This window comes from Camelus ferus, chromosome 6 (assembly GCF_009834535.1).
Source record: "Camelus ferus isolate YT-003-E chromosome 6, BCGSAC_Cfer_1.0, whole genome shotgun sequence".
Classification (NCBI taxonomy): domain Eukaryota; kingdom Metazoa; phylum Chordata; class Mammalia; order Artiodactyla; family Camelidae; genus Camelus; species Camelus ferus.
The window spans coordinates 15658651-15947008 of record NC_045701.1 but is presented as its reverse complement, the minus strand read 5'-3'; the positions used below and the strand labels follow the sequence as shown (position 1 = coordinate 15947008).

Sequence of the window (288358 nt, the reverse complement as noted above, 5' to 3'; positions counted from 1 at the left end):
GTTCTGCACTGCAGACAGGGAAAGCTCTTCTAACTTTGACAGCAAGTTTTCTCATTTCTATGAATTTTTACCTTGAGGAGGTTTTGTATTTGTACATTTTTAGTGTACATTTGCACCTTAGTGCAAAGAAAAAAATCAATTGGGCATTAGTAACAAGATTAATTCAGGCTATGTTCAGTACCAATGATGAACAAGTCCAACCCCTCACCTTCTGGAGTATCAGGCTGAACAAACAACAAATTAAAAGGACTAGGGTGACGAATAAGGTATTCTGTGAACAAATGAAAAAGTTAATGAACAAATTCAAGGTAAATCTGACCAGGAAGCCTCTTTTTTTGGCTTGTGCCCTGTCTGACTTAGTGAATGACTATACATAAGTAGAATGCAGTGCTCTTGAATGGGAAGTCAATGAGTCAGAAATCAAATTTGATCGGATTTTGACTGATTTAAGTTGGGTTAAGTCCATTGCCTCAGTTCTTCCACAGTGTGCTCCACTCTTCATTCCCTTCCGGGTCAGTTCATCTTCTGCAGTAAATTGGTTGTTAGGCTAAAGAAAAAGTTACACTCTGACCTTTAAGAGTTAATGGGAATTAATTCTTCACAAAGTTGAGAAAGTCTATCATCCCATTTTGTGGATTGGCTCTCAACTCCATATGGTTGCATCCTTTACTGCTTCTTGGCTCTCTGCCTCTTTTCTTGCTGTTTCCTCTGCCCAGAACCCCCTTCTTCACTTATCAGCCAAGTGAGATCAAATAGTACTTCCTCCCTGAGCCTCATGACCCTTTCTGATAAAATGAATCTCATCTACTTTACTGTACTTTTTTGTTTTAGCATGTTGATTACAGCACTTTTGCCCAGATGTAATCTTTAGGTTTTTGTTGAAGTATGGTCTGTTTACAATGTTGTGTTAATTTCTTGTGTACAGAATAGTGATTATATATATATAATTCCTATTATATATATTCCTTTTCATATTCTTTATTATAGACTATTACAAGGTATTGAATATACTTCCCTGAGCTATACGGTAGGACCTTGCTGTTTATCTATCTTAGATATAGTACTTAGTATTTCTAAATCCCAAACTCCCAGTTTATCCTCTACCCCACCCCCATTTTCCCTGGTAACTACAAGTTTGTTCTCTATGTCTGTGAGTCTGTTTCTTTTTTGTAAATAAGTTCATTTTTGTCATTTTTTAAGATTCCAAATATAAGTGATATCTAATAGGGTATTTTTCTTTTTCTTTCTGACTTACTCATTTAGTATGATGATCTCCAGTTCCATCCATGTTGCTACAAATGGCATTATTTTATTCTTTTCATGGCTAAGTAGTATTCCATTGTATATATACCACAACTTCTTTATCCAGTCATCTGTCGATGGACATTTAGGTTGCTTCCATGTCTTGGTTATTGTAAATAGTGCTGCTATGAACATTGGGGTGCATGTATCTTTTCCAACTAGACTTTCCTTTTGATATATGCTGAGGAATGGGATTGCTAGATCATAGGATAAGTCTATGTTTTTCCTTATATACTATGACCTCCACAAAGTTAGGGCCCATGTTTGATTTTTAGTAATAATTCTGAGTTCTTATTATGTGCTAGGCATGTAATACAAGCCTTGTGACAAATCTTGTTATAGATATTGATGTCATGCTCACTTTATAGATGTGGAAAAAGTCAGAGAGATGAGATAACTTGCCCCAAATGCACAGCAGTTTAAGTGACCAACAGTGAACCTCAGTTTGTCTGAATCCAGAGCCTAGTTCTTACCCATGTTCTCCATTTTACCAATTTCCCCTCTGAGAAAGTCTTTTGGTGCTTATTGAAGATTTGACATTGAAGACAAGGTTCTCCTTAACTATACAAGTGCCCAGTAGAACATGTTTATAATAGTATGCAGGTGGAACTGATGAACACAGAAATTATATGTCTAATATAAAGGTATCTCTCTATATATGTTTCAAACCAATAAGTAAGCAAGCAGATCCACTGAGTTCCAAGGATGCATTTTATTAATGAAGGCAGAGGGACAAGTTTACTGAAACCTCGAAGGAGTGTTTGCTTACAGGGATGGTCAGGAAGAATGGCAATGGCAAGCACACAACAGAAGAAGGAAGGGCCACAGAACTTCAGAACCAAACAGCAGACCATGAGTGGGAAGTCCAGTTGATTTAAAATTACAGACTGCTCTCCTCATCCAGAAAACACTTTGGGTAGGGACTCACCTTATACTGCCACAGGAAGTCACCAATCTTCTTGTCCCCAAAGCCATTAATTCTGACATGTAAAGTGGGTCCTTGAATTCTTTAGAAATATGAAGAGCCAAAGGTGCCTCAGCAGCCCAGAAACAGTCTCCCTTTAGTCTAATCACTGCCTAATTGTTGGGAGGTTCATGTTGTCACTGACAGAGCTGCTGGTACTCTGAGTCAATTTCTGGATTTGGCCAGTAGTCCCATTTTATAAGGTTTTATACCCCTTTCGTGTCATTAGTTGTTTTGTTTTCTATTCTTAGGGGCCTTGCCAATGACAGTATTGGGCTGGGATTCAGGTACAGTGCACTTTTCTCTCTGTGAAAGGGGGAACCAGAGCACGTGTCAACAGCTCCTGTCAAGAAAGAGGTCAGAGTAACTGGCAGGGCTGTTTCAAATCAATTAGTTAAACCTACTCCTAGGAAGGGTGGAAATAATGAGAAGAGCTTTTTTGATGTTAGATGACTATGGAACTCACTTTAAGCCCGCCCATGGAAGTGCAAGGACAGGCTGCCTTCCCCAGACAAAGTTTGCTCTTAGAGCCTGGGAAAATGTGTGCATAGGAATTTCAAATACTACTATCCAATTCTTTTTTTTCTCTCTCTCTCTCTCGTCATTTTTTAATTCTTTCAGTCAAAAATTAGTGCGTTGGCTTCATTTCCCAGAAAATACACAATTCTTCTTCCTGCAATACACACCCCTTGGCAGGACAAAGAATTGATGCAGACACATGCAACTGAAGCAAATTTTTTTTTGACCTTGCTTAATTCTCATTCCTTGATCTAGGTTAAGGACTAAAGAGTGGGAAAAGTAGGAGCTCTTTCCCTTCACTTTTTATTTTACTTTTTTTTTTCTGTGTACATTTTATCTCTGCATCAATAACCAAGGTCTCAGATAAGGACTTGGAGGTTCCCCCCATTAATTCATTAGTTCCTTGACCTCAGGAACTGTGTTCTACATCTTATCAAGGACAGTGGTTTTCTCTTCCTAATTAATACTCATCATGTGTAGACAGTATTATGAAGACCCAAGCCTTTCGTAGAGCCTGGGATGATGATGAAATTCAAAGACATTGCCTGTTGGGACTCATACCAACAACACTGTGGGTTGGTACTGGGGTGGACTGCTACTTTAAGGCCAAGGGATTGGCTAGGTCCCTACAACAGATGCATTAGTTTTCACCTCTCCTTTATGTCCATCCCAATCAGTATGTCATCTCAACTCTCAAGGCCCCCAGTGGTGACTGTTCCTCAGCCTCCAATGGACAGGAATTGAAGAGAAATTAACTTTAGGATACCTTCCTCTCTATCTGTTATGAAGTTACTAGAGTCTATTATGTGTCCAGAGGCTGTTGCTCAGTTCGTTGGGTAAAGCTGCCTTTGCACTCTGATTCATCCTTCTGCCTACCCACTCCCTCCCCCACCTCCATCTCCCATCATATTTTGAAAGGTTAATTCCTGGCTCTGGTCACTGGCAGGCCTCATTTCTATAAAGTATGGTTTTCATTTCCTTATTTTTATAAGCTGGTAACTATCCAAGTTTCCTCCTAGGCTGCAATGTGCAATGCAAAAACAAGTCACTAAAAATCTGCTTCTCTGGGTTTTGGACCATTCCTGAACACCAGCTCAACTAGGGGGGACCAGGAGTTGGTAACAAGTATCAAAACTTGGCAGGCCTAGTTGGAAAGACTAAAGAAAAAATGTCTTTATAAAAGATAAGAATCAGCTGATTGTCTTGACCAATGTCTGGGGGATTCTATATCAAATGTTTTCTTCTACTGATCTCAGACATTGTCATGTTATACTGATTAGCAAAGAGAAACAAGAAATCTTTATATGCTGGGCAGTGGTAAAGGACAGAGGAAGAGTGTGGACTCTGGGGTTTGTAGTCCTCAGGTTGGAAGTTTGGACAACTCTGTCATTATTATCTCTATCTGTGACCTGAGCAAGTTCTTCATCCTCTCTAAGCCTTAGTTTCTCTATCAATGAAGTGGGAATCATAATAGAACTTTCCCTATAGGGTTGTTATGAAGCTTAAATAATGCATTGCAAAACATGTAAAGAACTTAGTCCAGGGCAAAGTATAATGAGGATTCAACAAGTGTCCAATGTGAGTTAAAATTATCTTTTCATTAACAAAGTTCACCTGACTCACTTATACCTGTTTAGGTGTCCAGACACAAAAAGCAGTACGTAGACTCAGACACTGATAGCTCTGGGGTTCTTTGTTCCATTTGCAGCCTGTTGAGGATTATTAATGAGCAGGCCAATGGCTACAGAGAGGGTCTCTGAATCTAAAACAATGCAAAGTGTATCTGAGCAGATGAACTCTCTGCCTAACCTCAAGAAGACATTTTTACAGCCTATCTGAGATTTGAATTTCCCTTGAATGGGCCAGGTATAGCTTTTAGTCTGAGGTTAGCATAATGAAGGTGTAGGGGTCTCCGGAGAGCGGCTTAGGGGGCAGTGTTGGCAGGGGGCAGTGTTGGCAGCAAAATGTGTTCTGTGCCACTGCTCCCCCATACCACACACACAGACACATGCAAATTCAGCACAAACCTGAAGACTCACTCTTAGTGGGGCCAGCCATGAAGATGGAGATGTATTTATCAAAACTCTCTAGGTTTGAATCCCAAGCTTCATTTCATCCTAGCTCCTCCTTGGCAACTTAGGAAGCCTCTCAATGCCTTATTTTTCTCTGTATAAAATGGGAATCGCAATAGTTCCTACACTGAAAAGTAGTTTAAATTATATAATGCTTGTAACATGCTTAGCATGCAAGATACAGCCTTTAATAAATATTAGCTATTGGTTTTATTTTTGTTTTTTAAAAAAGAAAATATCAAGCACAATCTGGAGCCCCAAGGCAGAGATTATTTCGATTGAAGACAAAACAGTCATATTTCATTTAGAGGTTTGTTCCAAAATATCAGCCAGATATTAGTAAAAGTAAAAATCCAAATATTCAAAGACTGGAAAAAAAAACCAAAATATCCAGTGACTTTCTATTAGTGATATGCTTATGGTATATTGTTGTTTTCTTTATTCTTTTCATAAATTTCAAATTTTCTACAATGAGCACATTTTACTTTTATAGTCAGGAAAATTCATTAGCTTTTATAAATATTCATATACACAATTATCAGATGATAGTGCATGGACCATCTCTCCTTAATGTCCTCATCTTTGCCAGAACCTCTGGTTAAATATGGTGCCTAATGATGAAGGTATTAAGCCTCAATGTTTGCTGTTTCATTTTTGAAATGTAAAAACAGCAAAATGTAAAAATATTACCCTACTCTCAAGAACAATCAAATATTACTGTTTAGTCCTTTTGGCTTCAGATATTTTATTTATCTAAATAAAATAGACTATTACAGATAAAATTCAAGTTCCCTTTTTTTCCTTTCCAAGTTCCATTTCCTTATCTAGTCTCCATGGGCAGCCATTACTATGAATTTGGAGTCCATATTTTTTGTATTTTAATTGCTTGTATATGCTCCATGAAGAGTAGATAGTATTGTTTTACATGGTTCATAGTGTTTATAGATTCTTTTATAGCTTGCTTATTTTAAGTTATATTTTCTAGAACAGTACTGTCCAATAAAAACATGGGCCACATATGTAATTTAAAATTTTCTAATGGCCATGTCAAAAAAAGCAAAAGGAAACAGGCAAAATTTAATTTAGTGTACATTTTATTTAATCCAATATATCCAAAATATTATTCTTCTAACAGATATCTTTATTCACATTTCAGGTGCTCGTTAGCTTTATGTGGCTGGTGGCAACCATATTGGAGAGCAAAATTACAGATCTGTTTGTATTGATACACATTCACTTAATTGTTGTAGAGCATCCGAATTGATTTACTCATTTACTTATTGATGGAAAGTTAGGGTTTTTTTCCCCTATTACAAATAATGTTTCACTGAACATTTTTGTCTGTGTCTCCTGCTGCACATGTACAGGAATTTCTCTTTGTGAATACCATGAGTGGAATTACCAGTTCATAAGAGGGAGCATCTAGTTTGTAAGACTGTTGCCAAATTGCTCTCCATAGTAGTTGTACCAATTTACATTCCTAACAACAGAGGCTGAGAGTGCTGAGAGGACTTGATTCCTACATCTTCACTACAGAACTCCTAGGGTAGAATCCCATCTCTAATTCATATTAACTTGGCAAACCATTTAATCTTTGTTTCCTTATCTGTGAAATGAGACTAATAAAGATAGTATGTACCTCATTGTTGTTAGTAGTAGATGAGTTAACACATAGAAAGAAAACACTTGGAACATTGCTTGGAAAGTGGTAATTCCTTTAATAAATGTAAACTACTGTTGTAGTCATTATCTCATTTGTTCTTCATAACCATTCTGTGAAGGTATCAGGATTTACCAAGATAGGAGGTTGAATAAGACCTCATCTGGGTCTGGGATTCATTAAATAATATTTAATGGTATTAAATAACTACAAAGAGATTATTTCACACAATCTCCCTCTTTAGAAAAGAAAAAAACTTGGGTTTCCTGGGATTTTAACTAACTTCTTCATATTGGTTAAAGTATTAGAGCCTAAAATTAAGTCTTCTTACTCTTAGATATTACTAGTTGTATAAATCCTTCCTTTTCTTAAGAAGCATTGGAAGAAACATAATTCAGGCCGTGATCAAATACCAAAGTTAATTGGAAATACCATAGAAGTATAATCTCATTTAATTAGAGCAAAGATTTAGAATACTTTCTTCTTGAATCCTAATATTCAGTTAGAATTTCAGTAGAATTTCATTTCTGTCTGCCACCAATGTCACCGACATTAACACTACCACACAACCAATAGCACTCTCCACCTTCTTTCTCATTGAGACTAGACTTCAACTGGAGTAGGTGATGCTTTATTGTGTAGAATTGACTGTGCTTCCATAATGCCTAGTGAGAGTACATTAGAACCTAGTGCTTAGAAAAGATGCCCAAAGCCTAGACGGGTAGGATACATACTAAGACTGGGAAAGATTTCTTTTCAACCTTAAATTCCTCTCTATACTTGATCTTAGCCAAAAGGCCAAGAAGTGACCTACCTTAAATTCTAAAATGCCCTCCTTCTTGCATTCATTGTGTGTATATTTTCCCTTAAGTTTTTGGATATATTTTCTATGGCTGCTTTAAAGTTCTTGTATGCAATTTCTATCACCTGGGTTCATTCCTATTGAATTTTTTTTTTAACTTGAGTATTTTTTATGTTTTCTTTGTGCATCCGGTGATTTTTATTGGCAACTGGATATTATGAATTATACAATGTAGGGTATCTGGATTCTGTTATGTTCTTCTGAACAGTAATTCTTATTTTAGAAGGCAATTAATTTGGCTAGACTCAAGCTCACAACTCTTATCTTCCTTGTTTTGGACATCAAGTGAACTCTCCACTGAATTTATTCAGCTCTCCACTACCATATATTTCAAGTTCTCTTGGGGTCTTCCCTAGCCAAGTGTAGTTTAGTGGCCAACCACAGTTTTAGGTAGATTTTATATGTGTATATTTGGGGATTTCCCCTTGTGCATCTCCTTCCCTTCCAGAGTTATTCCTCTAACTTCCTACTTTGCCTACCCCAAACTGTGTCTCATACCTCAAACCAGTAAGATGATGGCTTTCTGCTGCTCTAACTGTAGAGAGGATCCTGCCAACCTTCATATCTCACTCATGGAAATTCTTCTTTTAAGAGTAGACATTTCTCTAGTTTTGATTTTGATCACTCTCCAGTTCTTAATATAATTAAAGAAAATACTTAGTCCTGGATTTTGCAATTGCCATCTGAGGGAGAACCAAGAGTCACACCAAGAGTTTCCACTACTTCTGAAGCTGCAACACCCTTGAGTGTCTTTTAATTTAAAATGATTTCATCTTCCCTCAGGCTATTTATCCATTGTAGAAATTGAATATGAGTTGAAGGTGCATGAAAGGATTTATAGTATTCTCTCTTCCCCTGAAAATGTTTGAATTTTTCCTTAATGAAAATTTTAAAACAAAAAGATTACTTCATGACTGGTGCTGCTTACTTCATATTACTTGGAAAAAGGTACAAAATGTTTTGTTGTTCTGCTTTAAATGATAAGACTGATCACTGTACCTGGTTGGGAATTTTCAAGCAGCCCAGGCAGAAATCAGTACCTCAAGGGACAGTTGAAAGTAGAATATCTGTCAGTAGGATGAATCATTGCATATGCACAGTTGTGGAGCAAAAGGGAAGAAAGTAAACTTTTGATTTGGCATATTGTTCTCTGCTTTTCTTCTGAGGAACCTGTGAACTGAAATCAGCTTAGAAAAGGAACACAGAGAGAGCGCCCTTATAGAAAAATTGTCAGTAACATTATGGAATACTTAGAATCACTGGAGTTTCATAATGGAAAGGGCTTCATAGTGCCACGTGGTTTAATGCCAAGAATTTCCTGCGGGATATGGTTTTACTTTCTAGTGCTGCCTATTCTTTCCTCAGTAGTAGGATGATGTCAGTAATTCTAAATGTCTCATACAGCTGTAATAGTCCATGATTTTATAATCACCATCCCCTCCCAACATTATGCTAATAAGAAACTGAGACCATATCTTGAGTTCACAGCTGGCCTAGACTAAAGCATGGATCTACTGTCTTCCACGTAGTACTCTTTCCACAAGAAGAAGAACTAACATTTATTGAGTATGCTGAACATTTTATTTATCACATATAATTTAATCCTTACTGTAATCTACTGTAAAATATTTCTATCCCCATTTTAAAAATTATGAAATTAAGATACAGAAAGCTAACAAGTTTATCAGATATGCCTCCAAAATATATCTTGACTCCTTTTAACTTATGCACCAGCACTGTCACTACCACAGTCCAAGCTAATTCCAGCTCTCACCTAGATTCTTATTATCTAACTACTCTGTTTGTTTTCACCCTTGCCCCCTTTCAATTCATCCCCTCTCAGCAGCCAAAGTGATCTCTCAAAAAAGTAAATCAAATTATGTCACCTTTCCACTCAAACTCTTCAATGGTTTCTCATGGCACTTAGAGTAAAATGCAGACTCTGTAGTATGGCCTTTGAATCCCTATGGAACCAGGCCTTTGTCTTTCTGATTTCACCGCTTGCTGTGCTGTCCTAGAGGATGCTCCTAAAATCCCTGTCTTCACATTCCCCAAAGGTGCTGCTCCTGCTGGTCTCCAGCCCTTCACACTGCCTAGCCTACTCCTCTCCAGCATGTTCACATTCCATTATTCAGCTTTCAGCTGGAGTATCACCTCCTCAGAGACATCCTCCCTGACCAGCTAAGCTACAGAACAAAGTGCCCCCTCCTCACACCCAGTCTATGGCAGTCATCTACGCCACTATGCTATTTTGTTACATAAACAATTATCATTGTCTGAAATTACCATATTATTTACTTGTTTATTTTTTGTCTCTTCCACTAGAACATATACTCCATATGTCAGTCTAGGTTCTCTAAACACCAAACACCAAGGTGGCGTTAGATTGCAAGGATTTTTGTAGAAGAAATGCCTGAGAGAGAAAATGAGAAGGGAAATTGGAGTCATCAGAACATGATGCAAGTATGAACCTGAGTAAAGGAGAGAGGGCAAGAAGGTTAGGTTGAAGTGAACTGGACTTCCGTACAGTCTAAGGAATGTTCAGTAAGGCCATCGCTGAGTTTTCAAGTCATAGTCGACCATCTTTATGAGTACCATGGCTTTCAGCAATGGACTTGCCTTAGTAACTACACCAGCCAGTCACTGGCAGGGAGCAGCCCATGCACAGTGTGGTCTGGTACAAGTGATACAGTGGATTTCAGAGTGCAGAACCTGAGGCCCTTGATCAGCTACGCTAGTGTAGTTGGAGAACTGTGAGGCACATTCTCAGGCCTGCTTATAAGGCAAGAACTGGGTTTCCTCTGCCTATTCTTGGAGGTTTCTGTGATATCTGACCCATAGAAGATGCTTAAGATATACTTGTGGGATGAATGAGTGAATAAACAAAAGAATGAAGGATCTTGCCCAAGCTGAAATGGTTGGAAGAGCGGAATTTGGAAACCGGTTTCTTCAATTACAAGTAGTTAGGTGCTACTGCTGCTTTTTGACTATGCCTACTATATAATACTGTCTCTAAGACTGTAACCCAGGAAAAACACAATCAATTATATACTCTTGACTGGACCTCCAAGATATATTTACCTCTCTTCTGAAACACACTGTCCAAATATTCTACCTTTAACACAAATTTTTTTCTTGGACCTACCAAAAAAAAAAAACCAAAAATCCCGAAAAGTTTGCCATCACCATGAAGAAGAAATAGTGTTAACTACCCTCCCTCCCACCAAATGTATTAGCTGTACAAAGTGGGATCATTTTTTCCTTCAAAAGCAATTACAAAGAGGGAGAAAAAACAGAAGGCAGTGCTCTTCCAGAAAGATTAATTAAGAGTGGGCATCTCAGTAAATGTCATGTAGAGAAGAGCAATAATGCACTCATGTTACCACTGTCTGATATGATAATCAATAAAGTCTGGGATATTTCCCATAAAGGAGTTGTTGAGTTTTACCACAACGGACAAACATCTAACTTGATCATCTTACAAAAATGCTCAAAAACAGAAGAGACATCTTAAAACAAGCCTCAATGCATGCAAGGCAGGCAAAATAATCGAAACCACATAAAATTATTTTTAAATGTTGTACTTTGAAGCTGATAGCTTGAGATCAAAGACAGTGGTAAACTGCTTATCTAAAATATCTTATTCTCAGAAATTTGGATGGCAAAAGTAAACAACTTTGCTCTAGGCCTTAATCATTTTCCCTAAAACCAAAACAGAATAGTGCTAGTTGTCCATAAGTAGTAAACAAGTAAAGAAACACTGGTGGTGCATAAAAGAACTTAGTACAGTGACTTGTGTGATGAAAAAGAGCTGATTTTCTGTAAGTAAATCTTTGTTTTGAAAGCCTGGAGCCTTCATTTTGTGTATTGACTTGGATTCCAGAGAAAGGAATACCTCTTTAATTACCTTGGGATCTTTAAGTTGTTTTGACTCAAAGATCAGTAGGGCTATAGTGGTTGGAGACAGAAGAAATGAAGTGGAGAAAGATGATTAGTCATAAAAGAAGAGGTGGAATTTGAAATAGGTAGATCACTATGATTTGCATAGGTAGAAATTTGGCAAGTAGGGGATGATTTAATGTATGAGAGGGAGAGAAGACAACAGCCTAATGATGATGGAGGGTTCCAGTGGATACAAGGGAGAAAACACTAATTTCACCTAATGCCGTTATCTCTAATCTTGGTTTATACACAAATTCATTGAGTTCCACTTCAGACTTACTAAACCAGAATCTCTGGGAATGGGGGCTGGAAACCTTTTGTATTTTTAAGATCAGTAAGTGATTTGCATGGCCATCCAAGTCTGGCTTGCTGGCTCAATTTGAATTTCAGATCTCGAGTTACTTGGAAATTAATGTCAGCGAATTCCACTGCCACTATAGAAAGAGGCAATATACGCTTCTATATATCCAGCTGAAACCAGTAAGAATACCCTTGTGCTTACTGCTTTCATCCCTTTAAGATGTCTTTCTAAAATCTGATTTCACAGTGTTGCATTCCTATCTTTTGTGGTGAAAAGGAGGAAGAGGCTGGAGTCAGACTGGAGATACCACACAAGTGTTTCAAAGACATGATAAAAAAAAGGAGTAGAGATGATTGCTAAGCCAAATAAAGTGAAACTGACCCACATTTTTAAAAGTTTCATTGAAATATAATTGACATACATTACAAGTGCGTATGTGAGTTTTGACATATGTATACACCTGTAAAACTGTCACCATAATCAAAATAATGAACATACCTCCAAAATTTCCTTAAGTCTCTTTGAAATCCCTTCCTTCCAGTTTTCCTTTTCTTGTCCCCAGGCAACAACTGATCTGATTTCTATCAATTTAGTTTGCATTTTCTAGAATTTTATGTAACTGGAATCGCTGAATGATCTCTTGTCTGGCATCTTTCATTAAGCATATTTTTAGATTCATCTATATTTTTATTGTATCAATAGTATTCTTTTTTATTTACTAAGTAGTATTTCATTGTATGAACATACCAGTTTGTTTATCTATTTGCCAGGTGATGAGCATTGTGTTGTTTCCAGTTTGGGGCTATAGCAAGTAAAGCTTCTGTACACATTCATGACAGGTCTCTACGTGAACATATGCTGTCATTTTTCTAGAGTAAATATCTGGGACTAGAATAGCTGGATTATTTGAAAGGGATACGCATTTACTTTTTAAGAAACTGTCAAACTGTGTTCCAAACTGACTATACCATTTTACATTCCTGCTAGCAATGTCTGGGGGTTCCAGTTCCTCCACAAGACAAATAACGACTTGGTCATAATGTGTTATCATTTTTAGAAATAGCTGAATTTCATTTGCTAGAATTTTATTGAGGATTATTGCATCTATGTTCAGGAGGGATACTGGGCTCTACTTTTCTTTTCCCATTGAATTTGTCTCGTTTTGGTGTCAGGAAAATGTTGGCCTCATAGACTGAATTGGAAATATTTTCTCCTATTCAATTCAATTTTCTGTGAGAGTTTGTGTATACTTGGTATTATTTCTCCATTAAATGTTTAGAAGATTCCTCAGTGAATTCATCTGTGCCTGGTATTTTCTTTGTCAGAAGATTTTTAAACTATAAATGAAATTTCCTATGTAAATATAGAGCTATTCAGGTTATTTATTTCTTCTTGAGTAAATTTTAATATTTTGTGTCTTTCAAAGGATTTGTCAAGAGTAGCTTTAAAATCAGAAAACAGTGAAGCAATGCCTTAGAAATTTTGAGAGAAAGTTATCTTTTATTCTTGGTCAAACGATTAAGCTTGAGGTAGTATAAAGATGTTTCAGGCATGCAAGCTCTCACTATTCAGAAGCTACTGAAGGATATGCTGTACTATAATCAGATGTTAAATCAAGAAAGAAAGACATGAGAACCAGGAAACAGAGTGTGGAGCACAGGTAATGCTAGAGTGATGTCTATACCTACAGAAAACCAGTCCAAGTTACAGCAAAAGAACTCCAGGATGGAGACCTGAAAAATAAATAAATGAATAAATAAAATAAACTTACACTGTTGACTATGTGGAAAATAGAACTGAGAGAGTTTAGGTATCTATTATTATATTGGAGAAAAATTAGTATGTACATAGATAACTAAGCAAGTAAAAGAATGAGGCAGTGATGAAGAAAAACAAAATTTATATAAAAGGAAATTATCATACTACTCTATCTGCCCAATGATGAACAATATTTACATAGATAAAATAATGAAAATATTAAATGTGTGTTTAACAAAAAATAGGGATATTAAATTGATAATGTCAATTATTAAATTGCTAGGTTGGGAAAAAGGAATATAGGGTAGGAAAGAGAAGTTAGGAGGCAGAAAAATTCTCATCTGCTATAACATGAAGTCAACAGATAGTTTCTAAAAGATGTAAATGTAAACAGTGTAAAAATAGTATTTATAAATGTGAAGATAAATTACAGAAGAGAAAGCTAAGAAGCAGTACTGGGGCATGAGTATGTGTATAGCTTGGGACTGCATTTTTCCTTTATAAGCCTTGTAGTACTATATAACTTTTAAAACTGTATGCATTCATTATTTTGATGAAAATAAAAATTAATTTTAGATAAACTAAAATTGTCACTAAATTCCACTACTTCTATGCTGACAGGAAACTTCATAATGAACTTTCCTTATTATGTCACAATACTTAACAATTAATAATCCTTACATTTATTATAGAACAAAGATTACAAGCTTCTTAGCTTGATACTTGTATCAGTTAGATATTGCTGGGTAACAAACCACCCCCAAACTTAGAGGCTTAAAACAATAAGCATTTCTCACAAGCCTACAAGTCAGCTGGGTCCTTCTTACCTTATTAGAGCCCATCCTTGTGTGTAAGATTAGTTATGGCTCAAGTAGGCAGCTCTGCTAATATAGACAGTATTTTCTCACATGTTTGGAGTTTGCTGGTTCTTGGCAGGTCTAGGATGTCTTTGGCTGGGACAACTGGGCTTTCTTCCACGTGATCTCTTATCCTCTGGTCTGTTAACTGGACTTGTTCACATAACAGCTGACCAGGATTCCAAGAGAGTGACAAAGGGAAGAAGGTCTCTTAAGTCCTAGGCTCAAGATTAGCATACAGTTACTTCTGCCTCATTCCATATGTCAGTCCAGATTCAAGGGGTAAGGAAATAGATTTCATCTTTTGATAAGAAGGACTACAAAGTCACACTGCAAAGAGTGTGAATATGAGAAGGAACAGAGAATTGTGACCATTTTTGCACTCACGCTTCCATTTTCCTTTTTACATGGGTTTCCCAAATTCATATACATTTTCTTAGTTTAGGCTGTATAGAACTACCATAGATTTATTTCTCAACAAACATTCATTTCTCTCAGTTCTGGAGGCTGGTAAGTCCAACACCAAGCCAGCAGATCTGATGTGAGGTGAGGACCTGCTTCCTGGCTTGTAGATGGCCACCTTCTCATTGTATCCACATATGGAAGAGAGAGATCATCTCTCTTGTCTCTGCTTATAAGGGTACTGATCCTATTCATGAGGGCTCCACCCTCAGGAACTGATTACCTTTCAAAGGCCCCAACTCCCAATACCATCATATTGGAGATTAGGGCTTCAGCATATGAATTTTAAAGGGACACAAACATTCAATCCATAGCTTACATAAATAACTCTAAGTTGTTGCCTCACCCAAAGGGCTTTTCCTTACCTTCTACAAGATATTCAGTTTTCCCACCTGTTCAGATTCCTTTGAAGCCCCCTTTGAAGCCCTCCCTGGCCTTTCCAAGTCTTTTGCGATCTCCTATATTGTCAGTATCACTCATTGGTCACTTAATAATTTAAGTTTATCATAGTTATCTTAGCCCTGAACTGGATTATACTTTCCTTGATGACAGAAATTGTATCTTGGGATATTTTAAACTACTACCTCCAACCTGGAAGAATATCCATAACGGTTTTGTGAATGAATGAATAGATGGATGGGTGGAGGGATGGTCAGGCTGCCTCCTCTAACTTGGAACAGACTACTGCCTATATACATTGAGTAGGAAGAGAGTTGGATAAGCCTCATACTCTATAAAGCCATGACCCCAGAGTGTGTAAGTTGAATGATTTCCAAGAAAAATAAAAGAGAATGATAAAGGAAGGTAGGAAGGAAGGAAGGGAGGGAGGAAAAAAACATAAGCTACTTCTTTCACCCTCACAAAAGTACAAAGCACTCCACGTAGGGTCACTCAGCTTCTTTCTGGACTAAAATTACAAGTTCTGATCCAGCCTCTCCCACTGAGATTGTCCTACCTACATCTGTTATGTTGGAAAATGCCCTTCCCCTGCCTGGGCTCCTCTCTCCTTGGGCCATGTGGAAAAGGGGCTGAGCGGAGATGCAGTGAGAGACTCTGCCTCTCCCTGGCATTAGGGCAGGGATGCCAAGAGGCTTTCCTGCCTTCCTCATACTCCCTTTCTGCTACGTGAGTAACTTGGCTGAAGGCACCTTGGACAATCTCTCAAGAACTAAAGACTAGGCGTCCAACGTTCCTTCTGTTAATTATTATGAGGAGCTGAATGCCAGTCTTCAGAGAAATTGGCCCTCCTGCCCTCCACTGGCTTCCCTTCAGGACAGAGAGAACCTATTACTGTGTCTCCCAGGCTCCCCTGCCCATCTGCTTTTGTTGAAACTTACTCTCTCGCCCATCTGTATCTGATCTGCAATATATTTTCTTGCTCATTTTCTGGTAAAATATTTTAAAGCTTAGATACTTGTTTTTTTAGTGGCTCTTCTGTGAGTTCATTAATTCTTCCTCTAAGGTACCATCTTTTCTATTTTAACTCATGGTGAATTTGTTGCTGAATTGTGCTGTCACCACTAAAGGTTCTAACAATCTTTCCCAATTTAAATGCAGGCTGTCAGCTGATGAATGGGTTTAGGATTCTTATGACTAGTAACAAGACCATCCGAATCAATCCCACTCCATAAAATTAGGATTCTCCACAGCTCTGGGCAGCCTTCAGAGTTGACACTATCTTGAGCCTTTTTTTCCCCTGTTGCTCCAGAGTTTAAAAGGGGCACCACCATTTTAGTTTAATCCTACATTTTGAGATATCTGAAATAGTTGTAAAAAATTTGTTTTTTTTTTAACATTTTTTATTGATTTATAATCATTTTACAATGTTGTGTCAAATTCCAGTGTTCAGCACAATTTTTCAGTTATTCATGGGCATATACAAACTCATTGTCACATTTTTTTCTCTGTGAGTTATCATAACATTTTGTGTATATTTCCCTGTGCTATACAGTGTAGTCTGTTCTACAATTTTGAAATCCCAGTCTATCCCTTCGCACCCTCCACCCCCCTGGTAACCACAAGTCTGTATTCTCTGTCTGTGAGTCTATTTCTGTCCTTTATTTATGCTTTGTTTTTGTTTGTTTGTTTGTTCTTGTTTTTGTTTTTTAGATTCCACATATGAGCGATCTCATATGGTATTTTTCTTTCTCCTTCTGGCTTACTTCACTTAGAATGACATTCTCCAGGAGCATCCATGTTGCTGCAAATGGCATTATGTTGTCGGTTTTTATGGCTGAGTAGTATTCCATTGTATAAATATACCACCTCTTCTTTATCCAGTCACCTGTTGATGGACATTTAGGCTGTTTCCATGTTTTGGCTATTGTAAATAGTGCTGCTATGAACATTGGGGTGCAGGTGTCATCCTGAAGTAGATTTCCTTCTGGATACAAGCCCAGGAGTGGGATTCCTGGGTCATATGGTAAGTCTATTCCTAGTCTTTTGAGGAGTCTCCACACTGTTTTCCATAGTGGCTGCACCAAACTGCATTCCCACCAGCAGTGTAGGAGGGTTCCCCTTTCTCCACAGCCTCTCCAGCATTTGTCATTTGTGGATTTTTGAATGACAGCCATTCTGACTGGTGTGAGGTGATACCTCATTGTAGTTTTGATTTGCATTTCTCTGATAATTAGTGATATTGAGCATTTTTTCATGTGCTTTTTGATCATTTGTATGTCTTCCTTGGAGAATTGCTTGTTTAGGTCTTCTGCCCATTTTTGGATTGGGTTGTTTATTTTTTTCTTATTGAGTCGTATGAGCTGCTTATATATTCCGGAGATCAAGACTTTGTCGGTTTCACTTGCAAAAATTTTCTCCCATTCTGTAGGTTTTCTTCTTGTTTTATTTCTGGTTTCCTTTGCTGTGCAGAAGCTTGTAAGTTTCATTAGGTCCCATTTGTTTATTCTTGCTTTTATTTCTTCTAGGAGAAAATTTTTGAGATGTATGTCACATAATGTTTTGCCTATGTTTTCCTCTAGGAGGTTTATTGTATCTTGTCTTATGTTTAAGTCTTTAATCCATTTTGAGTTGATTTTTGTATATGGTGTAAGGGAGTGTTCTAGCTTCATTGTTTTACATGCTGCTGTCCAGTTTTCCCAACACCATTTGCTGAAGAGACTGTCTTTATTCCAATGTATATTCTTGCCTCCTTTGTCAAAGATGAGTTGACCAAAAGTTTGTGGGTTCATTTCTGGGCTCTCTATTCTGTTCCATTGGTCTATATGTCTGTTTTGGTACCAATACCATGCTGTCTTGATGACTGTAGCTCTATAGTATTGTCTGAAGTCTGGGAGAGTTATTCCTCCAGTCTCTTTCTTTTTCTTCAGTAATGCTTTAGCAATTCTAGGTCTTTGATGGTTCCATATGAATTTTATTATGATTTTATCTAGTTCTGTGAAATATGTCCTGGGTAATTGGATAGGGATGGCATTAAATCTGTAGATTGCCTTGGGCAGTGTGACCATTTTAACAATATTGATTCTTCCAATCCAAGAGCATGGAATATCTTTCCATTTTTTAAAGTCTTCTTTAATTTCCTTCATCAATGGTTTATAGTTTTCTGTGTATAATTCTTTCACCTCCTTGGTTAGATTTATTCCTGGGTATTTTATTACTTTGGGTGCTATTTTAAAGGGGATTGTTTCTTTACTTTCTTCTTCTATTGATTCATCGTTAGTGTAAAGAAATGCAACTGATTTTTGAACGTTAATCTTGTAACCTGCTACCTTGCTGAATTCTTCAATCAGCTCTAGTAGCTTTTGTGTGGACCCTTTAGGGTTTTCTATATATAGTAACATGTCATCAGCATATAGTGACACTTTTACCTCTTCTTTTCCAATTTGGATCCCTTTTATTTCTTTCTCTTGCCTGTCTGCTGTGGCTAGGACTTCCAGGACTATGTTGAATAGGAGTGGTGATAGTGGGCATCCTTGTCTTGTCCCAGATTTTAGTGGGAAGCTTTTGAGTTTTTCACCGTTGAGTACTATGCTGGCTGTAGGTTTGTCATATATAGCTTTTATTATGTTGAGATATGTTCCCTCTATACCCACTTTGGTGAGAGTTTTTATCATAAATGGGTGTTGAATTTTATCAAATGCTTTTTCTGCATCGATTGAGATGATCATGTGGTTTTTGTCCTTTCTCTTGTTGATGTGATGTATTACACTGATTGATTTGCGTATGTTGAACCAGCCTTGTGTCCCTGGGATGAACCCCACTTGGTCATGATGTATAATCTTTTTTATGTGTTGTTGGATTCTATTTGCTAAAATTTTGGTGAGGATTTTGGTGTCTATGTTCATCAGTGATATTGGCCTATAATTCTCTTTTTTGGTAGTGTCTTTGCCTGGTTTTGGTATCAGGGTGATGGTGGCTTCATAGAATGAGTTTGGGAGTATTCCCTCCTTTTCAATCGTCGGAAGAGTTTGAGAAGGACTGGTATGAGTTCTTCTTTGTATGTTTGGTAGAATTCCCCGGTGAAGCCGTCCGGTCCTGGACTTTTATTTGTAGGGAGGTTTTTAATTGCTATTTCTATTTCCTTTCTAGTGATCGGATTGTTCAAGTGTTCAGATTCTTCTTGATTCAGTTTTGGTGGACAGTATGTTTCCAGAAACTTGTCCATCTCCTCTAGGTTATCCAGTTTGGTTCCATATAGTTTTTCATAATATTCTCATATGATATTCTGTATTTCTATTTTGTTTGTTGTAATTTCTCCATTTTCCTTTCTTATTTTGCTAATTTGTGCTCTCTCTTTTTTCTTCTTTGTGAGTTTGGCCAGAGGTTTGTCGATTTTATTTACTTTTTCAAAAAACCAGCTTTTGGTTTGGTTGATTTTTTCTATGGTCTTGTTAATCTCTATTGTATTTAGTTCCTCTCTGATCTTTATTATTTCCTTCCTTCTGCTGCTTTTTGGGGCTTTTTGTTCTTCTTTTTCTAATTCATTCAGGTGGTGGGTTAAATTGTTTATTTGAGATTGTTCTTCTTTTTTGAGGAAGGCCTGTATCGCTATAAACTTCCCTCTTAGCACTGCCTTTGCTGTGTCCCATAGGTTTTGAGTGGTTGTGCTTTCATTATCATTTGTCTCAAGGTATTTTTTAATTTCAGCTTTGATTTCCTCATTGATCCATTGTTTTTTCAATAACATATTGTTTAATCTCCATGCTTTCCTTTTTTTCTCCTTTGTTTCTCTGTTGTTGATTTCCAGTTTCATGGCATTGTGGTCAGTAAAGATGCTTGAGATAATTTCTATCTTCTTAAAAGTGTTGAGGTTTCTTTTGTGCCCAAGTACATGATCGATCCTAGAAAATGTTCCATGTGCACTTGAAAAGAACGTATATCCTATTTTTGGGGGGTGTAATGCTCTGAAAATATCCACCAAATCTAGTTTTTCTATTGTAGTATTTAATTTCTCTGTTGCCTTGTTTATTTTCTGTCTGGAAGACCTGTCTAGTGATGTTAATGCAGTGTTAAAATCTCCAACTATGATTGTATTCCCATCAATATCCCCCTTTATCTCTGTTAGTAATTCTTGTATGTATTTAGGTGCTCCTATATTGGGTGCATATATATTAACGAGTGTAATATCCTCATCTTGTATCACTCCTTTAATCATTATAAAATGTCCTTCTTTATCTTTCTTTATGGCCTTTGTTTTAAAGTCTATTTTGTCTGAAATCAGTACTGCAACACCTGCTTTTTTGGCTTTTCCATTTGCATGGAATATCCTTTTCCATCCTTTCACTCTCAATCTATATGTGTCCTTCTCCCTAAAGTGGGTCTCTTGTATGCAGCATATTGAAGGTTCTTGCTTTATTATCCAGTCTGCCACTCTGTGTCTTTTGACTGGAGCATTTAGTCCATTAACATTTACAGTAATTAATGATAGATGTGTGTTTATTGCCATTTTGAACTTATCTTTGCAGTTGAATTGGTATATCCTCTTTGTTCCTTTCTTCTTCCTTTTGTGGTTTGGTAATTTTCCTTTGTATTATCATGGATTTTATTTAATTTTTGTGACTCCTTTGTAAATTTTTGGCTTGTGGTTACCCTTTTTTGTAAATCTGTCAACCCATTACTGTAACTGTTTTTATTAAACTGATAGTAACATGATCTCAAACCCATCCTACTGTTAAAAAATTTAAAAAAGAAAGAAAAAAATATTCTATATTTCCCTGCCTCCCTCTCCCACTCTCAGTGATTTGTATGTCTTCTTTTATAATTTCATGTTTACTTTATTTGTAATTCATGAGTTATCACCTTTCCAGTTGTGTGTTTCTCATTTCTGTAGCATCCTGCTGCTTTTCTATTTAGAATAGCCGTTTCAATATTTCTTTTAGCATGGGTTTAGTGTTGCTAAACTCCTGCAGCTTTTTTTGGTCTGTGAAACTCTTTATTTCTCCTTCTATCCTCAAGGATAGCCTTGCTGGATAAAGGATCCTAGGCTGCATCTTTTTTTCATTCAGGGCTTTGAATATATCTTGCCACTCCCTTCTGGCCTGTAGTGTTTGTGTAGAGAAATCAGCTGAGAGCCTTATGGGGTTTCCCTTGTAACTTACTCTTTGCTTTTCTCTTGCTGCGTTTAGAATCATTTCTTTATCCTTGACTCTGGCCATCTTGATTATGATATGTCTTGGTGTGGGTCTATTTGGGTTCTTCCTGTTTGAGACCCTCTGAGCTTCCTGTACTTGGATATCTGATTCCTTCTTTAAGTTTGGGAAGTTTTCAGTCATGCTTTCTTCAAAAACCTTTTCAATCCCCTTTGATCTTTCTTCTCCTTCTGGGACCCCTGTTATGCGAAGATTGGGACGCTTTATATTATCCCATAGGTCCCTTATGCTATTTTCATTATTTTTTATTTGCTTCTCTTGTAGTTCTTCTGAATGGGTGCTTTCTATTGCCCTGTCTTCTAGATCACTAATTCGTTCCTCTGCATTATCTAGTCGGCTTTGCACAGCTATTAGATCATTCCTCATCTCTGTCAATGAGTTTCCCCATTCTACTTGGCTCTTCTTTATAGCTTCAATTTCATGTTTGACATATTTTATATCTCTAAACACTATCTCTTTTAATTCCTTCAGCAATTCGATCACTCCTTTTTTGAAATCTTGATCTAGTAGGCTATCGATGTCTATTTCGTTGATCTTTCTTTCAGGGGATTTCTCTTGTTCTTTTAATTGGGAAAGGTTTTTCTGCTTCTTCATCTTGCTCATACCTCTCTGGCACTGTGGTTTATGGAGTATCAGCTGTGTATTTTGGTCCTTAAGGATTTTATCTATCTGATGCCTATTTAGGAATAGAACTTAGGAAAAAAAGAAAAAAAAAATGAGAGGGAGAGAAAGAATTTTAAAAGAAGGGAGAAAGAGGGTTTGAAAACAGTGTATAATTAATAATAGAAGAGTGAGTTGAAGCAGAGTATTAATCGGGTTGAGACGTCCTTTTAAAACCTTTACAAAAAAAGGGGGTGGGGGGATGAATAGATGTATTTGAAACCTGTGTCTAATCAATAGCAGGACATCAAAACCCAAGAGAAATAGAAATGAATTAAGAAGTAAAGATTAAGAGAGTAATAGAAAATAGAACAGTTAAAAACAGATTTAAAAAAAGGGGGGGGGGGTTGTTGGTGTTCTCCTGGAGTCTGTGTGCTTTTAATGTGAAGTCTTTGTCTTCGTCCTGTTTTGGAAGCTCAGCTTGCTGTTTTCAGAGGCCGTCCGTTGGCTCCCTCTTCTGTGCTGCTCCCAGCACCTGTCGGCAAGCCGATCGCGCCTCCTCCTAACACTGGGTCAGGTGCAGCTCTCTGCTGTGTGCGGGGGGGTCGCTGCCCCTCCGGATGCCGCAGTCAGATGTTGCAGACTGGCCGGGTAGGAGGGCGGGTCGTGCCCCCTCCCAGCACCTAGGTCAGGGGCTGTGTTCCTGCCCGAAAGGTGGGGGGCCACTCTCGCTCTACCTGCGCCGCCGGTAGTTCTGCTCTCTGTGCGGCTGCGCGCTCTGCCCTGGTCGGTGCTCCGCAGGTGGGCTCGGGGAAGACCTAGGGACAGCCCTGTCCCTGCTCCGAGCCAAAACCCAGCTCCTTGTTTGTCTTTGTGGAGCAAGTTCTCTGAGGGACCAGGATGGAAGGATCCTATCTGCCCCGGGCTGCAGGCCAGTCTCAGTCTGGCCTTTGAGGCTGCTAAGCCCTTCGTGTGGATGCAGGTTTCGCCCCCGCCCCCGCCTGGGTGCTCAGCGCGGAGGATATGGAGGCTCTGCCTGAGCACCGCCTCTCTTCCCCAGAAAACTTTCCGCGGGTTTTCAGAGATGGGGGTGTGCACCCTTCCCCCGAGAGCACGTCAACCTTGCTGTTTTATGGAGGGCCCAGGTTGTTCTGCCCTGTGCACCCACAGCCACGGCGCGCAGCCCCTTGCGTTCCCCCGGGGCTGCCTCCGTGCAGCCACTTCCGTCCTCCGCCCGGCTTGTGCAGCCTGGCCCTGCCCGCCGCTGCCGGCCCGCGTCTCAGGCTGGGTGTGGGGGGGACGCTCTGTGCCCGTTTAACTTGGTTCTGTCAGTCAAGGGCTGCTCTGTACAGATCCGAGCCTCGGAGGCTCCCCCTCCGTCCCGCTGGCCTCTCAGTTGGAGAGGGGAGACCCAGCGAGCGAGCGCCAGTCCTCCTTTGCCGCTCCCTCCCCTGCGCTACCCGACCCGCGCTGCTTTGCTTTTTGTTCTTTCTTTTTTCCTTTTCTCCTACCAGATTTTTGGCGTCTTTGTCTTTTGAAGAGGGCGATGTTCTGTCGGAGTTCCACAGGTGCTCTGGTTGGCTGAGTGGGTCTGTAGATGTGGGTCTTGGTGTATTTGTGGGAGAGGGTGACCTGCGAGCGTCCTTCTACTCCGCCATCTTCTCCGTCTTCCAGTTGTAAAAAATTTGATGAAGATTAAAATGTTTTCGAAGTTTAAAGTGTTCTACATGTTTCATAAATGCCTCTTATTCTCAAGTTGAAACATTTTATTTTGACATTTAAGAATCAATTGATATAAGTAGAAAAAGAAGAGGGGAGGTGGGCAGCAGATGAATTGTGCTGGCTGTTTGTATTGCCCATGCTGAATACACATATAAAACAAAACATAATTAGGAAACCAGAAGAGAGAGCGAAAGGTATCTTGAGCGGTGAAGCTATTGATCCTTACCTTCCTTTTCTGATTCTGGGTAGGAAAACTGCATAGGTGGTCCACGGGGGCCTGGGCATCTCCTGGCATTCTTTTCTTTGTTTTTTTTTTTTTTTTTACATTTTTAATTGATTTATAATCATTTTACAATGTTGTATCAAATTCCAGTGTAGAGCACAATTTTTCAGTTATACATGAACATATATATATTCATTGTCACATTTTTTTCTCTGTGCGCTACCATAAGATCTTGTATATATTTCCCTGTGCTATACAGTATAATCTTGTTAATCTATTCTACATTTTGAAATCCCAGTCTATCCCTTCCCACCCCCCGCCCCCTTGGCAACCACAAGTTTTTATTCTATGTCTATGAGTCTGTTTCTGTTTTGGATTTATGTTTTGTTTGTTTGTTTGTTTTTTTAGATTCCACATATAAGCGATCTCATATGGTATTTTTCTTTCTCTTTCTGGCTTACTTCACTTAGAATGACATTCTCCAGGAACATCCACGGTGCTGCAAATGGCGTTTTGTTGTCAGTTTTTATGGCTGAATAGTATTCCATTGTATAAATATACCACCTCTTCTTTATCCAGTCATCTGTTGAGGGACATTTAGGCTGTTTCCATGTCTTGGCTATTGTAAATAGTGCTGCTATGAACATTGGGGTGCAGGTGTCATCCTGAACTAGGGCTCCTTCTGGATACATGCCCAGGAGCAGGATTCCTGGGTCATATGGTAAGTCTGTTCCTAGTCTTTTGAGGAATCTCCATACTGTTTCCCACAGTGGCTGCACCAAACTGCATTCCCACCAGCAGTGTAGGAGGGTTCCCCTTTCACAACAGCCTCTTCAGCATTTGTCATTTGTGGATTTTTGAATGATGGCCATTCTGACTGGTATGAGGTGATACCTCATTGTAGTTTTGATTTGCATTTCTCTGATAATTAAAGATATTGAGCATTTTTTCATGTGCCTATTGATCATTTGTATTTCTTCCTTGGAGAATTGCTTGTTTAGGTCTTCTGCCCATTTTTGGATTGGGTTGTTTGTTTTTTTCTTATTAAGTCGTATGTGCTGCTTATATATTCTGGACTTCAAGCCTTTGTCAGTTTCATTTGCCTGGCATTCTTTTCTTAAAGAAGATCCTGGAGTTTAAAATCATGTACACCTATAACCTTCTTTCTGAATACTGCACAAGACCACCTAGTAAACTCTCTGAAATTTCTCTGCATTTTATTGTCTCCTTCGTATCATTCCCTTTATTACATCTCTCTCACTAACCTGTCAGTCTCTCAGTGCAGAATCTCTGAGTGGTGTGTCCATATTCACAGCTAGATGGGAAAAAATCTTAAAGTATTCAATTATAGAAAGATTTTCTATGAAATGAATGAAGCTTCATCTCAAGATTTCTCACTTGCATTAACTTTGTCCAGGGTTCTATACCTAATTTTGTGTTTGTGTCATTTTTATTAAAAGTGCTCCCCTAAATCATATGAGTCAGGTCCCACAAAACCCAGATCTGCCTCTGTTCTCTACTTAACCCTGGACCCTCTCTTACCCATTAATTGATTTAAAATCAAAATACAATCAAAGAAGCACCAAGCTTGTTCTTTCAGTCTCTCCATCAAACAGACAATCCATCAAAACTTATTTTTAAAGGGAATCTTCTCTTTCTTGAATTCTTCCCATACCTATACGTGCCATCATGTTTCCTTATCAATTGAAAAATTCTACCCCCAAACTAAAAACTTTGGCTTCTCTTTGTCACTTTGCCATCTTCAAAGCAGAGGGTTAAGTAAAGCTGGGGAACAGCTCTTAGCCTTCTGACATGACTCAGGGCACTGCCAGTCTGCAAATGGGAGAATCCAGGAAGGAGCTATTTAAGATGTGTGCCTTTGTAGTCCCCAAATGGCTGCGCACTTTCTGCAATTTATTGTTTCCTTAGGAGGAGCGTTTCAAAGTCTTTAGGAATGAAAATGAGGTCATGATCCTAGTGTCAGTCTTTCTGCCCAGTAGAGAAAGAAAAGTTTTATGATGGCTTTTGCCAATGTTACTCACAAGGTGAGTCTTCACCTTCTGTGTAGGTGATACCAGGGCAAGGAAACAAGAATAATAGGGCAGGAAGTCTTGACCCCTCACTATTAACTGCTGATACTGAGTTTGATAATCAGAGGGGCCTGAGCCCAGGGTTGAGCCTGAAGCCCCCTGAATACGGTATGCAGTTGAGAAGCAGATCCTCAGAGCTGTGTGTGTGGTCCCCTTCATCTGAGCAGCCTGTGCCTTCTCTATAGCTAGAAAACTTGTGAAATGTGATTCCCATCCTCCCCAACTTAGAGCTTTTATTTGGCCTTATGTTTTTCACCTCCCTAGGTTGGTTTAAGGAACTTTGGATATAACCATGCAAGAATCAGGTTCAGGCCATGTAGTCCTGGGATTGTATGTCATATCTGGCTTCTGGCACTCCTTCTGGCCTTGGGTTAACTGCCTTAAGCGTCAATATTTTTATGGATAGAACAGGGCTAGAATTAATGTGGTTGTTAGAAGCTAAATGAGATGTCTGTAAAGTCCCTAGCAAATAATAGGCATTCAGTAAATATTAGCTATTGTGGTTGCTATGATTATCTGGGGGAAGTCTCCTAAACAAAGTGAATCATCAGATATTCGACAGGTAAGAGCCAAGTGATGTAATACCAAAGAGGACAGAAAGACATGCCTATTGCACATTCACACTATCCTTTTCCAGACAACTAGGACCCCTGAGATGGAGGCAGGGGTTGGGAGTGGTGCAGAAACAGAAAGAGGAGGAAACACATGGCAGACAAGTGTGTTGAAAGAATATGAATCCTGAAGGGCCAGAGTGGTCTAGGGATAGAGTTTGACTTGCTGATGACCATTAGTGGAGGATCCTTAATCTGTACCTATCACCTTCGTCCAATTTTATAGGGATTTCTTCCTCCAGGTGAGTTTGATGAATCTCAAAGTCTGGGAAGGTCAGCAGAGAAACTGGAGTCTAAAGAATAAGTTCTTCCTATTGGTAGAAGAGTCCTGGTTAACTGGTCAAGTCAGATAACATATATCCACTTACTCAAACTAACAGGTTTATAGCATTTAAAAAGTAGAGTTGTTTAATCTATTTCATAAGAGAAAATTGCTTATTAAGTTCAATGTAAGTATCACAAACTCTTAGGGCCAGAAGGCAATTTAAAGACCATTTGTTTCAATCCTGTTGTTTGTCAGATGATGTCACTCAAATTTAGAAAGGCCAGATGACTTGCTCATGGTCACACTGCAGGTTTGACCAGATAGCCAACATAAAATCAGCTGGAGTAGACAATGGTCTTGTTTTTTAACTTTTTATTAACTCAAACTTGATCAGTCAAATTGGTTTAGACATGTAGAGACAGATTAAGAAATGACCGTTAAGTAAATGGAAAGAAAATAAAAAGTCTTTGATTGTATTTGTACCATTTTTTCTTCTCTAAAGGATAATAGTTATAGATTAAAGACTATAACTATTAAAGACTTATTGATTCATAAAACATAAACTGTAAGAGAAGGTAGTTTTACTATTTCCTCTTCAATTTTTTTCCTTTTTCTTAAAACATGGGAAAGTAACTTAATAAAATATGATTAGTAAAAGGTGATTAGTATCCTATGATTCCCAGACCTCCCCTCCTCCCCTGTCCATCAAAGAGCAGCCCATCCCTCCTCACCCCACCTCCCATTAGATTTTAAAGAGGAAGAACTCTTTCCTCAAAAAGATAATCAATCTAATAAAAAAAAAGGAGCAGAAAACACTGAGGCTAGGTAGAAGAGGAAGAGTAGAAAAAGTCTTAGTGGTTTGAGATGGAGGAGGACAAATTTTGCCAGGGAATTTGAGAAATATGTTTTGAACTATGTTTTGGTCTTCTTCACTAGAATTCCTTTCTAACTACTTTTTTCTCTTAATCTGGACTGTACTTCTTCCAAAGGGCACTTCTGGAAAACTGATTACGCTCTAGAAAATTTCCCCCCAGCCCCCCCCCCTTTTGTAAGTGTTACTAGTAGTGGTTTACTGAAGCCAATTTGTACTTGCTTACAAGACTAATTCTGTGCACCTCTTCTCAATTCCATTCAGTGGCCTCACATTGGTAGCTTGAAACTGGCCATGATGGGAGTATTTACACCACAGAAATTGGCAAACACTACAGATTAGGGCTTGTTTTTCTCCCCTCGGAGAGTCATTTACCAGCACACCACTGGACCAAAAAAAAAAAAAAAAAAAAAAAGACAAGGATAAAAGAATCTTTCTCCCAATTCCCATGTTCAGATTTTGTTTTTTTAATCATGATAGCTGTTTTCTCCCTTTGGACTCTCTCCATTGAAAATAATTGCTTCTAAAAATATAACATTGGGAATGGGAAGAAAAGCCGTGGAAAGCTAACTTCTCATTTCTTTCAAGTAATAAGTACAGGATCATTTGCTTGAATTAACTTAATGTGTTAGAATGTGTCACTAGCATAACCAAAAAGTTACTTTATCAATCCAGACAGTACAATTTTCTTCATTCAGAGAGAGAAAAACCAGCCTTTGTTCCAAGGTCGCACTCCATGCAGTAGAATGCTAGCAGCTGTTTCATGAACACATGTACATGTCAAGGAGGAGAGATCGAGGGAACGTTTGTAGTTTCATTCAAACCCCTCCCCTACTATTACAATAACAATGTGTGCTGTAACAATAGGTGAATATCATCATTTTTGTGGATGAAAGATGGCATATTTTAATTTCTTAAATATTTAAATGTATCATTAATATTATAGCACTCTCCTAGGAGCCTTGGCACCTATACAATATTTTAAAAGGATTATTATTCCATTTTCATTATAAATACTTTTTAAAATAATAAAATAACAGTGTCTCTAACCAGAAAAATGTATAGAAGTCTGCACCCAACTTCAGTTAACTCCAAGTTAAGAACTTTGCTTGTACATAAGGTCCCTGTTCTCAAGGTATTTGCAATCACCTTGGGGGCACTTTCCGAGAACTTTTCTTCTGAAATTCCTTGAGAATCATAACACTTTTTATGTGTAATCTTAGTAATAGTGTGTTTGTCCTCTTGGGTTAGATTTAACTTATGAGAAAACAAAGCCAAAGCTCATTTGTTACTGAAGCTGATAAATAAAGTGGGGAGTGAAACTGGATAGTACCTTTTTTGGGAAAATGAATCAGAGAAGAGTAACAGGATCATTTTTCTTTCTGACACATAAACTGGCTCTGTAGGTAACTTCAAAAGAGGATTTCTGGAAGAGAACCGGGCAATGTAGCATCATCAGAATAAGTGGGTATATTCCACTCATTCATATAACAAATATCTATGGAGAAATTGATAAGGGAGATTGTTCATTGGGATACATAAATTCTTAATTTCTACTACTTTAGTTGAAAGAAAGTAGTCTCTTTACCATAGACCCTATTTCTAAAAGTTATCATACTTTATCAGGTCGCAGGCACTATGTTAAATGCCTGCCATGCATTCATCCAAGCTCTGTGAGATATGTATCACTGTTATCGTTAATATATAAATGAGAAAACCGAGGCTTGGAGTGGTTAAATGAGCAGCAGGCTGGAATTTGTAAGATGAGTCTTTCTGACTCTCAGTCCTATATTCTTAACCACTGTTAAGAGTGCTTCTTCCTGTCCACCCAAGACTACCACATACTACCTTCCATCACTAAATGAAAAGCCACTCTAGAATGAAGCAGGTGAGAAATGAAATAGGAGTTCAGAAGAAGCAGCCACCTGTTGGTTTTGCATAGAGGCAAAGCTTCAGCTCAACAGGATTAGGATAGAGGGAAGAGGATTGCTTGTAGGCAGCAGCAATACCAAGGACAAGGGTTTGAAGGCAGGAATAGCACATTGCTTTTGCTAGGGGAGGACACAAAGGGACAGAGCAGAAGAGGCAGAATGACAGCAAGGCAGACAGGTGAGTGATAGCCAGCGGCAGTGGTAGCCAAGGAAGACAGGGTAGCTGTTACAAAACAAAATAACAGAAACCAGCCATGTTGCTCCTTAAACCCAGAGCAGGAAACCAAGAATAGCATCCAGGGCAGGGGTACTTAGCCCAGAGTTTCCAGGGATCTTGGAAAAAAACCCCAGGCTCAGGCCTAGACTATACCCCATGTCACTGAACCTGGTTTTTGGGAAATGGAATCCAGGCCTCAGTTGGTTTGGTTCATTTTGGTTTAAGTTTCCCCAAAATGAGAGCCACTGGTCTAGCACCTTCATTTAAAGTCGAGGGAACAGGTGGGAATGGAGTTCGAGTTTGAGAAACACAAATTGACAGTCTGAGAACCAAGCTACGAAGTGGGACATAGGCAGAAAGGCAGTGAGGACACAAACACAGACTGGTACCAAGAGACCAGATGGGCTAGGAGAGCCATGACAGAAGTGGACACTTATGTGTAAGCAAAAGGTGTTTGGGTTCAACCCGACTCTGTTCACAGAAGTCTGATGGAGAACCACATCTGGATGCAGAGAGTATAGAGACATGATGAAAAGTCTGGAGTCCACCACTTGTTAACTGTGGGACCATAGGCAAGTTACTTGACCTCTGTGAGCCTCAGTTCTCTCACCTCTAAAATGGGAATGCTAATTCTATCTATCTTTCAGGAATACACATTCACTAGACATAGGAGAAAGATTTTGAGCTGACGGTCCTCTGACAGATACCAGCTCTAAAACAGGTTGAAAACTGAAGTGAAAAGTGCTCATTCCTGAGAAAGAGGAGATGGCAATAGAAAAGTAGGTTGCTGCCAGGTGGTAGGAGAGCTCACTCCTTTTTTTTTTTTTTGTAGTCATGATGGGGAAAGAGACGCACGACATTTTTGGAAAGCAAAGTGGAAAAATATATCACGAGCCAGAAAGATGTTTATACCATTTTATCCAGTAATCCCACTCTTGGAATTTATCCTAGAGAAATAAATCAACAGAAGAAAAAGAAGCTGCACTGTATAAAGATCTATAATATGAAAGAATGGAAACAACCTAAATTGCCAAATATAGGTCAGTGGCTAAGTAAACTGTTATACATCTACTCAATGGAATATTAACTTTGGGACTCAGGAACTTCGTCTTATTTCATCTTTTAACTTTTAAAAGTTCATCCTTAATTATACAAAGAATATTTTAAAACATTAAAAAATACAGAAAGTGCTGGAGTCCCCTTGACCAATCTTAGTTTCCTGTCTAAAGATGGCAACTGTTAACAGTTTGGTGTAGACTCTCCCAGATACTTTCATTATATTTATACACACACACACATACACATTTACATATGCATATACACATATGCATAGAGCTATTTTGTTTAGAGTGTGTGTTAAGAAAATGCCATCTTGCTGTTCTTGCTTTCTGCAACTTAAAAAAAAAGTTTGTTTTCTTAGCAACAAGCCTTGAAAAGGTTCCATGTCAGTACTGATAGAACACATTCTTTTTAAGAATGAATATGTGTCAGTTTATCTAACCATTCTGAGTTCTGATGAGCAGTTACATGGTCTTCAAGATGACAAACGTAACAGTGAACATTCTTGTTTCTGTCTCCTGAAGCACGTGTTTCTTGAGGGCAGATATGGAAGAGTGAAGTGGTTGGGTGGAGAGGGTCTGTACACTTCAAATGTTAATAGTTCAATGGCTGCGCTAGCTTACACGTGGCCAGCAGGAGAGAGTAATACCCATTGTCCTGTGCTCGACTCTAAAGTGGGTGTTAGCAAGCTTTTTAATATTGCTAAGCTGCTGGGTGCAAATTGTAATTATTGCCTTAATTTGCGTTCCCTGGCTTCTTGTTAGGGTAAGCCTCTCTTCTTGCCATTTATATTTCTTTTTTGGTGCGTTACCTGTTCGTCGCCTTTGCCAATTTTTTAAATTTATCATCATTTCCATATCCTGTCACATAGCATAGTCAGTTTTAAGATAAATGCTCAAATACTTAGTGAATTGAATTATGCTACTAAAAATAATAATTAAATTCTCCATAGAAACATAAAGTATTTATGATACTGTATTAAATTGAAGGGAAGAATATAAATTATGTGCAATATGAAACAATATCTATGCATTTGAATATGGGCTGGAAGGGAACACTTTAAACATAACAAAACTTTTGAAATAGGTGGTAACATTTATATAGTACTTAATAGATGCTAAGCACTGATGAAAATGTTTTACATGTATTAATACCTTTATTCCTCAGAACGATCCCTATTAGATTTCTTTGAACTTGTTAAAAATCACAATTTGTATAAGTGGCAAAGAAAGGATTTTTTGATAAAACTGGGCAGTCTGATTCCAGAGCCTACATTCTTAACTACTACCTTATACTAATATAACTTAAAAAAATTCTTTACCATTTTCATGTTATTATTTTTACAATAAAAAATACTAGTATAGAGAGGCTGAGGGCCCTTTTCAGTCATGGATCTTTACGGGGTGTCTGCACCTTAATAGTCATCATGGCCTTCTACTTTGCAAGTTCATAGACTCTAGTCTGACAGTACATCAGTGTGATCAGGTCCTGGGGAACTGAGCCATGTTAACCAAACTCATAAGAGACTGACTAATTTATAAATCAGAACTCTGCCATTTTTGTTCATTTATACTGAGAACTTTCTTTGCCAAGAGAAATGCAATATTCATGGCAGTCCAAGCATACTCTTCCTGCTAGGAAAATCTAAACTGGAAACCACATTAAAGATTAAAAAGTTACTCGCAAGAGCAGAGTCAGAGCAATGGGACTAGGAAGAACTTGGGCAAGAGTGTCATCACAGAGTGGGTAGAATGTATCCCAGTCCACAAACACAGGTGTATAAGAAAAATGACTCTTTTAATAGCATAATTTCTGTTCTTAATCTTTCCTCTACCAAGCTACTGGGATACCTAAGTTCGTTTTCTTGTTTCCCTCTCCTCCCAGTGATTTCTGGGATCCTATGCAAAGCCCTCCTTGTGCAAGTGGGGGCAGTGGTCACGTTGTACATCATGTGGTCCTTGATCTTCTACCATCAGGCTACATAAGTTGCCAGTGAGATATCCTCTGTCCTTTCCAACATGCTGTCTGCTACCGCTGTCCCATTCATTCCTGGTGCAGGAAGCTTTCAACTGCCCCCAGGCCCCACTCAGGGCCAAGGCTGCCTGTCACCCCATCAGCCTAGTTGCCTGTGCAGCCATTCCTGAGATGTAGGTTATCTGTCCTCTTGATCAGGGACACACTGGCCTTCTCCCTCTCTCCCTCTCTCATGCATTCTCCCAGGCAAAAATAGGAGAAATGCCTTTTTTAGGCTGGGGTAAATGCTGCCTTCACGATTCTGGCCAAACTATTTTTATGCTCTGAATCCACTCCTCTCTCTGGGACTTAGGCTTGTGCACCTAAATCCAGGACAACGATTAGGATACTTTCTTCTTTCTGTACGGGTAGGTCTCTCCCCTGACATAGTGAGCCCGGGGATAACTTAGCTGGGGGCTGGACTAGAAAGCTAGAAATACTAAAATGTGAGTATGGGTCTGTGCAGATCTAGACAGAAGGGAGGCAAGGAATGAAGGAAGAAAGAAAGACTCTCAGAAGACATGCTGCCGCATAATCTCATTTAGAGATGAGAGCTTCTTACCCTCCCTACTCCGGACAATGTTGGTGCTCAGCTGGGTCTTCAGTAACCAGCTGCCCGTTTTCTGAGCTCCATAACAGCAGCACAAAACCTCTGTCCTTCCACTTACTTCTGACGGACAGACTGTGTTTACTTTCCATCTGTTGCTGTCCCTGCAGGTGCCCTAAGAATAGCTGGGGCCATCTGCCCACAGACCAGTTGGCAGTACACAGTGAAGCATCATGTGCTCCCAGTGACTCAACAGAAGGGCAGCTGGAATAGCATTATGGAGTCCTCTCTGCCCTGAGGACGGGGCCTGCTTCGTGAGAGTGCAACCTGGGCCGTCACACAGGATCCCGCACTGGGTTTAATGCTCTGCTATCATCGTCTTTACATTCTTAATAATTTTTAAACAAAGGGCCCTGAACTTTGATTTTACCCCAGGCCCCACAGATGATAAAGCTGATCAGCCAAGGGGTCACCATCTCAAAAGGATTTGTGAGGTCTGCATTTAGACACCCATCTCCAGGTTTCTGAGACTGAGAAACTGTAGGGAGAAACCAGGTTCCAACTGCATTAAAGATTCCATTAAGGGATAATTTTGGTAAGTTTGGTTAAGAGGTACCATTTAGGGTTTTTTTTTTTTTTCAGTTTCAAAACTCTTGAGCTTTTAGAGTGATTTTAGTCATTGTAACATATCCCGTTTGTGAGCATAATGTGCGTATTCTCCTCTTCACTTACAGCTGTCTCCATGCTTTCATTTATGGCTACAGCCCCTATACACAGAATGATTAGGGTAATAGAATGATTGCCAACTGTATGTTGGAATTAATTCAAACAATTGTTTTCATAATGACCCATGGTTTTATTGGATGGTGTATTTCTGTAGCCCAAAGGTCTGTAGGAGCTTAACTGGACCAACACCATGAGCCTCAGCTCATTAAGTGTGACTCAGGGGTCAGTAGCACCCTTTACCATAAGCTTCCCATGAGCTGTGGCATTGGCCTGAGACAGGAGTGTAACTCCTAATCTTTAGGCTCCCTGATATGGTTTAGGGAGATGGCTGAGGGTCATTTTTATCAGCCAGTCCTGCTCCATTCCATCCTGTCAGGGTTAATAAAGTACTCAGGGAGTCGTGGATAAAATGATAACTTCATGTCTCCAAAGAGTTACAGTTTTCAAAAATACTTGTATTATTTCCTGTCAAGTGAGTAAGAACTCCGGCACGGAGGCTCCAAATCAATGCGTTATCTCGTCTGGGATAGAAGCCACCCTTCAAACTAATCCCTGTATTTATGGGAATCGACGAGACGATTCCTTCTTCAAAGATCTGTGCAGCCTTCCAGAGAACCTGGAATGCCTTTAATCACAGGAGAAAGGATGCTGTGATCTATTTCCTGAGATGATTTACACCTCTTGGAGATGAGCTGTGGGTACCCAGCCTTGGGCTTATATGCAGTGACTTCCCCAATAAGTAGCATCATGTCCTGACTGTCTCTCGACACTTAACACATTATGTATGTCAAGTGCATTTATTGGCCACCAAACCAGAAAGGTCCCATCTTCTCATCTGCACGGTCCTTCTGTCCTTACTACTATTACTTGAATCTGTCAATAAAGAAATCAGAGAGTTTTTGTTTTCAACATTTATACAATCTAGGGTAGAAACATATTATGTATTACGGTCCAGTGAATGGTAACCAATGACAAACTCTGATTTAAGGGAGTTACAGAGTGATGGAAAGAATTGTGGGAGCCTGGAACCGTGAATTCAAGGATTATCAGCTGTGTACCATGATGAGCTGTCTGTCCTAGGACAAGTTACTTAACCTCTCTGAGCTTTGTGTTTTAAAATATTCAAATTGAGGCCAATATATAAGCATATAAATATACTAACATACCAATTCAGATTAACTGCTTCCTGGGGTTGTTTTGAGGCTTACAAGAGATTATTTCTGTGAAAAGGTTTTGTGAAAGATGTTCTTAAAAACAAATGGTGTTTAAAAATTGAGGCAACATGGGAAAATTCTATGCAGACTTTATTAATTCCTAAGACAGCAATACACAATCTTGGCTGCTTTTAAGATTCCCAATGCCCAAGCTGCATTCAGATCAGTTAAATCAGAATCTCTCGGACTCAGGTACCGCTATTTTTTTTTTAAAGCTCTTCAGGTGATTCCTAGACAGTCAAACATGAGGATGACTCAAGAAAAAAGGGAAAAAGAAAACCACTCTAATGGTTTGCTTCCTATAGCTTGACCCAGCAACTTAACACGTGACTTGGTTATAGGTTCTCTCAGGCACCTGAGATGCTGCTAGGTGCACAATAGATGCTCCTATTGCAATTGCTAAGGAAATATTTGTTGATAACTCCTCCAAATGACTATGAGCAGAGTTAAGTATGGCAACTCATTTCTTTGGTAGTGAGTTATCTGGGGAGAGAGAATGATAGTGCCTGTCAAAAACTTAAAAAGACTTAGCATGAAAAGTTGAGTGGCATGTTGACCACAACTACATAGAAATGAGTAAATGAAAGGAGGCAGGAGAGAAAGCTGGGCTGGGGGCCCCAGCCGGCACGTGGGTATGCAGCTTTTTTTGCCAGCATGTGGTGTGCAGCGGGCTGCCTTTGGTGTCTGGCTGATGGTGGAAGATGTCAGAAGAGTGTGAAAAGCCTTATAAATGTGTCTGCTGAACATCACTGACAAGAGATGGACTCCAGATCTCCCATCTGTCTCCGGCAGGGTTGCCGTCAGCCTTCCAAGTCTGGGAGAGCAGCTGTTTGATAAATCACTCAGCAGTCTGGGAAAGTCAAGAGTTTTCTTATGGTAGAGAGGTGGCTGCCCTGCAGGTGGTGGTGTCTGTGGCAGAGAGACGGGTCCCAATGAGCAGGCAGTCCCACACAGGGAACTAAGTAAAGGCTGAGGAAGAGTCCCCAGAAAACCTAGAGGGACTGGTATTGTGCACTGGGCTGGGAATTTTATATCTGTGGTCACATTTAACGCTCACAGCCACTCTATGAGGTGGGTATTTTATTGTCTCTGTTTTGCAGATTCAGAGCTTAAGGCTCTGAAAGCTTAAATTGCTCTCTACAGATCACATGTCTAGGAAGCGACAGAGTGGGGGACGTAACAAAATCGGCCATCTGCCAACCTGTCTTGCCTATCGTAAGAACCTAAGTCACCAAAGGTGGTCAGTCAACTAAGTCTTTACTCAAGCCAAGCAAACCTTTGGGGTTTCTATCCATTCATATGCCCTTCTCCCCTCCTTGAGCCATTACCTGTGTTATTGTCATCCCCCAAAGTAAATCTACATTTCTAGGTCTTTTGCCCAAGGATTCTCATTTGGGAGCTAGTGGGTGGGACATGGGGAGTGTGTGTGTTTTAGCAAGCAGTCCAGCTGATTCAGCTAGCGGTGATGTGGAAAGAAGATTGTGATCAACATTGGCTGAGGAAGTTCAGCACCTGCCTTCATTTACAGATGGTGAGACTGAGGTCAAGGTGGGAGAGGTGACGACAGGGTCACACGGTCGTTGGTGACAGAGCCAAGATGAGACTTTTGTCCTTGAAGCAGACTAACCACACCAGATTCAGGACTGTGGGCCTTGGAGAAAATCGCTGCCAAGCCTCTGCCCCTTTATTCTTTCCAGTGCTTTAGGATTCTTGACCTAATTGCAGTTGAGTGACTCCTTGATGAGAAAGGAATATTCTGGACACTGATGTTTGAGGAAACAGTGGAAGTCACTGCATCTCACTGAGGTCTTTGCTTTTACAGACTTGGTTTTTAAAGTTTTTTGTGTGTGTATGTGAGTTAAGGGATTGCTTTGGCGAGAACAAGTTGGGAAGCAGAGAGACCTGAGTGAAACAGTAATACTTAAAACTCCATCTTATATGGGCTTATGTGTAGTGTTTACATTATCTCACTGAACTCCTGCAATAATCCTGTGAGGTACGATTTTATAGCCAGGAAACTGTAGTCAGGGATGGAACCCAGCCCTCTGGCTTCAGAGATCTCTCTATTGTACAGTTACCACCTTCTGAGGAAAGTTAGGAAAGACGATTAGCAGTTGGTGGGTCATAGTTTGTAAACCCAGGAAACACAAGTGAAATCATGCTTAGGTCATACTTTCAATTTTACCACTTTGACCGTGGGACTCTAATGGCATCCCTTGTACCTTACTGCCTCCCTTGGGAAGGAAGGCAAGGAGAAACCTCATCTCTGGGGTACTTTTATTTAGAAACCATACTTTTCTTTTGGGATGTGACTTGACATAGTGGAAAAAGTGTAACTTTTGGTTAAATCATGCTTCCTGCATTTATAAGTTGTATGATGCTTGTCAAATTTTTCTAATCTCTCTAAGCTTAGTTTTTTCTTATCCATAAAATATGTTATCGTGAGATCATGCAAATAATGTTAATATATAGTCTGACACAATGCTTGAGGTCTAGTGAGCATTCAGTGCCTCTAAATCATTGCTGAAATAGAGCGAAGAGCTCGTTTTTTCTGATCAGTATTTTCCCCAGGTAATATGTGTGAAAGCTTTCTTTCACTCTACACCATCTCCAAGATTCCCTCTCTCAATAGGTGGCTTCACCATCTATCTAAGTTAAACCTGACTAATAATAACCTATGTTTATTTTACTTTTCTCCTATCTTACACTTAATTGAATCAGTATTCAAGTGGAATTGGTCTTCCCTTTGAAACTGCTTTCCAGTCTGAAGACAAATCCCTGTACCTACATCCATCTAATTCTGTCCCTCAGTAGCTCTCTCACAGGCTGTCAAAGTAGCTGCACAGCCGGTCTTCTCTCGGTCAAGTATCTCCCATTCCTCCATACGACTGTTGAGGTTCTCCTTTATGAAGTGTAAATCTTATAATGCTAAACAAAAAATAACCCTCTTTAAAAAATAGAACATTCCTCACATGGCATGTGATGGTTCCTCATGACTAGACTTGGCTTGTGTACTCTGGACCAGAGCACTGCAAAGGTGATGCATCCTCAGGGTATCACCTCTGGATGTTCGTCTGTCCCTCATTAGTGACACTTATTTTAGTTCCTAGTTAAAGTGGTGTCCGAGTGAAAAAAATTTCAAACTTATAGAAGAGTTGCAATAACAAAACACGGTACAAGGAACATCAGAGTCACCAATTAACATTTTATCCCATTTGCTTTATCATTTGTTCTCTCTCTCTCTCAATACGTATCATTTTTTCCCTTAACTATTTGAGGTTAAGTTGCGTACACTGTGGCCTTCTTCCACGTATAGAGATATTCTCTTAACATAACTATGAGATGGTCGTCGCTACTCATAAATTTCAAACTGATAAAATGTTTTTATCCAGCCTGCCATTTGTATTCTCATCTTGTCGGTCAGCCCATTAATGTCCTTTATGGCGTTTTCCCTTCTAGTACAGGATACAGTCTAGGGCCAAGTATTGCATTAGTTGCCATGTCTCTGTAACCTCCTGTCACCGACTGAATGTTTGTGTCTCCTCAAAATTCATATGTTGAAACCCTGCCCCCCACCAAAGCAGTGTATTAGGAAGTGGAACCTTTGCGGGTAATTAGGATTAGATAAGATCATGAAGATGGAGCTCTCTGAATGGTGTTAGTGCCTTTTTAGGTGTCCCAAGAGAGCTTACTTCCGCCTGCTCTCTGCCCTGTGAGGATGCAGCGAGAGGACGGCCATCTCTGGGACCAGCAAGTGGGCTCTTCCCAGACATGGCGTCTGCGGGCGCCTTGATCTCAGACTCCTCAGTCTCCAGAGCTATGAGAAAATACCTATTTGTTGCTTAAGATACCCAGTTTACGATATTTTTGTTGTAGTAGCCCCCAAAGACTGAGATTCCTCCTTTAATCGGAATCACTTCCACAGACTTTCTTTGTCATTTTTAGGAACACAGCCCGCCTCCTTTTTTTGTTAGTAGAATGTTCCTCATTTTGAGTTTTTTGATGTTTCCTTATGGTTAGATTCAGGTTGTATATTCTCTGCCAGAATACTGCATAGTTGATGGTGTATCTTCTTCAGGGGTATCCCATGGAGCCAGAAGATGTCCATCTACCTCAGTAGTCATGTTGACTTTAATTACTCCGTTAAGTTATTGTTCAGTTTCTCCACTGTGTAATTACTGCTTTTTATCCCTCACAACTAATAGGTAATCTGTGGGGTGACAGGTTAGGACTGTGCAAATACTCTCCTCTTCAAAATTTTCCCCTGCATTTAAGTTATTGATGATTCTTGCCTGATGCAATCTTTACTATGATGATTGCAAAATTATAATTTTACAGCTTCCATACCCATTCCACATTTACAGGTTGGCTCTCAGTATTCTAATATAAGCAAGGGCACTCCATTCTCCTTCATTCACTTATTCATTAACTACCAGTATGGACGCATGGATTTTAATTTTTCAATGGCTTAAAATTCATCATTGTACTTAAGTATTTTGATGCTCAAACTATCCCAGGTTTGGCCAGTTAGAACCCTTTTCAGCTAGCACGTTGTGGCATGACCCCATGATTTTTTTTTCTAATGCATTGTTACTTCCTAGAATAACAAGATGTTTCAGGCTCGCATTTTACCTGCCCTGCCCCATCCACCATTTCTTCAGAGAGCCTTGGTTTCTTTTAGTAGATAATGGTATTAGAGACCAAGATTTGGGTTTTAAGTATGACCAAACTGTGTGCACTGCAGCATACAGGAGAGAACTGTAACTGGACATCAAAGGAGAAATTCAGAATGGTTAGAGAAAAATTGTGCTTCCTCTGGTTGCTACAGGGGTGTCTTTAATTCTGGACCCTTTCAACAGACTGAGCTAGGAAATAGTTATGTATAATTTTACCTGTACATATACATACACAAACATACACTTATCACACATACAAACACAAACATACATATAGCTGTATGTTTTCATGTGTGCATTACATGCATGGACATAATTTAGAAATCATCAATTCACACTGATACCTCCAGTTCCAATCCATACCCATGGGGTTTTTTCTTGCCTTCTTACCTTCTTTCATGCTGTATTTGTGAGAACCTTCTTCCAAAGTGAGAACCCTAACTCCCATCAACATTAACCCACTTACTCATTTGCTCAGTCCTATAATACATCTAAAATAATTTCAGAATTGCTTTGCCCCTATTTCTGTAACTTAAAAAAAATGTACTAAAAAGAGTTCAGAATTTGTTTGCAGTTCTTCTCCCCTCACTCCTGGTGTTCAACCTTGGCCAAGATTGTGGGTATACAGTCCAAAACTGTGTTCCTAGCCACTGTCCACATATGATACCCTAGTCCTGTAGAGCCCCAAGGATTGCAGTAAGGAAATCAAGGGGCAGAAGATCTAAATGAATCCAGGGTGCCTAAGGCACCCAGGTGTTTGGTGTATTCTGAGACAGACGTAGAAGCTTGCTCTATGGTGGGGACCAGTATTTATGTTCTGAATTGTTTCAATCCTTGTGAAAAATACAAATGGGATTTTTTCAGGCTCAAAAACTAGGAGGTATGCTAGATTATTTCTCTTTGATCTAGTTGATCCTCTGCTATTTGTGAAGTGAACCATAAATTTAGTCTTCATTTCTTCTCAAAACCTGCAGGCTACCCACTCGTCATAGAAGCCAGAGTGCAATCTCCCATCTCCAAGCTCATCTTCCAGAGTTTAATCCATGTCCTTTGGATGGGGCCAATGTACTAACTGGCAGACAACCAGAGGAAGCACAGTTTTCCTATTACCATTCTGAATTCCTCCTTTGATGTCTGGTTGTTCTTCTCTCCTGTATGCTGCAGTGCACATAGTTTCATCTGAATCAGATCCAGCTCTGATAACCCTGGGAAGCCACAAAACTGCTAGGGGAGAAAGATTTACACGTACAATTCTTTTCCACAGCAAGAAGAAATTGAGGTAGAAAAGATCATCATCAAAACGACAGTGCTCCTTGCCAGGAGTTCTCTGCTGTCTGTTTGAGGTGATCATACTCAGTCTTGACCCCTTTGGTAACAGGCTTCTGTTCCTAATCAGCACATATTCAGTACAGAGTTAATAAAACAAATACCAGTCCCTAATGATAATAGGAATATTTTCTTTGGATAGCTACTAAATACCCCTTGATCACTGATGTGACATGCATTTCTCTTGACTTTCAAAAGTGTCTGGGAAAAGGCCACAGAGATGATGAGTGCTGGAGCATGGCAGAATCTAGTGAGGGCTGGGAACAAGGGGCTTTGTTCTAAATGCTTATTTATCCCTAGTCTCAGAACATGAGTTGGATGAGTGTGCCCATCTCCAAATTCTGCCTCTCTTCTCTGTATCTTTTTCTATCTTTATCATAATTTGCCTCCTCTGTCTGGGAGGGACATCCTAAGGCAGATTCAAGCAGAAAGTCATGTTCTATCACAGCAGTTCCCCTTCCACTTGAATTCCTACAACATCCAAGAGTGTGAGCCATGCTCTCCTAGCTTACCTCATCTTTAATGCCTGCTAATTAAGCTATAACACAACTCGTAACTCTTGAAATACAAACAGAATAATCTTGCTCTTCTTCCCAGTTTTAACTGGCAATGGCGCTCATAGACTGTAGTAAGCAATATTTGAAATGCCACCCCCCCTTCCAATGATCTTCACCTTCTATGTAATCCTCTCACCTTGAGTGCCGTGTCAATCTTGGGACTTGCTTCTAATGTGTAGAATATAACAAAAGTGATAAGATGCCACTTCCCAGATTAGGTTACAAAAGGCTATGATTTCTGTCTTGCTCTCACTCCCAAACCTGTATTCTCATTTGCCCTCCTACCTGTTTACTTTGATGAAGGCAGCTGCCATGCAGTAAACTATCCTATGAGGAGACCCACAGGCAAAGAAAAAACCAAAGGACGCCTTTGACCATTAGCTGGTGGAGGACTGAGGGCCTCAGTCCAATAGTTTATGAGGAACTGAATCCCACCAACAACCATGGGAGTGAGCTTGGAAATGGATATTCTCCAGTCAAGCCTTCAGATGGAAATACAATCCCACCCTTGTGAGAGACTCAGAGTGGAGGACCCAGAGAAGCTATGCCCATGGAAACTATGAGATAATAAGTGTTGCTTAAGTGACTAAGTTTTGGGGTAATTTTTTTTTAACATTTTTTTTATTTATAATAATTTTACAATGTTGTGTCAAATTCCAGTGTTCAGCACAATTTTTCAGTTATACATGAACATATATATATTCATTGTCACATTTTTTTCTCGGTGAGCTACCATAATGTCTTGTATATATTTCCCTGTGCTACACAGTATAATCTTGTTTATCTATCTACATTTTGAAATCCCAATCTATCCCTTCCTACTCCCCGCCCCCTTGGCAACCGCAAGTTTGTATTCTATGTCTATGAGTCTGTTTCTGTTTTGGATTTATGCCTTGTTTCTTTGTTTGTCTGTTTTTAATTTTAGATTACACATATGAGCGAACTCATATGGTATTTTTCTTTCTCTTTCTGGCTTACTTCACTTAGAATGACATTCTCCAGGAGCATCCATGGTGCTGCAAATGGCGTTATGTTGTCGGTTTTTATGGCTGAATAGTATTCCATTGTATAAATATATCACATCTTCTTTATCCAGTCATCTGTTGATGGACATTTAGGCTGTTTCCATGTCTTGGCTATTGTAAATAGTGCTGCTATGAACATTGGGGTGCAGGTATCATCCTGAAGTAGGGTTCCTTATGGATATGTGCCCAGGAGCGGGATTCCTGGGTCATATAGTAAGTCTATTCCTAGTCTTTTGAGGAATCTCCATACTGTTTTCCACAGTGGCTGCACCAAACTGCATTCCCACCAGAAGTGTAGGAGGGTTCCCTTTTCTCCACAGCCTCTCCAGCATTTGTCATTTGTGGATTTTTGAATGATGGCCATTCTGACTGGTGTGAGGTGATACCTCATTGTAGTTTTGATTTGCATTTTTCTGATAATTAGTGATATTGAGCATTTTTTCATGTGTCTATTGATCATTTGTATTTCTTCCTTGGAGAATTGCTTGTTTAGGTCTTCTGCCCATTTTTGGATTGGGTTGTTTATTTTTTTCTTATTGAGTCGTGAGCTGCTTGTATATTCTGGAGATCAAGCCTATGTCAGTTTCATTTGCAAAAATTTTCTCCCGTTCCGTAGGTTGTCTTTTTCTTTTGCTTATGGTTTCCTTTGCTGTGCAGAGCTTGTAAGTTTCATTAGGTCCCACTTGTTTATTCTTGCTTTTATTTCTATTGCTTGAGTAGACTGTTCTAGGAGAACAATTTTGAGGTGTATGTCAGATCTTTTGCCTATATTTTCTTCTAGGAGATTTGTTGTATCTTGTCTTATGTTTAAGTCTTTGATCCATTTTGAGTTGATTTTTGTGTATGGTGTAAGGCAGTGTTCTAGCTTCATTGCTTTACATGCTGCTGTCCAGTTTTCCCAACACCATTTGCTGAAGAGACTGTCTTTATTCCAATGTATATTCTTGCCTCCTTTGTCAAAGATGAGTTGACCAAAAGTTTGTGGGTTCATTTCTGGGCTCTCTATTCTATTCCATTGGTCTATATGTCTGTTTTGGTACCAATACCATGCTGTCTTGATGACTGTAGCTCTATAGTATTGTCTGAAGTCTGGGAGAGTTATTCCTCCAGCCTCTTTCTTTCTCTTCAGTAATGCTTTGGCAATTCTAGGTCTTTGATGGTTCCATGTAAATTTTATTATGATTTGTTTTAGTTCTGTGAAATATGTCCTGGGTAATTGGATAGGGATTGCATTAAATCTGTAGATTGCCTTGGGCATTGTGACCATTTTAACAATATTGATTCTTCCAATCCAAGAGCATGGGATATCTTTCCATTTTTTAAAGTCTTCTTTAATTTCCTTCATCAATGGTTTATAGTTTTCTGTGTATAATTCTTTCACCTCCTTGGTTAGATTTATTCCCAGATATTTTATTACTTTGGGTGCTATTTTAAAGGGGATTGTTTCTTTATTTTCTTTTTCTGTTGATTCAAGTTAGTGTAAAGAAATGCAACTGATTTTTGAATGTTAATCTTGTAACCTGCTACCTTGCTGAATTCTTTGATCAGCTCTAGTAGTTTTTGTGTGGACCGTTTAGGGTTTTCTATATACAGTAACATGTCATCAGCATATAATGACACTTTTACCTCTTCTTTTCCAATTTGGATCACTTTGATTTCTCTCTCTTGCCCGATTGCTGTGGCTAGGACTTCCAAGACTATGTTGAATAGGAGTGGTGAGAGTGGGCATCCTTGTCTTGTCCCAGATTTTAGTGGGAAGCTTTTGAGTTTTTCACCATTGAGTACTATGCTGGCTGTAGGTTTGTCATATATAGCTTTTATTATGTTGAGATACATTTCCTCTATACCCACTTTGGTGAGAGTTTTTATCATAAATGGGTGTTGAATTTTATCAAATGCTTTTTCTGCATCTATTGAGATGATCCTGTGGTTTTTGTCCTTTCTCTTGTTGATGTGATGTATTACATTGATTGATTTGCGTATGTTGAACCACCCTTGTGTCCTTGGGATGAACCCTACTTGGTCATGATCCATAATCTTTTTTATGTGCTATTGAATTCTATTTACTAATATTTTGGTGAAGATTTTTGCATCTATGTTCATCAGTGATATTGGCCTATAATTCTCTTTCTTGGTAGTGTCTTTGCCTGGTTTTGGTATTGGGGTAATTTGGTATGCAGCAATAGGTAACTAATGCACAAACTCTTACTCTCACTCTTCGTTGTGCCACTAAGTTGAGCTTCCAACACATCAGTTCATCTCACCAGCTCCACCTGCATCCCCTCACCCTCAGGAATGAAGCCCATTCCATTCTCTGAACTTTACTGTGTAACATCATTCAGTTTCCATATCTTCTTGGCCTGTTCCTTGGTCCACTCTGACATCATTTAGTATCATTTCTGCTGTTGCAACTTAATAGCTCATAGCACTTTCCTTTCTTCTTATCATCGATAAGCCTCAGCATATTATTTCATAATAGATGCTCAGGTAAATAATTGTGGATTATGTGTGATTTGAATGTAAACGTTCATTTCATATCACTCAGTTAGAAGATGTATTGAATACCTATCGTATGCTAGGTACTAAGAATGAATTGATGAATAAAAATATACACAAGCTTTACCCTCATGGAGCTTACCATCTGGAGAGGGAGGCTGATATTTAATACTGGTCAGTTATCCAACAAATGTGCCAGATACTAAGTTCCCCAAAGGAGAAGTAAAGGTGCTACAAAAAGGTCAGAAATAAAGATTTTACCTAGTGAGGGAAATCAGGGTAGACCCTCAGAAAAAAAGATAACTGAGTTAAGTTCTCAAAGGTGAGTGGCCATTAACTTGGCAAAATGAGCAGGGAGTAGGGGGTGAATGGAGGAGGGAAACATTTTAGGCAAAGAGAATAGAATATGCAAAGTAATCTTTGAAATGGTTGAAGAGATCAAATGAGTCTTAAGATTAAAGAACAAGGAGGAGTGTGATATGAGATGAGTGGAGAGGTAGATGAGGATCAGACCTGTCTTATTTTAGTCCAACTTTGAATAATGGACATTTCAGGAATATCCAGAAGCGCCTGTACCACAGGTATATTCTATTGGTAGCATTACAGCCCAACAGATCTCAAATATGTTTTTGGTTCTATTTTAGGGAGATTTTTTTTCATTGAAAAGATGTATTTATTGAACATCTATGGATTCCAGACCGTGAGTCTCCTAGGCTTTGGCTAACCTTGTGGGGTTTTTCTGATTTTGTTTTGTTTTGCTTTATTGAAGTGTAGTCTATTTACAATGTTGTATTAATTTCTGGTGTACAACATAGTAATTTAGTTTCATATATATATATATATATACATACATACACACACACATTGCTTTTCAGATTCTTTTTCATTATAGGCTACTACAAGGTGTTGAATATAGTTCTCTGTGCTATATAGTAGGACCTTATTGTTTATTTTATATACAGTAATTAGTATCTAAAAATCCCAAACTCCCAATTTATCCCTCCACCCCTCATTCTTACCCCCTTGTAACCTTAAGTTTGCTTTCTATGTCTGTGAATCTGTTTCCATTTTGTAAATAAGTTCATTTGTGTCATTTTTTTTAGTTTCCACGTATAAGTGATATCATATGATATTTTTCTTTCTCTTTCTGACTAACTTCACTTAGTATAACAGTCTCCAGGTCCATCCATGTTGCTGCAAATGGCATTATTTTATTCTTTTTCATGGATGAGTAGTATTCTGTTGCATATGTACCACAACTTCTTTATCCAACCATCTGTTGATGGACATTTAGGTAGCTAATATATCTTGGCTATTGTAAACAGTGCTGCTATGAACATTGGGGTGCATGTATCTTTTCAAATTAGAGTTCCCTGTGGATATATAGCTAGGAGTGGGATTGCTGGATCATATGGTCAGTGTATTTTTAGTTTTTTGAGGAATCTCCATACTGTTTTCCATAATGCTGCATCAAACTACATTCTAGGGAGTTGTTGTTTGAAGCTTTCTTTGATGAGACCCTTAAAAGAAATGAAGACCATGAAAGAATAAAAAAGATGGCCCCTGACCACAAAGAGTGTATGTTCTAGTTGGGGACTCATCATGGAAAATACTTAATAGTCTCTGAATCACAACAATACAGTGCTCATAAAATAATAAACCAAATCCCTAAATGCCATTAGAGAACTCAAAATTAAATAACCCTAGAGGGTAAAGGGAAGATGAATGATTAAATAAACCCCCACTTAGTCTTGGCTCCCCTACAAGCGCACTTTCAAGCCTCTGTTGGCTAGTCAGTGAGTACCAGTCTTCTCAAATATTTCTGTGGTACAGCCTGGCTCATGAGAGAGGAAGAAGAGAGCTCAAAAAATAGAAATGGAGACAAGGCCCTGTGAAGCTGATAGAAGATGGCTAGAGAAGAAAGAACCAAAGCTACTTCTAGGAAACTCTAATGAATGGCTTAAAGTCACTGTTTTCTTGGGAATCTGCAGCTGTTCTGCTCATTTTATACGGAAGTGATAGAGGATGGCAACCATATGTGACTCACGTGCCTGGCATAAGTTGATGGTCAATAGACACTTGTTGAACAAGTTGGAGAAAAGTCATTCATCATACAGGAGATCCTTCACCCACTGTGGGGAGAGAGGTTTCCATAGGAAGAAGTACATAGTTTATGAACTCAAGGTGTCCTGAATCCATGTTGAGAGATTCTGTCTCCCTCTCCTCTTCTAACTCAAGATGCAGCCAGCTTGTGTGGATGGCCCCAGAAGACCTCCTGTAAGGGTCAGTGGTATGGGCAGGGGAGGCAATGTGTGAGCCCATCAGTGTGTGCAGGGATCTACCTTTTGAACTTGCTCCTGAATACTTGGAATTTCAATAGATCTTGGGCAACCCTGACAGTTTTCAGTGGTACTAACTGCAGGATTATAGGCTCACATATAACCATCCATGAAACAAAAATGTGAACAGCAAATTCCAAATATGCCATAATTTTGTGGGAAAAAAAATACCCACATGGAATTTTTAGGCATATGGATTAAAAATGGCCACCACTTCAAAATTACTTACTATGTTCTTGGCATACTACTCTGTATGTTTCATGTCACTCAATCCAGACACAAAATCCTTGAAGATGGTGCCATTATCTTGGGAGGCCAAGGTTCAGAAAGTTTAAGAAACCTCCAAGATCGCAGACTAGGCAGGAAAGGTGCAATTTTTAACTCAGATGGGTTTGTTGCTGGTACTTAACAGCTCAACCCCAATGTCATGTCTCCTGTGAAGCCTTATGTGAGTTCTCTCTCCACCATGCCCCCATCAGAATCTGAACCCACTTGTATTACAAACTGAAAATATTACATAGCAGTAACTTAGAATTTCATAAAATTGTCTTTGAGGGCACTCCCCAGCACTGTGCCTCGCACATGGTGGGTCCTCCAATATTTATAGAATAAATGAATGAACATTAAGGTCATTTCTCTGAAGGAACAAGACATGGACTAATTTGAGAGAAAAGAATGCAACTATACTAAAGAGCCGACCAGAAGCTGCTTACTCTCCTCCCCTTCTGACTGGAGGACTGAGGCAGATACCAGCCTCCTCTATAGCTGCCATGGGGCTCGGAGGACTCCTAGAAGCCAGAACCCTTCCTCTAACCCCCACTGTCAGCCCCATCAGAACATCCTGGTCTGAGTACAGATCCTGGGGTTTTGCCTTGGTTGCTGCAGAAACATCTTTCTTCACGGGGCGAGACCCAAGGGTGATTCAGCATGATTCAGCAAGAGCCCAGGGAAAGTGAGAGCTGCTGTGGTTTCTCCTCTTCCTGTGGAAAGATCAGTTGATTCTGGGCCTGGGCTGCTAGCCTGACTTCTGTGTTCCATTCCCTTGGCTCCACAACCCCTTCTCCTCTTCCCGCAGGGCAGGATAGCACCTCAGGGGACTCACATCTGAATCCTACCACGGGGTCAAAGGGAAGGAAATGAGAGGTGAGGACAGATGTCCCTTCCCTCAGCTGAGTGAATGACAGTCCTTGTAGTCATAATAACCAGCAGCCTTTGGGCATGTCCAGTGTGCTGGCCACTGTGTGGAGGGCTACAGTGCATAGAGAATGTTCCCACTTCCTGTTCCTGTGTGCTGAGTCTGTACCAGCCGCTATTCCAGGAGCTTTAGTAATATTAACTCATTTAATCCTCACCACAACATCACAAATAGTAGGTCCTATTTTTACCATCACCATCTTACAGGTAAGAAAATTGAGGCAGAGAGAGTAATAATTAACTTGCTCAAGTCCACAGAGCCGGAATGTGGTAGAGGGGTTCGAACTCAGGCACCTGGCTTCAGAGCCCATTCCACTACTTAAATATGTATGCTAATCCTTGCAGAAACCCCTGCAGTGGTTACCATTCTTCCCATTTTGCAGATTAGGAAGCTGAGGTTATAAGGATATTAAATGGCCAGGGTAAGATAGAGAAGCAACTAACTGATTTAGGAAGAATGTGACTGTTCAGGTTCCAGAGCCTGAGCTCATTCCCCAGCATCTTGATGAGCTGAAGCTCAAATTGGGTCTCTAGCAGGAAATACTATTTCCAAGTCACTAGAAGGGCAGCATGTTAGGGACTGTTCTCTAGAGGATGCTGGGTCTACTGATTTGTGGGGACACACTATTCTCAGAATAACCCCTGCCATCATGCACCAACTGGCCAAATGCCCCTCTCAAAACTCTCGGAAACATGAGGCAAGCCAGCCGGGCTCTCTGCTTCACCCCGTGTGGCTCTTTGAAAGTCACTTCAGGCCCTGTCTGTGCTCCAACCCTGGTCCTAAGTTCAGACTGAGGAGCTAGGATGCCAGATGACGTCCCCGATGTGTGTACTACCGTTCCTCTAATCTCCAGCCCCCTCTGTGGTTTAGTAAGAGTGAAAATGGATGTCTGCCCTTTAAGAAGCATCAGGTGCCGGTTCAAGTGCACAGTGATTTTCAAGACTGAAGTTTTCGACCACTTGATGGGCTCGAGCCGTGCCTGGTCCATGGGAGAGGGTCCACGATGAAGACAAGAAGGGGGCACTTACTTACTTTTTGCCTGTAGGGAACCATACTTGCCTTGATTCCCCTAGGCCAGAAAGAGCAACTGGGGCCCAATCTGCCATGTGTCTACAGGAGACTTCACAAAGGTTTGCATATGGAAAGTATTTGGGGCTGTGTTGGTCTTGGCCATGGGGACAGGTGGGGTGCAGCTGGCAGCTCTGCCCTCAGCTGCCAGCCTGCAGGCAGAAGCCCTGCCTCCTTCCACAAGGTGTTTCCAATAAAAGGAGCACATCTCCTTCATTAAAAAGAAAACAAACCCAGATTGACGATGTTATGGAGTTTCTCAGGAAAAGAGGAGAACCCAGCTGCGAATGTCCTCCGTGAGGGCCTCTGATGCACCTTTGGATGGGGCTGGCAGGGGGAGGAGAGAAGTGTACTTGTGAGGAAAGCAAACGGAGACCCCCATAATCCCACCACCAAACCTGGCTCCCCAAACTAGACAGTGCGTGCTTGGCTACCTTATAGACCATCAAGACCTGAGGAGACGCCGAGTCCAGCCTCATTGTCTGGCAGATGAGAATACGGGGCCCGCAGAGGCCAAAGAACTCGACCAGCAGTTCGGGTAGAGCTGCAGCTGGAGTCTGCAACCCCTAATCCCAGCCCAGGGTGCTTTCTGCCGTATTCCATCCCGCATGACCATCTCACCAATTGAACATGCATTTATACATGTGTGATTGATGCTTTAAAGCAATGGTTCTTAACCATGTTATAAAGGCCTGGGAGGCTTTGAAAAAAACACCAAAAATATCCTCTGAGATTTGAGATGTTCTCTGAGATTCTTATTTAATGGGTCTGGCATGAGGCCCCAGCATGGGTATTTGCAGAATCTCCTCAGGTGATACGCATGGGATTGAGAATGCAGGATTGACAATCACTACTTTTAAGGACTATAAAGATGAAAATGATGTGTTCCCTTTCTTCCAGGAATTCACAGGGGGGCTGGTAAATGTATAAATAAACCCCCAGCTCCCATGTGGGGTGCTACAGATGGTCCAAGAAGAAGGCAAGTGTGATCCTGACTGGGCTACCCTGTCTTCGCCCAGGGGACTAACCTGGGTAAACACTGCTTCATTCTACCTAAGCAGAGCTTGCGCCCCTTTTTAGGCTGATCTCAAATCTTCCTTCTTCCATAAAGCCTTTTTAATAAGACCCCAAATGCCATTGGCATGCCTCTTCTGTGAACTCCTACACTACTCACAGACTGTAGGCAAATGATTCAGCACCAAATTATACATAATTTCTGTTTTTTTTAAAATTGAAGTATAGTGATTTACAATGTTGTGTTAGTTTCTGTTGTACAGCATAGTGATTCAGTTATACATATGTATATTCTTTTTCATATTCTTACTTATTATAGATTATTATAAGATACTGAATATGGTTCCCTATGCTGTACAGTAGGACCTTTTTATTTATTTTATATATAGCAGTTAGCGTCTGCAAATCCCGAACTCCCAATTTATCCCTCCCCCTCTTTCCCCTTTGGTAGCCATAAGTTTGCATTCTGTGTCTGTGAATCTGTTTCCATTTCGTAAATAAGTTCATTTGTGTTATTTTTTTAGATTCCACATATAAGTGATATCATATGACATTTGTCTTTCTCTTTCTGGCTTAACTTCACTCAGTATGATAATCTCTAGGTCCATCCATGTTGCTGCAAATGGCGTTACTTCATTCTTTTTTATGCCTGAGTCTACATATACCACAATTTCTTTATCCAGTCATCTGTCAGTGGACATTTAGGGTGCTTCCGTGTCTTGGCTATTATAAACAGTGTCGCTGTGAACATTGGGGTGCATGTATCCTTTCAAATTAGTTTCCTCTGGATATATGCCCAGAAGTGGGACTGCTGGATCAGATGGTAACTCTATTTTTAGTATTTTCCATACTGTTCTCCATAGTGGCGGCACCGAATTACATTCCTACCAACAGTGTAGGAGGGTTCCTTTTTATCCACATCCTCTCTAGCATTTCTTGTTTGTGGACTCTTTAATGATGGCCATTTGGGCTGGTGTGAGGTGATATATCATTGTAGTTTTGATTTTGGTTTTCTCTGATAATTAGCGATATTGAGCATTTATTCGTGTGCCTGTTGGCCATTTGTATGTCTTCACTGGAAAAATGTCTATTTAGGTCTTCTGCCCACTTTTTGATTGGGTTCTTTATTTTTTTATATTGAGTTGTATGAGCTGTTTGTATATTTTGGAAATTAAGCCTTTGTCAGTCGCATCGTTTGAAGTATTTTCTCCCAATCAGTAAGTTGTCTTTTCATTTTGTTTATAGTTTCCTTTGCTGTGCAAAAACTTATAAGTTTAATTAGATCCCACTTGTTTATTTTTGCTTTCATTTCTATTGCCTTGGGAGACTGACCTAGGAAAGCATTGCTACGATTTATGTCAGAGAATGTTTTGCCTATGTTCTCTTCTAGGAGATTTATGGTGTCCTGTCTTATGTTTAAGCCTTTAAGCCATTTTGAGTTTATTTTTATGTATGATGTGAGTGTGTTCTAACTTCATTGATTTACATGCAGCTGTCCAACTTTCCAAATACCACTGTGGAAGAGACTGTCTTTTCTCCACTGTATATATATTATTGCCTCCTTTGTAGAAAATTAATTGACTATAGGTAAATGATGAATATGGATGCAAAATTCTCCACAAAATCTTAGCAAACTGTATCCAACAGCACATAAAAACGATCATACACTATGATCAAGCTGGATTCATCCCAGAGACACAAGGATGTTTCAACATACACAAATCAATCAATGTGATGTACCATATCAACAAAAGTCAGGACAAAAACCACACGATCATATCAGTAGATGCAGAAAAAGCATTTGATAAAATTCAGCATCCATTCATGATAAAAACTCTTACCAAAGTGAGTATAGAGGGAACATATCTCAACATAATGAAAACTGTCTATGACAAACCCATAGCCAATGTAACTCAACGGTAAAGAGGTGACAGCCTTCCCGGAAAAAGACAAGGATGCTGTCTCTCACTGCTTCTATTTAACACAGTATTGGAAGTCCTAGTCATAGCAATCAGACAAGAAAAAGAAATAAAAGGGATCCAAATTGGAAGGGAGGAGGTGAAAATGTCACTATATGCAGATGACATGATGCTATATAGAGAAAACCCTAAAGACTCCACACAAAACTGCTAGAGCTGACAAGCAAATTCAGCAAGATAACAGGGTACAAGATTAACATACAGAAACCTGTTACATTTCTTTACAGTAACCATGAAATATCAGAAAAGGAAAGTAAAAAAAAAAAAAAAAGCCGTTTTAAAATTGCATCCCAAAAAAAGATACTTAGGAATAAACCTGACCAAGGAGGTGAAAGACTTACATGTGGAAAACTATAAAAGTTGATTAAGGAAATTAAAGATGACTTAAAGGAATGGAAATATATCCCATGCTCTTGGATTGAAAGAATTAATAATGGTAAAATGGCCATGCTACCCAAAGCAATCTACAGATTCAATGTGATTCCTATCAAATTATCCAGGACATTTTTCACAGAACTAGAACAAATAATCCTAAAACTTATACGAAATCGCAAAAGACCCAGAATTACCAAAGCAATGGTGAAGAAAAAGAACAAAGTTGGAGGCATAACTCCCAGACTTCAGATAATAGTATAAAGCTACAGTAATTAAAATAGTGTGGTATTGACACAAAAAATAGACATATGAGTCAATTGAACAGAATAGAAAGCCTAGAAATAAATCTGCTGTTATGCTGCTGTAATTGTGAAATGTAAGCTTTCATTTATTCAGTGTATACCGTGTGCTGGCAATTCTGTTTTATGCTTTTCATACATTACCACCAGTATTTCCAAGAACTCTTCAATGAGGGGATCAATATACCCATTGTACAGAGGAAGAAACTGAGACTCACAGGGGTCAAGTACCTTGCCCCAAACCAGATAGCTAGTAAGGACATACGAATCCATATGTCTGTATGCCTCCAAATTTCTTTCAGATGCATCATTCTATATTAAATGTGTAAATGTTATACATGTTATTATAATATATAGTCCTGATATATTATTTTGCAAACTGTAAACTTCTTTGATGTTCACTCTCTTATTTAATCGTGACTACAGCCCTGCTATCAGCTCTACTTGACAAGCAAGGGAATGAAGTCTGAAAAATTAGGTAAAATGATCATGGTCTCATGGCCTAGGCAGGAACCTACGTATTCTGATCCCAAGTGCAGGGGTGTTTCTATTCCTCTCATATGCCATGTGTCAAGCTCTGTTCCCTGTTGTCCTGAAGTCCCCTGGGGTCTAGACTGCATTTTATGCTTCCTTTGTATTCCCCATAGATCCTGGATATGCAGCCTGTTGCTTTTTTAATTGATTTGCCAAGAAGTAGCAAGAATGTCCTTATGAGGCATCCTGTCCCAAAGGACCTGAAGAACAGGATGCTTGCAGTGCTTTTGGGGCTGGAGAGAGCTGCTGAAGAGACATGACTGTAGTTCTCTTTATTGCCATGACTCAGTCATGTTCTGAAAAAAAAAAAAAAAAAAAAAAAGCCTTCCAGTCACTATTTATGAAGGTATGATTCTCAACTATCCACATCAACTAACAGAAGCAAACAGCAATGTGAATGAACTGACCTGCATTTATGATCATGAAATGGACCAGTGGAAGAGAGAAGACTTCCATCTGCCTTCCCCAAAAGTCTCTGATTTGAATACTGGCCACCTACCTATAACAAAGCAGTGTCTCTTTGTTTCTTTAGTCATATCCTGCCTCATTTCCCAAGGGACTCCAAGTAGCTTGCAATATGATTAGGTACAACAAACGATGATAAAATATAAACAAGTAAAACAACCAAGGTTGGGAAAAATGTACATATAAATAGTCAAGTCCAAGGAAAAATACTTTATTAGTCAGAGAGGAAACACTGCCTAAAGCCCAAAAGATTACAGTACATTTAAATTGATCTTCCATGTGTGGGTTTCAGTTGATGAGGTATTTTTAAGGGCTCAGTAAGTCTTATGGGATTTGACTCCATGCCGGATATTGACCCAGACGAATGATTAAAGCAGTGAAACTATAGAATTTATCCTCAGGATGTGGTCAACACACTGCATGTGTGGTTAAATGGGAGTTGTGTCCTCCAAGTCTAATGTTGCCAAAAAGACCACGTCAGTGCCTTGCCCAGAACAGAACTTTTATTTGAACAAGCCTGAATCATGTCCATTCATTCATTTGGCAGCTATTGTGACAATAAATTGTCTGCCAGGAACTGGGCAGTGCACTGGAAATTCGAAGGCAAATAAGACATGGACCCTTTCCCACAGGACTTCTTTGTCAAGAGGAGCAAACAAGCTTATAAATACATAATCAGCACAGCTGTAGTAAGTGGATTCTACAGGTATGTATAAAAGGTGTAAAAGCAGAGATGGGGACAACCACTTCACTGAGATTAGTAGCTGTTGCTTATCTTCTAACCAAAACGTTTCTTGTTACAAGGACACTGCGGTTCTGGGTTGAGGAGGCCATACTTAATAAAGTAGACCTGGGGGAATCATAGAATAAATAACTTACCATTGTGACTTGCTAAACATCTCCACATCTCCCATTTGATTGTGTGGAGAAAGAGGCAAAAGGCAGTAGTGCTGGCTTAAAAATGGTAGCCAGCACGAAGTGAATGAAGGAATGTAAAGAAATGCTGTAGGAAATATTTTGTAATTGCCAGGTTAGTGAGGCTAATTTCTTGGCATGGAATAGGTGTTTTGTTCTTAGAAATCCTCCTGTGATAAAGATACACTCTATGTGTCAAAATCAACTTTCTAACAGACTATGCATCCATTCAGACCACCTATGATCACGTTTAAAGCAAAAATCTAGCATCCTGAGACATGAAGTATGGCAGATTTGTCTGTAGTGATCAGCACCAGAAACTGGACACTAGTAACAAAAGTGACCAAATACTTTAACCCTTTGGATCTCTGGTACATACTCAAAAATCTGGCAACCTCTTCTGACTGACCTGGCTGAAGAAAACTTTAATGGCTGTAGAAAATTTAGTATGAATGCTGAAGAATTTACAAAGCAATATTGGGAAAAGCAACCTGCATATAGAATTTACTGTGATTGATTCCAGTATGTGTGTCTGAAGAACCCCCAAAGCAGAGCTCCATGGAAAATTGACACATGCCTGGTGTTAGCTCAAGGCAGGTGCCGACTTCCTCCTGCAGAAACAAAAGCAGGTAAGATAACTTTTAAGGAAAATAACAGAAAATAACCTTCTCTTTGCTTCTTTATATTGACTCATAGATTGGAAGTTGAGAAAAAGATTTTAAAGCTAAGAATTATTGAGTACTGGATATATCAGGCAATCAGATAAAATGGAGAGTCTTAATGAGAAATGTGCGTGCTTGTGACCAAAAGCTAAGCCTTCGCCCTCCCTTCCTGTTCCCAGGAAGCCAGACTGTCCGTAGTACACATGCTTTTTCACTTGTTTCCCACAGCTCAGTCTGTCCCATACCCTTTCCAGCAGTTATTGTTTGTAGGCATTTTTATGATAGCCATTCTGACCAGGTCATTGTGGTTTTAATTGGCATTTCTCTAATAATTAGCAATTTTGAGCATCTTTTCTTGTACCTGTTAGCCGTCTGTATGTCTTATTTAGGAAAATGTCTATTTAGGTCTTCTGTCCATTTTGTGGTCTTTTTTTTTTTTTTTTTTTTTTTTTTGATATTGAGTTGTATGAGCTGTTTGTATCTTTTGGCTATTAACCGCTTAGGGCTCATTGTTTGCAAATACTTTATCCCATTCTTTTTGTTTTGCTGATGGTTTCCTTTGCTATACAAAAGCTCTTAAGTCTGATTAGGTCCCATTTGTTTATTTTTGCTTTTATTTCTTTGGCCTTGGGAGACTGATCTAAGAAAATACTGCTACGATTTATAGCAAAGAATGGTATGCATGTGTTCTCTTCTAGGAGTTTTATGATATCATGTCTTAAATTTAGGTCTTTAAGGCATTTTGAGTTTATTTTTGTACATAGTGTGAGGGAGTGTTCTAATTTCATTGATTTACATAAAGCTGTCCAGCTTTCCCAGCATGACTTGAAGGGACTGTCTTTTCTCCCTTGTATATTCTTGCCTCCTTTGTCATAGAATAATTGAATTTAGGTGTGTGGGTTTATTTATGGGCTCTCTATTCTGTCCATTGATCTATATGTCTTGTTTTTGTGCCAGTACCATGCTGTTCTGATTAATGTAGCTTTGTAGTATAGTCTGAAGTTTCAAAGGATTACACCTCCATCTTTGTTCTTTTTTCCTAATAATTGCTTTGTCAATTCGAGCTCTTTTGTGGTTCCACATAAATTTTAAGATTATTCTAGTTCTGTGAAAAATGTCATGGGTATTTTGATAGAGATCGCATTAAATCTGTAGATTGCTTTGGGTAGTATGGTCATTCTAATAATATGAATTCTTCTAATCCAAGACCATGGGATATTTTTCCATTTCTTTGAATAATATTCAGTTTCCTTTATCAAAGTTTTATAGTTTTCAGCATACAGGTACTTCACTTCCTTGGTTAAGTTTATCACTGAGTATTTTATTTTTTTGACAGGATTTTAAATGAGATTATTTTTTACTTTCTGGTATTTTGTTATTGGTGTAAAGAAATGCAACAAATTTCTGTATATTAACCTTGTATCCTGCTACCTTGCTGAAGCCATTTATTAGTTCTAATAGTTTTTGTGTGAAGACTTTAGGGTTCTCTATACAAAATATCATATCATCTGCAAATAGTGACAGTTTTATTATGTCATCTCTTCCAATCTGGATCCCTTTTGTTTCTTTTTCTGCCCAATGCTGTGGCTAGGACTTACAATACTATACTGAATAGAAGTGGTGAGAGTGGGCATTCTTGTCTCATTCTCATTTACTGGGAATATTTTCAGCTTTTCACCATTGAGTATGATATGGGTTTGTCATGAATGACCTTTATTATGTTGAGATATGGTCCCTCTATACCATATCTACTTTAATGAGAGTTTTTATCTTAAATAGATATTGAATTTTGTCAAATGCTTTTTCTGTGTCTATTGAAATTGTCATGTGGTTTTTGTCTTTTCTTTTGGTAATGTGGTGTATTACATTGATCAATTTGTGTATGTTGAACCATCCTTATGACCCTGGAATGAATTCAGCTTGATCATGTTGTATGATCCTTTTTATGTATTATTGGATTTGGCTTGCTAATACTTTGTTGAAGATTTTTACAGCTATATTCATCAAAGATACTGGCCTGTAATTTTCTTTTTTGGTAGTGTCTTTGTCTGGTTTTGGTATCAGAGTGATGGTAGCCTCAAAGAATAAATTTAGGGATGTTCCTTCATTTTGGGGGAATAGTTTGAGAAGGATAGGTATAAGTTCTTCATTATTTGTTTGGTAGAACTCCCCAATGAAGCTGTCCGGTCCTTTTGTTTGCAGGGAGGATTATATTACAGATTCTATCCTACCTCTATTGTTTGGTCTATTCAAGATACCTGTTTCTTCTTGAATCACTCTTGGCAGGCTGTGTGTTTCTGGAAACTTGTCCATTTCTTTTCAGTTGTCCAATTTCTTAGCACATAACTGTTCACAGTGTTATCTTATGTTTTTTTTTGTTTTTCTGTGGTGTTGGTTGATATTTCTTCTCTTTTATTTCTTATTTATTTGAGTCCTCATCTTTTCTTCTTGGTAATCCTGGGTAGAGATTTGTTGATTTTGTTTATCGTTTCAAAAAACCAACTTTTGGTTTTAGTGATCTTTTCTATCATTATTTTAACTTCTGTTTATTTATTTCCTCTCTGATCTGTATTATTTCGTTCCTTCTGCTGACTATGGGCTTTGTTTGGTCTTCTTTTTCTAATTCTTTTAGGTGATAGGTTACATTGTTTATTTGAGATTTTACTTATTTCTTGAGGAAGGCTTTTATTTCTATGAATTTCTTTCTTAGAACTGCTTTTGCTACACAAAATTTACAGATTTTGTAAAGTTGTGTTTTCATTTTTGTCTCAAGATATTTTCTGATTTCTTCTTTAATTTCATCATTACCCACTGGGTTTTTTGTAGTAGGTTTGTAATGTTCGTATGTTCATTCTCTTCCTAATTTTCTTTCTGTAGTTGATTTCTAGTTACATACTGTTGTGGTCAGAAAAGATGCTTGAAATAATTTTTATTGTCATAAATTTGTGGAGGCTTGTTTGTATCCTAGTATGTGGTCTATCCTAGAGAACATTCCACATGCACTTGAAAAGAATGTGTATTCTGTTTTTTATGAATGTAGTGTCCTGTGGCTATCAATTAAGTCCAACTGGTTTATTGTGTCATTTAGGACCTCTGTTGCCTTATTGATTTTCTAATTGGATGATATGTCTTTTGATGTCAGTGGGATGTAAAAATCTCCCACTGTTATTGTATTATTGTCGATTTCTCCCTTCATGTCTCTTAGCACTTGCTTTGTATATTTAGGTGCTCCTGTATTGGGTGCATATATGTCAATGAATGTAATATCCTCTCTTGTATCAATTCCCTTTATCATTAAATAATGTTCTTCTTTGTCTTTTTTCATAGCCTTTGTTTTAAAGTCTATTTTATTGAATATGAGTATTGCTACCCATTCTTTCTTGTCATTTCCATTTACAGGAAATTTTTTTTTCCACTCTCTCACTTTCAGTCAGTGTGTATCTTTTGCTCTGATCCAAGTCTCTTACAGGTCACATATTGAAGATTCTTGTTTTTTTTCCAGTTAGTCACACTGTGTCTTTTGATCAGAGCATTTAATCCATTGACAGTAAAATAATTATTAATAGGTATGTACTTATTGCCATTTTATTCCTTGTTTTTCTTGGTTTTTGGTGGTGGTGGTGGTGGTTCTTCATTCATTTCTTCTTCTTTTGATTTTAATGTTTTGGCTTGATGATTTTATTTTGTCATATGCTTGAGTTCCTTTCTTTTTGGTTTTTACAAATCTTTTGTAGGCTTTAGATTTGTGGTTACCCTGGGGTTCATGTATGTTGACCTATAACTGTATCTACTTGCTTTAAACTGATAATCATTTAATTTCAAACACATTCTAAAAGATCTCTATTTTTTAGTCTCTTCCCCCACATTTTGTGATTTTGATGTTCCATTTTACATCTTTATGCTTATCCTTGTACTGTTTGTTGTAGTTATAATCACTTTTACAATGTTTTTATTTGTTTTTTAACCTATGTACTGGATTATTTAAGTGATCATCAATCCTTTATATTTGCCTTTCTTATGATTTTCCCTTTCTTGTAGAATCTTGCTTCTTTTGTTTTTAGAGAAGACCCTTCAATATTTCTTTTGGGGGTAGGTTTGGTATTGCTCAATTCTTTTAGTATTTGCTTGTCTCAGAAATTCTTTATCTTGTCTTCTATTCTGAATGATAATCTTGCTGGATAGAGATTCCTAGTTACAGATTTCTCCTTTTCAAGACTTTGAATATATCATTCCACAGCCTTTTTGGCCTGCAAAGTTTCTGCAGAGAAATCAGCTAGTTACCTTATGGGGGTTCCCTTGTAACTGGCTCTTGGTTTTTCTCTTGCTACCTTCTGAATTCTCTCTTATCTTTAACTTTCGCCATTTTAATTATGATGTGTCTTGACGTGGGTCTGTTCAGGTTCATCTTGTTTGGAACCCCCTATCCTGTACTTGGATATCTGTCGTCTTCTTTAGGTTGGGGAAGTTTTAGCCATAATTTCTTCAAATACATGTTTGATCCCCTTCTGTCTCTCTTCTCCTTCTGGAGCCCCTATCATGTGTAGGTTGGCATGTTTTATATTATCCCATAGATTTCATATGTTGCTTTCACTTTTTTTTCATTTGTCTTTCTGTCTGCTGTTCTGATTGGATGATTTCCATTGTTCTATCTTCCAGATCACTTATTTATTCTTCTGAGTCATTTAGGTGGCTATTCATTGCTTCTAGATTGCTTTTATCTCAGAAATTGAATTATCTATTTCTTAGTGGTTCATCTTTGTAGTTTCTAGTTCTTTGTTATAGTGATCTGCCTTTCTACTGATACTGTTTCTTAATTCAGTTAGCATTTTTATTACCACCTTTTTGAACTTAGTGTCTGGTACACTGATGAGCCCTGTTTGATTATTTATTCTTTCAAGGAATTTTTCTTGCTCTTTTAATTAGGAGTAGTTTCTCTACATTTTCATTTTACTTAACTTACTCTGTCTTTATGAATTTAAGAGAAACTATTATCTTTTGTGGTCTTGAAAGGATATTTTTATGTAGGAGTGTCCCTGTGTAGATGTGTGTGACCAATGTCTTTGGACAGAGGGTTGGTTTTGATATGGACACCAGTCACATCTTTCCTCAGGGTGTGCTGGCCATTATCACCTTCATAGGGTATATGTGTGGTTGGTGTTGGAGGGTCTAAAGTCTGTGCAGGGGTGCAGGGTGTAAGACAGGACTTCCTCTCTGCTCTGTGGCTGTTACTGCCCTGTCAGAGGCAGGGTCTGCTCCCCAGTTACTGGAGTAGAAGCCTTAAGAGTTGGTCTTAATTAGGTTCCATTCCTCTGAGTGTATGCCCTGCCTCAGTGGAGTTGATTGCTGAAGCAAGTGAGGCCCGTGCACTCACAGAGGACCAATTTGCTGCCTATGTCAGCATCTGTGGCTCCACTCAGATGCAGCCCACGGTTGCATCCCTTCCCCTCTGTGTTTGCCCCAGATCTGTTGTAAGACTCTGCTGTGGAGTGGGAGGGGCTGGAGCTTTTTCTGGCTGGGAGACGGACTACAGCATACAGGTTGCAGTGTTTTCTCTGGCACCACCTGAGCAAGCACCGGCAATGGCCGCTACTGCCCGACCTGGACCATACGCCAGGCGCCCCTGGACTGTCCCTGAGCAGCTAGGCCAAATCTTCTCCCCAGGCTTGGCTGACTCAGATGTCATGCCAAGCTGTGCCGTGGAGTGAGGAGGGCTGGTGTATTCACCCTGCTTGGATTGGGGAGTGCAGTAAGGTGGCAGCCGCCAGTGCAAAGCTCTCTCCACCCTGATTGTTGGCAAGCCAGCACTCACGCAGTCTTCACAGGGAGAGTCTAGGCTTCTCCAGACCTTCTGTCTTAGCGGTTTTCCCAGCAGCAGCTTTCTTTGTATAGCCAGTTTCCAGTTAGTTTTCCATGTGAATTCTTCCTCATGTAGATGTATTTTTGATGTATTTGTCAGGCAAGATGAATGAGCTCCATGTTCTCCTTCTCCACCATCTTGATCCTGTTCATCAGCTTTTTTTTTTTTTTTTTTTTTATGCCAAGAACATACAGGACTACCCCACACTAGTGTTAATATTAGGGAAACCTCCTTCACTATTTGGGTATCAGCTTGCCAGTCTTTGGACACTTCTCCCACTATCATCTTTTTCTCAGTTTCTATTTTTCCAAATTTTGTCAGCCTCAAAGTATTCCCTCCCAGATCTGGACCAGGTTCTCAAGGAAGATGAAAACATTTTAGAGATCATGGATGATTCCAATTCCCACTATCAGACTACCAAACACTTTAAAGACTACAGGCAGTCAATAGAACCTGCTATGTAACTCAGAGAAGAGAGGCAGACAGAGGGGAGAGTATCTGTTTTCAAATATTTGAGGTACTGTTATAAGGAACACTGATTCAGCCTCTTCCCCAAGGGTGGCAGCAGGCACTGGGTGATGACTTTGGGGAAGCAGATCGCAGGTCGGGAGAAGGGGTGACTCACAATGGAGCTCTTCCATCAGGCAGCCGGCTGCCTTGAGCTCAGGAGCGCAGCATCACTGGAGACACTTGAGCAGAGGTTGACTACCACCTGTAGGCTTGTTCTGAAAGGGATATACGCATGAAGTAGAAAGTATACAGTCCCCTGTTAGAATGCATAAGTGTCATCTGGAGCACTTCTGCAGGAGCTTAGCAGATAACTGAGAGACTTAGAAGAGCCGTACGGATGGGGAAAGGGGTGTTAGGTGGCGAGAAGAGCACACAGAGTGGAGGACGTCCAAGATAAACTGCCCACTTTACCGTCGTATCTCAGTCATCACTGTTACTCAGAGAAACATAATTCCTCTTTGGAGCCACCCAGCTGGCTTCAGAGATTCAGAGAAGACACTCTACTCATCTTCTTCCCCCCTTTTTATGGGAAGCCTTCCCATCCAGAAGCAAGTAAATGCCTCTGGCTGCTCTGTGATGCTATTTGTGAGAAAGTCCCCAGACCACTTGCAGAGGACCAGGTAGAAGACCCGTGTAAAGGGTAAGTGCAGTTGATAAGAATCAGTATGCAACCAAAAATAGCCTTTGGGAATTGAAATCTGATATCCTTGATTTCAGCCTGGTGGTGGGGATAGAGGTAGAGCTGGGGGAAAAGGTGGGGTGATACAGAGCACAAGAGCCCTCCAGGCAGCTTGGACTGGATATACACACCTCACTAGAACTCCTCACAATGAGCTGATAGTGATGCCTACTGTACAAATAGCAAGTCAGAGAGTTATTCAGTGGGTATGGGTTTGCTTCAGACATAAGATGCAAGAGGTGTTACTTCCTTTTATCTTTCTATACCCAATTAGGCTGGCTCTGAATGTCTAGTCTCCCCACCCCATTCCCTTGGCTTCTTTAAGAAACTCAGGTCTACCTGGTCCCAGAAGCCAGAACTGTTGGTGTCAGGCTCTCCCAGCTCTCAGATGGCCACAGACAAGCTACAGGGAACAGGGGCCATTGTTCTGAAGGCCTTGGTGGTTGCTGATCACACCCCAGACATCCAGGTGTCACCCCGCCTGCTATCTCTTGGAGTTCTGGGAGGCAAGTGAGATTAGGATCTACCATTCCACAGAAAGCCTTCATCTCCCAAATCTGAGAAATTCAGATCTTCCCAGCATTCAGTTACTGTGGCTTCTCCTCTAACCTCACAGTCCCTCCTTCTCTCCAACAATCCATCTTTATCTAGCCCCTCTGAGTCAAAAATGTCAAAAACAAAGGGCTGTTAAATCTTTTCTTGGGAAAGTGAAATATAGCCCTCCAGAGTATAAACTTGTGGTTGCTCTCCTGAACCCTGGACAGTTAGATGTTTTGTATTTTTATTTACTCAGCTTCTCACGTGAGCCAGGCACTATGACAAGTGTTTTTCAATAAGCATTGTTTCATCTAATCCTCACAAGAGCCATACGGGTAGGTAAGATTACTATTCCAGTCGGATGGGTAAGACAAGTAAGGCTTAAAATGATGGTTAAGAAACTTGCCTGGAGGTGGAGCTAAACTCAGGCTATTGATCCCAGAGCCCAGACTCCATCTATATGTCACTGTCTCATTCTTTCTGAAATGAGATAGTGAGGATGCAGCAGCAGAAAATAAGATACAAGTAAATTAATCAGGTTAACTTGCCAGAATGATAGCAATTGAATCCTAGGGACTCCACGCAGCAGGGTTCTAAGAAGGAAGTGATGCTCTCTCAGCACTGGGCGGACCCCGTTGGTCCTGGGGAACTTCCCTGGAGGTTACTTGTCTTCCCTGTGGGCTGCAGGGTAAGTCCATCAGCTCAGGACAATTGTAATGATGCTCTCATTGCTTCTGGCATCAGGGATCCTCTGGAGTGTTCCCGAGAGAGCGCCCCTTGCTCCTGCCTCTACAGGCTCTCCCCATCCCTTGGCTGCAAAAGAGATCACTGTATTTCTTTTCTTTTTTCCTAAAAGTTAAAAATATTTCCTATCCCCTAATATCTATTGAAACTATTATGCCCTTCAAACGTCTTTTAAAAAGTAGTCACCATATGCAGTATTTTTTCACCAGCCTGTCTTCAACCTCCTACAGTCCAGTACTTACTCTATTTCCTATTTTGATATCTCTGAAATTAGAAATAAGACTTACATGCTGTGGCATGTTTACAACTCTAAGTAGTCTATAAATGAATGGTGCAACTTTGAAATGAAGACATCTTAGAGTCAGTGAACTATGGGTATGTATAATGTGTAGTAGAAAGATTCTAGATTAGAACCTCAAGGGCAGGAAAGAGAAAGTGTTTCTTACTTATCTCATACTCTCATCTCCCCTCACCCAGTGCTTATCCCAGTGGTGCCAAGTGTTTTAGCACATTTCATCTGAGATGATGAAATGCTGCTAGATGTCAGCTATATGTAAACCTCTGACAAAGTCCTGTCAATCAAGAAGGTACTTCCGGTGGTCTTTTCTACTGCTAAAAACCTAACTGAGCTACCAAACTCCTGAATTATTTATACATTTTTGTATTTGTAAAGATATTTGATCAGTAGTGTCGTTAATACATATGGATAAGAGACCATTCACAACACCTGAGGAAATTCTGTCATTAATGTTGTACAGTTAGAAACGATTCCTGTTGTTCAAAACACACTGTATTACAGCTTTAGAAAACATAAACTATTAGGTAGTATAGCAATACCAAGAAAATATTTTGACCTGCCCTATAGTTATCTATGGATTATTTGGCTTAGAAATCTTGTTTTATTTAGTTCAGATCAAGTCAGCACATTACAAAGAAAAATAGGTGTTGTTTTCGTATGTGGCTCAGAATGTGGTCAGAATAGAACTGAGTGACAGCCGCCATTAGCTGTGGGCCGGCATCAGTCGTTAATTGTCCGTTCCATTCATATTGGTCAGTGTCCTTACTGAACTGATTGATAGTAATTTATTATCTCCCCTGATTGATAGTAATTTATTATCTCCCTCAATCCCATAATCATCATCCCAAATTAATTCTTTTTCAATCATCAGTTAATGAAAGTGTCATCACCTCAAGAAAGTAACAGGAATTTGATTCAAAACCTTTTCTGAGGATGTGCTGGAGTCAGTGTAACTGCTGTCCAGTCCCTGCAGTTCGTTCTTACATTTACTCGTGGATACGGTGCTGTACACTGAGGACAGTCAGAAAGGGGGCCAGAAGTAAAATCATCAACCATCAAAGAAACGCTCTAGTCACTGCTCACATTTACTTAAGAAGAAGACAGGGAACTGAGAAACATTGGTGACAAGAATGAAACGACTGTATTTCTCCTTGATCATTACTTTACGTCCAGAGTAAGTTCATCACCATTTCACTGTGCATCTTTGTCCAATAACATTTTTTTTGTAAAAATGCAGGGCTGTAGTCTATTAAAAATTTAAACTTACCCTTATAAACCTTACGGGAATCCAAATTGAGATAGCCAGGAATTTTTGGCCAATTCATCATTATTGTTTCGTGAACTCTGCACATTTACATACTCAGCTCCAAGCTAATTTGCATTCTGCACCAGTTACAGGAATGGATCTGCCAGGAAGTTTTGAAACCCGAGGACAGATAGGCCCCTTTCTTGGTTAAGTCATAGCTTCAGTCCTACAGATCAGCCTAGCCAGGCCCTCCAGATCTTTTGCAATGAACATTTTGAAACACATGGGTCATTTAATTCTGGCTTCCAGGCAGTTCGGCAAAACACTTAGGCTAGAGAATTGCAAAAGTTTATGATTTCTCACCGAGGAATGAAGTGTGACGCAGGAGAGCACACTGCAGACATTTAAGACCAGATGTTAATGTAAAACTTGGAAAACTGTGGCCCCACATGACTGTCTGATCCCTGACCCACAAATGCCTAGTACAGTCCAGAAGGCATCGTCTTTTCTGGCTTCTTCCACTATTAAACTTTATGTCTAATTTTTTAATGTAGAATAATAACTGAGTTGTTTAAATGAGGTAATTTGATCATATCAATCTTGAGGCATTTTGTGCACACACTAAGAGTCGTGCAATTCCTTACCATAAAAGTCAGAAGGAAAGGCTTTCTGGTTTGTTGTATTTTCTAGTAACTTAAAAATAGCGTTGAGGCGTGCTTATTTCCCCTGTCTGTACCCCATTCCTATCTAACTTCATGTCGTGTGGAAGGGAAAGGAAGGAAGGGAGGAAATCTTGCTAATTTGCATCAGGAGGGAAAGAGAACACCTGAAATAAACATTTCATAACATTTTGACATTTGTTTGCACTCCTTCCCTGAGTCTGTATCCTTGAGAAATCAAATGACCTTTGTAGGAGGATGAGAGACTGTTTGGAAATCCCAGGTCTACGAGAGCTTGGTGAGAATGAGGAGTTGCAGGTAAGAAGCTGTAGATTTGTGTGAGGTCTCAGTGAATTCTAGCTCTTTACTTTTTGTGTGATAGCAGGCAAATCACGTAACCCCTTTGTGCCTTGATCTCCTCTCCCTAAAAAATGGGATTAACATGAACATTCTGACCACCTCACAGGGTTGTTGTAAGGCTCAAAGAATACAGTTTGTGTAAATATAAAACCGATACATAAACTGAGAAGTCTCAGTTGATACATAAACTGAAAAGTTCTACATAACTGTGAAGGAAACAGCTCAAGCTCTGTTGTTAAACTTGAATTCTGAGGAAGCTGAGACCCAGTGAATCTCCTCTGAGACCAGGGACAAGGTAGAGAGGACTTTAAAGTTGCCCTCTTCTTTCTGGGTATGAGTCTCTTACCTTTATTTCCTTAAACTTTTGATAATGAAAATGGCAGAGAGGAAAGGAGATGCCAGATCTTAGAAAATCATTAGCCAGAGACTGACGGAGTTCAACTGACCCAGCCGAAAGCACTACTCTAGGGCTTAGCACCCCTGTGTTGAGCTCAGAAAGACCTGGAGATAGCAGGTCTGTCTGTCTGTCTTTCTGTCTTTCTCTCTCTCTCTCTCTCTCACCCCTCCATCAAAAACAATTGCAAATGCATAATGGGTGATACTGGCGAAAACAGCTCACAGAATGGCTGAATGAGAAAGGGTCTTCGAGACCATGCTGCCCAGTTTCTGAACTGAGGGATGGACCCTTGGGCCTGGGGAAGTAGGTGGCACGCCTCGCCCCACACAAATCAGCAGCCTATCTGCCACAAGAAGCCAGAGCTTCTGGCCCCCATTCCAATGAAATTTTCTTAATCTCACACTGACTATCAAGGAGGTTCTGTTACTCGCTTTTCAAATACGTTCTAATTTGTTTTTCCTTTGAGGAATTAAATTGATTTTTCGGTCATATCATGTTAAAGAGTTTCCAGATAGAAATCTCTAATCTCCTTCACTCCATTCCTTTCCTTCTCTATCTTGCTTTCTTGACCCCTCTCCTTCCTTGTTTCTTTCATAGGTGTGTATACATGAGACCGAAACAGCAGGTCTAAAGTGGGAAATGCAATTTCTATTTTTTGAAATTTTTTAAATTTTTATTTAAGTATAGTTGATTTACAATACTGTGCTAGTTTCAGGTATTCAGAATAGCGATCCAGGGTTTTTTCTACAGATTACATTAGAGATTTTTCTTTTTCTTTTTTTTTTAAGATACGGGGTATAATTCCCTGTGCTGTACAGTAAATTCTCAGTGCTTATATATTTTACGCATAGTACCCTGTACTGTTAATGCCATATCCTAATTCGTCCTTCTCCCGCACCCTTTCCCCTTTAGTAAATGTTTAGTAAAAGCTTGTTTTCTATGTCTGTGAGTCTATTCTGTTTTGTATATACTATCATTTGTAATATTTTTTAGATTCCAAATATAATTGATACCATATGATATTTATCTTACTTGACTAAGCATAATATTCTCTAGGTCCACCTATGTTGCTGCAAATGGCAATATTTCATTCTTTCTTATGGCTGAGTAATATTTCATTGTATACATATGGAACATTTTAAACCAATCGTCTGTTGATGGGCACTTGGGTTACATCCATATCTTGACTATTATAAATAATGCTATGAACTTTGGGATCCATGTATCTTTTCGAATTAGGGTTTTTAATCTTTTCAGGATATATGCCCAAGAGTGGATCATAAGGTAGCTCTAATTTTAGTTTAAGAAAACTTCATACTGTTTTCCATAGTGGCTGCACCAATTTGCAATCCCACCAACAGTGTGTAAGTTCCCTTTTCTCCACACCTTCTCCAACATTTATTATTTGTAGGCTTTTTGATGATTGCCATTCTGACTGGTGTGAGGTGATACCTTGTTGTGGTTTTGAGTGGCATTTCTCTAACAATTAGCCATGCTGAGCATCTTTTCATGTGCCTGTTAGCCATCTATATGTCTTCTTCGGAAAAAGTCTATTTTTTGATTGGGTTGTTTGGTTTTTTGATGTTAAATTGTATGAGCTGTTTATGTATGTTGAATATTAACCCCTTATCAGTCATTTCATTTGCAAATATTTTCTCCCATTCAGTAGGTTGTTTTTTCATTTTGTCAATGGCTTCCTTTGCTGTGCAAAAGCTTTTAAGTTTGATTAGGTCCCATTTGTTTATTTTTGCTTTTATTTCCTTTCCTTTAGGAGATGGACCCCCCAAAATACTGCTGCAATTTATGGCAAACATGCCTTTGTTTCCCTCTAGGAGTTTTATAGTATCTAATCGTACATTTTGAGTTTATTTTTGTATTTGGTGTTAGAGAATGTTCTAATTTCATTCTTTTACATGTAGCTGTCCAACTTCCACGTTTTCTTTCTTATTGAAGAATCTGTCTTTTTTCCATTATATATTCTTGCCCTCTTTGTTGTAGATTAATTGACCACAAGTGCATGGGTTTATTTGAGGGCGCTCTATCCTGTTCCATTGATCTATGTGTCTATTTTAATTATTCTAGCTTTGTATTATGGCCTGAAGTCAGGGATAAGTGATTTCTCCAGCTCCATTCTTCTTTCACAAGATTTTTTTTTGCTATTCAGAGGTGTTGCATTTCCATACAAATTTTAAAATTATTTGTTCTAGTTCTGTGAAAAATGCCACTGATATTTTGATAAGGATTGCACTGAATCTGTAAATTGACTTGGGTAGTATGGTCATTTTAAAAAAATTGATTCTTCCAATCCAGGAACATGGTATATCTTTCCACCTGTTTGTATCATCTTCAGTGTCTTTCATCAGTGTCTTATTGCTGTCAGAATACAGGTCTTTTATCTCCTTAGGCAGGTTTACTCCTAGCTATTTTATTCTTTTTGATGCAATAGTAAATGGGATTGTCTCCTTAATTTCTCTTTCTGATATTTCATTATTAATGCAAAGAATGCAGCAGATTTCTGTGTATTAACCTTGTATCCTGCTACCTTGCTGAATTCATGTATTAGTTCTAATACTTCTTGTGTGGGGACTTTAGGGTTCTCTGTGTAGAGTATTATGTCATCATCAAATACTGAGTTCTACCTCTTCCCTTCCAATCTGGGTACCCCTTGTGTCTTTTTCGTGTCTGACTGCTGTGGCTAGGACATCCAATGCTGTGTTGAATAGAAGTGGTGAGAGTGGGCGTCCTTGTCTTGTTCCTGAACTTAGAAGGCTTTCAGCTTTTCACCATTGAGTCTGATGTTGGTTGTGGGCTTGTTGTAAATGGCCGTTATTATGTTGAGACCTGTTCCCTCTATATACACTTTGATGAGTTTTTATCATGAACGGATGTTGAATTTTTTCAAATGCTTTTTTTGTGTCTGTTGAGATGATCACATGGTTTTTGTCTTTTCCTTTTGTTAATGTGGTGTATCACACTGATTTGTGCATGTTGAACCATTGTGACCCTGGAATGAATCCAGCTTGGTGATGGTGTATGATCTTTTTGATGTATTTAAGAGTCAGTTTGCTAATAATTTAAGGATTTTTGCATCTGTATACTTCAAAGATATTGGCTTATAATTTTCTTTTTTTGTGGTGTCTTTGTTTGGATTTGGTATCAGGGGAATGGTGGCCTCGAAGGATGAATTTGGTAGTGTTCTTTCAGTTATTTTGGAAGAGTTTGAGAAGGATAGATATAAGTTCTTCTTTATGTGTTTGGTAGGATGCCCCAGTGAAGCCATCTGATCCTAGACTTTTGTTTGCAGGGAGTATTTTTCTTAAATTACAGATTCTAATTCACTTCTAAGGATCAGTCTGTTCAAATTATCTATTACTTCTTGACTCAATCATGGCAGACTACATGTTTCTAGAAATTTGTCCACTTTTTTCTAGATTGTCCAGTTTATTTGGGATGTAACTTTTCATAGTGCTCTCATGATTTTTTTTTTTTAATCTCTGTGGTATTCGTTGTTATTTCTCCTCTCCTTTCTTACTGTTTATTTGGGTCTTTGTTTCTTGGTGAGCCTGGCTAAAAGTGTGTCAATTTTTTTTTATCTTTTCAAAAAACTAACTCTTGTTTATATTGTTTTAAATCTCTATTTATTTCCTCTCTGATCTTTATGATTTCCTTCCTTGTGTTGACTTTGGGCTTTGTTCTTCTTTTCCTAATTCTTTTAGGCAACAGGTTACGTTGTTTATTTGAGACCTTTCTTGTTTCTTAAGGAAGGCCTATATCATTATGACCTTCCCTTTTAGAACTGCTTTTGCTGTATTCCATAGATTTTGTGCAGTTGTGTTTTCATTTTGTTTGTCTCAAGGTATTTTCTGAAATCATCTTTGATTCCATCATTGACCCACTGGTTTCTAGTAGCATGTTGTTTAGTCTCCATGTATTCATTCTTTTCCCATTTATCTTTCTGTAGTTGATTTCTAATTTCATACTGTTGTGGTCAGAAAAGATACTTGAGATAAATTCTATCCTTTGGTAGGTTGTGTGTAATATTTTTGGTGAGAGGGTTGGGTTTGATATGGATGCCAGCCACATCTTTCCTTAGGGTGTGCTGGCTGTTATCCCCTTGCTAGAGGGTGTGGTTGGTGTTGGAGGGTCTAAAGCCTGTGTAGGGTGTGAGGTGGGACCTCCTCTCTGTTCTGTGGCTGTCACTGCCCTGTCAGGGGCAGGGTCTTCTCCCCAGTTGTAGGAATAGAGCCATGAGGGTCAATCAGGCTCTGTTCTCCTAGAGTGCATGCCCTGCCCCAAAGGAGGTGATTGCTAAATTAAATGAGGCCCACGCACTCACAGTGCTCTGACGTGCTGACTGTGTAAACCTCTTCAGCTGCACTCGAAGGCAACCCAAGGTCACGTCCCTTCCTCTATTGTGTTCATTCCAGATCTAGTGCCAGGTTATGGTTTGGAGTAGGTGGGGCCCGGGCATTCGCTAGGCGGGAACTAGGGGTTGGGGCATTGTGGTTGCAGGAATTGAGGCGGCTGAGCTGCCGCCAGAGATCTGGCTGCCTCTGGCAGACTTCTCCCAGGACCTGTCTGCCCCAGATCCAGTGCTAAACTGCAGTGTGGAGTGGGCAGGCTGGGAGACTAACTGTGGCATGCTCCTGGGCATCACCCAAGCAGACACTGCCAGTGAGCGCCACCACCCCACCCAGATCACACCCCAGCCCTCAGTCTCTTGGTATAACTACGAAGTATTTTCCCAGGGTCGGCTGGCCCAGATCTCATGCTAAGCTGTGGGGTGGAGTGAGAAGTGCTGGGGTGTCTGCCCGATTCAGACTGGGGAGAGGAGCAGGCAGCAGCCGCCAGTCTAAAGGCTCTCTCTGCCCTGAAATGTTGGCAAGCCAGCACGCACCCATTCTTCAGTAGGGTCTGGGCTTCTCCAGCCCTTCTAGCCATCTCAGCAATTCTCCCAGTGTCCACCAGGGCTTAGCTATTACCTGCTGTTCCCCAGAACTAGGATGCCCAGACTGTGGTTCAACCTCCTTGCTCCCCCCCCCCCAGGGTGGGGGGCACCTTTCAGGTCCTCTCAGGGGCAGGGGGACCAGCCCTATGCCTTTTTCAGTCCTACCCAGTTATGTGGAGATCTTGTAGCTCTGGTTGTACAGGAGTCTGGCCAGTTTCCAGTTAAGTTTTCTGTGAGAATTGTTCCACATGTAGGTGTATTTTTGATGTGTTGGTTGGGGGAGGTGAGCTCCCCATCCTCCTGCTCCACAATCTTGATTCCTTCTCTGGAAAACACAGTTTGTCACTGCCTCTAAGAGCTCAAAACCTGGAAGGAGACCTTAAAAACACAATGTTACCAACTTCAGTCCTGAATATAGAATTAATTTTTTTCTTTTCAAATAATCAGATGACATTTATGTAAAACTAAAATTGTATTATTCCCCAGGGCATCACCATCACCATCCACCCCTCAGGCTTTTTATCTTCAGGTTCAAAACAACCCCTGGCAACTGAATGATCTTGCAATGGGTGTGTGTTTATTTGGATCTCGTGGCGCCAAAGCAAACTGATAACGTGCTTTTCTCACAACTATCCACATTATCTGTTTATAAACAGCCTTATTTAATTTGAACTGAATTTGCAAAAACGTGGACCATTCCTTAAACATAGGTCGAACTGGTTCATTTCATTCTTGTCTCTGATCCTAAGAATGATGTACATCTTCCCTAGGCATGGAAAGGAAAGGAAAAAAATCAGTTGATCAATGTAACAAAAACTCTCCCCAGTGAGTTCCCAATAAAGAATAGACAAAACACCAAACACCAATAGTGCCAAAGTATTTACTGAAAGTTTTCAAATCTTTCAAAAATGTTACAAAAAGCAAGCAAACACAGTGAAACTTTGATAAATTAGACATTAAAAACTAACATCTGGATAAGTCTATGCAGGTGTGTAGAAGGAAAGGGAAGATCTGTGAGCATTAACTATGACTAAAGCACTGGAGTAGGCTCTTTTACATATATCTTACTTGATCCCATTCAGGAAAAGTTACCCCAGACTTAGAAATTAAGGCAAAAAAAAAAAAAGTGTGATCCATTAAGCCCACCCAAATGCCATCTGACTTTCCTGAGAAATAAAACCTTGACTAGTAATTCAGTAAGGGCCAGATTAAAGACTCTTTAAAGTTGGAGGCTGATCTGTAGAAAATTTATAAGGCATGATGGTGATATATTTTGGCTTTCTGATAGAGAAATTTACCTCCAAGGTTATAGTTTTGTTTTTTTATTTTTATTTATTTATTTATTTATTTTTTGGTCCTAATGTTTCTTTTTTTTTTTTAACATTTTTTTATTGATTTATAATCATTTTACAATGTTGTGTCAAATTCCAGTGTTCAGCACAATTTTCCAGTCATTCATGGACATATACACACTCATTGTCACATTTTTTTCTGAGTTATCATAACATTTTGTGTATATTTCCCTGTGCTATACAGTGTAGTCTATTCTACAATTTTGAAATCCCAGTCTATCCCTTCCCACTCTCCCTCCCCCTGACAACCACAAGTCTGTATACAGTCTGTGAGTCTATTTCTGTCCTGTATTTACGCTTTGTTTTTGTTTGTTTGTTTGTTTTTGTTTTTGTTTTTTAGATTCCACATATGAGCGATCTCATATGGTATTTTTCTTTCTCTTTCCGGCTTACTTCACTTAGAATGACATTCTCCAGGAGCATCCATGTTGCTGCAAATGGAATTATGTTGTCGGTTTTTATGGCTGAGTAGTATTCCATTGTATAGTTTTATTTCCCTTTAGGAAACTAACCAGTTTTATATCTTACTTTGCAATCTCATTTCATCAAGGCCTGTCCCACTGATGACTTAATGATGACTTAAGTTCTAGTTCTTCACATTTTTTATTTTCAAATTGCTCTGTTACTCTGATGATCAGTTAAATGGAGCTTAACTCATCATCTATTCACATGAGCATTACATTTTTAATGATTTGAGAATTTGTGCTTTGACAATCCTCAAATAACCACATGAGGTAGATAGTATATCCTCATCTTACAGAGGAAGAAACTGAGTCTCAGAGGAGGCACATTACCTGCCCAAGGTGACAGAGGTAAGACATGCCAGAGCTGGAGTCTGAGCACAAATCTGCCTGAATTCTTTTACAGAAACTATACTGGTGAGTCACATGTGGACTGAAATTTGGACTGAAATATCTCCCAAAATCAACCTCATACATTTGAATTGTAAATATTTCAACCTTATATGAAAATGAATATATGCATGTATATGCATGACTGGGACATTGTGCTGTACACTAGAGACTGACACATTGTAACTGACTGTCTTCAATTTAAAAAAAATTCAGCCTTATGTGTTTGAATTATAAATATGACAGCTAAATATCAAAAGCAACTAACTCTGAATGACCCAAACCTGCATATTTAAATAGTAATTAAAGAGATTATTAATTGGTTTGGTTTCAAATCTAAACTTTTAAAAATTGGAAATGTTGAAGGTATTTGCACATATACTACATGGAATATTATCATCAAACTGTGAAATTCCAGTGCTTTGCTTGATTCCATTAATAGTCCTGGATGACACAGAGCAAATAACTGCTGAGGTTGTGATCAAAGTCATTGAAAAGTATTTAGAATACTTTGACTTTACATGAACATGTCCCTGAGAATTTTTTTAATAAATTTAACCAAATATTCAGCCTATCCCACTGTAAAGATGCTCAGTCTACTTTGTCGCTAGAGGAGTGGAGAAATGAGGAACATTAACCTGCTTTTCTGTTCTTCAGGCATGAAGGTGATTTGCTGTCCTGGCTAAGCACACAGGGAGAGGTCAAGACTGGAGAGTGACAAGCTGCTGTAAGTCTGAAAGCACCTTGGTCCACATTTTAAATCTTAAAGTGTCCCTTGGGAATGACTGATCTTACGTATATGTGTTCATCTGTCACAAGGATGCTTTTCAGCTGGGATATATATCTTTTGAACGCATGCTTTTACCCACCTGAAGATCCATTCTCTGTAGATGCAGATTTACAAGTTTTCCTCCATAAATAAGATTCTAAAGATCAGACCAGTTGGTATTCAGGTTGATAAAAACCTGTGCTGGTATTGTGAGGGTTCTGTCCACCAACTCACGCATCAGACAGTGACCTCTGGCCTGATTTTCAGCAGAGTACACCTCTACTGGATGGGCACTTGCCACTGTCTGACAGATTTAGGTGAAGTCAGGCCACCTGCCCCACCCTTCGCCCCTAATCCCACACTTGGGAGGCAGCTAAATTTCAGCTCCAGCTGAAGTGAAAAGATAACTGTGTGGTTCAAATTCATCTTGACTCACAGCTTCACTGTTTTATCCTGGCTAAAGCTGATCACTGTGTCTGTGGTTTTCTTATATAAATTTTCAATCCAGCTAGTGCTGTTAGCCGGTGTCTTTTCCAACCCTGATGTGGGGGGTGGATTATTAGCTCGCATATTTTTTCCAGATGTGATAAGCTCTCCATAGCCCTCTTGGTGAGCGAAAGCATATCCAGATCTTCTCGAGCTTGATCTCCGAGTCTGAGGCTTTCGGCTATGCCGGGGCCTGGCCTTCTTTTGAGCCTTCTGCCACTGGCGGATCTGGAGACAAAGGAGACCCAGAGTGAGATGAGGCATCCGAATGGGAGGCTCCACGCAGAGGCCGCTTTGCAAAGTGCAAGCCTTTTTGGTAAAAGCGACTTCAACGGTTACAAAGTACTCAGCTTCAGTGCAAGTTTTTCACCAAGAAACTGTCCAGTGCAAAAGAGGACTGGATGCCGGTCTGACCATTTCTACTGACACACTTAGGCAGGAAGTGTTTAAGATAAATTTCATGATTGTCTCTGTCTCATATATCCATCTTAAATGAATAGAAACGTACTTTTGCACAGAAAGATTTTCTAACAGGCACCACCCAAACAAAGTGTAACAATTTACAGTCCTGTTCCCCGCCAATGAGCCTTTCCCCTTTTAGAGGTTCTTGGGCTCTGATGATCAATTAGTATCTGGTCTAGGAGAATATTTAGAAAATGAGAGTAAGAAATTTCCAACTCTTGTGGCTGGTCAAAGTACCAGGAGATTTTCAGGGATTTTTATTTATTTGGGGACTTCTTGCGGTCTTTTTAAGAGCTCAACCTCATTTGTGTGGGTTTCCAGCATTTCTTTCCTTTCCCTATAACGCTGAGGAGAAAAAAGATGGAAGGTTTGGTGCAAGGCACCTTGTTCTCTAAGTCAGCTGATCGCTTGGACTCTGACTTTGACGGCAGGAGAAAGCCATTGAGCAGAAAATCATGATCTGACTAAACCTAGGAAGAAATGAGCAGCGTCTTCCTTCTTCAGCTCATCCATCATTTTCTGAGTTTACATCAGAATGAGCTCACAGAGCCAAATGGAAAGGACAAACATCACAGGGGAATCCATGAATCATTTCAGAGGGAATCTGTTTGTACTTTGGCTCCAGAATGTGAAGGATTTTACGATAAGGAAATTTTTACCTCACGTCTTCTCAGCATCATCAGCCTGGTCACTCGGCCGCTGAGTATTTCCCCCTTCTCATGATGTGGCTACAAATGTGTGTCTCCTCCTTCCTTCTCCTTTTCTCTTGTTACCTGGGTCCTGACCTTTGACACTGTCTTGCTTATATCCCTCTTCCCACAAAATACTAAATTATGTTTTGTTAATCCCTTAGTTTAGGTATTTCTATAATCTGTTCTGTTTTTCTTCTTTTTTTTTTCCAACCCAGCTATCATGTTGCTGTTCCCTTTCTTAATCTGTTCCGAAAGTACCATCTCCCCCACATTTAACAATCTGCTACCATATTCCTACAAAAGTTTAGAGCCCGCTCACCTCATCCCTTGCCTGTCTCTGTAACTGTTCCCTTTACTTTCCGCAAGTCAGTACCTTTCCCTCTAGCTTGCCTTTCGCCTTAGAGCAAAATGCTGCCAATCAGCTTGTATTTTGAAAGTCAACTTTTAAAAATATCCAATTTAACTGGCACTTCAGGACTCCCCACCCACTTTCAGTGAAGACACTTATCTTCACTGGCACCCCCAGGGCTAGTCCACTCCTATACGGGCAATTCCATCTCGTGTGATGTGATGCTGTGCACCTGGAGGTGTCTGCCGATGAGAAATCCATTAGCCATTCCCTGGACCTCCAACCGGCACAGGACGTGATTCCAAGAGCAAAGACCCAGCTCCTCCCGAGCTCAACAGCACTGCAACGTACCTGATCACTCAGAGTTGGGAATAAATCCACCTTCAAAAACCTGTATGCCACCACAGGCATAAATGAAGCCACTGTTGTTAAGAGAATAACAAGCCAGATGCACTTCTGGGTCAAGGAATGTCGTGCGTTTCCTATTATTAAAGAAAAATATACACTATGGTTATAAATAGGCCAGAATTATTGAATAAATTGACTCTATTGCTATAAGACCTTTTTCGAAATGGTGAGGTTTGGATGACCTAGAGAGACCCACTGGGTATCTTCCCCAGGATACAGGCTGTTCAGTGGTGATGAGAAGAAGGCAAGAAAGGTCAGATCACCCTTGGGAACTGCTTCGTGGCCTGATCACTTGGAGGCTGCCAGCCAGAGCCAACTACGCTCAGCCCAGCTTCACTCATGAAGCAGAATTCGCTCATCCAGCCTCAAGCTCCCTCAACTACAAAGCAGCCATTATTTTCAAAGCCACATTTACCCTTATGGACTCAAACAAAACTATCATATCAAAACTACACAATGTATGTCCTGGACGCAGGTACAATCTCAAATAACGGTTTTGTCGACGGGCTATGTCATAAAAGGTGGGCGACTACAGGGCCAGTCTTTTCAATTGGGGCAAAGGCCCAAAGAACTTGCCTCAAAGGGACCTGCTGACTTCTTTTATGTTCACTCAGTTATGAAGTCCTCAAGGTTCCAAGGAGATTAGGGATGCCTCTGGGTTTGTGAAAAGAGCATTCTCCACACCAGGAAACCACTGATGCAGCCACTTCAGTATTCCAGCTCAGCAGAGTAGTGAAACTCATTTCTACGCCTGCAGCCAGTTCTATTTTACACTCACACCTCATACACTGGGATGTTTGTTTAGACAAAGCAATAAGGGTCAGTAAGGCAGACAAATTCTACGGAAGATGTCAACCCTACTTAGATTGCCAAAATGAACTTTTTTGTTCCTGTAGGTTTTCTAGGCACGTGATACCTCCAGTTATCCAGGGTCCCCCTCCCAATGCTAAAGTGTTAACACTATTTGAATGGGCTCTGGGTATGAGGGTTTGGCTACCGATCAGTATGTCTGCATTGTCTGTCTTAAGAGAATAGAATCTGCCTACCAGAGTGCTTGACTCCAGATGCCTGGGCAGAAACAAACCTGACTCAATAAATTAAATGTCTCTTTGAGCTCCTTGAAGCTCAGTAGCCCCAGGCATGGCTGGAAAAAACAAGCTTCACTTTAAAACCACACTCCTGCTTGCCGCTGGCTACTAAGGAAAAAAAAATTTTCTTAAACCTCAATGTTGATCTAACTTTTGAAAAGTTTCATTGGAACTCAGTAATTAATTCCTGGAATGGCATGTCCTTAGCTGGAGAGGGTGGTCCCTACACAAGCTACTTTCTCCTGTTGAGGCAGTCCAGTCTCATTATGCATGCTAGAATGCTCTCTCAGGACTGGAAGTCTTCTGGTCAATGCACTGAACTTTCAGATTTGGCGACCAAGAAAAAAAAATTAAAAATAGTTTTAATGTCTCTTTCTTTCCTAATATGCTTATTCATAACCAGCATGTTTCTACATGGGTGGAATCTTTTGGCAAACCAAGGATTAACATTACATATTAAGCAAGAGTGGTGCAATTTAAAGATCTCCATGTATACAGAGAGCAAGGCAAAAATTGTATACAATGCTCTTAAGCTTATACATGCATTTAAACAGAATTACAATTCCAGGTGCCTCTGGAAATACGTAACTCTATAGTTGCTCTTATTTTGCTTTCTACATGAATCAGTAGTCTAAGAATTATTTTTCTAGGTTGGCTTTCCCAACTAGTGGATGCAGATCTCAGTCTTGCTGGAGCACAAGAAGGTTGTCACTGTGCAGCTCTTTTTTCCAGGCTGCTGAGATGAATTCAGAAACAGCACTGTTACCAACTTTTCTCACACACACTAGAGATTTCAAAACTTTTGAAAAAGTATATTCATAGTCTCACTGCATAAAGCTCAGTGGCTCTTGCTAGGAATCATTTTGATATGTGGAGTGCGATGATAGTATACTCTGTAGGTAGACCAGATGCATACTCTTGGTAGAATCATAGAATCTCAGGGTTTTAAGTGATTTTAGGAAGTCTCTTTGCTACCCATCTGCTGTCAAATCACTTTCAAAGTCCCCGACCAGTAATCAAGCCACATTTGCTTTAGTCATCATCATCATCATTGCAGGTAACATTTATCAAAAACGTACCATGTAGCAGGTTACATGCTAAGCATTTTATATGCATTATCTCATTTAACCCTCACAAATTTCCTACAAAAATAGGAACTATTAATACCCTCAGTTTAGAATTGAAGGCATTAAGGCATGAAAAGGAAAAAAAAAATTTGCCTCAGATCACACAGCTTTTAAGAGGCAGAGATGACACTTGAACCCTGGTTGCCTAACTACAGCCTACTCTTTGTGCCACTTATAGACTAATGGCCAGCAATTTTTATAAGGCTCTAAATTATACATTCTTTAAGTGCCAGTAAGTTCCACAGGTGAACGTTAGCAGAGATGCTGGTGATAATGTGGCATAAAAGAGAAAGCCTGGCATTTCTTTCTCTTCCCTCCTTCATACATGAACTTCACAGGTTTTCAGGTAGCCCTGATATAAATGTGCCATGCTTTGTATTCACAGAAGGACAGTCTGCTGCACGTGGGCTGTGAGGAACCTGTAAGCAGCTATTTCAATGATTCTTCTGCATCTGGTAGGGACAGCAGAACCTAATCTTCTATAGCTTGTTTCAAGCCTATAAGCCTTCAGATGTCTGACTCAGTCAATTCCTAGAGGCAGGATTACTGGTCATCCCTAGTCCCACCCAACAAAGAGAATGAATTACAAAGTCAGATAAAGGACAGCTTGACATTAGGCCCCAGCAGACAGTAGGACTCACTTACCAACAAATGGAAACTGGTTTGGGAAGATGCCAAAGATGCCATTACTGTGCGTTGTAAATAAAATGAGGAAATAAGTGGCTATGCTGCCCCAGATGAAAACATGATTAATGACAGTCCAGTAACTGGTATCCAAGGCTATCTGTGAATAAAGTGAAAGATAAAAGGGAGGTCTTTTTGAGGATTAAAAGAGCATTGTTTTACAACCTACGGAATGGGGGAAAATTTTTGCAAATGAAACTGACAAAAGCTTGATCTCCAGAATATATAAGCAGCTCATATGACTTAAGAAAAAAACAAACCACCCAATCCAAAAATGGACAGAAGACCTAATAAACAAGCAATTCTCCAAGGAAGACATACAAATGATCGATAGGCACATGAAAAAATGCTCAATATCACTAATTATCAGAGAAATGCAAATCAAAACTACAATGAGGTATCACCTCACACCAGTCAGAATGGCCATCATTCAAAAATCCACAAATGGCAAATGCTGGAAAGGCTATGGAGAAAAGGGAACCCTCCTACATTGTTGGTGGGAATGTAGTTTGGTGCAGCCACTGTGGAAATCAGTATGGAGATTCCTCGTAAAGACTAGGAATAGACTTACTGGATGACCCAAGAATCCCGCTCCTGGCATATATCCAGAAGGGACCCTACTCAAAATGACACCTGCACCTCAATGTTCATAGCAGCACTATTTACAATAGCCAAGACATGGAAACAGCCTAAATGTCGATCGACAGATGACTGGATAAAGAGGATGGTATATTTATACAATGGAATACTATTCAGCCATAAAAACCGACAACATAATGCCATTTGCAGCACCATGGATGCTCCTGGAGAAAGTCATTCTAAGTGAAGTAAGCCAGAAAGAGAAAGAAAAATACCATATGAGATCACTCATATGCAGGAATCTAAAAAAACAAAACAAAAAAAAACCCATAAATACAAAACAGAAACAGACCCATGGACATAGAATACAAACTTGTGGTTGCCAAGGGGGACAGGGGGTGGGAAGGGACTGGGATTTCAAAATGCAGACTAGATAAACAAGACTGTACTGTGTAGCACAGGGAAATATACACAAGATCTTGTGGTGGCTCACAGAGAAAGAGAATGTAACAATGAATGTATGTATGTTCATGTATAACTGAAAAATTGTGCTCTACACTGGAATTTGACACAACATTGTAAAATGACTATAACTCAATAAAAAATGTTTAAAAAAAATAAAAAGCAAACCGAAAAAAAAAAAAAAAGAGCATCGTTTTCCTGAGTAATGTTTTCTGGGAATAGTTGCGTGAAAAGATGGCTGCACCTGTCAACCACAGGCACTCCCACTTACTGCCCAACACAAGAGACTGATTTGACATTTCTGGTAGACAACTGACTTTAGGACTTACATCTGCAAGCCATTATATCTGCCAAGGTTGAGTCAAAATCAGGAAATAAAATGTTAAACTTCTTTTAAGTGAGAAATAAGGAAGCACAATGGTTTCTAATTTCAAAGCTACTTTCCAGATCGCTCTCAGAATTTTTCTATTGGAAAAGTGTTTTTCATAGTGAGCAAGTGCAACATTTTATAATCTGTATGTAACTTATCCTATGACTATTTTGCCAAAGGTACACTCTGTTTTACATCAATATTCTAATCCAGTTTGATTATCATTTCTCAAATTATTCAAATAATAACAAAGAAAAATCCTTAATCCTCTTTCAGCGTAACATTCACAAGCTAGGGTTTATGGTGATCTGGGAGCACGTTCACAGGCCCTTCTCCTGTCCAGTAACTTGTTATGGCAGCAGAGCTGAAAGAGTGGCTTACTATGGGGGAATTAAGGTAAATACGAACACTTGAGTTTTCAGGGGGAAAAAAGTGGGTTCTAGTATTCTTATTTGTATCTCAGAGTTCCCAAATGGTCCAAGTGAAGGTGTGCATTTCTAGCAGAGTCTGGTGCAAGACCAGAGATTTCTTGCCTGCCTGAGGCGGCTCTACCTATGTAGTAAACAGATGCCTCTCTGCACATGGAGATACACTTCCCCTTCCCATAGACGTTCACTGTCCTTTAAAATGATGCCCCATTAAAAGAATGCCGGCAGCCTCGATGAAACTGCAGGGGTGATAAAGGGACTGCCTTTTCTTTCCTCAAGAGGCCTAAGGACAGAGAGCCCTGCTTTCCATGCCTTAGCAAAGAGATGGTGGTTTTCCAGTCCATCTGTTAAGACATTAGACCCCAGTCCCCAGCTCAACCTTTCACCACCTGTCAGTTCATTAAAAGACACCAATAGCCTGACCTGTGTGGGTGTGAGTAGGCAAAAAAAAAAAAAAAAAAAACCACAACTCATTTAAGAGGACTGAGTTGGAAAAAAAAAAAAAAAAAAAAAAAGAACAGGTGGCTCCTAGTGAGGCAGAACTAATACAAAAGACAGACAAGCACTATAACCAAAAAAAAAAAAAAAAAAAAAAAAGTAATGAAAACTCTTAAGGAGTTGCAATTAGATCACAGGAAAAAATTCTGGAAGAAAAAAAGCATTATTTCTGAATTTAAAAATTCAATGGAGAAATCAAATAAGAATGGGCACTGATGAGGACTGAATTAATATTCTGGAAAAAACATGGAAATAATCTCTCATAATAGAGGGCAAAAACTTGAAGAAATGGAAAATGGAAGCTGTGTGCAAAAAGATATAGACATGGATGGCAAATCCACAGATCTCAGATCCATGGGCCCAATATACAAATAATGTCATCGTAGAAACAGGAAGAGAAATAGAGAAAGAATCAAAGAAGCGACAGAAGAAAACTGCTCTGTGATAATAAACAGCAAAGATTTTCAGTTTGGGAGGGTACTCTAAATCCTCAGTAATGATATAAGTTACATTCTGGTGACATTTTTAAAGTCCAAGGACAAAGAACATAAGCTTCTAGACAGAGAAAATATTACTTACAAAGGAAAGAGAATCAGCCTAATCTCAAACTGTTACACTGAAACTGGGATGTTGTGGAAAAACACAAAGTTCCTCAAGAAAACTGCTCTGATTCTACAGTCTTATGCCTATCCAACATATCATTTAAATGTAAAGATGCAGAAAGATTTGAACTCAAAAACGTAACATCCATGCACCCTTGCTGAAAAAATTACTCAAGGAAATTACTACAACCAAATAAATCAGGAAACTGGACAGCTGCATGTAAATCAATGAAGTTAGAATACTCCCTCATACCATACACAAAAATAAACTCAAAATGGCTTAAAGACTTAAACATAAGACAAGACACTATAAACCTCTTAGAAGAAACCATAGGCAAAACATTATCTGACATAAATCTCAGCAATGTTCTCCTAGAGGCAGTCTACCCAAGCAATAGAAATAAGAGCAAAATTACGCAAAAAAAAAAAAAAAAGGGGGGGGAGCTAATTAAACTTACAAGCTTTTGCACAGCAAAGGAAACCATAAGTAAAACATAAAGATAAGGTACAGAATGGAAAAAAAATATTTGCAAATGATGAGACTGACAAGGGCTTAATTTCCAGGATATAAAAACAGCTCATACAACTTAATAAGAAAAAAACAAACAACCCAATCCAAAAATGGGCAGAAGACCTAAACAAGCAATTCTCTAGTGAAGACACACAAATGGGCAACAGGCACATGAAAAAATGCTCAATATCAATAATTATCAGAGAAATGCAAATTAAAACTATAATGAGGTATCACCTCACACCAGTCAGAATGGCCATCATTCAAAACACCCCAAAGGATAAATGCTGGAGAGGCTGTGGAGAAAAGGAAACCCTCTTACACTGTTGGTGGGAATGTAGTTTGGTGCAGCCATTATGGAAAACAGTATTGAGATTCCTCAAAAGACTAAAAATAGACTTACCATATGATCCAGCAATCCCATTCCTAGGCATATCTCCAGAGGGAACCTTCATTTAAAAAGGTACATGTACCCCAATGTTCATAGCAACACTATTTACAATAGCCAAGACAGGGAAACAACCTAGATGTCCATCGACAGATGACTGGATAAAGCAGCTGTGGTATATTTATACAATGGAATACTACTCAGTCATAAAAAAGAGTAAAATAATACCATTTGCAGCAACATGGATGGACCTGGAGAACGTCATTCTAAGTGAAGTAAGCCAGAAAGAGAAAGAAAAATACCATATGATATCACTCATATATGGAATCTCAAAAAAAAAAAAAAAAAAAGGACAAATGACCTTATTTACAAAACAGAAACAGACTCACAGACATAGAAAACAAACTTATGGTGACCATGTGGGGAAGTGGGTGGGAAGAGAGAAATTGGGAGTTCGAGATTTGCAGATACTAACTACTATATATAAAATAGATAAACAAGTTTATATTCAATATCTCATAGTAACTCATGGTGAAAAATAATATGAAAATGAATATATGTATGTTGATGTATGACTGAAGCATTGTGCTGTACACCAGAAATTGACACAACATTGTAAACTGACTATACTTCAATTTAAAATACATATATATATATATATATATATATATATAATATGTAATTAAATGAGAACAAAGAGCATAAAAATGGTAGTGAACAAAAATTCTGATAAATGTATAGTCGGCCCTAAATGAGCAATAATGTATGAGCTAAGTATTAATTTTAAAATAATTTTTCAAGAGTCAAAACATATGTTAAAGGAGCATCCTAGAACTAAAATTATATGTTATTAAGTACTCAAGAGTAAGGGCAAGAAGGGAGAATTAAAGTAAAAACATTTCCAAAATTATTTAATTTGGAGGTGGATGAGGGAAGGTGAAGAAAAGGATAGTGAAATGTGGTAATGGATACAGTTATTATTTAATTTTGGTGTATGAATATGGAAATTGAGATTGAAGTGACTAAAAATGGGAGAAATCACTAGTAAAATGGGAATACAATAGTAAAACTTATAAATTATTCATGATAAATAGAATATTTAAAATCACAATGCATCCAAGTTTGAAAAAGAAAAAATGGAAATAAATTAGAATTGAAAGTAATCATAAAATAACATGAAAGAAACAAGATAAAACACATAAGTTGTTACAATAAACGGAGCAGCTTAACTCCCTTATCGAAAGAGAAAAACTAAATGATTAAATAAGAAAGAGATGAAAATGAAGAGATGGGCCCAGATTATATATCAGGCACATGCAAACCAAAAAAGCAAGATAAGTAAAACTAGTATCAAATATCAATCAAGACCCATTACATTGCAAAAAAAATAGCCTTGAATTACATAAGGCAAAATCTCCTTGAAATACAAGGAGAACTTGATAAGAATGATCATTGCAATGGAAAACTTTAATACTCAGTATTTGACAACATGGTGGTGGAGGTGGTGATTCTTTGGAAGTCTGTGGCTAACCTTCTGGTGTCCATTGTGACCAGAGCCAAGCTGTAAGAGGTGGTAAAAGCAATGGTTTCATTTCATTTCAAAGTTGCAGCCACGTGGTTGGGTGCCTTGCCTCACTGTGGCTCTCCGTGGTTCATTTGTCCTCCTGAAGAGTCTAAAGCTACCTAATAGCTTTTTATAATCCTTTTTTACTTAAAGAGGTGTCTGTTGTCTGCAACTACGATCTTTTTTTTTTTTTTTGGTAAGTGACATGGCAATATCAATGAAATTTTAAATGTACATACTCTGACCCAGCAGTGAAAACAACAAAATGGCATTCTTCATCCATCAGACTGGTAAAAGTTAGAGGTGTTAAAGGAGTTCTGACACAAGAAATTTTATTTCTAGGAATTTATCTGACAGTATATAAAATATGTACTAGTATATGAACTAGCATTTCTTCAATAACAAACCAAAAAAAGATACATCCTGGATGTCTATCAATATTATTATATATCCATATTATAAAATTCTGTGAAGCTCTTAAGAAGACTTAGATCTGAATGTGTTCATTTAAAAAGCTGTCCATAATGTCTTGTTAAGTGAGAAGTGCATATTTCAGAATAGTATACATACTGTGATCCCTCTTCCTTGAATATAGTGTGTGTACGTCTCAAAGCAGAGGAAAAAATACGGAAGGATTTAAGGTAATCACAGTAGTAATTAGTCTAGGGAGTATGGCGAAGGAATGGAGGATGGTTCATTATATTTTAAACACTTCTGTATTGTTTGGAATGTTAAAAAGAATATTTTACAATTCAAATAACTGAAATAAAACTGATATGAAAAATAGAGACTGCTAAAGTTTGGTATGCAGCATCAGCAGGACAGGTACGTAAGATTTACAGCTGTACTCACAGGCCATGGAAATGTCATGGGAGTTGTTATCATGACACCAAGTCAAGCTTAGACAGAGAGGAAAGGATGTTAATACCACTGTCAAAGTGAGCTTATTCACAAAATTGTTGAAACTTACTATTTTATGTATGTAGGACAGCAGTTTCTGATTGAAACTGTGATTTCATGATAGATGCCTTAGCTAGGTCAGATGCCCCCAAGTAACTCCATTATTTTCTCCTCTGCTACAGAACTGAACACAGGGGAACTTCATATGGAGGGTTCACAAAGCATCAGTACATTTTATTCAGTTGTGAAACAAACAGAACTCCCCTTTGAGTGGAGAAATCTAGTTTTGCTTTTGGATGCTACCTCTCTGACTCTGAATTTTGGACTCCCAAGATGTCAAGTGTTAATGGCTTTGGTATGAAGTCAGTGACACTCACTTACATGGGCTAAGGAATGGTAGGGATGACCTTTAAAAGCAGTATGTTTACATTTGATTCGTTCAATCTAATAAATATTTATTCTGTCATGAAGAGAAAGTCTAGGATTTAATGAGATCTTTTGTTGGGTATAAGTAGCTAAGATTTGTAAAAGAAGTCATTTATAGTATAGAAAAAGGACTGACCAAAGGCAGATCAAACTCTGAATCTATAAAAATTAAGCCCTTGATTGATACTTTCCCTTTAAGAAAAACACACAAATAAAAACAAAAAACAGAGGTTACGTTGCTTGTTGTATCCACCCAGAGTTACAGATTTTAATGAGGTGGATGGCTTTCGTGAATTCTAACTCAATATCTAATAGTGTTGTCCACCATTTGCATTAAAGAGGAAACAGAAACAAACTCAAAATGCCCAGTCAAAGTCAGTGGATCATCAAAAACCACTCATACCAGAAGAGCTCCTATGATACACCACAGACATAACACTGAACCTCTTGAATAATTCCACAGAAATATACTGCCAAATAAACTTTAGAACTCACCTTAAAAAAACCTGGAAGTTGCTAAGTCATATAGATATTATAGAAAAGTATGTTATCATTGGAAAATTTTTCTTCCAAGAAGAAAATATAAGGAGGAAGTAGTAGTATAATTATTTTTCTTTACTTAACAATGTTCCCAAGCAGTGATTCATTGTGAGGTTTCTACTGACATGGAGGTTACAGACACACAGTGCTAATCCTGATGTCTGGAAATTTGTGTTAAAGCTATTTCATCTCAAAATATGCAGTTAAAAAGAAAACCCTAGTATTCCTTTAGGATTACTGTCAACAATGAAACATAATTTTAAAAGCCGTAAAGCCATCAAGTTAAGATATTTTCACCAGTAGCTTACCTGCGCACTGACCACAATGACCAAAGATGTGGCCATGGTAACTGCAAAAGACTGGTAGTCTGCGATGTGCTGTCCGTCTTCTCCAGCCACGTTGTAAAAGGCCCCATAGGGGATAAAGAAAAGGGCTAATGAGGTGTAGATCCCATGTGCCACACAGATGAAAAATTTATGCTTGTTAAAAAGTAGATTCAGCTGTCCAGGTCTGTAGAGCTGGGGACAATCCATGCTGTTCTGGTCACTAACATCCTGTCAACAAAGAGTTACTTCAGCGAAGGAGGCTTGAGAAGAAGTTGGAGAGGCCCTGAATTCCCTATCTCCAGAAACAGCATGTGCATGTCTAAGCCTGTCCTGATATGCACTATTCAATTTGTTTTCATTCCCACAGTAACCTAAATGGTAATAAAATGATCCACATTTTACTGGTGCAGCCAAATAGAAAAGTTTGGAGATTCCTCAAAAAATTAAAAATAGACTTACCATATGACCCAGCAATCCCACTTCTGGGTATATATCTGGAGGGAACTCTAAGTTGAAAAAATACATGCACCCCAGTGTTCACAGCAGCACTATTTACAACAGCCAAGATATATAGGCAACCTAAATGTCCACTGACAGATGACTCAATAAAGAAGTTGTGGTGTATTTATATAATAGAATACTACTCAGCCATACAAAAGAATAAAATATTGACAATTGCAGCAACATGGATGGACCTGGAGAACGTCATTCCAAGTGAAGTAAGCCAGAAAAGAAAGAAAAATACGATATGGTATCACTCACATGTGGAATCTTAAGAAAAAAAAGGACACTATGAACTCATCTATAAAACAAGCAGACTTGCATACATAGTAATCAACCTTATGGTTACCGGGGAAAGAGGATGGGAAGGGATAAATTTGGGGGTTTGAGATTTAGAAATGTTAGCCACTATATATAAAAACAGATTTTTAAAAACGTTTCTTTAGTATAGCACAGGGAACTATGTTCAGTATCTTGAAATAACCTTTAATGAAAAAGAATATGAAAATGAATTTATGTATATATATGCATGACTGGGACACTGTGCTGTACACCACAAATTGACACACTGTAACTGACTGTACTTCAATTTTTTTAAAAGTGGGAAAAAAATGATCCCTATTTTATACAAGAGGAACCGGAGTCTCCAAGAGCAATTCATGAGAGACCACACAGCTCTTACAGCAGAACCAGAACTTAACTTGCACCCAGATATCTGGCTTCAAACTGAAGTTTCTTTCCAACACTCTGTTGCAGCTGCACTCATGCTCCCGGGGTTCTAGTACCTCCTGTGCAGCCAGTGGCCCCAGGGGTTAGCTGTCAAAGCAGTATATGCTAGTGACCAGGGAATGTCAGCAGAGAGCTGCAGAGTCAGAATTGGTGCACCTGAGTTCCCAACTTTTGAGGGAAGGTGAGCAGGAGTAGGGGAACCGGGACTGGGGGAAACTGCATGGGGGATTCTATGGAGGAAGGAGCCGAGCCTGAAGAGCTGAGTGCTCTACCCAGGGAGGATTCCAACAGCAGTCACTAGGTGACCAGGACTAAGAATTGAGACAGAATGAGAAGGCATCATGCTTAGCCCCAGCAGGGTCCTGAGAGAAGCTGAAGCAGCGCTCCTCACACTTCACATGCGCACTAATGACCTGGGGAGCTGATTACGATTCAGGAGGGCTGGGGTGGGGCCTGAGAATCTGCATTTCTAACCAGCTCCAAAGTCATGCTGATGACCATGCTGTGAGCACCACAGCCAAAAAGTATGGCAAGAACTGACCACTGGTGACATCACAGGACCACGGGTGAGGTGAAGCAGCCAAGGAGGGAGCAACCCAGGCACGAACTCTGGGAACAGACCATGTTCCCCTTCTTGCTTGAAGGATGGCTCAGGTCTTGATGAATGGGGCCCAATGAGAAACACTGACATAGCTTCTTCAGGAAATCCTGTTTGTGACGCTCTTAGGTGCTTCTTCTGCTAGTCCAGTGACTGATAAGGTTACATGCACAGGCTTTGGAGCCAGACAATCCTGAGTTCAAACCCTAGCTCTGCTGCTTGGCAGGTGTGTAGTCTTAGACCTACTACTTAATCTGTCTGAGCCTCAGTTTCCTCATCTCCAGAAATGCAAACAACAGCATCTCCCTCACAGAACCGCTTATGATTAAATGCGTATGTATTCAACAGAGTTCTTGCCGCAGCTCTCGAGGGGAAAAAAAAAAACACACAGATGCTTCAATAAATAATAACAAAGTAATGACGATAATAATAAGGTTTGTCAATTTTGTTTAGCTTTTCAAGGAACAAGGTTTTGGTTTCACTGACTTTCTCTATTGGCTTCTTAGTCTCTATTTCAATTATTTCTACTCTAATCTTTACTTCTTTCCTTCTACTAACTTTGAGCTTTATTTGTTCATCTTTTTTCTAGTTCCTTAAGGTGTACAGATACGTTGTTTATTTGAGACTTTTCTTCTTCCTTGGGGTAAGCATTTATTGCTATGAACTTACCTCTTAGAATTGCTTTTTCTGTATGTCACAAATTTTGGTATATTTCCATATTAATCTGTCTCAAGGTATTTTTTTTATTTCTCTCCTGATTTATTCTTTGAACCATTGGTTGTTCAGTAGCATGTTGTTTAATCTCCACATATTTGTGAATTTTCCAGTTTTCACAAAATTTCTAGTTTTATTCCATTGTGGTTGGAAAAGATGCTTGATATGATTTCAGTCTTAAATAGTATTTCAATCTTCTTAAATTTAAGAAGACTTAAGACTTCTTGTGGCTTAACATATGATCTGTCCCTTAAAATGCTCCATGTGCACTTGAGAAGAATTTGCATTCTGCTGCTTTTAGATGAAGTGTGTATACACACACATACGGTTCATCTGGTCTAACATGTCATTTAAGGCATTTCCTTATTGATTTTCTGTTTGAATAATCTATCTGTTGATCGAAGTAAGGTATTAAAGCCTCTACTGTTACTGTATTGCTGTCTATTTCTCCGTTTAGGTCTATTAATATTCGCTTTATATATGTAGGTGCTCCTGTGTGGGTGCATAAATATTTACAAATGTTATATTCTATTATTGGATTAGATTCCTTTATCATTATGTAATACCCATCTCTGTCTCTTACTAGTCTTTGTTCTAAAGTCTATTTCATCTGATATAAGTATAGCTGCTCCAGTTTTTTGTTTTTGGTTTTTGTGGGGTTTTTTTTTTTTTCCATTTGTATGGAATATCTCTTTCCATCCCCTCACTTTCAGTCTCTGTGTGTCTTTACATCTAAGGTGAGTCTCTTGTAGACAGCCTATAGATGGGTCTTGTTTTTTAATCCTTTCAGCCACTCTATGTTTTGATCAGAGAATTTAGTCCATTTACATTTAAGGTAATTATTGATAGGTAGGTACATATTGCCATTTTGTAAATTGTTTTCGGGCTGTTTTTGTAATTCCTTTCTGTCCCTTTCTTCTTCTCTTGCTCTCTTCCTTTGTGCTTTGGTGACTTTCTTCAGTGATATACTTATATTTGTTTCTCTTTATCTTTCTGTATTCAGTGTAAATTTTTGCTTTGTGGTTACATGAGGCTTACATATAATTACATATCTATAACAGTCTATTTAAGTTGATAACTGTTTAATTTTGATCCCATTCTAAAACTCAGTATCTTTTACTCTCCTCCCAGATTTTATGTTTTTGATCTCATATTTTACACCTTTTTAACTTGTGTATCCCTTAACTAATTATTGTAGTCATAGTTATTTTTACTACTTTTGTCTCTTAATATTCCTACTAGCTTTATAAATGACTGATCTACTACTCTTATTATATACCATTGACCCCTGAACAACACAGGGGTTAGGGGCACTAACACTCACAAATCAAAAATCTGCATATAACTTTATAGTTGGTCCTCCATATCCATGGTTTCATATCCATGGATTCAGCCAACTATGGATTGTGGACTCACATAGTTCAAAACCATGTTGTTCAAGGGTCAACTGTATTTATCTATTGAGTGATACTTATTCTTTAATATGTTTTCTTGTTACTAATTAGCACCCATCTTTTCAGCTTAAAGAAGCCACTTTAACATTTCTTACAAAGCTGGCTTAGTAGTGATGAACTTCTCTGTCTTTTACTTATCTGGAAAACTCTTTATCTCTCCTTCAATTCTGAATGATAACCTTGCTGGGTAAAGCATTCTTCTTCAAAAGGTTTGAAAGTTCCTTTGAATTTGGAATATATCATGCCACTTCCTTCTGGGCTGCAAAGTTTCTGCTGATAGTCTTATGGGGGTTTGCTTGCACATAACAAGTTGTTTTTCTCTTGCTGCTTTTAATATTCTTTGTCTTTAACTTTCCATACTTTAATTACAATGTGTTTTTGTGTGAGTCTCTTTGGGTTTATCTTATTTGGAACTCTCTGAGCTTCTTGGTTCTGAACGTCGGGAAGTTTTCAGTCATTATTTCTACAAATATCATTTCTGCCCCTTTCTCTCTCTCTCCTCCTTTCTGGGACCCGTATAATGTGAATGTTAGCCTGTTTGATGTTGTCCTGTAAGTTCCTTAAGCAATCTTCACTTTTAAAAATTCTTTTCTTTTTAATGCTCTGATTGGGTGTGTTCCACTGTGTTATCTTCAAGTTTTTGATCCTTTCTACTTCTTCATCTACTCTGCTATGGGACCCCTGTAATGTATATATTTCAGTTCAGTTATTATATTCTTCAGCTCTGTGACTTCTATTTGATACTTTCTTATATTTTTAATCTTTTTTGTTGAAGTTCTCATTGTATTCATTCTTCTCAATTCTGTCAGCATTTTTAAGATCATTGCTTTAAACTATTTATTGGGTAAATTGTTTCTTTCCATTTCATTAAGGTTTTTTTCCTGAGGTTTTATCTTATTCTTTCGTTTGGAACATATTCCTCTGTTTTGTTTTGTTTTGTTTTCATTTTATTTGACTCTCTGTGTTGGTTTCTATACAGTTGATAAAACCACCACTTCTCCCACTCTTGAAGAGTGGCCTCATGTAGAAGATAAACCTTATTGTTTAACCCTACCCCAGCTCTTTGTTGTCTCTCAAACCTTCATGCTTGTCCAAGCAGCCTGTTATATTTCTAATAGCTCTCAGTAGTTGGGAATGTGCCAAGACATATCAATGTCCCTGTGGATTGGATCTCAGCATCTACACTCAGGCTGATTGGAATCCAGACCCTCAAGCAGCAGCTTTTGAAAACATGCAAATATGTACAGTCCTGTGGAACTGCAAGCCCACTGGCCACCAGAGCCAGATGACACAGAGCTGTCCCCTGGGCAGCAGCCACAAAAATAGGGACACCAGACACATGTAAAAGCTCCCTTCCGGGAGATACTGGTGCTCTGGAGTGTGGCAAAGGGAGGGTGCCAGGATGGCACCGACAAGTCTCATCTGTCGGTGGAGTGTGTTCCAGCGGGCTCCTAGATGTGTGTGGTAGATGAGATGCCTGCCCCTTGGGCTGATGCTTTAATACAAGCAGCGAGCCTCCATCACTGGGCATGAGCTGCTGCCTCTAAGCTGGGCCCAGGAGTGAATGAATCTGAGCACACGGGCCCATTTCTTAGATCACTTCAGTCTTGTGGGTCTTGGGACATGAGCCCTGCTGCTTTTGGGGAGCTCGTCTCTCAGGTGCAGGTCTTAAAAGTTAAGGTGCCCAATGTGGGGTGCACATCCTTCACTCCTCAGGGAGACGCTTCAGGCTTTGGATTTTCTCTGGGTTGTGGGTTGCCATGCTGGGGGGACTGGGTGGGGTTTATGACGAAATTGTGTCCCAGCCTCTCCAACCTGCTTCAATGTAGTTTTCTTCCTCTTTGCCCAACATGTAGTCTTCACTCAGACAGCCTTTAGGTTATTTCAAGAGGAAACTGTTGCATATGTAGCTGTAGACTCAGTGTGTCCGCGGGAAGAGGTGAGTTCAGGATCCTATGTTACCATCGTGAACTGTCTCCTTATTTTATTTTTTTCCAGATTACTCAATAACCATCTTTTCCCAGAAAATGCTTTATTTTTTAATATTTTATTCCACATTCTGGGCAGCTATGGGGCACCAAGAAAAGGAGCACTTGTGAACATGGGTGCTTAGAAATGGATGTGCTTAATCCTTTATATCTAAAGCCTTCAAGAGGTCATTAATTTTTGTAGAATTCCACAAAATATGTCATTCACAAACTGCCTTTTTCACATACAAGAAGTGAGGCTTACAACTGACTGCAAAGCCTCAGAAGGGAGAGTAGAGTAAGCTCATAATATGAAGATTTATATTTTGCAATAGATGGCTTTAGGCCAGAAAATGAGGCCTAGCGAATGGTTCTAACAAGAGCCTGGAGAAAGTCTGGTCTCTTTAAAAATACTTCAAAAAAAAAAAAAACTTTTTTAAACGGTACACTCTAACTGTGCCATGGAAACTCCTCTGGCCAGCCTTTTATTTCCCCTGAGTTAGCCAGACTTCTTCCCCATCCAGGAAGCACCCTCCAAGACAGCGTGTGCCAAGGATCTACCATGTGATAACTGATTCCCTCCCTTCTCTCCCCTCAAGCACACTGAGCTAGACAAAAGAAGACTGTGCCCTTTCTCTCTCCGTGGCTGTGGGGCTCCGTGTCTTCCTCTGCCGTTGGCAGGGCGCTCCTCTGGCCTGGACTTCTGGTTCTCGGCTGTGCTGGCCAAGGAAGTCTCCCCGCGGATGCTAACTCTCTGCACTCCAACCCGCTTCCATGATTTTCTCTGTATCCCTGCGTGGTTCTCTGCGCTCTCAGAGGCTCATACAGTATCCCCCGGTGTGTGAACCACAGGTACTAGTTCTGAGGCGTATTAGTTAAGTTCCATATGAAAAATAAGTTGAGTAAAAGTGCAGTCCTATGGATTTGGGAAATGCTGGGCTAAAATGAAATCAAAGAGACTGTTTCTTGCAGGACATCTCAGGGCCTTTAGAGTGGTAGCGTAGGGTGTGCATCTTTAAGAAGACAGTAGCCAAGCTCTGATCAGAGGATCCTTTGGAGGGGAGGGGCGGGATCTGGAAGGGGTTTTGATCCATGTGATACCTATTAAATCAACTGCACCCCTAGGACTCTTTCCATGACTAGCTAGAAGCAACTAAAAGGCATCTACAGAACAAAGAAGTTATAAAGACAGAAAAACACGTACCTGGTCAAAAATCCCCATGGCTAAAACAGGCAGTGATGTGTAGACAATGTTAAAAAGGGTGATGAACCACTGGTCATAGACAGTCTGAAAAGAAATGAACACACAGTGATAACCATCATCCACACGGGAGTGAAAACAGTCACTTTCAGGCTCTTGCATTAAATAATTCAACTTCCTGAGGCGGACGGGAGTTTGGCACTAGGGTCAGACAGACATGAGTTCTCCCCCAAGCTCTGCCGAGTTAGTGGGATACTAGACCTTTCTAAAAATCAATTTCTTCATCTCTAAAATGAAGCCATATTCTCCTTGAAGCGCTGCTGTGGGGATGAAAGGGCATCATACACATAGAACACTTGACACGACGGGGGGACACACAAAAGGCCCTGGCTCCTTATGGTCGGTTATTTCATTCTGGCTTATTGTAAGTCCAATTACCTGATCTAAGCAAAAAGCAAATGCACCACTAACATCTTCAGAAGGGAGATACAGAAATGAACCTGAGCGCCCCACCCTGTGTTCAGGTGGAGAGCTTTTCCTTGGGCGTGGTTTACAGCAAGATGGGCGTGGAGCTTGCTGCTCACTACACTGGGTATAAACAAGTAAGACAGTAAAAACATCCCCTTAGGCATATGGAGAGTACTTCCTTGCATGAGCGTCACTAAAAGTCAGTGAGGCATGTGAAACAGTCATTATATCCCCAGTATATTAATAAGTACATGGAGATGTAGAAACAGGATGTAGTAAGTGTTAGAGCTTATCACAGGCAAAGGCAAAAATCAAAACCTAGGCCTCCAGCTCCTAACCAATGTCTGTTCTACCATCCTATCATTCATTCATTATTTATTGAGAAACCACTATGTACCAAGAACCAGGTTCTAGGCAATAGTAATTGAACATGATACAATCAGATAAAAATTCCTTATGAAATTTGCACTGTAATGGTGTCAGGAAACAGACAATAAGTAAGATTATACATTCATATTATATGTATATAGTACATACAGTTGGAGAGTGAATGAGTGTGAGAAGGTAAAGATAACAGGGTAGAAAAGGGGATTACAAACGTGGAAGGGTTGTAATGGTGATAAAGTGACTGGAGAAAGTCTCACTAAGAAGTGACATTTGAGAAAAAATCCAAAGAAATAAAGAGTCGAAACATGCAGCTTTCCAGGACAAGAACATTTCCTATTGCAAGTAGATGCCACGAAGAACCCATGAGGCGAGAGAGCCTCTGGTATGTTCAGAGGACAGCAAGACGGTCCATTTGGCTGGAGCAGAGTGCCCTACAGAGGGTATGATGGCAAAGAAATAGAGGAAGATCCTATGTAGGTAACTGTGCCTATTCCCTAGGGAAAATGAGAAGACATCAGAGGATTCTGAGCACAGGAACATCCTGATCCAATCTGTATTTTAACCTGATCACTCTGGATGCTGTGGTGAGAACAGACAGAGGAGGGGCCATGGCGGGAGATGGGAAACCAGTGAGGAGGCTACTGCAGTGGTCCAGATGAAAGACGAAGGTGCTGGACCAGGTGACCTGCAGGGAGAAGTTCTGGATTTTTAATATATTCTGAAGTACATTTTCTTCTTAGGGAAGTTCTGAAAGCAGTAAGGAATCTTAAATGCAAATGCTCCATACAGAGAAGCTAAAGGCAGATTCCACATAGGTATATAAATATAGCGAGCCTTTAAATTATGTCCTGTACATGTAGATTATATCGAAGAAAAAAGTATTTTGGTGTCTTTATTGCTAAACCTGGACTTGGACTACTCTGTGTTAGTGTTATTGTTTATTCTTGAGATGGGTGTATCCTTGTTCAAGGAAAGGGGAAGTGGAGACTGCTCTTCAAAGGCCAAATCTCATTCTGGACTGTTCTGTTGAAGTTCCACAGGTGGTCTGACTCAACACTGAATAAACCAGACAGTGTAAAAATGCTGATTATTGTATTCTGAGCAAGGTTAGCCCTGTGGTAAGAAGTAAGGAGGGTGGACCTTCCCACTGTCAATCATCTTGAGGGGAGTTCAGTCTTAGGGCAAAAAAAAAGGGTGGGGAGGGTATAGCTCAAGGGGTAGAGAGCATGCTTAGCATGCATGGGGTCCTGGGTTCAATCCCCAATACTTCCTCTAAGAATCAATTAATAAGTAAACCTAATTACCTACCCCCACCAAAAAAAAAAAAAAAAAAGAGAGAGAGAGAACAGAAAAGGGAAAGGAGGAGTGGGGAGATGACGGAAGGAAGGAAAATGTACTTTCTGTGTATCCCAGAGAGTTGAGGCCTGGAATCCACATAGGAAGATCTGCTCAACATCATTCTCTTTGAGGGTGGGCCAGAGCTCAGCGGGCAAGATGAATTCTTCCACCAATAAACAGCTGAGACAGGATTTAGGCAAAGTAGTAACATTAGGGATACAATCAAGAGGCTTATGGTTGTGACTCAAAATAACCACCTCTAGTGACCAGTTTTAAGTTCTGTGAATGATAAATTTCCTATTATTCTTTGAGACCTGTTAAACTCTCTTCTTTGAGTCTGAACTCTGCTGTAAGGGTTTGAAAAGGAGGACTATGTCCAATGATATGCTAAGTGTTTAACAACTCGAAGGAAAGAAGGAAGGAAAGGAAAGGAAAGGGAAGGAAAGGAGGAAAACGCCCTGATTTGTAGCACTGACCAGTTTCCATGGTGTAAATACTTTGCCATGGCTGTTCAAGCAGTGATCTCACTAGCTAAGTCAACAAGAGACAGGCCATAGCTCGCCAGTATGTAGTATTTCCACCATCCAGATCCAACATATGCAAATAACCTCAAAAGCACAATTAGTAAAATATGGCAAAATAATTTAAAAGTGATGAGTCTTGAGTATTTACAAACTTTTTAATATAATCTAATTTGTAGTAGCTGTGTTTAACCACGGGCTCACATAATTCCTAAGAACCGAACAGTCAGCAATTAGGAACCAATATGGGCCAGCTCTAGCCCACCACAGCCTACGTGCATGCTTGGAGCAAAGTAGTACAAGACAGAAGCAGTCACCTAGAGGATCTTAGACTCAACGTGGCAAGACAGAGCCTGCAGAAGGGCAGAGCGATACCCAGAGAATCAGGCAACCGTGACAATAGACTAGAAAAGCTTGTCAGCATCACCTGGAAAGCCCCCAGGTATTTTAGCAGAGGTATCTGGAACAAGCCTGGATTTATGGTATTCATTTAAGATCGAGGCATGTACCCCTACACAGTAACAATTGGTTCATACCAAATGCCCACTGAAGATTAAAAAAAAGCTAAGGTAAAAACAAAACAGAAATATCTTCATCAAAGCATCAATGAACCAACTAATGGGGAGTGCCTGTCAAGACAAGGGAGAGGATTGGAATTTAAGAACTACTTCAAGGCCTAGATGCTGTTTTCTTTCTCCGGAGGCTAAGTTTATCTCCTTCTAGCAGTTGCTGAGGATGGGATGAAGGCCTGACGCTTTCTGGACCAGCCAGCTGTCCTGCCATAGTGCAGCCTGTGACCCTATTGCCAGGAGCTGCCTTTCAGTCCCAGCCCAGAGTGAGCGCCTCTACCTTCGATGGGCACTGAACCTTGGCCCTCTCGTCTCAGGAGACAGTCAAAAAGCAGAGGATCACGAGCTCCTCAGTCACCTCTTGTAGCTCATCAACAGCCCCAGGGTACATGGTTCAGAATAGTCAACCTCCAGGCTTCCAGCCCAGAGCAGGAGTGTTAACAGAGTCGCTGACACCAACTCCTATCTTCTGGACTCCTGTCTGCTTGGCCTTGTTCTCTTCCTTCAGATAAGCAAATGGGTCCAACAACTCTACTCCTAGACATGTTCAGAGTGTCTGCCCTCATGCACCAGGAGACGTATGAAAATGCTCAGGCCAGCCCTGCTTGTAACAGTCCCAAACCAGGAACACTTATCAGGAGTGGAACAGAGAAAGATACTGAATGCTACCAAATAATGAAAAGCCAGGAACTATAGTGATTTGCAAAAACACAAAAGAATCAAAAATATACAACGTTGAGCAAAAGAAGCCAGATAGAAGAGTATGATTTCATTTCAGTAAAGTTCAAAAATGTGCCATCTATTCTATGTTGTTTAGGGATTCATACTTACATGGTAAAAATATAAAAAACTGATTATAAAGTATCAGGGCAAGGACGACCACTAGAGAGTTGGACAAAGAAAGGGGTGTGACTGAGAGAAGCAAGGGGAGCTCCTGGGGGTTGGCAACGTTCTGGGTCTTGCACTGGATCAGGGCAGCGTGTGTCTGTTTTACAACAGTTTGTTAAGATGACATGTATTATGTATTACATACGTACTTGTAGATTTTTCCCATTTACAAAAAAAGTGCCATATTTTAAGAAAAAGGAGACACATGACCTTCTTTTTCAGTCATAGCCTGGTGAGACTTTCGGCACCAGGAGGATTCTGCACGTCCTGATGCCCGTGCCACACCCAGGACAATTAAATCATCAGTAATGTAAAAAATTTCCCAGGTGATTCCACTGTGAAGCCAAGGTTAATGATTTTAATCACCCCCATTTAATTTTTTTTTTAAAGCAATAGCTAACACAAATCCTCAAGTATTTGATGATGGCATCTGACTTTCGTATCAATTCATTTCACGATTGCAGTATGAGAAACGTCAAAGGGAGAAAGTGGTTAAACTGAAGTCTTAGAGCCCCACACAGGAACTGGTGCCATGAGATCTCTTCTTCCTCCACTTCATCCATCACCTAACCTCCACTCACGGAGAAGAGGTGATTTTAGGTATAAGAAAGAAAGACTCTGGAAAACGAAGACCTGTTAAACTATGAGTAACTGATGGTCCAGCCTCCAGTGCCATCCTCAGCACAAACTGGCCAGCACTGAACCCACCATGATTGGATGGTAGCAGGTGTAAGTGGGCATGCAGATGTAAAGCCTCACTTCACAGCGGGAGCAAGAGAGGCCAGGAAAGGAAGGTCCGTGAGAATAAAGTTTAAATGACTTTTTGCAATTGTTTGGAAGCATTTTTGGTGCCACTCAGAATCACAAGAAAAAGAAACTAGCTGATGTGTACTGAATACCTACTATGTACCAGGCACTATTTTAAGGGATTTACATATACTGACTCATTAAATAATCACAATAATCCTATCTGGTTGGTGCTATTAATAGCCCCCAACTGACAGATGAGGAAACACAGTTTGAGGCCCACTGGGTTAGGAGACTGTCTGACATCGTACACTGAACACAAAGATTTTTCAAAGTGCAGTGTAGGAAACTCTTAGGGGATCCACAATGTCAAAACTATTTTCAGAATGATGCTAAGAAGTTGTTTATTTGCTCTTTTCACCCTCATTCTCACACGAGCGTACACGACTTGTGATATCACAACCAGCTGAATGCAGAAGCAGCTCTGAGACCCCAGCTGCCTCCTATTGTGCTAAATAGGAAGAACTCAAGTATAAAAATGAACACTCTTCTATTTTTTGTTTTGGAAAAACACAAGATTTTTTTTCATTGAAATATGTCATTTAGGTAAGCATGTCATGGGTTCACTATTTTTTAGTGAATTAATAAATATTCAAAAATTGTTTTCTCCAATGTAATTTTTAATATTGTAAATATTGATAGATAGGGTCCTGCTAGCACAGAGTTTGAGAACTGCTGGCAACTGTCAGGATCAGGTTCCAGCTCTGGTTCTCTGACCTCAGCATTCACAACACTGACCCCCGCACGACACCACCTCTCTCAACCAGCGGTAGCATTCGGCAAGAGTCTTTAAAGGCCTCTTTCCTCATGCTGTTTTATACAGTTGAGAGTGTACAGTAAACAGGATTTTGCATGCTGGTCTTTTGCCATTTGTAATGATAACATTAGCATTTACCAGGTTAGATGCCTCCCATGGCTTCCCAAGTTACTTGGGATGAAATCTGAGTCCTTCACCCTGAAGCCCTTCCTGGCCCTGGGCTCCCCTCTCCAGCTCTGCCTCCCTGCACTACCCCCCACCCCCAGGCTGCAGCTCTGCCGACTGTCTTGCTCTGACTTCGGCGGCGTGTCCCTAGCTCAGGGGGCGTCTGCACTCGCTGTGCCCTCTGCCTGGGATACTTTAACCTCCGGGTATTCATATGAAAGTTCCCTTCACAACAACTCAGGTCACAGCTCCAATGTTACCTTCTCAACGAGAACTTCTACGTTACCCAGTTCTTTCTTAATAATAATTTGGAAATTATTGTACTAATTTACTTCTTTATTATCTGTCTTCATCCCACTAGCATTTATATTCTCCATGAATCAGAATTTATATCAATTCTAGTAAAACCTATATTCTCCACGAAACAAACTTAGTCACAACTGTAACTTCTACACCAAGAGCAGTGTCTAGCCAACGGCAGGTGCTCTATAAATATTTGTTGAATTAGTACTTTTACAACTTTTTATAAATGTTACATATTTAATTTGCTACTAGGCATTCCCCTGAGGATGTGCCACAGACTTTGCACACAATGTCCAGCCCTGAACCCAGTCCACAGTCCCTTATCCAGGCCTACCTCTTGTGTTCCCTCTATCAGTTTCTGACACCACTACATTCATCCCAGAACCCAAGCTGGAAATCTGGTATTTCTCCCTCTCTCCAACTCCCCACATCAAAGTAATCCCAAATCCCTCTGACAGAACCATGCCAGATGCTTGGCTTGTGTTCCAGCCCAAACCATTCTTCGCATCTGTGACCCTCCCCCATTGCCCCCTCTGCTGGGACGCACGCCCATCTTCTTCCTCCTCACCTGCTTCATTCTGATTGATCCTTGGAGGGTCAGCCTGGGGACAGATCTTCTAGGAAGCCTTGCTGAGCCCTGCCCATTTCCAGCCTTCAGGGCTGGGTTCCAGGCCATTCCTTGCTAGTCCCATGGCACGCCACACCTCACTGTTTCACAACCGTCAACTTACAGTTATTCATGTGCCAGTTCCCAGGACACCCCCGCGCCGCCACACTAGATTTCAAGCTCCTTGGGAGCAGGTTACACAATTTACTCATCTGTGGGGGTCTAAGAACCCAACTCAATGCCCAGTGTAGGGTAAGCCTTCAAGAAAAGGAAGGCTGGTATCTTAAGGGTAAGGGCATTGGAGTCAGAATTCTGACAGAACTACGTGTCCTTGAGTAAAATACTTACTCTCCCTCAGTCTTAGTTCCCTGGCTATAAAATGGGGATTTGAGGGAGGCTGTGAGTCTTCAGTGAAATGAGTGAATGTCATACAGCAGCACCTGACAGACAGAACCCACTAAATGAGCACCTTTATCACAGAAGGGAGGGGGGAGAATGCAAGGATTCAAGCTCTAAGTGGTATGTTTAACTGGCAGATAAAAAAGTAGATTTTCCTACCAATTATACTTTTTTATGAAAATACAATTACTTACTGCTACAACGAATCATAGGTATTTATTTCTGTAATAAACTACTACATGAATAAAAGATTGGAAAATTAGAACAAGATTTAAAGGACACAGAATACCTTGACATAATAGTGCATTTTCTTCATGAATACTTAATTGTATCAGTCACTGTTTGCTCTAACACTAATTTGGCCTCTACCAAATGTCATTCACTTATTAAAAAAACACCTTTCTCACCTGTGTGCACAGGATTCAGGATTCAGGATTTAGGGGCTTCCACCAAAATTAAATTCACAAGTAGTGTCTTTTTCTACAACCGGCGTCTCCCCGTCCTACGAGAGCTCGAGCTACTCAAGAAGTTACCCTAGTAAGTGCTCTGCTTCTCCTTTAAGTCCCTGGCTACTGTCTAATTTTAAAGGGAAAATTTTAAAGAAAATTTTAAAGACCCCCCTCCGGTGACTAGGAGCAGCTGAGAGGGGCACAGTAGCGATGATCGTGATGCCATCCCTGTTTCTTCCCTTCCAAGCATGCTCAAGCCCTCTCCTACCTCCACTACCCCCACACCAAACACACACACACATTCTCTGGCTCACGTGGGTTGACCAGATGCCCCAAAGAAACAGCAAGGTAGAAAAGTGGAGGAGAGAAAGGGAATGATGCCTCTGGTGTGGGAAGCCTACTGGGCTAGACTAGCGCTGACATTTTGATTTGGGTGACTCAAATTGTTTACATAAACAGGAGTCCTGAACATAAAAACTTGTCCTAGGGCCCCTGTCCTCCTAGGGGCAGCCATACCACTTCTCCTTCCAAATTTTCTATTCCCTGTCTTCAATATTCTAAGTAAGAGAGAAACCATGCTCCTGTGCGATGCCACTAGTTTGTCTGGAAGCCTAAAAGTGTCTCTCCGCAGATCAGAAAAAAGACGATGGAGGGTTCACTTTTCCAACTTCACTGTTTTCCTATTTAAGGAAAACTCCTCCTTGCTCCCTTCTTTGTGGGAACAATTTATCAACTTTTTGACCATTTTATATAGAATCAAAACACTTCAGCTACAAATTACAATCTAACAGCTTGGGGAACACAAAATTTTCTGATTGATAGAATACCACATTTAAATAAACCTTAATAAGAATCTAAACAGTCACAAAGGGTTGTCTGTTCTGAGCCTGCTGGCTTAGCTCTCTGGAGACATGTATTCCCTTTTTGCTGTGTGTTGCAGAGGAAAACTATATAATACTATTTTTTTTTCTTTTGGCCTTAAAAAACATTTGTCATTTAAAGAAAACACATTGTGGAACAAATATGAGGTGCTCAGCCTCACCACATCTGTTACTGATTTGTGTAATTAGCAGAAACCCACTAGCAGGACCCGGAGGAAGGGCCCACTGCCTGAGCTCCCGCCCCTCCCTGGACTTCCCACACAGCACGTCCGGAAGGCGAGTGCAGGAGCCTGCCAGCCAGACTGAAATGGGCCCACAGGTAACCAAATCTATGAAGTCGTCCAAGCCTCGAGATCAGCCGCACTCTTTCACCTCACTTTCCAAACTTTTCACTATGAGTTTTCTTACATTGTTTGACAGAACTAACGTTTTTCTGGCCTTGACAAGATAATTGTTTCCATATCATGGCAGAAGTTTAAAAAAAAAAAAAAGCCAAATATACACAGCTCTGTATCTCACTGACAATGATAAATTGTCATCAGATAATATCATCCCATGAGTACATGGTGCCAGTAGCTGCACAGTTTCAAATGTGAATTTCCTAAATAGGGGTTCAACCAATGGGGCTTTTATTTTGGGGTTTTTTTTTTTTTTTGGAGGTGGGGGTTATATGGGTGGGTTATATTTTTCTTTTTTGGCTCTATCCCTGGTGGCAGACAGTTTATCTTTATTAAAAGTCCTGGGGGCATAAAGTGCTTTTAAAATAAGTGACACATATAAATAGTGCACAGAAACCCACAGTGGATTCCATGAAAATCACGCAGGCTTTGCTAACAGATTGGGATAAGGCATGTCCTTAGAAAGGATCCATGATTCAGTGTAAAGACGTATCTGACCTTTATCCAAACTCCTCTGATCCAGAAATCTAGTTAGAAATCTCATCAGGACAGATTACATTTAAATTGTCTTTTAGTGGCAGTTTGGTTGGAGTGTTTGCTGGCAGACGGTGGCCTCCAGCTTCCAGATGAGGCCAGGACGCAGTGTGCTTTGAGGCAGGCCTGACCTTTCTAAGGATCTAAGCTGTGAGAGACACTCCCCATGGCATAAATTTGCTCTCAGCAAGGAGTTCATCTTCTCCCCAGAGTCATATTGTACTGAGTGTTTCTGGATGTCTCTCCATTAGATTGCAAGTAAAGCAAACATCTACCTGATTAGAAGTCAGGGGCTGGGGGAAGACGGCTATTTAAAAAGAAAAAGCGATCTAGCCATCCTCTTTCATCAGGTCTGTAACAATTACAGTCATGCTTACCAAGCAGAGCAGATGAAGCACCGAAGAAAAAGTCAGAAAACATGGTAAGTTCCAGTCCTAGCCTGGTCTAACATTGATCCTCAGCTCTTGGGGGACCCCAGTTTCTCTTCTATAAAATGAGGGGCTGGACTCATTATCTCTGACATTCCCTGCCCGAGCAAAGATTCTAGATTTCCACAAAATGTACACTTTTTTTTCTGTGACCAAGCTGCTTCTCTCAGGGAAGTCCACCCAGCAAAGCAAACAAAAGGAGTCTGGTCCCTCCCAGGCAGATTCTTTCCCCATGTGTCTCAAGCAGAGGAAAAAGTCCATAAGCCAAGCACAACACAGCCTGCACCACATCATCCATTTGAGGTGGCTTGAGTGCCACCACCTCACCAGCAGGGAATGGTCCCACCCACCAGCCCCTTGGAGCCTTGCACGCCACAGCTGGACGGGCTTGCTCGTCTGCCCCAGCCCACCTACCAGGATGGGGCACTAGCTGGAATCTACTGGAGCTATCATCAGAGCCTGGATAAAATTCACCAGGCCCCGAGAAACAGGCCAAGGTAGTGAAGAAAAAAAAAAAAAAAGCATGTCACTTCATTAAGTAATTAAACTGGTGTTTTAAAAGTCAACAATGTGTCTAAGAAAGCACAACCTGTTTACAGTTGGTCAGATCTCTGTGGCTGTAGAGTGGGTTATTTCAAAGCCGTATGTTGAGAGACACAAGGAAGAAATGTTTAGGTGCTTAGGAATCATGCTGAGATTGGACAGGGTTGGCCCCCAGATATGGCCCATCCATGACAAATTTAATTTTCAAAACTCTTGGAAAAATAAGAGAAAGGTGACTAGAGAGTTATTCAACATCAGTTTCACATTTATGAAAATAAAATCATTCCCAGACTGTTAAGTTCCCTCCGGGCAGGAAATGCAGCCCTCTGGTTCATTCTCGTGTCCCCGGAGGCCAGCAGAGCCCTTGGACCCAAACTGGCACTCAGCTGATCCTTGTGAAGTGAATGAGCAGAGACCATGGGTTCTGTGTGGGGAGGACGTGTGAGCCTCACTCTGGGGAGCAGACAGGGAAGTGACCACAGATCAGGCCGCCAAGGACGGGCCCCTGAGCCCATGCCCGCTGTTCCCAACTCCACCGGGCCCTGCAGCTTTTACACCACTGGCTCCACTTCACTGGAGAGCTTCCAGTTCCACTGAAGCAACTGAGGAGAGGGGCGGGTGGTGTGGGGAGACCTCAGACCGCCGGCTTTCATGGACAGACTGGGAGTGAGTGGCTAGCTCATGGGCTCTCGCGGCTGAGAAAGCCTTGTCACCCAACATGTGGCTTTGGAGGCCCTGAGCCAGCTAAATGATTTCAATGGGGGGAAAAAATGTTACTGCAAAAATGTCCCCTATTCAGAAATTCTCATTCTCTGTAGACGAGCGTCTCTCCCAGATATGTTGTTTTCTTTTCACTTGCCTCATTTACAGCATATTGTCCTTAGAAAAACAGGGCTAAGAAGCCAAAGGATTTTTCAGTTAAACCTGTTGTTAATCAGGAACTTGTAGTGAAAATCAGGGAAGTGGAAAAGAGACCACGATCCCTACTGACCCCAATCCTACATCCGAGTTGCCCTCGCCCCCAGTTCTCAGTATGGCTAACACACAAGCCCACACACGTGGGGGGGGGGGGAACCCGGGCACTTAACATCCTTACAACAGTGTAACACCTGTTCTAGAAGACACTTCTTGCTGTATACAGTAAGTAAGATCGCCCATCAATGCCATGCAGTTCTTCAAAAGTTGATTTTTAAATGTGATTTTAGAAATTAGAAAGATTTTAAATTCAGCTAACCGCAGGTCAGTTGCCAAGTGTTCAGGCAGGACGAAATGGTTGTTTCTCCCTTTACTCTCTAGTCTCACACCTTTACACAGACCAGCTCCTGCATCCCCACGGGTAGCTAGACTTCCAGGCCTCCGGATGCCACCTAATTTTGAAAATATTCATATACTCACTTGAGATTAACTGAATCCCTGGAGTCTCCGCAAAGCCTCACACATTACTCATTTTTCCCATGCTCTACCATTAAGTCCAAATACAGTACTTCTATCAGACTTATTTGTGCGTTTTTTAATTTCCCAATGAGAAAACAAGTTCCAGGTGGGTAGAGACTTGTCCTATTCATTGTTTCGTTTTCTCTTCCCAAGATGGTAAACAAGCATTACTACTGGCAATCTGACAATGTCATGGGACTCATGGTTATGAGCAAGAATGAATTATTCAATTTAAAATGACAAAAAATTAAATGTTTATATATCAGAATAGTTAAACAATTTATTAAAAATTCGTATTTCAGAATGCCATTAAGAAAAATATTTTTGAAGAATGTGAAAACAAGGAGGAGTTTCTATAAATGTGAGTTTTTAAAATAAAAATATGAAGAGAGTTCTCAGATATATAAAAGTTGATATATATTGATATATAATTATTTTTATACTCAGGAAAAAACTTTGAGGATAATGAAAAAGACTTTGTAGAAGTTTAAATATAACTTCCCCCACTTTAGCATATAAAACAGGGCTATTTTATTACTGCACTAGAGTTAATTAAGAAAGTGGAAGTTTTTAAAAGGGAAAAACATAAATAGCCTGTTTTTATGGGGATAATATTCTTAGCATCATTTTGTCCTTTGTACATCTTACTGCCTCAAAATATTGAAACTAGGATAAACAGCAGGACAGTGTCTGGTTTTGAAGCCACTGCTGTAGAGACATCTATTCCAGAATTTCCCAAAGTGGGTCCTGTATGGTACCTGTCCTATTGGACTTCATGCATGTTGCTTGGAAAAAACAGGGTTCCATGCCAAATGAGTAGATAGGAAATATTATTTACTCTAAAACACTATTTAAGAGACACCATTATCAATGCCAAGATTAGACCAAATGGGGAATCTAACAGTCTCATAAAGCTAAGACAGCAGAGGGCTGAATCCTTAGTGTGAGAAAAAAGGAGAAACAACTCTTCACACAGAAAGGGACTGCAAGGAAACTTGCCTTTGTCAACCTTGGCACTAGCTAAAGGGAGAGACAAAAACATTTCTCCTGAAAATTTGAATCTCAAATGATCTTCACCAGAGTTTGCAATCTAAATTCAAAACAGTCCTGGAACAGAGAAAGAGAGCTCAGGTAGGCAGTGCCCCAGGGAACTGGCAGAAGTCACACAAATGCGCTCTGGAAAAAATGCGACTTTAGGAGTGATGTCATCAAGACGGCAGAGTAGGTCCTTCCCAACTTCAGTCCCCCTCACAAGAAGACCACTTAGCAACTACTCACAGCCAAGACACCACTGTGAAAATCTCTGAACTGCGGGGCTGCTGGCTCACAGAGACCAAGAAGGCCCACGTTAGAAGGGAAAGAGGAGCAACTACTCTCTGACCGCATCGCCCCTCCCCGAGGCTGGTACAGCACTGTGCCAAGAGGGCCCCTCTGGGCCTGTGGTTTCTCCAATGGGAGAAAGAGAGCCTAAGGTGACATCCAGCTCTTCCAGCACTGCAGGACACTTCCCAAGAGGCCCACTCAGGTCTTGCCTCACCAGGATCACTGGGGAAATCTTTGGGGCTCAACCTCTGAGGATCAGATAGAGACAGATAAGGGGGGAGCAGGGCTTACAGCCATCAGCACTCAGGAGCACTAAAGCAGAGGTGCCAACCAGAGGCCCTCCCCATGTGCAGAGTTGAGCCAGTAGCCCTGTCTGGCCAGGGGCCTTGTTTGGTCCAGGCAATTCTGCCTGATGGGTACCCAGTCAATGAACTATATTTGCTGTGGAGCCTGTTTGGTGGCCCCACTTGGGCAGGGAGGAATTCACAGCCCCACCTAACTGCTGAGTATAGCTTCCAGTCCCACCCCACCAGGAAGCCTGTCCATCCTGCAGCCCCGCTTACACAGGGACCCAGGCCAGCAGCCCTGCCCAGCTCTTAAGTATAGCTTCCGGCCCCACACAACCAGGGAGCCAGTACAGTGTGCCCTTGGGCAGCCTCAAAGCCCAGGCTAAGGTGCCACCCAAACAGGGAACCAGCCTGCAGTCCCACTCTGAAGCAGAGCCTGGCCTACAGGACTGCCCAACTGCTAAACATACCTATAGCCCAGCCCAGCCAGGGAGCCACCCCTCCAGCGACTCCACTCAACCAGGGAGCATAGCCTGTGGGTCCCACCTGATGAGGGAGCTCAGACAGGGACTCCGCCCGACTTGGGGGCACACCTTTCAGCCTTACCTGGTCACAGAGCACATCCTGAGACTCCATCCATCCTCAAAGCCCTGCCTGTGGCCCTGCCTGAACACAGAATCCAGCCAGTAGCACCATTTGGTCAGGAAACACAGCCAGAGACTCCATCTGACCATGAGCAATCAGAGAGCCCAGCCAGCAGCAGCCCCCTGACCTCAGAGCATAGGCAGTGATTTTGCCCAACTGGAGACACTGATGGCAAACCCTACCTGCCCACAGCTGCTGCCTGCTGACCCACTCAACACTCCTAGCTGCAGGAGATCTACAAACTGTCTGACGAATTCAGAATAATACTCTTAAAGAAGTCCAGTGAACTACAAGAACACACAGGCAACTAAACACATAGAAAAGCAATGCATGAACAAAATGAGAAGTTCAACAAAGAAACAGAAATCATCAAAATAGACAAATAGAAATCCTAGAGCTGAAGAATTACAATGACTGAACTGGAGAAGCCAGTATAGAGCATCATCAACAGACTCAGCCAAGTAGAAGGAGGAATCAGTGACCTAAAACAGAGGTCATTTGAAATTATCCAGACAAAAGCACAGAAAGTAGAGTGGTGATTGCCAGGGGCTGGGGTAGAGAAATGAGGAGTTGTTTTTCAAAGGGTATAAAGTTCCAGTTTTACAAGATAAAGTTTTGGAGGTCTGTTGCACAACAGTGTGAATGTACTTAACACTACTGAACTGTACACTTAAATACAGTTAAGACAGGAAAATTTATATATGTTTCTTACAATTAAAAACTTTTTAAAAAGCTGACATAGACCATGATTTAAAAACCTACTTCATATGGTTATTGTAAGTATTGAGCTAACAAAAGCAAAACATTTAAACAATGCCTAGCACATAGTAAGTGCTATTTAAGTGTTAGCTATCACTGCAACTTGTTTTTATCCCTACTTGTTGGTGTCACCAATATCAGGATTCCATCTAGAAGAGGACACCAAGGTATTGATGGTCATTACCCAGGGACTGTCACTGACTCGGTGCCATTTCTTCTCCAACAGACAATAACAAGTTACTACTTCCCACTCTCCTGAAAAGCCTAGCTACTGCTCTGAAAGTCCTGGACACAGAGCCTAAAATTCTCCACAATGTGGATAGTTAATAAAATTTGTGAGATCATACTGCCATGTCCACCAAGAATGCACCTGTAAGTTTCAGCAGGCATCACAGTCTGACACATATCAAGGCTCAGTAAATATTCAGCGTGAATGAAAGCCTTAAATAGTGGAACCAAGGAATCCTGTCCATTAAGTATAAATCCAAGTCCCAATTTTATCAAATCATCATAAAAATAAGGGCAAAATGGATAGCAGTCCAGGACTTCTACTAAGTAACCCAACTGGATTCAGATGGTGATTCCTCCTCTGCTTAAAGAGAATGTGCCCTGCCCTATTTAAATCAGCCAAGACCCCAGCAAAACAAAATGAATCAGGGAAATCCTCTCTTGTGTCTTTCCTAGAATGAAGCTATACATAAATAATTAAAAAATGCACTACTTGTGGCCCAATTAACCATCGTATCAATATTAATATTAACACAACTGAAAAAACATCATTCTACTTTCTGGAATCAATGCCACATTCACACGGAGATCTTAAGACACTGAGCCCTTTTCCCATAGTGCTGGCTGCATTTACACAGACCAGATGCAGAGCCAGTAGAGACGGCCCTTGGTGCAAGTAGAAGTGACATCCTGCAGGAGTGCCTGGAGGCAGGCTGAAAAGACTGTCCTTGCTGCATCTGCTTCAAGCAAGCCCAAGAAAGGGCTCTACAAACACCCAACAACACTGAAATGACTAGATGCCTCCCGTATGTCAGGCTCCGCTTAGGATTATGAGCTGTACAGGTGATTCAGATGTGCTTCCTTCCCTCAAGGAGCTCAGAGTTAGACCAGATAAAACCATAATAGACCAGGTAAGCTGGGAAAAGCAATCCTCTCCCCTGAAACACATACCCCTTTCTCTCCTGACCTTGTCTTGGTGTGTGTATAAGCCTCAGGGGCCATGGCTTTGCCAGGGTAGATAAGGAGATTCTGAGCTCTCTAGAAAAACTCTCTTTGCTTAACTGGCCCGTCTGCCTCAGAAAAGATGAAGAGAGTCCAGAGTGGACAAAACAAAATGTCAGCAGACTGGACTTCACTCTGGGTTCAAAGAAGCATCCCTTTGGGTTTTCCTCTATATTGACCAGCCCTGTGGTTCTCAAAGTGTGGTTCCCCCACCTGCAACATCGCATCTCCTGGGAACTTGTTAGGAACGCAAATTCCTGGGCTCTACTGCAGTCCTACTGAATCAGCAGCTCTGGCGGGGCCCGGGAGCTGTGCTCTACAATTCCTCCAGGTGATTCCCATGCCCATTCAAGCCTGAGAACCACTGGTCCAGCTCGAATCAACAGCGCTGGAAAGAACACGGAGGGCTGGTCAGAGCTGACAATGGTTGCAAGTGAAGATTGTGCAAATAACTAGTTCTCAGTGTAAAAAAATTTTTTTAAATAATAGTAATAAATAATAAAAAGAAGAAAGGAACACAGAAAAGAAACATGCTCAGTTAAATTAAACATTTAAAAAACCTAATCACAGACGAGTGGTGTGTCTTACAGCTGAGTTTACATCAGATGCTCATGTCTTGGGAGCAACCATCGTTCCCCCTTGTTGTTCTCTTTTAAACTGCAAATACCGGCTAGTAGACTAAAAATCCAGTTGTTTAACATCTGACTCTGACCAATTTTATCAGATCCTGAAAGCAGAGCAGAAAATCACCTAAAATGTAGGAGTTAGAAGACACTGAACATTCATTTCAACTTCACGGTTTTAACAAAGCCAACTTTGGCAGTAAATCTGCCAATCCAAGCTTGATGTGTCTGTCCATTCAAATCATTAACTACTCTTCTGTTTCCTAAGAGGTCTAAATAAGGGTTAAGGCATCTTTTCAGCATTTTGTGATTTTTCAAAAGCCCCAAGCATTTGCTATATGAAAACTGGCTCTCTCAAAAACTCCACTTAGCAAACAGCCTGGCTTCATCCTCACGTCGAGGGAAAGTCAACAGCCTAGGGAGGCACAGGCCACACTCCCACACTTGTCTTTGTTGACTAAGGTGGAATTGTGAGCAGGTAATTATCCCCACCCCAGTGCCTTCTCCCAAACAGTGCTAAGAAAACTTACTTCTGAGAAGCTAAAATCAAGACTTTGCTTTACTTTATTTAACTGTCTAGAGACTACCAAAAATATCAACAAAGATATCAACAGAGTCTGCTTTTAGTTTAGGCAATGTTATTCTTAAAAGAGAAAAGTAGGAATGGGTACTAGTGTGCCTTACTTTAAGAAATCTCAACTTCTCAGAAAAGGGGGAAAAAGTATAAAGCCTATTTTTATTACAAAAACGATTTGCCCATCTCCCTTGGCACATTTAAGATAACACAAAATGACAAGATTTAATTCATCCTCAGTTTTTCAGGAATAAAATGACTGAAAAAATTAGCTTCATGCACATCACTGAAATCAGTGACTAAAACCAAGAGAAAGGAAGAACAATTGAAGAAATCTCTAATGAGTGTTATGGTTACCATTTCATTCTCAAAGTCAACCTTTTTCTTTTGTTGTTGTTTAAAATATCAATGCCATTTTTTTATTCACAAGTATATTTAAATGCTGTCTTACATTTTACAGTTGATACCCAGAATAAAAACTTTGCCAATATCCAAGATGCAGGGTTAAGTAACCTTGAAAATGGATACAAGGAAATATTAAAGTAGAATTCTATTTATGAATTTGCTAATTTTTCTTCCTTGCTACCAACAAAATCTATAGATCAATTTTTAGCTGATGAATTGCTGTCACAACAGTCTTGAAGTCTAGAGGGTATCAATGACTTCCTTTGAAAATATTTATATTCAGTGTGTTGGGTAAATGACCATCTTCCCAACAGATACGCCTGTCAGTGTTTCTCAGACTTTTGAATTAAAACTCTGCATTAAACTTACCTGTCATCATACCCAGCAATTCAATAAAAACTTGAAAATGCACAGGACGAAGTACTCATTAGTTAGTATGCAAATAAGCAAAAAATAAAACTTTAGCTAAATACATATTCTTTTTAGGTTCAAAGCTCAATTACATAACTGTCACACTGTTGCTTATATTAGACATATAAAAATGCTCTCTATTTATAAATAAATAGCTATAAAGAACAGTCATCTATAATCTAGGAGATCTTACAAAAGAAAGAAAATTGCTTTTTTACTAACCTGGGCTGAGAAACCACAGAAGAAACCAAACCAGAAGTGCACAAGTGTGAATGCAAAATTCTTATAGAAGAAATAGCATAAGAATTTGCACATTCGGAAATAGGACCACCTTCCATGAACGAGGAGAAGCCTTTGGAGGTATCTGAACTGGGCAAATGAGTAGTCGCTGGCCAGGACTGCCTGCAGCCCTTCCTGGCCGCTGATGCCAATGCCAATGTGAGCACCTACAAAGAAGAAAGAAGGACACTTTCATTCCCCAAAGACGCAGCCTTTTTGAGGAACGTGTCATTCCTCTTGTATGTTATTATTTACGCACAGAAAACTTACAACTACAGCGTTTATACTTTTCCCCGCATATTATCCCATGAAACACTTGTGATACTTAGATATTTGTCCTACTTTTACAAAAGAGAAAATTGGCTCAGAAAAGTTCAGTAACTGGAACAAAGTTTGACAATTTGCAAGTGGCAAAGCTGGGACTAACCCCATTGTTAGGGCTGTGACTCTAGTGTTCAGTCCTGCACATCATAGCTACTTACTCCTCCAAACAGTGACCAATATCCTTTTCTAGTCTAAAAAGACACAAATGATTTAATTAAAGACAGTTTCTTTTTTTTAAATGAATGCTAATAACATTAGATGCACTGGACCCAAAAAGGATTCATTTTGGAACCACCTGGAAAATTAAACTGTGGTGAAATCTCCATTACATAATGCCAAATGCTGGACCTGGGGGCGCCGTGTAGGCAAATCTTACTTTTGATCATGCTGACATCATTGGCTCCATCACCTATGGCCAAAGTGACAGCATTTCTGTGTTTCTTCACCAGCTCTACAACTTGGGCTTTCTGGAGTGGGGTGACTCGGCAGCAAACCACAGTCTTACACATGCAGGCAAGTTCTAGAAGATCCTTCTCGTTGTCACTTTCTAGAGCATGGGCCTATGTTATTAAAAAAAATCCACAATAAACAAGAAACAGTAAATGAGAAGATGTCATTTAAGAAACATTTCTTATTTCTCCACTGATTTCTCTTCTAAACAGCTGAATTCATTTCAGCAAGTCAATGCTGATTCAGTATCACATAAGCAACAAAAGAAATGAGTTCTAAACTAAGTGCCAAGACATTTTACAATCAAAGTGATAGACACAGTGCCCTTTTGTATCCTCCTTGACGCATTATCTTGCTGAATTGGAGAGATACAGTTAAATGCTGGAGCAGTTTCAGAATCCACTAAAATTAAGGAAAAGCAAAGCACAGAGCCAATCCACCACCTCATCAAGTTTAGAATGAACTACAAAATGATGGTAATGTGTTCTACATGATGACATTTTTGGTTCCTCTGCATTGTTGTTGTCTATATTTAGTTTTGTTATGGTGGCTGTTAATGTGGGGGCAAAGGTGAAGCAGATGACCTGGAGATTAGCCCTTGAAGAACATAGTGACTGAAATGAAGAGACACCTGTGCAAAAGGGTGGCATGACACTCGGGTCTCAGACAGGGGTCCCCAACCATTTCCACCTTTGCTCCTCTCCAAATACACACAAGTCTCTGCTTATGCCAAGGAAGGACAGAAAAACAAGACATATTCCTTTGCAATTACCTGTGCAATTTTTTTTTTTTAGAAAACATCTCTTTGTACATTATTTAATAGACACATTAAGAGAAAACAGGAATCCACCTAAACTTTGACTCATCATTATCTTTGAAAGAATCTTTAGCAAGATGTTCATAGCCCAACACAATCTGGCCCCTATGCTCCCCATGACTTCTGCCTTTTACCACCACTTTCAAGTTTACTCTTTACTCCTATCATGCCAAATTGCTTGTTTCCATAATTTGACAGGTTCTTTTCTTGCCTCTGTGCCTTTGCACTTGCTATCTCCTCAACATGAAAAGATCACTTCCGCCAGGAAGTCTTCCCTGATTTTCCCATGAGTATCTAAACGTGCCACTTTGCTTCTGTGCTCTCAAAGCACTGTGTCCATTCCTCTTCACAGTAGTTGTCATACCACTGTGAGATTAGCTCTCCCATCAGATGACAATCCCTAAAACAAGGACTGTGTTCTATTCACATCCATCCTCAGGCTCTAGCACCATGACCTGGGCATGCTCAATGAGTGTTGGTGGTATAAATGGAAGGAGGGGTGCATGAGTATAAAAACATGACTCTGATGTAGAAAAGTATTACATCATGGCCTGTAATTCTTATGGGAAATGGTGAGTTAGCATTCTCAAATATAATTACCTTTCTGATAGAGAAAGCATGTAACTGGCTGTCTCCAGAATGGTTCCCTTTTCTATCTTTTATTTATTTTTATTAATTTTTTTGGTGAGGGGAGGTAACTGGGCTTGTTTATTTATTTATTCTTAGAGGAGGCACTGGGGATTGAACCCAGAACCTCATTCACGCTAAGCATGCGCTCTACCGTTTGAGCTATACCCTCACACCCCCTTTTCTTTTTTCCCTATGATCAACAAGTGAAAACCTAGTCCCAGATGCCAAGAAAGACCCAATTACATTCTGCAAAGCATGAAGATTTGAGCAAATTCGAATCATGATTTTTAAAGCTTCTGACCATACTAGCAGAAATACAGTCAGTTCCTCCTAAAGGAAAAACATTTTATGGTTTCATAAGCTTCAAGCTTTGAAGCCGAGGGGGTTCTTGAAGAGCCTCTATCTTAGCTCTTTCTTTCAACAGATTCAGAGAGAGAGAATCATGTGTGTTATCACTTGAGTCCACTAACCCACCACACATTGGCCTCTCTGAGCCTGAGGGAAAGTCACAGCACGAGTCATTAGGGATCCTTTCCATCCTGTGATCCCCGGGCAATTCAGCATGGAGGCCACCAGCTCCAAGTCCCAGCTGACAAGCTTAGAATTTTCAGTTGCTATTCATTTGTGCAAGGGAGAAGTTTGTGTCATCTGGACAAACTTTCAACTAAGCTTGGCTCGTGACTGAGCTCTGTAACTTTCCATGGTGTAGAAGGCAACACATCATTATGCCTGGTATCCAGCTGGATGATGCTCTGAGCACTAAGAGCTAACAGACAGTTGATCACAAGGAGGGAAATACAATACATTCATATCCAACTCCTTTTGTCCTCTAAGAAACTGTCTACAAGAAGATACATTTATTTTCCAAACTCTGAAAGTGAAAAATGATCATCAAAGCCAGAGAAAGATGTGAGATTAGCTCTTTGTGCATATAAATGATAATTTCACTGGAGTACAATCAGAGCTTTTGTTTTCCAAATTAGAAACTCAGAGGAGCATTTTGATATTTGTTCAGGATTTGGATCCTGAACTACATTAAACGTACAATGCAAGTTTATTCTATTACGACAAGAACCAGATTTCCTAATCAAAGCAAATTGTTTGGCATTGCTCTAAAATGCTGCTATTTAGAAAAACCACCAGAGGTATCTTAATGGCAATAATTTGGTGTGGTAATTATATGAAGGTCAGGTTGTGCTCTGCAAATCACAAACATTAGCAAGAGCAATCATTGCAATACATCCATCCAGTTGCATTATTTTAATTAAACTGGGAACTGTGACACTCTCCCTTAGAAAAGCACTTAACCAATCCTGCTAAACAGTCCTTAGTAATTTAGACAAGATTGATAGTCTCTGAATTCAGTATTCCGTCAGAACCTCCCCTTAACTGTGGCGGTTCAAGCAATGTATGAAGGATATATTAGAAGTTTCCCTTCCCCTTGGAAATCATCATGTATGCCCTATTTCTAGTAGCGTCATTTGTTTTGAAGACACAAAAAGAAGACTGCATTATGACAGCACAAAAGAAATGATTATTGGGGTGGAGAAAAAGAAATAACAAAAGTCTTAAGCGAACTCACCAAACTGTGGCCATTTATGATTAAGGCATAATCTCCCGTCACAGTTTCTTCTACAGCTGAGTCCAGCTCCAGTGGCTGCTTTTTTTCAAAAACTACATGGCCATTGGAAAAACTTCTGTTTTGTCCAAACAAATTTTCCTTTGCTTTCCTTTAGGAGAGGGGGAAAAGCAAATCAAAACCGAGTATCCACAGCATACGCATTAACTCTAACAAGAGACTGGCCTAGAGGTAAATTCATTTCGTCAATGCTCAGACAGACTGCAGCATGAGATTCAGTTTCAGTAAGCTAGCTGGATAATTCTCTGTGATGGGGACACCATAGCAAATTTGCAAATTCCAGGAAGTAGGAGGGTAAACATAAGGAAAATAGAATCATCGGGAATGTTTCAAATTACCTAAAAGCTCAATCATCGTCTTGAGCTGGGCTTGAACTAGGGGCTCTTGATCAATTTGATGCATAAACTAATCTGAGCTTCATGGGTTTAAGAACCACTCATCTGGCATGAGATATTGTTAAATAATCGAAAGGGAAAGACGAGACGATGAAATTTTCTAGGAATTCCAGGGATTAATATAGAAATAAATTACTCAACCTGTAGAACAATGTAATATGATCCGACTTAAAACAGCAGTCGTCTAAGAAGCACACCTTTTTAAAATCTGACCATAAAGACAAATGTTGGCATTTACTGAATTGCATAGTCATTATAATATAATGGAATATTTTAAGTGAAAATTGTACTCATTGGCTCAAAAAATAAAATAAATCTTCTGGAAACGAAACTATAGACACCAAAGTGTAGAAGGTAGCTCCAAATGGAAACTGCCCCCCGCTCCAGTGCCCTGGATCTAATCCGCAGCAGAATCACCCTGCCCTCCTGTCTCTGCTGATGAAGAGAAAGACGTACGGTGACTTAACATCCTTAGAAATGGCATTTTACTCTTCTCTTCAAAATGGAAAGACGATGCCTTTAAAGGAAGACAAATTTCCTCTCCGAAGCCCTTGGATGACAGGCTTTGAAGTAACATGGGACAAGCTGACATGACCTCAGAACTTTCGATCACAACCGGGGAAGGACGCAGCAGGCACTCCCTGAAGATGAGTGCCAAAGCCAGCCACCGACACTTTAGGCTACAACTTGCATATACAAAACAAGGGTCCCGGAGAGACTGGGCAGTGAGAGGGAGGCCAGAAAATGGATGTTTGGGCTTACAGAAAATGGAATGTTTCTCCAAAGGCTCATCTTACGTAGAAGACGTCTATCTAAATGATTTTATGCTACGGCTCCTCTAAAAGAAGATGATGTTCACTGTACAAAACAACCATTTTAGCCCTCAGCTTTCTAATTATTTGAAAATGTAACACTAATTGTTTACAAGTTTAAAAAAAACAAAAAACAAAAAACCACTTATCATCCAGCTCAACATCTCCTTCTGCTGTCCGGGACCTAAATCACAGCCTGCATTTAGGAACCCCAGGAATCCAGAGGTTACATGCCCCTGGCTCTAGGGATAATATTATATGTTTTAGCAATCAGTTTGCAGAATCAAAGAGAAGATTTATAAAGTCAGAGTGCTATGTGTGAAATTTAGGGAGTTAGAGTTGGGGAGGGAGTGAGAGCCGACATGAAAAATCATTGCTGTAAGTGGGAGACGGGGGCTTTTGCATCAGATAAGCACGTCAGGGACTCCTCCTCCCAATTACGAAAATTTACAGTCCCAGCTAATGAAGAGAGTAAGCGAGACAAGTCCCTTCAGAATGACCGTTTCTATGACAGTGTTGCCCAGCTCATAAATTAGGGCCTCAGAAAGCACCAAAGGGCAAACGTCTCCCGAGGTTTCCTTTTTAGAGAAGTTCTCACTCGCTGTATAAATGACTCAATCTCTGTTTTTCCCCCAGAGAATGAAAACATTCCAAAGAAGGGTGAAGTTCATGAAAGTATTGGCCGAAATTCTATTTACTTAGGATTTTTTTCCTCCTAAACTGTCTTCCTAACATCTCCCATGAACCCTTTTCCAGGCAGAAAAGGGGCAGCGTTTCCAGCTCTGCTTGAATTCCCACCGCACTCCCTCCGCACAGGCCAACCCTCCCCGCCAGCTCGGGCTCTCGCGCCTGCAGACTTTTGCCCACGCTCTAGAGCTGTCATTTCTCTTTCTTCCTGGAACTTAGCTCTTCAAACACCAGCTGGTTCTCACAAAACAATTTAATAGGAGGGAAAAAGCTATGCATAACTCCCTTCAAGGAATATGAACTATACATTTTTGCAGGCATAAGACATAATTCTTTACCAGAGACTACAACTAACAAAGGCTAAAACAAAAGAGGTCCTGTTTCTCCCCAGCTCTGTAATGAGGGCCAGCCTGTTACAATGCTGGCAGGCAGAAACACATCCATGGTTGAGGCAACCTTGGCATTCCCAGCCCCACGCCACCACACACTCAGCAAAGCATAGCAGGACTATGTTGGCTTACGTGCAATCCATAAAGAAAAGAGATGGAGGAAAAAGTCATCTTGTCTATCTTCTTAAGGCTCTCTGTATTTCAACATTGAAAGGACATGCTAGGAAATGGATTGAAACCATGACACCAGGTTTCAAAGGATACAGTTCTGATGTTGATATGGGCAGCGGGCTTGATACCTTGAGATCTGGGTTCAGGCCTGAGGTCTGCCTCTGATGTCGCATGTTCCCACAGGGGTGTCATCTGACCTCTAGCCACTCAATTAGCAGGTTACAGATCCAGGCTAGAACCCAGGTCTTCAAATTCCTAGTTCTCTGTCTACCACACCAAACAGGCATACACATGGAGTCAGCCACAGGCTACCCCCAGGTTGGGGCAAAGATACAGTGCCAAAGGACCAGTCAGGGGATAACACTACCCTGCCTACAGTAGGGAAAGGGAGAAAGTACATGAGACCTTGATGTCAAGCCCCAGTTCCATCCCATACTACCTGTGTGACCTGTAAGATACTCAACCCCAGACCCAGTATCTTTATTAGAATTTAAGAGAATGGTACCAACCATTCAGACTGGTTGATACCATTACAAAAACTTGGGTAGATGTACCAGCATGTGCTAGAAGGTCTCCAATATTACTTAGTGCTCTAAAATTCTACAATTTATGATAGAAACTAAACTTACTAAAATGTTTTGCCTGGGCAACTAGAAATTAGGAATTGGGAACAAGATGCATTTTGTTTGGCCTGCATAGCATTTTAAAAAACTCTGTCTAAATTTACGGACAACATGAAGTTCATCTTCACCAAAGGCTCGACCACTCCCTAATGCCTTGTATGGCCCGGATCACACAACTAATATTACCTGCCAGACCCTGGAGCCATTTGCATTTGTGCACCCTGCTCATTCAAACAAATAACTTTCCACCAAGTAAGTGTGCAAAAAAATACAATGTGTATTTTACTGATTAAAGAGGAGATGTTGGCGGCAGGGTAGTGGGGGTTGGGTATAGCTCAGTGGTAGAGTGTGTGCTTAGCATGCACGAGGTCCTGGGTTCAATCCCCAGTACCTCCACTACAAATAACAATAAAATAAAATAAAGAGGAAATGTGAATTCCTAGGTATATCACTGGGATACTACTTCAAAGCAGTGGCATCATGGTTTAATGAGTTAATTTTTATGGTTTAATGAGTTCATGGTTTAATGAGTTAATTTTTCTAACAAGAAAACATGTGATCAATGCAACAAAAATGAAACATGGAATGAGTTCACCTGTCAGCTGAGGCAAAATCACATTCTTAGTCTGCTTTTCTTCCGGCAGAGTATATATGCATTGGTGAAACGTAATCAATGCAGTAATCTTTGGAGAAATCCTAACAGAATTTAATTGTAGATTTCTGGGCATGCCTTTCATACTAGAGCAGCTATGGCAGCAAAGTTAACCCAGGACTCGATGTGTCTAAAACATTTCCATGACACTAAATTTGAAAGAAGCCTATGCATGATATGCATAAAAAATTACATATCGATGTTTATGAAATAATTGAAACACATCTGACAGGTTTAAATATGAGCATTTATGTCATTTCCTCCCAGTGGCTACTATCACTTAGATCCTAGTCTTCTGATACACTTTTTTACGCTTTTGCATGATCTTCTACTGAACTCAAACGCATAACACAAGAAAGGTGAATGATGTAAATGTATGATTTCAATATTTCATCTCCAAAACCACGGGCTGAGATATAAGTAGCCAAGATTAGGATTATAGAGAGTACCTCCAATAACAGCTCTTCTTGGATTTTTTTTTCTTCCTAATATATTAAGCCAATGCATACTATAAATGTATTGATTCTTCTCATACAGAATTTTCTAACAGGCATTGCCTCTCTGTCTTAGACTCTAAGAATAGGGTAATCTCCAAATCTGGGTTGAAATAAACGTTAGTTATTTGCCAGTGGGTTCGGCAAGGTGGCCTCAACAGTCATGAAATAACTAGTCTAGATGGAAAATCTTTATTTTTTCCCTCTGAGTATTTTTTCTTCTCATTAAAAAAATGGGAGATAATCTTTTGGCTTTTTCCTAGTTGTAAAAGGATTATATGAACACTACTACAACTTCAAATAATATGAAGAGCCATAAACAAGAAAGCAAACATGATCCGTAATTCTATCACCCCGAGAGAACCACTGCATGCACATGTTCTCAAGAGCTTGATGGGGAGGTTGGTAGATATGAGTACAGACGTATAGTGTTTTATACATACACAGATACACTTTTCTTGAGGGATGATGTTATGCAAGATATTTCATAATCTCATTTTTCACTAAAGTATTACCATGGACATCTTCCCATGTCAAAAAACACAAAATTACTTTTAGGACTGCATGGTATCTCTAATTACCTCCCCCAATCTAAAAATTAAAAATTTAAAAAAAATTTTTTAATTAAAAAATAAGTGTGTGGTATCCCACTGCATCTATATGTCACAGTAATTAACATCCCTGTGGCTCAGTACATGAGCAATTTCTAATTTTCTATTATCATAATTGATACAGCAATGAATATATATGTATATGTCTGTCTGTCTATCTATATATACACACATACACACACTTCATTTATTTTCTTAAAGACAATTCCTAAAAGTAGGACTCATTGTGCGGAAGTGTGCATATATATAATTTTGAAGTATATTGCTAGTTTACCCTCTAGAAAGTTTCAACCAACTTACACAATCTCAGCAACAGTGTGTAACAATTCATATTTCTCCACATTCCTTCCACATAACGACAGTTATGTCATCTACTTAGTCAACCACATGTAGCTGGATAAAATCTTGAGATATTAACTTCGGTTCCCCACCCCTTCTGCAAGCACCCCCGCTACCACAGGTGACTCTGTTTACTCAGAAACATAGCTCACCTCAGGTGGATCTGACAGAGCCAAATACAGAGAAAACAACAAAAGTCAAGATCTTGTTTTCTGTGAACCAAAATAGACTCTGAAACTCATAGTAGCATTGTCATTCTGAATTCCAGAAATCTGGAATTCCACTAATGGGGCTTTTTGAGAGGGAAGAGAAAGTTTCTTCAAGTGTCAAAAGGACTAATCATTAAAGGAATCAGAGCATAAAGATATTGCCCTAAGCAACAGACTAGAAATGACCCCTTTTCTCCATTTCCCATCCAGCCTACAGGAGGGGGGCTTTGAAGAGGCGATTACATGCTTGTGAACCACTGAAAGAGGCCTGGGTGCTGACCCACACCCTGGACTGGTAGTGGATGGAGCAACCATGGAGGTAACAGAATTCTCAGATCAGTTTGTGGGAATCTGAGTGTGGAATAGTTGCCACCTAAGTATGGGGACATGGAAGATAGCAGAATAAAGGGATTCCAGGAACAGAAGTAGCCAGGTGAGAACACACCTCAGACACAGAATGGTGAGGAAGAGCAGAGAACTTTCCCAGCGAAGTTTTCCCAGGAGGATGAGGAAATCAGCCAAAAGGGACAGTCAGCAACCCAGAGTCCAGAGACCAGACAGGGACACATAATTGGGAAGTGCCAGATGCTGGCAGGGTAGATGCCAAGGATCTGTGACAGGTAAGGCAACTGTGCATCACAGACTTGAACTAAATTTACCCAAAGTACCTAGTTTAATTGTTCTGTCACCAGGCAGAAAAGGAGTTCAAGTTCAGTTTTAGAACATTTAACACGTCTCAGTTCTTGCACAGCTCAGGGTACTCTGGGCTGTGAAGTCAGACAAGCTAGAAATGACAGAGCCTCCTTCCACTTCTATTTCACATCAAGTCAAATCCTGAGTCCTGTCCATTCTGCCTCCAAGCAGCTGTCAGTTTCCCCCTACTCATTCCTTCCCCTTTCTTACAACCTTGCTGCCTTGAATCAACCTCCATCATTTCTAAACTTAAGTATTCCAACAGCTTCGTGATGTTCCCCCCACACCATTCATTTTTCTATCAGACTCCATCAATCCTATCACTAGCATGTTATTTCTAAAGTGCAAAACTGGATTTGTCTCTCTTCTGCTTAGAAACTTAAACAAGCATTTCTCCAATGAAGACATACAAATGGCTAATAGGCACATGAAAAAATGCTCAATATCGCTAACTGTCAGAAAAATGCAAATTAAAACTACAGTGAGGTATCACCTCACACCAGTCAGAATGGCCATCATTCAAAAGTCCACAAATGATAAATGCTGGAGAAAAGGGAACCCTCCTACACTATTGGTGGGAATGTAGTTTGGTGTAGCCATTGTGGAAAACAGAATGGAGATTCCTCAAAAAACTAAAAATAGATTTACCATATGATCCAGCAATCCCACTCCTGGGCATATATCTGGAGGAAACTCTAATTCGAAAAGATACATGCACCCTAATGTTCATAGCAGCACTATTTATAACAGCCAAGACATGGAAGCAACCTAAATGTCCATCAACAGATTAAAGAAATTGTGGTATATTTATACAATGGAATATTACTCAGCAACAAAAAAGAATAGAATAATGCTATTTGCAGCAACATGGATGGACCTAGAAAACATCATTCTAAGTGAAGTAAGCTAGAAAGAGAAAGAAAATACCATGTGATATCACTCATATATGTGGAATCTAAAAAAGAAAGAAGAAAAGGACACTATGAACTCATCTACAAAGCAGAAACAAACTTACAGACATAGTAAACAATCTTACGGTTACTGGGGGAAAGGGGTTGGGAAGGGATAAATTTGGGAGTTTGTGATTTGCAAATGTTAGCCACTGTGTATAAAAATAGATTTTAAAAAGTTTCTTCTGTATAGCACAGGGAACTATGTTCAATATCTTGTAATAACCTTTAAATGAAAAAGAATAGGAAAATGAATGTATCTATGTATATGCATGACTGGGACACTATGCTCTGCACCAGAAATTGACACACTGTAACTGACTGTACTTCCACATTCATCCAATACCTTCAGGATAAAGTATAGTCACTTTTGCTTGTCACTCAAACTATCACCAATTTGTCTCTGAAAAATTATCCCCACCTTTAACTCGATGATACACTCTTAACTACAACTTGGCATATAGCTCCTGGTATACAGCAGGATTACGTTCATGTTTTAATGCTTTTGTGTGTGCTGTTCCATCAACCTACAGTATCGTTATCCAACGTAATCAATAGAGGAAGAGGATCCACCAAAGTTGTATGGGGGTCACCATTACTGTTTTCAACATCTTAAGAAGATTAATGAAAAGTGTAGATTTTTCTATGACCAGAATGTACGGACTCCCTAATTTTTTTTAAGTTTTGTGTAACGTTTGGCTGCCTTACATCAACCTGGTGTAGAAAACTGCAACATTATACTGGTTAGAAGCTGTGACCGAAGATTGCATGTGTCTTTACCAAGTGGGAAACCTATTTCACTGTTACTGATATAGTTTATTATTTATATAATCTTAATAGTAGACTCCATGGATTCTATTGGGGAAATATTAATTCAAGTCATCCTTGTTCGTGGAAAGAGTGGGAACAATGTCTGAGGAAAGAGGGAAAGAGGAAAGGAAGAAGTGGAAAGAAAGGATGGAAGGGAAGAAGGATGCTCACTGAATGGCCATAAAGCTTTAAGTTCTTATACTAATTTCCCAAATAAAATGGGTATTTGTATATTTTCCCCATTTTACAAATGAAGAAACCAAGCAAAAAGAGACTGACTCACATATCAAAAGTCACTTAGCCAGCCAGGAGCATGAAGCCAAGATCCCAGCTCAGCTCCAGTTAACACAGAGTCTGTCCTCTTCTCTTACACCTGCTGCTCTCCCTGGAATTCATTCCGCCCTAGGTGCTAATCTGGTGCCTAACCTCAAGTGAAGCCGTCAGATGCCTCAACGCCTGCATTTTTGTATGTTAATTATTTGGGGAGTAACAATACACCCAGAGTGTGTTTACAAAGACACATGGCCAGTGACTGGATGCACAGGCTCTGGGGCCGTGCTGCCTAGATTCAACTCCCAGTTCAACCCCTGACTCGTTTGCCACTTTGGGCACCTTATTCACCCTACCTGTGTCTCAGCTTCCTAATCTGTGAAATGGGGGTAATGACAATGCCTTCCACTGGGCTGCTTTGAGAATGAAATGAGAGAGTGCATGTATACTGCTTGCCATAGTGTCCAAGGCACTGTCTCAAAGCATTTAGCGATAGGTTTGTTAGAATCTTAATCTGCTGACATCTTTTTTCCTTTGGTAAGAGCTAAATTCCTCCCAAGACAAAAAGTCATTTGAAGGAACAGATTTTCTTAAGATAAAAAATTACTACTAATTATTAAATAAATTATTAATATTTTCCTAATAGACCCTATGGACTGTATCATTAATGTTATATAAATAATAATAATAAAATTATATCAGTAATAATTCAATTTCCCAATTTTTACTTGGCAAAGCATATGCAGTCTCCAGTTGTACCTTCTAACCAGCATAATACAGCTGTTTTCTACAGTGAGTAAGACAGTATAAAAGAAGTCGGGAGATGTGATCTAAGAGTATCAACTGGTAGTGCTGATAGTTAAGACCTCCTTTCTTCTCAAGGTTCAGGAACAAAACTTTAACGATGGAGACACATTAAGGAAGCCCATAGTGCCCCCCTGTCATGAAGAGTGAAAGTCTGCCCCCTCTAGAGGGTAGAAAGTGGCAAGCAGTGAGCCACTTGGCCAGACCCCATGTGGGTTGAGTTTAGAGAAGCTCCGACAACTATCAGCAAGCAGAAATTGTTGTAAGACAGCACTTTCTGAAGTGCTGGGGAAATCATGATGCAGACTTTTAAAATGTTCTTCTTCCAGTGGGATTTTTCCACTTTCTCAACTCTCTGAACTACCTTTTCCCCTCCTCCTCTCCCTTCCTGTCCTCCTGCCTCCAGTGCTTACCTGAGTTCTTCTCTGACCTCCGCCGCCGTGCTCCCTGCTATAATGAACACCTCATTCATGTCATCCGTCAGCATGTTGCAGGCATAGCCAATATTGATGGCAGTTTCTGATACAAAATAAAGCCCACTTCAGTTAGATCATTACTTAATAACACAAGCACCTTTTTCTTTGTCATTGCTGTATTTCCTTATAGCCTACAGGCCTCCTTAACTTTAGAGAGTATGATTTGTGATAAAATACAAGAGACCCAGAGGGAAATTCAAAGACTTGTTAAATCCATGAAGAAACGGCAACAGCTATGAATCCTCAGCATTCTCATCTGGTTTTTGAAAACAACTTTTGATTCCCAAAATGAGTACTCATGAAAATACCCAAGGTCTTGTAATATAATAAAACATGTAAATTAAAAAAAAATTTACCAGAAGTCCCAAATACTGCCTTTGGAGAGCTGCAATACTAAACTTAACTATTATTCCATCTGATATGATAGACAAATTGAAAAAAGCTCACAAAATGTTCAGTTGCACAGCAAAAATGCTCTTATAAATTTTTCTAGTTCCCCTACATGCAATGTTACCATATTCCCATCAAGTGAAAAGAAATTTGGAATTTAACTATCACCTCAAAAACAAACCAGGACTGTGCTACTAAATAACTGGAGAGTCACACGATACTGAGCTGTCCTTTCTCTAATTTTATAGAAATGGAGCCCAGCATAGCTAGGTGCCCCTTCCAGCTTCAACACAGTCATTTGATTCTAATTTTATCGAGTTATTAGGCTTTAGCGAATTCTATGGAGTCATTAGATTTGTCCTAAGTCAAGGAAGACAACTGATAAAACCTCAGCATATCCTTGGTATAAACCGCAGAAATTAAAGCTAAGTAATAATAAACTTAGAGATATGCCTAACTAATTGAACAGCTGTACCCACTGATCAACATCAAACTCTAGGAAGCCTCTAATAACACACCACAGAGCTCGAGTCTCTATTGCTAATTTTTTGTAGTCAGTGATTAGAGCGAACATATAGAGAACTGATTTATCCTATCTGCAAATCCCTCATTGTTCTAAAAAAAAAAATAGTTAAATTGAATCTTAAACACACGTGTGCCCGTTAACCAAATATTTCTGATCTATTGATGGCTAAGCATAAAATCATTTTTGTTTTAACCATTACTCCTAGAAATAGATTCAAAATGTATCAATTCCCTTTTCTGTCTTAGGAAACACTGTATTCTGAACATAATGACTCTTTCTGATGACCTGGTGCTTGTCATGCCTGGAAGGGGACCACTCTCCTTGTACCACTGCCTGGGCCGTCCTGGAATTCAGCCAGGTTGCACTGGTACAGCTGTGGTTGTTGTTAAAATACCAAAATATTTCCATGCCAGTTGATAAACAGCTGCTTCCTTGAGCCTCTCCAAAGCCAACCCCTCCTCTAAGATTCCCAAACCTACCATCAAGAAACTAAAGAAATAACGCTGAGGTCTCCAATATCCTTCAGAGCTGGGGCACTCCCTGTCGTAATTGGGAGCAGTGCACATATGAACCAATAGTTAAAACATTTTTAATACTGCTGTTGCTTATAGGTGTTAACTATTATATTCAAGAGGCAATTGAGCTGAAACTCAACTGTCTCCAGGGTAGACAATAGAAGACATTTTTTTAGTTCATTTTTACTTGTTTTTAATTAGTAAATTTTTATAATATGTCAGCTTTCCTTTTATTTCAACTCAAATTTCCTGTGTGGAGGACTGGACAAATGTCTAATTAATTAAGCTTTCCGGTTAATTAAAATTTTACCATGGAAATTATCACTCTCTTTTTGAAACATCATCATCTATTTTCAAATTACCTTGTTTGTCTCCTGTTAGGACCCAGATCTTAATATTGGCTAGTGATAAACTTGTAACCGTTTCAATAACACCCTCTTGTAACTTATCTTCTACAGCAGTGGCACCTAGTAGCTTCATTGAAAAACAGAGAATAACTTATGTTAATGCATGCAACAACATCCATAACATCTATGGCTGTCAACCCCAGGGTTTAGAGGTCAAGAAACATGAACTGAAGATGGAATTTACGGTGCACTGACACAGCAAGCATCCTATTACGTACAGAGGTGGGCTGGGAAGGACCTCAGAAGGAGGTTTCCAAATCAGGGCAACTGATCGGCATATCAATTAATTCAGAGATCCTGGAAATGAGAATTTACATAAGGGGTCTGATATGTTCAGATAATGTATTGGCAAAAATGATCAGAAGCCCCTTGGGCTTCTAAGGATTTAAGAATTCCCCAGTTGCTTCCCCACTTACATCAGCAAAGAAGAGCCCTCATCTCACAGTCAGGATCACAAAAAAAGTGGAGCCATTCTCTTAAATTAACAAACCACCAGATGCCATAAAATAAAGAGTGAAGGCGCTTGTTCAATTTTTCATCCAAAGATGAACAAGGTGTGCTCCCTAGTACCTCACAACAGCTAAGCATCTTGGCCACTGGGGCCTCAGGGAAGAGTGGTTTCTAGAACAGATCACACTCTGGACAGTACAGATATCATCAGAATCTCATGGGTCTTGGACAGTCCAGAACTATAGCCCCACTCTTCATCACAAGTCTCTCTGTTCTAGAAAGGTGGATCATAAAGCATGGAGAGAAGAAAACATAACGTCAAACAAAATATGTTACACCAGAGGCTGGCAAAGAATAGGGAGTCTCCTATCGTCTACTCTTGGGGAACTTCCAATAGCATAAGCCACTGCTAATAGAAATAATCCTCTGTCCACATATGGCAAACTCAAAGCTGACATATAAAGCAGGATTCAGGGTTTGAAAGAGTAACATCTGCTGTGTGCAAGATGATTCAGACAGCGGGTTACACCCATGCTAGATCTCTAAACACAGTTATTCCTTCTGTAAACACAAAACATCATGTTTCCAAACTCATACCATCAAATCCCTTTCAATTTCTTCATACAGCCCTGCTATCCGTTCGTCCCTCTCATCTGTAGCAGAATTTGCATCTTCAAGCATCTTATGCCAGTCTTTAAAGTACTTGTCATCCAGGTCTCTGTACGCGATGGCCAAGGTTCGGAGGCCTTCTCCTGCAAATTCCTGCCGGGGCAGACATAGACTCAGGAACCATCACAAAACAATAATCACAGCAATGACAGCAAGAAGTTCTGCACTTAAATTCATTTCCTCCCAAGAGCACCTCCTGGCCATCCTGATGTCCAACTTTGTAATCCCCTTGGAAATGAGAGATAATATTTGTATTTTGTATTTTATTTCCATGGGGTTGAAACAGTCAAGGGACCTAGCATTCCCCATAAAGACAGCTGACATGCCCACTGAAGCGTCCTAGTGGAGAGGTGATCAGTGGTGCCCATGAGGTGAGACAACCATCTGAAGCAACATATTGGTTTCCAGCCTATGCTCTGCTTGAAAGAAGCACTGCTGGCAATGAGAGACACCCAGCTTGTTTCACGGCCCATGGTCCTCCACTTTGGAAGAGGGAAGGACTTTCAGAGGAGCCATGGCTCTCAAATCAAAGGCAGGAGGCTCTCTCAGGGGCTACAGCCTGACATCTTACCAAAGTCTGGTTCCCTCTAATGATACAGCCGTGTCTAAAAGTTAACTCCATCCTACTTTTGTTTATGATTGAAAAATTCCATAATAAAAAGTTAAAAGTCAATATTTGATGAATAGATGTTAGGTAAGAGAAGTTTAAAGATATTAATTAAGGTTATAATAATAACCCCAGGGGAAAAGGAGAGAGAAAGGCAGAAAAGTTAACATAAATGTTTGCTTCTGGGAAATAGTCCTAGAAGTGAAGACTGACTTTTACTTTTTATCCCAGAGCTTCTGTAAAGTTTTTTGTTTTTGTTTTTTGCTAGATTAAAGCCTAATTTTGCCAAGTGAAATAAGCCAAAGACAAAGTATGATATCACTTATATGTGAAATCTAAAAAATACAAGAAACTAGTGAATGTAATAAAAAAAAAAAAAGAAGTGGACTCACAGATACAGATAACAAACTAGTGGTTACCAGTGGGGAAAGGGGAGAGGCAATACGAGGTGGGGGGAGGCAATACGGGGTTGGGGAGGGGGAGGCAGAAACTGGGGCGGGTAAGACAGGCTCAAGGGTGTACTGTACAACATGGGGAATACAGCCAATATTTTCTAATAACAGTAAATGAAAAGTAACTGAAAAACGATACAAAAATTTCAAATTTAAAAAAAATTATAAAGTCAAATTTTAATAATAAAATTGTTTAAAGTTTTAAAGAGACTCAAGTCAAGTTAGTTTTAAAACATTAGTATATTTTTAAGAAATTATTTTCTATGGAGTCAGTATTGAATTTATTCAAATAGAAGTCAAATTTATTAGAGGATCATACTCTTCCTTTAGTGTCTCAGTAAACTGACAATCTTAAATGATACCTCTGGGGCTTCATCCTTCTAACGGGAAAGCAAATAAGTAAATAAAAACAGGAGACTGGTAGTTGCTAAGTGTTTCACACAGCCACAATAGCTTGGAAACATATGCCCAATGCTTGGGGAAATACTAAAAACCTCCCACTTCGCCTAGGCCTCCGGTGGTGGTCATTTTATGGGCCTTTACACCGCAGGCATTTTTATAAGGGTTTCTGCTCCTTTGGGCATTGCCATTGAGCAAGTCTCCTCCATTGTGCTCTGGCTTACGGGACAGACATAGATTTGTGATCAGGCACAAATTAAACCATGACACACCCTAGGTGGGTAAATGGAAAGAGAAGTCCATGCATATTGCAAGGATGTGGTTTAGCCCAGAGAGACCATGAGAAAAATAAACCAAATCTATCCTGTAAGCAGTTGGTAGCACTTTGGATATTGTAATCATATTTTTTAAGCTCTCCCTTCCAAGACCACCACTGGGTCCCCTACTGATCTGAAAATCTAGTTACTGCCTTATAATGATCTTTTGTCCTCTTAATTCGCACAAACACTTCTCTGCCTTTAACTTGCAACCCCACTGGGCATTACCCGCGCCTTCCTCTTTTCTGCTCAGCAGTGAATCAATTCTAAGATGACACTACAAAAGGGGGCAGATGATTTAAGTTATTTAATTAGTGCATGAATCACAAGTTGAATCCTAAACGGGCATTTGAGCAAGGTCATTTCCTATCATTAAACAATTCAAAATTAACAATTAAATATAAATTTAAAACCTCAGAATTTAGAAGTCAAAAATGAATAAAGTGAATGAAGTCAGAGCAAGTCGAATTGATAGTACCTGAAAAAAAAAATGTCTTTTGTATAGAAATATAAAAAGATCAAATTAGACTTCCTATACTTTAGTATGAAAATCAAGGGCCTTGGTGTTTGAGCAATGGCAAAAACAAATACTTATTATTCCAATGTTGTTTTCATAAAAAAAAAAAAATTTGTAAAGACCATGCTAGACTTCTGGAAGAGATTAAAAGAAAATCAAGAATGCTCTATTGAAAAGACAAAAACAATAACTGTGTTTGTAACCAATATTACCAAACCATCATTCTTTAAAGTTAGACAGAGGTTTTTATTTGTTTGTTTATTTTTTAAAGATTCAGGGAATATTTTGTATTAAATATAGTGCTTAACAAAGAACATGAATCCTCAATAATTTTTTACAGGAGAGAAACCAAGGAGGAAATAAGAGTTTTAACCAGTTGCCCTCAAGTTCATATTAGGTTAAACAGAGCCTCAAACACATACTAGAGAGAGCCTTGAATCTCAAGTTTAAATCATGTAATGTTTATATTAATTCACAGACTCTTACTCTTTGTTAAAAAAAAAAAAAGTTTTTTCGCCAAAGATCATCTCTGTTCCCTTTAGAAAGCTTTTGGAAAGAAACTATGCATAATCTCAGGATGTTCATATAATGTTTGTATTAATTCACAGACTCTTACTGTTTGCAAAGATCATCTCGGCTCCCTTTAGAAAGCTTTTGGATAGTCTCAGGATGTATTTGGTAGCTTCAACCCAGAGAACATTAGTAACTCAGCATAATTTATGACCTGAATAAAAGGACCCTTAGAAGAGAAAGTTGGCTACAGAGATTATTTTCCCTTCACCATATAAACGTAACCCTAAACCATTTCCTGGGGGTAACCCTAAGAGACTCCACGGGTACCAGACACATCAAAACCCATGGGAAAGCAACTCTCCTGTTCCTTTTCCCTAAACCACCCTATTCTCCCCAGAGGAACAGCCCCAAACTGTAGGGGAGTTAGAGAGGTTCCCCTTGGTATCTTGAGCTTCTCCTGGTTGGAGTTCAGGAGCCCACACTCAGTGGCTACTTCCCAGCTGCTGTGTATTAATCCACCTGTGATGAGACTGACCAGACTCTCAGCAGGGCAGGGGGTGGGTCCATGTGCCAGCTTCCAAACATTCACTGGCAGAGTTTCCTATGGAATTATTTCCCACATGCTTTCCACATCTCAGAAGTCAAATCATTTAGCTGATATTTTAAAAATAAGACCTAACTATAGGAAATGGCCAAAGGGTCACTGTGCTAACCTTAAGATAGAGGCACTTACACTGAGATGGTCTGACGTCAAAGTCAGAAGGTCTTTGTTGGATGGATGAAGTTTTTCAAACAGAATAGTGTCTGCTCCTTTGGAATAAAGCTTTATCTGTCCTTCTGGGTTTCGAACTGAAAAGAAAAAAGTTTGGAAAGTAGATTATAATCAATGAAATCCATCAAAACTAGACTCCCTGGGCTCCAGCCAGGCAATTTGGAAATGGACATAAAGCTTTAGCCAGTAGTGAGATATTTAGCTTTGGTTAGAAGGTCACTACCTAAGTCACTTGGTTTTACTCCTGTTATGTTAACTTAGAACTATTCCATCCACAGGAACAAATGCTTTTATTTGGATGCATACAATCTTTCTATTTTCCTCGCCTACTATTTCTGAAGGGCTGATACATTTAAATTAAGCCTCTGCATTGAGCAGAACTGAGAGCTTTGTTTGCCTATCTCCTGATGTGAAATTCAAGACTTCATGCAGGAATCAACTCTCAGTGTTATGCCAAATGATCTCCATATGGAATTCTAGCCATTCAAAACCATGGTTTATGTGTTAGTTCTCAGCCCTTGCTGACGTATTTCTTTACCCCCATTCCTCCTTGGAAAAGCCCTTTCATTCCAAGGTCACAATCCTGGCTGCAAGCACACTTTGCAGAGGGCTTTCAAAATCAAAATTTCTATCTTCTCCCCACTAGAAGTCTGTATTAGGAGGGCCGTGTTTTTCACCTGCCTCCCAGGTCTGGGGATGACAGCCTTGACCAGAGTCCAGTCCCTTGTCTCCAGTCCTCGAGACTTCCTCTGGCTGTCTCACACACTGCTGTCAGAAAAACCCTTCTTTAAGCCATAGAATACCTGGCCCATCTTTGTAGGCTTGGTTTTACAGCTTGGCACTTACCAGGCACCTATTTGTAGAATGAATGAATGAATGAATGAATGTATGACATAGCAATGTAGTTCTTCCCAGGAACTGCCTACAGCTTAAGACAACCGTCTGCATCACAACCTCAACACAGACCCTCACAAGCTTTACTGAGTCAAAGATTATTACATGCTTTCCATTCAATTATACATTTTCTCTAAAAATATAATGCCTTAAAACAAGTGAACATAAATATTGGCTTGATTAGTTTAATAGGATAAAAATTTTGATTCAGAGCTTGATCTAAAGGAACATAAATATCATAGCACAATAAATTATTTTTCCCTCTAATCGTTTTATTTTAATTGAAGCATAGCTGTCAATACAATATTATATGTTACAGGTGTGCAATATAGTGATTCACATTTTTAAAGGCTATACTCCATTTATGATTATTATAAAATATTGGCTATATTTCCTGTGTTGTACCATATATCCTTGTAGCTTTTTTTATACACATAGTTCGTACCTCTTAATCTCCCACATCTAAATAGCCCTTCCTCCTTTCCCTCTCTGTATCTGTGAGTCTGCTTCTTTTTTTGTTATATTCACTAGTTTCTTGTATTTTTTAGATTCCACATATGAGTTATCATACAGCATTTGTCTTTCTCTGACTTCTTTCACTTCATGTAATACCCTCCAACTCCATCCATGTTGTTGCAAATGGTAAAATTTCATTCTTTTTTATAGCTGAGTAATATTCCAGTGTGTGTGTATGTATACCACATCTTCTTTATCCATTCATTTGCTGACAGACTCTTAGGTTGCTCCTTTTAATCTTTAATAACCCTTAATCTTTAATGTCCATTAGTTAACACTTAATCTATTCTAGTTTTCTCCTAGCTTCAATAGAGCTAAGGCACCCTGGAAGCTTTTTTGTAGTGGGCTTGTCTAGGACTTGTCTTCTCTTCTAAGACTCATGGTCAACTTTGCTTATTTCCAGAACTCACACAATTTTTCTTGTACTCTGGCTCTAATGCTCACATTGGGAAGAAAAAAATGCAATTTATATCTAATTATTCAAGTGGGGGAAAAACGTTTAATCCTAGGAAAGGCTTTCTCTTTTTCATACAACATTCCAATTTAATTCCGATTTAATAGTTTCCCACATATTTTCTCCCTTCCATTACCAGGGCTATACAGGCAAAGTATATATATCATACATTTGCCAATACAACTTCTCTGTGACTGGTTTTTTTTTTAATAGTCCAAGCTAAGATATCAGTTCCCAAATATTTTTGGTCTCAGAACCCCTTTACACTCTTAAACCTTCATGAGGACTTCATGTGGGTTCTATCAATATTTACCATATTATTTATTAAAACTGAGAAATTTTATTACAGAAAGCCTTATGACACTAATTATAATATTACTGTAAGAATAATTATAACAATAAACCTATGATATATTAACATGAATAACATTTCTATGAAAAAATAACTATTCTCCAAAACAAAAAAAAATTTAGCTTGGGAGAGGCATTGTTTTATATGACTACATATCTCTTTAATGTCTGGAGTAATGGAAGACAGTTGGATTCTTATATCTGCTTTTGCATTCAATCTGTTGTGCTATCACACATCATATGGCTTTTGTAAACCCCCTTAGTATACTCATGAGAAAAAGATGTTGAAAAACAAATAACATTAGTACTATTATGACAATACTTTTTTCCTTGTGCATCCCCTGAAAAACTCTCAAATTTTCCTAGGGTTCCCCAGACCACTCACTGAGAGCCACTGGTCTACGAAAATCTTAAACTGATTGTGATTTGTGCAAATCCCTTACCATCTCTGTGTCACAGTTTCTACCTGTGAAAAGATGTTGAAACAACCTAACCTCTAAGGTCTTCCTAGCTCTACACTTTTCTGATTTAATAGATTTTCTCTTAACCCAGCATTAGCCCCTTTAAATTTGAGTTTATATAAATCCAATTTCATGGAATCCTGCTTAATTTTACTCACTAAACATTTTCTTTAGCAGCTTAGCAATTTTATATCTCTTTTCATTCAAGGCTTCTAGTTATTTCTCCTAGGAAATCTCTAAGCTAATTAAATCTCAGTCATTTCAGACATTAGCCAATAAAATAAAAATAACAGCACTTTTAAACAGACAAGATAACACGTGGGCAGATCCTAGACAAAGGTCAGAGATTTTTAATATAGAATCTGGCCCCACTGCCTGTCCTTTAAACAGTAGTGTTCTTCAGAAATTTTACCCAGGACCAAATTCTCCAATCCTTTGCACTTTCCTTGGGCAGTCACATTCTTTTTATGGCTTCAGATTTCATCAACAGGTTGATTGCTCTCAAATGTGTAACTCCAGCCTAAATTCATTTCCAGCACTCCCTTCTAACCTGTATATCCAACTGCCAACTGAACATTCCCTCTCAGATGGGCCCAAGCACATCAAACTCAAACTGGACACGTTATCTATCACAAATAACTAGTTACTCTTCCTCTGTTGCCCAGTCTTAATAACTAGCTTCACCATCCACTCAGTCTCCCAAATCAGGTATCTGGCATCACTCAAAGTTCCTCTCCCTTCACCAAAGCTAAGAACTTCTCTCTGCTACCTTCTCTCTTGCCTAGATTATGGCATTAACCTAAATGGTTCTATTCATTCTAGTTCTGCTTCCGTCCAAATTGCTCCATAACACAGCCAGAGGCATCTCCACACTGCTGCCTAGAATCCTGCAATTGCCTCCTTCTGCCCTTAGATCACGTTGGAACTCCTTAACCTGGCACACCCAGGAGTCATCAAAGTCTGCCTCTTTTCAGCCTATTTCCTATTCTGCTTCACTATATTCACCAGGATGCAATCACATGGTACATTTTTCAATTCTACATTCTCCTTTAGCTTCAAGTTCCTGGAACATGGTAGGTACCTAAATAAATATTTGCTTGGAGACTTGAATTGTAATCATGCAAAAGTCACTGAAAGCAGCAGCCATGGCTTTGTGATATAAAGGAAAGAAAAAAGTCAAATGGTTTCCAGGTTTATGCTGTGAATACAACAGCAACACTGTGAAGGGTGGTGAATAATTCCACTTTGCCCTATCTCAGCTGGGCGGCTGTTCGTCCATTCACACAGAGAAATGCCTGCCATATGTCAATGTGACTTGTACTCTGAGAATCTTTATAAGGTTCAGAGTTAAGAAAACTTTATCTAAAGATCTTTTAAGGGCTTTTGAAGGAATTACTGTTATTTACTCTTCTTTAATGATTATCTGCCACTTGCCCCTGCTAATAAATAGCTTTGAATTTTATCTCTGTACTTTTATTTACATAATTAGTAGAATTAATCCTTCCAAAACTATATAATGACATATATATTTATCAATATACTAGATTCTATACCTTCTGACAAAATCCTTTATAGAAATCTATTTCTATTTAGATATCTATGAATTAAATCAGGGCTCTTGCCCCAGAATGAGAGTACCTCTGGTGCTCAAACTATACATTCATGATCCAATGAATGATTATCAGGAAAAACCAAAAACAAACCAAGAAGGAGGAGGAGGAGAAGGAGGAGGAGAAGCAGCAGCAGCAGCAGCAGCAGCATGCATGTCTGAGCCTCCACCTCACGGTGTTGTCCCCACCAAGCCACGTGACAATCATGAGACTAGCACTGTTCTTTGCTTTGCTATCAAACAGAGACTTGTCTGTCCCAGTGGAGTCTCTCTTTCAAATTTCTCCTGATTAAAAACCAAACAGAACCAAAATAAAGCCCCAAGCCTCCATTCATTCGGTGGTGGAACATTACCTTTCTTCACATGGGATCCATTAAGACAAACATCTGATGTTTGCGGTTAGGCTGTGATTTCGCCACAGCCGGTAATGGTGACCAAGCTGGGGAAAAGCCAAACGTTTCCCTGTGTAGCAATCTTAGGTTCTGTCAACACCCTTGGAGCAGAGAGAAGCCCGTTCTGGCCAACCCCACATCAATAACACTTCCTCTGAAGCTGTGAATAGAAGAGAGTTCCCGCTGCTACAACGTGAGGCCAACACCAAGAGCGGTGTGTGTGCTCGACAACAACACGGATGCCAACTGCCTACGGCCTGCTGTCAAAAAACTAACAACAAACATCTTCAGATGATGTTTGTTGTTTACCTGCTGAGAGAAATAGCCCAGGGCTGGCTTCCCATAGTTAGAGACCAAAAACCCTACCATTACATATACACACATGTTTTACAGAGTGAAAACCGATTTAATAGGAGGATCATGATATTCGTAAGTTACAAAGGGTTGGGTTAAGTTTTATTTGACGGACATTCATAGAGAAGCCGCTGTGTGCTAAGCTCTGTGTGTGGCCCCGTGTAGTTTAAGAAGACCAAGGCACAGCCCCTGCCTTCGGGTAGCACCACTCTAGCAACTGGGAAGGTCACAAGTACTGTGGGACTGGTACCACACTGGAGCTATGAACAGGGTGCTCCGGGGAACAAAGGAGAATGTGGTTCTCTGGAGAGTGGGGAAAGCATTGAGAGAACAGGTGATATTTGAATTGCACATTACCAGGTGAATAGGAGTTTTCCAAGAAGAGAAGTGGAGAGGAAGAGAGGTCTCGGCTGAGGAAACAGCACGTGCAAACAATGTGAAAGTGCGCAGTGCCTGCCGGGAATGGTGAGGTCTGGTGAGGCTGGAGCACAAAGTTTCAGGAAGTGGAAGCAAAGCGGCTTGAGGTTAGGTTGTAAATCATCTTAATGTCATGCTAAAGACATCCTTTAAGTTCTGTCTAGGAAGCCAGCAAGATTTTTTAAGTTGGTGATGGTAAACTCAGGCCAGTGTTTTAAAAAGAATACCCTAGTGTCAGCATAGAGGATTATTTTAAGAGAGAACAGTTTTAAAAGCTAGTGCAAGCAGTGACGAGAGCTTTAACTAAAGCAGCAGCACCGGGAATTAAGAGAAAAAGACAGACGGTTTTTATGATAAAAGGAGGTTTTGAGGCTAGTTTTAGAAAAATCACTCTGTTGCCTTGAGGAAGAAAGACTTAGAAGCAAGGTGACTACTGAGTAGCCTACAGACAAGGCAAAAGATGCTGAAGCCTGAATGAAGAGAGCAGCAGAGGGGAACAGATTTGAGAAATGCCCTCAAATATCCTAGGAGAAAATAATGAGCAGTGTAATGACATGTAAAATAAATATAACATAATAATGAGGGTCTGTTAGCCCAGGGAAGTGGTCCCCAGACTGTGGTCTCCTGACCAGCAGCATCAGCATCACTTGGGAGCTTGTTACAATATGCAAATTTTTATTCCCCACCCCACACCACCCCCACCATTGAATCAGAAACTCTAGGGCTGCGGCCCAGCAATCTGCATTTTAACAAACCTTCCTGGTGTTTCTGATGGGAGCCAGTTTGAGAACCACTAGCCTAGGGGCATAAAAGAGATGGAGATATCAAAAGTAAGTCAGGTACAATAAGGATTAAGAGGCCAGACTTTGAAGAAAGATAAGCCTGGGTTCAAATACTTGCTCAGCCTCTTACCAGCTACGTGATAAGCTGTAAGACAATCTTCAACAAGTTACTTAAAATCTTTGAGCTTTAATTTCCTCATCTCCTAAGTGGGGGTAACATACTATTTGCAAGAACTTAATAAAATAATTTATTGTAAAGCATTCAGTCCACTGACAGACATATATAGTTAGAGATCACTGTTAACAGTTTTAATAAGAACTACACGAAGAGCACTGGCTGTGATGACATTTCCTACTAGACACATAAAATCTGAGGTGACCACAGTACAACCAGTGACAGAATCCAGGAGAAGGCTGAAGACATGTGTGTGAACCCCAGAGGGCGACTGAAGCTGAGGACCTGTATGGGAAGGACACAAAATATAGGCACTAGCTGCCACCAGGTGAGTGGTCACGGTTATCCGAGAAGGGCACAGGAGATGAGAAGAGAACAGGACACCAACACTGAAGAGTGGGACAAAGAAGAAGTCAGCTTGGGACAAGAGGAGAACCAGGAGCCAGCGAGGTCACAGAGGCCACGAGAGGAGTGTCAAGAGGAGGTCAAGAGTCTCAAATGTTTCTAAGTTAAAAAAAGATAGGTTGAAGATAAAGAAATGACAGATAATTAGGTAGATAGATAGATACATACATACATACATATATACACACACATACACACACATATACACACACACACATTACAGGGAGCAGGCCATTGCACTGCGCAGTTATGAAGGGACTGGAGACTTCTGAGAAGGCATTCCTTCCTGAATGTGGAAGCAGAAGCCTGACATAGGCTGAAAAGAGAAATCGAGGTGAGGAGCAAAAACTGATCTCGCACAATTCCACTGTGGTGGAAAGAATAAAACCGGGGCAGCAACATCGGTGGAGGTAAGAACATGAACAGTACCTTTAAGGAAACAGGATAATCACAGCATAGTAGGCTGAAGGAAGGAGCCAGTGATGGAGAAGAAATCAAAGGCAATGAGCAAGTGTGAAGCGAGCAAGCAAGGAAGGAAAATGGATGGGAGCAGGTAGAATCTGCAGCTTTGAAAAGGAGCAAGAGCAATTTTTCTCTGAAGCTGGAAAAGATGAGTAAAGTTATAGCTTGGGGAAGGGGGAGGAAGATGGGGAAAAGAGGAAGGTGATGGTCCTCTATTTTTTTTTTTTTTTCCAGAGAAAAGGCAGATGAATTTAGCTTCCAAGAGTGAAGCATATTCATGGCAGGGTTGAGGACTTGAGGAGAGGGCAAAGGTTTAGAACATCTGTTATAAGGACTGAAAAAAAGGGAGCAAAATCAGAATGAGAGGGACCCTGAAGCAGCACTCAGGGTCAGCACTGAGTTAGGAAATCACGGATTTGTTGCGGCGCTAAGTACAATCAGGGGTGATCCACTCCAACAGTGCAAGTGAACAGAGTAAACGGGTAATAACAAGGAGGCTGACGATGATGTTCACAAAACAACAACATCAACAACAACTAGCCTGTGCCAGTAACTCAGGAACTCATCCCGAGCCTTGAGTTTGCAGTCCTGAGTGTGCAGTGATTAAGTGAATGACCAGCATTGTCAGACTTCCTAGGTTCAAATCCTAGCTCTTCTATCTCAAGCTATGTGACCTTGGGAAAGTTCCTCAACCTCTCTATCCCAATTCTGTTATTTTTAAAATGGGCAAAAAATAGTAGTACCTACTTTAAAGGGTTGTTGTGACAATTAAATCAGTTATTTCATGTAGAATATTTATAATAGTGCTGGACACACAATAAGCAGCGGTTTTGTGTTAGTTATACTGACCTCTACTGAGTGGAGGCAGCGCTCAGGATGACAGAAGTTCATCAAGTTAATAAATACCCAAATTCTCAGCACATAACCAAGAGTGAAATCATCCTTGAGAGATTCCAATATAACCAGAGCACTAGCAAAAGATCAAAAACACTCTCAGCCACCAACCGTACCTATGACAGACATCCTTTTTCTGAAATTGTTGAAATCCAAGAAGGCAAGCAATTGGTAAGTAACTAGTGTTCCCAATTCTTCTATTGTGATTGTCTCTGGAGTCCGAGACTTAAAAATGAACCCCAAATTTTTTGCAGCAGTCACTAGAGCACCTTCATCAGGTGATTGAACTTGGTAAATCAGTTGTCCTAAAAGGAAAAGAAACAAGTGTATTAAATAATATACACTTTTTTTCAAAAATGAAAAGAAACAAATGTACTAATACTGAGAGTAACATTCATAGAATGCCAATACGAGCTCCAACTCATTTCATAACAACCAGCCCAAGTGTCAGCTCTAGAAATCAGATCTTTTCTACTCACCAACCAGCTGACCAGGTGCCCATCCTGTGGGATACCCCAGCACACCAAGCACACCACCACTGGAACCCGTATCATCTTAGAGGAAAAGACTCATTCCTGAATCTGCCTCCCTACGATGCTGAAAGTTTCTTAGGTCAGAGACCACACCTTTGTATTTTCAGTGACTAGAGATGAGCCATGGAAGTTCCACAAACTAAAATAGTTACTATATTTTAAGTTACATAATCCTCATGGCAAGCCTTTTTATTATTAAAATTACTACTGGCATACCTCGGAGATATTGCAGGTTGGTTCCAGACCAGTGCAATAAAACAAACATCACAATAAAGCGAGTCACACGAATTTTTTGGTTCCCCTGTGCATATAAAAGTTATGTTTACATTATACTGTAGTCTATTACATGTGCAATAAATAGCGTTATATATAAGAATGCACATACCTTGAATTAAAAATAATTTATTAAAAAAAGTTAATCATTATCTGAGCCTTCAGTGGGTCATAATCTTTTTGTAGTAGTACCATCAAAGATCACTGATCACAGATCACCATAACAAATACAATAATAATGAAAAAGTTTGCGGTAGGATAAGAACTATCAAAATGTGACACAGAGACACAAAGTAATCAAATGCTGTCGGAAAAATGGTGCTAATAGACTTTCTCCATGCAGGGTTGGCACAAACTTTCAATCTGTAAAAATCACAGTGTCTGTGAATTACAGGGAAGTGAAGCACAATAAAACAAGGTCTGCCTGTATTTCCATTTTATACTAGTGAAACCGATGACTGAAAACGTTATGCAATTTTTGAAGATCACACAGCCAGAGTGACAGAGCAGATATTCCAAATCCACTTTAGTCTGTACTAATGACCATTTTATAACACACAGGAGAAATCCCTTCAAACATAAGGAGCCAACCCAGGATGCTAATTATTGATACCTGGTACTGCGTATGTGTTGGAGTGGAAATAAGAAGGGAGAAGAGAGGGAGAGAATGAAGCAAGTGGGGGAAAAAACATAAAAATACACTTAAAAAACAGCATGAATAAAGTAAGCCCTTTTATATAAAATGATACTATCTCTGTATATAAAAATAAATTAGAAAAAGTAGGCAGAGCTAGATCCGTATTTACTGATTTACAGTAATAGCCAAGATAAATTGTTAAGAAAACTGGCTGCATATTAACCCATATGCTATGATTCCTTTTCATTTAAAACAAGTAAACCACCTATCTATATACATATATTCATATATATGTACTATATATATAAAATAAATATACGAGCAAGTGGAAAGTGCGAAATGTGCAATATCAAATGTTAACATTGATTACTCCTGTAAAGGTGGAATTAAAGTTCAGGAAAGAAATTATTAGCTTTGCCTTTATAAATCTTTGTATTGTATGGTTTCCCTTGCTACAGTAAGCATAAATTAATTTTTGAAATTGCAAAAAGAAAAAAAATTAAAGCAATCACTTGATCTACGTATGAAATTATGTGATAACTTCTACTTCTGGCAACACGGTGAACTGAGTGCCAAGACCAACCATTCCTGCTACAACCAACTACAGAGTCTGTAAACAGAAAACATTTTAATATTTTTGAATGCACTGATGATTGGCAGGTAAGCAGTAACTGTTCAGGTCAAAGATTGAGAAAAAAATACAGATGGAATAAAGGAAGGGCACTTCCTAAATCAAGAGAACTCCATCACTGGTTTCCGGTCTCTCAGAGCTTAGGTTAGAAAAGACAAAGACCAGGGAAGAAGTCTAATGAGAGACCACCTCTTAAAACTGAGCCCCTAAAAAGGATGCTCTCTCAGTATAAAGGTAAATTGGAAATCAGTGCCCTGTTTAAGAGTGCCTATTTATAAGAGAAAAAAAAATCTGCTGAAAATTTATGACCAAAGAGTGACTCTCATGTATATTTGCATCCTAAACTCACTGTATCTGGGTGACCTGAGAAAAATCAAACTGAAATTTCAGTTTAATGTTTCTGTATTAAAACACTGACTGACTACAGCAAATCCAAATCCTTTCTTATAGAAACCAGCCTTCACCTCAGGACCCAAAGAATTTCTACAAAGTTCCAAAAAAAATGGCCATCTCACAGTTGAAAAATCATCAAAACCACAATAAACAAGATATAATTAGAACCAACAGAAGGAAAAGAGAGAATAACATCTGCAAAAAGTTTAGATATTGGAATTATCAGAAATACAACACCCAAATATTTAATGGATCTCCAGAAATAAAAGAGAGGTATGAAATTAAAACAAAAAATTAAAAAGAATTAAAGATCTTGTATTAATCAAGAATAGATTATACACTACTGAAGAAAGTATTGGTGTACGGGGGAAAATGGAGAAAATTCTAGAATATACGTCAGAGACACAAAGAAATGGAAAAATGAGAGAATTAATAAAAGACATAGAGAACAGAGTGAAAATACTTAACACTGAAGACCTAATACGAGAGGGAAAATGAGTCAAAGGCAAAACTCGAAGAAATGCATGGCTGTAGAAACTCCAAAGTGATAAGACAGCACACTATAGATGTCAGAATCTCAATGAATCCTAAGCAATACAAATATTTTAAAAATTCACACTTATACTAAAAACATGAAAGAAGAAATCTCAAAAGCAGCCAGGGAGACAGGACTGATTTCCTTCAAGCCACTGTGCGACTGACAGCTGCCTATGCAGCAGCAGAAGCAGCAGCCAGAATACAGTGGACTATCTTTAGTGTGCTGAGAAAATTGTCACCTTGGGTATTTCAACACAGCAAAAACATTCAAGGATGAGGATGAGGGGAAGGTATAGCTCAAGTGGTAGAGCACATACTTAGCATACACAAGGTCCTGGGTTTAAGCCCCAGTATCGCCTCTAAAAATAAAATAAGTAAACCTAATTACCTCCCCCCAGCAAAAAAAAAAAAAAATTTTTAAAGAGTAAAGATGAAATAAAGTTGTTTTCAAAGTTTTTGAGAGTTCACCAACAGTCAGCTTTCCTTAAAGGGTATTCTAAAAATTACACTTTTGGTCAACAGAAGATCAGAGATTGAAAAAGCATTAATCACAGAAATGAGTAACTATATGAATAAATCCAAGCAAACTGACTCTAAAAACCATAAAAATAACATCTTGCGGGACTAAAAAAGAAAACACATGATAAAAATGCTATATAAGCCATGAAAGGTTTAGTATTGAAGGGTTTTAAGGTCTTTGTTTTGTTCAAAAAGGCTTAGGTTTTGTTAAGTTAATTATGCTAAAATTTCTAGGCTAACCACTCATTTGTATAAAAGAATACAAATAAGGGTATATTATTTCCAAAGCAGTAGAAATAAAAATGAACTAAATCCATAAGAAGAAAAGAAGAGACAAAGACACAAAAGATGGGGTAAATACAAAATACAAAATAAGATGGCAAAAATAAATCTAAGTATGTCAATAAGTATATACTTAGAATCTAAATACATAGATAATTAATAAGGGTAAACTGACTAAATGTTCCATTTAACATTTAGTTTATTTTGGTCAAATTAGATATTCTTTTTAAATGTCAAAAATTACGCCACTTATGAGAGATTTGTCTAGAACATAAAGAAAAAGATTGGCAGGAAAGAGTGCAAAAAGCTAAACAATGCAAGTACTAACAAAAGGAAAACATCTCTAACTATGTTATTACCAGACAAAACAAACTTTAAGGCAAAAATATTACTAGAGATAAAGAGGATCACTATATATTGACAGATGTTTTAATTTAATGATTTGTCTAAACTTGTATCTAACTAATAACATGATCATAAAACATATAAAGCAAACACTGGCAAAACAAAATAGAAACAGACAAACATACCATTACAGTGCATTTAACTATGCTATACTAGACTATAATGATGTAAACATACTCTCATTCATTGAGAAATCAAGTAGTTAAAATAATCCAGAGAGGTAGAAGATTAAACAATACAATTAACAAACAGTACCTAATAGATATATTTAGAACCCAGAACTCAGTAACTATATAATGCACATTCATTTCAAGCACACATGAAACATTTATGGAAATTGCATATGTATCAAGCCATAAAGCAAACCTCAGTAGATTTTTAAAAATTGATGTAATAAGGCAATAAGAAAAAAATCCTAAATTTTTTATCTCTTTAATTGCTGTCCACTTAAATAGAAAAAAAAATCCAATTGAAGCCTTTGTACTTTCCACTTTCCTGCTTCTAAAATTTCATCCTTCCACTTCCCCAAATAACTTCTACAGGAAACAAACAGCACACACTTAAAATAAAAGCAGCACCCTTAACTATAAATTATATGATCATGTAGTTTTAAGTCCATTAGATTTGGGTTCTATTCTTTTTCATAACTAATATCTATATAAGAAAAGTTTATATTTTCCAATGTACTTGAACATACATGGATTTAAGCTATCTATCCTATAATGAGAGCTTTAAAAGGAGAAACCTTATTTGGTGATGTAATCCTTCACTTAGAATCTCAAAGAAAGAAACAGAAATAGTTGTAAGGATACACACATTTACCTCTGTTCACTTCACAATACCTCTATATGGCAGAAGAGATATTAGCCAATATCCACTAGAATAGATAAAATTTAATAGTGGTAATACTACATGTTGGTGAAAACGTGAAGGTACTAGACCTCTCACACACTGACGGCAGGAATATAAAATGATACTCTGTTTTTGGAAAATAGTTGGGCAGTTTCTCGTAAAGTTAAACATATCTATGCTATAATCAGGCAATTTCCAGTCCTAAGTGTTTACCAAAAACAAATTTGTTACACCTTTTTTTAAAGACATAAAAACATTTATGGCAGCTTTATGCATAACCCAAAGCTGGGAACAACCCAAATGTCTGAACAGAGGACTGAGAAAAAAAAAAGTGGTAGTCATATTCATACAATGGAATACTCTCAAAAAAATACCATGGATGAAGAAAAAAGCATTACTGTGTGAAAGAAGCCAGACACAAAAGAATATATATTGTATGATTCACACAAAAGAATACATATTACATGATTCCATTTATATGAAGTATAAGAACTGGCAAAACTCATCTTTGATGATAGAAATCAGGGCAGTGGTTGGCTGGGCAGGGGTTGGTGATATGGGTTGGAGAGGAACATGAGGAATCTCTCTTGAATGACGAAAAAGATTTACACCTTGATTGGGATGGTGGCTCGTGTACAGGTATATAACGTGTATGGTCAAAATTCATCAAACAATACACTTAAGATCAGTGTGTCTTACTGCATTTAATTATGTTACAATATGGAATAATTTTAAATGACACTAGAAAAGAAGAATGGGTACTATCCGTAAACTAGAAATTTGAGAAATGCCTAAAAGACAAAATGAAGAAATAAGAAAAAGAAAGACTCAGCTCAAAGCATTTGTAAAAGAAAATTAATATAGAGAATTACGAATCTCTCCCCAGAGAATCTCCAAACTCAGTCAACAAATGGCAACAGCAGAGGTGGTCTTGGGGGTGTGGGGCACCATTAACAAAATTAGTTGAAGAATCCCACTGAGCACTCCCAGACCACTCGGGCTCCTCCCTCTGCCAGCTTATTCTGAACAACAGGTTTTAGTGACAGATTCCCCCAGGATGAAACCTTGAAAATGTTCTATACAAAGTATACAGTCCACCTAAGGAAACCTCTAAGATGTGAGTGCTGAGGCTGGAGACCAAAGCTGAAAACAGCCAGAAGTAACTTCAGAATTCCACAAGGATAAGAGAAATAAAGTAATGAGAGAAAGAAACTGATGATACTGATATTTTCTTCCAGGCCACACCTTAAGTACATCTTTCTCTCAAATGGGAGTATGGGAGTTCTGACACAGACCCCTAGCACTAGATTTGAAAAAGTCAGATAGTTAAGCTCAGGTATCACATGAATTCCAGGAGGGAGGAAGCCCACACCCAGGAGACAAGCTCTGTACTGTGCCTCTCTCCCACAATCTCAGGAGACAGGCTACGTAAACTGGAACCTACATTCACCAAGAAGCAAACAGGGATTCTCTAGCACAAATAAGAACAGGCAACCACAAACCGTCAAACATTTGAAAACAACATGAGAGTTAAGACACAGGACTCAAAAAATAACATTCCATAAAATGAAACATAATAGAGGAAAAACAGAAAATTTTAAATTAAGAAGAATTAATATCCTCAAATGAAAATATAAAGAAATATTAAGAAAATTAAAAAATAACATTTAATATTTTATTAAATATTAAGAAATCTCAATATTAAAATAAAAACAGATTGCTAGTAAAATAAAGGTTTATAAATGAAATAAACTCAATGGCAGAGATAAAAGAAATTTACTTAATAGTATTGTGATATCCTCAGATGAAAATAAAAGAAACCATTATTGACATTAGTATTATAAAAATCAGTTTAAGCAATAAACATAATTATGTGAATTCTCATAGCAATTAAAGTCAGAGAAATAATTTCGTCCAACATCATCAAAGGCAAAGCTATGGCTTAAATATAGTCACAACCAAAAAAAAACAAAACAAACAAACAAACAAACAAAAAAAACCAAAGAAGAAGAAAAAAAGACAGAGACAGCAAGAAAACATATATTCAAGTGTATGTCTGCACTTACATATACACACATACATTTATATCACACACACACACACATATGGTCTATAGTCAAAATATATTTCAGCTTTTGAGTTGAAATTACTTTTACTCAAGGTGGTAGCAGAAAGAAATGACTTGTAAATGGAATAGACTGGACTAGATTGGAGCAAGAAGCTGATTCACTATACCGTTAACTGCCTCATTGCCTCAATGTTAAAGTGGCCCAGCCAATTTTGTTCTAGTCTACGAACCCAGTGCTCTAAACAACCAACTTAGTACTGTGAGGACTTGTTCATAGCAGGGACTACATACAAGCATTCTATCAATGTAAATCCATCCCCATTATTGGGAAAATTCATTCTAAGCGTATGTCTGAGGGCCTTCCGCATCTATTAGATGTGCACGTTAATGATGACAGCTATGTGACTCAACAGTGTTTCTCTGTTTGTCTCTGGCTACCAGGAAGCTCACAGTCAAATATTGTGCTCTATCATAAAAAAATTTATTTCATTCCCTTTAAATGGCATATCTGGGCCCTCATCTTTTCATTGTTCCTATTTCTTTTCCTTTTATCTTTTGGAAAACACTCAGGATATAAAGAAATACAAAGAAAAGCTAGTGATGGGTAACCCTTTATGCAATCCTGGACTTTGAATTAGAAAGTCCTTCCAATTTCAAAAATTTTCAATAAAAATAGCAGTTCTAATTAAAAACAAACAAACAAAAAAAACAAACAGAAAAAACAAGGCTCATCACTCAGGCACACTTTGCACTTACCTGCACTATTTTCCTCTGACATTACGGTGTGGCAGAGAGCAAGTAACCTAAGGAATTCATGCACTTTGGGATCACCCAGATTAATGGATTCCAGCAGATGGTGGTCAAAGAATTGAAACGTTCTATCGGCTTGAGGGTTGACTGAGAAATCCACAGCCCTTTTCTGTAGAACAACAACAACAAAACTGTAGACCTCATTTCAACAAGAATCTTTTAAAATTCCAAACACTTCCTCTAAGTATTTTTAGCGCTTGTATGATTTTTCAGCCTCGAAAGTCTGGCACTAAAATGGCTTTCTATTTCTTCATTACTGTTAAATATTATCTTATTTCGGAGCCATGTACCCAGAGCGTTAAACCTTCCAAAAGCATACAGGGAAGAAAAATATCTAGTGGCTGTGCAGATCCTCAAATGTTTATTGCAACTCCAAAATACAAAGAAGTCCTGAAAACTGGAAGTTTTTACCAAAACCTATTTGATGGCAAAACTTGACTTAAACTCATTTTGGCAGCAATATCTTCCCTGAAGTGGTATGTGCCTAACTATAGACGTTTTAAAGTCTACTTAGGGTGAATTAATATTTTCTGATATAAAATTAATGTGTTCAATTACAGAGTACTTTCTCGGCTCTCAATGGAGATACTGCATAATATAATGACAGAATTAAAATCAGAATCTTGAGATATTTGTCCTAACATGTTCACTGCAGCATTATTTACAATAGCCATGAGGTAGAAATAACATAAATGTCCATTTACAGATGAACAGATAAAGAATATGTGGTATATACATACAACAGAATGTTATTCAGACATTAAAAAAAAAAAAAGAAAGAAATCCTGTCCCTTTACAGTATAACATAAATGAACCTGGAGGGCACTATGCTAAGTGAAATAAACCAGTCACAAAAGAATAAATATTGCATGATTCCATTTATATGAGGTATCTAAAGTAATAAAATTCATGGAAACAGAGTGTCAAATGGTAGTTTCCAAGGACTAGAAGAATGGGGAAGCAGGGAATTTCAGTTCAATGATTATTACAGAGCTCCAGACATGCAAGGTGTAAAAGTTCTACTGATCTCCTGCACAACACTGTGCCCAATGTTAACAATAGTTTACGGTCCACTTAAAAGTTTGTTGAGTTAAAAAAAAAAAAAACCAAGATGTATAAAGGACAGAACAAAATAGTAGAAGATAATTCAATAGTAAATAAGATCTCTGTTAAGTCACTGACTTCCAAAAAGCACTAAATGTACTTCTAAAAGTTTATTACCCAAAGCATTAAACCTGTGATAATGTCTGTGCAAAAAGTTAACAGGAAAATACTTTTGATATAGACTTTGTCTTAGAGACTGCAGAATAATATTTTATATATAATACTTATATAACCAAGTATATGAGAAGACCTGTATATAAGAAACTCCATTAGTTGTGTTTATTCCAGAATCATAGAGACTTATTTAATCACAGATTGTTTTGTTCGTGTAATAAAATTTGAAAACAACTGCACTTTGGTGGGGGGGGGGGGAGATCAACTCATTAGTGAGGAGTAAAATTCCCCCTGGCCTTAGACGTCCCTAAGACCTTCCAGAGGAGAAACTGACCCAAAGAGATTATAGCCTGTCAAACGTCATTCAGTATAGTCAGCAAATAGTTCTGAACACTTCTTGAAACTAGAGGATACACTTCAGCCAAATAAAAGACAACTGGAAAAACAATAGGAAAGGGAGTAGTTAATGGCATGCACCAAATCTCTTTAACTGAAGAACTAAATATAAAAGAAACAGATTAGGATGGCAAAACAAAATGCATATACTGTGTACCTTGACTATGTAGCAAAGACTACTAAAAAACTGGGAAAAGCTTCTGATTTCCTCATTTTAGTATTTGAAGGTTAGAAGATGTAATTTAAAGATTCAAATCAACTAAGAAATCTATATATATATATATATATTTAAGATAAAGAAGAATCATTAATAAATACAGTAGGAAAATACAAGGGAAAGAAGGAGAAATATAATAATTTTACCATTGTTCACGTTAGAAAATTGATAGACACTGTCTTCTGAAATAATGTTGAGTATTATATAAACTCTTGAAAGTATACAACAGAGAAATAATAAAATACTTTCCTAAACAATACGAGAGAAGCACAGAGTCCCTATAAAGAATTATTAAAAATTATAAAAATAAAGGAAGACAGACCTAAAATACCAAAACAGAGCTAAGATAAGATATAGCCAATGTAGATGGCCCAAACTCACTTATTAAAAAAACCAGTTGCAAAGCAAAATCCAACCACACACCATACATAAGAGACACACCTAAAACAGTTACTCAGGAACATTGAAAATAAAAGGTGGGCAACGCAAATCAAAAGAAACCAGGAGTCATGATCTTATATCAAGTAAGGTTGAATTCAGGACAAGAAGAACTAAATGAGTCAAAGAACAGCAGCACATTCATAACAAAAATGTAACCACTGTGAACATGAATATACCCCAACATAGCATCAAAACACATAGAACAATTATTTCAGGCTCTAGGAGAAGGAATAGCTCAGTGGTAGAGCACATGCTTAGCAGGCATGATAGTCCTGGGTTCACTCCCCAGTTCTCCCTCCAAACACAAATAAACAAGTGAACATAACTACCTCCCCCCAAAATAATAAACAAACAGGCTCTACAGGAGCTCAAGAGAGACAGAAATTCAGAACAGTTTAACCTCTTGAATTAAACAGAGAATATAAATAAAACATAAATAATGAAATAGAAGACCTAAGTAATATAATTAATAAGGTAGAACTAAATGACATATAGCTAGTTTTATAACTTGAAACCAGACTTTAATAAGCTTTCTTTTTAAGGCCCCTGGAACACTGACAACAGTTGATCAGATTAAGCCACAAAGAAAACCCCAATAAATTCCAAGAAGTAGAAATAACACAAATCTACTCTTTTACTAAAAGTACAATAAAAGTAGGGGGGGAAGGGCCCAACCACTTGGAAATTTTAAAGCTCTTCCTTAAAAAGTCATGGTTCAATGTGATATTCAAATTGATATGACAAAAATAAAGATACTTTAATATACTACAGGCCAAAATCCAGGTGATAAAACTAAAGGAGCATTCGGAGGAAAGTAACCTCTGAACATTGTATTAAAAAAAGAAAGAATAAAAATAAATAAGTTAAGCATCCAAGTATGAAGTTAGAAAAAGAATAAAAAAAAAAAACTTAAGGAATAAGGAAAGAAAGCATTAATAAAGACAAAAGCAGAGCTTATTAGTTAAAACACAGGAAAAAATATATAAAGAATAAATAAGTCCAAAAGCTGTACTTTTTGTAGGAGAAAGGGGCAACTCTCTGACAAAATCAAGACAGGGAAGTAAAAAGATGAACAAAAATAAGAAATGTTAAAAAAAAAAAATAGCCACAGATAAAGAGGAAATTAAAAGAATCATGAGACTTCATTGCTAAACTTCAAGGCCCAGATCATTTTGACATTATATATTCTGTTTCACAGGATATGAAAAAAAGAAACAATTACTCTCTTTCTAAAGTAAACATAACATTGGTAGCAAAACAAATATCACCTCTAAAAAGAACACTGAGGACTAACATGTATCACAAATCCCAATGCACATATTTAAATAAAGCATTAGCAAACAGAATCTAGCAGCACGTTGGAAAACTGTTCAACATAACAAGTCACGTTTATTCTCAGAAACTGTGGATGGATGATAATCCAATAGAAAAGTGGGTAAAAATGAAATAAAATATTAAAAATATAACAAGATGTTCAATCTCACTCATAATAAGAGAAATTAAAATTAGAACCATATTGATATACCACTTTTTAGACAGTCTTGTCAAAGATCAAAAACTTTGATAAAACCTCATTTTGGTAAGGGTAGGGGAAAGCAGGCACTCTTGTACATTGCCTGTGACAGGGATAACTGGTGTAAATTCTAAAGAGGACAATTTGGCAATATTTACCAAATTATAAATGCTAATACCAATAGATAAACAAGTTTATACTGTATAGCACAGGGAACTATATTCTGTATCTTGTAGTAGCTTATGGTGAAAGAGAATATGAAAAAGAATATATGTATGTTCATGTATGACTGAAGCATTGTGCTGTACACCAGAAACTGACATAACACTTTAAACTGACTAGACTTCAATCAATCAATCAATCAGTCAATAAATGCTCATACCTTTTGATTTAGCAATTACATTTCTAGAAATGGAACTTGTTAGCATAAAATAACGCTATTGTTTTTGCTGCATCTTCTTTACTAGCAAAATCTTGGAAGTATTCTGAATGTCCATTCCTGTCTCCTCACGTAAATTATGGAACATCAGTATAAAAGATTACTATTCAGCTATAAAAGAATAAGGGAGTACTTTTTTTTCACTAATCTTGGAAGATCTTAATCATTGCTGAGGAAGAAAGTTCAGAATAATATTATTAGTTCACTACCACCTATGTAAGAAATGGAGAAATGTGCTTGCTTGTATATAATAAATATCTCTAAAAGAAAAAGAAAAAAAAAAGAACAGAGGGAACTGTGGTTGGGGAACCTAAATGAAAAGGAATTCTGAACCAGATGAATCTACTTCTTTTGTGTGTGTGTGTTACATGTTAAGTATCTCATCTGGTCATAGTGGCAATCAGGCATCTAGGAACTCAACATTTTTAAAAAGCATGTACAATTTGAAATTAAAAGTAAGAATGAAACTTTATCACCTCCAGACCTTAGTCATATCTGTCTTCTGACCCATGTCATCGTGTACTTCACCTGCCAAAACAAAAATTGAGATTTAAAAATAAATGAAATTGAAACAAGATTTAGACAAAGAAATACACTTATTTATAAAGAACCATTACTAGATGACATTATGATTTCAAACCTAGACTTTAGGAGTGTTTTCAAACTGTAACCCTAGACATGGTGATTAACACAGAGATACCCATGTTTGCCACAGATTGAACTAAAATGCAGTGCACATTAAAACAAAGTAAGATCACAATTGTGTTTTTCTGTAAATTTTAACATTATGTCATTAAATTATGTATGATGCTTGCAAGAGGCAAATTTTTGTTTTCCACTTTATCCCCCATTGTTGAGGAATCCAAAATGATATCCAAGACAGACCAGCTCTCCTCAATGTTAGAGCTTGGTGAGGACGTCTTTGTCTGTCTTGGTTTGGGTCAGATACATCTATGTAATATCAAGGTCAAATAAGCATGTAAAGATAAAACAATGTCAGCACCTTCTGTACTCAGAGAACACAGCCACCTATGTGCCAAACATTTAATAACAACTATTCTTAGTAAAAAGCCAATATGTGCTTATTACAGGTATACTCAAAAATACAGGATGTTTATAGCAGAAAATAAAAATTAATAATAGACCTACCACTCAGAGATAACCGGTATTTATAGTTTTTTCATATTGATTGTGTGTGTACACATACATTCATCATACTGTTCATAAATTTCTGGTTCCTACTGTTTTTTAACCAACGTGTGTGAATTTCTCCTGTCATTAAAAGTTCTTTGTGAATCTAATTTTAAATGGTTGTATAATAGCTCATGCAGCATAATTTATTTTAGCTTTTCCCTATCTGGAAGCTTTTAAGTTTTTTCTAACTTTTGCTTGGCATTTGAAGGATTAATACTATTTGCCAGGACCATGTTTCTTGCAATGGTAGTAAGAGTTATCTGTATCAATCCTGTGGCAGGCACTTATATTATCACTAATATTTATAACAAACTTGCAAGAGGGATATTTTCATTCCTGTGTTGTGGATGAGGGTACTGAAAAACAGAACTCAAAGTGACATGACTCAACTAAAGCTAAAAAAGTCAGTCCACTAGGTTTTTTAACTCAGGTCTCTCTCTCTTTTCACTAACCAATACTGTAACTCCCCAAAAGCACTTGATAAACAGTTATTTGTTGTTTTCCTGGGTCTCAGGTCTAAATCCAGAAAGCAGTGAGGATGCTGTGTGAGAGGAGTCCCTGAATTAGGGAACGAGCCCAGCCTAGCACCTGGAATTTAAATCCAAACTCACCATGCAAAGTTATTTTCCAGTCATTACCCCCATTCGCTAACTGTGATAAATGGTAAAAACAAAACTGTCTTTACGTAAAATGGTCCCCCCATGGAGAGCCCTTTTATAAGGCTGGTGATGGAAGTGAAGAAAAACTGAAGTCTAAGAAAATAGTTCTGAGAAAAAAATAGAAGCTTTAGATAAATCAGAGTAGAGTATCAAATTTTTCCAAGGCCTAGATCTACAATATAAATAAGGCCAACTGTATGGGAGAAAAAAGAGATCCTGGAACATTCTGTGAGTGCTTTAGTAAGAACATGCTTTAATGACATAATACATGCATTATAAATTAGAATGGCATATATAAATTAAGGGTCTAAAGGGGTTACTTAAATCTTTCAGTTACTTTCCTGAGTTTCATGAGGGAAATTGCAAGCTATCAGGATTTATCCATATGGAGAGTTGCAAAGATCTTGGGATATATATTCCTTGTGAAAATCAAGGGACTTCTCTAAAAATACCCCTGTGCCAAACATACCTACGAATAAATCTTAGTCCATGTGTCTGAATATTTCCTTAGGGTTATTTTCTAGAAGTTATTATTATTATTATCATCATCATTATATTATCAATAAGTACCATGGAAAGAGAATCCAAAAGGTTTACAAAATTCAAAATATCTTCAATAAGCTAACTAAAATTTTCCCATTTAAACTGCTCTTTAGGTTGTACTTTAAGAAAGCCTCTGAAAAATAATACCAAAAGAAAAAAATTTTGTAAGGTTCTATTTTATTTGCCAGTCTTTATAAATAGTGATATAAGAAATGCACAATGTAACTGAGGGCTTGTGTAAGTCCAAGTTGAAAATCATCTGAAACACTACCAGAGAAGGGGGCAGGGTGCGGGCAGAGGAAAGGTGAGGAAACCATGGAGACCACGAGTTATGGGACAGGGTAGCAGAGGAAGCTCATAAGGCAGGAGAGTATGAAAACCAACTTCTTGTATTTCTTAGCTTTGTTCAAAGTCAAATCTTACTTTAAAATATGTATCAATGTGTAAAGTTTCACATCAGGAGACAAAGGTTTCTCTCTCTTGGATTTCCCTGACTTCCTGAGATTTCTGTGTTGAGAAAGTGGACACTCTAGTCCTGTGGAGTGAGACAGGGAGGCCAACAGAACCCAACAGGAGCCTTTCGGGGAGCTTCTCAGCAGAAGGAGCCGTCTGCTAACTGGCCAAAGTCGGACTGACAAGGGTCACATGTAACTAGAACACTTGAGAATACAATACAGAGCAAGTATCCTGACAAAAGTATACAAACAGGAACTGGATATTGAAGAACTAGCTTGTCCAACCACTCAAAGTAGCCCTATACAGTGTGAATTCTCCGGAATGAACTCTAAATTCTTACAAACACAGGCACTAACATCAATTCCAGATCCATTAGGAAACAAGTATTAAATACTGCTTTTACTGAGATAAATCAGGCCACGAAGAACTTGTCCTCCTAGGATATGGGTCTATTAAGCACCATAGAGCAGGTCACACAGCTGGAGCTCCAAAAGGAACCCTGGACAGTATTACATCCAAGTCCCATCCCCACCCACGAATGGCAACAAATCCAAAGTTTCATCTGAATTATTCAACACTCATCCAACAAATATCTACACAGTATTTATTACGTACCAAGCACTATGTTAGATACTGGGGGTGCCCATATTCATAAGAAAGCCAGTGAGGGTTTTAGAGTTTTTCATTTAAAAATTCATAGAGTTGCTTACTTGTTTAAGGACTGTTAACAATATCAAGACAAAGGAACTGTTTCCCTTACCGTAAATTCTCCCATTGATGGAACATTTTTTAAAAGTCATGATGTTTTGAGTGAGGGTGCCTGTTTTGTCAGAAAAAATGTATTCTATCTGGCCCAGTTCCTCATTGAGTGTGGTTGTGCGAGCTTCAGCAGGTGTTGCCTTCTCAGAGTAATACATCTTCCGATCCCAGTTTATAAAATAACTGTGTCCCAAACGAATTACTTCCACACTGTCATCCATTCAAGTGGAAAAAATAAAGAGAATTACTCCATCAATTTCAGAACATACAGAGATTTGCCAAAGTAAGAAGTCTGCCAACATTTTCAGAGTTTAGAAAAAAATGTGGATACTCTGTCCCTGGATCCTAGTGACCTTCAGAGGCATCTCAGTAGAGTCTGTTCATACACCATCCTGTCATTTCCTTGTAGCACTCTGAAACAGTGGGCTGGCTTTGCAGAAAGCCTTAGGGAATGTTCCATGGTTCTCTACTTAGAGACGGGCCCAGATTTCTTGTGTAGCATATTGTTGTTTGATGTGGCTTCATTTTGCCAAGAGGCAGAAAGAAGTTATCTCTATGAAGCACTAAGCAAACCATAGCAGATACTGAGTAAAAACCCAGTGTGTTGTCTTATTACTTTGCCCATTTATCAGGAAAAGAGTGTAGTCTCATAATCCAGTGGTGATTTATGACTTTCCAACTCTAGAAGTCAAATTTGAACTCTGAAGCCAAAGGTATGAACTTTTTCAGTCTTTCTCATACAGAAGGCCAAATCAATTTCCAAAATGGTTATAATAGCGTAAGTATCTACCATTAGATTACTGAAAATTATCTTTTAGTCTACGCCAAGCCAAATGGCATCTCATTACTGTTTACTGCATTTCTTTTCATCAGTGAGTTGAACATTTTTTTCAAATTTTATTGGCCAGTTGTATTTCTTCTTTGAACCAACTAATTGCATTACCTGCCTATTTCAAGTTTCCTATTCTAGTATTAGTGTACTTCTTATTGATTAGTAAGAATTATATACATATATAGATAAAACACATATATAATGCCAATATGTTACCCAGTTTATCATACATCTTTTAATTTTGTTTCCACTATTTTTGATATAAGGACATTTTCTTTTTAATTGATCAAATTTATCAAGTTTATAGTTTCTGTTTATAGTCTGAGATTTGCTTAGATAGGACTTTCCTATGCCAAAAATATATATACACATAGAGAGAGATAGCTATATTTTTCTTCTAGTTCTTTATTGATTTTACACATTTAATTCTTTATCACAATTAGAATTTTCTGAAGTATGATGTGCATATGAGACACTAATTTCAACTTTTACAAAAAAAAAATCTATTCATCACTGTTTGTTGAACAATGAATCCTTTCCACTATTGTGTTGAGATGCTCCCATGTCACATATAAATTATTTCTTCACTAAAATCTGTTTTAGGAATTTCAATTTTGTTCTTTCATGTGTCACTTAATGCATCTCATTTTTATTATTATAGCTTTATAAAATTTTTAATACCTGGAAAGAGGTAAGAAAATCTTTATTCTTTTCTTCTGCCAAAATTCTTAGCTATAATCACTCATTTATTCTTTCTGATAGAATCGATGTATTCATCTGAATAAACTTAAGAATCAATGTATCAGCTTTCTCATAAAACTTATTTTGGGAATTTTTATTAAGGTTATATTAAACTCTTAATTATTTGAAAAGAATAGATATTGTATAATACTTAATCACAGTTTCAAGGAAGAGGATAAATCTCTCCAGGAATTCAATTTTGAAAAAAAAAAAAAAAAAAAAAAAAACTTCTGTTGGTAAAGGGTTTTAGTTTAATTCTGATTCGCTTTGCTTTTCACATAGGTCCACACTATAGCTTGACAGATTTCTTCCTGTATATTATATCTTTATTGATGGGATGATTTTTAATTGCTATTGGTTTAAAGGAAAGTATTTTTAATACTAAACGTTTTTTAGTATTAAAAAAGTGACTATGTCATAAAATCCAACATGTCACTGAATTATCTTACTAAAAGTTTTACAGAATTTGGGGAGGTTGGTATCTAGGTTCATAATCACATAGTCTCTGCTCTTCCTAATAGATTCATTTCAGTTTCAGTTTCATGTCTCCCATTTTATTCATTGATATTTTAGTTGCACATCTTAGTATGTTAACAAGGACATCCAGAATAGCATAAGATAGTAATGATAAAGCAGGGACCCAGAGCTTATTTCTGATATTAATGGGAATTAAGCCTTGCTTTTCTCATCTAAAAAACTGACAAAGCAGACAGCAGCCTGATCATGCAACCTCTGAACATTTGTTTCCTTGAAGACAAAAGACGACACCCAAGTCCTTTCTGGGCATTAAAGTTGATGCTTCCAGTTGTCCAGACATGACCTACCTACATTTCCCTCCCCCAAAATGGTACGGTGTCAGTTCATTGTCTAATTATTTAAATGGTAACGCTTTTACTCACCCAAACTAAAAATCACACTATGACTCTACAGAATCCTAAGATAGAAAAGTAAGATAGAAAAGTCACACTCTGCATGTATTTATTTATGTATTTTCCTGTTATGATTACTCCTCGTGTCGCCTGCATCCCCCTCCCTCATAAGTTCCTTGCTGGCTGTTCTAGTTCATTCACCCGGAAGCCATGAGCACTCACTGTGGACCAGGCATGGTGCCTCACCTGTCACAGGCAGCCGGTCAGGGTTGAATGAGTGAATCCTGACCCTCTCTCTATTCCCTAGTTTCACCAATAAGGACTTAAGACTTAGAGAGGTTAAGCAACTAGCCCAAGGTCACGCAAATAATTAACCACAGAACCAAGACTAGAAGTCAGGCATGTCTAAAGTCAGTGCAGCCCCGGCCTTAAGAATGCCATAAAAACAGCACTGTGCAGGTTAACTGTGCCATCACGTGATGTTTTCATTTACCTGAAAGTAAAGTGTCTCTCTCAAAATCAAAGCAAAATGAATGGAGGACAGAACCTGATCCTTCTGTGTCGCAGTACAAGCCAATGGAAGTATTCTAAATTAATTTGAATTCTTTGACCTTAAAACAGTCTGTAGAGAGGAAGGGTATCATTTTTGTTTGGGAAAAGAGGATTTAGGAGAATCACAGTGGAACATTCAGCCCTTTGTTTTATAATAGCAGGAAAAGGAGACAAATGTTCAGAGTTAACATAATCAAGCAGCCTAAAATGCTCAAAGAACTGGGCTGATGATTCCAATCATTTTGTGGCAAAACAAGCAACATGGAAACAAGTTCCTATTGCTTTGAAAAAACACTCAAAAACTAATTTCTTGGGAGTACAAGAGCCACATTTCTTAAAGTGACGTATTACAAAATTGTAGCTGGGTATGTTTTCAGACTGCAGGCAAACTGACAGCAGAGAAATACCCTACCAAAATCATCATCCTGTGCTCAAGCGGAATTATTAACCATTCAAAGTAAATTCTGCACTTTTATCCTCCAATGACATGGCACTAGTTTATTCCTTGTACCTATTCAAAGGTCTAATGGGAGCTCCGGTAGAAGAACTTCATCCCTCCCAACAGAAACACCTGGGAGTTCTTTTTTTCTAGACCTTTGTCTTAGCAACTGGAAGTTCTCTAGAATGCTTTTTTCCCTCAGGTTGAGATCAGAATCACTGTTCTTATTTGGTGAGAAAAAAAAAAACACCTCACATTTATTTTCATCAATACAATGCCTTACCAACAGGTAGAAAATTCTAGCCTCTTTGTTTTTCTCTTGCTGTCTTCGCTCATTAATAAATCATGCACAGCTTAGGCACAGAGGGAAAACACTGTGCCAAGTGTCTGAATATTTGGGTTTGGATCTTCGTTCTGTCCCTAACCAGCTCCACAATCCTGAGCAAATCATCTCATTTATAGAAGTTCAGCAATAACTACTTTGAAAGACTGTTGAGAGACCTAAATGAGATAAAGCATGTGAAAGCACTTTGTGTAAAATATAAAATGCTGTCTAGAGGTAAGGTGATATTATTTGGAACAAAAAGGATCTCAGAAATCAATTATTCTAATCTTTTTATTTTACATAAAGCACGTATTTCGTAGGCAAACCAAGGCACAGAGAAGCCAAGTGGTTTCTTCAAGGTCACCCAGCTATTAGTAGCCGTGCCAAGATTAGAACTTGGGTTTGGACTGTTCCAGACAAGTTTTCTTTCTGCCACTGAAGGGGATACAATGGAAGGAAAAGGAATGCTAACCTGGCAATCTAGCCTTGGTCTTGAAAAAAAAAATTTTTTTTTCAATCATTAAATGAAAAATGCTCTTCAAAGAAGAGTATATACAGAGTATATTCCTTCGTGAGGACAAATGAAATTGCACATGTGCAGATGGTAAGCCACGATGAGCATTAGTTGTTCATTTCGACATAAAAGGAAAGCTATAAAAGCTGACCATAGTTCCTCTGGCAAAGAGCAGGGTTTACCATAGACTTTGTAACTGGATACAAGCATGAGAGGTCTTCAGAATCAAAGATGAGCCGGTAAGATACATTTTAAGTAGAGTCCGCTCTAACCACAGCTCCAGAAGGCCCAAAGCAATTTGTGGTGTTGTGGCCACATGCCACTACTTCAACTCAATTTCCCACAACTTGACATTTCAGTTTCCTGACCACTCTCCAAAACAAGGGTGGATTTTGTGCATTAAACTTCCCTTGCCTCATCATAGTCAGGATTTTGGAAAGAGAGAAAAAGAAACTCGTAAAAATTAGTGGGGATTTAGGGCTGGTGATTTTGTGTATCGTTAAAAATACTGGTGATGAGGAACATCTACAACCAAGTCTCATCTTGGCTCCAATGGCTTTGGGGCTGTCTGACTCAGTATTAGTGGGATTAGGATCAAGATTTTCTCAAGTACAGATTCTAGGGCCAACTTCTAAGCCTTATCAAATCGATAGATAGATAGATAGATAGATAGATAGATAGATAGATAGAGATAGATAGGGATGTATAGATATAGATATACACACCCACATATAAGAGGGAGGGGAGGTGTGGATGGATGGATGGATGGATGGATGGATGGATGGATGGACGGACGGACGGACAGATGGACACATAGATAGATTGGCAGATAGACCATTTTAGCTCTAGTTGGTACGACCAAATCTAGAAATCACAGATCAAGCCATAGAGGGAGTTAGAAATCAAACTTCTTCAACAATGGATAAGCACCACCAACTATATTTCAACTCCTTCACATACTCAATGATAATTACTAATACAAATGGGAAAAATTAATATTCATTAAGCTCTTACAATGTGTCAGGCATCTGTCTAAGAGTTTTACAGGTCTGTTTACTCCTCATATAATCTTGTTAAGTGGAACTATTAATGAGGACACTGAGGCCCCAGAAGGGAAGTAACTTGCCCAAGGTTACGGAGCTGGTAAGTGGTAGAAGAGGGTTTGAATCCAGGTCTTTGGAGCCAGACTAGCAGCAGGGAGGCACCCATCTCAACAGATCTCCCCAAATATTCTTCTGTTTCTTTCCCAATGTCAACCCAATTCCAACAGATCAGGCTGCCTGAGATTATACTGTAGTCCATGTATTCCAAAGAAAAACATTCCCAAATCAAATCAAGAAGAAAATAAGACACACTTATCGTAATTTGAAAATGTGAAAGTTAAACAGATTAAACAGCTCAGTTGCCTCATTTGTAACAGATGTAGCAGATCATAAGCAGTGAGAGGGAGACATCTACCTCACTGTTGTAATTTTAAAGCACACGGAAATGGTAACACAGAACAAAGGCTTCTGACAAAATGGCTTCACCAAAGAATAAACTCTCATCTTACCTTACATATAATGAAATGGGTACAACTGTATTGAGAATAATAATATACGACCAGAATGTTAAGAATCCCGAGAACACGGAGTTCTTCTCTCCTTCATTCCCAAAGAGGAAAGTTCTGAATTGGTTCCCAACTTGATTCTCCCAGATTGAATTTCCTATCGCAAGAATAATTCCTAAGCATATCAGAAACCCAAAAATCTGAAATGAGAATAGAGGTTTGGTTAACTTAAATCCAAAACTAGTCACATCAATGCAATCTGATTATATTCCTAACTCCAAGAAACTGTCACTTGAACAGCAAGTTATGCAAAGCTCTTCTTACTTATTAATCACCCAAGTAGCATGTAATATATTTATGTTGGAAACTTGGCTAAATGTTTTACATACATTTTCTCACTTAAGTCTCTCACTGACTCTGTGAGATAGGAACAAACATTATTCACACTTTACAGGCCAAGAACAAAATAAAACAGAAGCCCACACAGATTATGTAACTTGTCCACGGCCACAAAGCTAGTAACTTTAGTAACTTCACATCCTCTACTTGTGAAGAGTGCATATATTTAAGTGGCTTACGTATAGAAGACCACATGTCCTGCTTTGCCCTGGTCAGCCTGATGTATATCTGTTATCCAGGTATACCATTAATAGCATTCCCTCTTTCACCTTCAAAAGTGTTCTGTTTGAATCATAAATGATATGGTAACCCAAGCATAAAAGCAAAAGGAGGAAAACATCATGAATAAAGAACTGTCTCAGACTAGTTAAGTCTCTTGACTACAGATCTAACTGTGCAATGCTTACTTCAAGTCAACAAGAAAGATAAGGATTAATTAAAATACTGTATGACATACACTTTATTTTTGAGATTAAAAAAAAAAGTCAGAAGCAACCTGAAAACTGTTAGCCAATTCTTACACTGTGACTGGTATCAGTACTAGCCAGGCAGACATTTGGGAGGGATAGCAACTAGGAAGACACAAGGTCAGTGCCTTTTAAGTAGGCCTGGAAAGGAAGGACACAGAGTCAGTGAACACATAACAGCGGCACTGAACACAATGTTCTGGGGACTTTGCTGAGTGTCACACTGTGTTAGGAGCGGAGACCAGCCACTGATGAGAGAGGAGTGGGGCTAGAAAACAGGAACGTATTTCTCTTCTATTTCTTTTTTCCCTCAAGAAAGAATATTCAGACACTCCAGGACTGACTACTTCTTTATTCAGTTCATGAACAAAATAGGCACATAAGAAGACAAAGTTGGGGAACATCTGATTTAAAGTATATTAGAAAGCCGTGTATTAGAGAAAAGTAAAATTGTGAATCCCCCAAATCCTACCAGTTTGGTACCTGCCTCACAGTATTCTCTCTTCTTTCAATGGCTAATACTACAAAATAACTGAAGTGAGTTACTTTAACAGCATTAAAGGCCCTAATTTAGGATGGACTCCACTTTTAATTCCCCAATGGATCATTCAGTTTTCTAATATGAAAAGCTGGGACAGTCTCTGCTTCACAATGAGCAATTTGACTCTGTGGTGGATGCACAAACAATCGCCATGCAAGACCTCCAAGTGGGTTCAAGGCAACTTAAACCGGGAATTCTAGGAGGAGGGCACAGGCTCCTTCTGGGCATGTCCCTTGGCCTCATGGACTCCGCGGTGCTGGGGGGAGGAAAGCCCAGGTCTAAGAGTAACACTGAAAGTAAAACAGAGTCTGGCCAGTATTCTGTTCCCCAAAAAGAGTTCATTTCCTTCTTTCCTTACTCAGAGTCCGGCTGTTACATATCAGGTAAGCAAATATAGATTGAGCTCAGATTCTTTACAATGGCTTTTAAGTCTGTAGTAGGGCGGGTGGGGAAACATGGTTCAAAGTCACTGTCCTTTTATTTCAAAGTCAGTGTTTTCAAACTTAACCCTAACATAAGCAGGCAAAGCAACATTACAAAAAAAAAGTCAGATAACAATCAGATCATAGCATGAGGCAGCGCAAGAGTAACTGATAAAGGGGTGAGATGCAAAGAAGACTTGACTGTACTGGGTTCACCAGTGGCAGAGAAAATCATTCCAAAAAAATCAGAGAAGGATAAACAAAAATTCAGAACAAAGAGACAGCCATGGGCTAGGAGGTTCAGAAGCCTTCATGAAGGAGCTGAACAGGGACTTGGGCCTCACAGGATTCGTATGCAGAAAGAGCTACATAATCTTCAGGGACCAGTGCAAAATAAAAATGCAAGACCTCTTGTTCATAAATTATTAAGAGTTTCTACACACTGACAGCAGATCTATAAGCCAAGTGTGAGGCCTTTCTGTGTATGACCTCACACATCCACACCCAGGAAGCCAGTTCTGTGAGCTATGGAGATGTGCATAAACATAAGATGACAAAGAGACCAAACGACTTTAAATACCATGTATTGTTTTTTAAAAACAAATCTTTGGCATATGGAGAACCTGCAAGACCATGAAGCCCTCCAGAATAACTAACCTCTCATGAGAAGCTCTACCAATGGTTGAGAAACCATAATCCAGGAAGGAGAAGGCAACGTAACTGGGCCCTAAATGTAAAATTCCCAAATACAAATTCCACAAGGAGAATGTAGACTTCTGAAAGAATTCCCAGCACAATATAAGAAATATATTAGGCTGACAATGACTAATGATATTGCCTAATTTTGTTAGTAACTTACCCATAGTACTAGAGTATTCATCAATCTATCAATGCTTGTCCTCTTAAACTTTGTCTTACCACTGTTCTGCATTAGTTTAGTGTCAGGACCTGCAAAAAAAAAAAAAAAAAAAAAAGAAAAAAGAAAAAGAAATAACAACTTGAAATGATTAGATGATATTATTATCATGATCATTCATCATCTTTATTATTATTAATTCCTACTTATATCAAATGCTCCTGAAAGGGAAATAATGTGGTTGTTTTTGTCAAAATAATTTGACTTTTATTAAGAGCAGGGATTATTTTAAGTTGTTTATGATTCTCAACTGGTGGCTTAATAACAACCCTGGAAACACAAGAAAATTAGTCTTCTTAAAACAGGATAAATCCAGGCAGAACTTGTAATTAAAAGGTTTAAGAAAAGCTATTTTTCAAAAATCTGTAAATGGGTGTGCTTACAGTTTGAAGCAATTAAAGATAAAGAAGTCAATCAAATTGAGGAATAACTTGGAAATGATTAAAGGAACGTAGTAATGAGCACAATTCAAAACACTAAGGTCAAAAATGGAAAGTTAGGACAAGAAATTAAATTCTGGCTCTGTTTTCCAAAAAGATGTGAAGTGCCTTTAATGGAGGAACTAGAATAACTCCAAACAATACAAGAGCAAATAATTTAAACCTTTATTGTGTACTGCACACTGTGGATAAAATATGCATTTTTGTAAGGGCAAGAATTGTCTTAAATCCTGTGTTAGATTTATTTCAAGTAATTCTCTTAAGTGTCATGTTTCATATTTACTAAGTGCCTTCTTCAAGAAATTCTAAAAATACTATTAAGTGCTTAAGAGGTAGATTATTAGACGATTAACAAAGGAGACTGTCGGATTATACTGCTAAGGAAATTCCTGGTGGACAAGGAAGACACTCAATAAAACCAATTACATTATAATTATAATTTTAATTATATCTGACTTCCCTAGTGTTCCTTCCCCACATTGTCTTCCCACAGTTATGACCAATCCATGTAGCCACTTACTATTTGAGGAGAGGGGAAAGGAAAGAAGGGAGGCACACAGGGAATTACACACCATTTGAGATGTCAGGGAAGAATGGGCATATCCTTAAAAGACTCCTTTACTTAGAAAATAAATTGGAGCAAAGACTGGGGTCTCATAATAATTCACTGCTTTGAGTTGGAAATTGTACCCCAGTGTCCTGTTCCCAGCCACTGCTGTGTGAAGGAAACCACCCACATTTTCTCAGAATTGTTTATTAAAATCATATGGACATTAAGATTGGGAAGTATTTCTTTTTGAAAAGATCACAAAGAGCAAACTCAGTTTGTGATTTCTAAAAGCTGAAATATTAGCTCACAGCGAAAAAAATGTGACAATGAATATATGTATGTTTGTGTATAACTGAAAAATTGTGCTCTACACTTGAATTTGACACAACATTGTAAAATGACTATAACTCAATCAAAAAAGTTTAAAAAAAAAAAAGAAACCTAACAGTCTGAATGCAAAAAATAAAATAAATAAATAAAATAAAATAAAATAAAATAAAATAAAATAAAATAAAATAAAAGCTGAAATACTGACAGACCAGTTTTGTGCTAAAAATGTACACTTCTTAGGCATGCATATATACAGAGACTAGCAAAGAATCCACTTAGTGGGTTCTGAAGCATTTATTTAACTATAACAGATGGATATACACATCTCTCCTTCCCTTCACAGTAACAGATCTTGAAAGAATTTTCTATACTCATCAGCCTGTTTCCTCATCTCCCACTCCTTTCTCAACTTACTTTCTGGGTCAATCACTCCACCAAAACAGATCTCATATTACCATCAATATCCTCCATACCTTCTTTGACCTCTCAGCAGTCCTTAACACTGTTGACCATTCCATCCTTTTGAAACACACTCTTCCCTTTTGCTTCAGTTGTTCAATGTTCTGCTTTTCCTCCAACCTCTTTGGTATCTTCTTTGTCTGTCATGATGCTCACTCCTATCTACCCAGCCATTAAATACTGGAACTTCTTAAGAAACAGGCATAGGCCATCTTCTCTTCTTTCTCAGTATACCCTCCCTGAGCAATCTCATCTAAGACGACAGCTCCAATTAACACCTATAGGCCAAATGTATATATCCAGCTCAGACTGCTTCTCTGATCTCTAAACTCAGATATTTAAGTCCATGTATTTTGTTGCCTATATGGTAACTTCACCTGAATCTTTCTAAGGCCCCTCAAGAGGCCCCTGTCAAGCCCAACTTGTCATCTTCCTCCGGGGTTCCTTATCTCAGGGAATGACACAACCATTCATCAGTTGCGAAAGGCGGGAGAAACCTAAGAGTTTGGTCTATCTCCATGACTCCCATCCTAATCCAAAGTACCTTCAACTCAAAAAGCCTAACAACTTTGTTTCCCCACATCTACTGTGCCACCACTCCAATCACACACTTCTTCCCGGACACTGTTTACCAACTTTACATAAACACTGTAGGGAAGAGTGAACCTTTCAAATTTAACACATATACACACACCACCTGTTTGAAAAATTTGCAATGGCTTCCCAAAGTTCTTAGGATAAAGACCAAAATTCTGGATACAGATCACAAGGTCCTGCATGGTCCGGCCCTTATCCTTGTCTCTGGTCACCTATCCATTTCTATCCTCCATGCTCTCCATGCTCTACACTGGCCTTCTTAAGTCTTTTTACCTCCTCATCCTCAACTCTGCCAAAGGGCCTTTGCCTATGATGTACCTTTTAGCTAACTTGTTCTTTCCCTCCATATTCATCCACTAAATACTATTATGAATCCATGTTCTTTTTCTTCAGAACACTGCTCAGTTTGAGATCCTATTTACTCATTACTACAATTATTTGAGATTAATGTCTCTCTCCTACCAGACTCAAAACTACATGAGTGAGGGTACTGCACCTGTGTTTTTTCTTCACATGCTTCATTGCAAATGAGTAAGCAGTATAGTGCCTGCCACATAGTAGGTGCTCAATAAATAATGAATGAATTTATTTAAGTACCTGCGATGTTTTAGGCAATGTACATACACGCTTTTCACCTATTATCTCACTAATGCTTAAAATAAGCCAAAAAATTAGGTACTATTATCCTAGTTCACTAATAATAAAACTGAGGCTTAAAGAATTTAAATAACTTGCCTGAGATTTTTTTTTTTATCTAGTAAGCATCAGAGCCAAAATTAGAACCCAGATATGTCTAATCTAAAGCTCTTGCTTTTAACAATTTTTAAAACTATATGAAGTAGTCCACCAACTCATTAATTCACTGACTTATTCAGTCAATGTATATTTAGGACCATGACTCATTCAGAGTCAAATAGGAAATAGATGAAACATTGAAAAAGGATAATTAGAGGAAGGTTTATTTATAAAGGGACTCTTTATAAAAATGTAGGTGGAGGTATAAGAGAAGTAAAAGGTTAATGCAGTAACTAAGGACTTAGTAGCAATCAAGATGTTTCTCCATTTACACCAGAAGGGAGAAATGAGGGGAAGGGGTGGTTGCTAGACTCCAAAAGAGAGAGCTGTGTAAAGTTTGCAGCCTTTAGAGAAAGAGTGACTTTATGTTGAGGGACCCAGTCCAGCCTGTAGTGATGACACAGGGAGGTAATCTGGGGGAATAAATACTTGATCTCTATCTTCTTCCTTTAATCTCTTCCCAGGGATCCCCAATGATAGAACCAAAGGTCAAGGAAACCTACTAATGTAAACCATACAAGTCAGCCTTCCAGGGCAGAGAGATGAGCAGGAAATGGTGTGAACAGATCTGGAGGGACAAATGGAAGACACCCAGCACAAAAACCTACTAGGCACCAAGATGGTGTTGACTCCTATGGACTCCTTAAATGAATAAGACTTCTATCCTCAAAAATGGGACTTTCTCCCCTCTTAAGATAAAGGAAAAGCCATGACCAGGAAGGCATGGTCTGGCTATTAATAGATATTAAACCCTCATAAATTATACATTTGTGAAGTAAACCATGCTTGTATCAACTATACTCCTTGCACAATCCTTAATGGCAGGTACAACTAGAGTAATAATACAGAAAGAATGGTTAATAATTTGCTTTGGATAACTGCCGTAAGATCTAGGTGTTCACCTGGAACTAGTTCCCCACATTAGATGTCTCAAGACTTAGGGGTTCTGAGACACTCATTTGTTCAATTCTGACATTGACAAAACAGTTATTCCTCTGCCTGACATTATTCTAATTAAGCTTTCTATTGACATCCGTGCCTAGACTAAAGCCAACACAGGCATACTCTGCCTCATGAACATGCCAGTGAACATCCAGGTCACATCACAAAAGAGGCTGATTTCCCACCTCTCCCTGCCAGGATCCAAGAGCAGTACGCCTTTCCAACTCTCAGCCTACGGAGCAGACAGCACGCTCTGAACTGATGCCGAAAGAAGACAGAAGCAGGGAAGGAAGGAAAACAGCACTTGTCAAGCATCCTCTTCCACATGCATCGCCTCACTGAGCCTTTACGATGGCTCTCAAAGGTACTCATTCTCATCCCCAAGTTAACAGCAGAGAATGAAAGCTTAGGAAGTTTAAGTAATCAAGGTTTAACATCCCACAGCTGGTAAACAAATCTGAATCCAGATCTGTCCAATCCAAATTCTGTAAACTTTCTGTTATATTTTTTTGGAGAGAAACCCATTCAACCTACCACTCCACTTCTTTCCTACATAGAGGCATTTCCCCACAGAGCCAACATTACAAAGAAACACTTGGGCCCCGAGCGGCTCCCAGCAGCTGTCCTAGCACAACATGCCATAGCTGGACTGTAATCCTGAATTGGTCATTCCACACAAGATCACACAAATGCAAACAAAAATTTGGGCTACAGCCCATTCCTAGGATGATGCACTCCTATTCCTCTAATGACAGGGAGCAAACCAAGAGGGCCCTTTCCATCAGAGGACTGCTAAGAAATCTCCTCTTCATTAAACAGGAAGATTAATGTGGGAAGGTAAAGATGGGTTAATGTGTGAAGTCTAGCACTCTGTTTCTCAATACAGGGAAGATGCAGATAAGGAAATACATGATCATAGGTTTATTTCCCTGACTAAAGAATAAAAGCATCTGATGAAAACATTACAAAGTCAGATTCATCCCCAGACAAAAGGACATATACTGCCTCATTTCTAGGGATTTCCCAAGTCCTTACAGTGGCAATGCCCCAAGCAGCAAGAGCCTGGCTAACACCCACAGCTGAGAGTATTTAAGAGGAACTGGGAGGATTCTTCTAGATTTGGAACACTTTTGAATCTTTAATGGACATTTCATTGTGTTGAGGGAAGTCAGTTAAGAAGAAACATTCCAATTTTGATTGCACGTATAGTCAATGGGCCCAAAATACATCTTAATTTGGTGTCACAATAAACAGGATTTTAAAAAATCAAGAGCTGGCAGTTGAAGCCATGAGTACAATTTGGGAGGCTTTACGAAACGGTGCTACTGTAAGCTTCCTTGGCAGGAGAGTGCCATCGTGGGCCTTTGGAGATAAAGTAGAGCTGTAAACATGGCCAGCAGGAAAGAGGCAACAGCCCTCCCCACCTCCGGCATGCACAGTCTTTCCAGGACCCATTGTCCTGTTAACAAATAGGAGAAGAAGCTCTGAAGTACAAACAGAAATGACAGCAGATCATCTCTAAGAAGGCTTTTCCCAAAGGATTGCTTGGCCTTTGCAAACCACAAAATTAACAGCAGATCCAGGGGCTTGCTTTCATGCTCGTCCTCCACTTTATAGGCAGGTTGATTAACACATAATGATGGGGATGACTGAGGTGGGGTTAGAGAAAGAGAAATTAAACAGTAGGTATCTAGCATCCACTGAATAACTAAGACTCAAGCACTCTTAAGAATAAGTTCGTGATGTCAGTGGTTCCTCGCACAGTGGGGCCACACAGACTGTTTCCAGAGCAGCACTGTCTTCCCCTGGTGCCTGTACGCCACAGTCAACCCACTGTGGCACCTTGCATGCCACAAAAGCATGGTGCCCATCCAACCTGGAGAGCCGCAGACTGTACCCATGCAGATCTCAGGAGGGGCTCTCCCATAACCGACCCTGGGGAGTCAGCTGTACCTGCAAAAATAACCATTCCAAAGCACCAGCTGGTGTTTCTCAGGACACAGCCTCTCAGGATTATCTTCTCATTGTTGAGGGAGTGCTTGCTGTCCTTCCAAGAGAGGACTCCTGTGAATTTATCTAATTTGTTGTTAGGTGCCTCACAGACAACGATCCCTGTAAAATACAAAAAACAAACATCTTTACGTCTCCCCTTGAACTCCTTCGAAGCCCAGAGTACTGTCAGCACCTGGCTTCTAACATGAGGTACATTTCCTTCTCTCCCAGACAGCGCAGTGCAACACATACACATATAGATACATATCCCAGGTTGTGCTAGGAAAAATCATCCAGGGGATATAAAGATGGAAATCCATCAGGTGTTCTGAGACTTAATTTCCTGCACTGTCCAAATAAGAATAGAAACCTCAGGAGGCATGGGATATTTTATCCTTTAAAATAAATCACTCATCTCTACTTTAGGTTTTTAAAAAAATTATTTTTGAAAAGATAAAGCAGAGATGATCCTAAAAGTTTTTCTTATTTCATCTCTTTTTACTGTATGTAACTTTCACACAGGTTGAAATGGCATACTTCCAGATTCACAAGCAAGGCTAATCGGGTTTTGTTAGGCTCATAATCAGAATTTCGGGGGCCCTACTACATTCCACCCCCAAGAAACCTGGGTTTTGTTGGCCACATGTGCCTGAGAATGCGTGTGATTCCTTTCAGCTGTTCTGTGCTTCTTATCTTGCTTAGATTTAGAGTTCTGGGGACTCTCAAAGGCACCATATAACTTGCCTCAAACTAGCCAGAAGATGTTTCTAGTTTTTTTGGGTTTTTTTGTTTTTTTAAATACCAAGCCCATTCCAAACTAAGGGCATGCCCATTCCAAATCAATGAATCAATTTGTTCCACTAAAACAAGAAGAAAATAAACTTTCAGGGTGGGGGTTCTCTTGACAGAAGAAGAAAATCAGAAATAATCTCTCATGGACCTGGTCACAAAATCTAACTATTAGATTCAAGTACATTTGCACTCCAAACGGTTGGGCTTAACTTTTTATAAGTAAAGAGTACAGAGGTTTGAAAGACGGAGGGAGAGAGGAAGGAACAGAGACAGGGAAGGAATGAAAGAGGAGACTGTGGGTCGATCCAAACAGGGTTCAAGCCAGTCAGGGGTAAGATTAGAGCCTACAAGGTTCTCTCTCAAAAACAATAAAAGTACATTTATTTAATCAGAAACCAAAAGGACTGGTTAGAACATAAAATGTAGCATTTGGAAAATAAAGAAAGGAAGCAGGTCTTCAGCACTGATTGAAGGGAGGAGAGACCAGCCAGGCCTACAGAACCTCTGGATCACACGCTCACAACACCCATCATGCACCTTGTGAACTCACTGGCTTTCTACACAGGCTCCCTTCCTTAACAGGATGATTATGTTTTCCTTTTAAAACTCGTAGACATACGTGACAGCAGCCAGGATCACTTCCGACCAATGAGACTACTAATGATAATAGATTCTGCATGAAAAAAATAAAACCAGACAAAACCCTGAAAGAAATGAGAGATGTGAGGTCTCAGGACTGCTTTTCCAAACTCCATCTACCTTTCCCCAGTATCACAAAAGTAGCGCCTGCAACAGCCCCACCTGGGACACTCACTGATTTCTTCCCAGACAGCCACTGCTAAATGAGACAGTCCAACAAGAAGATTTGGATGAGGCTGCATGACATGTACAAGGTCATTTTATATACGTAGGGAAGGGGCTAAATTCCGGTTCGCTCCCATTATAGTATATCGCAGATATTAAAAAAGTAAATTAAAACTGATTTCAACTGGCCCAAATTATTTAGACAATTACATCGTAGAAGAGGAGACATTTCCTAAATTCTTAGAATTCAGTATCTTTTTTCTTGATCAGTAATTTCCACTCCTGAATTTTACAGAACCTGAAATTGGGTATTACCAGCAAAAACCCTATGTAAAATAATGAGTTGACAGCAACCTTTAAAGCTTATTCCAGTTTCTTGACCCAAGACTCAATTTCTCAGTCTTCAAACTTGGCCACCAAAACAAAAACAAAAACAAAAAAAAGCGCTTTGGGCAAAAACAACATGATACACAGTTCCTGCCAACAGGAATATAAAAAACAGGCTCATTTGATCATTTTTATTGTCGCAAGCAAAGACTGACATGGAGGCAAATATAGCCTTGAACATGCTGACTTGCTGCTCCCTGGCCCCAAGGCTCATCCACTTCTGGCCTGACACCAAGGGTGTGGTTCTAGACAGGAACAGGCTGTAAGACCAAGGGATTCTGCCTCAGTTATTCGAGGCCAAGCCCCAGTTCAACCCTTCTGGAAGCGTGTGGTCCCAGTGATTTAAGTACATGCTAACTACAGGACCTAGTCAAAACAAAATGGCGGGAACAAAGCCAAGCTACTTTTTTTAATTTTTAAAAGTTTTCAGCTATCCCTTTGTTAGCCCCATTAGCACAAAATACAGCTTCCCAATGTCTTTTCTGCCTCTTTTTCAAAAGCAGTCAACAGGTTCCTTCGAAATAAGCACTCTACTCACTTCTGTAACCCCATAACCTACATACAGCCTACATAACAGGATCTTAGTAAGTATTTGTTAGAGAGATGGGTGGAAAGATAGTTTCAAGAGAGGCTGGAAGACGATATGGGTATTAGAGCAGACCTAAAATGAATGGAAGAAGTGCATATATTTCCATGGTAATGGTGATAAAGGGGATTAGAAGACCTAATCGCCTAGCCACAAAGGGGGACTTACATTGGCTTAACTCTAAAGGGACATAAACAGATCTGAGAACACTGAAAACAAAGTAGGCAACTTGAAGCACATAAGCAACCAAAAATATATCCCCACACAAAGCATAATAAGGACTAGAGAAAAACTGTAGGACCCTTCTTCCTTTTGCTAATTGTGTCAAAGAGTAAGAGGCAGTAAACAGTTTGCCAATGGATGAGGAAACAGTTTAGGAAAAATCGTTTCTCACATAGTTATTCACTGAACACATGTTTAGAGAACAAAGTCATCATTAATGAGAAATTTTTTAAAAACTGGGAAGATATCAGGACAATAGTAAGTACAAATATAATGAAACTAGCCAATCACATTTGTTTGCCTCTCTGAAGAGAACAGGCCTGAAAGCAGACAGCAATTCATCCAGGTTGCAATCACACAGACATATTCTAGGACAATACTAAACAAAATCCACAAGAATTCACTCTGGACCCTCTGGGCATTCTAAATTTAATAAGCTGGATTGTTGGTTAATTACCAACCTAATAACCTTCCTAAACTAATATGTTTACTTTAAAGTAGAAATCTGTAGTTTATCATAACAATTGAACTCAGTACCCAGTATTTCAACATTTTCCAGAGCAGTTGACTTTATTTCTTTATGGATATTATTACCAGCAATGCTTCTTAATTACCCACACCACACCTCTTTCCTAAGATAAATCACCTGTTGAATAAGACATCATCACTGATGTTCAAGAGCTTCTCCCATCCAGAGCTTCTTGGAGTTTAGGAGGCTGCCCACTACTGCTGCCCTGATGATTGTGATAAATATTTATTTTTTTCTTAGAAAGAAGAACGCCACCTTTTCGTTTCCTAAAACCTTATTATTCTTCAACCATTAAGCCTCAGCCACCCATCATCACCATCATAATGCCCACATCAACACCAGCAGTAAAGAGGGAAGTTATTCCTCCTGACTTCACAAGGAATCTCATGCAGTCACACACAGTGGGCTGTGCTTCTGTCCAGGTGAATGGGAAACCTATCTAGTGAGCTAAAAAAAAAAAAAAAAAAAAAAAAAAATCACAAGATGCTAATCAAGCCTTCTTGTGTTAAAAAAAAAAAAGAGAGAGAGAGAGATTTGTTTTTCTGTGTCTTAATTACACACATGTTCTTCTTTAGAAAGGACCACAAAATACACAAAGATTCCTGAAATAAAGAGTCAACCTTTCCCTGGTTCACAATTCAGTATTAACAATTATACCAAATATGTAAACTTGTCATAGTTACAAAAAAACAGATCTTAGTCCAGCCAATAACAATATGCAAAAGATTCTTAAACACATTTGGACAATTTACATCCAGGGCTTTTCCCAAGGCATAAGGATGTCCAGTTTTACAAATTTATAATTAAAACTATTTTCAGTTGCTTATTTGTAAAAGCCTGTCAATTCCCATAAGACTTCAACATGAAAAATCAAGACCCACTCTATTTTTATACTTGTTATAATATTAGAGTTATATATCTTTTATAATATCAAGTTATATATCTTTTCTTATAGAACTCAACAGACTACATGTCAGCTTTTCCTGATGTTTGAAATGTATAAAAATATTTATATGAGAACTTCCCAAATAAATGGATTTCCCTATCAAAACCCACCTTTATCTTGTGCATACTTATCTCTATGTTGGGCCAGGTCCTCTATAAATTCTAGTCAGGGACCCTAACATGTAAGATCACTGAGAACATTGCTACTTTTTAGAAACACAGTGATGTCATGTAAGTCCTGGATGGACCTGACCACTGGTAATTCATCTTGCACTTTCAGGTTTAAAGTATTCTTAAAATTTATTTTGTATCTTGATCAGGAGCTAAGCAGGCCTGCTGATTCCCTAACTCTCCAGTGCTGCCTTTTTGCTTACAGTTTATAGAGCCTCTTGTGTCCTTTCGTAGACTAGGCTTTGCCAGCACTCCTGGGTTCATAGTCTAGCTCCTCCACTTAGTAACCACGTGACCTTGGGAGAGTTATTCAATTTATCTGGATCTCAGATTCCTTGTTATTGCTTTCAATTTATGGGCCATCTCCTCCTCCCAGGGCTATAAGGTTGAGTAAGATAACGTTTGCAATTAATTAGCATGGTGCCTGGTACACAGTGAGCACTTGTTCAAGTGTCCACATCATGTTTAGGGCCTGAGAACTTTAGGGCTTTTGCATAATTAAAGGCTTCTTTGGGGATGAGCTCTTGTTCAAGTCTGTCTTCTCCCCAGGCTTGTATGTGCTATGAAAGCAAGGGCTGGGTCTGACTTATTAACCACTGCATCCCCAGGCTTAGCAAACCCTTAGGCACTGTGTTAAATATATATTTAGTGAGTAAATGAACAGGTGAGTGAGTAGGTAAAAGAAAGAAAAGAATGAATGAAAGCTAATGCCATGCCTGAAGACCATTCTTGAACCCACAAGACACCATTCTTGGGTTTAAGAACAAAAGTGGAGAGGCAAGGAGACTTACAAGAGACATCCTGAGGCCCTAGCCATCTCAGTCCTGATCCTTGGTGTTGTCCCCAATTTGGGGTTCCCAGTGGGGACTTCTCTAGGGATAGGAGTGGGAAACTCTGGTCTTCAAATACTTAGAAGATGTGCACTTACGACACAAGGACAGAAAACTATAGTTTGGTGCTAAAGAAAGTACTTTGACAAATCTCAGAAGAAAAACCACATGGTAACTAGAAGCAAAAATAAGGCCATACCCAGATTTTCCCAGAAGTCACAAGCTAAAAGATGTGCATTGCACAGAGCATGGGAAAGGGGAGGTCTCACACGGCCATTTCACTTATTAGACCTTGCCACAGCAAGGCAGGGCGTGTCCAAATGTACACAAGGCTGATAGCATGCTTTTAATTTAAGCTAAAGGATGCAATATCTGGTTTTAATTCCCATGACTCCAGGAAGTCTTTTTTAGTCACCAGAGGAAAACCTGAAATCTTCTGATACCCCATTATGACAAAGGTGAACAGAGGAGACAAAAAAGAGGGAGTAGGAAAAGAATGGAGGAGTTAAAGGACCAAAAGAACCTTAATAATACATGTTACGATATGCTGTAATTCTACATACTTCATATTGCATCCTGTCCCTAGACGTGCTTAATGAACAGACTTAATAAACGAATTAATATGGAGAGTGTGATGAAAATAGAAATGATAAAGAACAACAGAAAAAAAAACAATTCAGGAAGAGAAAATAAGTAAACTAACAAAGAGTGGAAGAGGAAGATGTAAAGAGAATAGCCAGGAAGAATGCAGGGGTGGGGGGTATAGCTCAGTGGTAGAGTGCATGCTTGGCATGCACAAGGGTCCTGGGTTCAAGCCCCAGTGCCTCCATTAAGGGGAAAATTTTTTTAAATAAATAATAAATAAAATAAAAAACAAAAATAAATGTATGTTAAAAAACAGAAAAAATTATTTTAAAAAAGGAAGAATGCAAAAAGGGAATAAAGAAAGAAAAAATGGTAAAATGGGGTCATTAGAGAAATGTGTGTATATAGTATATGGGGTATGAACATGTGTGTCAGAGAGACAGAGAGAGATTGAAATTAACTAGAACTGAGAAAGATGGGAATAGAGCGAAAGTTGAAGGCTATAGGAAAACAAAAGCAGTTGTGGGGAGGATTTGGGGTTTGTTAACTGTTCCAACTTTTTCAGACTTTCCACATCTTGCGTCACTCCCTTGGTCTTTAAATTTGGCTGCTAACAGGAGAAATCTAGTTTGTATATTATATCTAATTTATTTCCCCTTAATCCTTCTATTCATTTTTCAGATGCTTTCTTGGAAACAGGAAACCATATTTTAATAAGGTTAAACCCATGGAACATCATATTGCCTTGAACTTTAAGGTAGATTGAAACTCAACCCAAGATTTAAAAATAAAACAGTAAACCTAGCAGAAACCCGGTACTTAACCCAGAAGTATACCAGCCTCATGAATTTGGCATTACACATTCTCTGAAAAGTGACCACAGTTTATGTACAAGTGAGAGACAAGAGGGATCTGTATTGCCTTTATTTGGGAAAACAACTGTACAGCGGAGATTTGGTGAGTTACCTAAGCCATGTGAAGCAAATTCAGGCCACAACTATTAAGTAATAATTATTAATGCACTTTTAAAACAAATGTTATGAAGCAATAAAAAAGACTATTTCTATACATAAGCAGATCCTTTCCCCTCTCAGGACCTGTTATCCCATCTGTGATAAACGAGTTGTTTTAAGTAAGAAAGTGTTTTCCTGCCTCAGCCAGAGCAGCACCACGTGTGTTAGTTTAAATTTGGGGTTTCTGGGTTAAATTGCATTTGGAGAAAGTATCCTAAAGAAAAGAGATAATGAAAGCCACCACAACAGATGATCCCTCTCCCAGCCACCTGCCCTCCTGGAGGAGAGGACTGAGCACTCTTGCTTTGCCCTGCAAGCCCCATCAGGAGGCTTCCTCCTCACCCCATCCTTTCACACTGCCCCCAGCCTTAGGCCCTTCCTTAGCTGTCCAATGTCTTTCTCAGCCTGATCCTGACCCCACCCCTCCTCTCCCTGGCACCTGCAACCATTTTTCACACATTCTGCAAGAATTTATTTAGCATCTACTATGTGCTAGACTTTGTTCTAGGGACTTGGCACATATCAGTGAGCAAAATAAAGACCCCTGTGCAGCTTACACTGTAGCAGGGAGAGCTAAATCAATAATAAACTTAGAAAACGAGCAAGTTGTCAATAGGTCAGATGGTGATACGTGCTATGAGAAGATGAGAAAGTCAAGCAAGACAGGGAGGACTGAGAGGGGTAGGAGGAATCATGCTGAGAAGGAGGATTCTTGGCCTCATTCCTACAGTTTCAAGGATGACAACTACCCAATCCGGCCTGGCCCCTCCTACGCTATCCTGGAACTGACCTCTGGTCAGAGCTGTGGGAGGGTGTGGTGCAGATAGTTAGCACTCATCAAATATCCATGTTATTCCCCAACCTCCCTTGCATTCAGGTCAGGCTCATGTGACTCATGCTGGCCAGTGAAATGTGAGAGGAAGAGCAGTGAAAAGTCAGTTTGTCCCTTTCATCTCATCCTTACTTTGATGTGCTCACCTGAGAGGCCATCAGTCTACACATCACGCTAAAAGATGAAGAAGGCCACCCAACCTGCAGCAGAACGTGACATGAGGAAGAAATAAACTTTTACTGTTTATGCCACTATGATTTCAGAACTGTTTGTAGCTGAATCATAGTGCAGGCTATCTGTGCCAACAGCTATGAAAGAGAATGAACTGGTAATTACAACATCATTTTCTTTCTTTTTGATGGTAAAGAAAGCAAAAAATCATGAATTATACCTCCTCATAGATTGATAGAAGTATAAAGCCAGGAAAGAAATGAGTAATGGTAAATTATATTGAGGCTGCCCTTTTTAGGACTCCATAAATATTCTGTGATGTATTTTAAGCAAGTATTTTGATTCATGAACACAATTTACTTTTCTTGGATTCACATAACAGTAAATTTTCATTGAAAAAAATTACTTAGTAGAAAATGTGTAATTTGTTTTAATCTAAGCAAAATACTTCTTTGGCCATTTAGTTTCCTGGCTATTCCCCTGACTTAAGTCTCAAACTGGGGGAATATTTTTTTCTATAAACATTTGTTATAATAGCACTCAATTAAGAAAGATTAAAATATTAAGAGCACCCATACAAGCAAATGCAAAGCACAGGCAATGTAAGTTCTAGGCTGTGCACTGTAGAAATCTTATAATGTAAATGTGCCTGTGCTCTGACTCATGGGATCATGCTAAGACCTTTATCCACATTTTCCTTTAGTGGACTCCAAAGAAAACTTCTGAAAGATAGTCTCAAACTCATAAAGATTTGTTAATAAACAAAACCAATCTGTATGGAAATACTGATATTGGAGGCCAGACATACAAGCGTGTAAAGTGAGAGACCACTGAGGGGTGGCAGGAAGACCCCAAAGATTCTCCCACAGCCTGTCAGATGCCTACAGTCCTATCATTAATGGCTCCTTCCTTTGACTCAAAGGATTCTGTTTCTCTGCGACAGCTTTAACAGAAAAGAACAAGACATAGCTGGAATAGAACAGGTGGGGAGACCATGCTGAAGAGCAGGAGACAGGGTTGAACGGTGTGAAGATGGTGATAACAAAAAATGGTCTTAAATAAACCAATTGATTCATAAATCAGACTACCCTTCTTGCACTATCTGCTGTTATTTAAGACATTATGCCAGGCACTCTGCAAGATACAGAAATATATGAGGCACAAAGTCTTCAAGAAGTCTGCAGCCTAGCACTGGCCCTTGTTATGGAACCAGAGAATGGATGGCTGATCAGATCTAGAACATGGCCTGCATTCATCCTCAGCAAGTCTGCATAAGGCTCCAGGGAGATTCAGGTCAGGCAAGTGAAGGATATTGTGGGACTAGAGGGAACAAGATGTAGAGAAGAGGAGACAAGGATGAAAGGAACGATGACCTGATAAAGCCATTCTCCCCTCGGTAAACACTCTTACTCTTAAGCATTAGAAGAGATTATAAGCTTCAATGCCAGGAGAATTTTATGTCCTTCCACCAAATAAATAGAAACATAAACTGAATTTCAGATAATTAGTTTGTTACATTTTGTTACAAAAGCTTTTTGATTTTGAGATTTTCATTTGTCAGTTTTAAACACTTACCATCAAACTTCGCAAGTCTGCTAATATCAGCTCCAAGTTCCGAGGTAACTGATAGTGCGTGGCGCACTTTGAGGTTTGTTTCCCTGTGAAATTAACAGACATGACATGAACTTCTGTATGGAACAGCCCAACCGCCACTTACACAGAGCAATCAGAGGCGTGCAGCACTTGCACCATCCCTCTGAATGTCATTTCCACCTCTCACACTACCTCGGGAAAGTAGACAGGGCTTTGCCAGCACCTAAGAGTTGGCATTCCACTCACGGCACATCTGTGTAACAACACAGTCATCTATTTTGCTATTTGAAAGACCAGAGGACATAATAAATATGCTTTCATTCAAACCATGCATGAGCAACAAAACACATGAGGAATGGGAACAACTGCCAAGTAAAGGAGGCCAGTTTCAACTCCAGAGTCTACTATCTACGTAGCACTTTCACTTGCAAAAGATGGTCATGGCTGATTTCACAGTAGCTGGAATTCAAATGGGAAAAGGAATACAGCTTTCTCTTTCTTGGAGAATCAAGCCAACAATCCCATAAAATTCTAGAATCATACAACCAGCCAGGGAACCAGCAGATCACAGTGGGCTGATCATCTTCCAGGCAGGACCACACATACATTGGAAAAATAGCTCTCTGATATCCATGAAATGACCAGCAGAGAAGATTCTATGACCATCACTCAACTTTCATGGTTAAAGGGCTTGCCATTCCAGTTTTCTCACTGAGTTCAACCTAATTCTCTTCTTCTGTAGGTAGAACTCCTGATTAATACCTTCAGTGTCATGCTATACTCTTCCTTAATCTGCCTCAATATCTTGATAAACTTCAAGATGGTTTTTAGCATAAGAAACAATACAGAAAAATTCTGTGTACCCTTTACTCAGTTTCTGCTAATGGTGACATCTTGTATAACTGTATCACAATATCACAACCAGGATACTGACACTGACACAGTCAAGATACAGAATATTTACTCCACACAAGGATTCCTCAGGTCTCCCTGTGTGGCCACACCCACTTCCTTGTCTCCTCTAGTCCATCTTTAACTCCTGGCAACCCCTAATCTGTGGTCCATTTCTCTAATTTTATAGAAATGTTATATAAATGAAATAATACAGCATGTGAGCCTTTGGGATTGGCTTTTTTTTTTCATGCAACGTGCTTCTGGGAAGATTCATCCAGGTTGGTGCGTGTCTCAATAGTTCACTCCTTTTTATTGCTCAGTAATATTCTATGATATGGATGTACAATTGTTTGTTTAACCACTCATGTGCCGAAGGACCTATAAATTGTTTACAGCTTGGGGATGTTACAAATAAAGCTGCCCTAAATATTTCTATACAAGTTTTTGTGTAGACATAAGTCTTCATTTCTTTGGATAAATGCCCAGTAATGAAACAACTGGGTTGTATGTTTCAGGGTTGTTTTATACATGTTTGTTTAGTTTGTTAAGAAACTGCAAACTGTTTTCCAGACTCACCATAGCACTTTACATTCCCATCGGCAATGTGTGGGTGATCCTGTTTATCTACACCCTTGCCAGCATTTAGAGTTGTCACTATTTTTTATGTTAGCTATTCTGATAGGTGTGTAGTAGGATCTCATTGTGGTTTTAATTTTAATATCCCTAATGGCTAATGCTCTTGAACATCTTTTCATGTGCTTGTTTGCCATCTCTATGTCATCTTTCGTAAAATGTCCCTTCATATCTTTTGCCAATCCTCAATCTTCTAACTGAATTGGATTGTTTTCTTACTGTGGAGTTTTGAGTAGTTTTCACATATTCAAGATACAAGTCCTTTGTCAGATAGACAGATTGCAAATATTTTCTCCTAATCTATAGCTTATTTTTTCATCCTCTTAATAAGGTCCTCTGCAAAGAAAAAAAATTAATCTGATGAAATCCAGTTTATCAAATTTTCCCCTTATGGATTATGCCTTTTGTGTCAAATCTAAGAACTTTTTTTTTTAAATGCACCAGCATCATGCTGCAAGCAGCCCAGGCTCCTCGCCAACTCCACGCCACTGTGCTCCCTGACTGACCGAATCTAAGAACTGACTAGCCCTAGGTCTTGAAGATTTTCTACTATGTTTTTCTGTAAAGGGTTTATGGTTTTATGTTTTACATTTGAATTCAGCATCCTTAATAGTTATAGCACTTTTCGAATTACCAACTTCACATTGGACAAGTTGTGATAATTTGGTTTTTGATGAAGTGGTCCATTTTATCTACATTGTTAACGTGTACGGAGTTGCTCGTAGCATTTCCTTATCATTCTAATGACTTCAGGATGTCATAATATCCCATGGTTCATTCATGACATTGTTAATTTGTGTCTTCTCTCTTTTTCTTTCCCAATCTTCATAAAAAATTTGTCCATTTTTATTGATGTTTTCAAAGAATCAGCTCTTTGTTTCATTGATTTTCTCTGTTGTTTTCTTTTATTTTTCAAATTCACTGATTTCTACTCTTGTCTTTACCTCCTTCCTTCTGCTTGGTTTGGGTTCATTTTGCTATTGTTTACGTTCTTGAGATGGAAGGTTAGATAACTGATTTGAGAGCTTTTCTCTTTCCAAGTGTATATATGTATTGCTATAAATTTCCCTCTCAGCACTATTTTAGCTCCTGCCCAAACCAAGGGTAGGATTGCACAGGCTGAACACTTTTTGGATAGCTCAATATGGCAATGATTTCGGAGACTGTGGTTAAAACCATGGGTTCTTTTATCTGACTGCCAGGTTTGAATCCTGGCTTCACACTTTAGAAGTTTGGGACAAATTTCCTAGTCTCTCTAAGCTTTGGTACCCTCATCTCTACCATGTGGCTTATATAGTACCTAGGTCAAGATTAAATGACAAAATCCATCTAAGAAATGTATGCAGTATCTTTAAAATGTAAGCATTTGATAGGTTTTATGTCAGACAGACAAACTGAATCCACTGAATCACAATTACTATATGGTATATAACTAAGTTCTAAATTAACATCAATGTCAAAGCTGCATCATACCCCATTTCTCTCTTCTTTCTACATCTTCAGTTGACCTAGTTCCAAAAGACTGCCTTCTAAAGTAACATCAGTCCTTCTTTCCTCAAGGGATCTTGATTGCCAGTCCTCTCATTTTCTTTAAAGAATCACTTGAAATTTAAAACAAACAATCAAACAAACCAACCCTTTCAGGGAATCTCAGTGGAGAGCCCCTGTGTTAAATTATTCATATATATATATATATATATTTAGCATATATATTTTAGCTCACTGTTTCTGAAAACTAAATAAATTCAAGAGAAAAGGCAATTTTTACAAGATCTGCAAAATAATTAGCAAATAGACTTTGCAATTTAGAGTCTAATTTCTTTCAAGAAAATAAAGTAAAGAGTAAGGTTTAAGGTTTCAATTAGGTCCTGTTTCTAAAGCCATTATTCTTCAATAAATTGAAAACCAATCTAATCAAGCATTCTAACTTTAATCACTCACCCATCAAGCTCAGCGGTTTCGATGTAACAGAGGCCATGTGGCTCACTACTTGATAGGAGCAGCAGATCAGCCTATTTTGAAAAACCGTGACAAAGAATGTTTGAGACGGGAAGATGGGTTGAAAGCCTTCTACGCTGCACCACACTTCCACTACTAATGAGCCAGCAGAGCCTTGGCAAAAAGTGAGAGGTGAAATCCTGTTCCATCTCTCTGCCACAGACCCCGGATCAAACCCACCCTCTACTTCCCCGTCCCTGCTTTGCACGCCCTTGACCATCAGAACATAAGCAAGGGCAAGAGACAGATATATAAAGTAACAGCCACTTCATTTATTATTTTAGTAGAAATGTATACAATTTATATACATATATATATAATTTTATATATATTTATAGAAATATATCAAATCCTATTTTCTTGCTTTGATAATTACTAATGGAAAATATAAAACTTCCCCCAATAAACAGGATAACTGGAAATACTTACATGCACATATTTTAATTCCTTAGTTATCAGCTAAGAGCAGGAGGCAGACAAAGATGGGGAAAGACAAAAATGAAGTAGGAAGAAGAAACTAAAGAAAAAAATTAGAGAGGCAAGGAAAAATTAAAAGGAGAAAAAGATTAAAGGGAAAACAAGATTTAAAAAATACACAAGAAAAAAGAAAAGATGGTGGGGTATAAGGAAGGGGAAAGAGAAGGAAAGGGGGGGCTAAGCAGGAACACAGGATAGAACAGAAAATGCAGTCAAAGTAGAAACCATTCAGAGGCAGGTAGCTGGTCTTTGGCAGAGATTAATTATTCTGTTCAGTCATCCATCCGTGCTTTGGAAACAACCCATTTTGATTCAGTTTTAGAATTCTGGCAGCTTTCTACATTGGAACACTGCGTCTTTTAAATTTCAAAATTTATTTCAAAATAACTGTTTTTTTTAATAAAATCCCAAAAGATGTCAATGTCTGAGAAGAACTGATAAAAATTTTAGCAATTTATTTTGACCTCTTAGCCTAAAACTTCTCTAGCTCTGTTTAAATGTATAATTAGCATTCCCAATCTATAAACTTTTCTTACTTTTGTTTTTAAAATATTAGAATTGTGTCATTCTCAAATGCTGGAGGTTGAATTTAGAATCAGTCCACTCATTTCACTGTCTCGAGCTCTTAAATTTTCAACTCAAGAACAGGCGAGGTGTATGGGTGTGGGGGGGTGTGTGTAGTTTTGTCCAAGTTGCAATAAAACAGAGCCGAAAAAAACAAGTACCTACAAGCAGGCCCAAAAGGAATAAATGGCTTTGCGCTATCAAGGCTTTTCCTCAGCTCGGGATGAAAGAGTCACAGGCGCCTGTTACAGCAGAAATTATTTACTGGCTTATCACAATGTGACCAGAGCAAACGCACTCTGAAGAGAACATGTGAAGAGCGGATGCCACTGGAGCCCAAAATTACACACCTGGATTTTAAAGCCAAAAAAAAAAAAAAAAAAAAAACACCTTAAAATTTACCTTGTTTCATTTCTCACAGTTAAATTCCAGTGAATACAGACAGACCTAAGCGGTAGAGCTTCCTGCTCTTTGGCCTATGCTTCTCCTCTCCTGAGTTTTACAGGATCGTTTTAAACGAAATCCAGAATTCTCTAATTCCTCTCATCTGTGATTAAAAACAGTTATGAAGTACAGAGAAAGGTACCTATTTGCACCTGGAGTTGCTTTTCTTCAAAACTCTGCCTAGTAGGAACTATCCAATGTCACTGTTTACTTTTGAGCTCCACTGCCTTAACACATAGTTTTGGTAAACAAGGGGAAGATTTGTTGTCCACAGTTGGCTCAAAACATGTGACTGAGCCACCACTGCCACCTGGCGACTGGATTCCTTCCTGACCGATGACTCAACTTCCTAGAGGCAGAAACTGAGACCAGAAAACCCCGTGGGTCCTGGGCTGACTTCCTGCTCTCTCTACACCATGAGTACCGGGGACTTGTACCTTCCCGCCTCTTCCCGTCACCTCCATTGTCATCGTTCTCTATGTCCTCTGAACCCGCCTTCTGTTTTCCCACTCCCTGCTCTCTGCCCTGCCCTCCCCTCACTATTCCTCTCTTCTCCCTGCCCCACTGCTGAACCTTGGTATTTCCTTCTGCTAACTTCGCCCGTCAAGTTTTTTTTATTTCATTACAGATGAGGAGTGGAAGGGTGAAAGGGCAGGACCTCCAGAGGCATCCAGCAAAAGTGGTCGGCCCACTCATCATGCTGGCCTCCTATTTCCATGTGCACTCAGCAGTCATTCTGGGAAGGAAGGCAGGAAACCTGCAGCAACGGCCTCGTGACTCCCAGGTTGTCCTTTGCTTAGAAGTTCAGGGAAAGGAGTGGAGCAACACATGCGTGGTCCTAGGGCCCATCAAGCCCCATGACTCTGTGAGTCTCAGATCAGGCCTCTTTAAGCTGATCCCTTCCTTTCGTATCTCTCAGGGAACCTAGTTCCTAGTTGATCCAGAAACTTGTGTTTGAGCTGTAGGTGTTACAATAACAATAACCAATATTTGGTGAGTACTTACTATGTGTCTGGCACTACTCCAGTAGCCTTCCTGCACTATTTTATTTAACTCTTACAGAAATCCTGAAGGCAGGTGGTGGTTTTAATCTCCCCTTTACAGATGAGCAAACTGAGGCCCAGAGAGGTTCAGTAACACGTAGTTAAGTCGGGCACCAGGACATGAACCCAGGCAATCTAAAGCATATACTGCCAGGAGTACTAAATTGAGTGAAAACTTCTTTCCTTCAAGTACTGTATAGTTTAGTAAAGGCAGAACATGATGAGGGTCCTGAGGGTCTTATTAACAAAGTGCTATGGGAGGAATGCAAATGAGAAAGAGAGTATATCAGGTTGGTAGTTGGGGAGATCTAATGGAATATTCTGGATGGAATGGAGGGCAGGTCCCTCCAGGCAGAGGAGTTAGCAGGAATGAAGCACAGGGAAGGGAAAGCAGGACTACTGGAACTCACAGGTGGGCTAGGCAGCCGCTAATTCGTATGCCCATCTTCCTTAGACTCCCCCCTTATACTGTCTTCTGTCAGTCATCGGTGCCTTTTACCCACGCCCTCCCAGGAAAGGCTCGGCTATGTCTCCCAAGACTCAAGTAATGTTTTCCAACACAATGCCCCTTCCTCCACCTTCCACAGGTAACACGAAGCCCAGGCAGCAACTTCATGGACACCTGAAACAAATACACCAGCCAGAGGAACCTTGAAAAGAATCCACTGAACATCTCTGAGTCCTCAGAGCTAAAGATGCTGGACTCATGGGTTTACTAGACATAATTAATGTTTGTTGAATTAAAGAGCAAATGAAGCAAAACCTCAAGAGATGGTAACACCTAAAAGCTGTACAATTCTTTAAGGATTTACAAAACACTCTTACAAAATTGTCATTTGATTCTCTCCGCAATCCCGTTAAGGGGTAATGTGGTTCCCACTATGAAGATAAGAAACCTGGGTAGGTCATCTCTGGTCCCACAAGCACTAGATGAGCTAAATTAACTCATGTAACATCCACAGTCTTTACAAAGAAACGGTGGAAGTTTCATCACATCTAACTGAGGAGCCCAAGGCTCCAAGAGATTGAACTCATGGCCATATGGAGCTTAAAGGGCAGAGCTGGAATTAGAACTCAGACGCTATCTGATATACGCTATAAGATATACGCTATCTTCTGTTAGTGACAAAATCACTGGAATACATCTATGAAAAACAGAAAGCATTTTGCTTCGTTGATTTTCAAAAACCAAAACTACAACAGTGAAAAAATATTGGGATTCGGTTCTATAACCTAATGGAAAGATAAAGTTATAGAATTAGTTGGAACACCATATTTGGATCTCCCTTCATTTTTTAAGCCATTCTCACACACAGAATTCTTCTTTATTTTCTTTATCATCTCTAATACTATGTTTTATTTTTTGGTAGAAAAATTTTTTATTCTAATGGAGTCAGGAGCAGCATATGGCAGAGGGAAAGAGTGGGGTTAAAACCCAGATGGCCTGAGTTTAATTCCTGCCTCTCCTATTGACAAGCTATTTGATAGCACTGTGACTCCATTTTCTTATCTATAAAATGAGAACACTAATAGTACATAACCTGCCATCACTGGACTAATGTGAGGATTAAATTAGTTAAGTCATATAAAGACTTTACAATATTGTCTGGCATGTGCATGCAGTCATTAAAGGCCAGCTATTATTACCATGATCTTCATGACCTGGTGTCCCAAGATCTACCTGGGTCCAACAACTCTGAAGTGTCTCTTTTAGAGACCGGGGATTGAGCTCTCTGTCAGCCCCTGCCAGCTGATGACAGGGAGTAGGAAGGTAGATTCGTAATTCCAAGTGATTACAGCCATTCACACATAAAAACATTTGCTTGCCCTTGAGAATAGTTTTGTAGGTGCTGAGTAGCTACACATGGAGAAACTTTGAATGAAGTGACCTAATCAAGAGGCATGTTCCGCCATTTGGAGCACTCCCTACCACACTTAGCCAAAGATTAAAGCAACACAGCTATAATTGTAGGAATCAGACAGAGATCAATGGAGATAAAAATATCACCTTTGTTACTGATAAAGGTGTTGGAGACCAGGCTCTAGGTCTGTGAGCAGAAAGGACTTGCTAATACTTCACCCCTGTTAGACAGAATCATCTAGCTCAGAAGCTGGAAGCTCTTAACCTCCAATCTGCTCCTGTAAAACTGATATTGTGAACAAGCAGGGCAGAAAGTACTCTCTGCACACAGACAGCACAAAAAAAAAAAAGGAAGGAAGGAAGCACCAGGTCATGCACACAACTCCCTGCCCCCAAACTCAACAATCAGAGAAGTCACTCCCAGGAGAGGGGAGCAAGCAAGGGGGTGCAAGACACTGTTATTCTGGGGCTCTCCCTCCATGTGAAAACAGGAAGAATGGGACCTAGGGAAGAGCAGTGAATAAGCATTTCCACGCCATCATGTAGCCACAATAAAGAGGCTACCTCTACACTGTCCAGTAAGGTAGCCACAAGTCACACATGGCTATTTAAATCTAAATTCATAAAAAATAAACAGAATTTAACATTCAGTTCCTCAGCTGCACTAGCCACATTTCAAGTGCTCAGTATCCACGTGGTGCTACTGGCTGTTCTGTATCTGAACAGCACAAATATAGAACACTTCCTTCACTTTAGAAGGTCCTATTGGACAGTGGGGATACATGGATCACTGACTTCTTGAAAACTCATCTAAGCATGCAATTCACTTTAAATTAGTGCTAATGATGCACCCATGGAACCGGTTTCCTTCCACCTGATGCTCGCACTTACACTTGACTTCCATGCTTCATTCCACAGAAAGATTTTCAATAACAAGCAAGTATGCATGCTATAACATAGAAAACACAACTAAAGGCCAATGGAAGTGCAAAGCAGAACATCCAAGAGAGAGGGCAACTGGGAGCACAGATATGCAGTCCGTGAGATCCTCGGAGTTAGGAGATTTGAGACACAAATTGGACTCCTGCCTTTATGGGAATCACCCCAGAGAATCTGATAAATGAACATAAAGTGAGTTCAATCTGATATTTACCCGTTAGAGTATATCCACAGAACTTTTGAAAGACATTGTTTGTGCTGAATACTTGAGGCAGAAATTACCCAGCGTTGCATTGCCCCTGACGTATTCAGTTCCAAATAAAATAATAGTTAAATGTCTGGAGTACTTTAATTTTTTGATAATTCCACTATAATCTAATACTATGTCTGGCAAAAACTGCCAAAAAAATTTTTTGAATGCATATATCTTAGAATTCCACATATGCCCATTAAAAAAACATTTATCTGCTTAGAAGCACCAAAACTTTTTCATTGTGATCATTTTAATTGAAAGTAGAACTAAAATGAGTTATATGGGGCCGTTTATTCAAGCAAAGAACCCTGAATATATGTGATCTTTTCTTAATTACAGCATATAGATCTGTTTATTAGTACCCCATTGATTCAGAACACCTTAAATTTTCGAAATTTTTATCTACTTTTGTTTCTGTCTTCTTTCCTACAAAAGATTGATATTAATTCATTCAACTAACATTTATTAAGTGCCCCCTGTGATCCAACGTGGTATCAGGTGTTGGAGGCCAGGCAAAGCAATGTGCTCTTTGCCTGTAAGAATCTTGTAGTCTCAGCTCAGAGAATCACAGCAAGTAAGGGCTGAAAGGGACCTCTGAGATAATACGGTGGTCTTGCACCTACATTTGACACATGAAGAAATAAACCAAAGGCAGAGGGGATAAAGTGCTGTCACTGCAGGAATGGAGCAAAGACTCCATTCTCATCCAATTCCCCATCTGGTGCCCCTACACTGTATCTTACACTAAGCCTCCATCTTTCATACAGGGTCTGTCCTTCTAACAGATGCTACCCCCAGTGTACTGCTCCTTATCTTTAATGAGCTGGAAAATAAGTTGGATAAGGTATTTAAAATTGTGTCCAATGTAAAAGTAAATAGATTATGAGAACCTGGCAGACTGTCCCATGTCTAAGGAACCTAGGTTACAAAGCGTGGACTTTGAGACCTCAGTTTTGGCTGCAATGACATCTTTTTGCTTATTTTTGGTTCTCAGCTACTTTACAAAGAATTGAGGTTGTCAGGGAAATAAGCACTTTTCTATTTAAAGTGTGAACTCTGTTTGAATGGCCTGTCCACTGAATAGTCAGCCGCCTTAGCGTGGGCTCTTCCAGAGAATCAGTACATACAGACGATGCATTAAGGAAAGAAGACTGTTTCTGAAAGTGAATGCTTAAGAATCTCAACTGAGTTGTTCTTGCAAATAGATCTTGGGGCCATTTGCTTTTTCCTATGGGAAAATGTCTCAAATTTAATGATGAACACAACTTGATAAATAAAATGGCATTAACACAAAAATTATCGTAAGTAATCTAATACATATTTGACATAAAGATTACAATAGTTTGAATTTTAATCTCTGATCTGGATGGCTGTTATAGCCCTACATTTTATATGAACTATAGTTTGGTCCAAGTATTTTAGTTATTGAACCGATCCCTTGAATGTCATTAAGGAAACTGTAACATAGGCAGCTTGAGAATATAAATTATAGTGCATTTGATATACAAAATAAAACCTCATAAATAGCATTTATTAAGAACATTCAAAAGACATTTTCTGACTGATTATTCAGGAAAGAGTATCCATTTTCTCTTTCTCTAGCTAATCATTTCTTCAAATATATTGCAAATTAACAGTATTAATCCCATTATTAGGGGACAATATTCAAACTGTGTGAGAAAAAAATATTTTTTAAAGTACTCTGGGACATTTTAAAAGCTCTTATTTACAGCAAAGGATTGACATCCTAATTTTAAATCTTTCTTAACTATTAATTTAAAAGATCCCAAAGGAAATAAGAAGGTGATAATCATTCAGCCTTATTAGAGTTACTATATCATTAAAAGTCATTAGTCAATTAATTTTATTTTTAAAAATTTTATAATTGAGACTTTTTACTAATACATTCTGATATTCCTTCCTTAACTATACTAAATTAGTACAGATTTACTAAATTTGCAAATATAAATATTTTATGTACATATGCTATTTTAACGAGGTAAATTCCTTAAATACTAAATACTCACAGCAACAAATTGGTTATTTTCTAATTTAATGATGTCTCCCACTTTGACATTCATCCATTTTTCATTCTGGAGTCTAAGAACAAAAACAAAATTAATTTTTTTCAGGAACAAAGAAGAACAATGGAGCATCATGACAGAAGAAGCAGATAAAACTTCTTTCTAGACTCTAAATTCAAAGGACCTTGTATATCCAGAAAGAGAAAGAAAAATACCATATGAGATCACTCATATGTGGAATCTAAAAAACAAAAACAAAAACAAACAAACAAACAAAAACAAAGCGTAAATAAAGGACAGAAATAGACTCACAGACAGAGAATACAGACTTGTGGTTACCAGGGGGGTGGAGGGTGGGAAGGGATAGACTGGGATTTCAAAATTGTAGAATAGACTACACTGTATAGCACAGGGAAATATACACAAAATGTTATGATAACTCACAGAGAAAAAAATGTGACAATGAGTGTGTGTATATGTCCATGAATAACTGAAAAATTGTGCTGAACACTGGAATTTGACACAACATTGTAAAATGATTATAAATCAATAAAAAATGTTAAAAAAAAAAAAAAAAAAGGACCTTGTATAAGTATAACAAAGTCTTTATCAGAGTGATGTGGGAACTAACGCCCCGAGAGGTCAAGGGATTTGCCCAAGGAAACCTGGGGCTAAACTCAAAAAGCCCAACTCTTGGCTTTGTGCTGTTACCACCCAACAAGGTGCCAGTTTTTTACAACAGCTGTTAACACTTACTTGCATATCCTTGGTCAGAACATTAAAAAAAAAAAAAAGCCAGGGGTGGGGAGGAGGGGAATATATTCAGTCATCAACATTCTTTTCCAACTATATTCATAAGCATAGAAACATCGCTGTTGTTGTCTCAGAAGTCTGCTTAACTGGAGACAAGACGTTAAGGAGGAGACAGGCAAGGGAGAGAGTTCAGGGCTAATATTCAAGCAAGAGGAAAAAGAATAAAAATTTCAGAAAAGGCAAGAACAACAATAGGTGACAAAAGGAAGACTGACCCAGAAAGATCACCTACAAGTCACCCAGAGCACGCTGGCCACAGCACAGCTTGGTGGCATTCAAACAGCTAGGACCAACAGCTCAGAGCTAAGAACACGGCCAAGATGCTGCACTGTTTTTTTGGGTTTTTTGGAGGCACATGTATATAATGGAGCCCCAAGTCTACCCTTGGTCAAATTCAAAAGGTTTGTGACAAAAAGCTATCGTGTCTCGTTGGTCAGGCCCCGCGGGGCTATCTGGAAACAAACCACCTGTGGCAGTATCCCTGATGCTAATCATCCCTTCTGAAATTCCCTGAAATGTAAACCAGCTTTGTTTCCCAAGTTGGAAACCCTCCTCACACTTCTTTCTCAGTGATTCCCTTTTAGGAGAGAAGGTTGGGACCTGAGAAGAGTAGGGCAGGTTCCCCAACAAGTTAAAGTGGGCAGGTTAATTTCATGGTGCAGTTTTTTAAAAACAACCTAATTTACTTGTTTTATAAGCTGGAAAACAGTTTTAAATATTTATACAACTGTGAAATATGCCTCACACTATCAACCCTGCTGGGTCATTTGGCTTAAACAGTCAAAGAATTTTTCTTTAATACAGATCCAAGTACATGCTGTTCTGGAAAGTTTTCAATCGCAGCATTTTCATCTCCAGCCAGAATTCAATCATTTTTCCAATGCCATACTTCTCTGCACTTTATCTAGTTCGATGAAAACAAGAGAACCTAGGATGCCTTTAAATCTCATTTTATTTATTTTTACAGGTACAGACAGATTATGCACGGACTTATTTCTTCTGGGGGTATCTTCTTTGGAGCATTTGTAACCTTCTCAGGGGACAGCATCTCAGATAAAAGACCATGTGAATGGACCAAGACGGAGTCCAAGTCTTTCGTTACAGAAACTGCACCGCTACTGAATTGCCCCAAAGTTTCTACTGAAAGTGCATCTGCTTCTAGGAGAAGCTGAGATGACACTAAGTCTCATTTCCAAACTCCTATTCCTCCTACCTGTATACTGTAAGTTCTAGGAAGGGACCACATCCTACCTCTTGCATCCAAATGTAAAAATCAACCCAAGTGAAAAGGAAACACTACAGGATCTCTTATACATTTTTAAATGCACATCTGAGTTAAGTCTGCACAGGTAAGTAACAATAGCCACTATTTAGGGGAACAAACCAAAACCTGAGTTTTCTTACTTAAATTCTTACTTATTTTTCTCAAATTTAGTATCATAATATTCCCCTCAGCCCCATAAAAACCAAAACAATTGGAAAGGTGTTTTTAAAGGTCTGGGGGTATCCATGGGAATCACCTGAATTAACTGCTACACCTGGAAAAACATCAGAATAAAAATCTCTTTAAGAAAAATATTTACAAAGCCTCACAGCATGCAAAGAATCCCAATAAGGAACAATCTGATATGCTAAACATAACATTCTATTGGGACAATACAGAGGAGTGATAAGGCAGAGAAAAACACCTTTCCTCGTGCTCCTCCTACCCACACCCCATTTGTATTTTACCCTCTACTTTCTAACTTCTTAAATATTTCCAAAAATAGAAAAACACTTAGAATAGATCATTTGATCATCCTTTACTAAGATCTCATCATGAATCTGCTAATGTCATCCAAGAGGCCAAGGAAACAGGGAATACCTGTAATATGATTTACGAGCCCAGGCTCCCTACTTCATCTTGCTCTACTCCTTTTTCTCTCTTGCCACCTGCCTGCCCTCTGCCCAGAACATACAGTTAGGATCTCCGCTTCCCAAAAGGCTCCTTTGTAACTCCAGGTATCTTCCAACACCTACTCTATCCGCTCCGCCTATCCCAATGGAAAGTCCTTCCCTAAAGAGGAACACTCCAAATACTTTGCTTCCAAAGCCCATGACTAACAGTATGTGAAATCTTAAAAACTGTCTGGCACGTGCATGTACAAGTTTCAAAGGACACATCAACTCTGTGGGCGATGAGTTATAGAGAACTTCACCAGACAACAATGTAGTTTGACACATTTTTCTGAACTTGAAGCAAAGTACTGTTGTGAAGATACCCAACCAAGGGATTTTCCTCACAGGAAATATTATCCAAAACTAATTAGCAATCTGGCAAGAACCAGCAAGTGGTCTTCCCTGGATGTTGACCCTGACCCTAGCAGTATCTAGCTACCTCATCAGTAATGTACACAACCTACTCACTGACACATTTGTCAGATTTGTAGACAGAGTCCTACCGAGAAGAGCATGACCCTTACAAAGAGAGATTATGATAGAAAGGCATCTTATGACTTGATGAGGTTACCAGAAACTGAAAAGGAAGTACAAAATAGATTATTTTAGAGTCACAACACTCTACAGATGTAATTAGGGTTCTGAAGGAAAAGGGCCTGGAGATACTGATAAGCTATATGCTGTGTGTGATGTCTTGGTTAAGCTTCTTATTTGAATATGTATCTGCAGAGCAATCAATGTGTATAATATAATCAGAGGTTTTTTTTTTTTAAAAAAAATGTCATTTCCTACTCTGTCTTACCTGTACTTAAAATCTTAACTGTACCTAACTAGGACCTCAGAGACATACTTCCATGAGCACTAAGGGTCATAGTACAGAAGTACCCAAACTCACTGAACAAGAATAAACTGATAAAGATCTGCAAAGGAATTTAAATCAAATATATTTTAAATCCCACCATTTTTCTTTTCCTACTCACAACCACTACCACTGACTACACGACATCAAAGACATATTAGCAGGACTAGAGGGACAAATAGGAAAATTTCCTTTAAAGCTCATCTCCAAAATATTTCTAGACTTCTAAGATTTTAGCTTGCATTTTCTCATCATCCTGGAACAACAAAAACAGACGCTCCCTGGCTCTCCATGTGTGGTGCAGCTGTTCTCAGGGCTCATGGTTGAAGCAAGTTTGCAATGGAGCTCTGAGGGGAGCACAGGATGGCCTCACGGGCTATGACAATGACACTGGTCCATAGACTCAACATCTTCAAACTTTGTTTTTACCTTTGTTAAGAAAAAGCCCTCGTGCGAGGGGAGGGTATAGCTTCGTGGTAGAATATGTGCTTAGCATGCAAGAGGTCTTGGGTTCAATCCCCAGTACCTCCATTATAAATAAATTAAATAAATAAATAAACCTAATCCCCCGGCCAAAAAAAAAAAAAGAAAAGAAAAGCCGTCCCACTCCAGTAGAGGATTTGCAGTACATAAATATTCTGAAAGGAAGTTAATTCATGTAATTGCACTAAATCAAGAAATTCTAAGATTTTAAAATATGCTTCAATTTTCAGTATCATCATGTAATTGCTTCAGGTTTTGAAATGAACATACATCTAGCTGATGCTTCCTTGAACCAGATTTTTCAAAATAGTTGGGGTAGTAAGTTAGCCTTTACCTATGTGAGCTCACAAGCCAGTCACTACATAATAAACCAACATTCAAGAAAAGGACTCATAAAATTTAAATTCCAAAGGTACTACCTACCTAAAGAAAAGAGAGTGAGCTAGCACCAATCATGCTCCATGTCACTGCGCCATTGGCTCCAGAGACTTGAAATGATATATTTACCTCGAGCAAAATACAAGCCCATTGCTAAAACTTAGGGACAGAAGGAGGAGATCCTCACTGGTCTTCTCCAGGCTCCTGTTATCCTTTCCACAATCTAATGTCCCTGATTGCCCATTAGCAACACAGATTCCTGAACAGAGGACTTCCCCCAAAGCTACAGAAGCGATGCTGGGGTACTAGAGACAGAAGATAAAAAAGAAGGGCAATATAATTGATTTCACTTCATTTACCATACAATCCACATACATTCTTCTCAAGCCTACGTCAGATCTATAACACGCAAAAGCATTCCTCTGCTCACGCAGACTTAGTCTCATTTAGTGCTAACATATTCCAGGGACTGTGCTGATCCCTTCATGTATAGGATTTTTGCCAAATAAAATTGTGACACCCAATTAAATTTGAATTTCAGATAAACAACCAATAATTTTTTAGTTTGTGTCCCAGGTAGTATTTGGTATATAGTTACACTAAAATCTCATCACTGTTTACTGCACTTCAAATTTAACTGGATGTCCTATCCACACTTGCTACATCTGGCAATACTATTCCTGTATCTTATCTCATTTAATCTTCCCAGCAACCCTAGGAGATAGATACTGTTGCTACTCCCATTTTAGCAACTTTACTCAGACTAGAAAACTGAGGTTCAAAGAAATTAGGACTTTTATCCTATTGTGCAATATATATCAAAAATTTAAACACCCACATACTTTGACATTCCACTTTAAAGAACTGATCATACAGGTGCTCAAAGATGGATGTACAAGGATGTTTTTGCAGTATTATTTATAACAGCAACCTATGAGAAACCATCAGTGCCCATCGGTAAGAATTAGACAGATGTACCAGGATACGCCTATCCAATCATGGCTCGTCTACTCAATGGAATACAATGCAGCCACTAAAAAGAATAGGATAGGTCTGTATATGCTGATATGAAATATTCTATAAGTTACATTATTAGGTTGAAAACAAACAAATGCAGAACACTACATATGCATGGTAAGACTTTGTTTTGAAGCATAGAAAATTTCTTGAAAGACACACAAGAAACTGTTCAGTCGTTGCCATCAGAGAAAGGAAATGAAGAGAACCAGGATGTAAGGGTGACTCCATTTCATTGTATACTTTTCTGGACTGTTTGAATTTCTGGCATTGCATATATTGGTATTTTAAAGGACATTTGGGGAGTAAAAAAAAATAGAAGAAAAGAACCCTTTCAAGGTCACATGTAAGTGGCAGAACTGAACTGCAGCCTGAATCTGCCTGATTACAAAGCCATGCTCTTAATAAATCTGTACTTATTGGGGTTTTTACTTTATTTTCTAGGATAATTATATATTGCCTATTTAGAAAGTGAATGGACTCTAAGGAGCTGAAGGGATTCAAAGGGATTCAACCAAGCAACAGTGCAGACTCCCAGTGTTTAAAACCAGCGGACCCAAGGACAGCTTGCGACTGCATGCTTGTGACTTCATGCTGCATGGTCCCCTGACACAAACGTCCAGTGGACAGCAGCAGTTTCTGGTTCTTTTCAAATTCCACTGCTGTCAGTGCCAAACTGGAGTAAGACATACAGTTTGGCCTTAATCCTCAAACAAGAGACTGGTGAACATGATCTCATTACACTGAGAATGAGTATAATACTCATATCTTTGGAATCTACTTATTTTGAAGAATGCAGATGTTTCCCCCTCTCCCTCCCTTTTTATTAACACCATGCTGATGCTGAGGCAGGACCACACAGGGAGGTCGGTCGTTAGCTGTTTAAGATGCTCTTGCATCCACTCTCAGGGGAAAGGGTGAGAAGAGGGAGAGATGATAAAAAGATACCACCCTATAGCATGGATAACTTAGTTTAACAATTTGCTGAGAAAAAATATTAGAGATGCCCTGTCTAATTTCTACAAATCCTTACAGGACCTATTGTGCATTATCTACAGACAATTTGGCCTTCCTATTTTGAAAACAGAATGATCAATTCACTTACTAAGTTTTACCTGAACAATAAGCCCACAGAGAGTTGTGCAGAAATTGTATTCTCTTTAATCTTCTCCATAAACTGAAACACTTTTCCTGAATGAGTCCCCCTAGATCCTTTCTGTTTTCTGTAAATCCTGGTAGAATTCCATTAATAGACAGCTAATAGATGACGAAACCCCAAGCAAATCAGAAGAAAATCATTTCAGAGGAAGACTGTTACATCTGCCTTCACACATGAATGCTGGAGGAATACCTTAGACTGTCCATGAGAAAGTTATTTAGGTCTGGTCACACTCCTGGGCAGCAGAATCAGAGGGAGATCTTTGTGCAAGAAGTTTATCAGCAAGTTCTCTGGGGAATGAACGCCCGTCGGGGAGTGGAGAAGACAGCTGGGCAGAGGGAGGAGTTGGGCTGCTGATAATGGTCACAGTAAGGGCTCAGCCAACCCGAGGGGAGCACTGGAGCTGGAACAACCTTCAGAGTTGGGTCAGGCCTTTATACCTTGGCATCATTCAGTCATTGGATGATGTGGACCCCAGCAATGAGGAGTGAGCTCAAGAAAAACAGCTCTCCTCAGCCAAGGGCAATTCCCAGAGAGAGCTGGCAGTGGAGGGCTGGATGCAGGCAGCACTCCCAGGAGCTGAGGAAATCCATTCTGCAGTCTGGGAGAGGGGAGGAGAGGGGGACAGCAGAGCATCCACTGCAACCTGAGAGCTCACTTCCCAATTTTGCTATTAACATACTCTAGTAATTAGAATATTCCTTCTTAACTCTAAGCTCTCCCACTTGTTTCTAGTTCCAATTTCAATTCCATAAGGTCAACTTGACCAGCGGTCATGAGTCTTTATGCTCTTCACCCCCATTTTAACACTATTGGGGAAAAAAAAATCTATAAAATTTTGGGTCATCCTTTTTCCCAATGATTAGTAAACCAAGTTGCATGAATTTTTATTACCTTTCTATTAAAAAATAATCTACCTATACCCACTGACTACCCCAATATCCTAAGAGAATTGTCTAAAGAAAAAAATCACTAATTCTTGAAACACTACTGATATGAAGAACTATTTCGATGAAAAATTTACAAGTAATTACCTTAGGCTGAGCAGACTAACCATTCTTTTCATCTAAGTTGCCACACCTTATCTGGACAATCAGGGAACGTGCTCTCTCCTAGCTCAGTACTGAATAACAACTTCTCTTTCTGAACAACACCCCAAAAAAGATAGCTCCCAATGGAGGAGAATAAAACCTGTCAATCTTGGTTTTAAGATAGAAGGCGTATATTAGGTTTTCCGGTTGCCTCTAGTGATGTTCTTAATCATTTTTCTTATATAGCGCCAAATTAAGAGAAGTAAGTATCTGTTAAACCAGAAAAAAATAGTTGCTTAACATGCCAAGTAATAATATGTGCCCTACTGACACAGTCAAAGCAAAGGTGTCCCTAGGTGCTGTCTCCCGGTGGTGTGATTTGACTGCTCTGGTCAGAGAACCTAGCATCTCTGGAAATAGTATTCCTTACTCTGCAGCACAAAGCACAGCTGAGGATATCACTGGAAGACTGGGAGTGTATTTACTTACAAGATTTGCAGTCATATTAAGTCCTGAACAATTTTTAAGAAAACGTTAAAATGTTACTTTAAAGTAGGTTCTAGTATTTCAACTTTGAGATCCTCAGGAATAGGATAGCGTGTAGGTAGAATTCTTCATTAGCTCCTCATCCACAGTGACGTGAGGTACCATCATCCTTCATTAATGAGTTCCAGGCTGCTCTATACACACACAACGAGCATTCTGAGCCAGGCACTGCACCGAGTGTCAAAGCTACAAGTGGAATCAGATACAGACTGTGGTATCAGCAAACCTGGAGACTAGCAGGATATAAATCTGGGTCGTAAATAACCCTAGTTAAATCATCTTTGCCTTTTAATACCTGGAGCATGTGAATGTTCTTCCACTCAGCAGTGAAGAGTACCTGTGCTTCGGGAGAATGACCTCAGTGTGACACTGTTTGCCATACAGCTGTCATCAAAAGCCCACCAAGGAAATTGATAGATGGGAGAAACTGTCTAACAAAGGATGTATTAACTTTCATTCCTCAAGATATTTCCAGTTGTGTCCCCTTACACAGTGAGCTCATCAGAAAACTATATGCCTGGACTGTGTTACTCTGGTCCCTCAAGACTTGGCTTCTCAGAATCATGACTTAACATCATGCCAACAGATTTCAACCAGGATTTACTTGCAGTCATAAGTAAAATATCTCCCCTTTCTGAGGCTTCAACCATTATGTCATTCACATTTTCTCTCAGGACCAGGATAAATATTATTGCTCACAATTACTAGAATACTTCCTTTCATTGGGCTATCAGTTTTATGCCCTAGATGCTTTCATTATGAGAAACAAAGTTCAAGGTAATGTTTCAAATTCATGAACAAATAAATGATAAATCCTAATGGACTGTTTAAACAAAAACTAGGAAATTTTAATAAAGACAGAGGATGATGTTGTACGGACAACCTTGGTATTCACACAAACAATACTGTTCAGAATGGATCAGAAGCTGGAATCATTTTTTTTCATCCTTTCATTCTTCAAGAGGAGAATCTTGACCTTCTGTTTATGAAAAACATGATGTAACATAGTATAAAGAACCTTTGTCATTAGAAGCAGAAGACATGGAGTTGGACTAACCACCCATGTCACTTGGACAGGAGTTGACCAAAACTGGAATTCTTCACCATGGCCAACAATAATTGGCTCATACCAAGTCCTCACAATGCCAGTTTATTCATAATATTACAGTTCTAAAATGAGATAAACCTATCTGACACTTAAACACATATCTATGATGACATCTGTGAATTTTATACAAATTTATGAAGGATTTTGCAAACTATAAAATGACACATAGTTAAAGAATTGTGACTACTTTCTCATTATTATAAAGCACCTCATTATATGGATGGTACATTCTGGTTTTTAAGTCTTCAAAGGGCTGTCTATATTTAGTATCCCCACTTCAAGACTGTCCATGCTTTCTCCAAACAAGATTTTGTCTCCACCCCTCCAGCTTCAATCTCTCTTCATGTTGTTAAATACAAGGACCAGTTCTCAGTCTTCACTTCACCCAGCACAGTTAGCTGCTCCCTCCAGTTTCAAACACTTTCTTCGCTTTAAACCCAGAGCATCACATTCCCTTGGTTTTCTTCTTACTTCCTTAGTCACTCTTTTTTAAACCCCCAGCCAGCTGTTTCTCTTCTTCCCATATTCAAACCTTGGAGTGCCCCAGAGCTCCTCTCTTTACAGCCAGGCTCTCACCCTAGGTGGCCAGATGACTCTCACATACATCTTCAGCTTAGACCTCTCCTCTAAGTTTCAGCTACCCATTCTACATCTCTACAGACTGGTTAGTATCTAAATAGAACTCTGGTTTCCCAGTACACTCAAAAAAAACAACCATCACCATAATAAACATATTCCTTTCTCAGTTTTCCCCATCTTGGAACCTCTGGCAAGAACCACTCCTCCTGACTTCTCTCTTCACACACACTCAGTAAGGCAGCACTCCCATTGGTTCTGCCTTCAAAATACATCCCAATCTGCAGGCATTAGATGATATAAGGGACTGCTGCTACTTCCTGGGTGTAGCAATGGTATTATGGCTAAATCTCTTATGAGTCCTATCTGTTCAAGAGAAACACTATAGGGGTGTTTACTGATGATGTGACATGACGTATATAGGGATCTACTTTTTAAATATCCCAGAAATAAGTGAAAATGGATACAAAAGCAGCAGAAAGTTGATGGCAGCTGCAGCTGGGTAATACATTAAAAAGAGTTCATTGTACTGTTACTTAATGTGTTTGAAAATCCGTAATAAGATGCATTCCTACTTCTTATCTCCTGTACTACCACCAAGCTTCATGGCATCCTCATCTCACCCGAATATCAGTAGGAAACTCATCATTTGTCATCCTCATTCTGCTCTTGCCCTTCTTGGCTGGCCACTGTCCACACACCAGCTGGAGAAGTCTTTTTGTCATAACATATAATTCTGCTTAAAGCCAGCTTCACATTACATTTAGTATAAAATTGGAAGTTCCCACCATGATCTACAAGAATTGGCTCTTGCCATCCCCTCAGAATTCCCCTTTATCACCATACCCTAGCCACAGGAGACATCCTACTGTCAAGTCGTTGCCACTTTGGGGCCTTTATATTTACCATTTTTACCCAAGATCTTGGCATGGCTATCTCCCTCTCAACTCAAACCTCATTTCTTCCAGGGACCTTCTTTGGACACTATATTTAAGATCATCTCCCCATCTCTCATTCAGTTACTCTCTATCCTATTATCCTATTGTTTTCTTTATTGAACTTACAACTACCTGAAACCGTATTATTTAATAATATTTTGTTTACTGTCCATCTTCCCCACCCAACAGTAGGCTCCTTAGTGCGGCGATTTGTTTGTCCTGTTCATTTCTGTATCCCTAGTATGCAGAACAGTGCCTGGCATTTGTATGCTGAATGAATATTTGAATGGACTAGTTATTTACCTGGTTAATCATGCTGTGTGCTTAGCACAGTTAGCTCTAGGGTGGCTGTGAGTAATAGTTCCATGTGACTATACCTGCTGGCAAAGCCCTAAAAACCTAGCAGAGATCACTACAAAGTATGGAAGGAGGATAAGGATAGGACTGAGTCATTGCAGGGCAAAGAATTACAGTGTAGAAAATAAAAGCATTATTCATTTTCCTCAAAGTGTGTGCTTCTGACTTACACTCCTTATGGCTACAAGGTACATCCCACAGGGATGCCAACTTCTGTCATATCTTTAATTTTCCAATTTCTTCATTATGATCTATGTCATGAATGTGTGCTGCAGGTTGAAAGAATAAGTGGATTCTGATGAATTCAAAGAGTACTGAGTACCTGCTCTATGTCAGGCAGTGGACCAAGCACTGAGTAAAAACATAGTATGGTTCTGGTCATAAGAGACTCCCAGTCAAGGGGGAAGCCTAAAATGAACTGTTAACTTAACTCTCACCTGGGACACTGACATGCCATGCCGTGGGAGTACAAAGAGGGGGCTGATGGTTCTACCTGCCTGAAATAGATACTGGAGGGATTTCCTGAGCTGGTTACCACAGGAGCTGGGCCCTGAGGAATGACAAGGGGAGAAGGGAAAGAGTACACTGCAGGTTTAAGAAAAGCAAGTAGCTCCATGTGATTGTAGACAGTGTTAGGAAGGTTAGCTAACGGCCTGATGGGAGCAGGTGCTTTGTTGGTAAGGATAGAGTAGGGCAGTTTTCAGCAGGAATATGTTTTCATCTGAGTTGTTTTGTAGAAAGAAAACTCTCAGGAATGTAGGTGGCTTAGGGCAAGCCAGTCCTGCCTAGAGAAACTATACTCAACATGCACACTATGCCAGCGAAGACCCTGAAAGCAGTATCTCTGTGCACCATGTAGGGATTCATTGTTTCCCAGTGAAGAAATTTACTAGAAGACAAAATTTAAAATATTTTCTCAAACAGAACACCAAAAATTACTGGGACCAATCATCGGTAATAAATACAAATAGACAATTCACTAAAAAGAGAAATATTAGAAATAGTTAATAAATATTTGAAAAAAATAATCACCTTCACTATAAAACAATGAATTTTTCAAAGAACAAGACACCTGTTTAATCCTCATCCAGTTGGCCTAGATTTTCTAAAACATAATACTCAAAGTTGTGAGGGAGTTGTGGAAAAACCACTCACTGTTCAAATGGGAGGATAAAAGGGCACAAACTTCCTATAAAACAATTTAACAATATGTATTAAGAAACAAACAAAAAAAGGCAAAGTCTAGATTCCCTAGAAATATAGCTTAAAGAAATATACATATGAAATTTACATTTTAAAATGTTCCTCTGAGAATTATTTATTAAAACAAAAAATTAGAAACAAGCTAATTTCCCAGCAATAAGAGAATGATCAATTATAGCACATCTATTACTTAGCTATTAAAAATATGTCTTCAAAGAATGTTTAATAACATATATGAGTTATGCCAAAAGAAAAAAGAACAAAAACATATATTGCATGGGCTTTTTTGCATATCTGCATATTTGCAAAAAAAACCCAAATACAACACAAGGGATAATACTTTTCTATAAAAAAAAAAGTAGAAATTTTTATGTTTCGGGGGTTTTGCATTTTTAATTGATTTATTTTAGTTAAAGACTCACCTCTTCCAGGAAGCCTCCTCTGACCCCTAGACTGGGCTAAGGACCCCTGCTTCAGTACTTCTGTGCCAGTCCACAAAAACCCTCATCACTGTCCACATTATACTGAAAATACCCACTTGTTTATCTCTCTCCCCACAAAATGTGAATTCATGAAACTAGCAATGACACATTGATCATCTTTGATATACTGGAGATACTCAATATTTGGGAAACTAAGACTAACTTAAACATTCCTCTTTGCCTCAGAACAGCCATATTTCTGGTTTTAAGTGCTGGGACAATAATTCAAGTGACCCCAACAAAGACTGACTCCTTTGTTGAGCCCTACCCAAGCCAACAGGGTTGGGTGTAAGCATGAACTACAACACGCTCCCCCAACCCAACCTAGGACATGCACTAGACTAGAGCTCCCAAAGAATCCACTGTTCCTGGACCCTGCAGGCCAAGAGAAACCCAGCTTCTGGCGAAGGTCCTAACACATGTACTGCCCCACAGACCACGGCTCTGCAAGTCCCTGGAATGGCTGAAGGCTTTGGCTTGAGGGTTGGGTATATCAAAGGGTGGCTCCATTTTCCATATTTTAGAGGCAAGACAGATGGTCAAGGTCTCATAATAAAATCCCTTCATTTCTCTCCGCGATTCCGCAAATCTCCAAGTTTCTAGAATTTTCTGATCCCTGAGTCTATCTAGATGATGCTTTTTTGTCTAGAGGAGACTCTGGTTTTCTCTATTAGGAAGATGAAAACTTTCTGCCAGAAAAGTTGACCTTTTAATTACTCTCTGGAAAATACTCTACCTTGTGTGCGCCACCCAGCTTCAGGACAAAGCTTCTCTACTTCAGAGCAATGACAATCTGGCCTCACACTCCCCGAGCCCTCTGTGCTTTCCGGTTATCAGGGGCATTCAGGCCTTATGGTTTTATTTGTAACCTGCAAATATATATCTAAACATACATATAACAATCTTCTCTCTTCTGAATTTCTTTCCTAATCATAAGAGCCACTGCTAGGAATTGTATTTTCAACTTAGTTAAGTGGAAGATTCTATGTCAAGGATGGTGGCCAATGATTAGGTACCATTTGAGTACGATTTACATTAGTTTGACATTATCAGTACCAGATTTGAAACTGAACATTAACATACCTGCATGCCAGTTCTAAGTATTTACACTGTGATTTTTTGCATATTAATTTGCTTAAGTTCGGCTATAATCTCTACTTTTTTAGTCATCTAATATTCTAAAATGTTCTCTCCTTAAAAAGGCCTATATTGAATATTGTTTTCCTATTATTCTTCGTATCCCAATTCCAGTGTTCTTTCTTCTTTGCCCCTAGAAGAAAAATGAGAAAAGAGATACAGAGAAAGGACAAAATTTGGAATACAGAGAAAAAAGAAAACTCTGAAGATATTTGCCAGACACAATGAAAGGGTGTCACTGATAATTAACTTATAAAAAAGAATGACAGCATCTCTGTGCCTTGGCGCCCACAACAATCAAGGCCAAAGAGGGAGAGGAAAATAAAAGTCTTATGCAACTATTTTCTATAGTGAAGGATCAGGAGAAAAAAAGAAAGCCCAACAAAGACAACAGGATAGACGCTGGGCAGTATTTCTCAAAGGCAGAAGTGATGTTGTAGCACATTAGTTACCTGATGGGGAGCAAATAAATGAAGTCAGGTTGTTTTTTCTGTTTAATCTTTTTCTTGCTCTTACTGGAAAATCAGGCTCCATTATTTTTTAAAATATTAACCTATTCATAACACTCAAGTCTCAGACAGAAGTATTAAGTGAAAGAAGGCAAATTTTTATTAAAATCATACACCTAACAACTGGCATAGCTGTGACCCTAAAACCTAATAAAGCAAGTGTTGGCAGAGCTGAATCCTCAAGGGGGTTAAATCTGGATGGCCCAGGCCCTGCCGACAGAGACAGTAAACAGACTAAATGATAGAGGTTAGTAATTTCCAACAGATACCTAATAATCGAGTCTAGAATAGGAAAAGGAAAAAAAAAAAAAGAAACCCTCAGCTCTCCCCTTTTGGCAGAAAGCTTTACTTTTTTGCATTTTAAAACTATTTACAGTTCATATGGTTTCCAGACCCGCTCTCCAGAAGCGAGGGCACAGTTCCCTGCCTGGGTCTCTAAGCGCTCCACATGTGATTTCTCAGGCAGACAGCCAGATGAACATTTGATTTGAAAATTAAGCCTTAAATTTAGCAGTGTGAAGTGGGAAAGGATGTCTGAACACAAACGCCTGGAAAGGGGCAAGGTAACCAGATGAGGCAAGCTGGGTTAACAGGATTCATAAGCCAGGCAATTCAGAAAGTCCTGCCAGAGGAAACATCTGATGCAGACACAAAGAAGCCCATCTCTGCATCTCCATCCAAGGGTCTAAGGCTACCCAGGTCCCCACGCTTCTGTTTTTCTGACATGCTGCAACCTGGGGGCATCTGAGAAAGAAACAGTGAACATTGCTTCAAGTACTTCCCAATTCAAAAATGAAGCCCAGATGGACCCAATCCTCTCCTTTTCTTTAAATGTCAGGCACGGTCTCATGCATATTAAGTTGCAGCCATGTCAGAGAGACTCCAAGTAACGCACAGCATGTGAATTAAAGATGGGCTTGGTATCCAATGATCCCACAGCAGACACCATTCTCCAGGGTCAATGACAGCAGACAACGATGTGCACAGAACAAGCGATGTGTGGACACGTCCCCTTGTCTCATATGAGCTTCAGGGAAGAAGGAGGGTAGGGAAATGTCAGAGGATATTCTGATCTTACCTCAAAATGATTTGTTTAATTCATTTACAAGCATTTGGTTCATCCATAATATAATTATTGAACATCAACTACATGCAGGACACTGTGCAGTCAGGGGACTGGAATACAGAGACTGTCTCAGCCTCCAGTAACTCACAGTGGTGTGACAGACAGACAAGCACAGCAGGACAACCCCCCTCTCCTACATCTGCCCTGGCCCCCCTCCACTGGCTTTTCCTCCATGCAGCAGGCATGAGCTTTTCCAAAGGCAAATCCTTCCATGCATTCTCTCTGTTCTTAGGAAAAATACTCAAACTCTCAGTCTGGTCTTCAAGGCCCGGCAATGTCTGACTTCTGAACCCTTTTCCAGCCTTGCCCCACACTGTTTTTCTCTCAGTCTTGCTCTTTGTACTTCTGCCATTCAGTCCCTCATAATTACATCCTCCCTCCCTCCACTGGGCCTTTGCACATTCTGCTCCAGCTGTAATTCTCCTTCCCATCCCATCACCCCACCCTTGTCTAATTAACTCCTAGCTGTCTTAAGTTCTCAGCTTAAATTTACTACTTCCTCAAAGAGCCCATTTCTAAACTGCCTTGCCTCTGCTCACCACCCCCCAAAACACACATAACCTTTCTTTAGAATCATAATCTTTTCCTTAGCAGCACTCGCTATTAGACACTACTTTGCATGACTGCAGTAGTTCCCCCTATCTGTGGTTTCACTTTCTGCAGTTTCAGTTACTCGTGGTCAACCACAGTCTGAAAATATCAAATGGAAAATTCCAGAAATAAATAATTCATAAGTTTTAAATTGTGCGCCATTCTCAGTAGCATGATGAAATCTTGTGCAGACCTGCTCCATCCCACCTGGGACGTCAATCATCCCTTTGCCCAGCATATCCCGCCTTTTTGTCACTTAGTAGCCATCACTTATCAGATCACTGTCACAGTACTGCAGTGCTATGTGTTCAAATGATCCTTACTTTACTTAATTACGACCCCACAGCCCAAGAGTCGTGATGCTGACAATTCAGATATTTTCTTACTGTGTCTAATTGATAAACTTTATCACAATTATGGATGTATAGGGAAAAACAAAGCATATATAGGGTTTGTTACCGTCCACGGTTTCAGGCATCCACTGGGGGTTTCTAGGACCTAACACAGTGGCTGGCACACAATAAGCATCAAAAAGTGGACAAAAGGTAAAAGAGCATTATGATGTTACGTGCTATGAGAGAGACAAGCAGGATTTATGGGAGTATCTGGTCAGGGCATTAACTCTGGCAGCCACATGAGGCTCTGAACTCCTTTCTACTACAATTTCTTCCACCTGGAATACAACATCCTCATTGTTGGAAGATCCTACGGTTAAAGCTCCTTTTTTCCCCAGTCTGTTCTGTAACGTATTCTCTTATTATTTAACTCTCCTCTTTCATCACCATCTTTTATTATAACTACTACCACTATTTCCACTACTACTAATTTTATTACCATTGTATCCATCCTTACAGTTCTAACCTCCCAGTCTGTGTTAAAACTTTTTATCCTGTAGAGCCCCTGACCTCCCTTCTTAGGCTCCTCACCATCACGACAAAGCTGAAGAGGATCAGAGTTGTAGTGCCTAAGGGCTAGGAGGGACCTTGAAATATCTGGCCCAATGGCACTCAAACTTCAATGTGTGTAAGAATCTCATAAAGTCTAATAGAGGCCTATCCCAAACTCTGAGAATTTGATTCGGGAGGTCTGGGAAAGAGCCCACAAATCTGAACCCCAAGTGATTTGGACTCAAGCAGTCCTAAGACCTCACTGGGAGAAACACTATACTGTCCAGTAATGTTCATGCAGGCCCCTCAGGGGCCACTGCTGAGAATAAGAGGGCAGCCAAGGGCACACTTGTATATGTTCTATATACTGGACTTCTGTTCATTTGAAAGGACCCTGATGACTGGAAAAAGTTTTAAAATTACTAGTATCTAACTCCCTGGTTTTACAGATGAGAAAATTGAGGTCCTTGGTCCTTAGTCACACAGCGGATTAGCGACAGAGCAGACATTGTCCTCTTGACACCAAGCGGGGGGCGGTATCCCCTCCTGCCTCGTGGGGTAGAAAGATACCACAGTTCTCCCTGCTGCGTCATCCAACAGTCCTACAGTGAGCAGCCTATACAGGACAATGGCAGTCATGGCTGGACCACACTTCACCAGAGCACACAGTTGGAAATACGGGAAAGAGATGGGGGCAAGAGTGTATTCATGCTAGTTCATCTATTTGTATTTTCCATCCAGCATGTTCTTAGCCTCCCTCTGCAATAAACCTATGAAGAGCTAGTCATCCTTTATGACCTGTGCCTTCCCTAATTCTCTTCTGCTCTCCCTACCCTCTCATCCCACCATTCAATTAGCTCTTCAATAGCTGATCTTTGCTGGGAGCCAATTCTTCCCTGAGTTATTCTGAGATAATGTTATCTCTGCTACCAGCCTCCCAAAACTTGGGTTAGGGTCCTCCCATGTGTGTGCTCCCAGAGCGCCTCATTCTTCCTTTTATCACAGCATATATTGCTATAAAATAATAGTCTGTTTATTTGTCCACCTCTTCCCCTGGGATCCAGGCTTTCTGAGGGAAGGAACGTGGGGCTTAATAATCCCCATAACCCTAGTACCTAGCCTAGTGGCTGGTACAGAGAAGGATTACGTAAATGCAGGTTGAATGATAGATTTGTGAGTAGTAAATGTGAATTCCTGCCGCTACTCTCAAGGCCCCTGTGAAATGTCTACTTCATGTCTCTGATGACACCCTAGCATGTGTTGACTGACACACAAAGCAAATTAGACTATCTGAATGAAACGGATCCCCTGTTGCCAACACAGCACCTTCACTGATATGCATGTGTTCTCCTCCGTGAAGCCCTCTTTAATCTCAATTCCATGCTTCACTTTTCTTCTTTCCAGAACTTCCCCATCCTTGTCGTAACACTGGGCATTGGTCAAATTTAAAACCCAATAAATTTTGAGTGAATGCTCACTTCTTTTCTAAAGCTTATAGAAAGTAGACTTTCTTGCGTGTATGTTCTCTATTTTAAAATGCTGTCAACTTTCTTCACATCTTCAAAATCTTTTCTTTCTCCATCACTAGAGTCCATTTCCTTCCTTCTGCCATGGTCAGCAGCACAATCCCAATTACACATTCCCTTTCTTTCTTACAGCGAGTAACTAGTCCATGATGCCACCGCCAGAGTTTTCTTTCCAAGTGTGGCTGACAATATTGCTCTTATAGCCTCCAAATTTCCCAGATGCTTGTGAGTCTTTAGATCTGATTTAGAGATCATTATTCTTACTTCTTATTCACACAGCCCTTTTTTTTCTTCTGCTCCTTGCCAAAGATCAACAAACAGAGAGAATTTTTTTAATTCCTGACATAAAATAAGGAAACAGATCTTAGTTTTTGAGAATACTGCTCAAGTTTAAAAGTAGTTTAATGTTCCCTGAATTACAGCTTCAAGGCACCATTTCCAACCAGGCTCCCAAATTTTACTAAGGGTTTCTAGCACCTGGCATTGGCTTGTCTACAGAGCCTGTCTACCAATAAGAATTTCTGAAACCTGCACATTCCTAATGAGATGAGTCATTTTACCCATGCATCTTACCTGTGAGTGAAAACAATGAAATGTGAGAGTATCCTGGCAATTCTAGAGACAAACCTATTACATACAATACAGGGATGACTGCATTATACTGGGGGCAGAAACTACATTTTATTTAATTCTGCATTCCCAGCACACAGCATTCCGCCTGACACACAGTATGCATTTAACAAATGTCTGTTGAGTAAGAAAAAAATGAACAAATAAACAAATATAGAACCTCTGATTAAAAACTAAAAACCTGTGAGTATGTCTCCCAGGTCCACTGTAACAGATTACCACAAGCCAGGTTTTAAAACAGTAGATCTTCATTCTCTCCAAGTTCTACAGGCTAGAAGTCCAAAATCAAGGTGTCCACAGGGTGGTGCTGTCTTAGAGGCTCTAGAGAGATCTGTTCCATCCCCTCTCCCAGCCCCTGGGAGCCTCAGGCATCCTTGACCTGGGGCTCCATAAATCCAATCTCTGCCTCCACATTCACATTATCTTTGTTTCTGTGTATCTTCTTCCTGGCTCTTCTCTAAAACACTTGTGATTGGATTACCAGGATGATCTCATCTCAAGATCCTTAACTTAAGTGTATAGACAAAAAACATTTTTCCAAATAAGATCACATACATAGGTTCCAGAGAGCCTACTTTTTTTGGGAGGGTGGGGGGTGGCACACCATTCAAACCACAACAGTAGGGTCTAGTAAAACCTCAATTATCTTTTAAACAAATATTGTGTGGAGGAATAGAGAGGAAAAGGAAGAGAAGAAAACAAAGATGGAGGAGAAAAGGGAGCAAGAAAATGACCTCACAAGTTCACTGTAGTTCACTTGCTCCTAGACAGTGAAATCAAGAGAAATTTCCGTATTTTCTTTATACTCTTACGTTTTCTTAATTTTCGACCCACAAGAGACAGAAAATATACCAATCTAAAATGCATGGGAGAAACGAACTCATTGAGATTATCTCAGGAGATCTAAAGCAAAATGCCCTCGTAGTGCAGAGATGTGTCCACAGTGAATCAACAGTAAGTAGTTAACTGACAGATGCTGTCAAAACATTTGTTTGGTTTGGAAGAGACAACCAGCGGACTGTGACTAAAGCCAGATTTACTCACTATAATAATATGATCTCTTTCAGCTTTCAGATTTTAAGGTCTTAAGAAGGCTTTACATTATTAAAGTTAATGTTCTAACGTCTCCAAGGCCTTTGTAGTTTCAGTTTAGGTTTGTTTTTTCAAAAGAAATTCTAGATCTCTCCCTATGACAACTGAGAAGAGATGCATTAACCTATTTTTAAAAAAGAGAATCAAGTTTTAAACACTACATAGACTGTGGTGTATTTTTAGCTTCTCTTGTCATCTCAGAGGAGTGGGTCCTAGCTACAGAAGAGCCTGCTATCTTGGTAAGCAGCTGTGACAGGTTTTGAGTTCAGAGCCAAGGAAGAACCAAACTACTCTGAGTAATAAAAGGGAGATAAATATGAGGGGCCCTGGATACTGAGAGGAGATTCAACTATCCTGAGCACTGAATGGAGCAAGGAGAGACCGCAAAAGCCAGCAGCAGAGAAGGAGAACTTTGGGAAAGAAAAATGTTAAAACAGGATTTCACATTGTTTGCTATGGAGTTTGTGAAATAAACCTCATTTATATCCCCCCTCAAAGTCCTCATTCAACTCTACCTTGCTCTCTAATGCTTTCACCTTGGGGGTTCTTTGAGGGAACTTGAAGAGAGAAGCAGGGAACAGCTAACATCTGGGTTACGTTAACTTTAAAAAAAATGAGGAGATGCCACTGAAAAAAAAAGCCCAAATGCAGAGTTTTGAACGTGCTATAATTTCCTGTTGTTTCAAGATGCACCTCACTTGGGGAAATAGTCACCATTTAGAAATTTGACATTTTAAAAAACTGTATTCATGCAATATAATAATTGATTACAATGGAAAATCATTTATAAGAACTACAACAGTGTCACGGCTCACATACAGAAACCAAACCACTGGCATACGGACCCTTTCATCTGCAAAGCTGACATGCAGAATCGCCCAAGAAATGATCAGTCCAAGACTTCAGAAACTGAAATTAATTTATGGAGGGTAAAACTATTTTTTGAAACACTTTTACAGTGAGTTAGCAGTGTGAGCTAAAAATTAAATTAATTTTAAACCATTTCCACTGAGACTACTCCCATTAGCTTGCTTTTGAATTCACTGACATTTAAGTCATGCCATTAAGACACACATAATAGTGTGTCTCGTTAACATTGTTTAAAAAAAGAAGAATCAAGATTGTCGCCTCAAATTTTCCTTGCAAATGTTCAGCTCTCTTCATATAGACTCTGAATGGATGTCCCCTAGACCCAGTGGCACCAGAATACCATAATGTATCTAAGTGGGCAGCAGATAAAAAAAAAAAAGAGTTGGTGCCCTGCCTTATGTTTAACCACAGAAGCCTCCACTCCCATTGCAAATCCACACGCCCTGATAAAGATGCAATAACTCAATGCAGGGTTCATTCATTAGCCCATGTAATTAACAGAATCCCAGAACCCTGCGTGTTCCCACTTCCCTACTTTCAAGAAGCACACAGACACATTAAATACATGTCAGCTTCAGACACATTAAGCTCAATGATCTTGGGTTTTTTTGTTGTGGGAACTCAAGAACAAAAAGTAAGAGTATATTTAATAAGAATAACAACCCACTCTCAAACGAGACTGACATTTTAGATTGATTCCAATAAAGAGCAATGTCATATATGAATTACCCCTCTCCTGAGTAAGTTATTGCCAAGAATTCAACAGCAAATGATAGATCTTCTTCCCACAGGTCTACACACCTCTACTCTGGCAGGACAAAAAACATGGGAAGAGTTTCTTCATGGCTGCCTAGAAGGTCTGCTAGCCACACTTCTGAATCACTGCCCAAATTTACTCTAGAAACTCTGCAAATCAAAACTGATGCATATACTTTACAGATGAGCGCTGTGTAGCTAGTAATTGTAATATAAAACTTACATTCAAACTGTTTCAAATTATTGATGTTTGGGACTTTACATGTGTCCCTAATACATTTTTTAAAGCAGAATTCTTTGGGATTTTTTTTTCACATTGTGCTACGATTAAGAAAAGATAAACTTGAAACTTGATGGTGGTGGTCTGACAGGAAACCCCCACATTTGATGGAACTGAAACCTCCCAGGCTTTAGTCAATTTGCCTAACATAGTCCTGCTCACACTTAAACCCCAGATACTCTGATAAAAGTTGCTGTCAGTGGACTGAGAAATAATGCTTCAAGTTCTAATTACTTAATATAGGAAATAACAGGTCAAATGCAATCATCCAAGGTGGATTTTATAAATATATCACAAAACCCAGTCTTATGGAAGAGGATAACTATCAATTAGAAAGGTCAAGAAACTATACTTTGAAATTTAAAAAAGACTAAATATCAAGCAACAGGGAAATGGTTATACGAATTATAAAACATGAACTCAATAGAATATTGTGCAGCCCTAAAAAATTGTGTATATAAAGACAACAGAAAGAGACTGGGAAAACTGTAATGATAAGATGTGAAGTAAAAACAGGAGGATAAAAATATACATATATACCATTGTAAGAAATCTTGGCATAGGAATAAAAGACACAAAGGAAATACAAGAAAATAGTAATAATGACTTTTGGACAGTGGGAGCATGAATGTTATTTTCTTCTATTTTTTTCCTATTTTCCAAATTTCGCTTAATGGACATATGCTATTTTATAATTGAAAAAAAAAACTATATCCTGAAGAAAAAAATTAAACAAGATTTTCTATCCTAATATCCAGTGGAGGTTATCACTCAAACTGGAAAAACTGATTAAACCAAGAGAAATTTTGCTACTACTGACATAATATATTCATTTGCAGAATTATGCGGCATCTAGGATGCTACACTTGAGGAGGGCAGACAACGCTCTGCAGTAAAGAAAGGCCCCGTCTCTCCCTGTAAGTACTCACATCTCTAAATGAGAAGTGACTGAAGAAGACTGAGGGGAACAGCGCTGTGAGAGAGCTTAGGAGACCTAAGACAAGTGCACTAAGGCTCAGGAAAGCCTAAAGTGGAATGCGTCAGACAAAAGCTAATGGCAGAGCAGTCTGAAATCTAGGGGAGTCAGGAAAACAACCCCAACAGAAAGCAGGAAGACCGTACTGGGGCACCTGAGCTCAGACTGTTCTAGTGCAGCAGTATAAGTTCAGAAGATGTTAGGGAAGTAAAAATACTGAGAAAAAGTAACGCTGACTCTACTTATTAATAGTGCCACAAACCACCATGCTGGCAGCCAGCAAGATGGAACAAGAGGGAACAAGACGGAAGAGAATCTGGAGCTGAGAATCCGGAGGCCAGGCTCACAGCACAGAGTTCATCTTCTTCTCTGCTCAGTTCCCTCTGCTGTCACTAGGAGCAGTGCCATCCAACAGAAATAGAATGCCAGCCATAACTGTGGGCCACAAAGGTTAACTGTAAGTTTTCTAGGAGCCACATTCAAAAAAGTTTTTTAAAAGGTAAATTTAATTTTAGTACATTTTATTTTAACCCAATGCATACAGAATACTGTCATTTCAAAATGGAATCAATATAAAACAATTAATGGCATATCTTACATTCTCTTTTTGGCACTAAGTCATCAAAAGCTGGTATATACTGTAATTGAAACTGGATCAGCTTCATTTCAAGTGCTCAGGAGCCCCATGAGGCTAGAAGTTCCCTAACTGGGTACCTACCTTACTCCACGCTCCTTTCCCTCATCCAAAATCCACACAACTAGAAATGTTGGTGGGACAGGACAACAAAAATAATGAAATATGTGAAAGTCAGTACATGATTCAGCCCTGACGACAACTCACGTAACAGGCAAAGAAATAAAAGAAGATGAGAAAAATCAAAATTTGAATTTCTGAAGGAAAGAAAAACATGGCAAAGTAATTATTAATTGGCCATGTGTTTGACTAAAAATGTGAGACTTACTACAAAAAAAAGTAAATCAGCATTACAGAATCATTCCTCTGTCAGGATTCACGTGAAAAACTAGGCTTACCATTTTTAAAAATTCATGGAATTCCCTCCTTTGCATGATGTTTCAGGTGAGAGAGATACAGACACAGAGATAGATACGTGAGTGAAGAGATGGCCTCGACTGGGTCTACAGAGTAGAAGCATCATATCATACACACTTTAAAAACCACCAGGGCCCCACCTGCAAGGCCCTGGTTCCTTGCGCTGGGCCTCGCTGGGCTCTGATTCACGGTGTAGCCCAGGTTGAGGCACCCCAGATTGGATGGCCTCTGCAGGAAATTTTAGACTCCCTCTCACAGCCCCTCACCTACCCATGCCGGGATGTCAGCAGGACCTGAGGAACCCTCCCGAGAAACACTGAGTAGCCACTGGTATGGATCCCACAGGTGCAGTCAGCAGACGGTACCTCATAGCGTGGGGGAGAGTACGTGCGTCCTCTACAGCAGGCACAGTCATCTCTACAACGTGGAATCAGCCCCCCCTACTCAGCTTTAAAACTAAAGTCACCAAATGGTTTCATCAAAGGCTAATTCGACACCTACCTTTTAAGCACTTTCACGTATTATAAAAGACTGTGAACACAGAAGCTTGGTCCTGATTTGAAAGGAACATGAGTAACAAAACCAAAAATGTGAAATTGAAAAGGAAGGCTATAAAGGGTTTTGTTTCTGTAATTATTCTGTGGCTTAGGTTTACAACGTTCATTAGCTTGTACAATGCTAAGAACATGGGTGACTAATGCTCCAGGCACTAAAAGGGAGGCTGTATGTATTTAGATAAACTGCCCATACATATTATATAATTACATTTATACTTCTATAATTGTATAAAAGCGCTTCAAATGCAAAATAAATAGAGAAGATATGATCAGACCACAAAGTCTACATTTACACATCATGTCCCGAGTGAGGAGAAGCCTCATTTAGGCGTTCACTCACCATGAAACCCTGGACAAGTCACCCCCTTTCTAGGCCTTAATCTCTCCATCTCTAAAATGAAGCGCCATTACCCTTGAGCTTTTATGAGTGTTAAGTGCAGACACACTGGAGCCCACACATGGAAGCTGCTCAATAAATATGGGTTGCAGCTGCCTACCTTCCTCATTTCTGTGTGCAGGAGAGAGAGCTGAAGCCCAGAAGGAAAATGAATTGCCCAAAGTCACAACGATCACTTTCACAGACCCATGTTTCCTGACTCGTGCTGTCATTGCACCCCTTCCCCTCAAATCTCCTCCCCAAGGCTGGCCATGCCTCCCCTCCCTCCAGGACAAGCCAATAATAGCTCCCACCCTAGCATGAACCTCAAGTCCAAGACCCCTACCAGAAGCACATAGGAAAGCCACAAGTACCTGGTAGTGCCCAGCCCGGTGCGACACCCACCATCAGCAACCCCTGGACTCCTCTGAACCAGGAGGAGTTTTTACTTTATCTCTGGATCCTAACCCATGGGTGCCTAGGCTAGACCCAAAAGCACTCTAATATTTTCCATGAACATTGTCATGGGATTAAGTATACATTAACTGCTGTCTTAGATCAAGTCCCCTAAAAGCAGATCCTGAGATGAGGATTCATATGCAGGTGGTTCATCAGGCAAGTACTTCCGGGAGAAACTGGTAAGGAAGATGAGAAGCAACACGTGGAAGGGGAAGAAGTCATGCATGGGATGACTGCAGGCAAAATCCCATCCTCAGCCTGATCTGGACAGGCACTTGGGGTGCAAACTGCACCACAGAGCTTGTCCAACTTGGGGCAGAGATGCTGTTCTTTCTTACTGCCGTACCACTCAGTCACTGGCTCCAGCAGCCCAAGGGCAGTGCTATGAAGAAAGTAGCAAGAGCAAATTCTTGGAAACAATGCAGACAGGAGCTGGGGGTGGACACAGGAAGACAGCAGTGGTCTGGGAAGATCCCTCACAGCATCCTCTACACACACCAGCTCCAAAGGAGGACTCAAAGCTCCCTGAGCTGTCTCAGATCTGAGCCCATTTGATTTCTCCAACTTCTCAAAATCCAAAAAAGTGAAAAGCCAGTCTCCATAGTCCGAGTGCATTCTGCAAAGACCACAACATCAGCTGCTGCAATTGGCTAGTGATGGGACTCAGCAAAATTTTACAGGTGAAGATCCCCCGGTAGCTTGCCCTCTCAGCAAGAATGCTTGTTATTGCTCGATTTAAAACTTCACTCAACACTGTGCTAGGCTCAAGGAACACAGATGTCATCAAGAGAGGTGCCCTAGAGAAGCTCATGGTAGTGGGTAATCTTACAAATCCTGCTTGATTTCTAACCAAATTCCAAAGAATACTCCATTCTCAGTGAAACGTGCTTTCTCCCTTCAACTTTACTGGATCAGCAGCAATTCTCAAAACATCAAACCATAGCAAATTACAAAGAGATGCTAACTCAAAAGGAATTCACAAGATATTGAATATAGTTTTCTCAATTCCTTTTGAGGCAGCACAACATTGTAAACTGACTATGCTTCAATTAAAAAAATAAAATAAATAATTTTTTTAAAAAGGAATTTACAAAAAGCCAAATGAAACCACAAGAAAGTAAGACCAGTGCTACTTCTGATAATAAGGACAGTGACAGCCAGCATGTATGGGAGACATACAATTCTCAAGTTTCTGAATATCTAAGCTACTGGATTACTCCCCTGGCCTCCAGGTGGAGGGAGGCCTCAATATCTATCACTGCCCAAATACTGCCACAAAATTTAACTGGTAATTTGAGACATTGAAAGATATACTCAAGCTGTTAGTTCAAATTCATTATGTAATTGTACATATTTTTTACATACTTCATATGAGATGATACTTCAAAGTAATGAGACTGATTACCAAGTGTTCCTTGGGGACTTAGATAGTATTAATGTCAGATCTAATACGCAGTCAGCACTGCAAGACTTGAGAAAATCAAGATAGGCAACAGTCCAGCTCAAAGGCACATACATTAGCTCACAGAGTCACCCTTGCCTCCTAAGAACTTGCTCAAGGCCACGGAATTATTCAGGGTCAGGACTAAACTCAAGTCTCTCTGAGTGCAAAACTCATGCTTTTAAACACCATGTTACAGGGCAGCAATTCAAAACCTGCTGACATTGGAAATGAACCACATGGTTCCAGGCATCTTTATGGCTTATCCATGTCACACTAGGATCACACTTTCAGAGGCTCCGTTTCCACAACTGTGGTTTTAGATTAACATCATCTTTCTTCACTGTGCGCTTAACAACACTTTCTAAAATAATCCCATAAAGGAAAGGAAAACTGACAGGTTAATAATCAGTCAGTATTTTAGTCAGGGAAGGAGATTCATTCCTTAATCCTACCAGTTACTGTCTAGGCTACCTAGCCCCTCTTGATATCCACTTCTTGGAATTTTCCATCTCACATGATTAATTTGTTTTATGATATTCCCTTTAAAAACTCTATTCTTCACAGTATCCAAATGCTTCAAAATCATCAGCAGATGTGACTGACTGCTAGTTTGAAGTACACTGTTACAAATTTACTTTGCCATATGTTGTTATTAGAAAAAAAGGAACAAAGAAAGAATAAGAAACAATGGAATGAAGGTTTGAAATTTACCTTTTCACGACATTTTCTGGAGGTTTTTCTTGTGTTCTTTGTGTGTCAATACACGTTTTAAAGATTTTAAGATTCAAGAACCATTCCCAAAAACACTTCTTAATTGATGGATGAATTTAGCAGCAATTAAAAATCTGTTAGGGTGGATAATCCATTCTAAATTCAACTATCAAGTGAATGCAAAATTCTTCTACTCACTTGATACAGTAACGTATCAAAGGCTCTCTAGCAATATTCCCCAGAAATTACCAAAATAAATGATTCAAATACTTATGAAACATCTACTACACGCAAGGCATCACATCTGTGCCAGTTCTAAACGGTATTAGATCTAGAAATGAAAAGCAGCAATAATATGTCTGTGTTGCTCGGAAGAAACCCCAAAGGGATTTGAAGTAGAAGGCAAGTGGGTAGCACAAGCGTCTGCTGAACGTGAAAAGGGGCCATGAAGATGAAAAGAACTGACATTACCATTTTTATTAAAGGGGGAAAGAAACACATCTTTAACTAAAAGAGAAAGCCACCAACTGTCAAGGTTTGTCGTGTGGTCCTAGAAATCTTAAAAATAACACAAAGAATCTATTTCTTACTTGCTGTCCATGAGCACTTCAGGATTGCCGGTTATTCACTTGATTATCACTCTTGTGGCGAAACTGAAAATCAAAGTGTTTGTGAAAAAAAAACATATTAAATCATACTTCGTGAGCACAAAGAGTGACACTGAAAGTATATTGAGTTCGTCTGTCTAGACAATATCACCATCAGTCCAAAATGAGCACAGCTTACGCTTACCCTGGACCCAGTTCCATGTGTTCTAAATCTGAGTCAAGACTCTTCTCACTAAACCTCATTCTGGATGTCACCAATGGAGCAAGTCTAGTCCCACGCTTTTCCAATTCCCACACATTTTCAGTTGCTCTGGAAAGATGATATGCCCTTTACTCTGCATCATAGTTCCAGAGAAAACCATACATTAATTTTGATGTCTTCAGTAAGGAATGGGGACTTCCAATTCTTTCACATATGTGCTCAATACTTCACTGGAACATCATTCATTCTGTTTTACGGGCTTCTTTGAAGTCAGGACATTACTTGTAAAGACATGTATTTTCATTCTCCAGAAATTCTAATTGTTAACAGTGATCTTATGAAATACTGAGCATTTCAAAACAAAAATCAAAATACAATACTGAATCACATTTGGTGTGGATTTATGTTTTTATGCCCAAGTGATCCTATTTCTTATTTTATAGTCCAGTAATGTAAATATCTTACATTGCTTAAAAAACTCTACATATTATCAGCGCTCTACTAAACTCAGCAATTAGCAGCCGTTCAGATAAGACTTTCTACATCCACTGTCAAGATCAGACAGTAACAGGCTCAAGGAGAGATAAGGTGTTATTTCAACCATTCAGCCTAAAAGCACAGGTGAACAGGGTGAAGTATCAAGAGATACGCAATTTTGACGTCACACATTATAATCATCAGGATTATTAATTTTTCCTTTAAAAAAACTCATAATGTTGTATCAGTATCATAATATATAAATTGCTTCAACCACCCCTTCCCTTTTTCAAATCCCTCCCAAACCCATCCCAATCTTCCTATTATGCTGTGCTCAGTGCCTACAATTATACTGATTGCCAGTATAAGTTAATGAATAGTAATAGAAAAAAAAAGATACTTAGCATTTGTTAATGTGAAAAGAGTTTATAACATTGGTAGAGGAATAAATTAAGTCAGCCCATTACTGGCACACAAACTTCCCTCCACCAATTGAACAACAGGAATGGAAACATTATTTTGCCTGAAGCTATAATTTGACAGGGGTGGACATTCTCTGTTTGCTCCTCCATATCTCCACCCTAGCCTCCTCCACTCTGCCCTGGGCCAGGGGAAGCTGGCCTATTTAATTCTCATCCTTTCAACTGCTGATTGGGTTTGGCCAATGGATGGTACTGACAGAAAATCACAGGCCCAGAGGAGAGTGAAATGGGCTGTACATTCCCTGGCTTCTTCTGAGCTGGGTCCACAGTGGTTGCTTCCTCTAGGGACAGCCCTCGACTACAGCTCCAGGTCTGGTCACTGCTCCCTCCCTGCGTCCCTTCAGACCTAGATGTAGTATTGCCACCTATGTTGCTACCCAATGTGCTCTTCCTCACTCACGCCCTCGTAAACAGTCCCTTCATTATTAATCTTTCTCCAATCTTCCCCCATTCCAAGGTGACACCTACTTCTAGCCAAGACCCTGACTGCTAAAGATATTTGGTTGTTAAATCAGCACATGTTATCACAAAAACAAACATATATTCAAGCTTTAACTGCAGTAGAGACAAAAGGAGACTTAATATTGAGTAACATCTCTATGTAACCTGAAAATGGTCCCCTAAACTGACTAGCTGGCATCACAGGAAAGAACTGAGCAGTTCACCACCTGAAAGCTATGTGGCCCAGTCTCTAGGCATCAGGATGGGACCAGACTCTCAATTCTGCTCAGACTTCGCCAAGGGGTCTTGGCACTGGAACCGATGGAGTCTGGAAGGACCGGAAATGGTCATCGCAGGCATGAGTTCAGAGGAGATATAAACCTGCCAGGCATTGGCATACAGGTAGCTATTAAGGTTAGGGCACATGCAATCACCTAGGGTGAGAATATAACTTGTCTGCATTTAGAATGTTTGGTTTGCCCAAGACTGTGCTTTAAATCTTTGAATTTGAATAACCCCCTCTGGATTATGGAGACTTCAAAACTCTCCATTGTCTTCTACCTTAGTTATGTACATTAGCTGTCCAACTTTGAAGTGATTTGACTTTGTAATTCCTGGCATAATGAGCAGAAGATGTGAGAATGCCTAACATCTACCAATTCCCAAAACTTAGAAGACTTGAGATACAGGATAAATAATACTTCACTGGGTGGAAGCAAGTTTCTGTACCAGTTCTGGACTTACCACTAATGGTTGCATGACCATTAGCAAATCATTCGTTCCTTATAGGCTTTAGTTTCCTCATGTGTAAAATGAGGGAGTGAGTCTAGTTACTGAAGCCCCCCTGCTGTTATCATAAACACAGTCTGGTTCTGTGACACCTATATTAATTATTAAACAAGTAGTAAAAGAGTTTCATATGGTATTGACCAAAAGAGAGCCATTCAAAAATTTCTAATGGATCTCTGTTTCCTACTTCTGAGAGGTCACGACTGAAATCGAGACCTCAGGAATGCTCAAAAGCAAATACTTACATAATCATCTGTGGCATCTTTGACAGCTGTCATAGTGACCACCAGGACCAAAGGCACAATGGTGGTAAACCAGGTCAAGGAGGAAATTTCTGGAATCAGCTGAAACAAACATTTCAAGCAGTTTAGGGCTTTTAAATTTAGTAAAGATATCTTTCAAATTTTGTCATTTTATTTTATAAGACTTGACAGAAACTAAAGGGATAATATTCAGTTATCTGTATAAATATAGAACAACATTCAATAACTTAAGTGTTTGCACTCAGGTATAAGACACATGAAATAGACACACTGGTGAACCAATTTTCAAACTACCTGGCAAAAAAACTGAATTTTTACAGCAAGTTTTGAAGTAAGCTTCTTGAAACCTTTCACAGATGACAATCTTTGCCCAGGATGATAAACATCACCTGTCTTTTCTCAGCATCTCATCTCAGCTTTTCATACTTTTACTAACTCCTCACCAATTCCCAAAGAGAGATTCTCTGAGCACCCACCTTGTACCAGACACTGTGACAAATACTTTTCATATATCCTTTGATCGTGAGAAAAGTTTGAGTTAGATTCTGTATCAGAGTTGTTTTGCACAAACCCAGAGGGTTTGTATTCCACGTAAAGAGCACTCCTCGTGCACAGCACATGAAACACTGCAAATGGCAGCATGGAGTCAGGGAATGCCATGTCCCTGGGTGTCACTTTCCCATTTTGTAAATAACTATCTGAGAAGCCAAGAACATACACTGCTAAAACTAAAACTTAGGTTTATTTGACTCCAAAGCTTGGACCTGTACCACTAAACCACCCACCTAAGAGAGACATGGTGACAGCTGACATGATTCTCTTACAAAGGTAGTTTTCAAATGGGGTTCACTTGGAACTACTTCAGGGCCCTCAGGCAAGAAAGGATGGGGTGGAGATGGTTAGTGTATGGAGACCAGGCCCCATCAAAACAACTCTAAAGGAAATCAATTTTATATAATAGCTTCCACATGAATTTTTTTTTAAAAACTCAAAAGCCTTGAAATACCAACAAAAAACATTGTGCTGCGTGGCAGAAAAGCTGGATTCTAACCTGAGGTCCATCATAACTCATGGTAAAAGCTTCACACCTCACTTAACCTCTTTAGGTCTCATTTCTTCATTAATGAAAGAAAGGAAATTGTGCTAAACTATCCCAAAGGTCCCTTCCAGATATGGTACTCTGTAAACAAGAGTCTTTTGGCCACAAATAAGAACCCATTAGAGAAATGAGTTCAAAATTCTAGACTGGTATAAAGGTTTATATGAAGAAACCAAAAGCAAATTCATGGGGGGAATAAAACAATCTTGGATTCTAAAGTCTCTTCATATGGTAAAGTCTATTACCATATGACCCAGTAATCCCACTCCTGGGCATATATCCAGAAGGAACCCTACTTCAAAGAGACACCTGCACCCCAATGTTCATAGCAGCACTATTTACAATAGCCAAGACATGGAAACAGCCTAAATGTCCATCAACAGATGACTGGATAAAGAAGATGTGGTATGTTTATACAATGGAATACTATTCAGCCATAAAAAATGACAAGCATAATGCTATTTGCAGCAACATAGATGTCCCTGGAGAATGTCATTCTAAGTGAAGTAAACCAGAAAGAGAAAGAAAAATACCACATGAGATTCCTCATATGTAGAATCTTAAAAAAAAAAACATAAGTACAAAACAGAAACAGACTCATAGACATAGAATACAAACTTGCAGTTGCCAAGGGGGCGGGGGGTGGGAAGGGACAGACTGGGATTTCAAAATGTACGACAGATAAACAAGATCATACTGTATAGCACAGGGAAATATATACAAGATCTTGTGGTAGCTCACAGTGAAAAAAAATGTGGCAATGAATACATGTATGTTCATGTGTAACTGAAAAATTGGGCTCTACACTGGAATTTGACACAACATTATAAAATGATTACAACTCAATAAAAAATGTTAAAATATAATAATAAAGTCTCTTCAATAAATTTTAAGGTATACACCCACTGCTTTTCTTCTTTCTTGTTCAGCATCCAATTCTTCTCAACTCTACCTTTTTCTTTAGGAACTACTCCACCCCTCTACTTTGAGTACATGTAATTTTTTTTTAACTGAAGTATAGTTGATTTACAATGTTGTGTTAGTTTCTGGTGTACAGCATAGTGATTCTGTTAAACATATATATTCTTTTTTATTATAGGTTATTACAAGTTATTGAATATAGTACATGTAATTTTGGTGGACTGATTCCACCCCAGCTCCTCAATTTTGGCATGTGATCTAAGTCAAGGCAATCATTGTTTCAAATTCTTGAGCCACAGTTATTGGATTAGGACGGGAATGTAACTCAGTATGGCCCAGTAAGAGCCAATCCCCAATGTTTGCTGGAGAAACAGAAAAAATGATTCCTTTATTCCCACCCTCCCTGCCCCTCTGCCCCTCTCCCCCTCTCTCCTGCTCCATCTTTCCCTGCATCCCTTTCATGTTGGAGTTGAAGTTTGGAGAATAAAAGTCTAAAGTTTTCAAGGTTCACCAACTAGAGAGGGCCTGCCTGAGAGTAAACATGGAGGAAACAGAAGTCATGTCCTGTTGAAACAGTTTGCCCATGAACTGTCATACATAAAATACATTAAGTGAATGTAGATTTCTACTTACAACCAAAGGATTCTTAATACAAATCATTATTCAATTAAATAAAAAATAGTACTCAAGCCATAATCTAGACTGTACGTATCTCATCCATCTTCTTACCTCCTGTAATTAACACAGAACCCAGTACATTCTAAATCTACAAGTTTGATCTGTTTAAATTACCTGAAAATAGATACTAGGTAAATAATTGGCCAACATGAGCCATTTATATGTATGTGTATTCTTTGATTTATGCCTTTTCCTTCCCAAAATATCAGTAAAAGCTAAAATTTCATCTAAGCTCAAATTTTAGTCAAATGGGAGGAAAAAGAAAGGTTATTAACTACCAATTAACCATTCAAAACTATAAAAAATAGTGACAGTGAAATAATATATAGCATACACCATTTATTTTATATGTATGTAAAATACATCATTGTTCTGAGATGCAAATGAAATTTGCCCAATTAAGTTCCACAGACTACTAGTGAGCTAGACTCTGCCTCAACTCTGGCAACACCCATACTGTCAATGTGGTAGGGAGATAAGGAAAGAAAGGAGGCTATGCACAGTGATTATTACGCTCTGGTTTGGTTCAAATAAAGTGCAAGGCTGCATTTTCAAATGACTTTAGTGTTTAAAATGATGAATGTACTAGTTTTTACCCATTCCTAGCCCTCCCACATTTGTGAAGAGAAACAGTAATAATAACATTAAAAATCTGATAAGGCTGGCTTTCCCTAATCATGAACGTTTAGCAAAGTATTTTTTCCAATTACGTGAATAATTTTAACCAACAGATGATGTAGAAAGACAACCTACACATTACCTGCAAAATCAGAAGGAAAAGGAAATATGCATTTGCCACTCTTTGGAACTGTTCAAATAAATTAATTGGCAAGAAGGTGAGAATGTTGTACTTGGATGTGTGGATACGATTATCCTGAAAAAGAAACAGCATCACATTAGTTTGAGGTGAGGCACTGTTTGTTATCAGAATAGCTTACAAGGCTGAATGTGAGTTATGCTTGAGCAAGAAAGATAAGCCAGTTATCTGAGAAATTTTAAACTCTGTGTGGCCCAAGGCCTTCATTTTTCCCCAGATGACATACTCCTGAGACTAGGTGGAATTACTGTTCAATGTTATAAAATCATCCATGACTAAACAATTGCATCAAGTGCAAAAGTCTGTCCCGACACTTTTTAACTCTTAAGACATTTATTCATTTGGCAGATATTACTTAAGAACCTACTATATGCAGACACTGAGCTCATGCTGAGGCTTGTGAGGTGAGAAGGAACTTCAGGTCCATCTTCCAAAAACATTACGCTTTAGGTAACTCTGACAAGGGACCCCTAGGTCTGTCTTTGAAAGACTTATGGTGGGAAAGTAACCACCTTGCAAGGCAGCCTGTTTCTGTTTCAGACTGGGAATTGCTAGAAAGGTCTTTAAAATGAGAGACTGTAATTTGAAAAGACACCTGCACCCCAATGTTCACAGCAGCACTGTTTACAATACCCAAGACATGAAAACAGCCTAACTGTCCATCAACAGATGACTGGATAAAGAAGCTGTGATATATATACACAATGGGATACTACTCAGCCATAAAAAAGAATCAAATAATGTCATTTGTAGCAACATGGATGGGCCTGGAGATCACCATTCTAAGTGAAGTAAGTCAGAAAGAGAAAGAAAAATACCATATGGTATCGTTTATATATGGCATCTTAAAAAAAGACACAAATGAGCTTATTTACAAAATAGAAACAGACTCACAAACATAAAGAACAAAATTCTGGTTACCAGGGGGAAAGGGTGGGAAGGGATAAATTGGGAGCTCGGGATTTGCATATACTACTGTATATAAAATAGATAAATGACAAGTTTATACTGTATAACACAGGGAACTATATTCAGTATCTTATAGTAACCTATAATGAAAAGGAATATATGTATGTATATGTATAACTGAAACATTATACTGTACACCAGAAATTGACACATTACAAACTGACTATACTTCAACAAAAAATAAGTAAGTAAATATAACTAAACACTCAAATCTGCCTCCCTGTAACTTTTTGCCATATGCCAAACTCCATCCCTGGAGCCACCTATGACAAGTCTAAGCCCTTTCCATGTTGACAATCTTCTAATACTTGAAGATGACTCACAGGACTCCCTTAAGTCCTCTCCACTCTGATCCAGACATTTCTGACACCCTCAGCCTTTCTCCATGACTTCTCTCATGCACTTCTCTTCCTGGTCAGCCTCTTCCATCCATCCCAACCTCTCTGCATCTCTTTTAAAACGCGATGTCCAGAATCAAACACGTATTGCCGGGCTGGTTCAACTGGTCTATATACAGAGGAGACTAGGATGTTTTGTGTTCTGGATTTTTGAACTAACACGCCTTAAAATTTCATTAGAATTTTTTCAACTGATCTCACTTTATTCACACTGAGTTACGGTGAACTAAAATCTCTAGATCATTTCTTTATAAATCACTATTAAGTCAGGTGTCCCCTTCTTAAACATTCACAGTTGATTTTTTAATATTGATGTAAAAGACCTTTCATATATTCCTATTATACCAGCCAAATGAAAAAAATTAATCTTGAGTGTGCTCTCCCAAAGTATTAAATATTTCTTCCAGCTTTGGATCATCAAAAAATTTCAAACACATGACCTTTTTATAGTCTTCCAAAGCTACATAAAACTAATACATTAAAATAGACAGAACTAAAGACTCCCCAAAAAAATTTAATTTAAGAAATAAAACTATGGCAAACTACTAGAGACATCTACACAGATTAATGTTAATACCTTTTACAGGTGTTTATATAAAACATATTAAAAATATGTTTTATCTAACCATTTATAACTCTACCTAACTATACTCCCATGACGCTTAATTTTATCTTATCCACAAAGATAGCATGAGAAATTTGGGGTGACAGGTCTTACATTCAGAATCAACACACCCAGAGAATTTCCATCCTCTAATATTTTCAAACGAAGGTTAGTCCGTGTGACTTGTTTCAAATGAAACTGCACTGACTCTTAATAATCACTACTACCCATTTAAAGAAAATACCGCCATCTGTTAAGTGGCCACTTTTAACATCTACCAGGAATCAATGCATCCAGCCCTGTACAACAAGCTATGAGAGAGAGAGGTGTCAAGGGCAGAGTTCCCAGCTTAGTTGGTCTGATGCACGGTATTGTGCTGAAAACTGCAAGTTGACGGTGACTATTTTGCAGTGATTTCTCTACCTAAGAGCTGGGCTGGGAAGGAAGGCTGTGAGAGCTGTCGATCTCAACATGTTTTTCTAAAAAAGGGATTTGGAAAAAAGAAAAAAGAAAGAGGAAAGCGAAGGAGAAAAAGCAGTTGACCAAAAGGGTCACATATTCCCAATTCTGTTTTATATTTTCCTTCTAAGTTGAAACGAAGATAGAGGGTAAGCCTGTATCTGACTGCTAAAAGAACAGACATAGCATCTGCTGGGATATTCAAAACCACGGCAGGGATTATAAAGAAACTCTCCTACAAAACTGAATTCCACGTAGGTGAAGAGTCAGTTGTGTGGGATAAAGTGATAAGGCCAAATGAGAACTGTGACAATTTTGCTTAAATTGACGTATAGCAATGATAGTGTTTGTTCTACTGGCTCTGTTGTGACTTAGTCACATATGATGCAAATCCTCACAGCTGACCGGAACAAGGAACAAGAGCTCCCCCTTCTGGAGAATTTCTGCACCCATTTACCTTTCTTTGTTTCTCAATCCAAAGGAAAAACATTGTTTCTGTTTCCACTGAAGTACCCAAGAATACAAGCATCAGTAAGACCTTACATCAGGCATGTTAATATTCAGTCATTTCATTGAGCCAGCCTTTTGGCTTACAGTCAAACTGTAGTACAACTCATTCTATAATACAGCACAGAAGATCTTCACCACTAACTTCTTAGCACTATTTTTCCACCAAGGACTACTAGAAATATCCCAATTCAGAAGAAAGGAAGAGGAGGAAGAGAATCAGGAGGAGGAGAAGGGGGAAAGCAAAGAGAAAGGAGCAAGTCAAGGGAATCTATATAGCATCTTTAGTCCTGATAGAAGTCAAGCTGGAAGTAACGGCTTTAGTTTGTTTGTGAAGTGGACCAGTTAACTGACCCCACAATGAGGTAGGTGTAACCATACAGTCATTAAGCAATCATGGACCAGTAGGTAGGAAAGAGCCAGTCCCCAGAGAAGCATCAGAGACCACCTGCTCCCTACAAGAAGCAGGGACTATGAGGCTGGGTTACGGAAGTCAGCACAGACCAAAGCTAGAGAGAGGTTTCTTGGAATCTATACTAAGGATTTTAGTCCTTTATTGCAAGGTCTTAAGTAATCCTGATGAGACTCTAATATTAAAAGATTACCCTAGCTGGGGGATAGGGGAACAAAGATGGAGATGACAGAGAAAAGATGTGAGAAGACCAATGAGGAGGTCTTTCAATACGTCCAGGTGAGAGATGATAGGTGGCTTGTACCAGGGTGGTGGCAGAGGGGGAGGCAATGACTAATAATAATAATAGCTGATATTTACTGAGCCCTTACTATGTGTACTGTTCTAAGAGCTTTACATTTTGTAGCTCATTTTATCCTCACAACATCCACATGAAATAGGTACTGTTATCCCCATTCTATAGAAGGGAAATCCAAGGTACAGAGCAATCAAATAGTTTAAACAAGACTGCACAGCTTATAAGTGGTGGGATCAGGATCAGAATCATGGCACTGCTTCCAGAGCCCATTCTGGTCACCACTGTGCTTCCCCAATTCACTACAGAGCAGATGTCTCTTCTGCTTTCAGAGCTATCAGCCCTTGCTGTCTCCTGGATTCAGTATTTCTAGCCTGCTGCCACTTCCTTACCAAGGAAAACATTGTATGTCTACCCTTTCCTCTGGAGTCAACCCCCTCAGTAGGAGCCCCAGCTATGTCTTGCCTGAGGTCTGATCACAGCTTCCTTGTTCTGCCTTTCAATCCTCCTCACAGTTCAGTGTAGGCAAGCAGCGTAGCTAACCACTCCCTTAATTCAGCTTTCCAACAGAAGCAGCAAAAGTCCTTTATATTTTCAACACTGACTACTTGCTATGGGGGGATAAATAAGCAACAAATGATTAAATTCCTCAAGATGGGCCATCAAATAAAATATTAATAAAATGAGAAGCATTGTTTTTTAATAATGAGATTTTATTGTATAATCACATTGCTTGAGAAAACAAAGCAAATATAAAGTCACAATCACTGCTAAACAAGTCAACAGGGCATCTGAGGAGTTTGCCTCATTTTGTCCACTGACAAAATGGAGCTAATACTATTTCTCATCTATACGTTTATACAACTATTGTGGAGCTAAGGCATAGACATGGAAGCACTTATGCCAAATTGAAAAAAATTATGCAAATGTAAGATTCTTGCGAGAACCCCCAAATAATCCAAATGGATTTAGGAAATCCAGTGTCCTACAGGAAGGCAAGCTGGGTATGCCGGAGCAACAGATGAACCTTCATGGCTTAATGTAGTGAGAGTTTATTTTTCGCTCATCCTGCTTGTTCAGAATGAGCCAGCAGGGAGACTGCTCATCAGAGTTACTCGCAGTGGACCAGCCACCATTTCAAACACTTCCAGTTACAGTATTAGAGGGAAAAGAGAAAGTCCCGAAGAGTCTCACCCCCACAGCTTAATGCTTCAACCCAAATGCTCACAACTCATTGACCAGAAGGGCAGAAAGCCAGAAACACTAACGGACATCTCTAATGGCTATCACAACCAGAAATGGAAACTAACTCTACTATTTGAAGAGTGAATTGTAACATACAAAAGTTACAAAAACTAAGTATCAAAAGCCAACCTCAGTGCTCACAGCCCAGTCCTGTTTTAATGCCAGGTATAACCGACATTCGGCTTATTTCCCCCTTCCCCTCTGCTAACAGTGCCCCAAACTTCTTAGTCCTGTGATCTGGATGGACTCAACTCCCGTCTATGACTCCAGGGTCAGTTTCAGATTAGCTTAAACCAACTATGTGGCCCATCTTCCTAATTACAATTTTGAATTCAGGTACTAGCTTGTGACCTATGTCATGGGATTAAGGTCTTACTAATATTCACTGTATCAATTCTGGAAATTTGCTGGAGATGTAGGCTTCATCTCTTTTACTGGATTCCAACTTGGAAGCAAGCAGCCCCAAGGGTCACTGACAGCATGTTGGGACCATGAGTGGAGGAAGCTGCCAAGCAAAAATTCTACACAGAAGCTGCAGAGCCAAGAAATGCAGAGAAAGAAACTAGACCAAGCCTCTCCTGAGGCTAGTCCTACCTCTGGATTTTTCACCTGTATGCTCTGTCAATTTACTGTACTGTCTAAGTCAATTTGACTTGATTTTTCTTTCACACCCAACCAAACAAATCCAAGGTAAGAACGTTAAAAATATATTCAAGATCAGTTTACATTTTTATATAATAGTTTATTTTTATCTCTAAATTTGTCTTAAAGAGTGAGTCACGGCAGGCTAAGGCTAAATGCATTCAGTGGTTGTCTGGGGACACTGCCTGCGTCTGTGAATCCCATGGGCCAAACCTCAGGAGCTTTCGCAATGAGTACCACGGTTTCAGTACTATCAAAAGATCTTCCCACATTTGATGAAACGTTTTTATGTTATGACAGCTATAAAAAGTAACTATCAAGATCTTGAGGGGCTAGAAAGCTTATTTTCCTTACCAGAAGAAGAGGCAGATATCGTATTGTCATAGTACAATCTGGATTCCAACAGAGAGAAATAGCCTTGACTCTTCAAGGAGAAATTATCTCTAAACCATAAAATGAAAACCAAAAAGACTGCGTCTGCAGACTACTTGCATTAAGAAGGAAGTGGCCTAAAGGCATTTGCACCATGCAGGAAATATGTAAAACGCCTATGTTTATGCAAAGATCCCAAAAGAATGCATGTATGGGGCAAATGGGCTTGGAGAGTGGGTGTCTGGCGCCTCATTGGTACCAGGCAGAACCACAACTCCTCAGCATTAGCCAAATGTTGCCCATTGAGGAGTCCAAAGCATTCAGGTTTGGGAGAAATGAAGAGGTAATAATGCTCCTCTCTGAACACTACTAAGGGAGGGTTAACCCACAAAGAGGTTTTATACAGAGAGCTGTCGATACTGGCTACAATCATCACCACCATCATCATTCTCCTGGGCTTCCTGCCATGAACCAAAATTTATGGGGAGGGAAAAAGCAGAGGGTACATTTCCCCCAGTGTTCATCCATTCATTCAACTAAGGGTCTACCATGTGTCCGGCACTATGTCATTGAGCCAGGACTACAGATGTGAATAAACAAAGTCCCTACCCTCCTAGAACAAGTCTGAGCTTTAGTTGTGGGGAGAGAGGCACAAATAAGCAGACAATGAAACTAGAAACTGATGGCACAGTTTAAGTAAGTGATCAGTGCCATGAAAAAAAAAAAGCAAAACAGTGATCAATAGAGCAAAAGCACCTTGCCTGACAAGACTCCCTTGAGAAGCCTGCTTGTTTGAATTTGCGGGTTAATGCAACCTCAAGATTACCCTGTCTGATGAGACCGTGGGGGCATCTGCCCCCAAGGGATGCCCAAAATAGTCCTTCAGGCTATCAGGAAAAAAATAAGAACTTTCATGTATATTTTAACAAAAAAAATGTTAAAGTTAAGTTTACCAATGTTTAATGCACACTGTCTTTTTATGTGTATATATATATGCATACACATATATACATATATTCATATACACACATACATTTACAGAAATACATATATATAAAGTAGATAGAAATACATTGGGAAGATTTTCTTTTTACAAATAGGGAACATTCTCAAAAACTTTGAAGACTGCCAGACTAAACATTGTTATGGTCAAAGGAAATAAGTATGACCTGTGTGTCACCAAGACTTGGACCCAGAGTGGAGAATGTCCGACTTTGTGTGTAATGGTGTCTGTGTCACAGCTAACACATATAGTCTCCTTGCATACGTCGAGCACTGTGCTGAGCACATACACATATCACCTCTGGTCATCTTCAGAAAATTCTAGTGAGCTGTTACCATTTCAGCACCATTTTACGGACAAGGAAACTGAGGCTTAGAGCAGTTGCTACAGTTGCCCATAAAAGCTATGTTTTGTAGAGTCATGGCTTCTCCCAAATGGTACATGTTTCCTGGGAAATGAGTCAGAAACAAGGAGTCCCTAGACTCCCTCTTGATCGATGAACTCACTGATCTTTATAGAACATTCTTCCTCTGATGAAGAGAGACCCCCTGAACTGGAGCTCCGCGGAGGGTGCACACTAATTCAGTGAGCTGCAGTAGTGGCTCTCAGTCCTTCCAACCTAGGGAGAGCATCACAGGGCTTGTCTAGGGAGCTTAATTTCCCATCCAGATGTCAGAAACACAGACAGTGGCTCAGCAAGCTTTCAGAAAGGTCTCAGTCTCCCCCACAAAGCAAATTTGCCTGATAGTGTCATAAACCTTCTTGTTTTCCATTCTCAAGCCTTGGTTTAGTGTTCCAGCATCTGCAAGACTGTTCTAGAGCTAGTAAGCAGCCTATGAATAGTATTTTATCTACAAAGAAGTAATATTGGACAATTATCAGGGGAACAAATTAAATCTCCCCCTGAGATTAATTTAATCACACTAATCCTTTTTTTCTCCAGGGTGTTTAGATGCATACAACATATCAAGACTTTTAAATTATTCCAGATAAAATGTTAATGTTTCTTTTGTGACACGTGAAAAAAAGAACTAAAAATATTCTTAAAATGATTCTTAAAAAAAAGAACTAAAAATATTCTTAAAATATTCTTAAAATGAAAAAAAGAACTAAAAATATTCTTAAAATGATAGAGAGACAGGAATCAAATAAATGCCTTCTCCAGAGAAATGATGTAAAACAAAAGGCAGGCATAGAAAAGAAAAAAGATAAGAAATCAAAGGTTGCGTTTGGGTGGGACTTTCACAGGGCATTCCTAATGACTAGTCTCCTATCTCTGCTTTGCCAGAGCTCTCCTTGAAGATCTGCCTTCTGCCGGGAAGCAGGCCCTCAGCTTTGGCTCACTGGCCCATGTCAGTCTAAGGCTTTAAGAGGCTTTGGACAACCAGAGTGGGCATTTCTTTGAGTTGATGTGGGGGTGGCTTGCTGAACTACAAAGGCACCTTTGGATAACTTAGTGCACACAAACTGTTTCGTTTATTAGAACGAAAAATTAGACCATGTTGTGCAGTCTGGGAATGAGGCCAAATTTCAGGCAAGACCTCAGCATTTATGAGAATAACAAAAGCACAGTGGAAAAGTCCAGTTAATGAGGAAAGGCACCCATAAAGAATTTCCCAAAGGGCCGAGGGGTTATAATAACACACCACAAATAATCCAATCCTTCCTAGGACTCTACCTCTTACTCTAGGGTTCTATACAAGTAATACCAGCTCTGGGTAACTATGCAATTTTCTCCCGAGCCCCTGGGGATCAGATGATACGTGTGTGTAGCTATGAGTTCCCACCCTCTGCAGGATGCTGGGGCAACTGGGATGCCCCTGGTCAACTCGTGGAGGTGTCCTACAACATTCCTAGGCTTTCCTGGTCTCTGGCCCATCCTCACTCAGGGTTAGGGGATAAATCTAAATTTAGACAAACCCACACTACCTGGCTTTGTGATTTCTGTTTGTTGAGTGGTTTTTATTTGACATGAATGGTGCTGAGAGGGAAGAATAGATGACAGGTTGGGAAAGACTGGAGGAAAACTTTCTACATTGAGTGGGGAAAGAGAGGACATATTCTGTCATTAAAACATAGTAACAATAATTTATAAGTAAAGGGAAGTGTTGATCTTTTATTTTTTGTGGTCACATCACACACAAAGGCTTTAATGAATTTTCATCAAATTTGCAAGTTTTGCTTAGGATGGTCCGAGTTAAAATAAGACTAGCCTAAATTTGCTTCAAGGAACTGGCAGTGGGGTTCCATAATAACACACATAAAAGTAGGCAGCTGTCTGCTGTAGGAGCTGACAAGGAGACTCAGTAAGAAGCTCAAATGAGTGCTGAGCAGAGCAAGAGTTGCCAGGACATGACCAGGGAAGATGCACAGTGGTTTCAAATGGGAGTCTCCAATCAAAACTCCCTGGGACAGATACATTAAGTTGCTGAACTGATTTGCAACTGAGCTGCTTCTCGCAGGAGCAATTCCAAGCACGAGGCCCAGGGCAAGTTACAGTGGCATTTATTTATTTAGTAGTAAAGGATCCACCCGCGCATCACTGGGGAGGCCAGCCAGGAACTGTACAACGGGGTACAAAGCTGCTTTGGAACAAAGCTGCTTTGGAATAAAGCAGAGCAGACCCTTTCCTGTTTCCTGAATAAATGAATGGACAAATGAATGAGGGGCTCCTAGATGCAGTGCCCGCACCTTCTCCACCATCTCATCCCACCTCCACCAAATTTCTCTTCCCCAGTGAATTCCCCTTCCACATTCCTCCTCCTGATGCACTCCACCTGGGGTAAGGGTTCAGAAATCAAGTTTACCCACACCCCTATGCAAGTGTGCTGGTTTGGGAAGGAAGAAGTCAAAGGGGTTGGTGGTTTTGGCAGAGTAGAATCAGGCAGCATTTCATGAGAGTGGAAGACTGTGTTCTGTGTCCCTCCTACTGCCACTTCCAGTGGCACCAGAAACAGGACAAGGGACTTGAAGAGGGTAGAGGCGGCAAAACCTAAGAATCTGACTACGGCATGCACCCTGAAGGCTTTTTGGGGAACAGGTTTTCCCAGAGTGGTTCTTGTTTATATTTAAACAACAAAGGCTATCAATCCCATTTCAGATACTCTCTTCCCATAATAATTCTTTCCAGTGAGATGATTTGCTTACACACTCAGTAAGGAAAGTCACATCCAGAAAGCCTGAAAACACTAGCATAGGCCCCGCACCCCTGAGGCTTCTAGGAAAATTTCTGGTTCTAGACCTTAAGAAAAGCCCCCAGTGGACTGTGGCTTAGCTCCCTGAAGGCAGGTATGAACGAATCTCGCCCTCCTCTACGTACCCACCCCTGCGCCCGGCGCACAGCAATTCCTCGATAATTCTTGTTCCGAGTAATGTAATTTGTAATAATGCTTTTAAATGTTTAATAATGGTTGTGGTGGTTAAATAAATGCATGAATAAATGGACAAATAAGAAGCTGACTGTTGCAATGATTCAGAGAATCCCTCTACCAAAAAATGTGCACATCTATTAGGCTGGCACCAGGCTAGGCACGGGGTAGGGGTGGAGGGGGGACAGATGCAGCATATAATGTCAAACACTGTCGTCCATCCTCTGTTACAGCTCAAGTACCCAAGAGAAGATAACATGAATTTCTAACATTTCAATGTGAGGAAAGACCTTGGAAACAGGAAAGACCTTGGAAACAGGAAAGCACCAGGCAACTAGGCAGACGTGGGACGTGAGACTTGGGGAAGGAAGCCTGAAAGCAGGCGGTGCAGCAGAGTTGGACGCCCATACCTGGTTCGGCTGAAAGCATTTCACTTCCCATTGGCGTGTAGCTGAGGAAGGGGCTTATCACAGCCTACAGTGCTAACAGCCTCTACTCCACGAATTCAAACTGCACTCTGCATTTGAGACTAAGCCACACATTTCCCTGAAAATGCCATTAAAATATGCCAAGGTTCTGTTGCAAAACCGCAACATAAAATACTTTGAACATGTGCCTTCTTACTCATGACAGACACACAACTATTTTGACAGGAACTATTGTAAAGAAGGAGGAGGAGACAGGGAACAAGAAAGGCAGGGAGGAAGGCAGACATGCCATGAAGAAAGGAATTACATATGGAAGATAAATCAAACCTCAAATATCAGATGCAAAGATTAAGAAGAAAGAGCCTCCTTGCAAACCTTGGTTCAGGAAAGCTGAGAGAGCTGCTTGAAGACATTTTCCCCCTAAAATCTAAGTCATATTCACCATAAAGAAAGAACAATCCAGTCAGTGAGAACTTGGGGAAGTGCTAACTGTTCCGGGGATAACTGAGTATTAGGAAAAAGGGACGGCTTGGAGTCCCAACTCTGAAAGGTGACTCCACACTTTACCAACTAAGTCACCTTGGAAAAAAATCTTAGTCCCTCTAGTCCTCAGTTTCCCCATCTGTAAAATGTGGGTAATAATATTTACCATGCAGAGCTGGGAAGATCAGATCAGATAATGCATATAAAGCACTAGCACTGTACTTGTTAATTAAATACTCTTTTCCCTCCTCACCTCTTTGCTTTTGGCAAAATCTTCCAGGCACCCCTAACTGAAATAAGAATAGAGGATCTGTCTAGTGCTTCTGAAACTCAAATATGTAAACTAATCATGTGGGGTTTTGTTCAAATGCAGATTCTGACTCAGTAGTTTTTGTGATGTGGCCTGAGAGTCTGCATTTCTAACAAGCTCTAGGGGAGAACGTGATCTGATCAGAGGTCTGTGGATCACACTTCAAGAAGCTAAGTATGAAATAGCCGCTTAGAGTTTTGATAAACACAAATTTTCGCGATATAAGAAAGGGTGCAAGGATTTTTTTTTCAAAAGCCTGTGTAAACACTTTAGTTAAATTAGTAAAAATCCAAAAAAGTCCCATGTGTCCACTACAGATTATGAACTTTGAGAGATACTTGATTTCACTAGTAGACCATGGGGCTGAGTCAACATCAGAGCTGAAACACTGAAATGCCCTACACCAGGGGCTTAGACTATAAAAAGAAACTGTCCTTTTGCCTCAGCTGAAGACATTTTTCTAGCTTTCACTTTCCACACCTAGAAAAATACATTGGATAACCACAAAAATCAGAGATTCTTCACACATCTGTAATTTAAGCTCTGGAAAATAAAAAGATCAGTTCAAGCATTAAGTTGGAAAACAAAAGACCATGGAAGTAATTGCACAGGTATCTGGAGGCAAGGGGAGCATAGCGGGATTAAGGGAAGGAATGAGGGGCCAGGAGAACCCTTTTCTCAAAAGAAGAAAATACGAAATGCCAAATTCTGATCATTTACACAAGAAACAGCATATTGGCCCTGAATGGTTTCAGGAATTTATTTACAATTATGTGCTCATAAAGCACAAATTCAGAAATTATTCCTAATGTCAAAATATTTTAAGTATTTATTTTTAATGATCACATATATGAAACTCACATTTGAATTAAACAAAAAAATTCAACTGCTTTTCATACTCAAAACATTCAATTCCAGAATATCCCAGAACTTTTGAATGAGCACATCGGTTTTCTTCAGTCAGTTTAGGTTTAGATGGCTTTGAAGGTGACTGGTACTTGGCTTTTTGAGTAGCCAGTGGTTCCTCAAATTCAGACAGGGATTCAAAGTGCAATGCAAACTGACAGGCTTTCAAATCAAGTTAGACCATTTTTATACTGTTATCAATGCAGCATGGTATTTTACCATTCTTTCATATTTTTTTTTTCAAAAGACATTTATTACCAATATGAACAAAGTATAAAAAAGAATTCACCTCTTCTTAAAAAATTACACTCCTCGCCCAGATATAGTGAAAATGTTCATTATAAATCTAACACCATTCATTTTTATACTTAATACTTCGATGTCTGACACTGTTATTTCATTTCTGCATATAAAATAACCTCAAAACCTCAAGGGGATAGCAAATTCCTGAGGGGCTAAGACCTTACCTTAAACTTTTTTAAGTCTCTAAAGCATTTAAGAAAGTGATAACCACTAATTACTCAATACAAGGCTGATAAACCCAGTTTTTTAAATGCAAAATAATACATGGTGGGGGGAAGCAATTCCATTTATCAGAACAACATGAGCTCATATAATTGTTGGTAATTCACAACACAAATAAGTAATTTCTAGTACGTAACTTCGAGAAGTACATTTGCCAAAGACAGCCTATAGCATAAATATTAAATTTTCACATTTTTTAGCATGTTTTTATGCAGTTTGTTCATTTTTCCATATCAGAGAGCAAGGGAGAAGAAAAAAATCAAACATTCCTTTAGCTTATTTTTTCACCTAGAAAAGGCTGAACAATGCTTTCTCTGCAGAACATTATGAAGTTCAGCCCATTTGAGCTTCTAACCTCAAAAATGTCTTGCTTAGAACAATGGCGTTTTTGCAGCATTTGGCCTACAAGAGTGTTTAAAATATTGCAGGATGGGACTACGTGGTCTGCAAGAATCATAGAAACATGACTTGGAGAGAAGCTTCAAAGTTCAATTATTCATCCCTTCCTTCTGCTTCCATATAGATGTCATCTAAACCAGCAGTATCATAGATTTAATATTTTTAAAAGGCTTTCTGCTTCTTAATATAGACAGCAATAATATACCATAATTAAACAAAAACTGGCTTGGCAGGCAGGACAGATCATTACAGAGATTGTAAACCAGTTATGGACACAAAATACAATGATTAATGGCCCAATGGCTACCCATTGGGAGGTATCTAGAGATAAGGCATGTGGCTCTGTCCTCAACTCTGTTGTGCTCAATCTTTTAATTAATAACTTATATCAGTGATTCTTAACCTGGTTGTTCATTAGAATCACATGGGGAGATTTATTTTTTAAAGACCAATGCCTGGACTCCACCCCCAGAGCCTCTGATTCGATTGGCCCACTGAATTAGCTATCAGTGGAGATGCAGAAGACATGCTCAGGAAGTCCACATGTGACACAGAAGTGAAAGGGATAGTTTAATGACAGAGTAAGTGCCTGTTCTATGACAGGCAAGAATCAGAGATAAATGCGGCACAGTCCTGGTTATTAACAATTAAAATGAGATTCACAGGAGTCAACAATCACCAAAAAGCTAGTGCAATATTAACTGTATGAATAATTCTTCTACTCCAAAATGAATATATGTATGTATATGCATGACTGGGACACTGTGCTGTACACCAGAAACTGACACATTGTAACTGACTGTACTTCAATTTTAAAAATAAAATTAAAAAAATAAAATAACTTTCCACTCCAAGCTGGTCACGGAACTTGCAGAATACTGCTTGAGTCTGGAGCAACCCACTTTGAGAAACGACAGCAGAGCTGGCGCTCTTTAAAAAGAACAGGGACTGGAGATGACTGTTCTGGAGACTAGTCTGCTCAGCTGAACCAAGTATTAGAAGGGATGTCACGTGAGACAGGAGACACGTTTACTCTACTTTGGCCTCAGAAGGAAGCTAACCCAATGACAATAAAGCAAGAGAAGATCGATTTGGTTCAACTGATGGAAAAACTGTCTAATAATCAAAACTATGCAAAGACAGAAAAGGCCCCTTTCAGCAGTGGTGAGTTTCCCTCCTCTAGAGGGGTCTGAGCATGCACTGGATATGTCATCAGTGAAAATTCCAGAGAGAAGTGGATGGAAACGCTTTAAAGGATAACTCTACACTGAGATTCCATGATGAACTTAAGCTAACTTCCTTACTGTACCAGTCAGGTTTTCCCATATGTATAAAACAACCCATCTTCCCTGCACTTTTGGACTACTGGTGAAGAATGATGTCACCACCTGCAACTTACCTGGACTGCACCAGGACAGCAATAGCTATAATAATGTGACCTTGACTCACAGCAAACTTTACAACCAAGGGGTGCACATGAAACCCAGAACACACAACTAGGGCTGCTAGAGATGTCAAGACCAGGGTACCAGCAGGTAGAGATTTTGATTACCAATCTAAATATAAGAATCTGCAGTTCTCTACTTAATTCTTCAAAAAATAGTCTCTCACATTCAAGTCAGAACACTCTTACAAAGATATACAAACACATTCTTACAACTACAACCTTTCCTATATGCACATAATCATGCAACACACAAACATGTCTATACACACACACACACACACACACATACATATATGGCCCCTAATCAACTCCTAGGATCATTTTTAAATTATCTTCAGGTTTAACTTTAATGCTTAAATAGTTTACTCTTGTAGGAAACTGCATATAGAAAGATATAAAATTCAATAGTAATCTGAGCACTGATTTTATAACAGTGGACATGAATTTGAGATTACATTGTAAACACAAATGATTTGATTAATCTTTCAACTACAAAATGTAAAATATGATAGTTATCACCTTTTAATAATATGATTCACAGAAACAAGCTATTTGGTCCAGTAAAGAAAATTACAAACCAGGATTAAAAACCATCTTGAGAACATTGGGGTTGGTGGTTTTTCCGTTAACCTCTCAACTGTTACTGAACTTGCCCAATGTCAAACACGTGATTGATTTATGGATTACTTTCACAAACCATTTGCCAACGAAGGAAACTGCAGTTGTAGTTCTTGCTTCACACAGGAGGTTACTTTCCTTCCTGCTCCACCTTTCTTTTCTCAGTCTTACTTTAAATCTAACCTACCACAGCTAAGCTATACTACAGCTCCAAAATTTTAACATCAAAATTAGTTTACTTTAACTTTTAATTCCAATTACACATTGCTTGGAAACTCTTTAATCTTATATCATTGCAATGAAGAAAGTAAAAGTAAAATAAATAAATAAACAAACAAACAAACAAACCTAGTTTATGTGGTTTGACTTGAAATTTACCTCACTAAGCAGATGGAATGGAACTGGTTTATGAGGATGCCGAAATTATCTCAAGCCCAGAACAGGTAAATAAAGACTTCAGAGTTAGAGCTTAACTGGATTGTTTAATTACCTTAATGTACCATTTTAGAACATTGAGGAATAGGAATTCAGAGGCTAAAACAAAAGATTAAAACAGATCAACCAAATTGAAGAAACAAAAAAAATTAAGACAAATGTTTAGCCATTTAAATAAATCAGATTTCAAAAAGATAAAATATTTATACTTTTAAACTCTTGAATCCAGAATAAAAATAAATTTGAGAAACGTTCAAAAATTATCTTTTCTGCTACAAGTAAATTATTTATAAAGGAAAAATAAAGACCTCTGTCATGTAGAACGTAGAATAATATACACAGATATTAACAGCACACAAAACAGAGGGCACTTCCAATGTTTGCTAAAAAGCCACTATTACTATGGTAACTTCCCAATACAAAAACGCAACAACCAACAACCAGACACCTATTGCAAATGCAAGTTACTGGCACTTTCCACAACTAACTCCAACCTGTCACAGTTCTTGTCATCATCTGTACTTTTCAGCTGGTGCATAAATTGCTTTGGTTATCAGCCCTCTTGGTGAGAATCTGCAGCATGCTGGCAGTGCAATTATGCTGCTCATGAAGAAACGAAAGAGAAACCTAGATTTTCCATCAGGCCGGGGATTAAAGCGGGGCTGTGATGTGTCCCAATATGTTGATACCACAAAAGTCTCCCAAAAAAAATGTTTTAGAGTTTTACCTTTCCGTGGACTTTATATACTTGGATAGCTAAAATGAAGACTGATTCAAAAATCCTTCATTTCAGTGAGCCTGAAAGCTTTTATACTGTTTACCTCTTTTTATTGCAAATTATTCATTAAGTGGGCTAGACCCCACTCCCTTTTTTTTGCATGTCTTTTTTTCCTGCCCTCTGACTTCCAAATCCTAACTTAAAAAAATAAAATAAAACAGCTTTCTTCAGGTCCTCCAATTGCTTCCTTCTGATTTTTTAAATCACTTTTTAAACTATCTTGTTTATTTACTTATTAACATTTTTGGGGGGGAGGAGGTAATTAGGCTTATTTATTTACTGGAGGTACTGGGGATTGAACCCAGGACCTCATGCCTTCTAAGTATACATTCCCACTGAGCTTGGCCTGCTTCCTTCTGATTTAAAGATGTTTTACCTTAGTTCATAAGCTCATGAGCACCTAGCATCAGATACGGTTACACAACCCCTATTTCCTGAGGGACTCCCCCACCACCACCACACACACACACACACACACCCTACCTCCAGCCTTTATCCAACCTCTTCTCTTTTCTTCTGCTCCTTCTTGGACTCCCTCCCTCTCCTTCTCTAACTGTGGGGGAGTTTCCATCCCCACTCCTTTCAGCCATCACTCCTTAACAAGTGCTATTTTTCCTCCCAGCTTTAGGTACCTCCTTCCAACTGATAACCCTGATCAACAATTCTAACCCCACCCAAGCTACATTCCATATTAACCTGGGCATTTCCATTTGGGCACCACATCTATTTAATCTGGGGGGCTAACAAAATCCTTTTTCCACTCTGTGACTACTCAGCTCCTAAGAGCCTATTACCTCACATTCAAATTCAAATTTTTTTAAGCACTCTGGTCTCACCTATGTGGACCCTAATTTCCCATGACACACCTCCACCCTCAAATAGGTGGGACTTCTAATCCTGTCTTTCCTTTCTGGCGGTGGTGGTACCAATAAATAAGGCTAGAATCATTTCCCATTTCCTCAGGCAACACTTCCTCAAACACTCTGACTCACACTGAGCCTTCATCTCCCTAACACAGGCCACATCACAAAGTTAGAATTTAGCATTACCTTTTCATTATCACCTATTACCAAATTTGTTCTTTTGTGCTGGTCTTCCCTTCTTGAGTATATTATATACATTCCTTGAAAGTGTAAAGCAGAATTTGTACCCCCTTTTTAAATAACTGCCACCTAGGAAACAGGGCCTTCTAGCATGCAGTTTGGGGCCCACCTAAAAATACCCTGCCCATCTCAATTTCCTCATGTACTTTTACTCCTTTGAGTTTCACATTCTTTTTGCACATTACCTCAAAACCTCTTTGGAAAGTAAGTCAACAAATACACATGTTGCTAGGCATGGAGCAGGCATATTGTGAACAGTGAATTTTGAAAATCATTTTTATTTCTGTAAAAAGGGACAATGAATCATTGTTTCATCCACACACAGGAATAGACAGTTTTACTGCTATTCCAGACTGGCCTCAGAGAAACACAGACACGTCATTACAATATAGGTCTAACGAGGTCCAGTGACTGTCCAGGTTCACACACCCAGAATGATGGTGGGCCATAATTTTTCACTCCACTCTTAACTACTTATTCTGAGTTCAGAGAAAAGAGAAGTGATTGTAGAAACATCCAAAACCCCATTTAAATGGGTGGGTGGGAAATGGAAGGAGTTCACATTGAAGGACATCTTGGTGACGTCACTATAGCCCTGACTGCTGAGAATGAATTGTACTGTCACACTGAATGAACACTCTTTGGAAAATCCAAATGGTCATTGTTCTACCAATTACAAAATTCCTAAGAGCAACAAAAGCTTCTATCCAATAACCAGAATATCAACAAGACATTTCAAGATTCTAGGAATAAATTAAGGTGTTGGAATTGCAATTTTTGGATGGAAGCCTTTCTTTATAAGCGTGCAAAACTACTTGGTTAAATTTTCACTCACTTATACAAGCCTATGCAATTTCTGAACAGGATCAATAATTCAGATAAAAGTTATTAAGTGTTCATCTTTACTGAACTTCCTGAGTTTGAGGCAGGTTAACATTTTCAGCACTCAAATAAGTTTATCTCCCTTCTCAAATTCTGTTAAGAGTTCAAGACAGTTGAAGTAGGAGATAGTATGTCTGTATAATGTGAGAAAGAAAAAGAGTAGGAACCAGTGGGAACCAATGTTTTCCAACAACCTTTATTTTTAAGTAAAGTCAGAAAATACCTATAATTAATCCAACACTTTTTCTGACTTTTTTTTTTGACATCAACACATCTTAATACAACTCCAACTGTTTTCACTACTTCTACCGTTCTCTTCAAACTCCTTTTAACAGGAATAAATAGTCTGGCCATTTGGCTGGTTCTCACATTTCTAACATTTTTAAAACTAATACATTTTAATACAACAACTGTTCTCATTGCTGCTATTATTCATTCCTGTTATTAACCAAGAAGACTTTGAACTCCTTTTCTAATGAGAGTAATAACTCTAGCACTTGGCTCTCTCCCTTCTCCAACCCACTGTTACACACATCTTGGCAGTCTGAAATCCCACTCGTAGTTTTATGTTTTCCACCTTCCAGTTTTCACAATATCGTGTCTCACTTGTCAATTGATTTCACTTAGAATCATTAACCTTGTCTTTTGTTTGTGTTCTAAACCCTTTATCTCTTAAAAGCACTTTTGATCGTTTTTTTAAGCCTGTGCTATATCCCATAAAGTGCTTTGAAGCTTAAGGGTTTGTTGACAAATTAGAGTTCTCTAGGTATTGAAATATCTTCCTTCAGTCTTCAAAGAGAAATGTTTGCTTAGCCAGGCTTAATGCCTGTGGGAATTAGACCATTTATCTGAGTTTTGTGTAAATTTTTCTCCCAAGTTCTTATCTACAAATGCTAAGGGTAAGATTTAAGGTCATTCTTAGCCTCACATTTATAAAATTTTATACCTCCTTTATCTGCCTTTGTCTTTAGCGTAGAAAAACTTTACCAGCAGGTATGTCAGGGAAGGAGAGTAGAATCAGGGGACTGTGTTTTGGGTTTTTTGTTGTTGTTCTGCTGTTTGTTTTTCAAGATTAGTCAAAAGAGCAGCATGGTATCATAGGGAAAAAACAGACTTTGAATCTGGCCAATCTAAATCAGAATTCTACCTACTAGCTGTGTGACCTCAGACAAGGTACTAAAGGGATCCCCAGGTCACCTCTCTAGGTTTTGTAGAAGATTAGCAATATGTACAAAGCACCTGGAACCCAGCTGGACTCAAAGCTGTTAAGAATAGGAGTTATTCTCCATATTTTCTGCTCATTTCTGCTGTGAACCTGAAACTGCTCTAAAAAATAAAGTATTAAAATTTAAAAAAAATAAAATTTAAAAGCACAAGAAAAAAAAAAAGAATGGGAGTTATTATCTAACTGTGTGACCTTGAGCAAGTCACTTAAGTGAGATCTCTGTGCATCAGTGCTCTCTATGCTCATATATAAAAGTGAGATAATTAAAGTGCTCTCTTCATGGAGTTGTGAGATGAAATGAGTTTAATGTAGTAGAGTGTGTAGAACCCTGTCTTTCACATGGTAAGCACTAGATATGTGTAAGCTATTATTATTACCATCACTAACTTTTTTGTTATTATCATCACTGTTAACCATATGTCTGCCAACATCAGAAAATTTCCTGAACTCATCAAATATTTTGTACAGAGTAGCTAATCAACAAGTACCTCATCAAACTATTATCATTTCTACACGGCTCATTTGGCAGGGGCAGCGGTGGGGTGGTCTCTACTTCCACAATCATTTAAACTGTTGGTCTATTTTTTTTTTTAGGTGTATTTGTTTCTCTGCTGTTGCATCATGTGCATAATGTATCAGCAACTTCCACACCTTCAGTAGCACAGATTTGCTCATTTTTTGCTGTGATATCTGCTGCAAAAAGTTTGTTTACAACTTTAGCCAATTTCTCAGTATCTTCCTAACATTATTTTCACCAATATCTTACTTTAATCAGTACTTTCTAGGGAATCTAAAATTTATTGTGCATCCTTGTCCACAGCCATTTAGGGTTGAGGGGAAAAATTGCATATAAAAGGTTTAGCATAGGGCCTGGTGCATAGTGAGCATCTAATATATATTAGCTAGTCCTACTATTATTAGATATTTATGTAAGTTATTTCATTTAATCTTTTGGTAGATAATCCTATGAGGAAAATTCCCCATTTCACAGATGAGATTAACTGATGCTCAGAGAAATAAACAAATCGAGATCACAAGTTAGCAAATAAGAGAGGATTCACACTATGATCTATCTTATCCCAAAATGCTCTTTCCACTACATTTGAAGAAGCTTCACCATTTCTCCTTTCACCTTTCTTATAATAATTTTTTGGTTTATTCCCATCTCCTTTTCAATCTTTGGGTAGGAATATTACTTCTTCTATTATTACGGTCATTCTTCCTAAGATCTGTTGGGATTTCTTCAAATCCATTTCCATTTGGGGTAATAGCCTTTAAAGATGGCAAGACTGAGCAAAAGACCCCCTGGGTTCTGCCTTTCTTAAAAGGATAGTCCATACAGGAAGTGCTTAAAAATCCTTAAAACTTAGATACAGATTCAAATCCCATCTCTACATAGGCTGGCTCATAGGGTCATTGTGTGTTACTCTACTTCAATCCTTACAATAACTATCTAAGTACTTTTATTATCCCCAGTTCTGTAGCTGAACACACAGGCTGAGAAGGGTCCCACAGCCCACTGTATGGCCAGACATCTGTTGCAAGATCCCAAATCAATACACCACCAGTCGAGTCTAGTGGGGTACCTTGCTCATTCTAGGAGGGCCTAGCTCATCCCCTCTGAGCCAAAGTAGGGGTCATTAGACCTGGGGCACTGCTGCCCCTCTCTGCTCCGCAGCTTCCCTCTCTCAGCTCTTGTCATTCTTGGTTTTGCCAGCTCTCAATGGGTTTTGTCTTTTCCTGAGTATTTTTTAACTCAGAGACTGAGCTGCCTTGTGTCATATGCTGCAGCTGCAGAATATTGTTCTACTGCCTTGTCGTTGTTAGAAAGCCCAACAGAAAACATAGCCCCAGTCACATATCTGTGTGCTTTTGTTCAATATCATGCAAGCTTGAGAGAAAACTCTCTCCATATCATTTTAAAAGAAAGATCTGAAGGAATCATGGCAAATTGCTAACATCTATTCAATCTGGGTGTTGGGCATATGGGTGTCATATTATTTCCTATACTTTTCTCTAAGTTTGAAATAGTCCATAAATTAAGTAAAAATAAGAATAAATATAATAGACTATATCATCTTACAAAAAGCAAATAGAATATAGCTTTCTTTATATGGTTACTACTCACAGAATGAAAATACTTGTACACTGGAAAACAAGTAAATACAGCCAAGTACTTAAATGCATAATTACTCCAAAGTAGATCACTTATTACTGTTTTTCCCCTCCAAGGTCTTGAAATACACACGGCTACTTCTCTGATTTAGGGTTTCATGGTCAAGACTTTCAAGGTCACCCTCTAGTTAAAGGACTGGCTTTAGAATGGCTAGAAATCCATTCTTGGCATGGGGCCAAGTGTGGTGAGCAGCAGAAAGACTAAATGACTAAATGTCAGGAGGCTGCACAGAGTGGCATTAATCACCATAGGGGATTATAGACCCACTACCACCTCCCAGCCCCAGGCTACAAAGCATGTTCTTCAGCCTCCTGAGAGGGATTCCATCTCTCAAGGGCATACTTACTTTAACCAAGCTTACAAGATTGACAAATAAAATCAGAGTGCCTATATATTAGTTTACATGAGAAATCTGTCATAGAGACAGTGTGCTGACTCCCTGTAGGGAAACTGACATTGAACATCAAAATTATAATCACAAGTTTACATGATAGCACAGCATGAGAAAACAGGAGCTGTCAGCTACCTCTGTTGAATGTTTAATAGTATCAAGCTACCATAGTCTAATGCATGCATCCATTCCCACATGTGGAAAAGAACTACCAATACTAAAATACAATCCATTGGTCAAATTATTAAGAATAATCCATTGGCCAAAATTGTCTCTCCTCTGGCTAGTTCCTGGATGGATACTGCCACAGTTTGCCCCATGACACTCACATCTTATCACATCTCTCTATGCCTTAACGGCTGTCAAACTCTTCTTTGAATTGAGACTTTCATTAATGTGCTGGTACACTCAATCACAGCAGCTCTTGTATGCCACATGTCATGTACAGAATCAATTTACCATTTGTCTTTCTTAGAACTTATAAAAGACTCCATGGAGCAACTCAGGTTGAGCCAAGGGAAGATGAGGAATATTTTTGAGAGCCCATGATATAATTCACGAAGTTGTTCACCAATGCATCCCACGTTTCTAAAACAGTAGACTTAGAGCCACTTAGACTCTCAATAAATCTTTCTTATGTAAATAAAGAAAACTCTCATTTTAAAAGAAGGTAGTTCAGTAAAAGCTTAAAGCTCACACATTTTAACTAATCCTCACACACTTTAACTCATCATTCTCACTGCTCACTTGGTAAATATAATCATTCAGTTCTGGGAACTTTCTCTTACATGTACTTTTCCACATCAAACCTGAGTTGCTTAGAGAAGATCTTCAAATGTCATTCATCACCCATCAGCTACTAACACCACTTCCATCACCAAGTACTACTATGGAGGCCTATTTTCATATTAGTCTTACATTATTCATTTGCTCAAATGGGCACCAAAATGAAATAAGCATCAATTCTTGACAAAGAAAATACTTCATCTTCTTCCTATACCAATATGAATACCAACCACTCTTAATGCAGAACAGAAATGTATATGAACATTACTAAAATCTGTATTTATGCAACCATATGGCATCTTGCTATTAAAATGGGCCAACAAAGTTTCTACTGAAATCATAAAGTTATAAGAGGCACGACCCTCACACTGTCCTTAAGGTCGGACCTACCCCAACAAGAGTGTGCTATGTGTGTTTTACTCACTGCGTACTGGAACTTTTCGTTATATTCACGGTCATTGGCTTTCACTATTCGTTCCACTTCTAAAGAGAAAGAGAAATCAGGTATGAAACTAAATTTTGAAAGAAACATATAACTCATTAAACGAACATCACATAGGTTACTTTGATTGTCATCAAGGTTGCAAGAATTCTTTCCTTTGAAATTTGAAGGGCATTGGTTTTTCTCCCCAGCCTAAATACTGGAATGTGTATTGGAAAGTCCCAAAATGGAAAGCTGAATTGTTTCTCATTGTCTTCCTGATGACAGCCATTAAGCAAAACATTATGTGTCTCCAATTTGTATATCCTTTCAACTCCACAACACCCTTTCTCTTAACATCAAGTACTTCCCAAAGGAGAAGGAGCTGCTAAAAGTCACAAGCCATCCTGGGAAGGATTTTTTTTTTTTTTTTGCTACAAAGTCACAAGTTATAACACAGCCAAACAAAACTATACTGAAGTAGCCACCGAGGTCACTGACCTTACGGTCATGGAGCCAAAGGTGGTATTTCTAAACAACACACACACATTGAGAGGAACTGCATGCACATCGTCAGGAGACTGAGATCTGCCTTTAGCTGAAAGTGACCAAAAAATAAACTCTCTTCTGAAAGCAAACACAGAATTCTGGTTCAAGATAGCAACTGAGCTCATCTCCTCCCTGGAACACATCGAATCCACAGTTATATCTGAAACAATTTCCTCTGAAAAAAAAAAAAATTACAAACTGGCTGAGTGACCCCTTCACGTTGGACAAAGAGGGAAAGCATGTCAAAGCAGACAGGAAAGGCTGAGACACCATCTCACTATAAACTCCACCCCCAGACAAAGCGGGAGGGAACTCAAAACCCAGAGCTTCAACCTAAGGAGCAAAGGGTACATATCTCACATCTGATACCCCAACTTTTAACATGGGCCCCTGAGAGACCGCCTCCAATGCATCTGGCTTTGAAGACCCACAGGGCATGTGTGGAACAGAGGAACGGCTCTTGAAGGGCTCCCACGCAGACTCATCCGCCGCAGGGCCCAGCACAGGAGCAGCCCTTCATAAAGCACCAAGAAAAGACTGATCTGCTAATTTTACAGTGATGGTCTGAGGGGCAAGGACCAGCTGGGATACTCTCCAGGGACGATGCTGGTGGGTACCCTCTCCCTGCCCACCTCTGCCTTACTAATGCAGGTGGCTGCCATTTTTCCCCCTTTATTCTTTTTCTTCTTTTTAGTTCTTATCTTTTTTTTCTTATTGTCTTTTTCCTGTCTTTTTTGTTTCTTTTTCCTTTTTCTTTTTTCAGAGGGTGCCATCTTTGCACCCCCCTCACCACACTCCAGAGTGCCAGGACTTCCCCAAGTGGGGCTTCTACATATATTTGGTACCTCAGTTTTTACATCTGATGACCTGGTTTTTACTGCTGCCACCCAGGGAATGCCCCTTGATCACCTGGCTCTGGAGGACATGGACTTGTGTTCCTGGATTCCATGGGGCAGTAACAACAGGAGATTGTTCTTGGAAGACTACCACCCCCAGGGGGCCACACATACAACAAACTGAAACACATTCCAGTCTTTCTGAGAAAGAGGCCTGTTTGCATTGGCCTGAGGCTTAGCACATTTATGGGGGCCTACGCAGGGGCTCTCAGGGAATGGAGGCAGGCTTTGCAGTCTCCCTCTGCTTCATTCTAGCTCAGCGGTATCTTCCCAAAAGGAGCTTATACTCTACCCTAGTACCCACATTTTTGTGGCTACTGCCAGAGTACACCTCTACATTGCCTGAAAGCAAATGCAGAGACACCAGTACAAATGAACAAATGAAAGGACAGCAAACCCAAAGATTATGATAGGGCAGAAATTACAATTTGTAAAGGACAGAAAAAGACAGTGCCCCAGAAACACCAGCAGAGCATGTTTCTGCATCAAGTTCTTGCTCCCTGTTCACTGAATCCAGAGATGACAAAAGGGTAATGGCAGAATAATGAAAGCTATGGAAGAAGGATTAGCCAAGCAGCTGCCAGACATCAATGTTGGCCTCTCATGGTAACTGACATGACACCTGGGAATCCCTTAGCCCCACAGTTCTCCACCTGGGCAAGTAACAGGTTGTAAAAAGTGTAGGCATGAGGTAAGAGTCTGACTTTGAGAAGATACAGAAAACCACAGAGCTAATGGGGACTGGAAGGTGAAAAGTAACTTGGAAGCACGTATTAGGGATGAGGAAAGGAAGAGCAAGAGGAAAGCAAAAAGAAGGGAAGCTGGAGGTAAAAGGGAGATGAAGATGAGGAGATGAGGGGAAGGAAGGAAGATAGGAACATGTCTTACCACCTGCTCCCCCTATACACCAGGCACCATGAATTATAAGACCTGACTATTTTTCCATGAAAGTCCAAGAGGTATCTAAATGTCTCTTTAGCACCTGTGGCTCAACTTCCATGTATGACGTTTGCCTCTGAGGACAGCTCCTGACCAATGACACCATGTCTCTGACTATGCCTGGTAGCCAAAAATCCTACCATTTACAGAGTGTTTATGTTTGATATCCCCCAATGGCTTCCTTCTTTACCATCTAATAAAGTCAGTTCCCCATGTAGAACTCTGAAATTGAGAACCCTCCAGGAAGCAGCCTCTCAACCAACCAACCCCTGAAAGAAAGATTTCAAACTCTGGCTATAAAAGCACCATCCTCTCTTTCTTGCTGATTCCCCAAAAAAGAGCAAAAATACCAAAGTCTAAAATGGAATTCTGGAGGGCAAAGAGATTTAAAAGCTTTAAAAAGCTAGATGATTTGTTTATTCATCCCTACCTTAACCCAGGCATAGTAAAACTGCTGACAGGAAAACAATGGATATTATTGGGAAGGTGGGGGTGGGGGGCTCTTTTCTGCATGGCAAAAGTTAACCCGGCCCACTGGCATCCTGCATGTAATTTACAGATCAACTTGAGATGTAAATCAAAAATCAGATATACTAATTTGTACATTAATTGGCTTTAGTTTAGATCATATACATTCAAATGATGATTAGTTTCAAATTTCACATTTATATGAAGCACATCCAACTATAGACTTCTATAGTTTTGTAATGGATTTTATTCACTCCAAACACCAGAGTCTTGAATTGTGTACAGTCAGTGTCTCCATGTAACCACCCTCATCAAGGACTGAGAATAGCCCTTTCCTTAAGAGGTCAAAGGAGTAATTAATCTCTGTGCTGGGAAAGTCTGGATCTTTTTCTGGGTGTCCACATTGCTCTTGTCCCATGAGACCTTGTTAGAGCCAGGAAGTCCTCCCCTCTTTTGGCTTCTAAATTCTTCTCATTAAGTCTTCTTCTCTGCTTCTGTACCTCTAGTAAGTAACGTCTTTCTGGACTGAGTCTTCATGGATAAATTCTGGCAGATTTCCAATCCTTTCACTAAGCTCTACAAAATTCTGGCTTGGTTCTAAGTCCCTACAGTTTTCTGCCTTTAACCTAACTATCTAGGCCTGAACTGTCTTTGCAAGAATTGACATTCTTCCATGTACTATAACAGTGTGTGAGGGGATATAAACTCCTCTTGGCAGTAAGTCACATCCTGCAAGTAGAGGAAACTGAAAACAAATCCCCCATAAACAACGCCCACTGAAAATTGCTCAGAGGTTCAAATGACTTAATGCCTGATATTTCATAGGCATCCCTCCAGATGTGGGAAGAAGGAAAGGAAAGTGCATGCCAAGGGATTTACGATTTACCAGGGTAAGCTCATTCCTGCACAACTGGTATCATTAAATGTGTCTGGTTCCCAAAAGAAGTAAAGTGACACACGAGGATATATAAAATATAGTAAGTCGGCGTATGGTCACAGTGGAATAAATGAGCTTCCAGTTCAAGACAGCATGTCCTTCTTCCTCCCTTCCCTCTCAGGTCCCACTGAAGTGACAGAAACTATTTTTTTTAATATAAACATAACTGTGTTGAAAAACAAGAATAGGGGCTAGCAGAGGCTCATAAATTTTAAAGAAAGTCTAGAAAATAAAACAGAAATCAGATGGGATCAAGTTGACAAAAAAAAAAAAAAAAAAAGACAAAATCTAGCCAAAAGATTAAGAAGAGTGGTTTTCCCAATGCAGCCCCAGAGAGGTTCCAAATTCAGTCAGTAGATAAAAAGATTGAGACTGCATTGTAGATAAGGTGACAGTTCCAGTTACAACTGCTGCCTTGGCAAAGTACGGTGGACTTTTACTTTCAAAAGTGTCCCAGTATGGAGTATAAATTACCTGATCACCTTAGTTTTGGAGCATTACCAAAATAATGAAGTGAAGAGAGTAGGCAGCATGCCTAGGGAAGAAACCAAGAGTGGGTGTTCCTGCCTAGGAGAGAAGCAGCTCTGAACCTCCACAGCAGACTCAGGCCCTGGTAAAGCCTGCCTTCCTGAGACAACTGTGGGGTTTGCCAGATGACCTGACTAACCCACAGTGCTTTGGACTGAATGTCTGTGCTCCTCCCAAATTCATATGTTGAGGATTAATCCCCAGTGTGATGATACTTGAAAGACTTTGGAAGGTAATTAGGTCATGAGGGTGGAGCCCCATTGAATGGGATTAATGCCCATACAAAAGAGGCCCCTCAGGTCTCCCCTGCCCCCTCCATCATGTGATGACACGGTAGAAAGCTCACTGTTTATGAACCAGGAAGCAGGCCCTCACCAGGCCCAAATCTGCTGATGCCTTGATCTTGGACTTCCCAGCCTCCAGAGCTGTGAGAAATAAATTTATGTTGTTTACAAGCCACCCAATCTTTGTACTCTGTTATAGCAACCAGGATGGACTAAGACACACAGAAAAACCTCTCTGTGAGCTGGCTACATCACTGGCCCTCCTATTTAAAGGAGAGGTCTTACAGTCTGCACTAATCCATCTAGTCCTTCATTTGTAAATATAAACCAGCCACCATAAGTCACCAGACATCTGAGGGAAAACTAGAGCGTGAAAGAGAAGGATCCAAAGAGAAGGCTGAAAACTGGTGGGGGAAAAAGGGTTGTTTTTCTTTTTTATTCAAATTAATACCTTGAAGATATTCAAGAAGACATGGCATCCATGAAATAAGAACAAGCTGATAGGAACAAGGAAAACAGAAAACAAGAAAAATCTCCTGGAAATTAAAAATATTTACTGGACACACTATGCAGTAGGATAGACAGAATGAAAAGTAAGGTTGAATACATTTCTTAAAATACATATGAAAATGACAAAAATGAGGAAATGTGAATGGAATGCTTAGGAGAAAGGAGCATAAGCAATGCATGGGAGGAAATAATCAAATGAACAGAAGAAAATCTTCCTGCACCAGAGAAAGCCATAACTCTTCAAAGTGAAAGGGCTGTGAAGTGCCAATCAGGATGAATGAAAACGGACCCACAGACCTTTATAAAACTTGGAGTTCTAAAAACAAAGAGAAAGTATTTTAAAACTTCCAGAGGGGGAAAAAATGTTTAGCCTCAGGGACACAAGAATTAGACCAACATGAAATATCTCATCAGCAACAAGTATGATAGAAAACACTGGAGTGATACATTCCAATTTTAAGGAACAATGATTTTGAACCTAGAATTCTATACCCAGCCAAATAATCAGTCAAGCGCAAAGGGGCTATAAAAACATCATCAAACATGCCAGAGTATTTACACACAGAACAGTCTCCAAAATAACTACTCAAGAATGTACAACAGCAAAATGACTTAAATTTTAAAAGTGGAAGAAAATACAGAAGGATGGTGATCAACAAGAATCCACAATGAAAATTAAAATGCCTGACGTGACGACCCACACACCTGTTCCAGTGGACCATCAATTTTACAGAAAAACGGAAGGCCTGTCTAGTGCTATTTCATAGTTGTAAGGTAAAAATTAACAATTTTCTTAGGAAAAGCACAATTATGTATTCATTTGGACTCCAACGATAATTTCTCTAAGAAGTCTTCATCAAGTGGTCATTGTTTGCTATAAAGAACATGAGTTTTTTAGAGCTGTGTTTTTTAACAACCCTAGCACTGATCATCCCATTTCTGAGGGCCCAATGAGAGAGCCTCTGTACTCAGTCTTTGCTGAGCAGATTTAAGTTCACAAATACGTTTTAGGATATTTAAAAGAATAAATGAACTACATGTCCTTCGAGCAATCATCCTAATTATTGTTTCTCTCAGCTGCACTTGTGCTAAATGACTATAACCTTGAGACTGAACTTCCTAGAAAATGCATGGAGAGCTGCTGTGCTATGCTGCTGGCTGCGTACAGATCCTTAAGACAGAAAAGCAGCCTTTCTTCTGTGCCAGTGGAGATGCTTAACGAACATGTGCTTGGATAGGAAGCCACCCTTCACCATTTCAGTGAGCCAAGAAAATAGCCATCAGCAGGGGCAGAATTATCATTGTTTTCAATCTGCTCCAGAATACAGAAAAATAGGTAATTAAGCTTTCAAAGCCCGACTCCACATAGGGTGATGGAAATAGCCTTCTCTCCCCAAAACTTCCCAAACATTCCTAAACCATTCCTCAAAAGGCCAAAATAATTTGATGTCTGCCTCAAACAAATAAAATATCAATGAATCATTTATGGAATGTTTATCTTTGAGCCATGTGCTTCCTGTTACATAATCCAAGATAACTAAATGAGGGCCTCATTTATTTTATGAAGTGTATATTTACAAATCAGTTAAATGTTAGGGAACATTTACCAAAAAGAATAAGCTGAGTTTCAGGGTATGACCTGGAGTGGAGCTGACCACCTCCCTCCCTGAAAGCATTATCTGATAGGGCTGACAGTTTGTTTGAGCCACTCTCGGTTTCAGACAATGAAACCATATCCACTTACATGTGCAGGTGCTTGTCTTTCCTTTTGAAAGGAGAAGATGCATTTTAAAATATCCAAAAGGGTTATCAGATCACTAAGACACAAGTTGAAAAGACGGAGGGACATAACACTACTCTGCTGGGAATTTTTAACTGCAACCAAGACTCACAGACATAGAACACAAACTTATGGTTACCAGGGGGGGAAATGGCAGGGGGGATAAGTTGGGGATCAAGGATTTGCAGGTTCCAACTGCTATATATAAAATAGATAAACAGCAAGGTTCTCCTGCATAGCACAGGGACCTATATTCAATACTTTGTAATAGCCTATAATGAAAAAAGAATATGAAAAGGAATATATAAGTACAACTGAATCACTATTTTGCACACCAGAAATTAACACATTATAAACTGATTATATTTCAATTAAAAAAAAAAAAAGTTGTTCCCATGTCAGCAAGACTTTTAGCCCCATAAAAATGAGTTTGATGAAGGAGCCCTCATACAAGAAAAGAGGCAGGATCATGAAGCAAGAGGCCAGAGATCTCCTTCCACTAAACCATCTGTGCAAGCACATTTTAACTCATGACCTCTCCTTACCTCTGCCTCCTCAGTAAAATAATGACACTTTGTGTTCCCATCATTAAGTGAGAAAATGTATGGAAAGCATTTTGTAAACAGAAAAATGCTTGAAAATACTTTAATGAAAAAAGTGGCAAATAAGAAGTGAAATAAGGAAATCATCTAAGCTTGCATAGTCAACCTTAAAGTCACTATTATTATTTCTGAAGAGGTCCTGAATAATTTTCTGAATATTTTCAGTAGAAATTGGCAAATGCCCATTGATTCTAGTCTAAAGTCCTTGAAAACAACACCCAGCTCCTAAATTGTGCTCTTCTCCCTCATAACATAATACATTATATTATCCAGCTTCCACTTCCAGAAGACAGAAGACAGGTCAGTTACATCTTTTTTGATTAGTTTGTCTCTAAACAATGCATAATATCTTAGTGTTTAAGACTAGTTAGTGAAAGCAGCAACTCTGTTAACAAGACCAAGAGTAAGGACAAGATTTAGGAGACTTCCATTGAGCCCGTGAGTGATCACAGCAACCGTGAGTCCACAATTAATTCTTCAATTAACTCCAGAGAATTTCGTCCTTCACCAAATGTGGTTCAGGAGGCAGCCTTCAGGCAATTGGCTTTAGCTCCCCAAAATCGTGAGATGATGAAGCACCATGGAGAATTTAGGCATCTTTGTATAAAACTGTGATGGTATGGATTAATATTTCCTTAGTAAGCCTGGTCCCAATCCAGAAGCAGAAGAATGTCTCCAAACATGGAGCATCATTTGGGGTTTGGAGTTGTTGGTTTTTTGGGTTGAATCAGAAATCTCAGAAAAATTCCCTCAAGCCAAATAGTAATTTAAGCTTTTTCCTTTCTTAATTTTCTTTCATTTTTCACAATCCGGTCTGGGTGCTTGGGAGCCAAAGCAATTCATTAAAGACATGAGGAAAGAACAATGAGTAGGGAGAGCTTTAAAGAAAAGAGTCCACCAGCTTCCAAGATTTCCTGATTTGACTCCAAACGCACATTCTAATATAACTGAAAAATATGTGTCCCAAGTCGGAGTTTCCTACTGAAACCCAGGGGTGACCTGCAGCTGCTGGGATTTATTGACATTTAAGCAGCAAACTAAAGAGAATTGAGGGAAAAAAAAATCTTCCCACAATTTTTTAAAATTCTTCTCCTCAGAAAATAGCTTGGAAACAGAGTTAGGGGAGTCAAATAAATACTAAAGGGCCTTGGGTTTGTTTTCCTCTTAGCTGAGCCAATTTGTTCATCAGGTCCAGACATTTGGAAAATGTGATTTATTAGGAGCTTTGTTCCTCTTGTGGCTTACCATAGCTACACAAAGGAATATTAAAAAAATGTTACAGATTCATTCTTCTTCCAGCATATATGAATTATATACATAACAAGTGAAATCAATAAAATCATATGAACCATCACCATGTAGTTTTCTGTAAGTACAGATTCACAACTGGAGATTTAAGACTTACTGTAATATAATGAAAATAGTAACAGTTAACATTTATTGAAAACTTGTTAAAAGTTAGATACTATATGAACTGTTGCACATGTATTATTTCATTAACCCTCAAAGCAATCTTAGTAGGCACGCACTATTATTAGCTCCACTTTACAAATAAGAAAGATAAAATCCTAGCAAGACTATGCAGTAGACTCATATTTCAAACCAAAACTACCTCCCTTGTAAAAGGAGCTTGGAAGAGATTCGAGGTCTCAGAAGACGGTAGGTGGTACCATGCAGGGATGTCGGGAAACTGTGAATTACTACATGCCTGTGTCCAGAGGTCATAGAGAGGGAGACCTCTCACATTCAACTCCAGTCCCAGTGGCCTCTTTGTTGTTACTGGAACACACCAGGCACACTACTACCTCAAAGCCTTTGCACTTGCTATTCCCTCTGCCTAGAATGCTTGTCCTCCAGATAACTACATGGCTCCCCCCTCCCACTTCTTGTAAATCTTTGCTCAACTATGGCTTTCTCAATTCAGCCTTCTCTGATTACCCTTTATAAAACTGCAGCCCCTCCAATATACAAGATAATTTACTTATTTGACTATCTTTTTCCCCCCTCCACCCCAACAAAAAAAAACTTATATGAATCTTCCATTTTTTTTAAATATGTTCATCCACAGCTATTTTCTTCTGTTTGGAACAGTGTCTGGCACATAATAGGTCTGGGTGCTTGGTTCAGTAAATATTTGTGAAATGGCTGGCTGGCTGACTGGATGGATGGATAAATGAATAAGTGAAAGAATGAATTACCAGACAAAGTTTGAATGATTATAAGACACCAGCACTACCACAGTGAAACAAGATCATTCCAGCCAAAATCATTGAAATATGAAACTTTTAACTGGTTTATTTATTGTATGAAGGTAGACTTTGAATTTGAGTTATTAAAATATTTTTCTTTAATCATGGTTTCCAGGGGCTTGGGGAGATGGAGGAAGGGAGGAACGAATAGATGGAGCACAAGGGATTTTTAGGGCAATGAAATTATTCTACATGATACTATAGTGGTGGCTATATGTCATTACGCATTTGTCAAAACCCATAGAATGTACAACATTAAGAGTGAACCCTAATGTAAACTATGGACTTTGGTTGATTTTTTTAAAGTATTTTTCTTTATAGAAAGTATCATGTTTGAAATTACCTCATAAGTTTTCAGATTTTATTCCACCATAAAAGAAAATCCAAATTTTAAAGTTAAGCCTAGAATTTTTAAAATGTTAATTTCTTTTAAATTAGGCATTTCTTTTTGAACAAATACTAAAAGCAACACTAGTTGAGAACTAGGTCCACCAAGGAATTATAAGTCAAGTAGCATTTACTAAAACTACTGAAAATAACAGTGACAGCTACCATTCATTAAATGCTTACCATGTGCCAGATACTGGCTCAAATACTGAATTAAAGGAGTGGTCTAAGGTGTGCGTCTGCGGAAGGGATATAAAAGCGTTTTTTAATTATAAATGATTGTAATTCTAGGGGTGAAGTTTTCCAATGAAACAATTTTTTTATGAAGCCAAAGTATGACTATTAGACTATTATACATTTGGGAATCATAAATAAAGAAATGGAGAATTAGAGCAATGTACTTGGAAATATGTTCTAAGTCCAATAAGTACATATGACACAGAACACTGTTCTGAGTATTATTTTATTCACTATAATGAGGCAGCTCAAGATTTATACTTGTGTATGTGTCACAGCTAAAGTTTAAAGCCATTCTAGCAGAAAAGACTAATACTGATTAACCATTATTTTCTTATTCAACTCAACTATTCATTTTGCTCATTCCTTAAAGATTTTCTTGATATTCTCAAACACTCATCTAACAATTATAGAATAATGATATTTAATGTAGCCTTCTGGTAAACTTATAAAACAGATTATTTTAAATGTGTTTGAGACTTCAGCTTCCCACTGTAATGGAGTACATGTCAGGACCAACCCATCTATTTGAGAACAGCCGGGTGAAATATACAAAACCGTTCAAAAGCACCCCCAACTAGCAAAATCAGTCAGAACTTCAAGGGCCAAGATACAGCAGAGCAGAGAAATATATTGAGGTAAATGTGATATTCTGTACACCTTTCCCTCAAGGCATTTGCTAATTCCTATCCTGCCCAGAGGTGAGACAAGACAGTAATTAGAATTGAGAGTTTAGCAGGGAAAAGTGGCCCTAGGTTTTCAGTTGACTTCTAAAGAGCTGGGTTCTAAGAGTGAGAACTAACAGAAACAGACTAGGCTTTCCTCATAAAGTCTGCAACCCAGCCTCAAAGAAGCTTGGCCTCTGATTGAATTAAAATGATCTGCTCTTTATCTAACTGCCTGCTAGAAGAAAGGTAAATTCTCTGGAAGGAGGATAACATCCAGATCCGCTACAGTTTTTTTAATATGTAATGTCTAGATTTCAATAGTAAATTAGCAAGTATAGTAGGGGACAATATCAAACTACTGAAAACCAGAGAAGGAAACAGAAAATAGAAATAGACTCACAGATGATCTAGATATTGGAACCATCAAACATGCACTTTAAAATAACTGTGATTAACATGTATATGAAAATAGATGACAAGATGGATAATTTCACTAAAGAACCAGAATATACATTTGAAAAAAAAAAGTAAGTGGACTGTCTTATTCCTCTTATTCATCTTTTGTGTCACCAGCCCTCTGCCACAGGAAGAACCCAGTACCTGCTAAACAATATATGCTCCCCCCTCCAAAAAAAAAAAAAGCCAGAGAAGCAGGGATATTAACTTCAACTAAAGCACTGTCTCACTTGTAGGCACAGTAGATGCAGCACCTAAGGCCCACAATACTTTCAGAGAACACAAAAATGTTTAAATTTTCATTATTTTTAATTAGAAGAAAATTACTATAATAATGGATAATAATGAATCCAACCTGGATTTATATGTCTATATACCACACAATTATAAAATATAATTTTTAATATTTGGGGGATGAAGGGTCATGAAAGACAAAATGTGACCCTGGTCTGATTCTTCCATCCCACACCCCATAAACATTCTAACATACCCTGTGGAGTAACTCGCCCTGACTCCATAACCATCACGTTCTGGAATCAAGAGCAGCTTTAGCTAGTTTAAAGAAAGCCTCTAATTATCCACATCTTTCACTTCCCATGTTACCAAATTATTTGAAATCTAAATTAGATATTTTACACATGAATAACACTCTTCCTGATTGCTCTGCAGAAAAGCACTCATAGGCCTTAAAGTGATTCGTCCTTGGGCCTCCCACTCAAGCTTATACAGAAAGGGTGAATTACAAATAAAAAACGGAAATTAGATTTTAAGCATGTTTTCAATATTTGAGTCAATTAGCTAGAATTTTTCATCTTGAAGAACATGAGATTTATATGAATATGGAGATAATAAATAATAAACTATATATGTGGGAGAAAATTCTTATTTTCCAACAATACTCATGGTTGGCTTATTATATTTTCACATACATTATCAATGTCCCAAGCTTCCTAATGATGTTATGAAATTTTATATAAATGTAAGTGCACCTTTATTAAATGTTGCAGATATTAAATATCTCACTGAGGTAAAATATCACTTGTGCATGATTTTTCCCCTTGCCACCAACCCCAGGCTGATTAGAAGTTCTCTAGACTATGCTCCTCTGTCAAATATACTTGTAGTGATGTTTAGTAAACTGTCACTATCATTTCTACTGTAAACTTAACTTGTGAGGATATATGTATTTTATTAAATTGTAAAAAGTTACATGAAATCAAGAAAAAATTGGCACTACCCAGCATGTTGTAGGCACTCAAAAATGTTTGTTGACTGACTAAGTAAATGAATATTTTAGGCTGAAAAAGCTGTCCAGTCTATTACCAGATCTATAGGAACTGATATAACCTAAAGATGCATCATTCCCAATCATGACAACCCCTCAAGTCACGTGGGCATCATAACAAGTTCAAGAGAAAGAGGAAGAGGCTAGCCTCAGCTTTCTCTGCCAATCAGCACCACAGCAGATACAGACCCAGCCACGTGGCCAAAACATTTAGCCTCATTGCACGGCCATTTACAAGTGAGCTATTTATAGCTCATTAAAAATAGCTATGACTATCCATCTATAAAATGAAATTCTATATGAGGAAGATCAGCAAGTTGTATTCCTCATCACAACAGTAACAAGTAACTAATTTATTAATTGTTCATTAAAAAATAAATATTATCTACATAGTATTCGGGCCTAAAATGTTTAATCCAAGTTGATTTGAAAGCTGGACTGCACTTTTTCAAAATTCAATGTAATAAAAAACTATTCTAAATCTAAAAATAATAAGAAAAGGGATTAAAAACCAAACACAACATGTGACACTGACTGGATACTGTACTCACACCCACAAAAAAAAAAAAGGAAAAAAAGAGCAGCTCTGAGATATAAGATGTTGTGGGGACAAATGGGGAAACTGAAAAAAGGAATGTATGTTACTTATTTACTAATGTTACATTTCTTGGATGTGGTGATGGTACTGTGGTTATTTAGGAGAATGTCCTTATTCTAAGATTCATGCTGAAGTAGTTAGGGGTAAAAGTCCTGATGTCTACAACTTACTTTCAAATGTTTCAACAATAACCAAGGTGTATGGGGGGAGTGTATGTTGAGGGTAGGTGGAAGAGAGGAAGCAACTGTGGCAAAATGATAACAACCGTAGAATTTTGGTAAAAGGTATTTGGTTGTTTATAATTCTTTCAATTTTTTGTAAAATTCAACATTTTCAAAATAAAAAGAGGAAAATATAAAAGAATAATGTTATAAAAGTTTAAAGACATAAGAGGTATTTATGATTATATTATTATGTTTTAAGAGCAAGTTTCAAAATAATGTACACCATAATTCCATTTGGGGATATATATTTGAATGAATATACACAAATGTGTTAACAGATGTCATTGATTAGAGCCCTTTAAATTGTACAACACAGCAGCCTTGAGTGGTTATCTCTGGATTGCCCAATTACAGTGACTTCTATGTTCTTATTTTCATTTATTTAAAAAATTGCTTATTTTATATACATATAGTATATATATACACACACACATATACATTCTCATATACATACAAATTACTTTAAAAGAATGAATCCAAGCTTATCAAAACTCTACAAAATAGATTCTGTTGGAAACCTGTCTCTGTCAAAACTGGTTAATCTAATGTTCCACTATTAAGATTATACCAGTGATTGGACATAAATAAATCATTTTATCTGAAAAAGAAAAAGTGATGACAGTAATCTAGACTCTTAGACTGGCACTGGGAATATGAAAGTATTTCCCCAGAGGGCATAACCTGTGGGTGAGAACTACACTGAGACAGATTTCAGCTCATTATGGGACTGAACGTTGCAATGAGTAAGTGCCCAACAAGGGAATGTACTGCACCATGAAATAATTGTCTATAAAAGTAGGTTAACTACCTGTCAGAGGTGTTATTAGAAGGAGGGACACAGCACTGGATATACTCTAATCCAGCCTTTGGTCCCTAAAATGCCCATGGTCAAAAATAAAGAAAACAGCAGTAATATATTGAATAGTCTTCTACTTAAGTAAAAACTAGATACTAGTCTGTCACTGACCAATGAGACCAAAGAGAAGGTAAAAACCCTCTGGTCAGGATCCTATATTTTTAAAAAACTGGAATACTATTATTACTGTTCAGCTAGACCAATTATTCAACCAAAAGTAATGTGTTTCTTGCCATCATGAACCCAATTATTTCTAACCATATGAACTTAGTTTTTTTTTAACATTTATTTTATTTTTATTTTTTGGAGGGGGGAGGTAATTAGATTTATTTAATTAATTATTATTATTTGTTGTAATGGAGGTCCTGGGGATTGAACCCAGGATCTCGTGCATGTTAGGCATGTACTCTACCACTTGAGCTATACCCTCCCCTCTATGAACTTAGTTTTAAGCGTCAGTGTATTCATACAATGGAATACTGCTTTAAAAGAAAAAATGAAGAACTGTTGATACATACAGCCATATGGATATATGACAGAAAACGTTATGCTGAATAAAAGAAGCAAGACAAGAGAATATATGCTATATAATTTCACTTATATTAGTTCCAAAACAGGCAAAACTAATCTGATAGAAATTAGAAGGTGGTTGTGTATAGTGCAGAGAGAACGAATAAAAAGAGGTACAAGGTACACCACATCAACAGAAGAACAAAAACCACATGATCATCTCAATAGATACAGAAAAAGCATTTGATAAAATTCAACATCTATTTATGATAAAACTCTTACCAAAGTGGGTATAGAGGAAACATATCTCAACATAATAAAAGCCATATATGACAAATCTACAGCCAGCACAATACTCAGAAGTGAAAATCTGAAAGCCTTCCCCCGCTAAAATGTGGAACAAGACAAGAATGCCCAATTTCACCACTTCTATTCAACATAGTTTTGGAAGTCCTAGCCATAGCAATCAGATAACAAAAAGAAATAAAAGGAATCCAAGTTGGAAGGGAAGAGGTAAAATTGTCACTATATGCAGATGGCATGATACTATATACAGAAAATCCTAAAGACTTCACACAAAAACTACTAGAGCTTATAAATGAGGTCAGCAGGATACTTAACATACAGAAATCTGTTAAATTTCTTTACACTAACAATGAAATATCAGAGAAGGAAAGTTAAAAAAAATCACTTTTAAAATTCATAAAAAACAAAAAATAAAATACTTAGGAATAAACCTGTCCAAGGAGGTAAAAGACTTATACACTGAGAACTATAAAACACTGATAAATGAAATTAAAGATAATTTAAATAAAGGGAAAGATATCCCATGCTCTTGGATTAGAAGAATAAATATTGCTAAAATGTCCATACTACCCAAAGCAATCTACAGATTTAATGTGACCCCTATCAAATTACCCAGGACATTTTTCACAGAACTAGAACTAATAATTCTAAAATTTTGTGTGAAATGACGAAAGACCCAGAATTGCCAAAATACTAATGAAAAAGAACAAAGCTGAACGTATAACCCTTCCAGACTTCAAACAATACTACAAAGCTACAGTAATTAATACAGTGTGCTACTAGCACAAAAATAGACATATGGATCAATGGAACAGAATAGGGAACCCAGAAATAAATCCACACACCTACAATCAATCTTCAGCAAAGGAGGCAAGAATATACAATGGAAAAAAGTGGTGTCTCTTTGGCACGTAGTGTTTGGAAAGCTGGATATCTGTGTGTAAATCAGTGAAGTTAGAACATTCCCTCACACCATACACAAAAATAAACTTAAAATGGCTTAAAGACTTAAATATGAGACAGGACACTATAAACCTCCTAGAAGAGAACATAGGCAAAACATTCTCTGACATAAATCATAGCACTGTTTTCCTAGATCACTCTACTAAGGCACTAGAAATAGAAGCGAAAATAAACAAATGGGACCAAATTAAACTTGTAAGAATTTGCACAGCAAAAGAAACTAAACAAAACAAAAAAGACAAGTCAACAAAAAGACTCCCTAAAGACTGGGAGAAAATATTTACAAACAATGTGACTGGCAAGGGCTTAACTTTCAGAATATGCAAATAGCTCATGCAATTTAATAACCAAAAAAAAAAAAAAAAAATCAAACAATCCAGTCAAAAAATGGGCAGAAGACCTAAACAGACATTTCCCCAATGAAGACATACAGATGGCCAATAGGTACATGAAAAAATGTTCAGTATTACTAATTATCAGAGAAACACAAATCAAAACTACAATGAGGTATCACCTCATACCAGTCAGAATGATCATCATTAAAAAGTTCACAAATGGTAAATGCTGGAGAGGGTGTGGAGGAAAGGGAACCCTCCTACACCATTGGTGGGAATGTAATTTGGTGCAGCTGATATGAGACATAGTATGGAAATTCCTTAAAAACTAAAAAATAGAGTCACCATATGATCCAGCAATCCCACTCTTGGTCATATATCCAAAGAAAACTCCAATTCGAAATGATACATGTACCCCAATGTTCATAGCAGCACTATTTACAATTATTTACAATGGCCAAGACATGGAAGCAACCTAAATGTCCACAGACAAATGACTGGATAAAGAAGATGTGATATACATATACAATGGAATATCACTCGGCTGTAAAAAGAATGAAATAATGCCATTTGCAGCAACATAGATGGACCTAGAGATTATCATAGGTGAAGTCAGTCAAACAGAGAAAGACAAATGTTATATATCACTAACATGTGGAATCTAATAAATGTCACAAATGAACTTATTTACAAAATCGAAGCAGACTCATAGACATGAAAAAAACTTATGGTTACCAAAGAGGAAAGGGGGTGAGTTTGGGATTAGCAGATGCAAACTACTATGTACAGAATAAACAACAAAGTCCTACTGTATAGCACAGGGGACTATATTCAATAGCTTGTAATAACCTATAATGAGAAAGAATATATATATGTAACTGAATCACTATGCTGTACACCAGAAACTAACACAACATTGTAAATCAACTATATTTAAAGTAAAAATAAATAAATAAAAAGTGAAAGAAAGGGGAACAAGGGAACTTTCAGGGGTAACAGAAATGTTCTGTCTCTTGCTTTGGGGTGGTAATTACATATGAGCATACAATTGTCAAAGCTCATCAAACTGAACACTTAAGATCTGTGTGTTTTTTGTTTACAAATTACACCTCCATAAAATTAAAATATTAAAAATCACATTTACTTACCAAGTGATTTCTTTTTACTGCAGAACATTATTGCACCTGGTTATTTTTCACCAGGCCTCCACAGTTGGCCTACATAAGATAAAAAAAAAAAAAAATAGGAAATGGATCCAACATTAGTACGAGATATGCTCATTAACCATAAATTTCCATCCTTTAACTTTCTTCCTAGTCAAATTAGATGACTAGGAAGTTATTAACATAATAAGGATTAACAGACTCCATTTATCAGACTTAAACCTAACAGATAAGAATAATTCTATACAAAAATATTTGTATTATACCAGCTATACAGAACAACTTAAGGGAAGCACAAGTGTGCCACTCAATTTGGCATTAAAATAGAGCCAAGTATTCTAATATATCCAACACTCTATGAATCAGAATATCTCAGGGCTGATACTCCAGTACCTGCCTTTTATTCAAGCACCGTGATTCCTTTCCACAGCCACAGCTGGGAACTACTGCTAAATTGTGGGAGGTACATGAAAGATGAAATTATTGGCCAGCTCTAGAGAAACAAAATGCAATTCAGAAATTTTTCTCCATCTAATCTCACATGTACAGTCTTTTCCAGGTAATTACAAAAAAGCCAGACTAATGGGTTAAAGACTTGGATGCAAAATGTGAAACCATAAAATATAAGACCTGAAATTCTTAGAAGGAAAAATAGGCAGTACAGTCTTTGACATCATTTCTGGTAATTTTTCTTTGGATCTGTAGCCTCAGGTGAGGGAAACAGAAGCAAAAATGGGGTTACATCAAACTAAAAAGCTTTTGCACAGTGAAAGAAACTATCAACAAAACAAAAAGGCCGCCTACTGCATAGAAGATATTTGCAAATGATATATCTGATAAGGAGTTAATATCCAAAACATACAAAGAACTCATACAATTCAACATCAAAAAAAAAAAAAAAACCTGATTAAAAAATGGTCAGAAAACCTGAACAGACATTGTTCCAAAGAAGGAATGCAGATGGCCAACACATACACGAAAAGATGCTCAACATCACTAATTAGCAGGGAAAATGCAAACCAAAACTGCCATGAGATACCACCTCACACCTGTCAGAATGGCTGTTATCAACAAGACAACAAATAACAAGTGTTGGTGAGGATGAAGAGAAAAGAGAACCCCTGTGACTTTGGTGGGAGTATAAATTGGCACAACTACTATCGAAAACATTATGGAGCTTCCTCAAAAAAGCAAAAATAGAAATACCATACAATCCAGCAATTCCACTTCTGGGTATTTTTCCAAATAAAACAAACACACTACTTCAAAAAGATATTTGCACCCCTATGTTCATCATGGCATTATTTACAACAGTCAAGATATGGAAGCAACCTAAGTGCCCACTGACAGATGAATGGATAAAAAAGACATGGTGTATATATAAAATGGAATGCTACTCAACCATAAAAAAGATTGAAATCTTGCCATTTTCCACCATATGGATGAGCCTATAGGGTATTATGCTAAGCAAAATAAAAGACAGAGATTACATGATTTCACATATATGTGGAATCTGAAAAACAAAACAAATGAACAAATATAACAAAACAGAAACAGACTCACAGATGCAGAGAACAGGTAGTTGCAGAGGGGAGGTGGGTGGGAGGATAAGTGAAATAGTTGAGGGAGATTAAGATGCAAACTTCCTAAACGTCCATCAACAGATGACTGGATAAAGAAGATGTGGTATATTTATACAATGGAATACTATTCAGCCATAAAAACCGACAACATAACACCATTTGCAGCAACATGGATGCTCCTGGAGAATGTCATTATAAGTGAAGTAAGCCAGAAAGAAAGAAAAATACCATATAAGATTGCTCATATGTGGAATCTAAACAACCAAACAAACAAACAAAGCATAAATACAAAACAGAAATAGACTCATAGACATAGAATACAAACTTGTGGTTGCCAAGGGGGTGGAGGGTGGGAAGGGATAGACTGGGATTTCAAAATTGTAGAATAGATAAACAAGATTATACTGTATAGCACAGGGAAACACATACAAGATCTTATGGTAGCTCACAGAGAAAAAAATGTGACAGTGAATATATATATGTTCATGTATAACTGAAAAATTATGCTCTACACTGGAATTTGACACAACATTGTAAAATGATTATAAATCAATAAAAAATGTTAAAAAAAAAAAAAAAAAGATGCAAACTTCCAGTGGCAGAACAAATGAGTCATGGGGATGAAAGGTATAGCACAGGGTAAATGTCAACAATAATGTAATACCTGTGTATGGTGACAGATGGTAACTAGACTTACTATGGTGATCATTTTGAAACGTATAGAAATACTGAGTCACTATGTTGTGCACCAGGAACTAACATAGTGTTGTACATCAATTATACTTCAAAAAACAAGCAACAAATGCACAAAAGAGATCAAATCTGTGATTACCAGAGGCAAGGAGTAGAGGGAGAAGGAAGTGGATAAAGGTGATTAAAATGAACAAACTTCTAGTTAGAAGATAAAAAGTACTAGAGATGTAAGGTACAACTTGATTGATATAATTAAAACAGCTATGTGTTACATGAAAGTTGCTGAGAGAGTAAATCCTAAGAGTTCTCATCACAAGGAAAACTTTTTTTTTTATCCTATATGAGATGACGGATGTTCAGTAAACTTATCATGGTAATATGACGCAGGTCAAATCATCATGCTGTACACCCTAAACGTATACAGTGCTATATGTCAATTATATCTCAATACAACTGGGAGAAAAAGTAAAACAAAATTATTTAGCAATAAATAAATAATGTCACTGTTACCTTTCATTTTTTCTCTACATGTGGTCTAATTTCCTTCACATGATAAACTCTAACACAGGTTTAGAATGAATAAAGGGGCAAACAAGTAACTTCAACATTTAAAACTCAATAAACTGGAAAAGAACACAGCCACCTTCGCAAACACATGACAGGGTAGGCAGAGGTACTGAATGCATGCACTTTAGGTTAGAAAGAGAAATGACTTTTGTGCCTGCTCAAAGAAGTGGTGTAGCAAGCTGCAGTAAACACACCTAAAGAAGAAGCTGGTCAGTCATATGGAGATCAGAAAAGAGGAAGAGCAATGCTTATGGCTTAGTAGTTACAAGAAAGGAGGATCCAGAGCAAAGTCATCAACACCTACTGCTCCACCACAAACCTCTGGAGTCTAAAAAGCCTGAAACCATTGATACGTCTCCCTGTTGTGCCCCTAGATCTGTGGGTTTCCACCTACCACCCCCAGGAAAAGCAACAGCCTGCTGAAGGCACAGCCACTCCTAGAGTGTATCTGAAAAATAGGTCCAGCAACACTTCATAGGACCCACTGCTTTCCCAGGGACCAGTCATTAAAACTGATGAATCCAACTAGAAGATGGAGTTACTACTGCCAGGCTCTGCTAGAACCAGGAATAGGTCCTCAAATATAAGCCATCAATAATGCTTCTGTTCCTCTTCCCATGCCTTCTACCAACTGCCACCAGGGCTGCCTAAGACAATCCCTCCTCCTCCTTCCCTTCCTCACTGCTCCCACAACCCAGTACTAGGCAGTGGATGCCTCTAGACACACCTGCTGACCAATAACCCTTCCGCCTGCATTCCTCCTAACAGGTTCCCTGCTCCAGCCTTGGCCACCTATAGACTAGGGTTCACACTGAAGCCAGAGTCATCCTTATAAAAGTTAAATGGCATCAAGTCACACCCCTGCTTAAAACCCTCCCATCACCTCCCACTGGCCTTAGGAAAGAAAGATCAAATTCTAACAAGGTGTCTTGGACCCTCCACAACCTGGTCCCTGCTAATCTTTCTAGCCTGATTTCTCATCTCTCTCCTTACTGCCCCTATTCCTTGCACCCCCTCATGTCTATACTACAGAAATACTCAACTCAGCTTCTTTCCATTTGAGGGCCATAATCACATGCTCTTCCCTCTGCCTGTAACCATCTAGCCCTATGGCCAATCCCTGCACCTCACTAACTCATACTCATCTTTTCAATTATCAACTCATACATCACTTCCTCTAGGAGTCCTCCCCTGATCCCCCAAATTAGAGGTAAGAGTACCTACTATGTGCTCCCAGAGTCCAGAGCTTCCCTTTTTAGAGCCCCTGTCATTCTAGAATGTATTTGCCTATTATACTGGCTGTTTCCCCATTAGTCTTCAAACTCCAGTAGGGCAGAGAGCTGACCTGTCTGGTCCATAGTTGTATCTCCAGTATCTAATGTATGCCTGGGGTATGGCAGTGCTCAATAAACATTTGCTAAATGAAAGAATGATTGATGTTCTCAATTTCTATGAGGAATGGAGCAAGGGCTTCCAGATGCTAAAAGGCATGTCTCTTTATTCCAAGTTTGAGAGTGTCTTAGATCTTCCCAAGCTGGAGACCATCGTGGCTTTCTTGACTGCTTCCTCCTTCTGGCTGTTCCCCATCTTCTTCCTGTGCACCCCCACCTCCAGCCTAGGAAGAACCTCAAAGAATGAGAAGTATTTGGTTAACAACAGGAAGAGTGTTGCAGGCAAACTGAAGAGCATAAGAAAGAGGGGGGAAATTTGCAAATCTTGGGGTAGTAGGGGCAAGGGCAAGCACTATAAAAGAAGATGCACGATAAAAGATTTTTTTGGAAAAAACTTTCTGTGAGAAATAACATGGACAAAATTAGGTTTTTAATCCATAAATCACATTCTTTGCTCCAACAGTCACCACAACAGATACCAAATGGCAACATGGAAAAGGATGAATGGATTCTGTGACAATGACACCTGGATCTGGTGGCCTCATCTGGCCAGAGGGTTAAGGCTCATCAGCAAGTTCTAAGTCAACTTGTTAGGGCCTGAAAACTCTCCCTGGAGACTAAGTAATCATGTTCTGTTTTCAAGGGCTCAGAGTCCCTGGAGCAGGTGAAAGGAAGAATGATTCTTTAAGCAAGATGGCAAAAGGGACTCTACACTCTGACAGATGGCAATGAGAAGGTAGACAGAAGAAAGAAATTCAATCTCTCAGGAAGTTATTATGAGTACTGGCCACTGGCCAACCTTTTCCTTCTGTCTCCTTATTGCTTTACTAGACTGCTTTGAGGGATTAGTACTAACAGCCAGCCAGCACAAAGGATGAATTTAAATACATATTTGTGTACTATAAAGCTAACTAAAGAGAAAATATCCATGTAACTCCTTCCCTCTCTTATTTTAGATCTTTCTATAAGCACTTTTCATTGTAAAAGCTCCTAGACAATTAAACATAAAGCAATACTCCACTGCTTTTAATTTCTCTAACACCACCTTCCAAAGTGTCTTTGAAACCTTTTATTTTGAAGATAATAAATATATCCCTTATTAATTTTAACCATTTTTGCTTTTGTAGAAAATATCCTTTCATAATTAATCCAGAGTGATAGTATGTTATCCTTGTATGAATTAAACATTTCAAGTCTCTGTTTCCTCCAATCCAATCTTTCCATTGTAACAGCAGTAAACCAGGCATATTCAATGGAGGAGTCATACTAAGGCAGCAGATTCTACTGTAACTTTGAGGAAGTCAAATTTAGTCCTTCTATTGTTGCACATGATCAATTCGCCAAAATACCCCAGCTGACATTCACTCCACCTCTAAAGGATGTCAGAGTAAAGAAAAAGCCATCTTTCATTGAACTTTTGGATCAATGAAGGTCTAAGAAAACAGACTCAACAAAATCAGGTGATAAAAAAGGACTTGCTGAAATGAAATCTAGCTCTAGAAGTAGGATTTTGAAATTCAACCATTTGCAAGTGCTGAACCAAACATTATTTAAATGAAAACATTCCTCCTTTTTTGAAATTACCCTAAAGCAGAAGATCAATAGGTCTCAGCTTACACTTGCCTTCATCTTATACAAGGGATTAAAATGGTGGTTTTCTTGGGTGAAAGTCTTGGGGGTGGGGGAGCAGTTTGTAAGACAGCTCTGGAGAACGTAGGAAGAGAGAGAAAGTTAACCAAAATAATAGCAAAGTGCTTTATGTATATTAATTCATTTAAATTAGTACTTCTTGGGAAAAGATTGAAAGTGATGCCTGCATGAAGAACTTGGGTTTTTTACATTTCAAGTTCAGGTTTTGAATCTTGATCACAGAAAATAATTCTTCTAATGGGGAAAGTGGCAAAGTCAAAACTCCAGTGTGTTCAGGGAAAATACGGAATTGGTCTCACACACCTATAGAGACGGAGGGTGATAACAAGACATCCGAGTTGGAAATGCTACTTAAGCAGCCGTGTGCAGAAGAGGGCGTGCTGGCCATATTATGATTCCTCCAGGAGATTTCTACTTATAGTGAAAATGAGCGCCTGGGTGCAGGTGACTCAACACTTTAAAAAGCAAAGGATTAAAACGGAGATTCTCTTTAATGTTGGAGGCCATTCAACAATCAAGTTATTATAGCTAATTCCCCCTGCTCCAATTCCATGATCACCAAGCAACCTGCTGATGATAATTTGCTTTCCCACAGAAATCTGCCTACAGGGATAGAAAACACCAGTCATGCATGCTAAAGTGAACACTCTGGTCCTCCTGACAGTTATACTGTGTATTTTTAATTAATGAGTTGTCGTTCATCTTACTCTACATCATCAGTCTGCTGAGCTAATACTAGTCCGTCCCAGAAAGAGATCTGTTTTTGGTATGCTGTTAAATTATGGGCCAACAACTGGACAAATGACCCACTCCAGCCATAAAAAATTCACGAAGAGGCCACCAATGGAAGAGCCTGCTGACCTGCCCAGGGGGCAGCAGGATGTGGTGGCTGTAAGCTTGTCCTCTGGAGTCAACCTGATCTTGGATTCCTGCTTTTTCCACTAACATTACAGAATCCAGGGCGAGTAAGCTCTGTAACCCTCAGAAAGTACCTGGGTGGGCTGTTGGGGAACAGGGACACACAATACTATGAAAGGGTTCATTAGCTAATAGTTATCTTGATGGTAGTCCTCTAACTTTCTCTGTCAAAGTGTCATAAACGTTAGGATGAAATGAGGACAGTGAGTGTAACTTCTTTAAGACATCTACAGTAAAATAAAGGAGGTAAGTGTGAATGAGTAAAGAGACTCTCAAGAGAAAATGTGTTTACACTGGAGTAAAATGAGAGGGCAGAACCAATGGGAAGAAAGATTGAAATTATGAGGAAGAGTGACAGAGAGGCAAAGGAATCAGAGCAGACTGGGAACGAAAAGGGAAAGGTAGTGGTCAGGGCAGGTGGGGAAGAGACAGGAGGAGCAGCTGAATCCAGGAGAGCAGCGCAGGCAGATTCCTGGCAGCCCCCTGACTTGCCCAGAGTGGTGCCTGGGGAGCGCTCTCTGCCTGGCTTCATCTCAGGTCAAGGGAGGGACTGGAGTGTCCCCACTGGGGGATCCCCTACTTCCTTTGAGTGGGCGCTCTCCAGTTCTCAGGACTCAGGGACAAGAAGGGCCAAGGAGGGAAAACCCATATAGCTGCAAGGAGCCCAGGCCCAGCCCTCAGCCCTCCTGCACCTCACCCCTTCTATTCCTCAGTCTGTTCTGTTCTGCTTGCCTTCCTCTTTCCCAGCTCTGCCTCCTCTCCCCTTTGGAGAATTGTACCATACAGGAGAGACTTGTAGGATAACAAATCCCAATCCCAGCTCAGTTACTTTCTATCTAGTGTGACTTTCACCAAGTCACTTACCCTTCCTAAGACTCAATCTGCAAAACACAGGTAATAATGACTTCCTCCCAGGGCTGTTGTAAATACAGTTCACTCCATAATAATGTGATTCCCTCCCCCTCCCCCAGTCTGTCTTCTCTCCTCCTACTTCCTCCCCTTTTCTCCTCTTTCAAATTCTCAGTTTCCTTTCCTGTTTCCCCAACTTTCCTTCCTATTTCTCACTAAGGTACTTACTTCCCAACCCAATCCACCTCCTTTCTGAGGCCTGACCCCCCCAGACTGGAGGGGAGGAGGGCTTCCTGGGAGACCAGTGCCAGGCCGTGTCTAGGTGAACCTTGAAGCATCCATCTGACTGAGCACTGTTGGGGGCCAAGGATGGGATATGGGATGGCAGGATTAGGGAATCGGCCCCTTCTCTCTGCCCGCTGCCCTTCATCCTCTCCGGTCCTGCCCCTGCCCCTTTCCTCACTCTGCTCCTAGGTTCCCAGAGGCTGAAAAGCAAAGCCTCAGAGAATCCTCCCATCCCTGGACAGGGTGACCTTGCAGGCATATCTGCTGGCAACCCTACCTATGTGCCAGGCCTCTGAGGGATGGGGTGGGGCAAGGGGAGCTGAAGCACAGCTCTAAGACTCCAGAGAAGGGAGATTCTGGTGCAGCAGGGAAATCTCAGCCTTGGGAGGTGAGACCAGTGATGGATAAGGTAAGGAATAAGCCTAGGCCTCGGTCCTGCATGTGTGTAGCTTTCAGTGTGATGTGAGAGTGGGAGCTACAGATAATTTTTTAATCGTATTTGGTGTCAGTGACAGCTGCCAAAAGCCATAGTGCTTACAGATTGTAGATACTGAGCAAAAATAGAATTAAAATTTAAAAAATTTAAGCCAGTCTGTGTGTGTGTTTGTCAAAGTGAGGGTTAGTGCAGCCAAATGTATAAAATGCCTACCAATTATACCTAATTATCATGCCTCAGCAATAAATTATTCTATTTCCCGAATAAAGTACATCAGACTGATGTTGTTGTGAGTTGTCATGTCAACACTGAAGACTGTTTATACTGTGCTAGGCGCACAGCTATTACCCAGCCACAAAATCCTAAAGTGGTGGGAACCCTGCTTCCCTTCCTCCTCTTGTTTATCCCCTGCTTCTTTCCAGCTTCGTCTCCTGGTCTCCTTTTCTATCCTTTCTCTTCCTTTCCTCGCCTGCTCTCGCTGCCTCTCATGTGCATTTTCACCCTCCTTGTCTCCACCCTGTCCTCTCCCACCAAGCATGCCTCTCCTGGTTTGGTCATCTTCCTTCCCCTTCTCACTTCCCCCTTCTTCCAACAGCGCTGGAGTCAGAGGGCCAGGTCTGTTAGCTCTGTACTGCAGTAAGTTCCCCTCCCTTCTAAGCCCTGGTTTTCTCATCTATAAATAGGGACAATCAGGGTAACTCATGGGATCATTCAGCAAACTAAATGAGGTCTTGCCTGGAAAAAAAAAAATTAGCACAGTGCCTCCTGCTACAAAGTTAATATTCAAGAAATGAAAGCTATTATTAATTTTATTTTTCTTAAATGTGTTTTGAACTCTGCATAAGTAGTAAATCTCTTATTAAATTTGAGAGCATCCCAACTGATGTGCAATGGAATCAGATGCCTATTCTATGTCAAACCTAGGCTGCGGAGAGAGAGGCAAGGATCGTTAGGTCCCGTCTCTGTCCTTCAAAAGCCCAGGGTCTGGGGTAGATGGAAACAAATACATAGAAAGGTCATTAGAATGGCAAATGCAGGACTATGACAGAAGGAGGGGCTGAGAACTATGGAGGCAGAGGGAAGGGGGCCACTAAGGCTGTCTTGCAGAGTCAGCGAAGACCTCACAGATGGTGATTCCAAGTCAGGTCCTTTTGAAAAGAAGAGTCTGCTCAATAAAATGAGGCAAGAACAGGCAAAGGGAACAGCATATGGAAAGACCAAGTGTTGTGAAGGGAAGTAGTGAGAGTCATAGCAACCAGACTACAGGGGGCATGGAGGAGTGTGGTGTGACAGGGGGCTGGCAAGCTAGATAAGAGATGGATTCTGAAAGAAGTTATCATTTTCATCACTGTCATCATCATCACTTCCATTCACTGGGTACTTAGCCTTGTGCTAAGCACTGTCATGAATTAATCTCATTTAACTGTCACCAAAACTCTATGGGCAGGGTCTGCCATTATCCCCATTTGATAGATGAGGTGACTCAGAGCATTGCTATGGTCAGGATCCTGTGGGTGGTCTTCAGGTAATGGGGAGGCACAAGAGGTCTCCCTGCAGAAAGAATGGTGTGATTGGAATCCAGGCCCCCTTGTCCATTGTCACTGCTCCCTTGAGTCTCTCCATGCAGGTGCATGCTATCAGAGTTTTTAGGATGGCTTTACTCTCACAGCAAGGACTGGCATGGAAAGAGTGGGAGCAATGACAACAGGGAAGTGCAGCTGGATTCTAGAAACATTTCTGTGGTTGGAATTGACAAAGTTTACAGATGGTCCACATGCTGGAGTGCCAAACAAGGAGGAATCTGGGATAACTTCCAGGTTTTTGGCTCAGGACAATGAGAGGACACAGGTGCCATTAACTAAAATGATAAATACAGCACCGAAGGGAGAAGGAGGAGAAGGAGCAGGAGCAGGAACTGGGTTGGGAGAATAATGAATTCAGTTTGAACACTTTTAACTTGAAATGCCTCTTGATCACTGAGAATATCCTCAGCATGAAAGAGAAAAGACAGATTTGTAGACATGGAATCATGAACATATAAGGAAGCACTGAAGTCGTGGGGAATGAATGATCTCACTCAGGAAGAACAAGAATACAGAGAATACAGAGAAGTGAGAAGACAGCGGGTGAGCATGAGTCAGTGAGAGGACAAGGACAGAGAGTCCGAGGGAACACTCAACCTCAAAAGAAAGGCCAGAGAAAGATGTATTGAAAATAAGTGCTGTGGCCTTCCCACTGCATGCCCTTTCTCTGGGTGTCTAGCACAGAGCCTGGCATGGGGTAGGCAAGGTGCTCAACAAACTGGCACTGAATGAAGAAGAGGAGAGAGGAAAAAAAGGCAGGCTTAAATCAAGGAAGGAATGTGTTCCCAAAAATACAATGATCAATATTAAATATTTATATTTAATGTTTAATCAGACTTTTATTTGTTAATATTTAGAAAATATTTACTATTGCTAAGAAGTCAAGTAACACTGTTGGCATGTGCTACAATTGTGGAACATTTGGAGGTTCCCATTTTCTTTGACATCACTTCATGAGAAATTCTGAAAACAAATACTAGCATATGGTTCTTGTATGTGCCATGCAAGTACCTAGAACGCATACATTAAGAAGTTTAATTTCAAGAAGAGCTACAATTTCTGTTTTACTTTGGAACAATAGGTTAAGTCTTTTTTCCTACTAAGTGAAAATGTCCAATTTACCATGTAAGAACAAAATAAAATCCTCCCGAGCACAAAAAAAATCCTCCAGGGGCACAAAAAAAAATCACTTGGTCCCTCATTTTTAAAGATGCATGCATGATGAAACAATATAAAAACACAAGATAAACAAATGTGGATACAAAACTGTCTCTGAATTCACATTCTGCAGTAAAGGCTAGCAGGGAACACCACCAGAGCAAAGGTGACAGTTCCTGGACACAGGTGTTGGTATCCCCACACACAACACTGTATTTCCTCATTTCCTTTCTAATCAGCCTTCAGCCTCCAATTAGTGACTCTCACTAGTTTGCTTTTTCTTCAAAACAGCTCATTGTTAACCAGGGACCTGAGACTCTCATGTTTATCAACAAAACAGCTACAAGAATCCATTTTTCTGTTCAGAAAATCTCAGCACTAAAAACATACCCCCAAGCCTCAGAAGGAGAGTTTAGTGACAAACTGTTCATGTCCAAAGCATGAATTGATCATAAAACAAGTAATATCTCGAATAGGTGCAGCAGATACAAACCCCCTGGAAAAAACTAAAACATACTGTTATCAAAGGAAATGACAAGTACCTACAAACCAAGAAATGGACACTGACGCCACTCCCACTGGCCATGTAATAGGCGATGCTAACAATAAAAATTTGAACTTCAAAGGAAAAAAAACTCCTATTTCCCAAGTCCAATTAACTTTCCCCAAATTATTTTTTAATAAGAGGAAAATAATAAAGACTTCTTGCTGAACTTCAACCACACAGAAGACAAAAACAGCAAAACAAAACAGCAACCTGGAAAAGAGAAACAGAAAGCCCCAAACAGCCCAGCACTAACTCTCCTCTTGGTCCCACCAACCTGTGAATGCTTCCCAGACTCACCTCAGCCCGGACCTAACTCTCTCCTCTAAAAGGGAGATTTCCCAGCAGTGCAGCAAGATCAGACAGGTACCCATTCCATGACCATATCAATGAGAACAATGAGAAAACCACGGCTATTCTGAAAGCTCTAGTAATTACATAGAAAACAAACTAGGTCTCAGGGGACATTCTTCAAAACCTGCGATCAACTCCAGGAAAAACACTTGACCACTTACCACTACCGGAAGCTGCTAGATGGCAGATCAGAATCAGCATCTCATCAGAAAAGAGGAAGGCGTTGCAGGCAAGCAGCTTCACTACCAGTGAGGAATTAGGAGGGGAAAACGGTCCTCGGAAAAATACTAAGAGCCCAGAAGAGTCTCTCCTTCCATAGTTGCCTGCTGTTGCAACCAGGGCGGAACTGGTTAATCTTAGGGAAATAAAAGGAAGCTCCCTAGAGGCTGGCTTTGGCAGGATGGCTTCTTCTGTGGGAACCAAGAGTTCAGAAGGATGGAAGCGGACAACGCAAGGGGTCATCAGCTACCGCTTTCTCTTACCAAACTTTTATCAGCCTTCCACTGAGGGAGATAAGTAAACATCTTTGGAGTTCCCATCTGTTTTTCCCAGAGATGAAGGAATTAGTAATGTCAATTTTTTTTTTTTATCATTACACGGAGAGTTCAACTCTGACGGACGAAAGCTAAGCACACTCAAGCAACATGTAATAGGCAGAGCCATGACACTTCTTCTTTCCCAACATCCTTAACTTCAACTCAGAGGAAGCAAATAATTAACCCTAAGGATGCTGAAGAACAAATGCACACAGGAAGTGGATTTAAACTTCATAGTTTAGACTTTGAGAGGCTTCTGGGTTTTAAGATCGGATTAGATGAGAACAAAATATTTTGGTTTATGCCTATTTTTAAAAGAAAGGATTATGGCTCCTTTTAAATACATCTAAAGCCATTTATGGATTTTCCAGATGTTGCATCAGATCTGCAATGAAATACTGAAACCAAGTATGTTTTAGTCATGTCTTTCTAACCAGAGCAAGCTAATTCTCTGTGCATTGTCATCTCCACTATCCTAAAACACCATGGTACTGAGCCCTCAGGTTTCCACAGACAGCTGGATCAGAGAAAAAGGAGGGCCTTTCCCTGCCAGGGCTCCCAAGTCACAAGAAAGGGTGGATTTCTTGAAACAAGAGTGATGGCCCTCTTCCTTGTATGATTTAAAAAAAAACCAAGAACAGCCTAAATGAGAAAGCAATCTTTTTTTTTTAATATTTATAATGAAAAAAGTTTAAATTTTTTAAAAATTTAAAAAGTGGTAGAGAGGCTATACTTAATCTACTATACTAACACTATTCTAAGTCTGGTAATTCCCTTTGCTGAAGAACATTTAAGGAAATCTGCACCTTCTCTGACATTGTTAGAACAGAAATTGATAAAATATTTTTAAAGGGAAACTAATGCCTCTCAAATATAGAAATGTATATGCTTCCATCTCTTAGGAATTCACCTTATAATTGATCACAAATATGTGCAAACATATCTGTAAAAATATTTATTATTGCACTCTGATAGCATCAAACTAAAAATGACTTAAATACAGGCGACTGGCTAAGTATGTAAAGGCACATCATACAAAGGAGTACTAGGCAGCCATCAGGTGGGGGTAGAGCAGCAGTGAAGGATTAGATCACCTGGGTTCGGATCTGGTTCCACCAGTGACTGGCCAGGTAACTGAAAGTTCCCAAACCCCTCTGGGCCTCAGTTCCTCATCTGTAAAAAGGTGATAATTAGAGCACTTATAGAGGATTGCTGAGACAGTGCCTGGAGCATGGTAGATGCTCAATAAATATTAGTTATTATCACTGAGAAAGGTAGGACATGGAAAGATGTCCAAGACGTACTGTCAAGTGAAAAGAGCAAGTTGCAAAGCAGTATGTATAGGGTAATCCCATTTGGTAAAAACATTTCAAATGTGTTTGATGTTTACTGTCTCCTCCCACTAAAATCCTTGAGAACAGGGACTTTTGTTCACTGTTGTATCCCCAGTGTCCATAATAGGCATTCAATAAGTATTTGTTGACTGAATGAATAACAGGAAGGCTAAGCAAGAAGAAATAATTAACAATTGCCTCCAAAGAGTGGTATGGGGGTGGAGGGCTGGTGGGCACTGGGGGAAATGATTCATTGGTTCTTACCCTTTAGTACTGCTTAAATCTTTCACAGTCAGCTTGCATGCCAACCAATGAAAATGCAGCTCTTAGGAGATAGTGTTTCTGTTGACAGGGAGCATCTTGATATCTACAGTCACCACCACTAGCAGCATACAGTCTGAGGAGTAAGTGATGATTCTTCCTCCCCATCATATGATAAATTAAATGAGAGGATTCTACGAGGAAGGAAAGAACAGGTTCTGCTACTGAGAAAGGAACCACCTAACAGCAGATTCCGTCACTGTGTGTCAATTAAAATCTCATCCCAAGGAAATGGGCTAACTAAGAGTCAATCGACTCCCTGGAATTTTGGCATTAAAAGAGTTTTTAGGCGTTTTTGTTGGTTGGCTTGCTTACTTCTTTAATGCCTAGAAAGGAAGATTCAGCTGCCTGAAATGTCAAAGCAGGACTTGGTGTGAACCTCAAAGACAGAGAAGTATCTCTGGCCTAAAATTACATTTTAGACATACACAACAAAAAAGGAAAGAAAATCAGAACAAAGTATTCCCTGATTATACAAACAACCCACTTGCTGTGAGCAGACTAGAAGCACCTCGAACCTATCAAAGCAGCATCTCTTCGAGAGAAGCCCTGCAGTCCATGCCGTAAGCCCACACAGTAAGACATGGGGATTGCTGTGTTGTGCAAATCCCTAACTGCCTTAAATGTTAGCTTCCTTGTTGTAAAACAAGGAAAACTAAAACCTGCTTAAGCTCTTTGTGAAGAGCAAATGAGAGAGTCACTAAATGGATAATAAATGAAGAAAAGAATGAGTGCACGTGTAAATGGCATATGCAGTGACAGAACAGGAATAAATAACACATAAGCCAGCACCTGTCACATAGTCATTGTCCAGCAAAGGTCAATGTCCCTCCTTCCTCCCCAGAATCCTCCCAAATGGCTACCACATTTCCTTTATCAGAATAGAAGACCTCTGAGTTCTGAGCTCCTTTACATCTCCAGTTTTTACCTTCCTGATACAACCCCTGTCTTCTCTTCTCTTTAGCATTTCCTTTCAATACACTGTAAAACAGCAAAGAAAAAGACAATTTTAAAGAATGAGATTAATAAGGAAAATACGAGTTTTCGTATTTTCTTCCTACATCCCAGGGAACTGTTTGAAAACCACTGCTCCTGACAAGTTTCAGCAGGCGACAGAGGTACACTAAAACTGTTCCTGCCCCACCATGCCCTTTTCTTTCCAGTGACTGAAACCTACTGAATTTCCCATTCAGAAACAGGTTCACCAAACATTGAAATCACACATACTCTCATGGTCTTTAATATCCAAAAAAAAAAAAAAAAAAAAGTTTTCTGACCTCTTGTAGTTTAATTTACAGCCTGGGACTTTCCATAGTGTGTTGAGCTGAAGTTCACCAGGAGAATGTAACTCAACTCCTCCTCCCCAAACCTCCCCACCAATTACTTCCTGTTGGTTGGTTAACCTTTTGTGTAAGGAAGTAGGTTTCCTTACACTGGCCAACATCAACGGCTGACCCACTGCTGATGGTGCCACTTCCTATGTGGAACTTTCCACCCTTGAAAAAAAACTTGAAGTTGAGCTTTAGTTATTACTCAACTAACTTACAAAAAGAGCAAAGAGGAGATCAGAGAACGCAAAAAGGAAGACATTTCATTCTATTTCCTGAATGGGGACCCAGATTTAGGAATAGAGGCATTTCCTGCTCTACTATTAAAATGTCAGGAATTGAAAGTAAACTAAAAATAATATAAATCCACTACTAGACTAAAATTAAGCTGGTATGATTTTTTGAAAAAAGATACCCAAATTCCTGGATGCTAAAATTTACCACTGGGGACCAGCTCCTCCCAGCAGTTTGGACTTTCTCTCAAGGGTTCTCTTTCACTACAGACACTCAGACAAAAACCACAACAGTGGGACCCAGAAAGTTTGTTGTTCTCCAAGCCCATTCACCAAAACCAGGTGATTTGCATTTAACTCGCCCTTTCAAGTGCATTCTGAACCATGTGTTCCAGAACTAAATGACCCAGCTCTAAACCAGACAGCCTAACCCAAGCTAGACAACTGGCATCCTAAGTTGTAAAAGTCATTCTAACAGTTTATTTCCAAACGATGAAAGTGTGCGTTCGTGGTATAGTGGTGAGCATAGCTGCCTTCCAAATGATGAATGCCCCACAGCCAAAACTGTATCCTGGAATACTGCTGGCACCAGTGAGAGAAACACTCCCCAAAATGATGTATCTCTTGCTATCAGGGAAGCACAGTATCCTCTTTGCACATAAGAAGTGCCCAGGAGATATTTTGGGCTCCATGTTTTTTATAGACTGATGTCATAAGCCACTACAATAATAGGTGGCATTTATTTGCCAGAAAGGAGGAGTCAATCTGGAAGGAACAATCTGGAACAGTTTCAGGGTTCCAGTGGTTCTTGCCATCTCAGAACCTTCGAGACACAGGAGTAGCCAGACACTTGAGATCTTTTAACACTCACTCCAGCCCCACTTTCTCTTTAGCAGGCTGTCATCCAGCAATCTGAGACACATGGCTTTAAAGAAGCTCTTGCCTCCATCTCTTCACCCAGTTAGCCTGCCCTGCACATCAACAGGTGTGAACAATCCCTACCCCTTGCATGTCATTTGGAAAGTGCAGGGTCCAAGATCAAAAAAGTTTAGGCTCTTAATCAGGACTATATTTAGGGCATTTCACATATTCATCACCATTGTTTAAGCCCCAATTCTGTACCAGTCCCTCGGCAAGACACTAGGGATCCTATGATAATCAAGACCTGATCTCTGCCCTAGCAAGAACCTTTCTAGTGGAAAAGAACTGAGTTGTCAATAAGCCCCTGTGATACAATACAATAGAAACATTAAGAGAGGCATCCCCTTTCCAAACATGCTTTGGAACTTCGGAGAAGAACTTATTTGTGTGTGTGTGGAAGTGTCTGGGAAAAACCTCAGGATAACATGTGAAGCTGAGTCCTAAGAGATGAGCAGATGAGCAGGGAGGAGCTGGTTAGTTCCATGAGCTAACAGCCCAAGAGGAAAGTGTCACTGACAGTTTTTATCTCTTCTCCTCAGCTACTACCCCATCCCACCTCAGAGAACAGCAGCCCTCTACTGTCACCTGGGTTTCCATTCCGAATGGCCTGGGTGAGCACAAACACAGCCTACAGCATTCATGAGTGTGGAGGACAGAAGTAAGTTAGTCATCACTTCAGGACATCAGTAAAGGTAATTACTAGGTCCTGGTGGATCAGAATCCAGGCAAGGATTAGGCAGGAATTGAGTCCTGAAGGCTTCAAGTGCTGCCTTGGGCACCCCAACTCTGAGGAAAGCAACCTGAATGCATTCGTTCCTGCATAAGGTGCCTTCGCTGTGCTGTATCATAGAGTGTAGGGAAACACACCCTACTATGAAGCTGGAAGACTGCACGGGGGCCATGGTGCAGGAGGTGAAAACTCAAGATGGCAAGAGGGAGGCAAAGCTGTCCGAAGTGGCTGCAGGGTTATCCTGCCCCCTAAAGGTGTCCCCTATCTAGTGGAGGTGAAGAGACCTCATCAAAGGCTTTCTTTGTGTAAATTTAAACTCCAGGTGAACAGTGACAAGGTGTGCATCACTCCATTTCTGAACACATCCCCACAAATGCTGAGCCACCTTCAGGTGGAATGTGCTCCAGTCTAACGGCCTGGGGCCTGCAGTGGCTGAGTGGATGATGAAGCTACTTCCGGTGCACTCCCATGGCCCTAGGCATCCTTCAGTAAAGAAGGTGTTTTCAGAAATCCCCTTATTGGTAAGCCAACGTTTCCTTTTGTATCTGGTCTGTCAAAGGAAGCAGGCATGAATCTATTCCCAGAAAAGAAGAATGAGACATGGGGTTAAGGCACACCAGAGACTGGAGGGAGAAGGAGAACAAGGGGGGGCAGTCACCAAAGTCCTGGTTTTTCCAAGCTTGAGCCTAAGCTTTCAGAGATATAGAGGCACCTGGGAAATCTGGCTCAGTGACCCATTTCCTCCAGCTCGAAAGGGTGACCTTGTCCACCACGGCATCAAATCCAGCAAGACCAGAACCATAGGAGAGCGCTGAAGGAGGAAAGCGGCTTCAGAAACTTAAGACCATATTCCTGCCTCCTCGTGGCTGATGAAAGGCAAGGCCTGGGTCAAGATGAAGAGATTTCCTTGTGTAAAGAGAATCCAGAGGACCCAGCATGGATCCAAGGCTCCCCCTTCCTTCACTGTTACAGAGTAAAATGAGTCCTCCATTTACTTAGACCATCTTGGAGAGGAGGACACTCAAAGGTCCTAGGAAATCTGGAGCTCCTCTGAACCCCCATAAGGTGCTGCACTTCCCCATCACGGCATCTGCCTTGCTATACTCTCCACCTGTCCACTTGTCCAGGCCTCCAACACCTGAGGGTGACAACTCAATGTCTTACACATAGCATGGGACCTAGCACAGAATATAGGAATCTAGGACCCTGTGATGAGATTTCCTAAGCCTTGATGAGAAGCTAGATGATCTCATATAAGTCACTCAACCTCCCTGGGTCTCAATTTCATCTCTAAGTGTCTCAGACTATAATATCTAAGCAACCATCCTAAATCTAACATTCCATAGTAATACTGATAGGTAAGAACTCATTAGCTATGCAGTGCTCACTATGTTCTAAGTGCTTGACACACAGAAACTCAGTTCTTTCTTATAACAATCCTCTGAGGTAAGCCTTTTTGCAGATAAGGAATTGGAGAAATAGAGATATTAAGGAACTTGCATGAGGTTGCAAAGCTACTGAGTCAGAACTGGAATTTGAACCTGACAGTCTGGTTCTAGAATCTATGTGCCTAACCTATCTCTGCTGCTGTATGAGGCCTTCTTTTATTCCATACTGGAGCTGGTGTGAATCTATGCATGCCCAAGAGCCTAGAGGTGCCTAATTCCCCACTAATGTGCTAGAAATATTAACTCTAGTTCATTACAATTAGGTAAAGAGAGCAGCACCCCAATATCTTATAATTTAATCTTTAACACCAATATCTAATAATTTAATCTTTAACACCAATATCTAAAAGCATTGGTATACTTCAATAGTCTTGTCTTCAAATTCTTACTAATTTTATCAGGAATAATGCTAACAACACATGTATGCATAACTAATGTTAATTATAATTAATAGTATTTCCAAAAAGATTATAAAATTGTGTCGCTGTCACTCTGGCAAGTTCTCATACTCTTACTCAACATTAGAAAAAAAAAATCCTTTCTTTACACTAATGATGAATCAAC

At 39.2% G+C, this 288358-nt stretch overlaps 1 protein-coding gene and 1 long non-coding RNA gene across 2 annotated transcripts; one reads left to right on the top strand and one right to left on the bottom strand.

Moving 5' to 3' along the window:
* The first annotated feature begins 53755 nt into the window (after positions 1 to 53755).
* LOC116664112 lies at positions 53756 to 75544 on the top strand. The gene is made up of 3 exons (XR_004320460.1): positions 53756 to 55447; positions 56180 to 56285; positions 75414 to 75544. It is a non-coding gene; the product is annotated as an uncharacterized LOC116664112 (long non-coding RNA).
* A 379-nt stretch (positions 75545 to 75923) lies between these two features.
* Positions 75924 to 268986, bottom strand: ATP8B4 (ATPase phospholipid transporting 8B4 (putative)). Its single transcript, XM_032481217.1, has 26 exons — positions 268918 to 268986; positions 251206 to 251264; positions 224083 to 224181; positions 221429 to 221491; positions 192976 to 193048; positions 185311 to 185381; positions 181825 to 181907; positions 172344 to 172502; positions 166221 to 166309; positions 163536 to 163732; positions 157713 to 157921; positions 154585 to 154628; positions 149823 to 149985; positions 142053 to 142241; positions 133732 to 133847; positions 130122 to 130286; positions 129030 to 129141; positions 127174 to 127279; positions 117795 to 117942; positions 114692 to 114875; positions 113935 to 114158; positions 95583 to 95666; positions 88398 to 88643; positions 80783 to 80921; positions 77866 to 77996; positions 75924 to 76239 (listed from the first exon to the last, which is right to left on the bottom strand). Exons 4-26 carry the CDS (start codon positions 221437 to 221439, stop codon positions 75958 to 75960), a joined length of 3225 nt encoding a protein of 1074 aa, XP_032337108.1. The 5' UTR covers positions 221440 to 221491; positions 224083 to 224181; positions 251206 to 251264; positions 268918 to 268986; the 3' UTR covers positions 75924 to 75957.
* Positions 268987 to 288358: the final 19372 nt, after the last annotated feature.

Bases quoted from the DNA above. Each gene is read 5' to 3' on its own strand.
- ATP8B4 (XM_032481217.1), bottom strand. The intron at 149,986-154,584 runs GTCTGGAGGTGA...GTTGTTCTACAG, and splicing joins AGAAGACAGATATGACTAAG to AAAAGGGCTGTGGATTTCTC. The intron at 142,242-149,822 runs GTAAGTGCAAAG...TTTTCCTTTTAG, and splicing joins GTCAGAGGAAAATAGTGCAG to GACAACTGATTTACCAAGTT.